This window comes from Diceros bicornis, chromosome 19, assembly GCF_020826845.1.
Source record: "Diceros bicornis minor isolate mBicDic1 chromosome 19, mDicBic1.mat.cur, whole genome shotgun sequence".
Taxonomy (NCBI): Eukaryota; Metazoa; Chordata; class Mammalia; order Perissodactyla; family Rhinocerotidae; genus Diceros; species Diceros bicornis.
In genome coordinates, this window is record NC_080758.1 from 34,146,418 (window position 1) to 34,434,775 (window position 288,358).

Consider the following 288,358-nt stretch of genomic DNA (forward strand, 5'->3'; position numbering starts at 1 on the left):
CCCTATTCCCATGTGTATTCGCTGTGTGACCATAGACAATTTAATTAGCCTCTCTGTGGCTTGGTTTCCAAATCTGTAAAGTGGGGATAAGATGGCATGTTCTATTAAGGGTTATTGTGAGTTAAAATAAGCAAAGTGCTTAGAGCTGTATATTAATTATTTATTGCTATATAACTAATTACCCAAAACTAGTGGCTTAAAAAAACAAGCATGTATTCTCTCACAGTTCCTATGGGTTAGGAATTTGGGAGTTCCTTAGCTGGGTAGTCTTGGCTCAGGGTCTCTCATGAGGTTGAGTCAAGATGTCAGCTGGGGATGCAGTGATCCTGACAGGGGCTGGAGGATTATCTACTTCCAAAATAGCTCAATCACATGGCTGTTGGCTAGAGCCTCAGTTCACCACATGGGCATCTCCATAGGGCTGCTTTCATGTCCTTACAACATGGCAGCTGGTTTCCCTCAGACTGAGTGATCTGAGGGTGGGTGGCGCGGGGAGAGGAGGAAGCCACATGGTAATGACTGAATCTTAGAAGTCACACCATCACATCTGTTACATTTTATTCATTAGAAGTGAGGCCACACTCAAGGGAAGGAGAATGAGGTTCCACCTCCTGAAGCAAGGAGTATCAAGGAATTTTTTTATGGACAAAACTTAAAACCACCACAAACCATTTTTGGCTCATGGTAAATAATGTGTTAAATATTAGTTATTTTCGTTAGCTGGTCTCATATCCCTGTCTGAAAATGCTCGATGGTGCCATGTTGTCTTCTAGAATCAGCCCTGATCAACGGAACTTTCTGTGATGGTGGAGATATTCTATTTCTCGCTATCCAGTACAGTAGCCACTAGCCTCATGTGGCTACAGAGCATTTGAAATGTGGTTAGTGAAACTGAGGAACTAGATTTTACATTTTATTTAATTTTGAATAATTACAGTTTGAATTTAACTAGCACTGTGACCAGTGACTATTGTATTGGGTATCTCAGTTTTAGAGCTTTGCTATTCAAAAGTGTGCTGTTCAGATGAGCAGCATGGACACGCCTTGTTAGAAATGCAGAACCTCCCGCCACACCCCAGACCTCCTGAATCTGAATCTGAAGATTCTCCAGTGATTCTTATACACATTAAAGTTTTAGAACCACTGGATTATACTCCAAAAATCTTTGACTTACAAAGCCCTTAAGAACCTGGGCTCCCCCCTTTCCAGGTCTGTCTCCACCACACTTGCCCATACATTCCACCCAATTTGTGATTCCTGAAATAAGGCCTTTGCATGAGTAGTTGCCTCTGACTGGAGGGTCTCAACCTGGCAAACTACTCATTCTCCAAGATCTGGCTCAAATGCCACCTCTTCTGTGACTTTCCCCTTCATCTCACTCAAGAACTAATTGCTCCCTCTCTTACATTCTCAGAGAACATTGTATGCCTGTCCTCAATAAGATATCCATATTGCAGTACAGTCTGTGTTTATGTGAGTTATTTGAGGCTTGGGACCACATCTTGCTTTATTTTTCTGTTGTTTGCACCTAGCATAATGCTGCATATTGCCTCCCTTATCCTAAACCGTTGGACTGTAGAAAGCTATTATGGTAAATATATTGCATAGTTCCTGACGCTGAAGCAGCAATCTGTAATCCATTACATGACTTTTTCTGTAGAGAAACATGAATACTCGCACTAAGTGACCCAAATGAAGACTCTTAACAGTCCCGCATCAGCTGAGGTCAGATTTAGCCATCAAATGGGTAATAACAAAACTTTTGTTTTCAGAACTTTATGGATTTCAGAGTGATGAAAAAGGAATTGTGAACCTGTAGCTGCTTGAGACTTTAAAGAGAATTTAAATCAAATTAGATATTTAAAGCCAAACAGAAGGCCAAAGAGAGACGGTAGTTTAGGTCCAGATCCATTATACTGTTTCTTTAATGGATGGGAACCCCAAAGGGAACAAACTGTATGGATGGCCAAGGTAATCCTTAGAATCCTTAGAATCCTTAGAATCCACCTACAGCAGTGGTTCTCAAATTTTCCTGCATATTTGTATCACCTGGAGAGCTTTTAACATTCCCAATGTCCAGGCCACAACCCATGACAATTACATAAGAATAATTTCTGAGGTGGGACCCAGGCATCAGTATTTGTAAGTCTCCCCAGGTGATTCCAACATACAGTCAAGTTTGAGAACCACTGTTCCACAGAATTTTCCTTAGCAAAGCAGATTTTTACCTACGTTACTGATGTAAAAATTATACTTAGACATCAAAGTTTCAATAAGAATAGAGACCAGGTCAAAAGTACTTAACACACATGCCCATGTCCTCCCATGCTGTTCTTTCCAAAAGTCCTGGGTAGCCTGAACACACTGTCCTTTGCCCTGGGAATCTCTGGTAGCCAGGGAAACAGCACTGGCTGCCAGCTTTGGAAATTATGGAATCTTGATTATGTGTAGAATAAAGAACAAGGATTTACAGTTTGGCTAAGTTCCTTTTATTGGCAAATGATCTTCACTTTTTGACAATTTCCTAGTCTGTTTCCTAGGCCTAGAGTGTTCCTAGGACTCCATGGGGCACATAACATAGCCAGGCAGCAGCAGTCCAGTTTTCCCCTAGATGAGGCTGCTTGAAGTCCTTAGAAGAGTGGTTGGCCTGGCCTTTTTCTAGCTTGTTGACAACTGGAGTCTACCATACAACTGTATTGTATGATCAGACCTACTGGTGGCTGGGGCCATCAGCCCTCAGTTCTTCAGAACCCATATAATTGACTCACTCCAGAAACAGGTTGGGATTTTCCATGTCAGAAATGAACTGCATTTGTCACTCACTAGATGAATGGCAATGTCTAATTCCTTTTTCTTGCTGATCCCCAAGTATAGGAAACCCACACTGGGGATGCCTGTGCATCAGGGGCAGAAACTGGATAACTGGGGAAGCCTGAACAGCCAGCCAAGGACCTGGGACCTTACCCAAGGCTGACATTGCTCTTGTTGAATACGTTTCCTTTTGAATGAAATCCTGAATCTTCTCTTCTTTAGGAGGCAGGTGGTTGGGGTTTTGTTTTGTGAAAACTTTTGTTTTCAGTCGAAGCTAAAACAGGAAAACTGACATAGGTGGTCCAAAGGGGAGGTTCATTTCCAAGGTTTAGAAACCAGGCAAAAGATAGGAGAGATGTGCACTGCTTTTGAAAAGAATACTCTCTATAGATCCTAATGTCCATATGAATAAGATCAATTCTAATATTATTTTTATTAGCCCTAAAATATCATTTTATTACCTTTTGTTCTTCAAGTGCTATCCCTACAATTCTAGAATTTGCAAAAAGTTCAGATTGGCCTTTAAAATTCAGTAATTATCTCCAGAATCTTCATGTTTTTATCAGTTTCTGCGTGAACTTCTTGGACGTATACCCTGAGAGTGGTTAAGTCCCATTCACTAAATCTTATTCCTGAATGCAGATCAAGTTCACTTTCCACTACCCCTTTCTTTGTTGTGTACCAAAGAGAGGTCAAAACTTTAGTAAGAATGACATCAAAGTAAGAAGATTTAGCTTTCTATTCTTCCTCAGTTATGGATTTCACCCTATATGGGTCCTGTAATAGGCAGACATTATAACACAGGCTATTTGTGAACATCTATACAATTCACTTAAAAGGAAATGTGATATATATTGAATCCAATGCCTAAATTTTTGAATAAGCACGGAAGAATAATTAATATACATTATAATCTATTTCTTTGGGTTATGGAAATATTATAAAATTAAAATTTCAAATACAGGCACTTAGGGCCCCCTGGTGGTCCACGCAGACCCATGGCTCCTTCTATCACCCACATCAGAGCTTCCAACTCAATTCCAAGCAGGAGAAGCCAGGTTATTTAAAGAGGGGTCAAGGGTGGGGAGGGGCAACTGCTTGAATAGTGACTCAGCTTAACACCTGCCTAGCTAAAAATATTGCACATGTGAAGCAAACATGTTCTCAGGCATTCATGGCTTAAATGGGCCTCCATTTTACTCTCCCTTCAGCCTGCATATAAGGCTCCCAAATCCTTATCCATGGTATAGACATCTTCCCTTAGACGCGTCCATCTACTCTGACATCTTCGGCTGAATGTTCTAGTAGTATCTAAAACTCAACCTGTCCTACACTGAACTCACTGTCCTCCCTCCACTCTTTCCCCAACTTCCAGAAACTTGGGAATCCTCTAGATGCCACCATCTCTCTCCCTAAGACCCATGATTAAGTGACCATAGAAGGGGATAGGAAATAGTGTCTTTTATACTAGATTTTGCCAAATTGTTTCCCCAAGATAGTTGTACTAGCTTACATTCCTAGCAGCAGTATATAAGGATTTCTGGTTTTCTACATTCTCTCCAACATTTGGAATGTTAGATTTTCATTTTTACCACTTTGAAGAGTGAAATGGTAACTCATTTTGTTTTATTTAGATTTTCTCTGATTATCTGTGAGACTGAAGATATTTCTGTATGTTCACTGTATATTCATTTTTTATTTTTCTGTGAACTGCCTATCAATATCTTTTGATCATTTTTCCATTGAGTTGCTTCTCTTTTTTGGTTGGAGTACTGTGTATATTCTGAGTACAATCTTTGTTGATGTTATGTGTGGAAAATAATTTTTCCTAGATTGTGTCTCAGCATTTTTCTTTTTTATACTGACTTTTATCAAAGATGAATTAAAAAATTTGATGTGGTAAATGTGTCAGTCTTTTATTATCTGTATGGTGCTTTTGTATGTCTTATTTAAAAAGATCCTTCCCTACCTCAAGGTCATAAAGACATTCTCCTACCTTTTATTCTAATTTTTAAAAAGTTTTGGGTTTTGTATTTATGGCTTTCATTCAGCTGGAATTCATTTTGTATGAGGTAGAAATCTAATCTGCATAAAAAATATAGACAACTAATTATCCCAGAAATTATTGACTAGTCTGTTATTCCCTTATTGATCTGCAAGTCCATTTCTATCAAATAAGTTTTTATGTATGTGTGGGTCCATTTCTGGGCTCTTCATTTTGAACAGCTAGTCAATTTATCTAACTTGTATCAAACACACTGTTGAGATTTCTATTGCTTTAAAATAAGCCTTGACATTTGGTAAGGCGAGTTTCTCTATTTATCTTCAAATATTTCATGATTATTTTGGGCCTTTTCTTTTCTATGAAAATTTTAGAATTAGTGTATCAAGTACAGTGAAAATTTATAGATTAATTTGGAGACTATTCAGATTTAAAAAATTGTCTTCCTATCAATTAATAATGTATCATTAAAAAAATCACATTTTCTTTATTTTAATTTTTATCAAGTTTGAAATAGAACGACATATAACGTCATGTAAGTTTAAGGCGTACAAGGTGTTCATTTGATACACTTGTATATTGTGAAATGATCACCACCATAGCATTGGCTAACACCGCCATCACATCACATAATTATCATTTCTTTATTGTAGGGAGAACATTTAAGATCTACTCTCTTAGCAACTTTCTGGTATATAATACAGTATTATTAACTATAATCACCATGCTTTACAGTAGCTCCCTAGAACTTATTCGTCTTATAATTGGAAGTTTGTACAATAGCCAAGATAAGGAAACAACCTAAGCGTGTGTCAAGAGGTGAATGGATAAAGAAGATGTGGTATACATATATGTATACCTATACAATGGAATATTATTCAGCCTTAAGAAAGAAGGAAATCCTGCCATTTGTGACAACATGGATGGACCTTGAGGGCATTATGCTAAGTGAAATAAGTCAGAAAAAAATCATGTTTTCTAAATCTATTACTGTTGCATAAAAATACAATTGATTTTTGTATATTGATTCTGTTTCTGGCAAGCTTGCTAAACTTTCTTATTAATTATAATACATTTATGCATATTCTTTTGGATTCTCTACATCAAAAATTGTACTGGTTTTTATAATGTCCACAAATTCTTTGATATCTCTCCCTTCAAGCAGTGGAGCCTAGGGGCCAGCCTGGTGGCATAGTGGTTAAGTTCATGCTCTCTGCTCCTGGCAGCCTGGGGTTTACCGGTTCAGATCCCGGGCACAGACCTACACACCGCTCATCAAGCCACTCCCGTGGCCGGTGTTCCACATAAAGTAGAGGAACATGGGCACGGCTGTTAGCCCAGGGCCAATCTTCCTCAGCAAAAAGATGAAGATTGGCAATAGATGTTAGCTCAGGGCTAATCTTCCTCACAAAGAAAAAAGAAGTAGAGCCTAATCTCCCTCATTTGAACATGGGCTGGATTTAGTGACTTGCTTCTAACAAATAGAAAAATGAGGAAGTGACAGTGTATCACTCTGAAATTTGGTTATGAAGACACTGAAGCTTCTTTTTTTTTTTTAAAGATTTATTTATTTATTTTCCCCCCAAAGCCCCAGTAGATAGTTGTATGTCATAGTTGCACATCCTTCTAGTTGCTGTACGTGGGACGCGGCCTCAGCATGGCCGGAGAAGCGGTGCGTCGGTGTGCACCCGGGATCCGAACCCGGGCCGCTAGCAGCGGAGTGCACACACTTAACCGCTAAGCCACGGGGCCAGCCCCAACACACTGAAGCTTCTGTTTCACCCTCTGTCTCTCTCTGTGTCTCTTTCTCTTTCTCCGTCTGATGGCTCACTCTGGGAGGAGCCAGCTGCCATGTCATGAGACCGCACAGGCAGCCCTGTGGAGAGGTCCACGTGGAGAGGAAATGAAGCCTTCTGGCAAGAGCCATTTCAGTGAGCCATTTTGGAAATGGATCCTCCAGTCCCAGTCAAGTTTTCAGAGGAGTGCAACCTCAGCAGACATAATTACCACTTCTTGAGAGATCCTGAGCCTCTAAGCTGCTTCTAGATTCCTGACCCTCAGAAACTCTTTGAAGTAATAAAGGTTTGTTGTTTTAAGCTGTTAAATTTTGGAGTAATTTGATACACAGCAACAGAAAACTAGTACTATGGTCATATAATTACTAATAAGGACAGTTTTCTTTCTTTCTTTCCAATCCCCAGGGCCTCTGCATACAGTGTACAGTTTGCTCAATCCTTATACTTTTAATTTCTTTTTCTATATAAGATTGAACAGAAACAGTGATACTATCTTATTTGTGTTGCTTGGTCCTGATTTTAGAGGAAACGTTTCCCAACATTCCACCTTTAAGTATGATGTTTGCTATGGATTTGGGGGGAGATTTCCATTACTGTTGGGTTAAGTCATTTCCATTCAATTCCTTTTTATTTAAGAGATTTTATTTATTTATTTTAAAAATCATGAATGGATGTTATATTCAGAAAAGGTATTCAATATGACAAATTGTGAAGATCCTATGGGTTTTTCTCCTTAATCTGTTAATGTAGTGAATTATAACCTACCCTGTTTTTAAAAGCTTAAACCATTCTTTCACATCCAGTTTGGTTATGATTTATCTGCTGTTAATGCATTATTAGGTTCAGTCTGAATTTTGTCTTTAGGGTTTTTGTATTGATGTTCATAAGGAGACTCTCTTGTATTTTTCTTTCTTTTGCTTTCCATGTCTGATTTTGGTTTCAAGATTGTGATAATCTCATAAGAAGAATTAGGGATCATTTCCAATTTTTTAATTTTCTGGAAGAGTTTGTATAATGTAGAATTAAATGTTCCTTGACTATTTGTACAACTTATGTCTCAAATTATCTAGACATGGTGTTTTTTCCATAAGTAGATTTTTTTTTAACTGCTGATTCAGTTTCTTTACTCTTTTTGTTTCTACTTCTTGAGTCTTGAGTCTGTTTCGGTAAGTTACATTTTTATAGGAAATGTCTATTTCATCTAAGTTTTCAAATTTATTAGCATAAAATTTTACATAATTTTTATGATTATTTTATTCTTTGTTTTATCCACAGTTTTGCCACCTTTTTCATTCTTAAATGGATTTTTTTTACCTTCTCTTCTTTTCTTGATAAGCCATCCTGTCTATTATATGTTCATTTTAAAATGTCATTGGTTTCCTCTCTGCTTAATTATTTCCTTCCTTCTGCTCTGAGTTTATTCTATTTTTTTCTAACTTTTTAAAATGAGTGATTAGCACCTTAATTTTCAAGGTTTTTTTCCTTTTTTCTGGTAAACAATTATAGCCAAGGATATAATTCTCTCATATTATCATAATAGATACATCCCACAAACTTTGGAATATAGTGTTCCCGTTATTGTTTAATTCCAAGTATTTAAAAATTTTTTCCTTTATATATAATTCCTTTTTAGACAGTGGATTATTTAGAAATGTGTTTGTAAATCTCCAAAACATTTTAGTTATCCTTTTTTTTAAATTTTTAGTGAGGAAGATTGGCCCTGAGCTAACATCTGTGCCAGTCTTCCTCTATTTTGTATGTGGGATGCTGTCACAGCATGCCTTGATGAGCAGTGCATAGGTCCATGCCTGGGATCTGAACCCGTGAACTCTGAGCCGCTGAAGCAGAGCACGTGAACTTAACTGCTATGCCACGGTTCGGACCCCTAGTTATCCTTTTCTTGTGTATTTCTACTTAATTGTATCATGGCCAGAGGATATGATCTGTGCAATACAGATGCTTTGAAACTTACTGGAAATTGCTTTAGGGAGTGGTAAGTGGTCAGTTTTTGTAAATGTTCCATGTGTTTGAGATATTAGATCAAACTTGTTAATTGGGTTGTTTGTATATTTTATATACTTAACTTGTTTTTCTGCATAGTTTACTGATTACTGAGAGAGATGTGTTTAAATCTCCATTTCTTCTTGTTTTTCTTCTGTGCTTTTTGCTTTACATGTTCTAGGGCCCTGTTTTTAGGTGCATATAAGTTTAGACTTATACAAATTCCTGGTAGATAAATGGCTTATCATCACCTCTTTATCTTTGATAATGTGTTGTTTTAAAGCCTATACCATCTGATGTTAATATTGCTATACCAGCTTTCTTCTGACTGACGTTTACTTCGAACAAACTATTTATATCATTTAAATTCTCAGTATTTCTATATCCTTATATCTGACATACACCTTTTGTAAACAGTAGATATCTGGACCCAATCTGACAACCTTCTCTTTTAATGGGCTAGTTTAGCCCAGTAACATTAATTCTGATCATTAATATATTTGATTTATTTTTGCCATCTTAATTTGTATTTTGAATTTGAACTGATTTTTCTAAGTTGCTCCGTTTTTGCTTTCTTGCTATCTTTTCCATCAGTAAACTTTGTAACATTTTTTCCTTACTTTTTGAAAATTTTATACTCTTTTGCTTTTAATGGTTATTATTAAAATACTAACATGTACACTTAAAGTCTAAAGTTACTATTTATGTCCTCCTCCATAGAATTCAAGAATCTTGGAACACTTTAACTCCAATCACCCCCACCAACATACATTTTATTGTTTTCCAGCATTTTATTTCTATTTTAATTTTAACCCCCAGGTTAGATGTTATTATGATTATTTCCTACAGTTCCTATTTATGGATACATATATATTTACCAATTTGTTTATTCACCATTCCTTCCTGCATTGCAGACCTCTCTTTATGGATCATTTTTCTTTTTCCTGGAGTACATTCCTACAATGAATGCTTCTAAGAAATAAATAATCTCGATTTTGATTCTCTGAAGTCTTTATTTTACCTTCATTCTTGATTAAAGTTTAGCCAGGTATACGACAGGTTAACAATTATTTTTCTCTTAGTATTTTGGTGATATTATACTACTGTCTTCTAATTTGCATAGTTGTTGTTGAAATGTCTACTTTCAGTCAGATTGTTGTTTCTATATAGATAACTCGAAAAAGAAATCTGACTTTTTATTCTTTAATTTCTTCAGGACACCAGGAAGTTTGGCTATTTCCTAAGTGAGGATGGAGGAGGAAGTATTGGAGGTTTGAAGGGAGAAGGAAATATAAGAAATAGTCATTGCGCAGAGGAAGGGCGTGAGTGAGTTAGGGAGCTGTTGTATGTTTGCTAGCACACCAGAAGCCACTTAAAGTTACCAGTGAGCGTGGTTGTGTATTTTCTGCTCCCTGTGTTGGGCAACCCAAATATAGGTTCACAGGAAGTGAAGAGTTCGATTTAACAAGAGATGAGGTTCTGCTAAGTGAGTTTATTTAAAAAATAAAAATAAAAAGGAGGGAGAGTGAGAGGAATAAGGGTCCTGAGGGTTTAAGGTGGTGAAAAAGAGAAGAAAAGACACGAGGATGGTGAGGGGCAGTGAAAAGGTGGTAAAATCAACAAATTCTAGGACCCAGCAGGTTCAATGGATTGTTCTCGTTGGAGGTACTAGAGAGAGTGAGCTGGAAAGATAGGAGGTGGTGGATGAAAGTGGAATGCTTAAAACTAAGATTAATTGAAAACCAGATGTTTTTCTATCCCTGTGCTAATACAAATTATTTTAATTACTCTAGCTGTTTAATATATCTTAGTAACTTTATGAGTCCCCTTTCTTTTCTTTTTTTTTTTTCTTTTCAGGGAAAGATTCGCCCTACACTAACATCTGTTGCCAATCTCCCTCTTTTTTTTTTTCCCACCCCAAAGCCCCTAGTGCATGGTTGTATATCCTAGTTGCAAGTTCTTCTAGTTCTTCTATGTGAGCCACTGCCACAGCATGGCAACTGATAGATGGATGGTGTGGCTCTGTGACTGGGAAATGAACCCTGGCCACCAAAGCAGCGAGAGCGCCAAACTTTAACCACTAGGCCTCAGGCAGGGCTGGCTCTATGAGTCTCCTTTCTTATTCTTCTTTTTCAAAATTCTCCTGGCTATTCTTGTCTTTTGATCCTCCAAAGTGAGTTTTAGGATTCGCTTGCCAAGCTCTTTGAAAAACACTGTTTGAGACTGAGAGATAATAGAAAATCTATATATTGGTCTCTGCCCCCAGTTCCTGGCACAGAGCTCCTAAACTGTTCTAATTTTCTAAGTGATAAGAGCACTAGGAGCATCTTTTGTTCTAATGGGGCAACTCCAGTGGCCTCCTGGATGGCTCCTGTTTGAGGGCTGGTCAGCAGAAAGCCCAAACCGTGATTAGAAAGACACTTGGAATTTTTAGTCCCACTTCCTACCTCCAGAGAGGGGAGAGGGGCCGGAAATGGAGTTAATAATTGAGCGTGCCTACGTGAGGAAGCCTCTGTAAAATCCCAGTAGTAGAGGGTTCAGAGAGCTTCCAGGTAGACGGAGACATCCGCACTGGATGGTGGTGCACCCCAACTCTACGGGAACAGAAGCCCCTGTGCTTGGGACCCTCCCAGACCTTGCCCTATGTTATCTCTTCATCTGGCTGTTCATCTGTATCCTTTATCGTATCCTTTATCATATCCTTTAATAAACTAGTAAAGGCAAATAAGTGTTTCCCTGAGTTCTGTGAGCTGTTCTACCAAATTAATTGAGGGGGTCGTGGGAACTTCTGATTTGTGGCCAAGTCAGACAGAAGTTGCTGGTAACCTGGGGACATGCTGCTTTTGATTGGCATCTGAAGCGGGGGGAGGGCGGTCTTGTGGGACTCAGCCCTTTACCTGTGGGATCTGACTCTGTCTTTAGGTAGATAGTGTCAAAATTGAGTTAAATTATAGGGCACTCAGATTGTGTCACAGAGAATTGCTTGTTGTGGGCAAGACCCCACAAATTAGGTGACCAGAAGTGTCAGAAGTGAAGTGTTCTTTGTGAGGAGTGCATGCAAAGGAGACATGCAAGGGAGGACTGGGTAGTTTTTCTAACTCAGAGATTTTTATTAGAATTATAGGTTAATTTGGAGGAGAATTGACTTTTTTTTTTGATATTGTCTTCGCACCCAAGGTATTCCCTTTAATTTAAGTAATATTCTCCAGCCTTTCACTACGTTGATTAATTTTCCCCATTAAGGACTTTCATATCTTCTGTTAGATTTTTCTATTTAAAAACTCTTATTAGTTTGGGTATTTTCTTGCATTTTCTGTGTAGACAATCATACATGACATGATTTTACTTCTTACACCTCTTATTTCTTTTCTCATCTTATTGTACAGCTCAGAAATCTAGACCAATATTGAATGGAAGCAATGATAGCAGAAATCCTTGCTTTTCCCTTGACTATTAAAGGTAAAGCATCTAATCTATCTCAATTAAGAGTAATGCTTACAGTAGATTATTGGGTAGATACCCAATTACTAAAGTCTTTGTCTGAAAACTAAGTCTAGACAGCTGTAGGTTTTCCTTTGGACTGTTCAGTTTCCCCAGGGTGGAACATTTAATCTCCTGCCTGCAAGTTGGGCCTGACAGTCAATGTTCTCAGTGCCAAGACAAGAAGGGCACTTGTAATCTCACTGTTAAATGATCTCCGTGTTTCAGCTTGGCACCTCACACCTGCCCTTCACTGTGCCTGTTCTCCTAGTTATGAGCCTATCTGGTACACCCTTCCAGGGTGTAGATTTCTCTCTTGTTAGGGTTGAGAGAACCTTCGTGTTTGGAGGGGGGACCGTTTCTCATGTAGAATTTCAACCAGACTTACTCTTTTCAATGCTCTCCCTCACTGGGCTTTCGGAGGTACTCGCCTTCATTTCAGGCCTTTCTGGGTTTCTGTTGTGTGAGTCAGACATTTCATATCGCCTGCTTACCTCCTGCAGACTGGCTGCTGGGTTTCAGCTTTCTCTGCTCTGCTGAGTCAGTTACCACTTATCCGTCTGCTTTCCTTCTTTCAAAACTTTCTTGACATTTTCCATCTCTTCTGTTGTCTTTGTGGGTTCATTCCTTCATTCCTTTTGGGGGCTTTAGAGGAGAGTAAGGATAAATAATTGATTTAAGTTTCTAATGTTTAACTGGAAGTCCTGATTTATCTTTTTCATCTGTTTCTTTCATAATTTTTGTCATCTATGTCATTATATCTCTTAGGAACAAGGTGTAGCTAGATTAAAAATCTGATTAAAAATCCAATCTGAGAATTTTTACTTTAACTGGTGAGTTTAACTCATTTACATTTATTGTGAGTATTGTTACACTTGAATTTATTTATTTCATTTCCATCATCTTACTTCATATTTTTGTATACCGTTGTTTTTCTTTACTTTTCTCTCTTTTTCTGGTCTGTTTTATTGAGTTTTCCTTATTCCCTGCTTTTTCCTCTCTATTATTTTGGAAATTACAGATTCTATTTCTGTGGTTTTAGGGATTACACTTAAATTTTAAATTTTCATACTTGATTTAACCAAGTCTAAACATAATCAACACCTCTACCCTTATTCTGATCAATACAAACCCCTTAGAATGATTAACTCTTATTACTAACTCCGGATTACCATCCTCTCTGACTTTTCCTTTGTCTTGGGTTTAACTATACATTTTTCTAAATGCCCAAATTAGTCATTATTATTATTATTATTGTCATTGTTTATTTAACAATTTCTTTGTTCACAATTGCTTCTTGCATTTCACATTTTCCTTCTGGGTTCAATTAACCTATTACTGAAGAACATGCTTTAGTGGTTTTTTTCAGTGAAAGTCTTTGAATAATTATTCTCTTAGACTTTAGATAACAAAAAACATATATCTATTTCATTTTCATTTTAAATCTTGGTAGCTGGTTATAGAGTTCTAAGGTCCTCGTCAGCTCTTTCCACACATTGAAGACATTTTTCATTGTCTCCTGACACCTGTTGTTACTGTGGAGAAGACTTGTAATTGTTCCATGTAGTTAATTTCTCCCCCTTTTTTCCTTCGAAGATTCTCTATCATTTTTGTTCTCCAGATTTATTAAAATATATCTAGGTATGGATTTATTTTTATTTTCTATGTTTGCAATACTTAAACAATATATCCAGGTGTGAATTTATTTTTTATGCTTACAAGTTTTTCTGCTTCTTTATTCTAAGGATTTATGTTTTTCATCAATTTTGGAAGATTCTCAGCCATTATCTTCTCAAATATCACCTCTGTTCTCTCGTTTATATATATATATATATGTTACTTCTGGATAATTCTCTCTCTTCTCTCTTCTAGGATACTAGTTCTTTTTCCTTTTTCAATTTAACTAATGTGTATTTTAAACCATCTGTTGAGATTTAATTTTAACGTCATTGATTCTTTCTCCAAATCTTTCAGCTATTTTTTCCCAGAATATTCTGTTCTTTCACTGTAATTTTCATTTCTTCTCTTAGCTCTTTATTAGAAACATACTTATTTTCTAATCCTTGTCAGCTTTATTCTGCTATCTCAAATTCTTGGTATGATACATATTCCAGTTTATTGTATCTGCTGACTTCCTCTGATGATGGATTGTTTCCTCATGTGGTGAGTAATTTGTGAATGTGAGTTTATCTTCATCAAAGTATAAAATTTTTTTACATGTGTGTTTGTGGGTGTATAAATGCAGCCTACGTGGGAGTTTTGCTTTGCCTCTGCCTAAGATCGTTGGGATTTTTAGATTATCCAATCAGCTTGAAATTCTGGCATCACTTGAATAGTGTAAATTCTAGAATTTCTCAGGCTTGACACTTTAATTTTTTATGGGAAAATTTTATTTTACTCAAAATTTTGGGAAAAGACAAGCTTCCTTGATGCTTTACTAGGCCAAAAAGCTGATTTTTTCTTGTTCCCCTTTCACAAAAGGATCAGCCTTTCGAGTATCTTCTTTTTATGGAGATATTTTAGAATTACCTTGCCTCATCTGTGCCCAAGATCATAAGTGTCTTCTCATCGATGATAAGATCCTACCTTCCAGCTGTGAGAGTGAATAAAGAATTTTGATACAGGCCTGGTGTCAACACACACACTTACTCGTCTTTACCTACTGCATCTACAGAATTCTTTTTTTTCCTTTCCTCTCTTCTCTCTTTTTCTTTTTGTATTTTATCCACACATTTTTTTGTCTATAGTGGGAGAAGATCTGCATCAATTTCATCTGTATTTAGTTTGGTTGCTGGAACTGGAAATAATAAATCAAGATAACACTAAATATATTCTATCCTCCTATCTTAACAAACATGACTGAAAGTCTACAAAATATCAAAGATGATGGATTTAGTTATTGCCCATGTCTGAGTACTATATTGATGAATCAGCAATGTTTGCATAAGTAATTAAGATCTACATAATTATTAAATTAATTTTATAAAATTTATTTTTCTTGCCTTCATTCAGCAAAATCCTTGTTTTGTGTGTGTGTGTGTGTGTGAGAGGAGACTGGCACTGAGCTAACATCTGTTGCCAATCCTTCTCTTTTTGCTGAGGAAGATTATCCCTGAGCTAATATCTGTGCCCATCTTCCTCCATTTTGTGTATGGGATGCTGCCACACATGGCTTGACGAGTGGTGTGTTGACACCCGGGATTTGAACCTGCGTACACCTGGCCGCCAAAGCTGAGCACACGAACTTAACCACTACGCCGCTGGGCCAGCCCCCAAATCACTGTTTTTTAATCAAGATTTTCACAAAATGGATATTGAATTGACAAAATTGGTATTGGATTGCTCTAAGAGATTAAAAAATAAAATGTAATTGTAATCAGTATACAAAATTATAATATTTTCATCAAAATGTAAAGTAAATGTAAAAAATTGCAAAATTAAAATTTCATTCATTTGTTTTTAAAAATTTTCTTCTAAAATGTTAAAAATTGTTTATCAAAATTAGTAGCCAAAATATAAATTATAACTAGTAGATATCATCTTTAATTTATGAAAATGTAATTAAAACTTAATTTAGTTTTTATCAAAGTAAAACTATTTTCAGATCTACTGTTCAATGACTGTTTCGTTGCCAATGTAAAGTATCTGCATCAAACTTCATGTTTCATCTAGACCTGTGAATATACAAATCCAAGAGTAATATAAATTAATATTACAAAGTGTTCCTCACTGCCTGTGCAACTGTTGAAAACACCACACTGAATTCATAAATACCACTGGAACCATGAATTGGTTCTGGAGATGCAAAACAAAAACAAAAATATTTGGGCATTGTGGAAAATGATTCTTCATTATGCAGGGATCTGTTGAATGCATTATGAATGATACAGCGATTTGTCTTACTGCTCACCCAAGTGTCTCTGTACTCAAATCTTCAAATCATCTCCTCACTCTGACATACCTGTCCAACATTTGGATATAGTTGCCTTTTATTTAGAGCACATAGGTGAGAGATGTGGAAGATGATCTTCCTGGGGCCTGAACAGTGTTAATCATGAGAACGGATGTTTGGAGTTCTGCTTGTACTCTGCCATCATTGAGGATCAGATCCTGAGTGATGGAGGCACTCATGTGTTCTTTGATAAATTTCTCCACTTTTGTGATATGTGGAGCCTTCTAGATCCAGGACAGGGGCCTGCCTTGCCTGGATTTGCGGGAGGTACTGCTTGTCATCACCCTTAATTTATTTTATATTCCTTTTTTTGAAGAAAAACGTTACATATCACTCAGTATTTCCTTTTCTGGGGCAAATAGTCTAACTTCATTTAACCCTTCGTGTTGGTCAGTTTTGTGATTGTAGTCAACACACATAGCTTTGCCTGATCACTATCCATTTAGTTTTAGAATGGCAGCTACTATTATCTGTTTAAGTATAAAAATTTATTAGGGAAGCTCTTTAGCGCTAACTGTAGTGCTGGTGTCTACTGTGGATTTGTTTTATAGATGGCCTTGCTGATCAGAGTTGTGAGAGGTTGTAAGGTGGGAATAGAGAAAGAGAAGCAAAGAAAGTACATCTTCAGGGGCAACTTTTAGGGGGCAATGGATCCTCTGACATATTCTTTGGTGGTTCCAAGATTAAATTGTCTTTTTTTAAAGTCACTCCATTTCTGAAATTCAGTAATGTGACTCCCTTGAGTTTTCTGATTTATATTCTCTTCCCCTTGAAATAGTTCTTTCTTTGAAGATGCCCTGCCTGTACTGTATAGGAACAACAACATTTTTATAGCATGAATTTTGACTTTTTTTGACTTTTGCTGTTTTGGCAATCACCAATGTGATGAATTATCCCCAATGGCCAGTCCCCATGTGTGCTATCTTATCTAATCGACCTTTGTCCAAATAGTATTTAGTCCTTAAGATCCTTCCGAGTTACACTGCTCGCTCCTCTTTCTGGTATTTATTGTTCTTAGAGATTGTAACATACCATTTAGCTCTTTATTATTTCCTGCTTGTATCACTCAAGTTAGACAGTGAACAACTTGAAAGTTGGGGCTATATCTTGAAGAAACTTGATCATATCAATGTAATTTATGCTATTGCTTGTCACAGATTCTCTCTTCCGAGACATATTTCCCAGGTTCCTAAGCATATATATTGTTAGCTCCTGTAATTGTCAAAATAGCCATCCCTAGTGCTCTCACCACCTCAACTGCGGTTTGTTTCCTGGTCAGGGAACCACACCACCCATCCGTCGGTTGTCATACTGTGGCGGCTGCGTGTTGCTGTGATGCTGAAAGCTGTGCCCCTGGTATTTCAAATACCAGCAGGGTCACCAATGGTGGACAGGTTTCAGCAGGGCTTCCAGACTAAGACAGACTAGGAAGAAGGACTTGGCCACCCACTTCCAAAGAAATTGGCCATGAAAACCCTATGAACAGCAGTGGAGCATTGTCTGATACAGCGCCAGAAGGTGAGAGGATGGAGCAAAAGCCTGGGCAGTACACTCTGCTGTACACAGGGTCACTAGGGGTCAGAGTCGACTTGCTGGCACTGACAACAAAATTGTCAAAGTACAATATAGGTATTTTAAAAATTAAAAGTGCACGGCTATGAATATCCCCCTCCCCCCTTTGTTAGGACTAGAAATACAATTTATTGAATTCTCTCTCTTTCTTTTTTTCCCTCTACTTTTTTGTTCTATGCTAAGTGAAATATATTTTTTGGTAGTGTGTAAATGATAAATGAAACAAAGCAGCCCTTTTATGCTATAAACTACAATTGCCAGAGGAATGTGGAAACTTGCCTACATTAACGGAAAAGAATCACTAGTTTTTCTTTTTTAAAGTTTCTACTTTGAAATTTATTGAGATCATCTCAGGCAGCATTAAACTTGAAGCTTCCAATGATGGCTTTTTCTGATTTTATTGTGGTCTTTTCTACTATACCTATTAGAGGACTGACACATTTCTATTTCTTTTCACTAAAAGAGGACAATAGAGTTATTGAAGTGCCAACAGGTATTTACAGAGATGCATATATATATATATCTAGTTCACTTTCTTCTTTTTTTTCTTATTAGACACAGTTGGGATTTGAAAAGAAACAAAGCGATAGATCTTATAGTCAAACAATTAACATAAGAGCAGAATACATCAGTTTTTCTTTAAAAAGTCAGAATTTCTCCCAGATTCCCGAAAGTGTGTTATTAATTCTCTTGGCATGTTACACAGTGAAATGAAAGTATTTATGAATGTGGCTACTTCTTTTAACAAGTTCCAATAACTGCTTCCTAAACTTGTGTTTTTATATCAATTACATACAGTAAGCACTGAAATCAACCAGAGAGAACTGCAGAGGCCAAGTTGAAATATTCATGTGAAACGGAGACTGCTGCCTGCCAAGAGTAAAATGTGGATATAATTTTATAACACCATTTTATAATTAAAGTCATAAGTGAGGTTTCCTGCTATTGTTTAAAAATGTGTCATGATAAATTTAAATCAAAGATCTGAGCAAAGAAAGATCTGCAGAGTAACAGATGAAGGCAACCAAGATGGTACAGTAACATGGCCTGGTGCGGAGAAGAAACACATGCAAACAATTTTAGTGAAATAATTACATTTATTGTAGATGGAGTTCTGTTTTAGAAACTATAACCACTTAGAAACGGTTTTCATTCATGTCAGATTGAGGTTAACTTGTTGGTGCTGTCTGTCTATAGAGAGGTTTTTATACTAGCAGGGAAATTTAATACATTGATTTAGCAATAAGACCATGTCTTCTGACCAAATATCCACCAAAGTCCCTTAAAACTGAAGAATGTGACTCTAGCATGTGGAGTCCACAGTAGTTGGTGTTGCCAGATTTAACAAATAAAAATACAAGGCACCCAGTTAAATTTGAATTTCAGATAAATGACAAATATATTTTTAGTATAAGTATCTCCCATGCAAGATTTGGGATGTACTTATACTAAAAAATTATTTGTTGTTTATCTGAAGTTTAAATTCAACTGGGTGTCCTGTATTTTATCTGGGAAGTTTAACATTAGTAAAAATACAAATTTTGGCAATGGATTTTGTATTTTTAAGCTAAAAATTTGAAGGATAGTAAATTTAAGGGAGCAGAGCAAAGAATAAAGTAAATTTATTTTTGCATTGTTAGCTCATTAAATTTCTCGTGTTCACAGTTATGTGGATGATTAATAATTTCTGCTCAATGATAGGGAAGATTTTTCCTTTGCTAGCGAACACAACCCATTTAAAAGAGCTGCTCCCTGGAGGAGATACGTTGATTCACATACATGGATAGATTTAATCATTAGGACATTCCTGGCTTAAGTAAGTCATGTTCGTCTAATGTGAAGGCCGTTCCCAATGTATCAATTCATCCATCTTGTCTCTAATACAAGCCATGTGTTTCAGACGGGAGTTGAAAGGACATTAATCAGAATCTCCCCCTTCAACCAGTCCAAGGGGATGCAAAGTTCTTGGTTACATCTCAAATGTCAAGATATGGGGAAACGGAGAATAACATTCAAAGCATATCACTTGTAATTCATACCGTTGTTACAAGTGCTGTGAAATATGTTGGGGGTGGGGAGGCAACGTACCATAAGGCAGTGTCTATTCAGTGGAAACTGTGGTTGGAAGGGGCTGGAGGGCTGTATCTGCTTTTCCTCAGCAGACAAAACTCCTATTGAAGCCATAAGAAGGCAGGAATTGATATCCAAACTTATGTATAGCTTGATTGTCCTCTAAGAGTGAGAGAAAGATGTAGACATCTATGACTTGATTTCCTTGTTATAGCTCAGTGGTTTTCAATCTTGGTTGCATATAGAAACCACCTGGGAGCTCTCAAAACTCCTAATACCCAGGCCACACTCCAGACCAATTAAATCACAATCTCTGGGTTTGGGACCCACACACCAATTCTTATCAAAACTTCCCAGGTGATGCCAATGTGCAGACAAGTGTGAGAATCACTGGATCATCACAGGAAATTCTAGTTATAGACATGGAAACACCTACTGATTTGCTGACATTTGATTTCATACCAATTTATCATGGTACATTTGGCGACTACTCTATATTTACAAAATTTTGCTAGTTCACCATCAACACCATCATATCATTATGATTATCATCTCTTGTATTTTTAGAAGAAAAATGATGGTAAACAATTAAATGAGATAAACAACTTATAATAAGATGCTAAAATGTAAAACGGATTGAATGTACCAGGTGCCGGGTTAGGTTAGTCAGAGAAGGCCTCTTCTGCGGAGAACATATAATAGAAACTATAAAATAGTGGTTCTCAAAGGTTATTCCAGGACCAGCAGCCTCAAGATCACCTGGAAACTTGCTCAAAATGCAAATTCTCAGACCCCACCTCAGCACTCTTGAATCTGAGAATTTGAGAGTAGGGCCCAAAAATCTGTTTTTTTTTTTTTTTTGTGAGGAAGATCAGCCCTGAGCTAACGTCTGCCAATCCTCCTGTTTTTTTTTTTTTTTTTTTTTTTTGCTGAGGAAGACTGGCCTTGGGCTAACATCTGTGCCCATCTTCCTTCACTTTATATGGGACGCCACCACAGCATGTCTTGGCAAGCAGCTCGTCGGTGTGCACCTGAGATCTGAGCTGGTGAACCCCGGGCCATCACAGCGGAGCTCACACACTTAACCGCTTGTGCCACCAGGCCGGCCCCTGGAAATCTGTTTTTTAATGAGCTCTCCAGGTGATTCTGAGGCGTGGTCAAGTTTGAGCCTATAAATACTTCTTCAAATATTGATTTACAGCATCCCATAGGAATTGCTGTGTTTTCACTCAAAATAATAGATACTTTCAATTTTGATTTACCTTTTAATTTAAAGGAGGTATAAAATTCCAAGTTGGGTAACTTTTTGTTGCTAATTTCCAGTTTTTTTGCGTTGCATTTCGATAACATAGTATAGATGATTTTTAGTTTTTGGATTCAACTGAAAATTTCCTCGAGGCCATCAGACCAATTTTACAATGTCTCATGGGTTTTAGAAAAGAATGCATATCATTTTGAGTACATGTATTAATATCTATTAAGTCAAGCTTGCTAATTCAGTTATTTATTGCATGCTTGATCTGTCAGTTTCTGGTTATAGAGGTGTGAAAGATTCCACTCTGTGGTTTGCCAATTATTCTTTGCCTTTCCAATATTTTTATTTCATATATTTCAAAACTATGTCCTTACATATAAACTCATGAGTATTATATCTTCTTGATAATTTTTTTGGTATATATAGTATTTTATTAGCTTATATAATTCCCAATTAATGTTATTTTTGCCATTTATTCTGTTTCAACTGATACTTAATCTGCTTGATGTATTTTTGTTCATCACTTTATTTTCATATTTCCTTTCATACATCAGGTATGTCTCTTAAAACAACTTACAGTAGGTATTCTCTTGTTTTGTTAATTTTAAATATAATTTGAAAGTCTCTGTTTTTTTAACAGCAGAACTTAGCCATTCATATTCATTGTAATTTTTGCAATATTAAAACTGCCATTTTATTTTGTGTTTACTAGTTTTTTATTGTTGTATTTTTTTTCTGACTTTTGATAGGACTATAATTTTTTCTCTCTCTCTTTTTTAAACCGCTAGTTATTTTTTGGAAATAATACATCTGAAGTAACTTAAAAATCTGTCTTCAAGTTGTTTGACACTTCCCCAGTAAGAAGTGGAGTCTAAACTCCCCTCTCTTGAATATGGGCCAGCCTCAATGACACACTTCTAACAAATAGAATGTGATAGAAGTGATATGAATGGTTTTTGAAGCTAGTTCACAAAAGGCATTACAGCTTCTGTCTGGTGCTCTCTCTCTCTCGCAATTTCTCTCTCCCTCTCAGGATGCTCACCATTAGAACCCAGACACCATGCTACCAGGAAGCTCAGGCAGCATGGTGAGGCCATCTGTAGGTGTTCTGGGTATTAGCTCCAGCTGAGGTCCCATCAGAGAGTCAGCTTCAGTTGACAGATGTGTAGGTGAGGACACTTCATGCCTATTTGTGCCTACTCATGCCCCAAATCGAGAGAGAAAAATGAAATGATTATTGTTGTTTTAAGTCACAGCAATAGATGCTAAAGCAGCAATAGGCAACAGAAGCAACATCTTATTTTTATTTTTCTATTTATTAGTTCAAATATTTTTACATTTATATAGATGATTGTAACATCAAGCATTAATCGATATTTGTAATCTATAACCTGAACAAGGCAAGATCTTTAGCAAATTTATATTTAACCTCTTCCTGTCTTTTGGTTTACTGGAAATAAATTTGAGACTGTTATTTTATCTTATATTGTGTCCCTGCTATTTAAGATATTTTATTATTAATAATGCTTTAAGTGTCCTATGCATATTACCAACAGTTTTTTAGATTCAATTGTAAGTTTTCTGGTTTTTGTTGTGTATCTTACTGCTATTCCAAGTGTTCCATGTCTTTCTCTTTCTTGGATTTATTTTTTCATTTCACTGGGATATATCTTTGAATCATTTTTCAGAGAGGATATATGAGTATTGAACATTTTTATACCTTGCCTGTCTAAAGCCTTAATTTTGTCTTCGCACATGAATGATGGTTTGGCAGGGAATAGAATTATCAGTTCTAAATAATTTTCCTTCAGAAATCAGAAAACCATTCTACATTGTCTACTAGTACTCCCTGTTGGTGAGAAATCAAATGCCAAGTCAACATTTGTTCTTTCTTTTATAAGGTACTTTTTTTACTTTTGGGGTTTTCAGTTTATCTTTTAATATAAATATTTTACTAGTCTATATCTCTACATATGACTTAAAATGATTTCTGCTTATTCTTTGGTGGCCCATTTCAGCCTGATGACTCAAGTCCTTTAGCTTGGGAATATTTTCTCCTATTATATCTTTGATTATTTCTTCTGTCCCCCATTCTCTTTCTTCTCTCTTGAATTCCTAAGAGATGAATGTTGGTATCCTGGAACTCTCTTCCATATTTCTTAAATTGTATTTTTACACTTTAAATCTAATCTTTTTCTTCCCTTCTTTTCTCCTTCCTTCTTTCTTTCTTTCCTTTCTTCCCTCCCTCCCTCCCTCTCTTCTTCCTTCCTTTTTTCTTTTTCTCTCTCCATCTCTTTCTTTCTGTCTCTGTCTCTCTCTCTTTTAGTGCTATATTGTGAGAGATTTATCATCTAGTTCATAGTTTTGGTTGATTTTCACCATATCCATTGTATTATTCAGCTCCTCTGTTCAATATATTATTTTGGAAATCATGGTTTTAATGTTAAAGAGCTCCCTTTTGCTCTCTGAATGCATCTTGCTCTTATTTTATGGGTCCACTACCCTCTCATAATTAGAGAATGAATTTCTCTAATTCATTATTATTCAATCTCATAATTATTGAATGAATTTAAAAAATTCTTATCTATTTCTTGTATTGTTTATTTCTGGTTATATCATTTGTACTTTAGTATCTTCAAATATCTGGTGATATTTGACCACCTGTTCATAAAAAGAGGACTAGATTAGTTACTAAAGATATCATGCACAGGTACCACCTACAGGTTTCTTTCCACAGTAGGCACACTTCTTTTTAACTTGCATGAACAGAGAGCAGTGAGGAGAGACAAATATGGATGAACTTGGAGTCTCATTTCCTTTTGATAGTTTAGCAAAGAGCTAACTCAGTAGATCTGAGTTAGCTCAATAGGCTGATGGCAGGCACTCAGCTCCTGAGACAATCTCCCCCAATTTCTTCTAACAAGGCCTCTTCCCTGGCCAGGAGATTCCATGTAACATAGTCTCATAGCTGTTGCCTTTCCCTGGATGTAGAACATTCCCATAACAGAGAACATTATGGTGTCAGAGTCCCACTGTATTGGAAGATTGGCCATGTTCACACACTTTATCCCTGCCTGGACTAAGCTGTGGACTAATGAGAGGTTCAGAGATTGTGTACACTCTTCTACTTCTCTGCTTATAAGGTTTTTCACTTGATAAACTCTCTAAAATATGGTACTATGTTGTGGATTCATGACCCATTTGTATGACAAGCAGACTTGAAGAAGCTTAATGTATCCAAAGCTGAGATGGCTTCACTCTAGGCATGGAATGGTTTTTAGTTTCTCTACATTGCTGCCCTTTGCTTTTCACTTCTTGTGTATTGTGGAGTTATGGAATTCTCTCTTTGGATCTAATTTCTACACTGGAGCTTTCCCCCACACTTTGTTTAGAAGACATTATTGTAGTTTCCCTGGAGGCAAAAGTGACAGGTAGCAGCTCTGCACACAGGAGTCAGGACATATGTACATTTGGTGTTTTTGATATCAACTGTTTGGAGGGGGGTCAGGGGAGAAGCGCAACTAGAACTATTACAGTAATGAACCTCCCAGTCTACTCATTGGTGAAGAGCTAGGGCAGGTATTGTGAATCTGCTGTTCCTTCAATGTGCTTCAGTTCTCACATGCCACTCAAGTTGAGCATCTCATCAGGCTGAGTGTGATTCTAATATTTAAAGATATATATTATGTTCTATACAGTGTGCATTCTCAAGGCAAGTCACCAACTTTATCGGGTGCTCAAGTGAAAAATTATGATCTGTTCCAACGCTAGAGGAAAAACTGCCAGCCTTATCAAGAGGTAGTCTATCTGTAGTCTCCACAGTGATTGAAGGTATTTTCAAGGCCAATAATGACCATGGGCAATTTTTGCCTTACATTAAAAGCAACTTCTCTGAGGGCCTGACCAGCCCACCTGGGCTGGCCTTTATTTAAGCTCCTACAGGATTGCTCCGTTCCCTGTTCCCACTCCCTGCTTTGTTAACTCAGAGCTTGGAGATTCTTTGGGGCCTTTTGGGGAGGAAGGAAGTTATTTTACCTGTATAAATTCCTCTGCAAGTTCTATTTCAGGTTGGAGTTTTTCTCTGTTCTCTTTTCTACATTAATCTAATTCCATCTGCTTACATTAAAAAAATCTGGTTTATAAGAAATGCCACCTCTGATGCCAGCTTGGATGTGAATCCTCTAGCCCTCAGTCAGGTTGACTCCAGCTGATGCTATGTGGAGCATCATGTGGAGATGCCAAGCTCTGCCCAATTTGAAGATGTGTGAGTAAAATAAATGTTATTGTTTGAACCACTAGGTTTTGGAGTGGTCTGTTCTACAGCAGTGGGATATTCCAAATAGGCTGTCTTATGCAGCTGCAGTCAGGTGGGGATGTGGAGTTGGATATACGGTGCCTTGATACTCCTCCATGTGGCCTTTCTTTCCAGAATGGGAGCCTGCACTCCTCACATGGCTGCTCGAGGTTCCAAAAGGGAGGAAATGGAAACTTCCAGGACTTTCTAATGCCTCAGAATGTCACTTCATCCACATTTTGATTGGTCAAAGCAGTCACAGGCTCAGCCCTCAGCCCAGGAGAGGAGACGTAAGTTCCACCTCCTGATAAGAGGAAGGAGAAACGGCATGTGCGTACAGGAGGGGGAGGAATTGATGTCAGCTATCTTTGGAAACCAGCTGCCACACTGTCCCTCATTAGAACATTAGGTCCACAAGGGCCCCAACCTTGCCTTTCTTGTTCACCATTGGATCCCTAGTACCCATTGCTGTGTCTGGCACATGCTGTGAAAGTATTTGTTGCAAAAGTGAATGGATATATAGTGTAAAAATGAGAAGCGACTTTTGTATAAGACTGTTTCCTTTGACCAGAATACCTTTTCCTCTTTCCCTACACTGACTAACTCCCACTCCACCTCAAAACTCAGTTTAAGTGCCATTTCCTTCATGGCCTCAGGCAGAGTTATTACTCTCTCCTCTTTGCTCATGTCTCATTGTAGTACTGGGCATTTCTTGGTTTCCTTTTGGGACAATCTCAAAGGGCAAAAATCATATCTTAGTCACATCTTTGAATGAATTCCAGTGTCTGGCAGGTAATATGCTCAGAAATAGAGCCATGGCTTAGAAGAGACAAACACTCAAAAATGGAGTCAATTACTTCTAATTCTGGACTCTGCCACTCAATAGAGAAATAAAAAATTCGAAGTACAGTTTAAGGAGAGGTTATGACTAAAGGCGTGGGTTGGGGATGGGGTGGGCATATGGAGATCCTTTACTTAAGAAAAGGGAAGTCATTTCCAAAGAAAAATACTGAGATTACCGAAATGTTAAAAATAATTATGTGAGCTTGCAACAATGGGAATATCTAACCTTCTAGACTTTATCTGTAAAATGGGGATAATAGTCCTTATAATAATTTTAAGGTTGATGTGAAGAGTAAATTAATAAAATACGCATAGTGCTCGGACCAATGCCTGGAACATAGTAATTGTTCAATAAATGGTAACTATAATAATGAAACCTCCAACAATATTTGCCGTTTATTGACTGACCACTTTGTGCCAAGAACTGTGCTCAGGGATATGGACACCAAATAATAGATGCTTCTTCACTAAAGTAATTCAACATGAAGCAAGAAAGGAGGGGTAGCCTTTCTGGAAGCATCAACAAGGTTGTGGCACCACAAGGAGCTCTTTCCTGTCATGTGTCAGTGGCCCTTTCAGTGCTAGAATCTTCTCCAATGCAGGAAGGAAGACCAGGTGAGCCTGAGATTTGCTGATTCTGCAATTTGGTGTACAGGTGGTAAAGCCTGGTATATGCTCAGCTGTCACTTAGAAGAAAATCCCACATCTGAAAAGAAATCCTAAGTCCTAAGATTTCCAGCTCTTGGGAATTCGAAGGTGGTTTTATGTAGCACTTCCTTTCCATCCAGTTATAGAGCTAAAAGTAAGGCTGTTATATTAAAATTAGCCTTCCCATGAGAGTTATTCTGAATAGACAAATGGCACAGACCTGGCCCAACAGCCATGAAATGCTGATGAGGGATCCATCAGATGTGTCACGGGCAGCCTCTCACATATATGCCACAGCTAAACCCTCAAGTTTTCTTGGAGAATCCATCATCAACTGAAATTGGTTTGCTTGATACCTTAGATGGCCTGTTCGGTGGCAGATGGCCCAGGCAGACCTCTTTGCTAGCTGCCAGCTAATGCATTTACCTCCAAAATACAAAATAAGGCTTATTGTGCTCACTGTTTTTTCCTCTTCCTTGTCTGCCACCAGTGTTTTTAAAAAAATACATCCTGTTTTTACCTTTGTTCACTAACAACAGTCTAATGGCTGTGTCCTTTATATACAGGTGAATTATATGACATGCAGATAATTAACTATATGTCTCTGAGTCATTCTTTGACACATGACATCATGGAGATTTACTGTCGTATTAAATGCAATCCCTTACAATATTAGTAAACGTTCTGTTTTGATTTTTTCCAATTAAAAGCTACTTTTAGAGCCTGGGTTTATAATACAGAAATGAAGGCAGATGTCTTGTTGAAATAGGATGGTTCATTATACAAGTGGCCCTTGTACACGGAGTGGTCTGGATGCCATAGATATTAAAAATACCTGGAGATGTGTAGGCTGAAGATACAATTAAGTATTTTAACCAGAATTGTTCAGTTAATATCAATATGTAAGTGAAAGAAAGTTAAGTATTTTCTGAGATTTCTAAGGCAGTGATTCCCAATGGGGGGATAATTTTGCCCTCCAGGGGACACTTGGCAATGTCTGGAGACAGTTTTGCTTGCCATGACTGGGGCAGGGTGGGCAAGAGTGCTACTGGCTTCTAGAGGGTAGAGGCCAAGCCTGCTGCTAAAGATCCTGCAGTGCACTGCTCCTCACGACAAAGAATTATCTGGCCCCAAATGTCAATACTGCCAAGGTTGAGAATCCTGCTCTAGGGCTACAGTGCCATTGACAATCACCCTGGATTGCACTAACGGGTTTAAATGTTTAAATTTTATCTCCTTACCCCATATCTTTGCTGTTATTATAGTCTTCTGCATTTCTCTAAGCCAGTGATAAACAAAGCCTGGCATATAGTGGATACTCAAACACTTCTTGACTTCTGTGGCTTTTGGTGAACATTTGCTAAATGAATGAAGGGCTAACCTTACCAGCTAATTGTAGTGTTCATGCTTCTTTTTTTTTTTTTTTTATAATTTTATTTATTTATTTTTTCCCCCAAAGCCCCAGTAGATAGTTGTTATGTCATAGTTGCACATCCTTCTAGTTGCTGTATGTGGGATGCAGCCTCAGCATGGCAGGAGAAGCGGTACATTGGTGTGCGCCCGGGATCCGAACCCGGGCCGCCAGCAGCAGAGTGCGAGCACTTAAGCGCTAAGCCACCGGGCTGGCCCGTAGTGTTCATGCTTCTTAAACATTGTGAGCTTTCTGTTTTCTTGCCTTAGCTTTTGACAGATTTCCTCCTTTTTCACTGGCACTGGGACTTGAAATTACCCAAGAGATAAATTCTGCAGAGATGTGGAAAGATAGTAACAACACTACAGGCAGCAGGGAGGCAATTAACTAACATTTCTCTGCTTTGATAGTGAGACAACCAGGCCCTCTGGGTAACAAGGAATTTACAAGAGATTGTGTGTTTCGAGGTAACATTTATACATAAAATAATTTATTTAAAAAACTCACATGAATTAACTAATCTCCACAATGTTCCTATATTGAATCTTTGATTAATCTTTGTATCTACAAGCATTTATTGAGTGCCTTTTGTATGCCAAGAACTGTTATTTCCCCAAACTTTGATGAGATCAAGAGACTTTATATCGTTAGCTGGTGAGCTGTTCTAAAAGCGCTGGCTTATTCATGACCAGAGAGTTCCATGTCTTTTGTGGCCTTGGCCAGATTTTCTAAAGTGTAGCCTCTTGTTTATTTATAATGGACTTTGAGATCCTTGGACGAGATGTATTACATATGTGTGAAGGATTAGAGGGTAGTTTTTAATAACAACAGGAATAATACTGCTTTGTACTGCTAAACTGTAGATCTTTTCTTCTAAAGATTTAAAGCCCATTATAGACATAATTTGATTGTTGCTCTATTGCAACAGTGTTTTTCCTTCTCTCCTTGTCCAGTCAGATTTTTTTCTTCATTAAAGATGGCGCAAATACTTTCTCATGTTATGACCTCTTTGATAAACAGCTCAGGATGTTAGAAAAGCAAAGCAGGAGATGTCTCAAATAATTAGCGACAGAAGGCTTGCTGACGCGCGGGTGTTAATGTTGCCAAAGCTCAGCTATTTGTGGGTTGCTCAGTGCGTTCTTGTACAGATGTGTGTGAGGTTGAGTTTCAGCCATACGCCTGAAACAGCATCAGGAAACATTTTGTCATGCTACTTCCTTGGGTGATTTTTTATGACCAAAAGAAAAAAGAAGTCATATTTCTGTCTTGTGAAATTGAGCTCGAATTCTGGGTAGTTTAGCAGTAATCAGTATATGCCTGAATCCCAGCTGCATGGGATGGTTTGTATTATATACCAATGGCAACTACTGCTCTAAATATGGAAATTAAATACTTTAGGTTCAGGCTGATTCAAATCTGTGGGTAGGAAACGTCTGATCTTTCCCAAGATAAGTTTAAAAGTATATGGAGGTTTCTCTAGGGCTACAAATCCTGTTCACATTCATATGTATTTCTTTGGGGATGGTCCCTTGAGGTCTCTTGTTAGCCACCTTCTTTAATATAGGGAGAGACTGGGATCAATAGGAGTGCCAAAAAGTGTGTGTGTGTGTGAGTGTGTATATATATATATACACATATATATATATGTATATATATATATATATATATAAAAACGTCCTCAGAAGATTACCAGAGTGTGGATGATCTAGAGACCAAATCCAACAGTTCCAAGCCTCAAAAGATGAGTATGAAACGATACTTGGCTTCCCTCCCTCCTGGCATGAGACAGCCACATTTACCCGGAATCAGTTCGTAATTTGGAAGTTTCTTATGTTACTGACATTCTCAGATCCTGCACCAAATTTCTCGTCCACTCTCCTAATCATAGCTAGTTATGTATAGGATTATGGTTGCAGTCTTGATGCTTCTATTATCAGTCCATCATTCTGGATGTATTTCTCAGAGCCTCTGTGGCCATGGGACAAGACTAATACATACGAGATGACCAGATGGAACTCACCTAGCAAGCTACAAGGCTTCCTTAATGTGGCCCGATTAGTGTATATTACAACTCAAAAATTTGCTAAGGGGTGAAATTGACATGGTATCTCAGAAATTATTTACTGTTGCCTTGCTAGACAATGTGAGTCTATGACCTTCTAGACATCTAGCAGACTATGCTATGCCCTGTCCTTACCCTCTCCACCCACCTTAGAGGTCACGTGCAACTTTGGTGGACACTTTCTGTCACACCAATAGCTTCTTACCTCAAGCACTTCTGTCCCTCTGCCTGAGAGCTTTCTTTGGCTTTTGGGCTTGCTCATCCTGGCTTGGGGCAGGGCACAAGTACTGGGGAAATCAGCACCCTCAGGATTGACCCTCAACTATTGAGGGATGAGAATTGATGGATATGAAGCCAGGCTTCCACATCCCATGGGTCAGCTGTGAGCTGTATTCTACATAGTGTCTGGGAGGTTACCCAGTGGGATTGAGCTCTGGTGCCCACAGGGCTGTGCTATCCATTAACATACCTTGTCCTCATTCCTTCTCTCACCTGTCCCAGTCCCTCCCTTGTGATTACTGCTATCACTTCCCAAATAAACCACCTGCACCCAAATTCTTGTCTCAGGATCTGTTATTGGGGTAACCCAAACTAAGGCAGCATCTAATACAGTAGCCCCCCAGGCTCTTCTTCTCCACTTCTTCTCCTCACCTTATATTCAGTGGATTACTAAGTGCTTTGGCTCTACCTCCTACATAACCCCTCAGTTGTCTCCTTGTCTACTTCTAGAGCTTAGTTCAAATCCTTAGTATCTAATTTAGTTGATTACAGTGGCATTCTAGTGGGTCTTTCCATTTTAATCTATTCCCACATAACCAGTCTTCCACATGCTGCCAGAGATACCTTTCCAAAAGGCAAACCTGACCCTGTTACTTCCCAGCTTCAAAGCTTTCAATGGTTCTTGCTTTTCATCATCCACCCCTTGCTTACACATCCCATGCTCTTCTTGAGCCCCATACTGTTGCACGTGTTCCACTTGAGCACAATTTTGAAGACAAAATAAACTTCAGTTTTTCTCTTGGAACTGTTCTTCACCGACCACACCCAGTGGTGGCTGCTTCAGTCCCATCTCTTTGCCTCGTACTCATCTCTGTAAGCACCTTTATCCCTGTTTACTGGTATGCGAATGTATCAGTCTTTACCACTCAACTGAGAGTTCCTTGAGAGCAGTAACCACATAAGATTCCCAGTCCCTGGCTCAGCACCAGGCATGAAATCAATACTTGATCCTGACACAGACAAGTTGGCCATTCAATTTGTCTTTCGGAAGTTTTTTCTGGAAAATATGGAGGGGCCAAGGGTTGGGGGGAGTCTCTCTATTTTGCTAACACATAAAAACGGTTTAATGAAGAGAGACAAATTGGTGTTGATGGTTGCACCATCCAGAGGTTTGGTGGGAGAATGTGATTAAAATAATCCCTAAATATTTTACATCTAAAAAGTGTTACTCTGATCCTTTGTTGTTAGACCTACTTATTCTGCCATGTTTAATTTCTTTTGAATGGATATACTTCTTAGCCCTTGCTGAACACGTTGGAGAGAATGGAGGCAAATTTGCAGGAAACTCCAGTTCTCTGGGATTTATTTTGCCCCCATCCCCAGATTTGTTTTGTTAAGACTTAGAGTCATTGAAGTCAAGTGAAAGAAAAATTATAAAGTAAAATAAAGCAATATTCAGTTCTGTCCAATCTTGGCTTGGAAGGTACCTGGATTTCTGTTGGTTAGTTACACCTTGATAGGGGAACATTATATGGACCAGCCAAAATGCCCAGCTCTGTTCCTTCTCAGGGGGGACTTCTGGGGATGACCCTGTTTTCTTGGTGCTGTTGCTTGAGTATGGGCTTTGGCTCCCCTCCCTATGGAAAATTCCCCATTCTGGAAGCCAGATTCCCATCTACTGTCCCAGGGAAGGGGTAGGGCAGGCAAAATTTCACCATAGTTTATACATCATCTAGAATGGTGAGTTGATTCTGTTCTTTGAGGCTGCTCTCTGTAGCTTCAGCATTATCCTCTAGAACTTCCTAGTGACAGTGGAATGGAGAAAGCATGGCACTTCATGAGTGTCTCCATGGAGGCCCCACGGGTGTCTATAAGAGTTGGGAAGGAGCGGAGTCATCTAGCAGGGTTGAGGTCAACTGTGGTCACCACAGCTAGCTCCTAGCTACGTTGAAACACACAGCCACACTCACAGTGATGGCTGGGACATGTCTCCTGGGTAGGGTGGAAAGTTGGATGTTCCCAGACTTGCAAGGGGCTGGGAACTTCATTTTAATTGGGTAGAGCCCTGAGGCCTATGTGATGGGATATAGGCGTATCCTGCAATACAAATAAAGCCACAGGTGTGGGTCTACCCTGAGGAATGGAGACAGGAGACACTAGCCAAGATCAGACAGAGAGGAGGCTGGGAAGCCACTGCCTGTGAGCAGGACGCAGGGGTCCAGTTCCCACGCACAGCCAGTGGCCTGTCTCCCTGCCTGAGTTCCCAGCAGAGCTGCCCTCACCGACTCGGGCTGGGGTTTCGCTTTCTGGTATTGGTTTCCTCTCTCTTTCCATGGGGATCTTGGTGTGCCGTGTCTTCTCATGTTTTTTCTCACCCTGCTCAAGCCCATTTGAGGCCTTGGGCTTGGCCTCAACCTCTACATTTCATCTCTGCTCTCAAATAAGTCTATCTTTTAAAAACCAAGAGCAAAGATAAAAAAAAATTATGCCATCAATGATAACAACACTCCTGGTTATTTTGCTCCATTTTGAGAACTATTGAAGAGCCAGATATTTCCATTTCAACAAAAATAATTGTAATAGTTTACTTTTGTAAAATGTTTTCCATGTGGCTCTGTCCTATGTTAAGCACTTCGTTTCCATAATTTTGTTTAATCTTCATGACAATTCTCTAAGGAAGCTATTACTATGAACTCCATTTTATAGACAAGGAAGCAGAGGAACAGAGAAATTAAAGTAACTTGCCCAATGTCACATAGTAAGTAGAAAAGCTGGGCTGGCTGTGCCATTGAAGTGTTATAAATATTTCCCATCACTCACCCCTTGCTTAATAAATGTAAACATTGTAGACCCAGGAATTTTGTAGCATTGGGAGATACTCACGGTGGACACAGCAGTGCTGCTGAGGGCATACTCAACTTGCTGCAAAGGACAATGGATGCAGGTGCCTCTCATCTTCCTACCCACGCTCATCTCTCTACCCGGGATATTCTTGCACCCATTCCCTCCCACCTTAGACTTCCAGGCAAATTGTTTTCATGCTCCTCTGTCTGCCCAGCTTGTTGGCTTTCTCTTTCTCTCTCTCTCTCTCTCTCTCTCTCTCTCTCTCTCTCTCTCGCTTCCACTGGTCCCCACAGAACAATAGCTATAACGATGATTCCAACACCCATAATAAGTCCTTGGTTGTCTGATCCATGGGAAAGAAAGCATCTATTTATTCAGGAAAGCCCAAATACGCAGTTACTCTCTCCTAAACCCGCACTGCCCAGTGTGGGAGCCATTAACCCCATGTGGCTACTGAGCACCTGAAATGGGACAAGTTGGAATTGAGATGTGCCGTGAGTATAAATTGTACACCAAATTTCACACCTTGGTATGGGGGAGAAAAAAGAATGTAAGACATTTCGTTAATAATTTGTTAAATATTGACTACAGGTTGAAATGATGGCTTAGATAAAATAATTATTAAAATGAATTTTACACTTTTTTTTTTGTTACTTTTTCTAATGTGGTTACTAGAAAATTTAAAATTGTGTACGTGGCTTGCCTTACGTTTCCATTGGACAGAGCTGCTCCAAACCCTGTGCTCACTGTTTGGTGTAAAGTAAGGAGAGAGGCACAGCCCTGCCCTGGAATTCCCAAGCTTGTGGGGTACATGGCTTCTTCTAGACTCTGGTGCTCATGAAGAATACCAACCCTGTGGGTGTTCCTGTAGAGAGCATCTGCATTTTAACAAAAGGCAGATGCTTTAATCTTGCGGTGGGAGTTTAGGCATCAACGACCTGCTAGAGAGATCACTGTCATCTGTCAGGCCCTGGATTGTGCAGCCCTCGCCTTCTCTGCAGTTCCCTGGCACAGTGCCTAGAGCAGAGTCCTGAGCAATCAGGAGCTGCTCAGTGATTAAATGTATTTGGGTCGGTGGTCCTATGAACCTCATCACACGGGCAGCTGCCTCCTCTGCTGTTCCTCATGGATTCCCCCCTCCTTGTTGCCACACCTGCCACATCACCAGCCCTGCCAGTCTTTAATTACTCTCCAAGCACCCCCTCCACGTCCCAGGTCTTAACCAGAGCCTTCCTCATCTCCCACTTAGATCCCATCTGGTCCTCCCACCTCCAGGCTAGCCCAGGGATTCTCAAACTCTAGTACGAATCAGAGTCACATGGAGGACTCATTCATGCACGGAGTGCTGGGCCCCAACCCAGCAGCTTCTGACACATGAGGCCTGGGTTGGGGCCCGAAAATGTGCATTTCTCTTTTTTTTTTTAGTTTTATTTATGTTTTTCATTTATTCATTCATTTTTTTCATTTTATTGAGGTCATATTGGTTTATAACATTGTGTAATTTCAGGTGTACATTGTTATATATCACTTTCTGTATCCACTGCATTGTGCTCATCACCAATAGTCTAGTTTTTTCTAACAAGTTTTCAGGTGATGTAGACGCTGCTGGTCCAGGGGTCACACTTTGAGGATTGCTGGCCTAGACTAATGATCTTCCTAAAACACAAATCTGATCATGACACTCTTTTCTTAAGACCTGCCAACAGCTGTTCAGAGCCTTCTGGATAAAGTCCAAACTCCTTAGGGCCCCATCCAAGGGCCTTAAAGGTCTGCTCCCTATGTATCACCCCAGCTCCATCCATGAGGCCTTTGCTTTCCCGTGGTGCCTGCAGTTCTCCCAATGGACCAGGCTCTACCTCACTTCTGGGTGCCCTGCCTGCTGCACACTTCCCTCCTTTTCTTGCAGGCTGCCTTTACCAGGCTTCTGTGACTGCCAGCTTCCTGCTGGGTTGGGCCTATGGGAGGTACTGGTAGGAGACAGGATGGCAGTGGGAGGGGAGAAACCAGGTCTATTTCTCCCTCCTTTCTATGCTTTGAGCAGCATCTCCAGCAGTGGCTATGTCTTCTCCATGGATTCAGCTTCTGCCAGACAGGGCTCCTACGTTTGCAGCTTCTGCTACATCACCCGACCCTAGGGCATTGGATATACCACCTCCTCCCAAAGTCCCCGCTGCCCTAGGGGTAGAAGTGGCTTCCTGTTGTCCCTAGTACCTGGGTGCCTCTAAGGCCCTATTTGGCTTCTTAGCTTTTCTATTATCAATATCCTGCACAAAATTCTGTCTACGGTAAATGCATAAAAGTTATACCAAGGATGTCCAACAGAATTTTCTATATCTTCTTTGCATGATGAAATGTGCTTTCTATATCTGCCCTGTCTAATATGGTAGCTACTAGCCACATGTGGCCATTGAGCACTTGAAATATGGCTAGTGCAACTGAGGAACTGAATTTTTAATTTACATTAAATTTAAATAGTCACATGTGACTAGTGGCCACTGTATTGGACAGTGCAGGGCTAGATCCTACTTAATATACAGCCACTGAAATTCAGGAATAGATTCTGAAGTTGGCATTGAAAAGAATAAAGAGATTTTCTGTGCTCTGCGCTGTACAATATTGTCTTGCTATCTGCATGTAAGCTTCATTACTTTCAAAACTTTTAAATCATTTTCTAAAATATAGATCTATAGGGGCTGAGATTACAAAAAACAAGAGAGATGATTGACAAGAATTATTGTTAAGTAAATTAAAGTGAATTACAGAACAATATGTATAGTACCATCTGATTTGGTAAAAACAAAAAAAGGTAGAAATGCGGATTCTTATATGAAAATGTCTGAGAAGATACACAAGACATTGTTAATAGTGGGAATAGGGCAGGAATTAGGTGGAGGAGAACTATTGTTTTTCATTTAATACACTTTATATCTTTCTGTACTGTTTAGAGAGCTCTATCGATCTATCATCATCTTTTTTGCCATGAGCATGTATCACTTTTATAACAAAAGCTGAAAACCAAAAAAAAAAAAAAAAAATCTGAAAGAAATGTTATCACATTTATATAGGATGGATTATAAACCATACTTTGTCATTTAATTTCTACTGTGTAGGATTTATGAATTTCATGTTATGCACTATGATGTAATATGATATTTTAAGAATACCCGGGATTTGTTTTAATCAGGTATGGCAAAACATGCAGAAACATAAATGGCTGTCGTAAGGGAAGAAGTTTTTATGCTTACAGATCTTTAGAAATAGGAGGCATGGTGTGCCTTGCAGGGCCACATGTGGAAGCATCAGTGTCAGTCAGGAGGCAGAAGGAGCAGGAGGAAAATTTGAGTAAATTAGTTTCTGTGGGAAGGAATGAGTGAGGCGGGGCAAGCAGGCTTGGGATTGGCTAGTTGGAATAATTTCAGTGGGCTCTGGGGCATAGGGGCTGTCTCTGGTACATGGCCCTGGGGTGATTAGGGCAGGTGGATAGTGGCCTGGGTGTGAGAACCCGATAAAGGAGGTTGTTGGGGTATGGGATCTGGGTTGATGGTTTACGTATGAAAGGTATGTTCCCAGGTGAGTTGTTGGCTATCTCTAAGAATTGGCTAGCCTTGGGAGGGATGGTTTCTCCAGGGTCAGCAAGGCTTCAGATGTCAAATCATCAGAAATACAGAAAATAAAAAGGCCTGATTAATACATATGATGAAGTCTTCAGAAGGTAGGCAAGATTCTGTTTCCTGAAGCTGCAGTCCTATGATCTTTGAATTCTTGCTCTCTGCTTGTCAGGATGTCAGGGATCGTTTCTCCTGCTGTGTGTGGGCTTGCATTTGGCCTGTTTCTTCTCTTTCTTTTGTGTTTGTTAGACTTATACGTCAAATAAGAGTAAATCGACTCTACCCGAGGGCCCAAGGTGTTGGCTCCTCTCAGCCCTCACTAAGGCATCTCTGGTGGGCTGTCAATTTTTGGGAAGAGACCACCCTTCACTGCTGGAAGGATAGATGGTTTCTAAGGACATGGATTCTCATCAGAAGCTAAGTGACCAGTGGATGCAGGAGTTCATGCAGTATAGCTGATCCTACTACTCTTAGCTTCTGCTGCTTCTTTCCATGCCAAGCTTGGAGGTCCCTGCTATAGGCCACGTGAATTGCTCTCAGCATCCAGTTCTTTAACACATGGGGTCTGTATTGTTGCCCAAGGGAAACTTGCTGCAAACAAACTTTGCCCCAAAAAGGAACTGCTCCTGGCATTCAGAACCATCCTGAATCTTGAGCCAACCTCAGGAGCAACCAGGCCATATCCCCATCCTGGAGTCTCCAGGGTCTTGGAACAATATGTCTACCGCCAGCTTTTCAGGATCCTGGAAAGCCCATGTACTATGTTTTTTCTTTCTTCCTTTGTCTTAGTTATGTACTGGATTCTTGAGGCTGCAGCTTCTAGATAAATACAGCTGCTATTTTCCAGAGCACCCATTTTTGCATGGTTTAGTGCTAAGAATGACACAAAACAAGTCAATGGACACAGCAGCATGGTTCTAGTGGCTATGTAATTTGGGCCAATTACTTAACCTCTCTGTACCTATTTCTTCAATTATAAAATGGGAATAATAATGGGACCTAGCTCATAGGGTATCCACGAAGGTTAAATGATTGAGTTTTTGTAAAGTCAGTGCATTTACAATTCAAGACAAGTATGTGATAGCCAATGCATGGAAGCTTGCTTTAAAGGAACTAGTAAAGTGAGGCGTGAGTTTAGTATAGGCTATGTAAAAACTCATATGTGATTTTGAGAATTTCCCCCACTGGAAAATAAATCCCTTACATGGGGGCTGTCCCCTGGAGGTCCATGTCAGGATTTTATGTTGGACCATATAATATTTGAATCTCTGACTCTGCTGTGTGCTGAATCTGATATCCCCATGTGGTTCCAGAGGAAGGCCCAAGCTTTGATAATCTATTCAATGTAGGTAAATTAACACAGATAGCTGTCAATCCCATCCTGAGATCAAGTACATGAGAGCAATATTCAATGGACTGAGGGCCCTGAACATGAGGGAGCATTGGGATGGAACACCCACTTGCCAGCCTTCCAGAGCCTGCTTTCCTGACTCTTGGGTATCTTCAAGCCGCCTACTGAACTCAGGTCTAATCTCCCTCCCATAGTCTCAATCTGAAGATTTATTATCTCGGACTTTTTCCCCCAGCGGAATGGGTTTATTGCTTTCTAACTAAGCAATAGGAAGGGAGGATTTACTATATAGAATTTCTACAGCTAATTATAAACCCTTTTAATGGAATGTACAAAAAATTTCTTAGCAGACATTCATAATCGACAAGCCTTGGAAACAAATTGTAGTACATCCACTCAGTGGAATCCTACTCAGCAGTAAAAAAGGACAAAATGACACACACAACAACAACACGGATGGAGATTTAAAAAAAATTTTTGTTTAACAAAAATAACCAGACAGAAAAGAGTATGTACTGTATGATTCCATTTACACAGAAACTTGTTACAGTGACAGAAATCAGAACAGAAGTTGCCTCTGTTGGGGGATGGTTTAAAGGCAAGGGGCACTGGGGAACTTTCTAGGGCACAGGAAAAGTGCTGTCTTGATGTGGATGATGTGTATATGAATTACATGTTTAAATTCCTTGAGCTGTAGTCTCAAGGTTTGTGCATGCTACTATATGTAAATCATACCTCAATAAAGCACTATTAGCATATTAAAAACTTTTATAAAAACTTATGAGGGAAATGAAAAAGAACACTTAAAAATACTTTATCCAATGAGAAGCCTTTAATAGTGAGAACTCCTATATAGTATGTCTTGCTGTATTGGTAACCAGGATTTATTTCAGGGGCTGATGAGCCAAGGATCTTTTGTTTGTTTCTCTTCCTTGTTTGTCTGCTGGTCTCCTGATTTCACTGCTTATTGGCTATTTAAGCAGAGCATTGGAGGAGAAATCAAAAGGGTTGAAATTTGCAACTGGAAGGCACTGTAGCATTCAGAAAGGGACAGAAATTTAGGTGGGTTTCCTGAAAGCAGAGCTCGACTTGGGATTCTCGAGCAACTGATTTATTGAGGGAGAGGTGTCAGGTGAACCTCTGAGGGAGTGAGGGAAGCAAGATGGGGCACAAGAAGAAGCTGGGCAAAGTTCTGGGCTGGGCTGGAGTCTAGGCTCAGTTTGATCCCACAGAGAGCTCTGGGGTGTGAATGGCACCACAGAGTTGTTTCACCCGGAGGTAAGAGGGTTGGGCACAGGGTACCCCTGTGCCTGTCAGTCACTGGGGGGTCTGCCCTGGGTGTACTTGTACTTGCGTACATGCGCGTGTGTGGTAACCTCTAGGCATTTCCTGGCGAGGCAGATCCCGTCAGCTGAGGGTACTTTTCCTGAGAAAGGAGCAGCTGTGAGCAGTCAGCAGCCAAACTGACAGCAGCTGGGAGATGGGCACCAGCTAGTAGAGGGGATCTGGGCGGAGCACTGACAGCTCCTGCAGGCAGTCACACGACTGGTGCAGCAGGTGTTGAGGATAAATTGGTTTGGCATTTTGGGGGATCACAAGGCAAGGAGACTGGGGAACCCACATATGAGGTTCACAGAGTGTCCAAGTGCTGTGAGAAGATAGCCTGGGCCATGGACTTGCTTTGGAGAAAGTGGGATATGCTGGCACTATTTGGAATTTGAAAAGCAACCTCTAAAGAGGCAGTCAAGTTCTGTATTCCAATTACAGACGCTCAAAAGACCCTGTACTTTTTCTTCACTGTATTTTTCACAATCACAATTAAACTGTAATTATTTCTGCACTTATTTAATATCATCTCCTCCATGACACTGTGAAAGCCACGAGGAGGCTCATGATACCATAAAAACACCTCTGTCTCTCTAATGCCTAGCACATGGTAGGTGCTCAATAAATATTGATGAATGAATGAGTGAGTGTATTTAGGAAAATGGAAGAAAGGTGCTCAAAGAGGTGACATCTTATGTCAGTTGTTTTCCTTACCTGAAATACCTTCTCTGCTGCCTACACCAATCCCAGTCCATTCTTTAGTGCCAGTTTATTACCCACCTCTGCCAGATATCTTCTCCCCAACTCCCCAGGCACAATGCTATTTAGCACATATGAATATGTGAAGCTGCAGCCCTTGCTTTTCCAAGTGGTTTTATGTATTTATCTGTAATCTAACTCACTACAGAAAGGATTTGGTTGGAATTTTTTTGATGGTCAAGTTCGTGTCTTGCCTTTGGTTTTTAGAATGCTTCTTTTCTTATGCCATTCCTGTCACCTGCAAAGCACTTCCTCCAACAATCATCACCTATTAAAATCCTTCAAAGACCTGTTCACGGGCCATTCCTTTATGGGACTGACCAGTTGGAAATCATCTTTCTCTCTTCTGAGTTTTACCACTCTGAGGACATTTCCTTTTGCCTCATTGCATGGTGGTTATTCCTGTATATGTCACAGTTCCTCTCTAGGCCTGTTGGCTTCTTTACAGCAAGACCACACACTGAACCTCTTAGTGCTGTATATACCGTAGATGCCAATAAATGTCTTTTATACTATTAATAAAAATGTGTAGATATCAGACAATCAATCAAAATTATAGGTTGACCTATAAAAAGGTTGGATATTGGACAGGAGAGATGAATTCTTTAATTTCTTGGAAGTGACTTAAATTCAGTATTTAATACTTAAAGAAGAGGCAGAGGAAGAAGAGAGACGGCGATGGAGGAAGAATCATCTTAATGCAGATTAATTGGGATCAAGGGAGCCCCAGCATGGGATGGAGTATGGCTTCTCCATGAATTTCCTTTTCTTTTCTCATATCTAGTTGGGGTGATATATGCCTAACTTGGGCGATAGACACCTTCCCCTGTAACTTCACCACTCTCACATTTTAGGACAATTCTTCCCAGAATTGAGTCACGTGGTCAGCGGTCAGCATGGTACAGACTGTCTTGCTGGATTTGGCACAGACGTTGATGATTGCTCCTTCAGCTTTGAAACAGGGTTTATAGTGCCAGCAATTCATGTTAAATGAAGCCTGTTTCCTCTATAATGTGGGAGCACTTTCCTGATCACTCTTTAATCAAAACAGATGTTTTCGAAGCGGCCTAGAACAGGATATGGAAAATTTGGCCAATGATCAAATATGGGTTCAAAAGGAGATCCTTGATGGCTCCCTTTGAGCTGTGGGTGCTGTAAAAGTAGCACATTGATATGGTACTTGTGAAATGCAACTAACTGCTAGAGATTGCTGCTGAATTCTAGAAAACAGTCATCTGATTTCACAAAGATGCTCCACATGTGAAGTGTGAGGGGGAATGTGGTGTGGACTTCTTTCCTGTAGAAGTGTGTTGTGTCAATGCTATGCTCTGCAAGACTGTAACTTACCTCTCATAACCTCCCCATAAGTTAGGGAGCAGAGTCACTTCTTTTAGAGTATAGTTCTAGAAACACAGCAAGTATGTGCCTTACCCCAAACCTGCTTTATACTGGGGAAACTTAATTCAATGCTACAAATACTAATTAAGGCATATAACTCTGCTAGCATACTGTGCTGGATCCAAAGATATACAAATAAAGCAAGGTGGTGAAGCAGAGAATTTATTAGCAGAATTATAGAATTAGAAGGGATTTTGGGGATTAGCTATTACAAAACCCTCATTATAGTAATGATGGGGTGGGAAGGGAGAGAAAAGAAAATTAACAATTATTATGTGATGATTATGTGTTAGGCATGAATATTGTGTTATTTACTCTTCCCCAAAACTCCATGTGAGAGAAGGTGAGAAGGAATATATGAATTGAGTACAATGGATACATTGTACCTTTAAGTAACTTGAATTCTCACAAAATTCCTGTGAGATAGACGATATATTTCTCATTTTTGAGAAGAGGAAAGTGAAACTCAGAGACATTATATGCCATTTCTGGAAAGTGGTTGAGTTGGGATTTGAATTGGACTGTCCGTAATCAAAGCCTTTGCTCTTTCCCAATCCCCATATTTCGGATAAGGACATAAAGGTGCGGAGGGATGATATGTTTCAACCAAGCCTTCTGATCCATGGCTCAGTTTTCTTTCTCCTATTTTATATTGAACGTGCCCACAACGAGGGATTGAGAGGAAGCAGGCCTCAGCTGACCAAGAGCACTGGCCCCCAGTTAATTCTTCTTCCTAGATTACTTGCCCTCAATCAGCAACTTTAATCCCAAAATTTCTGTGACAATAAATTCCAGAGACCAACAGACATCATTTCTTTTTAGGATGTTTCCAAAGTTGCTGACGAGGCTACTTGGAATATTCTTCTGTTTGCTTAACCCTTTGTTGATTTATGAAATTTTAATCCATTCTTTTCTGAGTTTGTATTATCAGAAACCTGTTTTCAACCTCCCACTCTGTGTCCCATCTCTCTCCTCTCCCTGGTGTCTAGTTTGGATCCTTCAGGTTGGAGTTGGAACAATTTTCTTATTCTATCTTCAGAGCTGTTAGAAAAGAGGCAATAATTACTCTCTGAACAACACTCATTGAATATTTGGAAGTATTTATGGAATCCCCTTTCAGCGTTTATTAATATGAACTTTTCCCTTAGACCCATTTTTTTTAGAATGGGGAAATCAGATAAGTTCAGATATGCTTTTATGGATGGGTGGAGGGCGTGTGGAGAACGGAGGGGAATGGGAGATTTCTCCACTCTGTGTTTGAGCAAAGTGGAAGCCAAGTGTACTTGGATGGAACCTATACTTCAGTGGTGATGAAAGCTGAAAGACTTCATGGCACTGTGTGCATCTCAGATGGTCCTCTGCTAGGCCGGAGGGAGAAGGAAATCAGTCCAGTGGCAGCTGTTAGGGAACCAATACACTAATTTGCAGTGATCAAGCATGTTAATCTGGATTCTTGCCTCTAATGACAAGGCAATATGGTCAGTGGAATTAGCACTGGCCTGAGACTCGGCACACCTGGTAACTAATTGTGCAACTCACGGACAGCCTCTTCACCTTTCTGGTTTCTTCTTTTTCTTGGGTAAAATGAAAAATTGGAGTAGCAATCTCTAACAACTCATGCTGATCTGGCAATCTCTATCTGGGAAGAATTTCTAGGAGGGGCACGGCATTGCTGCTCTCTCCCTGTATCTTCGATAAGCACAAAAGAGATGAGTTACTTCATGGATTGGAGGGAAAAATGATATCTTGTTGGGAAATCCACCAGGAGAAGACAATGGTGTATTGAACCAAGAATCAGGTGGCCAGGGATAGAATCCTGGCTTTGCCATTAACTTACTGGGTGACTTTGAATGAATAACTAAAACATTTGGGTTTAAGTTTCCTCATTATTAAAGTGACAATTCAAATTCGGCAATCTCTTGAATACCTACTATTGGTGCTTTCTATGTGCTAGTCACTGAGCTAGGGGTAGAAAGAACAGGGTAAGATTCTTGACTCTGGAAGCTCACAGTTTGTTTGGAAAGGAGTAAATAAACCATTATGGTGCTTATATTAAGTGGTATAATAGAAGCATGTTCAGATGCTACTCAAATGAGAAGTTAAGAATGTGTATGGAGCAGGAGAAAGGACAGGGAAGACTAGAGGTCACATTTGGTCCAGCACTCTCAAGATAAGAGGAGTGAGGGGAAGGGCATTCCAGGCAGAGGAATGAGCAAAGATAGGGAAGGACAAGGAATCTGGCGCAATGACTCTGGGGCAGTGAAGGAGGTAAGGGGAGAGGATGGAGAGGCTGGAATTGAGGTTGCACCATCCTGTAATGGACATTTATGCCTTGCTAAGGAATTTGAACTTTTCCCTGCATGTGATGAGGATTCATTGAAAGATTTTAGGGTATGGCATGATATGATCTGTGCATTCTGGGGGAGAAAATGGAGGCGAGAGAGAAAAAAGGCAAGCAGAGTAATTAGGAACTCTTGCAAATATCTGAGGAAGAGGAGGTGAGAGCCTGAACAAAGGCCTTAGCAGAGGAAATGAAGGAGCAGACTTCAGGTTGGGGATTGTTTTGTAAGTGGAATCAGAATTGGCTACATAGTTTGTGGGGCCCAGTGTGAAATAAAATTGAGGAGCACTTTCTTAAAACAATGAAGAATTTTAAGATGGTGACAACAAAGCATTAAACCAGGCACAGGGTCCTTCTAAGCATGGGGCCCTGTGTGACGGCACAGATCTCATGCCCCTGAAGCTGGCCCTGAGTAGACTAATACTTAACTTTGTTTCCTACCAGGTCTGTTGTAATCACAGTTGGAAAGACTGTTTAAAATTTATAAGATCATTTATTTTGAAGGGCCCATTTTGCGGGTAATTTCATTCTGTCTCCTCTGCCGTTTGTTTAGATTTTTATCTTATATAATCTTCTTTTGAGTTATCATGCCAGGAGATAAGTCCAAACAAATGCCTCAAAGTCAGACTGCCTGGGATTTTGATAGGTTTTCTGGAGAAAAGGTATTCCTTAAATCACAAAGCAGAGCTGGAGTTTCTTATAGAGACAGCTAAGAAAAGAGAGAACAAGATAATGGGATAACATTAACATAGAGCCTTATGATAGGGTGATATGGAACTGAAGTTCTTTAATTTGGAGAAAGTAGTAGAGAAGGACTTTATTATGGTATTTGTATTAGTCAGCTACACCATAGTAATACCATGTGACAAATCAAACCATCCCTAACCTCAGTGATATACAATAGCCATTTTATTCTCATGCTCGTGGGTCTGCAGGGGAGCTGTGGTTTAGTTGGTCTAAAGTGGGCTCAGGTGGGTGATTCTATTACAGTCTGAGGATTGGCTGGTCTTAGATCCAGGCTGTCAGGTGGGTTCAGGTCTGCTCTATATGTATTTTTTTCTGGGGGCTCAGAGTAAAGAGGCAGTACCTACCCAGGGCATGCTCTTCTCATAGCCATCCCAGGAGTGTAGGAGGCCAAGCCAAACTGTGGAAGCAAGTCCTCTATTTGTATCTTATCTGTTAATCCTATTGGCTAAGGCAAGTTGTATGGCCAAGCCCAACGTCAGTGGAGCAGGGAAGTAAACTTCACCCACAAGGGAAAGAGAAAGGGACTAAATATTTGCTGAATAAACCAAACTCTCACAGGATTCAATAATTTGCATTTTCTTACACAAGCCATTAAGGCTAGTTGCTAGACAGTTACATTTAGGATAGTATGGAAAGGAAGTGGGCATGAAGGGCTTTGGTTAGTTACACAATCCCATTTGATAGGAAGGATTGCTGTTTGGTGGTGGGGGTTTCTGAAGATCTTAAAAGTAGGTTCTTTCTTCATCTGAGGAAACTGGTGGGTGAGGGCCTCTTGGGAGGAAGGGGCAAGGTTGGAGGTCAGTTACATGATCTTTTCAGGTTTCTTCAAGTCACAGGACTATATGGATTGAACAGTAGCCTCAGAGAGCAACATCTTAGGATGAGTGCTTCCCTCAGTACTCAGAGGGAAGAGACACCTTTCCTGGCCTCTGTGAGACCACTTCTCAGGAGACTTGAAGTTTCCTGTCTTTTATCTCATGAATCAAAAGTAAAGACCTATATTGTGCTCCATTTTAAATTTGATGGTTCTCATTTTCCCAGTCAAGTAATTCAATGGTATTTTTATGGGCAGTTTTGCTTTTGTTTCAATTTAATAGTTTATAGTTTGGGGAAGAATTTGCTTAAAGGTTTGGGGTTTTTTTGGGGGAATATTTAATATTTCCCTTTAGAGTTTAATATCCACCAGCTTTTCAGAATTCTCTTTCAAATCAAGAAGCAGCTTAGGTCTTTGTGAATAGGCTTCTGGTAACTGAAGTTGCAAAAGGGTGATATTGAAATAAGGTAGGTTAAAGATAACGTGGCAACTAGTAAATGTAGAAAGGATGGTGGAATTAAAAAATCACCATTTTGCAACAATCATTAGTAATAATGAATTCAGGAAAAAAATTATGAATGTATGCTAAAACTAGTAGGTGAAATTTGATGATGAACAGGATATATTCATAGTGTCAAAGTATCTCCCTATGAATTATTTATTAATCATGGAGGGAAAAAATTGGCGGGCACTATTTCATACCATGATCAGAGTTAGCACTGCTGACATTATGTCTCTCTTGATGTGATACACTGAGAACACAACATCATTTCTGTGGTAGGAGAAAGCAGAAGAGGCATAACCCCAAATGGGGGATGTTCTATAAAAGAGCTGGACTGGACTCTTTAAAAATGTCAAAGTCATGAAAGATGAAGAAAGTGTGAAGAACTCCAAAATAAAGGAGACCAAAGATGTAAGACAATGAAGTAAAAGGTGTGAGTCTGGATTGGATCCTGGACTGGGGTAAAAAAGATAGCTACAGAGACTTTATTAGGACAACTGATGAAATTTGAATACAGACTGTAGATTAGACAGTAGAATTGCACCAAATGTTAAATCTCCTAGATTTTGATACTTGTACTGTGGTTGTGTAAGAGAATATCTTTCTTTTAAGAAATACACACTAACATATTTAGGAGTGAAGGAGCAAGATGTCTGTAACTTATTCTCAAATGAGTTGGGACAAATTGTATGTAGAGAGAGCAATAAAACTAATGAAACGAAATTTTTACAGTTTGCTCCATTTTGGATCTGGGTAAAAGGTACATGGGAGGTATTGATATTATTCTGGCAACTTCTCTGGAGGGTTAAAATTATATTTTAAAAATATAAAGGCAAATTTGCCTTCTCTGGAGAGCAAAATTATATCAAATTAACAGTTATCCAAAAGAAAAACTGTAAAGGTGCAAAATACAAATGTTATTGATGATATAATTACAAGATATTGAGTTACCATGAAACCAAAGTTGTATATAGTTTTAAATAGCTAAGTCTGATTTATGAAAGCAGAAAAATTAAAAACCCTCTAGACTTAGCAACAAAAACGCTGAATGCCTGAACATGACTTACAGAGTAGTTTTCAGTGTTCTTCCCAGTTTTATGTCCTAGTTGTTATGTCTCACTGTTGAAAATGGAAAATGGGAAATATGTATTTCTTTTTAGCTGTTGGAGAGAAAAACTGGATTTTACCTGAAAAGCGCCTGAGACTCATAGGAAGAATAAAAGTGTAGAGAAGTAAAAAAAATGTTTCCTTGATGGCATTTCTTAACCCCACATTGAGAGAAGACTAGCATAATCTCTTGTGGTTGAGGTTCTAGAAATTAGACAAGAAAGTTTGCTATAATGCAGGGGCGTTGATTTGAAGGGTTTGGTAGCAGTGGAAAAAGTCAAAACAAAAGAATTAATTCCATTGGAAATTGTTTCTTGGATCAGATCCTGTGTGAGTGAGCCTTGAGGAAGGACAAGGAAGTGGGGAATTGGACCATTTTAAAAGGAACATTCATTTCCAGACTTGGATTCTCTGACTTTTCTATTGCCTTCAGCTCCCATGTCACCATTTCCTTCAAATTCAGGCAAAACACGATGCACTGATACCATCAGGCCTCATGTTTGTGATTATTTTGCCTATGTTACAAAGTCAATTCTTTCTCCAAAGTTGTATATTCTCCGAGGACTTCTCTGATCCATCTCGCTTCTCAGCAGATGTTGGCAATGACGTTGACAGATGTTTCAAAGTACTCAAACGAATGTTCCTTTCCTACTCTTTTACTTGTAATACATAATGTATGGGCTATATATATTTGTTTTGCCAGCTAACTTTTACCGAGAGCTGTTAAATACATGAGCTTTATATCGAATGTTCCCCTGGATCTTCGTTTCTATTTTTCAGTGCTGAAACCCTGGTTGTCATCTTTGAGGAAGCAGTAGGTGGAGCTACAGGCTTTTTATCACGAAAGAATTTTTTCAGTAGCTGCCCATTGCCGGAATAACCTGAACAAGCACATATTTCCAAAAATAACAGAGGCATTTCCAAGTATTCCAGAAATATATGCAAGACTGTTTAGTCATTCATAATCACCGCTTTGCAAGTACTAGAGAGATTCTGTAGAAAATATTTCAGAAGCAGAAAAAAGATTCATAGAATTCCTTGTATTTTTAGAAAAGAGATTCTTTAAAAAATGGAGTTCAAGAGGGAAGGAGAGGCACTTATTCTGCTCAGCCATGTACCACTATTTTTTTCCAGGTGGTGGAAGGGCCCAGAGGGGTAACTGGGGGCGGAAAAAAGTCTTTTCCATTTGCGTCAGAACTCTGAGGAGCTCTTCACTTCCCCACTCGATGAACTTTTTTGAGGCTCTAAACTGTGGTTTGGATTTTCTCTGAATTACAGAGGGGCGGCCCAGGTTAAGTGATTTTGAGGAGGCCAGAGGGCACTTATGACAGGTCACTCTCAAGGGCCATTCCTCTCATTGGGGACCCTGATGTTTTTGACCATTTCCCTAAGAGAGAAGAAAAAGCCAGCTTTTTATCACTATGAAAAAGGTAGATTCTCTTCATGTAAAAATCACAAGTCCTGAGAAATGCTCTAATGGTTTTATACACACACACGCACACATGCATATATATAGAGAGAGACAGAGAAACCAATAATATATACAATAGGATACATATATATAATTTATATACATATAAAATTTGGGGGAATATCATTCTGAGACTCTGATGAGAGCAATGGACCCTAACTCCAGGAAAAAACACATAAACAAAATTTCACATGTAATTTATATATATATACATATATATTTATATACATGGAAATGAGAGAGAGAGATTTATTTTAAGGAATTGGCTCATGTGATTGTGGGTCTGGCAAGTCTAAGATTCATAGGACAGACCAGCTGGCTGGAAACTCTGGCACGATTTCTACAGTTACAGTGTTGGGGCAGAATTCCTTCTTTGCTGGGAGCCCTGAAGGTCTTCAAATGATTGGATGAGACCCACCCACGTTATGAAGGGTAATCTGTCTTACTTAAAGTCTACTGATTGTAAATGTTAACCATATCTACAAAACACCTTCACAGCAACATCCTGACTAGTGTTTGATCAAGTAATTGGGCACCATAGTCTGGCCATGTTGATATATAAAGTTAACTATCACAGATTTCATTGCTATGATCTGGTCTCAGAGGAGCTCCACAAAGAAATGATGAAAAATATCTTCAAGTACATCATTGCCCTGGATGCTGTGTTAGGAGAAGGCCACAGAGTGACTGCGGTGAAAGCACTAAGACTCATGGTCCAGGCTGCTTGCCCCATCCTCTCCCAGGGCCAGTAAATTATGACACAAAGTTAGTGATGAGACACAAAGGGAGACGTCGCTATGATTTGATGGATAAAAGGTTGCAAACACCAGCTTTTCTGCCTTCAGCTCCTCCACATGCTGCTGTTGATGATGACTTGTACCTGCCTCATGACCGTAGAACAATCTGGAACAGACTCGGCTACTGTAGAAGCCCTCGCCTTCCTTTATGTTGTGTCCTTCACAACAAATACAGCAAACCTCTGACTTATGGATGAGGAAAAAGGCTCAGGAAGCGTCTTGGTTTCCTCAGATATTGAGCAGCTGCCATATGCTGAGCAGTGCTCTGGATGCTGGGAATATACACAAGTGTGATTAAAACACATGAATTTCTTCTCTCATGGATCTGGCATTCTCATGAGGGTGACAGAAAGCAAAACAAGTAAATAGACAAATAAATAAAAAAGTACAAGTTGCGGCAAGTGATGGGAAGGAAACTAATAAGTGGGCTGAGATAGAACTGACTGGGGAGATGGTGGGAAACCTACTTTAGGTGTTTCCTAAGGAAGCCTTCTATGGGGTGGCGACGTGTAATCTGAGACGTAAATGAACCTAATGGACTTGGCTAAACCCTCCACTGATAAGTAAGGGCTGGAGCTGGGATGCATACACAGGTTTTTTTTTCACTCCAATCTGTTAATCTTTATCCTAGTTTAGAAGTTGTGTCAGACAGAAAAGGTCTGGTGTTCCTTCTCAAAATTGAGGGAGAATTGTGAATGCATAAGCAACGGCAGGTCTACACATGCAAATGAATATGTTTCTGAATCCCAAGAAAGGAAATGCTAGACCATCTTAAGCAACCCTAGCTAGAATATTTCCATCACTCCTGTTAGGCAGTTCTTCTATCTGTAGCCTGAATTTTTCGTGCTTTACCTGAAGCCTTCTTCCTTTTGCTTTGTCTCTGGTTCAAGTGGACAAACATGCTGGTTGTTGCTATTTGTCTAAGCGATGCCTGTCATGCTTCTCACTTGGATTAATATTTCGTGTTTCTTTAATTAAACCGTCCTCCTGGATCTTATTCTCTGGCTCTTTAACTTCCAGGCTCTACACGGGTTGTGTAGATTGTCCTTGAGACAATCCCAGAGGATGTCATTCCCAGGTAGATGTTACAGAGTGATATAATTGCAACAACAATTTATCGGCAGGTGGTAGTAGAGTCTAGAAGGATTCAGGGGGCACTTTCTCTACTTTGCATAAAGCAGCCTTACCAGCTAGAGGTGGCTGTGTGTCTATCTGTCTTCCTTATCAATCTTCTTTCTTTCTAATCCAAAGACACTTAGGAAGATAAAAAGTGAGTTTACAAATCTTTTTTCTCCTTTTGGCACCGTGAAGGTACAGGGAGCATATGATACAGAAGGGCTTTGTTTACTTTCCTTCTTTTTATTGCTAACAAGACTGGTTTTTCATCTGGTGTCCAGAAACCTTCTGAAATGATATGTGAAATATTGTTTATGGTGGTTTAGTAGTTATTCGTGTTACCCATTCTAGGCAATAAGCTTATTTTTATTAATAATAATATGAACAAGTGACATTTGGAAAGTACTCTCACCTGAGGGGGAGATCAGTACCTTAAACCAAAAGAGGGACATCAGGTGGGAGAATCAGTCTGGGGAGAGAAGACATCGGACAGGTAGTGCTGTAGGTGTTTCTCAAAACCTTAAATTTGTTTCGAGTTGAGTGAGCCAGGGCCTTTCTGGTTCTTTCTTTTATAGGTCAACGTCCTTATTGGAAGGAGTACACTATATTTTGTTTACTCGCTAAAAACCCAAGTGGAAATTTTTAACTGAGGATAGGATTTTATCCTGAGGGTGGGATAATAAGGGACTTCTGATTCCTGGGATGGTGGCTTAGTCAAATCGCAACTGTACCACTTACTAGCTTTTTGACTTTGGTCAAGTTACTTAACATCCTCAAGGCTCAGTTTCTTCATCTATAAAATGCAGATAATAATAGTTCTAATCTTATAAGGTTGTTGTGAGGATTAAATGACATGAATCACATAAAGCGCTTAGCGCATTAGCTGGCACATAATGAATAGTAGCTATTAATGTTGCATATTTCTGTAATGGTTGAAATTTTTGAAACAAGCATGTATTATTTTTATAATCTTAAAAATTAAGACTAATAAATCAAAAAGTAAGGTCTAGATTGTTCAAGCTTTTTTAAAATTTGTTTTTAATATTTTTCATTCTAGAGGAGAGCATCTTACATCTTGAAGCATTCCTCATATTGAGGAGGAAATAATTCTGAGTAGCTGTTGAAAACATTAGAGCTAGTAAGCTTTAAGAAAAAAAAAAAAGAGGGCCAGCCCCGTGGCTTAGTGGTTAAGTTCAGGTGGCCCAGGTTTGCAGGTTTAGATCCCAGGTGCGGACCTACACTACTTGTCAGCCATGCTGCGTCAGCCACAGCAGGCAGCGACCTATGTATAAAATTGGCACAGATGTTAGCTCAGGGCTAATCTTCCTTGGCCAAAAAAAAAAAAAAAAAAAAAGGGCCTTAACTTGTTTATTTCCTACAAGTTGAATAGGTAATTTTTGTGGTTGGTAAATGACACTGGGAGCAAGCTTTTTGTGAAAACTTTACCTGTACTAATGGAATTTCAAAATGTGAGGCTCAAAGTATATTTAGGGAACCATGAATTGTCTCATTCAATTATAGCAAAGTGCTCATTGGAAGAGTACTTGCAGATAAAGCTGGAAAGAGAATTTGAGCTGGAAGGGTTTTGCTTGCATAGATGAGAGGTATAGACACATATTGAGCCAATGGGAAGCCAGCAAAGATTTTGGAGAAGGAAGGAGATTCAACCAGAGTATAAGGACACTTGTTCTCATTGCATGTATAAGATGAGTTGCATGGGGTAATATCAAAGCAGGGGACAGTTGCAAAAGATTAGGGAAGAAGAAAGCAGAGTTTCAGTGCAGGAGCTTCTGAAAAGGTAGCGTTGACATAAACATTTGGGGAAACTTTGGATGAGAATTGAAGGAGAGGGAAGCATGGGAGTTGATGCCATTAACAGAGAGTAAATATGAGCCAGGTTGGAACTGGCCTTGGAGACAATGTGTTCAGCTTGGACTTGCTGATAGGACACCTCAGGAGAGGCCCTTGGACCACTGGAAAGAGCTCAGAAGGGACATCAAAGCTGATGATTCAGTTTGATATCTTCAGAGAGGTGATGTTTGGAGCCATAGGATAGAATAGATTTCCTGGTGGGGTGCTGGTGGGGGGTGAGTTTGTAGGGGGGAAAGTGCCAAAGCCTTGAGAAATGCTGCATTCAGAGAGCAAGAAGGTAGACAAGGAATCAGTGGAGATTGAGGTGGAGTAGTGAGAGAAATAAGCAGTAAGGGTGGAGAAGAGTCACAGAGGCCAAGGGAGGAGGGCATTTCCATAATGAATGGGTAATCTGACAATGACCAGGTCATTAGTCATAGCCAAGAGCACAATTTCAATGGAGAGGTGAGGAAGAAGGCGGCTGAAATAAATAGAGATATGAGTAGATGTGATGAAGGGCAGCCAGGACACAAGACATTTTGTGGTGCAGGGAGTATGAGAATGAAGCTCTAGGTTGGGCTGGATCAAGGAAATGCTGGCACTAGGGGAAAGAAGATTGAAAATACCAGGAAGAGAGGATAATTAGTAGAATTATATTCCAGATTCTAAGGTGCTAACCAATATTGCATTTCTCAAGCTTTTGAGACCTATTTGAGACCTATTTTTCTTGCTATATTTTTCTGTTGCTCCTAATCTTAAATTTACTCTCTCTTTTTCCCTGTGACCTATAACCATGTTCTCAGTGAAACCTCATATAGCTATTTTCAATTTGTATTTCATAACTCTCCTTTCTGAGTATCTATTGCAGGAGTCTTGGTTCTTCATTTGCTTTCTCTATTTTGAGTGTTTTAGTTGTGTTTCTTCAACTTAATTTCTATCTCTCTACATATTAAAAATATGTTTCTGATAACTTGAAATCATCCACACTCATGGGCACATGTCCACTGTGTCTATATTGAATGACTAATTATTTTGAATCTTTACTGCTTCAAGATTTGGGGGGATGGTCTAACATTCTAGTTTCATCTTATTCCTATTTCTAGGACTGGCAATAGATTGGCCTCTCAATTGTTTTTCAAATAAGCATGCTAGTTCATGCTATGTTTTGACATTGCCTTGCACATAAAGTTGGTGATCGTTAAATGTTTGTTGATTGGTTGAAATGGTCATTTTTGTTTAGATAAATGGGCTTGATTTTATAAAATATGTCCTGTAATGGCTGACACTACTGGATTTAAACACTTAAGATAATCTCATCTATTAAAAACTTCTTGAATTTATTCCTGTCTTAGCAACTTGAATTTTCTTTTTCTTTTATTTCTTTCCTTTTTTTTAAAGTAGGCATATGTGGTAGATGTTACTCAGGCCCACTAACATCTGGCTCTCCTCTCTTCTCTGGGCATACAGGAGACTATATTCCCAGCCCCCTTGCAATTAGGCAGGGCCATGTGACTTATTTTGGTCAATGAAACATGAGCATAAGTGAAGTATATGCAATACTTCTGTTTCTCTTTTCCTCTATCTTTCTAATCACGAATACACCTTCGTGTTGTGATGACTTTGCCTCATAAATCAAAGCAACATGGATGGCTGAGGCACGATATGGAGGATGGTTGCCCTGGAGAGTCACCTGGACTTAAGGTTTATTTTGTTTGAGTGATAAATAGATGTTTTGGTATGTAAAGCCACTGAGATTTTTTTGTTTTGTTTTGTTACTGCAGCATAACCTGTCTTATCCTGACTATTATTGTTAAAAGCTAATGATGTACATAATAGCCTTCTAGGCAATTATGGGAACTACCTAGGAATTAGGAAATTGTTAACCAGCAAGTGATGGTTGCATGGGTCCAAACTCCAATCTCAAGGAACTTTAGTTCTCCCAGGAAAGAAAAAATAAATACTGTAACTAAATACAAATATGGAAGAATAAGATAAACTACACACAACTAAACCTAACAATCTGGAGATCTCTCTACCTACTGGGGATATGCACTTATAAGTGCTAATTTAACATGAAGGTGAAGAAGTTAAGGTAAGGGGTGGGTATATTTTTAGACACACTTGAGTCAGGTTATCTGGAAGGGTTTCCTAGAAAAATCTGCTCTAAGTTGAGGGGAAAGATGGAACCTGGAGAAAATAATTTCATGTGACAGCTTTAAGGCAGTAGAAGACAAAAAATTTAGGACTACCTTGTTATGTAAAGAAGTTAAGGCAAAAAGTCATGCAATTAGAATATAAAATGAATGATTGAAGATACTTGGAGGGAGGGAGGAGATAAAGGTAGAAAAATTGTCTAGCAGGGGTAAGAGAGATTAACAGGTTGCCTGATGGCTAAGGCAAAGACAGAAACACCATCGATCATTAAGCATGACAGTGTTCTTAATATAAGAAACCAGCCAGTTGTTAGGAAAAGCAGAGCCATTCCTAACCATGAGAACTGATGGAAATTTCTAACATGCGTCTGCAAAATTAGAGGAGTGTGATTTAGGGCCTGTAAATAGGTAGAAAAAAATCTACAAGCCAGGTAGGAGAAGCCGAGAGCTATTTTTTCAAAGAAAAGTAAAACATAAAGGCTAGGAAATCATGTCCATACATTATTCTTTGACCTGCCATGTGTGGGAACCCACGATTTAATATTAATATGATTTAATATTTCTAGCATATAAAGAAAAGTAGTAGAAAATTTGAGGAATAGTTTCTAGATATGGCATTGGCTATGCAACACTTCGTGGCGTTTTATTTGGGAAAAGGTGTTTGAGTCTTATTGCTGTTTCGCTGTGTGTTTGCATAAATATGTAGAGTAACTTTTCGTAACTTTGAAAGAGTTCCACTGCAATACCTGACATGTTTGCTTTCAAAACTCCTCTCCAGCCTTGGGAAAGATATGCCAGTAGGAATCAGAGTGTTTATGGTTAAGGACTAATAGACAGCCACGGTAGATATTCTCAAAGGATCGGCAGTTCGCTGAGATGGTGAGATAATTTTATCGTTTGACCGGCTAACCAGAGAGCCCTTTTACAGCTACCTAAATAAGTTAATATTGATTTTATGATGCTTTTTCTATTATTTTATAAGGAAAAGTAGTGAGAATATGAGGTGTTGGAGTCTGTTGCCCACTTTTATGAACTGGCTTGCCTTTTTATTAACTATTTCCTGCTTTCCAAGGCAATTGGGCAGACTATTGATGGGCCGAGCACTAGGTCAGAAAATAAATTTTCGTTTTCTTTGAAAAGAAAAGATAGACACAAATAATCTAGACCTGGGATCCTAGCATCTATTTCTACAAAATTTTGTCCTGAACTTGGATTATTTTATTCACCTGTCAACAGAGCCAGGTCTCCTGGTGAAACGCTAATTGGGATCTCTCAGGCACGTCTCAAAACATTTCTATAAAGTGGGATTTTCCCTGTATTGTATCCAGAACATTCTTAGTTATTGCTCTCTGAATGTTACTTAAACACGTGACCCACAAAAACCATTACTGTGGCCCAGGCTAATGCTGCTGTTTAATTCTCCTTTAATGCATATCCTTGGGGGCCACTATGACCTGGTTTAGCCATTGGCTTGACTATCCTTACTTCCATAGCTTTCTTAAGACTCTCCTTTTAAAAAATGCTTCTGTTTTAGTTATAAATCTCCTGAAATCAGGTTCTAACCCCCTGAAGATATGAGCCAATGGGCATCATTATGTGCTTAGATTTGTGCTTCCCAGGTATTCGATTAACTTCAAATTTCAGGATCTAAGGATATGGTATCAGTTAATATATATTTATACCATATCCTCTCACATGGTTTTCTGCAAATGGAAAGATCTGGTGTTTGGACTGGCAGATCTTTGGGTGAGCTGGGAGCAGGCCTCTGAAATAGAGGGTAAGTGTCTCAGGACCGATATTCACGTAATTCTAAGGAACTGATCTTCAGTGAAGCTAGATGGACCCAGGCTGCTTTGCTGTCTAACATTGGGCCTTCCCAAAGCCTCTTTTCTTTTTTTATTTAGAACTTGCAAGATCTTAAAAAATAATCAGCACTGGTGGGAAATTTTAGCTAAAGAATTTTTAGTTTTAGGCTTTGCATTCAACATATCTTTTTTGGCAAAGCAAATACAATTTCATCAGGCAGGAGGGCACATGGCTTCCCCTCTGATGTTTGGTGATTGCATTTCCAAATGTAAGGCTGATGCTGGGTGAGGGGTTATTTCAGGTTGGGAGAATGGACTGTGGCATCTTGGTATGAAATCAACAGGCCCACCCTCCCCTAATCTCCTTTATAAGACTGAGTGATGCCAGAGTATAGATGGAGGCTCACATACTTCATGTTGGAATATTTAAAAGTTAGAAATCAAGCTAACTAACCATTAAAAAGAAACATAATTTAGCCTCCTATTTTGACAAATGTATCTTCATCTTTACCTGGAAGGCAAGGTTCAAATTTAGAATTCTTAAAATCCTTGGATTCTCTGTTGGATTGTGCTCATTGGGGAGAGCTGACCTCAGCCCCAAGCCTGCAGCCCTTTTCCTTCTGCCTCCAGCTTCCACGCCAGCAGAGGCCTCTCATGTGCAAGCTGGTATACATGTGCCATGTGAATAGCTGCCCCTTGGCCACCTCTCAGGCTTAGAGGGACATATATTGGTGGCACATTCTGCCCTCAAGAGGATGGGCCTGGGGAATTGGCAAACACAGGCCCTGAAAGGGGGCTCAGGAGATTCTGGGGCCCTGGGTCCTGGGGTGTGGTCTAGAAAGAGGGTGTATTAGTTTGCTAAGACTGCTCTAACAAAATACCACAAACTGGGTGGCTTAAACCACAGAAATTTGTTGTCTCATAGTTCTGGAGGCTACAAGTCCAAGATCAAGGTATTAACAGGGTCGGCTGCTTCTGAGGGCTGTGAGAGAGAATCTATTACATCCCTCTCCCCTAGCTTCTGATGGTTTGCTGGAAATCTCTGGCATTTCTTAGCTTGCAGATGCATCACTTCAATCTCTGCCTTCTTCTTCACATGGCATTCCCCCTGTGTTTGTGTTTGTGTCCAAATATCCCCTTTTTATAAGAAAACCAGTCATATTGGATGGGGGCCCACCCTAATGACCTCACCTTAACTTGATTACGTCTGCAAATAAGATAACATTTCCAAAATAAGATAACATTCTGGGGTACTGGGGGTAAGGTCTTCAACATATGAATTTTTGGAGGGCAATTTTCAACTTAGAGGGGAAGCGTGGGCTCCCAGTGGGCACATCCCCTTGGCCTCATGGATTTCTCATCCTGTAGAAAAGGTTGTAGCTGGACAAGATCCAGAGTGGGGCTCTCTGAAGCTTGGGGTCTGTGGCAGGGACCCCTCTAAGGGTACTGCTGGGCCTAAGTTCTTTCTTTATCACCTGGATCACGGCAGTCTTCGACATGGAGAGATCCAACAGTTTAAAAAGCGATAGAAAGGGCGTAAACTTGAACTTTCTCTAGATTTCCTCAGTTGGCCAAATTAAGGAAGGCTCTTCCCCATCCTCTGAATAGTCCTTCCAATCTAATCATCCCTATCAACTCATTCCCTCTTTACCCCAATTCCCATACAACTTTTCACCCAGTTCATTTTATAGATTAAAGAGTTTCTGCTTTTTACAACCTGAAGTGTTGGTCTTTAGTACATTGTCGGAGTGTGGCAAGTCTTCAATAAAAATGTGTTGGTTCTCTAGGCCTCAGACTTTTGCTGATCGCTTATTTAATGCATTAGCTTTGATTCTGGACAGTATATTTCTAGTTTTGAGGGCAGTCAGGTCTTCGATGTTGTGTATGTGGGTTATTTCTGAGCCCGCATTTTAAAAATAATTCATGGCGCGAAGGAGGGGTATTCAATTCTGTGACTAAAAACAATCTCCTGGGAGCCAAAGAAACACACAGATAATGTTTATTCTCCAGGCTAAAAATAGGTGAGCTGGTATTTTTAGTCATTCCCCAAAATATGGTGTCTGGACTCAAATTCAGCTGTGGGTGCCTGTCTTTATGGGATCGAATGAGACTGGTCGTGTGGGGAGGAGCCGTTGGGGTCAGATGTTAGAAAAAAAATGTTTCTAGGAGAGAAGCTGGGCCTTGCTACCAATTTAAGGTTTCCAGCTAATGAGGGTGTAGTTCAATTTCAAACATTTTTAGAGTTAAAAAAAACAAAAACAAAAACAAAAACAAAGCAACCTCAAGGAATTATCGAGAGCATAAAGACCAGCAGTTGTTACATCCCAGGCTGTAAAAATGAGCTACTTCTTTCCCTCAGATGAGGGCAAAAAGTGGTCTGGAATCACAACAAAATTAATTTGTTTGCTCGGGTATAAATTTAAAACGACTTACCTGATTTTTTTTTCTTCTGTAATTTGCCAGAGTTAATTCAGTCCCAATGGATTTGCTTTTTACCACCTTACTATAAAATCTGATTTAGTTTCATACAGTTTTTTCCCCACTAATCCCCAGGCTAAATGTATGCTTTAAGAAAACACCAGGCTATAGCTTGTGTTTTTGTCATGTTTCTTGTATAGACTTTCTGGGACCCTAGGTGTGGGAAAGGGACAGCATTCTTCACAGGCATTTTAATGGATTAAGAAATCTTTCCAGATCAACATAGTAGGTTTTTCCCCCCTTTTCTACAAGCCGAATTTAAGGGATCATTTCTTTACCAGGTCTTACATCTACCAAATTACTGCTGGGGTTGGGATCAGCTGTGAGGTTTCCAAAGGAGTGGAAAGAAACACGCTTAGTGCACAAGTGCTGAGGGTTGGATGTGTCAAACTTAAAAATAAAAACAGAATTGGAGTTATTCCTGTGTAGTATGACAAAGCCATCTTTTTTGCCTCAGCAGCCTAAGACCAGGAATAAAAAGGCCAGGTGGCTGCCTCCAAATCATAAGGCTGTGTGTGGGATTCAAACTAAGCCCATCCCAGAGCAGAAACATTTGGAAGATGTTTCATGTCACTTGGAGCTGTGTTGATTTCACTTAGTACTCAAAAACATGGAACATCATTGTGCCAGGCTGGTTGCGTGGGCACTGGGGGGCAACAGAAGATGTTTTCATTGCATGTGTTAGGATGGAGCAAGGCACCTCCGTGTTTTGTTTCAAGCTGCTTGAAGGTTCACGCTGTGACCATGAGTGGGTTCAATCTCACACTGTATTCCTTACATAGAAATTAGAAAAATCAAACCCTTGCTTGCACAATCATGCCATCTCTTCACATGTTCTAGTTTGGTAACACTGAGGGGAGGATCTATGCCCAAAGGATCATGTGACTGAAAAAAAAAGAAATACTATATATAGCATGACATCTCTGCCATGTCATCTGCCAAGCAGATGTGATTTTTTAAGATGGTGTCCTCTAATTCCGTCCCAAATTAATTCTCCTGTCCAAAGTGAACCATTTCAGATCTCTCATGATGGAAGTTATGGGCATTTTGAGGGGCAGTTATACTGTATTTTCCAAATGAATTTTTTCTTAAGTATACTCTTCATATTATAACCATTCTGAGATTAATGACCATAATTTTGGAGCCATTATTTTCTCCTAGAACTCAATGTACAATTTCTTTTCTTTTTGGCTTCATGAAGCTAAGTGTCTCAGAATCACCCACGCTAATGTAAAGCCTGGGACACAGAAGACCAGTCACACAGGAAGTTAGTGACCAAGGTGGGACTCCACATATTGTGGCCATTTTTCAAGCTCTTCCTAGATCCTGACAAGACACTATCTATCTAGTAATTTTCTATCCCCTGTAAGTAAAATATAAAGAGTCAACATTTTTCTCTGCTTGATATTCGCCACACAATCTTTTGGGAGGAGCTTTAGGATTTTTCTGGACTCCTGGGGCTTGTCTGGCTACCTCTCCCAACAGACCTGGACACAGCCCTGTGTGTGTCTGTCGCACTCAGCAGGGCAGCAAATGGCAGGGGCCTGCTGTGATTTCACAGTCTTGCCTTTCTTCTCGGGCATCCAGGCTGGGATATATATATACCATTACCACATCATTCACAGCTTGCTGTCAGCAAGCCAAAAATCACATCACCTTATCCCGCACTCACATTAGCACGAATAATTTAAATCAACATTTCTATTGGGCTGCATTGGGGGATACTGTTGTTTGGGAAGTCGGGTGCATCTACGGGGCCGGCTGACAGTGGTAGGCTTTTCTTGCTCTTGGTGGGCTCAAGTGCTTGTCTAAATACAGCCCCTTAACACTGCCTTGTTGTTTTGACCCAGCAGGCAGTGATTTTGGCTCACTACATCACAGCCTCTCATGTCAACAAAGCCTTGTCTTTGCAGTTTTCCTGGTGTTAGCCCGAGGGGTGTATGTCTCTGTCTGTGAGTGTGTTTGCTAGGAAAGTTTTCCTCCCTGATGGAGGAAAGGGAGAACAGAAATAAGCCACAGATTTCTCTGGAAATGCCTAGGACTCATTCAGATTTCACCGTGAGGTTACATGCTCTTCTTCCTCCCCCAATCTCTTGAGGCCCTGTGTTGGCATATCCTGATGTATCACAGACTTCAGTGACTTGGACAACCAGCCAGAAGGCAATCCAAATCTAAATACTCTTCCAGTCTCCTTGGCGCCTTTCAATACGAAGAACAACAGTGCATGCACGCTGAGCTTCTCTCCTCTGCTGGGTGATGGGCACAGGATGGACAGCTGCACAAGACTCTCAAGATGTCCCCTCTCCTGGTGCTTACATCTTTACATTCTTTCAGATTTGGGATGTGACTTTTAAAAAAGATAATGCCATGTGCAATAATAAGCATGTTAATAATATATGTGTGAGACAAAGAATGAACATTTTGGGGAAATTTGCAGGGTAGAATAGGATAAAAGAGAGACTTTCTGTTAGAAAATAGCTTTGTGAAGATGAAGGTAGAATAAATGATCATTTCACATTTGATCGCCTGGCATACTATGCCTCCTGCCCTTCTACAGTCCTGATTATTTAGGTTATTGCACAGGCTATTGGTTCCAATTCTTCAATCCCTTGTGGTAGTACTTTACATCACATCCTTGCCATGATCTTATGGTGGGCAGAATGTATTACCCAATTCCTTGGCTTTGCACTTAGCCATTTTACTTGTTTGGTCAATAGGATGTTAATTGATGTGAGGCCTAAGATGTGATTGGGCTGATGGCCTTCCTTTTGCATTTCTGCCAAAGAATATCCCTCTCTGTCTATCCCGTAGTCTGTTGGTCCCAGGAGCATGAGAAACATGGAGTAGACCTGAAACCAACTCCAGCCTGAAGCCAAGCACAGCTGAGACCAGCCTAGACTGGTTGAACCCAACCCAACCTGCACAAACATAAGCAAGAAATAAATGCTTATTGTTGTGTGCCTCTGAGATTTTGTGTTTTGTTTGTTATGCAGCAATAGCTGACTTTTATATAACATGACTACCATTACTACCAACTTTCAATGAGACTTTGTGGTTGGTTGTTACATAGTAACAGTTGACTGATACATGCTACTACTGCCATTATTACTAATTTCCATTTCATAACAACCCAATGAGGTTGCTTTTTAAACAGAGAGGTTGCCAGTGATCCCAGAGCTCACTCAGTGTCCCTGTCCTATTGCTGAGAAAATTAAGACTCAGAGATTGTCACTTGGCTAAAATAACATGATCTGAAAAGGTCCATTAGAAATTCTCTGAGTGAACCACCAGTGTGGCCTATCTACTCCCAACCTTCAGGTAAAGATGGATGGACAGTGGCTGATGTTGTGTGCCAACTCTAAACCATGGTTGTGCTATCAATTATACAGCTATTTTCTGTTTACATGACTTAAAGCCCACCCACATGTGAAACCAGGTAGGAAGATAAAGACCTACGAATGAGAGGTTGCAGTCATCTTGTCTCATGTACAAGCATCCTATTTCTAGACTCTGGGCTGCAGCCAGCAGTAACCTTAATGACAAATTGAAACAGAGTGAAGTGACCACAACCAAAGCACTCAAGGAAAAATTCTGAGAAAAAAAAATGGAAGCAACTCAAGTGTCCACTGTTGGATGAATGGATAAAATGTGATATATACATACAATGGAATATTATTCAGCCCTAAAGAGGAAGGAAATTCTGCCACATGTTACAACATGGTTGAAGCTCAAGGACATTAAGCTAAGTGAAACAAACCATTCACAAAAAGACAGTTATGATTTTACTAATATGGAGTGTCTGGAGTAGTCAAATTCACAGAAACAGAAAGAATGGTGGTTGCCAGGGGAACCTGGGAAAGGGAAAACGAGGAGCCGTTATTTAATGGGTATAGAGTTTCAATTTTGCAAGATGAAAAATTTCTGGAGATTGGTTGCACAGCAATATGACTATACTTAATACTGAAGTGTACACTTAGAAATGGCTAACATAGTAAATTTTATGTTATGTGTTTTTTGTGTGTGGGTGTGTGAGGAAGATCAGCCCTGAGCTAACATCTGTTGCCAATTCTCCTCTTTTTGCTGAGGAAGATTGGCCCTGGGCTAACATCCGTGCCCACCTTCCTCTACTTTATATGGGATGCCGCCGTAGCATGGCTTGACAAGTGGTGTGTCGGTCCATGCCAGGGATACGAACCCACAAACCCTGAGCTGCCGAAGAGGAGCACATGAACCCAACCGCTATGCCACCAGGCCTGCCCCTTATGTTATGTGTTTTTTGTTTGTTTGTTTTTTACCACAATTAAAAAGTAAAAAAAAAAATTGTTTTTGTTGATTGCTGGGAGAATACCTACTGGTCCCTCCTCACTGCAGAGCTGGCCAATTATTAGCCAACTGTGGCAGAATCTGTGTCTTTAATTCTTGTTTCAATTTGTCCCCCATTATTCCCTCCACATCTTCTTCTTATGCTTAAATTCTCCTACAGGTAGTTTGATGATCAGTAACCCCCATAAACACCAGGCTTAATTTCTCTGTTAAAACCCATATGAAGTTATATTCTCTTTTTCTTTTTTTCCCCTAATTTCTCTATCTTAAAGTTTTGTTTACTGGCAATATGTACATGTCATATATAAAATTAAATTTTCTCTTTGTTATTCTCCCTTCTAGTTCTGTTCTCATATGATTTTCTATTTTGGCTTATAGTGTGCTTAATTTTTTCCACTATGGAATCCCTGCATTTAAGTAGGAAATCCAAGTCTTATTTCCATTTATTCAACAAGTATGTGTTGAAAGCCCACTCTATATACTGAAAATAGTGATGCTATTGATGATTGCAAAATCACAAAATTGGAATGAACAAAACATGGATTAACAAAATATGGATCCACAAAAATATAGAATGAACAAAAAATGGATTAAGTTATGTTCACTTTAGTCATGGTTAGTATTATATATATTTAATCACAGTCTATTTCTTAAAACAGATTAACCAATTGTATGGTGATTTTTCTGTAATCTGAATATTTGACTAGAGCACAATTCTCCCTTCATGTCAGAGACACTATACAAATCTAAGGGTAAAGGCGGCTTTAGATAAAAGTGGGCCACGTCAATGCCAAATCCTCTCCCCCTTTAGGTTAGACGCAAGTTATGGACATTTATACACACTATTGCAAACTGTAAGCCTCTTATTCCTAATCCTTCCCCACTGTAGACACAGCTACTAAATAGTTCTTGGCTGACTCTGTCACCACAAGGTCCTCATACCTTATCCCTGTTATATCTTCTAACCCCCCATGGAGGCTATACCTGTGCTAAAATCTTTGTGTGTGTGTGTGTGTGTGTGTGTGTGTGTGTTTCTGCTCATACCTTAATTTTATTTTGGGTAGTTTTTCTCATATGCAGGCTAACACCCTCTTCAACCTCCTTCACTTTAAATTCTTTCTTTGAGCCCTTGTCTGGTAAGACCTGGAGAATTTCACACAAGCCTGTGTCTCTGTGTCTGTCTGTCTGTCTGTCTTTCTGGATGCATTTAAAATAAGCATCCCAGGTGATTCTGATGCATGTGGTCTGGGGACCATTCTTAGAGAAAAGCATAAATTTTGGATATTAAACACACCTTGATTTTAGTCCTGGTTCTGCCACTTCATAGCTGAGTTATGCTGAAGAACTGAGCCTTAGTATCTACATCGATAGATTGGAGTTAATAAGAGTGCTAGGTCGATATATGTTGTCTGTCTCTTGTCTCTGCCCTTAGATTTTGTAAACCATCTCTGGTAGATTGGATTTAGTGAGCAAAATAAGGGACTGGCTGAAGATAGAATCACAAATAGTTTATCAGTATTAACAGTCAGAAAGCAAAACTATGGGACAAGGCATGATGGCTATTTGGTGGCGTGGTGGTGGCATTCTGCAGAAGTTCTTTTCTGATGACTGCAGTTTCTCAGGGAAGAAGGAAGCATAGCCAAACAGAGTGAGGATGAGGAGGAGGCATTGGAAGTGTGAGGACAGACGAGAGGGTGTGAAATAGGCATTGCATTAATTTTCTAGAGCTGCTGTAACAAAGTACCACAAACTAGATGGCTTAAACAACGGAAATTTATTGTCTCATAGTTCTAGAGGCTAGGAAGTCCAAGATCAAGATGTTGGCAGGGTTAGTTCCTTCTGAGGGCTGCAAGGGAGAATCTGTTTTTTGCCTTTCTCCTAGCTTCTAGTGGTTTACTGGCAGTCTTGGGCATTTCCTGGCTTGTAGAAGAATCACCCTGATCTCTTCCTTGATCTCTCTGTGTCTCTCTCTGTCCTTGTGTCTCTCTCTCTTCAAATTTCCCCTTTTTATAAGGACACCAGTCATATTGGATTATAGCCCACCCTAATGACCTCATTTTAACTAGATTACCTCTGTAAGGATTCTATTTCCAAACAAGAATAGGGTCATATTCTAGGTGCTAAGGGTTAGAACTTCAGCATACCTTCTTAGGTATGCTGAATTCAGCATACAATTCAACACATTAAAGGCATATAGGAGAGAGGGTAGCAAATGGACGAGGTGTGCATAACCTGATTGCAGACAACATCCAGACAAGAGTCCATTGACATCTGTTGTAATGAGCTTAAAATGAGACCAACCAGTGTGGCGTGCATTTTTCTTTTTTTTTTTTTAAATTTTTTGTTTAATGCAGTAACATTGGTTTATAACATTGTATAAATTTCAGGTGTACATCATTATACTTCTATTTCTGCATAGATTACATCATGTTCACCACCCAAATACTAATTACAACCCATCACCACACACATGTGCCAAATTATCCCTTTCGTCCTCCTCCCTCCCTGCTTCCCCTCTCGTAACCACCAATCCAATCTCTGTCTCTATGTGTTTGTTTATTGTTGTTATTATCTACTACTTAATGAAGGAAATCATACAGTATTTGACCTTCTTACTCTGACTTATTTCACTTTACATAATACCCTCAATGTCCATCCATGTTGTCACAAATGGCTGGATTTCATGGTTTCTTATGGCTGAGTAGTATTCCATCGTGTATATATACCACATCTTCTTTATCCATTCGTCCCTTGATGGGCACTTAGGTTGCTTCCAAGTCTTGGCTATTGTGAATAACGCTGCAGTGAACACAGGGGTGCATGTATCTTTACGCATTGGTGTTTTCGAGTTCTTTGGATAAATACCCAGCAGTGGAATAGCTGGATCATGTGGTAGTTCTATCCTTGATTTTTTGAGGAATCTCCATACTGTTTTCCATAGTGGCTGCACCAGTTTGCACTCCCACCAGCAGTGTATGACAGTTCCCTTCTCTCTACATCCTCTCCAACACATGCTGTTTCCTGTCTTGTTAATTATAGCCATGCTGACGGGAGTGAGGTGATATCTCATTGTAGTTTTGATTTTCATTTCCTTGATAGTTAATGATTTTGAACATCTTTTCCTGTGTCTGTTGGCCATCTGTATATCTTCTTTGGAGAAATGTCTGTTCAGGTCTTTTGCCCATTTTTTAATTGGGTTGTTAGTTTTTTTGTTGTTGAGATGCATGAGTTCTTTATATATTTTGGAGATTAAGCCCTTATCAGATGTATGGTTTGCAAATATCTTCTCCCAATTGTTAGGTTGTCTTTTCGTTTTGTTGATGGTTTCCTTTGCTGTGCAGAAGCTTTTCAGTTTGATGTAGTCCCATTTGTTTATTTTTTCTGTTGTTTCTCTTGCCCGGTCAGACATGGTGCTTGAAAATATGTTGCTAAGACCGATGTCGAAGAGCGTACTGCCTGTTTTCTTCTAGAAGTTTCATAGTTTCAGGTCTTACATTCAAGTCTTTAATCCATTTGGAGTTAATTTTTGTGTATGGTGTAAGGTAAGGGTCTACTTTCATTTTTTTGCATGTGGCTATCCAGTTTTCCCAACACCATTTGTTGAAGAGACTTTCTTTTCCCCATTGTATGTTCTTGGCTCCTTTGTCAAAGATTAGCTGTCCATAGATGTGTGGGTTCATTTCTGGGCTTTCGATTCTATTCCATTGATCTGTGTGTCTGTTTTTGTGCCAGTACCATGCTGTTTTGGTTACTATAGCTTTGTAGTATATTTTGAAGTCAGGGAGTGTGATACCTCCAGCTTTGTTCTTTTTTCTCAGGATTCCTTTAGCTATTCGGGGTCTTTTGTTGTTCCATATAAATTTAAGGATTCTTTGCTCTATTTCTGTGAAAAATGTTGTTGGAAGTTTGATAGGGATTGCATTGAATCTATAGATTGCTTTAGGAAGTATGGACACCTTAACCATGTTAATTCTTCCAATCCAAGAGCACGGAATATCTTTCCATTTCTTTGTGCCTTCTTCAATATCTTTCAGCAATGTTTTATAGTTTTCGGTGTACAGATCTTTCACCTCTTTGGTTAAGTTTATTCCTAGGTATTTTATTCTTTTTGTTGCAGTTGTAAATGGGATGGTATTCTTAATTCCTCTTTCTGCTACTTTGTTGTTAGTGTATAGAAATGCAACTGATTTTTGTATGTTGATTTTGTATCCTGCAACTTTACCATATGCGTTTATTACTTCTAAAAGTTTTTTGGTGGATTCTTTAGGGTTTTCTATATATAATATCATGTCATCTGCAAATATTGACTGTTTCACTTTTTCCTTTCCAATTTGGATCCCTTTTATTTCTTTCTCTTGCCTGATTGCTCTGGCTAGGACTTCCAGTACTATGTTAAATAGGAGTGGTGAGAGTGGGCATCCTTGTCTGGTTCCTGTTCTTAGAGGGATAGCTTTCAGTTTTTCACCATTGAGGATGATATTAGCTGTGGGTTTCTCATATATGGCCTTTATTATGTTGAGGTACTTTCCTTCTATCCCCATTTTATTCAGAGTTTTTATCATAAATGGATGCTGTATCTTGTCAAATGCTTTCTCTGCATCTATTGAGATGATCATGTGATTTTTATTCTTCATTTTATTAATGTGGTATATCACGTTGATTGATTTGTGAATGTTAAACCATCCCTGCATACCTGGAATAAATCCCACTTGATCATGGTGTATAATCTTTTTAATGTATTGTTGTATGCGATTTGCTAGTATTTTGTTGAGGATTTTTGCATCGATGTTCATCAGTGATATTGGCCTGTAATTTTCTTTTTTTGTGTGTGTTGTCCTTGTCTGGTGTTGGTATCAGGGTAATGTCAGCTTCGTAGAATGAGTTAGGGAGCTTCCCCCACTCCTCAATTTTTTGGAAGAGTTTGAGAAGGATAGGTATTAAGTCTTCTTTGAATGTTTGGTAGAATTCACCAGGAAAGCCGTGTGGTCCTGAACTTTTATTTTTGGGGAGGTTTGTGATTACTGTTTGATCTCCTTACTGGTGATTGGTGTATTCAAATTCTCTATTTCTTCTTGATCCAGTTTTGGAAGGTTGTATGATTCTAAGAATTTATCCATTTCTTCCAGATTGTCAAATTGGTTGGCATATAGCTTTTCATAGTATTCTCTTATAATCTTTTGTACTTCTGAGGTGTCTGTTGTAATTTCTCCTCTTTCATTTCTGATTCTACTTATTTATGCCTTCTCTCTTTTTTTCTTGGTGAGTCTAGCTAAAGGTTTGTCAATTTTGTTGATCTTTTCAAAGAACCAGCTCTTGGTTTTATTAATTTTTTCTATTTTTTTTGGTCTCTATTTCATTTATTTCTGCTCTTATTTTTATTATTTCCCTTGTTCTATTGATTTTGGGCTTTGTTTGTTCTTCTTTTTCCAGTTCCTTTAGGTGCATTGTTAGATTGTTTATTTGAGATTTTTCTTGTTTGTTGAGATAGGCCTGTATTGCTATAAACTTCCCTCTTAGAACCGCTTTTGCTGTATCCCATACATTCTGGCATGTTGTATTTTCATTTTCATTTGTCTCCAGGTATTTTTTTATTTCTTTTTTGATTTCTTCATTGACCCAGTCATTGTTCAGTAGCATTTTGTTTACTCTCCACGTATTTGTGGCTTTTCTGATTTTCTTCCTATAGTTGATTTCTAGTTTCATACCGTTGTGGTCAGAAAAGATGCTTGGTATTATTTCAATCTTCTTAAATTTATGCAGACTTTTTTTGTGGCCTAATATGTGATCAATCCCGGGGAATGTTCCATGTGCATTGGAAAAGAATGTGTATTCTTCAGTTTTTGGATGGAATGCTCTGTATATATCTACTAGGTCCATCTGTTCTAGTGTGTCGTTTAAGGCCAATGTTTCCTTATTGATCTTCTGTTTGGATGATCTATCCCTTGGTGTAAGTGGAGTGTTAAAGTCCCCTACTATTATTGTGTTACTGTCTATTTCTGTTTTTATGTCTGTTAATAATTGCTTTATATATTTAGGTGTACCTACATTGGGTGCGTAGATATTTACAAGTGTTATATCCTCTTGTTGGATTGTTCCCTTGATCATTATGTAATGCCCTTCTTTGTCTCTTTTTACAGTTTTTGTTTTAAAGTCTATTTTGTCTGATATGAGTACTGCTACCCCAGCTTTCTTTTCATTGCCATTTGCGTGGAGTATCTTTTTCCATCCCTTCACTTTCAGTTTGTGAGTGTCTTTAGGTCTGAAGTGTGTCTCTTGTATGCAGCATATATATGGGTCTTGTTTTTTTATCCAATCAGCCACCCTATGCCTTTTAATTGGAGCATTTAGTCCATTGACGTTTAAAGTAGCTATTGATAAGTATGTACTTATGGCCATTTTTTAACTTTTTTTTTCCTCAGTGTTTTAGTAGTCCTTCTCTGTTCCTTTCTTCTATACAGAATTGATGGTCTCTTTAGTTTGACCTCTGTCTGAAAGCTCTACTCTTTAACTCCCCTCCTCCCTCCTTTTGGTTTTTGATATCATATCTAACCTCTTTTTTGTGCATTTGTATCCATTACGTTCTTATCATGGAAATAAATAATTTTTCCTATTTGTGGTCTTCTCTTTTCCCCTTAAATCAGTCCCCTTAACATTTCTTGTAGCACTGGTTTCTTGGTGAGAAACTCCTTTAATTTTTGCTTGTCTGGGAAATTTTTGATCTCTCCTTCCATTTTGAATGATAACCTTGCTGGGTAGAGTATTCTTGGCTGTAAGTTTTTTCCTTTTAGCACTTTAAATGTATCGTGCCACTCTCTTCTAGCCTGTAAGGTTTCTGCTGAGAAGTCAGCTGATAGCCTTATGGGGTTTCCTTTGTACATAACTTGACTTTCTCTTGCGGCTTTTAGGATTCTCTCTTTATCTTTAATTCTGGACATTTTGATTATGATATGTCTTGGTGTGGGCCTCTTTGGGTTTATCTTGTTTGGGGCTCTCTGTGCTTCCTGTATGTGGATGTCTGTTTCCTTCCTTAGGCTAGGGAAGTTTTCATCTATTATTTCTTGAAATAGATTCTCTGCCCCTTTGTCTCACTCTTCTCCTTCCGGGACACCTATAACACGGATGTTAGTGTGCTTGATGTTGTCCCAGAGGTCCCGTAGACTGTCCTCACTCTTTTTAATTCTTTTCTCTTTTACCTGTTCAGCTTGGGTAATTTCTTCTAGTCTTTCATCCAGCTCACAGATCCGTTCTTCTGTATCCTCTACTCTGCTTTTGAGTCCCTCTAGTGAATTTTTCCTTTCCAGTAGTGTATTCTTCATTTCTGATTTGTTCTTTTTTATATCTTCCATTTCTTTGTTGACATTCTCACTGAGTTCATCTATTCTTCTCCCCACATCAGTGAGCATCCTTAACACTCTTTGTTTGAACTCTCTGTCAGGTAGGTTGCTCGTTTCTATTTCACTTAGTTCCTTTTCTGGGGTTTTGTCCTGTTCCCTTATTTGGAATGTATTCTTTTGCCTCCTCATTTTGCCTCTTTCCCTGTGCTTGTGTCTATGTATTAGGTAGGTCAGCTACGTCTCCTGCTCTTGGATAGGTGACTGTATGTAAGTGATGGCTTAGGAGGCCTGCAGTGTGCTTCCCTCAGTTCTCAATATTCCAGGGGTGACCCCTATGTGGGCTATGTGTGTCCTTCTGTTGTGGCCTGTTTGCTCTCCCTGTAGGCACCCAGGGAGGCTGAGTTATGCTCCTGGCCAGCTGTTGTAATGCTCAGCTGCTTGTAGTTGTTGTGGGCTCTTCAGTCTCTTTATCAGGTGTGGGGATCCCCAGCACAGTTGGCTGCAAGTTCTAATACCACATTTGTGTTGCAGTATTTCTTTTAAGTGAGTGGGCCCCCAGCGTGGCAGGTTGTTAGGCTCAGGGGCTTACCATTGCTGTAAGCCTCTAGCCTATTAGGTCTCTTGTCAGCTCTCTGAGGATTGCAGCTGGGTGGGGCTGGCCTCGGGCACAGGAGCATCCAATTGTTTCAGGCTTTGGAAGGTGGGGCAAACCCCCTATGTGGGTCTTTGAGAAGCACAAGTCTTCCGCAGTTGACAAGCCCTGCCACCCACAGGTCCACACACACAGTCAACACAGTCCTGTCCCATGTGCGCACCCCGACCTCCCAATGCGGACCCAGTCTCTCCACAGCGGGAGCCCTACACGCTCCGCCACTGCCCCACACTCTCCACCCGCTCCTTGTGCGTGCCCTGCCCCACTAAAGTCGGCTCAGTTGCCAGGCTGCAGAGAATCCAGTCACCAATCTATGCAGGCCCACAAGTTGCCTGAGGGCTTGTTGTTGGGTGGGGCCAGTCTCTAGGGTGGGCTGCCTGCCCTGGCTGAGCTGGATTAAATAGGTGCTCTAGCGGGTGGGGCAGACCCTGGGCTAGCAGGCCTCAGGGAGAACTCCAATGGTGTCTGTGTCAGCACACCCACACCAGGCCACAGCAATGGCCCCTGCCAATGTCCCAGGCCCTGGAGAGGTCTCACCTCCCACCGAGATGCACTCAGGGCCCACTAGGTGAGTCTCTTTTCACCACAGCACTGTGCACCTTTCTTTCTGGTGATTTTTGGTTGCTTTCTGAAATGGGTGAGTTTGCTCGTGGGCCCTTTAAGAGCTTGTTTTAGTTTCTTTGTGAACCAGCTTTTCTGGGGGTGCTCCCCAATGTTTTAGTAGCAGGCAAAGTCAGATATTATGCCATTTGTCTCGATTGTGCTGGGTCCACAATATGCCCACAGCGGGGGCGCTCCCGGCTCAGGGCCCCGCTCCTCCAGGGAGGCTGCGGACCTGTGGGCTGCTCCCCGGCGGCCGTGAAGCTGGCGGCTTGTGAAGGCGGCGTTTTTCCTCTCCGGAAGGGAGTTTCTGCCTCTTCCACCTCAAGTGGTGGAAGGATTGTCCATTGTTGCAGGAGTTCCTCTTATCCAGTTTTCAGTTCTGTCTCAGGGGTAATTTTTCCACGAGTAGTTGTAAATTGGCTGTGTCCGCGGGAGGAGGTGAGTTCAGAGTCTGCCTACGCCGCCATCTTGACTTCCCCCCCTGCATTTTTCTTTAGCTGTGTTCATCTGCACAAAAAACTTTGGATTCTATTTTTTTCTTATTTTGTTTAATTATCAGTCATTTCACGTAGATACATTTGCAAATGTCTACTATTTTGACCACATTGCGTTTAATTGGTGGGCTGTCATGTAACCACCATTTTTAACACTAATGATGTAGGAAAGTGACTTAAAAATTAAGTATCCGGGTATTTTGTACTGAAAACAGCAAAGAATTTGCTGGCGTCCCTGCAGGTCATGAGGATGTAGTCCCTTGAAGGATTCATGCCTGGTCCTTACACAGTGGCAAGACATAGTGAAACTTCAGTAAAACAAACAAAAAAACAAATAAAATCATTTTTCTGTGTGTGTGTGTGAGGAAGATTAGCCCTGAGCTAACATCCGTTGCCAGTCCTCCCCTTTTTGCTGAGGAAGATTGGGCCTGGGCTAACATCCGTGCCCATCTTCTTCTACTTTATATGGGATGCCACCACAGCATGGCTTGACAAGCCGTGCATCGGTCAGCACACGGAATCTGAACTTGCGAACTCTGGGCTGCAAAAGTGGAGTGCGTGGACTTAACCACTATGCCACCGGACCAGCCCCCAAATCATTTTTTTTAATGGGAAGTTTCTAACATATACAAAAGTAGAGGGGATAGTACAATGAACCTCTATATAACTACCATCCTGCTTCAACAATTATCAACTCAGGGCTACCTTTTTTTAAAGATATAATTGACACATAACATTGTAATAGTTTTAGCTGTACAGCATAATGATTTGATATATGTATATACTGTGAAATGATTACCTCAATAAGTTTAGTTAACATCCATCACCACACATAGTTACAAATTTTTTTTCTTGTGATGAGAACTTTTAACATCTACTCTCTTAGCAACCTTCAAATATGCAATACAGTACTGAACTCGTGGATAATCTTGTTTCATCTATATCTTTACCCATTCCTGTCCTCCCTTATTATTTTGAAGCAAACCCCAGACATCAAATCTTTTCATCTCCAGATATTTCAGTATCTATAAAGGATTAAAAAAGTCCACAATACCTAAAAATTAACAAAAATTTATTACTATCATTAAATATCCAATATGCAGTATTTTCATAGTTGATTTTACAGTTTATTTGAAACAAGATTTAAATAAGGACCATTGTGATTTGTTCATGTCATGAATTTCTTTTAATCTGTGAGTTCCTCCTCTGTGTATCTTTCTCTTTTTTCCTCCTTAAAATTTATTTGTAGAAGAAAACAGATTACCTTGTCAAGTTGCTGACTGTCTGGATTTTGTTGATTGCATCCCATGGTGTGGTTTAACTGGTTCCTATATCCTCGTATTTCCTGAAATTGGTAGTTACATCTGGAGGCTTAATCAGCTCCAGTTTGATGTTTTTGCCAAAACATTTCATGGGAACTGATGGTTCCTCTCAGGTGGCACAAAATATCTGGTTGTCTCTTCTTTGGTGATTAGCCACCATTGGTGCTCGATGACTGGATCCATTAATTTATTGGGGCATTTAAAACAATCTTACATCATTCATTCTTCATTTGTTAGCTGGAATAGTTCTATAGCTGCTATTTGGTTATTTGCTGCTACAATTCATACAGAAAGGCTATGATAAGTGCTTGTTTCTTTTCCTTTATTTTTATTTGTCTTCTCCTTGATTAAGCATCCTTCAATAGTGGCTAATGAGTCTGTTAAGTATTTTTTGAATCTTATTTATTTAAACACTGTGTTTCAATCTATTCTAGTTATCCTTAGTGATGCTCAAATTGTTCCATCTTTGTCAGCAAGCACCTCTTCAAGTTGGCTCCCGAGTGCTTTTGATATGATTTTAATAGTTTTAACTGTGCTTTCCTGCTTTCTGAAAGGATCTGCTTGTCCCTAAGCAAGGAATCCTGAAGACTGAGGGGAGATGCCTCCCTAAGAGCAGAGGACACATTGAGTTTCTGAGACAACAAACCTGAATTTAAACTTCAGCCTGCTCCAATGCATGCTTCCATCTCCTCTCTTCATTATATTTGAACAAATTGTATACCCAGGTAGATGTGAATCTATTCAGAGAGGAGTAATCAACAAAATATGGCTCTATAATATGCCTACAGCGTGGGCTCTGAGCATAGACTGTCGATAAGAAAGGAGGCAGTAAACAAATAGCATGAACAATTTCTTGTTCAACTGTCCTTGCCTCCAGATATCTTCTCCCACTCCTGCTGGACAAGTCAAATGATTCTTCTTTGCATTTCCATGTCCTCCAAGGTTTATCTTTTCCTAACTCATAGCACTGTTCCAAATTTTTGGTTTGCTTGGTCACCGCCTCACTAGACTCTAAGATCCTGGAAGGCTGGGGGTGTGATTTTTATTTCTACACTCTCAGGAACTAACACAGTACTTGGAGCATGTCAGGCACAGATAAAAATTTCAACAAATGAGTTAAAAACTCAATTGATACCTATTTAGAAAATTCTAATAAAAAAAATAAGACATGGAATCTTCTATTCATTGACTGGATTCCCATTCCAAAAGTGAATTGTTGAATTCAGGCAATTTTGTAGATCAAGGCTGTCCTATAGAAATGTAATGCAAGTCACGTATGTAATTTTAAATATTCTAGTAGTCACATCAAAAAAAGTAAAAAGCAATAGGTAAAGTTAATCTCAATCATATATTTTATTTAATTTAGTATGTCCCAAACATTATCATTTCAAAATGTAATAGATATTAAAAATTATTAATAAGATACTTTATATTCTTTGTCATATGAAACCTTTGAAATTGATGTGAATTTTCCACTTAGAGTACATTTCAATTTGGGCCCTAAATTTACATCAGAAATGTATGATCTGTAGTTGGAGTTTATAAAAATTTATGGTTAAAAAAGTAGATTCACATGCCAAATTGTTCTAAACATACGTAAAAGTTTTTCAGTAATTGAGTCGATCATAAATTTTTTAATTTTAATTTAAATAAATTAAAATGAAATAAAATTTAAAACTTAGTTTCTCAGTTGTACTAGTCATATTTCAAGGCTTAATAGCCACATGTTGTGTTGGACCCAAGTGCATTTCTAGGTAATGCGGCTCCCAAGTCATGAGGTCTATGAACAAAGATGGGTCCTTGCCATAGAATTAATCAATCAGTTGTCTTTGTTTAGTAGTGTTGCTGTATTTAGGGAATCACATTAATCATATTTGCCAGTTAAACCTGCAGACATAGCCTGAGCATAAAGAAAAGCTTTTTTTTCTCTCAGAAAAATGGGTCATATCCTTGATTTTGCCCATGGGGCTGAATTTACTCACTTTGCCTGCTACAAATGATGTACTTTTGTATTTTTTCATAGTTGTCCTGTGGGGACCTGGGTGTTTTTTCAGCTTGCAGCTGCACTATTGTTAGGTCAACAATTAGCCTCGTCTTTTGTGTTGCACAACAAATATACAGGCTCCCAGGAAGTGAACGGCGCCAGGACAAACTTATGCCAATTTAGGTGGAATCTCATTTCATGCGTTCTGTTCTGTATTTGTGCTAAGATAGGGCTGCAAAATAATGTGGCACTCTTAAATATCATATTTTTCAAAAAAGTTTTTAAAGAGAAGAATAAGGGGATTGGAATTCTTCTCTTTCATATCAACATTTACTAAGAAAAAGTCCAAACTGGAAAACTAGAAAGGTCTTAGAACTGAACCCCGTGAGTGTAACTGAATTTAAGCATTAATCAAACTCTACCACTCTTCATAATTCCAGATGTCCACAAGTAGGACAAAGCAAGGAAGTCACAGACAGTTTAAAAGAAAGAGGCTGATATACGAAAAGCCCACATCTAACATCGTACTCAATGGTGGAAAACTGAAAGCTTTTCCTCTAAGATCAGGAACAAGACAAGGATACTCACTCTTGCCACTTCTACTCAACACAGTACTGGAAGTACCAGAAGTACAATACTGGAAGTACCAGAGCAATTAGGAAAGAAAAAGAAAAAAATGCATCAAAGCAGAAAAGAAGAGGTCAAATTATCTCTGTTCACAGATAAAATTATCTTATATATAGAAAACCCTATAGATTCTTTTAAAAACCTGTTAGAACTAAGAAACGAATTTAGCAAAGTTGCAGGATATAAAATCAACGTACAAAAATTAGTTGCCTTTTTATAACAACTAACAATGAATCACCCAAAAAGGAAATTAAGAAAACAATCCCATTTATAATAGAATCAAAACCAATAAAATACTTCAAAATGAACTTAACCAAGATTGTGAAAGGCTTGTACACTAAAAACTACGAAATAGTGATGAAAGAAACTAAATAAGACACAAATAAATGGAAAGATATCCCATGTTCATGGATTGGAATACTTAACTGTTAAAATGTCCATACTTCCCATAGTGATCTATAGATTTAACACAATCCTTTTCAAAATCCCAGTGGCATTTTTTTTTTTTTACAGAAATAGAAAAAACAATCCTAAATTTCATATAGAATCACAAAGGACCCTGAATAGCCAGAACAATCTTGAGAAAGAAGAACAAAACTGGAGGCCTCACATTTCCTGATTTCAAAACATATTACAAAGCTACAGTAATCAAAATAGTATGGTACTGGCATAAAGACAGAAAAAGTCTCACCCAGGTTCAAGGGGGGAGACAAGAGTCTTCACCTTTTGATGAAAACAAAAGCCTCTTTACTCTGTAGGCACGGGTACCACAGGCTTTTAGGATACAAAGTTTGGTTTGCTCCCCCATACCATTCTATTTTTTTTGGTGAGGAAGATTGGCCCTGAGCTAACATCTGTGCTGATCTTCCTCTATTTTGTATGTGAGTTGCCACCACACCTTGGCTTGATGAGTGGTGTAGGTCTGTGCCTGGGATCCAAACCTGTGAACCCGGGCCACCGAAGCAGAGCACGCCAAACTTACCCATTATGCCACTGGGTTGGCCCCTCCCTCACACCACTCTTATTTTGGGGAAGTGGGGTGGAGGGATTTGTGAGGAGAAAACACCACTGGTTTCTTACTCTAATAAGTGTATAACAAAAAAGTTTGTTTCTCTATTAAGTTATACTGCCACTTTGACTAAATAAATTAAAGCCATCTCTTGGTGGAAGTGTAGTGATATGATTAAAGGTAAATGTTCCAGTTATCTATTGCAATGTAACAAACTACACCAAAATTTAGTGAAATAATATCTATTTTATTTATATTTATATTTTACGATTTTGTGGGTCAGGAATTTGGGCAGACTCAGCAGAGCAATTCTTTAACTTCATGTGGTGTTGAGTAGAATTACTCAGTGAAATTCAGCTAGTGGCTGGCTTTGCCTGGAAGGTCCAAGATGGCTTCACTCACATGCCTGTGCCTTGGCATGCATGTCTGGAAGACTGGGCTCAGCTGGGTTCTTCTCTCTTTCCACATGGTGTTAGGGCCTCTCCAGCAGACCATGTAGAGACATGGCAGCTCACCACTTCAATAGTCTACTGGCTAAAGCAGTCACAGGGTGCACCCAGATTCTAGGGAAAAGAGAAATAGATTCTACATCTAGATGGGGGAAGGGCAAGATCACATTTCAGAAGAGCATGTGGACTAGGAGACATTGTTGCAGGCATTTGTGAAAGAAATGATTTTGAAAAATCTGCCATTACAGGCAACAGAAAGGTCATGAAGCAGACAAGAAGAACTGTGACTTAAATATCAAGATCATCGACTCCAGACCAAGTACGATTGATTGTTTGACTCAAAGGGTTAAGGTGATTTGCTAAACTAAAGGAATTAGGGCTGCTTAGCTCTTTACTTTTAGTCTGATCTTATAGTGTACATTTGGCTTATTTATTGATTGGCATTTGTTATGTTTTGTCTGAAAAACTCACTTTGTTTTAGGGCAGCAAGGTGCAGAATTTGACTCAGTGGTTTACCTAAAATTTTAGCTCACTTTGTTTTTTTGACAAGAAGGGTTTCATCCATCCATCCATGCCTCTACCCGTTGATTCAGTACTAATTTAGTGTCTGCTGTGTACCAGCCACTGTGTTAGGTGGTAGAGTTATATCATTGAGCAACACTGACAAAGTCTCTGGGCTTATGCAGTTCACATCCTCCATATTTCTCGACTGCAAAGTAGCTGAGAACAAGGCAAAGGGACAGTTATGACTAATGAGAATTGGGAATAGAAAAAGAATGTCTGTAAGACTCTAATGGTATGAGAAGAAATACTTCCCTCTTAACCAGCACATAAACACATTGGGGGAAGCCCATTTATTTTTGTACATGTGGGGAAAATAAAATCTGTTGGTGAATGTTGAGGAAAACTCTTCTGGAAGCCTGGAGTGACTTTAAATTTACCAGGAGGCTGTGAATGAAATTAACTGTTGTGTTCATTGGCTCCGAAAAGAGAACACTCAGACCAGGAAGTTCCAAGGAGGTATTATCAGTCTAGGTGACCTTATATCCTTTTCATTCTCCCGGCTGATGGGAGGCTATGAAACATGGAATGCTCCTTATATTATACTAATTTTAGAAACTTCAGAAAAGTATAAAAGAGGAAGGTAAAAATGATTCCAAAGATTACCTCTACAAATATTTTGAAATATTTTCTCAGTTTCTTTCTACATAGCCATAGCCACAGCCAAAGCCATGTATCTAAGAAAATTGGGACCACACGCTATAAACAATTCTGGTTTTTAAGTTTAACACCATAAAAATGTGCTTTTCCTTGTTACTAAATATTTCTGGAATCAAGAGTTTCTCATGGCTATGTAAGATTATATTGTATGAATATACAATCCCTATTTTGGATATTTACATAGTTTCTTTTGTTATTAATGCCACTGTAATAAACATCTGTGTGCATTGATGTTTGTGTATATCTCTGAATTTTTTCCTTAGGATAAACTCCTAAAAGCGGAATTTATTGGTCAAAGATACAAATATTTTTATGGCGAGCAGCTCTATCTCCTCCAGGCAGATAAAAAGGGGGAATTTTGAATTTACACTAAATTAGCGCTGAAATGGCATCTGATGGTTGTAGGTAAGAGTGTTACCAGGGGTAGTATTATAATAGCTGTTTTACACAATTTCTTAATGAGGAAAACCTTGATGATCGCATTCTTGGGCTGTTTGAGATTAGTTCGGGGAACAAAATCCCAGTCAGTCAAACCAGGTGGGATTAAAAAAATTTTTTTTTTATGATTTGCTTTTTAGATCCTAAGTCAAAGCAAGACAAGCAGACACGTAAATTGGAGGTTGAATCCGTCACTTACAGCTGCTCCTGATAAAAGAGGAGCAGTTCCAAGCGCCTTTGAGCCGGCAGCTGCCTCCTTGCTGGCTATCATTCCTTCCTCTGTATCATCTCGAGTTTCTCATTTTGTCCAACGTGCAGAGCCAAGAGGGCGTCTGCTCTCAAGCCTGGGACCCACTCACCTTATCACTCTGGCATTGCATCCCACGAAGAGGGGAGCTTTTCTGTTTCCTTCCCCCTATCCTTCCCCGCCCCCACCCTTTTAGCAGTTTATAACAAGTTGCTCTCTTGTATACAGAGAAAGCAGGCCCTCAACAGGATCTGACTATGCTGTTTGGAACTGTTTACGACTTATTTTGGACTCTCCAGGCAGGGCCATAAATACACAGTTAATCTGCCTGATAGCAAGAACAGCCACCTTGGCCCCAAGAGATTAATTAACCACATGTGGAAACACAAAGACCCCATCTTTCCTGCACCAGCCAGCTGTCGGCAAGGCTGGCCCTCTGTGGATTGGGTGGGGGACTGATGCTCTAGCTGCCCCCTCTGGCCATTTCCTTTCCCTGAACAGACTTTCAAGCACCTGGTGCCATCCTTGATCCTTCCTGGCCCTTGGAAAAGATCTATCAGTTGCTTAAGCCATTGGTTGTCTCTTTTAACTTAAATTTGGAATTAAATCCCTATCATTGTGACTTGTAAATCCTTGTCACCTCTTGTTTGGTCATTTAGGGCTGCACCGTCCAATAAGATAGCCACTAGCCACATGTGGCTGTTGAAACTTAAATGAATGATAATTCACTACAGTAAAAAGTTCAGTTTCTCAGTCACATTAACCACATGTCAAGTGCTCCCTAATCACGTATGGCTAGTGGTTACTGTATTGGATAATGCAGATACCGAAGATTTCCGTCATCACAAGAGGTTTTATTGGACCGAGCTGATTTATGACATTTGTGCCGGGGAAGGAAGAGGTAGGAAAAATGGCCTCTCTACTTCATATTTTGGACTTTTTGCCAAACTGAACATGGAAAAAAAATAACAACAGTAGCTGACGTTTATTGTGCTTATTAGAGGCCAGGCAATGCGCTTAGAGCCTCATATGCTTCACTTCATTGAAATCTCAAAATAAGCCTCTAAGGTGGGGACTATTGTTGCCCATTTTACAGATGACAAGAAGAAAGGTTGAGTATCTCTCTCAAGGTCATGCAGCTAGATTTTGAGCCTGTTCTGCCACCTAACTTGCCCTCCTGTCTGGGCTGCCCCTCCTGGGCTCCAGGACAGTTTGGACATTTCTGAAACTCTGCACCTCCTCTGGAGTGAGGGTTTAAGGCTGGGAAGCTGCTCTGGCCTAGAATCAGATGCCTCAGGTTACGCACTCCCAGATCCAGCTGCACTTGGAAGACTTACCTTCTAGGAACCCCTAGAATTTCAGTTTTCTGGCCCTTTGCGTGGACAAAAGCTAGGAATTCATCAAGTGTCATCTTGATGGGGGATTGGAGAGGGTTCCCGAGTTTTTGCACCTTAGGACAGGAAGTGGCTTGGAGACTGCGGGTCCTCAAAAGGCATGAATTGGCCTGTTCCAGCCATCCTACATACCCTCAAGAGCCAGGGATGTTCTTTGGGTGGGTGGTCACACAGAGGTGGCACAGGGGCAGTGAAAGGAAGGGAGGAATAAGGAGACCCTAGGACAGTTCTATAGAAGATTCCGTATTACCCCCCCAGGACATTTCCCTATAACCAGCCACTGTCTCACACACAGTTCCCTTCATTGTCCCTGCTGTCCCACCTCCTGCTTCCTCCCTTTTGGACGTCTGTGGGCATCAAAGTTTTCTCTTCATACTAGATGTGAGCCAGCACCCCAGCACTTTGTGAGTCGAGTGTCAGGACAAGGTGCGACTTGATTCTCCCAGAAATCTCCCTTGTTCTAGAGATAGCCTGGGGGGCTAGAGAGCTCTGAAGGACCAAAGTTCAATTCCCTCCACTCCCTTCACACTCGAATCTCAGAAGGTGTAAGTTCCACATTTCCTGGTGGTGACAGATCAGAGGGGGGCCAGACCCGACAACACAGCTGCTGCTGGAGGGGCTGAGAGGCAGGCTGATTAGGCTAAGCCTGCACAGCCGATGGCCGGATCCAGCCTCCTGAAGGAAGCATTCTGTTCCTGCCTTCTCAAGCAACAAATCCCATGGTGCAATACAGAAGTCCCTGCACTGCGTGCCTAAAGCCTTGATTGCTTGCTGGAAAACTCTTTGTAGACTTTTCTTTTATTGTGTGTATGCACAAGTAACCCCTTAATCAAATTGTGTGTTCCTGGAGGGTAGAGAGTGTACCTTAGTCTTTGTTTTTATAAAGTACTGGGTTATGGCTTTATTCCATAGCCATGATTACAAAATAGACTTTAGAGGGAGACCACGGCAAGAGGGTCACTATATTTTGTTTAATAAAGAAGGAACATATTAAGTAGTTTATATTGTTCCTTCCACTTTTGGGGGAAAAAAAAATCTCCATATAACCTGCCTTCCTGTCATCTTTCCTTTTCGTCTAACTTGTTGTCTCTCTCTTTTAATCCAGACAAAGAAAAAACCCAGGATGTTATCCACAAAATATTAAATGCTGGTAATCTTGGGTGTTGGGATTGTGTCTCAGTCAAGCAACAACTCTGGGTAACTTAAGTAAATGCACCTTGGAAGCTGTGGGGCAGGGCACAGACTTGAGGAAAAGCCCAACACCTGGACATTGGGATGTCAGTATCAAAGGGGGCTTCCAGATGGGTAGTCAAAAATAATGGGAAGCCCCTGGTGCTGGAGTTCATCAGCACCAAGCATTTTTCCATCCTAATGTGTCTCTCTTCAAGATTCAAAATCCTAGGAGAGGAGAATCTGATTGGCCTGGATTGGGTCACATGACTGTTCATGGCTAGAGGAGGGCGGGATGCTTTGACTGATGGGAAACTGGTCCTTTTACCAAAGCAAGGGGGGAGACGTGCTGGGAAGGCAAAAACAACAGATGACTGCTGCAGATCATGGATACTTTTCTTACCGTTCATCTACAATTTCTAAGTTTTTTGCAGCAAACATTTAAAAAAATTGTTTTAATATATTTACATATATTACATATATTTATATATATTTTACAATAAAACCTTTTAAAATTTGTTATTTTTATAGGAAAAAAAGATATGGCAGAGCAACAACACTGTAAGAGGGAGCTGAAACACCAGAAGGGATTCAGAGGTGAACATTTGGGAAGGTGAAGGAATAGGAAACCGTGCAAAATGGGTTTTAGGAAGGAGCCTGGGATGCTTTAATCAGGGGACAAGGAGACTTAGGTGCATATGAGAGCACCTTCTACCACTTGAGGAAACAGCATCTGGCTCTGGGGAGGGTGTTCTGCAAGGCTCCAGAGGTGAGGGTGATGGGCCCAGGAGAGCTTCTGAAGATCATCGCTGCCCAGAGATAGGAGGGGCAGCCTCAAGAACTCACATATGACGTCACCAAGGGTAGCCATGGAGGGGCTCAATGACTCATGCCGCAGTTGGTTTAATTAGGTGAGAGGATTCTGACATCCCTTCCAACTCTGATTCCTAGGGTTCCATGACTTACCATCAGCATGCATACATTTGTGGGGGAAGCAGGCAGGCCAATTTGTTGAAAGTCAATTGAACAAAACCTATGGATGACTGGGAGGAAGTATAAGAAGAATATAGTTGTAATAATTCTGCATACTCAAAAATATGTCCAAGAATATATATATATTTTTATTTCAGTCACATTGGTTTATAACATTGTATAAATTTCAGGTGTACATCATTATACTTCTATTTCTGCATAGGTTACATCATGTTCTTGTGTTCACCATCCAAATCAAGAATATATTAAAGATTCTTATCTTTCAGGACTCTCGTCTCTGCCCCATCTTTGGTCCACAGTCTCTCCTTCTCTTTATCTCTCTTAGCCCCCAGTCGTAGTAGGAGAGAAGGAGCAGAGACAAACTCAACTCCTTTAAAATTGCAATATGGAGGCAGAACAAAAACTTGTTAAATACAACTATTTGTATATATATAAAAGTGCAATAATGTGACCAACATCATACATGGTAATTGGTGACTTTAGAATAATCATCATATCTTCCTTATGTACAGTACACTTAGTTTTTTCAGAGCTCTTCAGTATTTAATTTTTCATTTTGTGTTTTTTACACGCATGTGAGTGAACCATTTTACAGATGAGGAAATAGAGGTTTATACCACCTAAATCCCAGTAAGTCACATAAGGTTTGGTGAAGGTCACAGCAGGGTGGCTGAGGGAGGTGTGGAGTTGGGCTCTTGGTCTATTTGGAATCTGGTGGTGTTTCCAATAACCGTGCTGACAGTGTGGGCTCTGTTGGCAGTTGGGTGGACTTGACATGCTCTGAGGAGTCTCATGGCTCCAGAAATGTTTGCAGGCTCCCAAACTCCTGGATTGTTTTGTAGTTTCTGGGAAAGCTCCAAAATGTTGCCACAGCACATTGGTGCATCATCCAGTTCTGAGTGGAGGTGGGAAAAAAGATGCATGGGAGAAATATTAAATGATTCTGAAAACACAACTAATTGGTTATGACCAAGAAAAGACTTAAAAACCTTCCATTAAAACGACGGGAGATGTGGTTAGTCAAAATTAACAATGATCTTCATATTTTGGCTCTCCTAGTATTGGACAAGGACCACAAATCTGTCACTGGAAACTCTTACGCATTTTCACAAACCTACGAAACTATGCCCCCGCCCCCCGCCCCAAAATATGCTCGCACTGTGTCTGGTATTTCGCATCAATACCCCTCCGAAGGTTTACAGAAATTGTGTCTGATTTCTTAGTAATTCTTCTCGAGGCTACATCACTACCCTCCAAGTATGTTTACTGCTTAAAAATAAACAGTGTAGACAGGAAACCAATGTGGGATAAACATGATCCTTATGTTTTACTCCTGCATTTCAGAAGAGTCAATATCTTAATGTGACTTCATGCTGCATGCTCTCAGTAGTTTAGTTTGCCTATTCTTTCCTCTGCTTCTTGAGGCAGAATGGAAGTAGGATGAACAGAACATGAGTATTAAGTACCGGACTTTTGAACTTGATCAGTGACCGGCTGGCCTGCCTTGATAAACAAGGAACATTTTTGTCATCAAGAGCATGGACGATACAGATGATCTTATTTCACATTACGGCAGTATACACAACATTTTAAAAAGGCCAGATTTTAGCAGCTGCTTGATTTTGCTTTGAGGTCTGGTCAAGGAAGAGTATCTGGGACTTTCCTCCATTTCTTAATAGGGCAGGAGGTGTCCACATCACAGAACGACCCATCGACTGACAAGGTCTTTCAAGGTCACATTTTCTCACCACTAATTAGGTGTTACTCATCTTGTTGGACAACCGTTCATTATAATCTTGCCTCAGTCATGCAGGATATTGATGCTTATGCTGGGTCACGATGTCACATAAATAAATGTGGCTATTGAAGACTGTAGTTGCCTTGGTCTGAAAATGAGGGCATCCTTAACTTTGATTGTTCATTTCTTTCTTCCCTCTATATCATCCTCCATCACTTCTCTTCCTTCTTTTCTTCATGTGTCCGGTTCTTTAGGTATGGGGGACAAAATGATTCAAAGGCCATTCTTGTCCTTGAATAGCTCAGATTCTGCAGGGAGATGGACAGTTCATCACTCAGGGTCTCACCAGAAAATGTCTTGAGTATTTAAAACAGGGAGACTTTAGTGACACAAGAAATAGTAATAGCAGGGAATTGTAGGAATGGGTTATGGAAGAGCTGAGAAGACAAACAGGGGTCAATGAAGCCACCAGAGATTAGCAACAGCAAGAAGCCCTCACCATCGCTTGGCAGGAGGTGGGGGGGAAGGGAGGAGGGAGAGTTAGCTTAGATGGATCAACTCTTAGAGGTGAGAACCTCAAGTGTGGAAGCAGGAATCACAATGGGACTTGGCTGTGCCGGAAAAAAAAATCCAAGGCAGAGAAGAAAGACTGTGCCTTCTCCCTTCTGTCTGTCTTTCAATCTGCTGCCACTGCCTCCCACTGAAGAAACCCAATAAGGATTCCATTGTGGATATTGCTTACTTGCTGTGATAGCCCTGGGTGTATTTTCCCTGAGATCTAGTTCTTAGACCTCCTTTTCTCTGTTCTGAATCTCAGGGACTGATAGACTCTGAGAAATGCAGCCTGCAGGGGCCATCCCCTGAGATTTAGTATAGAGAAGGGGAGAGCTGAGGACTGGATGGGAGGGCCAAGAGGGTCAGGGCCATCATAACAAATAATCAATATCCACAATAGAATCCTTCCTGGGGTATTCTTTCTTCACTTCCTCATCCTGCTACTTCCTGCTTGCCTTTAGAATCCAGTTCAGTGTCACTTCTCTGGACAGCTTTCTCTCGACCCTGCTAGTCTAAGGTCTACCTCTTTTATGCTCGCATAATGTCCTGGGCACACTTTTATTAGGGCATGGATTATGTTGAATTGTAATTGGCAATTTACTGCTTTGTCTTTCTCCAGCAGCCCCAAATCTTCTTGATGGCAAAGACTATTTTTTAACCATCGTTCTATCCCCAGTCCTCAGAACTCCTCTTTAGTAGGAGGTCAGTAAACAAGTGAAGAAATGCCTGAATCTTATTAACTGAGAAGCTGTCCAAGACATCAACAGATATCTTCACATGCTAGTCCCTTGCTTTGTAAAATACAAGAATTGTGCGTTTGAAAAATGGTCTGACTAGCTTTTGTTCTTTGAGAATACACAAACGGTTTTATTTTTAGAGCCAAACCTAAACTCCATAGGTTGGGAGCTGGATATCCTTTATCATTCCTTTTGGATGCTAAATGTGTGTCTTTGGCAGATAGAAACTGTTGACAGATTGCTGGAAAGGCAACCAGAGATGACAGAAGTGTGAAATAAATGGTCTTGGGAGTTGAAAATTGATCTTCTGAATGCTCTCTTCTCTTATACTGATGGTTATCTGCCAGAATAATATGTCAGTTTGTATTTTTTGCCTTCATTCCACCATAAATGGAGCATTGCTACTAGAGACAGGACGAAATAAAACAGTTTTTATTTCATCATTAGAATGAGAAAGTGCATGATCTTCATGTTGAGACGAATAGACTTTATCCCATTGGTCCTTTTTATTTCCAACAATCACTCCCCTTCTCTGCTGAGTTTGATCTGATGACTTTTTTTGTAAGTCAGATGACACCCTCTCTGGCCAAAGTATCTTGGCTCCTGTCTTCCTCTTGGGTGCATGGGGAATGAGTTGACATATTTATCATAAAAATTCTTTGCAAGCCTTTGTAGAATTTGTCTATTCACAAAGTAAGTAGCAGTTTATGTCATTAAATTTGTTTGTTTTTTAATTTAATTAAAAATTGGGGGGAATATGTGATACTTTCAAAGGTATAGAATTTTTAAGGCAAGAAATGTTCTATATTTCATTTCAATATATGTAATGAAATGTAAATATATAAACGTTATTTCATTATATTTCAGACGTCAAGTACATCTTTTGCTCATCCTTGGCTACCAATCACCTAGTTTTCTTCTCCAAAATCAACTACTGTTATTTATTTCTCGTGTATCTTTGTAGAGTTATTCCATGCTTACAAGAGCAAAGTACATATCCACACCCCTCATACCCCTGCCCCCCAACATTTGGTAGAAATGGAGCATATTATACTTGCTGTTTTGCGCTTGCCTCTTGCATTTTTCACTTAACATTACACACTCCATAAATTTAAGCATACCAGGGAAGCTCTTTTACCTAAATTTCCCAAATAGGCCTATTTCTGATGTTTGGAAGTTACATTTCTATTGGATACTAGATTTTTTCATGTGTAAAATCTGCAACACTGAAGAGACAACACATTACACTTCCTCAGGCTTTTAAAACTTAGTATGAATTAATTAATAATCTAACTTTCTAATCAGCTAAGAGGAGGGATTAATGAGAAAATAAGAGATTCAGGATTTTAGGGGAGAAAGATTGCTGTGACTAGGAAGAGAGGTGCTGAGAGGAAACTTCTTGCTTCCCAAATTTGTAGAGTGCCCTTCAGAAATGGAAACAACTCAGAGGAGATTAAGTCCTGAAAGGCAGAGGGCCAAGGAGAGCAACACTAGAATCAATATGGCAACACCAAAGTGATTGTCAAAGACAAACGTAATGTAACCTTGGAAGATAAGGACTGTTTTATAGATGCTGTTAAGACTAGCTGGGAAAATATATTGGTAGGGATGACTTCAAGGAATTTATTCAAAGGATACAGATGTGCTCAGTGACTCAGCTATAAGTACGTCTGTTCATCACAGCATTGTAATGAAACGGTGAAAATATTTTAAATGACATCAATGTTCAGCAACAGGAAATTGGTTGTACAAATGATAATATGAATATAATATAGTTATGGTTTATATATAAGTATAATGAATGATCTTGTCAGACAATTTTTAATGATGTGGAAAGGGTTTGCAATATAATGTTATGTGGAAAACATGAGCACATAGAATATTATTCAATTTTAGTGAAGTATATTCAGTATCAATATGTTTATGAGGGTATGTGTTTAGAAAAAAGCATAGATTTATATAGAATAAATCTAGATGATAGGATTATGAGTGATTTTAATTTCCTTTTTTACTTGCCTGTATTTTTTAAATTTTCTACGGTAAACATGTATTCATTTTTCAACAATAATTTTGAAAAATGTAAGAACAATTAGCTGAAATGCATGCAAAGTAGTTTATGTTGTCAGTTTCAACCCTACTTCTACTTCCATTTTGCCATAGGTCCTGCTTAAAATTATTTGTGGAAGTAAAATGTGAAACATGTATGATTATCAAAATGATAGGCATTGCAGGTGCCTGTGGAACAATACTGAAATAAATCCAATCTTGAACTTCTTTCCTTATAATTTTATTCACCACCATCTTATTTTCCTTTTCCAACTTGGAAAATACTATTTGCCCCACAGAGGGTAAGTGACATCTAAAGTTGTGGCCAGTATCTGTTATGACATGGGGAATCACACGACACTCAGCAATTTTTGTAAATCATAAGTGTGATCAGCCTGCTTGATTCCATTCCCACTTTATTTTTTTTTGAGACTGAGCTCTACTGTCAGAGCTTGGATGGTGGTATATGTGTTCTGTCTAGAGATATGAATGTTTTCAAAAAAGGCTGCTTTTAATTGTTCCAAGAAATATTTGTGGTGGGCAGTGCATGATCCCTAAGTTTATGTTTGACTTTGTTGATCCACATAATAAGGAGGGCAGCCATATTTGCCTTTGTGGCCATCTGATATCTGAGAAATTAGATGATAGAGGTGACTGTCTTGCAACCATGTTGCTTCAGTTTAAGTCTTCATATAACACCTGTTAAGGAAGTAGGAAGAAAAACTATTTCCCCAGCCGCACAGACAAACTAAATATAAATGTACAGACCTTTCAGTAAAGCAAAGATCTTATTCAACAAAATAGAAACAAAAGCAGATGTCAAAAACAATAAATATACGAATGAATTTCATGAAGATTGAATTTGCACTCAGTGCAATAAATGTTTTGGAAACTTTTTGCATTAATTACTGTCACTATAATGCTGCAAAAGAAACGATCACAAACCTTTGGTGTCATATAACGACGAATATTTATTTTTCTCTTGACTCTATGGGACAGCGGGGTGATTGGCTTGGGTGATTTTGTCTAAGTGTACCCAGCATCTGCAGTTAGCTGGCAGTTTAGTTTCACTCCATGTGGTCTTTCATCCTCCAGCAGGTTCATCTGGATTTGTTCTCATAGTGGAAGTGAGGGTTCAAGAGACAATTGAAGCATGCAACAACTCTTGAGGCCTAGGCTTGGAACTGACACAGTGTAATTTCTGGCATATTCTATTGGCTATAGCAAATCATGGGGCAAGTTCAGATTCAAGTGGTGGGAGTTGGTACAAAGACATATAGAAAAGGGCATGGATCAGGGAGAGGTAGATAATTGATGCTATTTTTAGCAATCAATATGCACAGGGATTTTACATTTTGAAAAATAAAAAGTTTCCTCTTGTTGATGACACTGATGAATTCTTGCTCCTCTTCATTAATAAATTGGCTACTTGCATATAGGATTTTCACAGTTTTTCAGTCCATGTTTCACAAAGCTAAAGTCTATGTGAATGAGTTGTATTCATTCATGTTTGTAGTTCCTATAAAGGACAAGAATGAAAAAGAGGAGGCAATGCCCTAATTTCTCAACTAGAACTTTGTGCTTTGTTAGAAATTGTGATGAGGTTTGAAGCTAAAATGGTTATAGCTCTCTCTCTCTGTGTATGACTTTAAGTAAAATGGAGAGAAATGTGTATATCATAGAATTAAATCATAAGAAAGGATCTGAGATTCCAAGTTGCCCAATTTCATCAATGAAGATACTGTGACCCAGAGATGTAAGTGACCATATCGGTTACTTTATTTTTCAAAAATATGATATCCAAAAGCGTAAAATAAAAGCACCTAAAAATACAAGCAAAAAGAAATTTAAAACAAGATTATGGTGAGATATTTAAAGGTAAAATGAAACTACAGGTAACCAAGGACACAAAAGATTTGAGGGTTAAAAATCAAAAGCTCAGCTTAATGGATGTAGAGATATATACAAAACTCTGTATCCTATCTTGAAAACAGAAATTACATTCTTTTTAGTTGAAGGAATATTTTATTAGTTTTTTTCAAAAATCTAGCATTTGGTTTTGTCAATTATCTCTAGAGTTTACTTATATTCTACTTCATTATTTTCTGCTTTTTATTATTTCCCTCCTTTTATTTTCTTTATGTTTACTCTTTATCTTTGTCTAGCTTCTTTAACAGATTTTTTTTGCTCATTAATTCCCAGTCTTTCTCATAGTCTAAAAATATGCCTCTAGGGATATAAATTTCCTTCTTCTCTTTTTATATGTTCCACCTTTTTGTGCCATATTTTGAATGATTTCCTTGTGTCTATCTTCTGATTCACTAAATCTTTCTTCAGCTATGTCTGGTCTACTGTATAGCCATTTTATTTTCTAGTATTTCACTTTTTAATTCTAGAATTTCTATTTGACTCTTTCTGATAATGTCCTGAAAAATGACATAGTAGGTAGTCTCAAGTAGTATATATAATTCTTCTTGAATTATGGATGGAAACCATAGTCTTAGTTTGGCTTTGTTAGCTTTCTGATAAGAACTGCTAACATGGTGAATAACCAAATCTAGAACTGAAGTTAGCCCAAGTCAGAGAGGCTCCTGGACTGTACTCTTCAATTTAAAAGTCATTTGATGTTTTATGTGCAGTGGTGCCAGCCTTTGTTGTGATTAGCTCACAACTTAGGGAATTCTCTTGCAGTTATTATTTTCAAACGTTTTATTCTAAGTCTTATTTTTAAAAATAATAATATTTTGGAAGTCATATATTCTATTTCTTATTATGCAGTGGTTTCTACTGAGCTAGACAGAATACATGTATTGCGTAGGCCCATAAATCTTAAAATCTGATGGGATCAATCTCACAGCTTTTATAAACCTCTGTTTCACAGAATCCCACCATTCCCATGTTGCTAACCCACCATGCCCCATGTAAGAATGGAGCAATAAATAGTTACTTTCATGATAACTATTTGGGGCCATAAAATATAGGAGAAGGACAGAGTGAAAGATGAAAGTTATAGCAACTAGGATATTTGTTGTGGAGAGGGCAAAAAGTCCTGTTCTTACTTTATGAATTCTATTATTTCCAATATGTCTTTAAACATTTTAAAGCATATTTATTTTAAAGACTCTTTTAGATATAGCTCTACGATCTCTAGTTCTTCATGGGCGAATTCTCTATTTGTTCCATTTGCTGATTATTGCTAATCGTGGTGTGTTTCCTTTGTGTGCTTTATGATTTTTATGAGTGAGCTCATTTTTGGCAGGGAATATTTTACTCCAGAGTCCCCTGAGTGCCTTAAATCGTACAGGTATCTCTACGGTGGTTTTACCATCGCTTCTGCTGTGGTTTTGTTGGATTTCCTGGCTCCAAATTAGTTTTTGTACTAGTGTTTTCACTTAGATTTTATGTACCATTTAGGTTTGCATGTGTGCAGCAGGACTGAAAGCTTTAAAACTCTCTCTGGTAACTTTTCTTCCTCACTACAGCTTGTAGCATATGGCTTACTTCTGTTTAGTAACCCTAGGTAGTGGTTGAGTTTACTTAGACTCTAGTCAAGAGTGAGGTGTTAGACTGACACCCTAAGGCGTCTTCTCAGCTTGCGCGTCCTCAAATGCCACATGGTTTCAACTCTTGCTCAGCCCTCTGGCTTTGCATGAGTTTCATCCTAATTGATGGCACCTGAATTTTTCCCTCTCCTGTTTTGGGGCTCAGACACATGTTTTTATTTTTATTTTTTAAAATATATTTTATATATCTGGAGCAGAGTGGGGCTTCTCGTATTGAATCTTTGTGCTAACTGGGTAGAAATTCTGTTGATGGAATATTTACATAGAATGTTCTTGGCCAAAAATATGATATATAAATAACATCACTTCAGGTAGTAATGAGACCTTTAAAGATAAATAAAGCAGGTAAAGTGCTAGGGAACTGAAGGTTTATTTCAGAGGGAGATCCTGGACAACCTCTCTGAAAAGTAATATTTGAACAGAGGCCTGATTGAGGCAAAGAAGTGAACCATGCAAAGACCTTGGGGAAGAGCATTCCAAGCAGAGAGACAGCAAGTGCAAAGACCCTGGGGTGGAAGTAACCTTGGTGTACTTAGGGAACAGCAAGATATTCCAGTGGCACCAGAACAGCACGAGGAAGCTGCTAGGAGATATGGTAGGAGATGAAGTCATACAGGTGAGAGATTACATAGAAATTTGTAAGCCATGATGGGTTGGGAGTTTGGATTTTATTCTTGTGTGATAGGAAAGCCGCTGGAGGGTTTTTAGAAGTGGAGGCACATGATTCTATTTCTGTTTATTAAGGGCATTCTTGCTGCTGTTTGGCGAAGAGACTTTAGGGGTAGCAACTGGAGATACAGAGATCCGTTGAGAGATTATTTTCATCCTCCAGGAAGTGATGATAGTGGCGGGGATAAGGATGGTAGCAGTGGGGGTGGTGAGGAATGGTCAGATTCAGGATGCATTTTGAAGGGATAGCTGACTGGACGTGGGTGTAAAGGAAAGAGAGTAATCAAGGATGACTCTGATTTTTGCCCTGAGCAACTGGTGAGTGGTAGTGCCATTTGCTGAACTTTGGAAGGGTAAAGGATCTAGAGTTTAGTGTGTGGTGTGATATATTTGAGATGGCTGTTAGACATTTAAGTAAAGATGTCCAGTAGGCAGTTCAATGTACAAGTCTGATGCTCAGGAGAGAGGCTGGGCTAGAGATCTATGTTTAGAAGCCATAGCATATAGATAATTCTTAAGTCCATGGACTCCACGACATCACTTAAGAAGTGAATATTAAATAGACATTCTTAAAATAGGGTTCATGGATCCCCAAGGGTCTGTGGATAGAATTTAAGGGGTCTTGTGAACCTGGATAAAAAACATACATCTTTCTTTTTCATTAACCTCTAACTGAAAATTAGCATTTCCTATCTTTATGAATATAGGCTACAAACTATAGCAACATTTGCAGTACCTATGACTTTTTCACCAATAGAAATCAGAAATCTTTTTATATCACATTATAATTGTTGCAGATATCCTGAAATATTGTTTCTTTGGAAAATCATCGTTACTACTTTGAGATTACAGTGATTTTTGAATCTGCCTCTTGATCTTGTAATTTAATGCACTAAAAAGCATATCACATATCATAAAATAGTTTTTAAAGTGTTTTGACAACTGAGTTTCAGTGTAATTTGTTTCTTTTATAATTCTGTATGTTTTATTTTATGCCTTTAAAAAAATTATTCTCAGAAGGGATCCAGAGTCTTCACCAGGCTGTCAAAGGGGTGCATAGCACACAAGAGTTTAAGAATCTCTGGTGCAGATGGAGAAGAGAGAAAGGGGAAAGGTCTGAGCCCTGGAGCTCTCCAACATTTAGTGGTTAAACATCTAAGAAGGAACCACCAAAGGACACTCAAATAACTGAGTTTACATGGAGCCAACGGGATTGTATTTTCTGCTATAGACAGAACAAGTACTCAAATAGAGACTGACTTTAGCTATAGAAGCAAAATTTTAAAATTTATATTTTTGTAGATCAAAGTTGTTGCCTATGAGATATTGGAGCATACCATACTGGGAGGCTTTGAGGCCAAAGGAAGAAATATTTCAAGGAAAGAGAAATCAGCCATATCAAATGCTGATGAAAATGGACACTTGGATTTGGCTAGATGGGAATTAAGTTGCTGTTAACTGATTAAGAGAAGTTTCAGTAGATTTTTGGAGACAAAAATTTGATTTGAATGGATAGAGAAGAAAAGGGGAGATGAGGAAATAAAGAAAGCAAGTAAAGTTATCCTTTTGGGGAGTTTTGCCATTAAAGGGAGCAGAGAAATTTGGAGGAGTTGGAAGGGGACATGGAGTCAAGAGAAGCTTAAAAAATTTTTTTTTTAAGACTGGTGATATTACATTGTGCTGATAGGAATGATAATGAAAATGATGATGCAGGAGAGAGAACAGATCACTGAAGAAGAGATAGAGAATGGTATCCATTGGAGGGCTTGGTTTTCAATTGGAGCAAGACCGGTTCATCCATTATGACAGGAAATCAGTTAGTACCATGAGTTAGGTTTGCATATTTAGTGATTTTCTGATTGTGTCTATCTTTTCAATGAAATGAGAGATGATACCGTCAACTGAGAATGAAGAGTGTGGAGATGTTTTGGAGGTTTGAGAAGAGAAGGTGTAGTTTTGGAGATTAAGAGAAATGCAGTGGAACTGGTGAGCAGTGCCAAAGGCCCACTAAAGATCTGTGAATATGAATTCTAAGTGAGATAAATGTGCATAGTTATGAGGTTTTCTTCAAAGGCAGCCATGGAATAGGCAGAGGTGAGTTTGGGGTTTTAATTTTTCCAGGTGGCTACAGAGAGAAGTAGAGATTAAGGAAGTTGTCTTAGTTTGGGCTGCTGTTACAAGTACCACAGACTGGGTGGCTTATAAACAACAGAAATTTATTTCTCACACTCCTGGAGGATGGAAGTCCATGACCATGGTCAGGTCTGGTAAGGCTTCTGTTCTGGGTTGCAAACTTCAGACTTCTTGTTGTATCCTCACATGGCAGAAAGAGAGCTAGAGAGCACTCTGGGGTCTCTTTTATAAGGGCACAAATCCCATTCATGAGGGCTCAACCCTCAAAACCTAATCACCCCCAAAGGCCCCACCTCCTAATACTATCACATTGGGAGTTAGGATTTCAACATATGAATTTTGGGGGAACACAACCATTCAGTCCATAACAGAAATTGAGGGAGTCTATAAAGAAGTAGTTGTGATGATGGCATAGACTCTAACTTGGCTAATGAGGGAATTGAGAACATGAAGAGGGCGATAGACTGTGGACAAATGGTAGGGTCAATGGGATTGAAGAATTAATGGAAAGGAAGTATTATATGTAAGAAGATGGAAAGATAGGAAGTAGTTATCAGAGATGTCATTCTGGAGATCTCTGTTTTGGAGGCAAAACGAATATTGGTAATGACAAGTTCTATGATGTGATGAAAGGTAGTGACTGAAGTAGAGAAAAGCATCGTTGGAAGTGAGCAAGTCATGATACAGAGATGCAGGGCAGTGAAGAGATCAACTACATGGATGGTGAAGCCATGATGGAATGATAGACAGTGGTGGAGGGAAAGCTGGTGTGCCAAGTTCTAAAATCGGTAAGGAATAAGCAGGGATGACTGGGAGGGTGATTGCGACTGATAATGAGGAAAAATTGTGGATGGAAAACTGCTGACAGTCACTGGGTGTTTTGAGGGAGGAGGGAGAAAATTGTTCGGAAGTAACAACCTAAGAAGTAAGAAATGTAACAATCGTAAAAGGGAGGAAAAGCAAGTTAGTAAAGAAAAGATGATATTAAATATAATGAAAATGAAAATGGAGTAGAAGGGATAAACAAAATGAAAAATAGGTTCTTCCATATCAACTTCCAAAATAAATCAACCTCTGCCAAGCAGAACTAAGGAAAAAGAGAAGAAAGTACAAAAATCGGGATGAGAAACCAAATACAGTCATGAATATAGAATGGAGTAAATGAATGATAAGGAAGTATTATGTATAACTCTCTGGAAATAATTTTTAAAAATCTAACGGAAATGCATGATGTCTTAGCAAAATATCACCTAAAACTGGCCAGAAAGGAAGTAGGAAACCTGAATCAATTAATTGCCGTATAAGCGTGTGTAAGATAATGATAACATCATTAAAAAAGGCAACAGGCTCGAGCGGTTTTACAGTAGATTTATATAGCCTTCGAAGAGTCAATTTCTAAATTGTTTAGATCATTCCAATTGTAGACAAAGGAGGAAAGTGCACTGATTCATTTTATAAAGCTAGCAACGTCTTAACACCAAAACTTGATAAAGATAGTTTGAGAAAAGAGAACTAGGGGCAAATCACACTTATGAATAAACATGCACAAATTCTAAATAAAGTATGAGTGGGAATGGTATTTTGAATGAACCAGACTCATAACGTACCCTTAAAAAACAGCTATTCTTTCACCACTATGGCGCTGGGATTTCTCCTGCCCCTTGAGAAGTACATAGCAGGTTCCACAATTTTATAGCCATTTTCACATAATAAACACTCCTTATGTTACCTATGACTCTCAAGGATAGTCTAATTTCTATAATTAAAATTTCCAGACTTGTGTAATAATTAAAATTCTAAACCATACTTAGAATTAAGACTACTCTCCTTGTCAAGTGTGGGCCTGTGCCAGACATCTGCAATGGAGGGGGGCAGGGCATGGTAGACTTCTAACAATCTTCCTGCTTCTGATTCCTCTTCTCTCCCTCAGTCACCTCCACTCTGCTCTCCTAGGGCACTTCTGCTAGGTTCTTGCTCCTTGGATTTCTCAGGTGTGAATCAAGGTCCAGGGGACATACATCAGATAATATAGAAGTGTATTTTTCTTAGAATTATAAACTCTAATAAAAAATTTACAACAACAACAGAGATCATTGTTAGGGTTCTTGTAGTTATTTATACCCTAATCTCCATTAGGGCAAGGACTTTGGTTGCCTTCTTTATCACCAAGTGGAAGATATAAAGTAATATTATCACCCTTGGAGGCTCATTTGTGTGATACTGTTGTCATCATCAGAGAACATCTCATGAACATGCACCACTGTTTTCAGAGCAGAAAACAATTTTACTCTATGGTAAACCAGATGAATTTAATCCCCGAGAAACTAGTTCATGCTATGCAATTAGCAAAGACAGTAGATGGACTATAGCAGAAGCTAAGATTCATGCATAGGGTTTGAATTATTCAATAGGTAGCAGAGTTGATAGAGAACTGAAGAAAGGAGTAGATGAATGGAGAACCACGGCAGTAGGGGAAGCCATGAAGCCAGTAAGGTTTTTATTTTTAATGATGTGATTTTTGATTAAGATACCAAAGTATTTTATGTCTATCATAACAGGTGTACATTAATGTTGTACTCACAGCATTTGTTTTTGTTTGGGCCTATGGATGGGCAAGGAAACTCTTCTTTTAAAAGGTAGCACATATAAGAACCACGCAGGTTGGTTGAGATGTCGTAATGCAATATATAGCAGTACTGGAGGTTGCCAGTAGGTGGAACCATAGATTTTAGAAATTCAGACTGAGATTTCCTTCTTAGTAAACAATAGTAATGGGCAGCTTTAAGAAAGCATAATCTTTTTAAAAAAAACAACACTTTCCTGGACACGTATCAACCAGACTAAAGAGTCACAACCAAAATAACTTGTAACTATGAGATTCAATCTTTGAGGTTACTTCTTTAAGGGTAAGTCTTGGAAAAAAACATTTAAAAATTTAATATCTATGGTATAATGGAAATGTTAAGATCTAGAAAATAATCCTTTACATCTCCATCAAATAATAAGAGTGATGTAGGTAGTGAAGTAAGAAGGTGGTATTTGGCAATCTAAATGCAACACCATTATCATGGGCCACATCGCTTGATTAAAAATTTTTATTTAAATCCTTCTTTGTTTGGCTGGAGAGTAGGCCTATGGCTTATGTGTCTGGTATAGTTTTCATGCCTAATTTTGTGTTATCTCAGCCTTACCTGATTAATACAGCAAGAGTTTAAGAGAAATGAGGTATAGAAGAGGCTGGGGGTCGTGGAGTCTGGTATTCAGTGGAGACTGTGTCTTTGAATGTCTGAGGTTTTGGAAGATAATATGTGGGGAGGGGCTGATTGCCACCAAGCTCAGTCCACAAAGAGCTGGTCAAGATTTGAGCGGAGCTGACTAAATGCAATGTTGCTGACCAAGTGTTTCTAACTGCAACTTTGCCAGTTGAGTCATGCGTTTTTCCAACTGGTTTCTTGGGTATCTCTGCTTATTTAAAGGCATGACTTTCTACCAGCTGTGTTATTCTCCCTCCCTTCCTTCTTTCCCCCCTTCCTTCCTTCCTTCCTTCCTTCCTTCCTTCCTTCCTTCCTTCCTTCCTTCCTTCCTTCCTTCCTTCCTTCCTTTTTTCCTATTACTCAGTATGATTCCTAGTCTTCTGCCCCTCAAAGGCAAGTGAAGACCTGTCATCTCTTACATTCTCTTTGCCCAAATGACAATATGGAAAAATCACCTCAAATCTGGCTTTTTCTGTTTCAAGGCAAATCATGCCCTTGAAAAGTAGCTGAATTAGTAGTAACAATAAGAGTGGTAAATGTTTAGAAGCCAGCTGTTTTTGAGCAAGAAAATTAAAAGTTATTTCCTACCTTCTTCTCCACTGTGATCTCTATATCCTTTCTCTAGTTTTCTCCCCTTAAAGCCCAATTGATTTTCATTCGTGGTAGTTGGTCCTATAAAAGTCTCCATGAACACTGGATTAGCAAATACTGAACCATTACTCTGAGGAGAAATACAGGGTTAGGTTCCTGTGAGCCTCTGGTCATATTTTCACCAACTCCTCAATACATAACCTTGTTTTATGTGTGTTTCTGTTTAAAGATACTTATTTAATATACATTGTTGATCTATTAACGTTGAACTCATGGCCAACAGCACTATAACTCATGCTGGAATGAAGCTTAGCTAACACACATATTTTTTCTGGAAGGCACATCACAGCCTTCTTGCAATTAGGAATAGGAGACAACTCTTCAGCACTATGCTTGGGGGCCATCTTAAACAGAGGACTCTCCAACAAAAGCACAAAAATGTGAAAAATGTGGCACTCAGTAGTGTGAAAAGGACACTTGTTTACAGTAGAGAGCTGAAACAAGAAGAGAGAGTGTTGCTTTTCTCCACCTCCACGAGCTGGGAACTCGTGAGTTGGGCAACTCAAATATGTTGCCACTCTGCTCATGTCCACAAATGATGGTGAAAATCTTGTAAGTATTGATTTTTGGGTTACAAATAAATTCTAGTGAGTAGGTGAATTTGCAAATATGGAATTGGTGAATAGTGAAGATTGACTGTACTGTTCTGATTGGCAAATCACTGGTAAATATCTCAATATTCTTGCCTCTATCCTGGTGACAACATATTTTTGGTTTTATGTAACTACGATAGCAATCTTCTGGTCCCACTCATCTGTTTTTTTGAGCCGATGAGAGAAGTGGGCCATTGATAGACTGGGAATAGGTTTTACAGCTTGTCCACGACAGAGCCAGGGCTGGAACCCAGATCCCCAGATGTGTGGTCCAATGGTTTTTCCGGCTTCCACGTAGGTGGGAGTTTCTTCTCTTTGTCAGGGTTTGTCCTGGACCTGATTTTCATAGCCTGGGCGCTCTGATAGGGGGAAAGGGACCAGCAATTTGGGGAACACCCAGAAACTCTCCCCTACCTTCACTGTCTGACCTTACTTCGTGAATCCCTTTGAATTAAAGTGTAGATTGCTCCCATTAAAAATTCAAATCATGACATTGAACAAAATTAGCTACTAATAAGCATATGAGAATTAATATATCATATGAATTAACTCTGGGGTAACTAGATTGAGGCCAGGTAAAACTGACTAAATGGCCCTCAGTAAGGCAGGAGGAGAAGGGGAATCCTCCAGGAGACTAATAACCTGGAAGAGATATTGTTCAACATGCTGACTCCTACACACTGGCTTCCCTGGCTGCTAACTCACTGCGACAAAAGGGGGCACCACTGGAAAAACTGTTGTCTTATTGAAGCTCAGGATTTCCGTCCTGTAGTTTAACATCTTTTTGAATAAATAAGCCCCTCTGGGATTTCCTTTCCAGTTTGGGAGCATCTGCTTGCACGATATTTGTGTTTTATTCTTACCCTTTTCTCTTTTTGTAGGGATCTCCCTCTTTTGCCCTTGGCTCTGGGCTTCTCCATTTGGGATTTGCGCGCTGTTTCTTCTTGTTTGGATGTTGGTAACCTCATTTCTGTTAACTTGGAATTTCTTTTCTGTTTTTTGGAAAAACACTCATCTATTCTAATTCAAATTTTATAATTAGAATGTTATTATTTCTCTTAGTTTTCTCAAAAGTCAGTCTCCTACTGAGATTCAAGAAATGTGTGTGTGGCGTGCATTTAAAAAATGCTTCCTAATGTCTCTAAAAGGGAATATTGAACATTAGCAGTAAAGGGGCAGTGCTGTAACTCAACAGCTATTGTTGCTTACGAGAGTGACCAGACGCATTGGTTTGCCTGGGACAGTCCTGGTTTTGCTTATTGTCCCATTGTAATTATTGATACCACCTCCTCTCACTTGTGGATGACAAATTATATGGTTATGCTATGCATAACATCAATGTAAGAAATAAAGTATGTAAGTACTAATAGATTTGGCGTTTCCAAACCCTCCTAGACCGGATTTACATGTAATATCAATTAGTGGTTAATTTGCTAGAGTTTGTATCATCCTAAAATATAAAAATTATCTTTGTTTCTTTTAGAACTTCTTTGATTTCAAAGACTAATAGAGGCACCTCCTTCTAGTTCTAGGTGACTTATTCTATGATTAAAATATATGTTTTAATTTCAAAAGTAACATAAATTTATTTCAGAAATTTTAGATTTCTAGTACTCAGTGACTTATTCTATGCTTTAAATGCATTTTTTTTTTAATTTCAAAAGTAACAAGTTTATTGCAGAAATTTTAGAAAATACAAAAAAGCTGAAAGGAGAAAATAAAAACCATCTATAATATTTTCACTCAGAGATCACCACTGTTAGCATTTATTTGATATCTTCCATGTTCTTTTTCTCTAGAAATCATATATCAGACATATTGTATCACATGTATGTACTATGTGTTTTTTATTTTTCTTTTTTTTTGAGGAAGAGTAGCCCTGAGCTAACATCTGTTGCCAATCCTCCTCTTTTTTGCTGAGGAAGATTGGCCCTGGGCTAACATCTGTGCCCATCTTCCTCTACCTTATATGGGACTCCGACACAGCATGGCTTGATGAGCGGTGTGTAAGTCTGCACCCGGGATCTGAACCTGTGAACCTCAGGCCGCGGAATCAGACCATGTGAACTCAATCCCTACACCACGGGGCCAGCTCCTGTACTATGTATTTTATAATTAGAAAAACAGAATGTTTGGAATCTGCTGATTTTCAACTTGCTTTTCCACTAACATTATATTATAATTGCTTTTCCATGTTATTAAATATTTTCCTACAACAGTAAATTGAACAAAATATTGAACTGTATTAATTATTTGAATTTACCATAATTTATTTACCTAAGCAAAATCTTAGGTTTTTGAGATCCTTCCCAAGAGAAGGTAGAACAACAGAGCAGGTGCTTGAATTAAAGCTGGGTGGATTTTGGATGGACATAACAAGAGCGTGCATGCTGCCGTTGCACTGGGTGACAGTGTAAATATCCCAGCCTGGATGGTTGCATTGTTTACTTGCCTGAAGGTAAGGCTTAATGAAATGATTTTTTGATATTCATTTCCCTCCCTCATTTGACATTTCTATGATGGTTTAATAATTAAAGAAAGGAAACTGATGCCTGATTACTTTTATCTAAGATCAACTCTATTATTGTGCTTCCTAACAGTAGCACTACATGTTTTGTGCATCCTGAATGATATAGTGCAAATTTAAATGCTTCCTTTATTAGGTATACAATCTAAAGTTGTGAAATTGTTGGAATTCATTAAGTTGTAGGTTATATAAATATCAGAATTAATGATTTTAGGTAATGAAAAGATTGTTTCATTGTCATCATTTTTGTTTAGCTTCTATAATTTTTTTTATACTTTATTATTTTATTTCAACATTATTATATTACAAAAATAGTGAATTTTAAAATTCACTATAAATAGTGAATAAGATACCCCATATATTCAAATCCAGTTCCAACAATTATCAGCTTTCTATACTACTTGTTTCATCTAGCCCCTTTTTTGCTATGAATGTTTGCTGCTAATTTAATTTTATTCATTTAAACTTTATTTAAATTTAAACATTTATTTAACTTTATTAAGGCATAATTTACAGACAGTAAAATGCACAAATCTTAGTGAATAGCTTGATAAATTTTGACAAATGTAGCCACCATCACAATCAAGATTTAGAACATTTCTTTCACTCTGGAAAATTCCCTGGTGCTCCTTCCTAGTTAATTTCTGCTCTGCCTCTCCAAACCAAGCAACCACTATTCTGATTTCTATCACCATGGATTAATCTCGGCTGTTTTTAAACTTTGTATAAATAGAATCGTATAGTGTGTATTCTTTTGTGTCTTGCTTCTTGTGCTTAGCCTAAATTTTTATTGATTGATTGATTTATTGATTTACTTTTTGGTGAGGAAGATGGAGCCTGAGTTAGCATCCATTGCCAATCTTCCTCTTTTTGCTTGAGGAAGAGTGGCCCTGAGCTAACATCTGTGCCAATCTTCCTCTATTTTGTATGTGGGTCGCCACCACAGCATGGCTTGATGAGTGGTGTAGGTCCACGCCTGGGGTCCAAATCTGTGAACCCTGGGCCACCAAAGCAGAGCACACCGATCCTAACCACTACACCACCAGGCTGGTCCCCTAAATTTTTTTTTTAGATGTATTCATGTTGCTGGGTATATCAACAGTCTGTTCTTTTTTTTGTTTACTGCCAAGTAGTATTCCATTGTGTGGCTATATCACAGTTTGTTTATCCATTCTTCAGCTGATGGCTATTTGAGTTGTTTCTAGTATGGGACTATTATGAATAAGCTGTTGTGAACATTCTTGTACAGGTTGTTTTGTGGACTTAAGCTTCATCTCTCTTGGGTGTCATCTCCCTTGTCTGCACTATTTTTTCTTATATGACTTCTTTCATGTGTGATTAAAGAGAGTCTAGGAAGGAGTTAGAGGATAAATTTTTTGCAGGTAGTCGTTTACCAAAACAATTTACTTCAGGGTTACTTTTTATATCAGAAAACATATTACATTGAAACGATAGATTACTCTGATATTATTCTAGGGTCAAAACTTAGGATATTGGGTCAGCAAATTATTTTTGGAGCTTTCTGAATAAAATGCCCAGTTTGATCATGTTCTCAGTTGAGTTGGCTTTGGGAGAATTATCAAACAGCCCAGGCGTTAAACATGAGTACTGTTTAAAAAACACAGCCCTATCATAGTAATTTCATAATTGTTTTTCTTCTTCTCAATGGTGTGGAACTTATGATTTTGAAAGTTTAAGGGAAATACTATAATAAGTCAATCATGGGGCCAATGGGCATCTTCTGAGGGTTTTCTTTTGCCAGCAATTTGCTCTGGGTTTCATTTAGCTAGACTAAAGATCTGTCTTCTGTAAAATTTTTGTTTTAAAGATAAATGAATCTGTTTCAAGGAAATGGAAACAATTCAAGTGAAAAAAGGTTCTGAACTTTCTCTTTTGAAGTTTAAGAGGAATTATGTACAGTTCATCTTTTTCCTATTTCTAGACTTTGCTGGATATGGAAACACAAGGCCACCACAGGAGGGTCAATAGTGACATTTCTAGTTATGCTTAAAATTGCATAGTAATTTTTAATCAATTAGTGGTTAAAGTGTTATTTTTTCTTAAAGCGAATTCCCAAAATTCATTAAAGGATGTGAAATTCTATTTAAGCACATAGAGCATCTATTTGTGGATCACTATTCAAAGCACCAACAAAGTTGAGCATCAATTTATATACAGAAATCAGTTTTTCTTATGCTTTTCTTATCCATGACTTTTTATTTTAGCTTACTGAACTTTCAAAAAATGATAGCTATTTTAAAGATTTTTAAAAATGGTCTCTTCATTTTATTTTATTTTTTATCAGGAAACAACTTAGTTGGTCCTTAAAGACATCTGTTGGAAGACCTGAAACAGAGTTTCAAAATGGTTTATGACTATGCAGACTTTAAAAAGATCTAATCATTTTATAGACACCCCTTGGTTCCTTTGAAAGGATCCCATGGATTTTGCCTCTCTGATTTAAGATCTAAAATTCATACTTTGGCATTTATTTGCGTCTTTGATTAGCAAGTAATGGAACAAATTCTTTCTATAATTTCTTGTCTTTGTTGTCAATAGTGGTAGTACCTGTTATGCTTCTGTGATATCCACGAATATGAGTGCCATCTATCTGTGGACACATATAGTCTGTGTGTTCATCCCAGAGTTTTATTTTGAGAAATGTGTTAAAAAACCACAGTTGCAGGGGCCTAAGTAGGTGGGTCTCCTGGATTTGATAGAATCCGTTTATAAAAGTTGAAAATCAGCTTCATGATTCTTTTGCGATTTTTTTGTGTGTGTAGCAAAAGCCTTCTAGTAGCCATTGGGGATGTTAAACGCTACTATCATATTCTGGGAGAGAGAAATAGAATATCATTCATGTTCTACAGAGGACAAAACTTTGTCTAAGAATTTACAGTTTCTAGTGAAAGTCAGAGAGCAGAGCTTGAGGAAAGTGTTAGCTGAGAACTAATTTCTTCATGAAGATGATTAGATGTTGAATGCTGAGCCCTGAATCATGGCATCACAGTGTATGTCATGGGCATGCTTGGTTCTTTGCAGGAACCACAGTGCCATTGGCATAATTAACATATGTTATGCTATTTTAAAAGAAATCTGTCACTAGAACATGGCAGTTCCTGGACAAATTGTGATCTTGGCAGTCTATCTTTATTTTCTCCCTTCCTTGTTCTTCCTTCGTGAAGATTTCCTTCTCTGTACACCACTCTCAAACTCTTCCTCCTCCTGTTCTTTGTAGGGTCCCTTGTTAAAACTTGGATGTTAATTAGGAAGTTTAAAGATCTGCATCTGTGAGAAGTATTTCTATTTCTTCAGGGGTCAATATTTTCAGCCAAAGGAAGGCCAGGCATGGAGACTTCAGGATGTTGAGGGTGATCTGTTTAACACACGCCCAGTAGACACTTCACTGGTTTCAGTTAGTGTGTGGGAGTGGCACTGTCTGGTTCTGCCTTTTAAATTACTCCAAGTGGCTGGCAATTCTGACTATAGCCACAGGCAGCTCCACATCAGAGGCCCAAACATTGATCACTGTGCTCCTTGTCATCACTACTCATGCACATATACTAAAAATACGAAGGGTGTAGGCACACACAAATATAGGTGGAGGTCATCTTGTGGAGATTAACAATAAATAATAACAGATGAACACACAGTATAATTTAAGAAAGTGATAGTGTGAAGAGAAGTAAGTCAAGGAAAGGAGATAGAGTTTGTGATAGGGGAGTCGGAAGTCTGTCTGGGAAGATGGCATTGAGCCCCTGCTGAATGAAGTGAGGGAGCAGTCCTGTACGAAGCGAGGAGCACACTCTTATGAAATGTGGGAGGACTTGTGAATGCAGGGTGTGTGGAGCGAACACACCCAAAAGAAATGTGAGATTCACCCATATGAATCTCTGGCATAGGGATGAGCAAAAACAAAGGCTCTGAGATGAAAACAAATTTTCAGAAGGTCTGGGTTTTGTTTCATTCCTTCTAGAACACTTTCATGTATTTGCATCCCAATATCTGTAAATATAGAAATATATGATTTTGTTTTGTGGTTTTTTTAGCGTAAAGGGTTTTCCTATAACTGTTGTTCTGCAACTTGCTTGTTTTACTCATATGTGTACCTGATGGATTTTACCATGTTGTATTAATGCATAGAGATCCACATCATTCTTTTTAGCTACTACATAATATTTGATAGTGTAAATATACTATAAATTATTTATCCATTCCCCTATTGATGAACATTGAAGTTTGTATCACTCACTATACTTATAATAGATAGCTCTAAAAGATGAGTTTACCAGATAAAAATACAGGATACCCAATTAAATTTGAATTTCAAATAAACAATGAGTATTTTTTTAAAATATAAGTATGTCTCAAATATTTATTTATTATTGTTTATATGAAATTCAAATTTAACTGGGAATCTTGCATTTTTATTTGCAAATCTGACAACCCTACCATTGGATTGTATCTGGCTTAAACAATGAAAGGAAATTCTTAATTCATATAATTAAAAAGTGCAGAAGCAGAGCAGGATGCAGGCAGTTTGATGAGAAATTCAGCTCCTTTTATTTGAAATTCTCTCAGTAATGCTCTCTCCTGTGTGTTGGCTATATTTTCAACCTGAATCCTCTTGTGCTAGCAAAATAGTTTCAGTGGTTTCAAGCCCCATATCTGGAAACCATGCCATTTAGAGGAAGAGAGGGTGTCTGTGTCCTAGAATTCCCTGAGAACGTCCTGAGATTCACTCCACTTAGACTGGGTTAGGCCACATGCCAACCTGTCAACTAAATACTGTGACTGGGGAGATGGAATGTTCTGAATGGCTTAGGTTAGGGCATGCCCTCCACTCCTGGAGCTGCGGGCAGAATGAACTTACCCTGAATCACATGCATCCCCAAAGGAAAGGGAGTGTTAAGGATTTTGGGGTGGCAACCAAGAGGTTCTCATTACAGTCTACCCTTTTGGTTACCCAATATCTATTTATACCCTGCTTCTCATATATATTTTCAAAGTTCTTAAAACTATATAAAATGAACTCAACCCATTACTAAAGGAAAACAACACAAAATCTATTCCAATAACTGCATCATGCTCTGAATTCAGGATCTCTAATTGATGTGCACTCTCTTACATCAGGCCCATATGCAGCTTCCAGCGGCCTGAAGACCTATAGTTAACGATGAGACATCCATCCCAATGCAACCAGCCATATAGAGAGAACAGCATAATTGTGGTAAAAACTCCCATGGAGAAAAGGGAAGGATAGGAAACAATGAAGCAGCTACTGGTCCAATGCATATATTCTCACTTGCTTTTCAAGAATAGCATGGATCCCAGCTCTGGCATTGGAGTGACTTTCTTGGTCAGCCAACAAGGCAGGCCGTAAAAAGATTCTGCTTGTCCCTTGTCCTCCAGGGTGTTTAGTCCTGTCCTCTAGGAGCATCTATCTTAGCCATTATTATCCCTAACCATATGTCATAGTGTCTTAGAGAATAATACCCTTCTGGAGGCTGCAACATTTCAGTAGCCCATTTCCACTTGTTGACATTGGCTTAGGGACTAAAAATGCCCCAAGACAGAAGCAAATGCAGGAGCCAAACTCACAAGGTGAATCTTGGAGAGTGGTAAGGCTTCTTGAACTGGGTAAGGAAGCTTAAATATAAAATCGCAACAGATGACTCCCAGGGTAATTTTTTATGGCAGCTCTAAGAAACTAATATAGGTATCATACTTTTATGTAATATAATAAATAATAATACTTTATTAATGTTACATCTTTATTGAACATACAATCATTCTCTCTGACTTTTCTGAAAATTCATTTATTAAGTCATCAAAATTCATACTTCCAAAAATTTCCTTTTCAATGGACATAATCGAAAGCAACATTAGTTGCTCTTGACAAATGCAAAATCACAAATCAGTTTTGATAATTTTTTGTTTTGAGGAGGATAATTTGTTAATGCAACTGTCACTGGACCTGTTAAGAGTATTTTAATGCTATGATAACGTTGGAATAACTTCTGATAAATTATTTTGAAGTATAAATTTTTGCATACCTATAACTGATGATTCTTAAGGAACAATTTTTCTAAATAGATTTAACTCTTTGTACAAATCAGTTTTGTGTAACTTTAACTTTAAATGTAAATTTATACAATGGCATTTTAATGTTCCTCTGCTATTTCCTGAACTTATGGAGGCTGTACAAGAAACCGAAAGCAGCTTAGTGATTTGTTTATAATTCAAAATGCCTTTTTATGCATTCTTATCACTGTACCTCCAATTTCGAGAAAAAATTAGAAAATAGTCTTCCCTGTTGAAAATCTGTTGTCTGAAACTTCATAGGCAAATAGTGTTCTTTTCCATCAAATGTGGCAATCTTTACATTTAATTTCTATTTGTAAGCCTGTGGATATTCATTTTGCAATGTTGCAGCAATTTCCAAAATTAGCAATATCTCTTGAAGGTATAACAACTCCCTAGTACTTTATTGTGTAATGTCCATGTGTGCTTTTTTTGTAATTGTGTATTGACCAAATTTACTGCCAGATAACTGGTCATTCTGGCCTGGCCTCAGGCTGGCGAGTTAGTAATTGCACCAATGCCTCAGGGTTGGGCTTCAAGGGTGAACTGCAAGCTGGGCTCCCACCAAGGGTCCCAGCGCTGCTCCATGTAGCATCTCTCCTCTCTCTCTGGACCATGGCCTCTGCCACAACTGCTTCTGCTGCTGCTGCCACCACTGCCACCACCAGTCTGGGCCCAGGTCCTGGCCGGCTGCCCCCTTGGGGCTCAGCAGGGTCACAGACTGCCCCAGGCATGTGTGTGTGCACCAGGAGGCCAGGCCAACTGTGCAGCATGCTGCTGCCTGCTGTACCCACGGGCTAGATTCTGCATGTGCATGTGTGGCTGCCAGGTCTATTTTCTCTGCTCACACACACGCTCCATTGTCCCATCAGACTTCACTTATAAAACACAAATTTAAACTAAAAATTATGAATTTCATAGCTGTGTAATAGCACAGCATTAAACCAAGTGCCCTTCTGCTTGTGGGACCCTATGTGACTGTAAATGTCACAAGTCCATAAAGCTGGCTCTGAGGGAGGCTGCAGTGATACTCCATTTACCATCTAGGATCTCTTGAGGAAAGCCATCATTGCATTGCTTTTGCCTCTGAATTGGCTGATCCTACTCTGTGTTTTACAACTGGACACAGGCCAGGGTCAATTGCTTTAGCAGGAGGGAATAATCTAGTACAGTATTTCCTTGATTCTCTGGCTAAGGCCAAAACAGATTTTCAAATCTCTTCTTGAGAATCAAAAGTCTCCCTATATAGTTGCCTTTCTAACTTGGAATGTAAAGTTTATATTATTCAGGAAATGCTAATGAATGTGCACAAATAAATTTACCCTCTGTTTCTAATCATCCGGTCTTTAAAAATATAAACCATCTTCAACTTTTCAGTTATACCTCATGGCTTGGTTTCTGCTATGAGCTGTGTCATTTCTTGGTGACTTTTTTTTTTCTTATTTTTTGCATCTATTTATCTTGTGTTTAGGCGTCAGGAGCCCATATCTTATTTGAGCATCTGAATGTATCAACAGCCTCATACAAATGGTTGAAATTGTTAAGTTGGAGATTCAGGTCTAGATGCTTATCTGAAAATTTATCCAAACCTCTCTAGTACTGTTGGGCTTAATTTTGGAAGAGAAATTTTATAACATTTCTTTTTTCCAAATAGGAAAGAATAATGAGGACAGCTTGTTGAGGTATTTTCTTAGCGTTATGGCTTTTTTAGTGATGAAAGAATATAAGGGTATGAAATCTTTATTATTTATCTTTAAAACTCTTCCTATTACATGCTGTGGTGTAATATTACATGAACTAGTTATAAAATGTATACCACATAAAATCTATGTTATAACTGGAGGACTAAATATCAAGTAGTTAACAAATTACCCAGATGTTCTTTATGCATTCTCATAGACTTTTATTTGGTTGTCTAATTATACCTTTTGTTTGATTTGCGATGGTTCTATATAAAAATATTTGGTAAGCTTGACTTTCTGCCAAACCAAAGAGATTCAAACTGACTTGAGAAATATAAGCAACTTTCATTTACTAAGTGTCTGTGATTAAGGCAGAACCCCCTGCTTAAATCATAGCTTGGGGGTGGGAATATAAACAGACACAGAACTCATGCCCATTGGATGTGCCCACTGTTTCTCCCAGCTCTGGATATTAGCCAAACTTTAGCATTATCAAAAATACAGGGCACACTGTCATTAAAAACCTACTTAAAACAAGGCTTATATTGGGTTAAGATTTATTATCTTTTTAAAAACTTCTGATTTAGTTGCTATCACTGGTGAGTACTTGGGATAATGGAGTGAAACTTAAATTTTTTAAGAGGAGAAAAGAGGCAAAATCTATTACAATGAAAACTCCGATGGAGAAAATCCACTTTTCTATTGGTTTGGCATTTTTGTACTTCTTGTTGAAATGACCGTTTTGGACAAAAAAAGGTGCCTCCTACTTTACGTACATTTCTCATATTACACACAATTTAAAATTATTTTCTTTAAATGTTGCTTTTACATTAAAAAAAATGATTGAACATATATTGGTCTTTGAAACTGATCAAGGCATTTAGGCATTAGCCTTTCATCTTTGGGGACTTTGGTTTAAACCTGGCTCAGTTTAAGCGAAAACAAGTTTGATCTTGTCACCTGCACCTCTTCAAGCTTTTGGGGTGAGCAATAATTATAACAAACTGAAGCCACTCCAAAGTATTTTAGCAATTAATTCTACTACACGAAGAACAGGAACAAAATACTTCATTGTATAACCAAGGAAGATTGGTATTTTTATTGAAAATCATTACATTGTATCCTTAATCAGAAGGGAAATCCTGAACTGCTATAGTTTCTGTTACCAGCTGTCTTGGAAAATGAAATCAGAGTTAAGTATGATGCTTTTCATAACATTGCAAAGGAGAGACGGATGTCTGGCGATCTTAGAAACCACTCTGTACTCCTCTGTGGGAGAGCAATTCCCTATCCCTCAGTTCCTCAACCCACAACAAGTCTTTTCTTTATCGCTTATCAAATCCCACTGTAGTAAGCTGCTGACCTTCATTCGCTTGGAGTTCCATATTGAAGATACCAGTTTAAATTCGATTCTTGCCTTAGAACATTTACATTTTAGTAGGATTCATAGACTTAAACTGAAGAATGAAGCCTGAGAGTGGGAAGTTTTGGTAGACAGAAGGAGTGAATTCCACTGCCCTCAGGGGGCCTTTGAATCTTATGGAATTCACATTGGAATTAGTATTTTTGGGTGTAGACAAGGAGGATACTGAGGACAGCGAAGTATCATTTTTATCAACTCAGCTCATTCTACTGTCTTTTTCCTCGAAGGGCACCGAGCATCCTGTGTGGCCTGGGGCATCTTTGCTGCTTCTCAGCCGTAATAACTTTCGGAATGATTGCTGTCTTTGTCTTGGGCTCAGGTCTCTGCACACTCCCAGAGTGTCCTTGACCTACTCCTAATAAGGCCCCCAGCAACGCCGCAACACTTCTTACGGTGGTCCAGTTTGTATGCCCTTCCATTTCCTCCATTGCCTGTAACAGCTCTCCCTCAGGGTCTCTGCAGCCAATAGGTGTCTAGCTTCTTGGGGAAACTTCAGCTTCCTGGATGGAGCCCTGAGTACCTGCCTTGTGTGAGTCAGGTACAAACTTTATTTGAGAGTATGGGAGAGCCTGCTGGTACTCTCAGTGCCACTACATACTGGTAGTTTACAAAATTCTAAATCTAAAATTTATCACGAACTCATTTTTATCCCTCCATCATGTAACTGGCAGGGAGAATACCTCGTACGTGCTAAAAATGCTCCAAGTTTACCGTTATACGTCTCTTGAAATTCCCTAATTCTGGTCCTGTTTGTGTCATCTCAAAAAGAAGCTCATCTCTTCACTGCCAGATGGTCTCTGTGTGTTATTTATGTGTGTCGTTATTAGACGAGAGAAACTGATGTGAGGAGAGGCCTCCAAGGGGAGGGTACCCAGGCCTCTGAATGACCTGATGTCTTATCTATTCAGAGACCATCAGGCCTCAAGGCATTGACTCTTCATTACTAAAAACTCATGAAGTTAATAATGATAATTTATTAATCTGCAATGAGAAATAGAGCTGTCACGTGGACCAGGATAATGAAGATTTATGATCAGCTCATTTTTTCCCTATCATCAAGCTATGTGTTTCCTCACTTGTTCATTACCGTAGGAAATCACTGCTGTATAGACCAGAAATGCTCACATTCACAGGGTCAGTTCCCTCTCTTTCTCTGTGACTGACTGGGAATTTGAAGGTTGTCTGGGGAGCAGGTCATCAGAACAAGGGGAGTTGGAAGAACAAATGATTAACAGCTGTAGGCCAAGGTAGTCTGATGAGTCCAGTGTACAACACAAGTAGCCTTGTCGATAGGGCCAGATATAACCAAGTCTGTTTACTTCATGCTGCATCCATTTCTATCCCAGGAGTAACTTTACCACTGGGATTGCAAACACAACAACTCCCATGGCTAGACTGTCCTTTCTCTTAGACTGTGCTTAGCTGGGCACTAGCAAGAAACTTTCCTGTCTAATCAGTCCCTACTTTGATTGACATATTCATTCATTTTTTGAATGTATTAATGTGTTCATTTAGTTATAGTCCAGCCTACTGGCCTGACAGACAATCAGGTAACTTGATTTAACTATGCACTGCCTCATAGTATGCTGTTCTTATATGTATTTATCTCCAAAGAAGACCAGTTATATTTAAATTCTTGGAGACACTTACTTTAGCTGCCAAGTATTAACAGAAAACATATGGAAGCAAAAATAAAGCAGATTTTCAATCTTCAATAAACATTTCTTAATTACATACCGTGTTTGATGCAGTACGTTAGGCATGATTTTTAGCATAATTATTTTATACTAAGTACTTTTAACTGTTACTCTATAAAACACCTTTATATTAATCCCTTTGATGTACTAAACTAGAATATTTTCTGGGGGGGGAGGTCTCAAGTTTGGATTCCTTGGTCACCAGAAGATATGCTTTCAAGCATCATCTCAAAAGGAAAAGTAAATTTAAAATCTAAAACAGCTGCTCACATGACTTGGCAAAGTCATATGAATGAGGTCATTTATGAGCCATTTACTGGTGTGCAATTCTATTAAATTTATGATGGTCAATTATGATTATGAAAAAATGTCAAAGTACTCTTCCAGATATATTTTTACAGCATTTTCATTTTGGTCTTTAGCTCTGTTGCTAGTTAGTCAAATTATGCTTATCAGAGAATGAGCAAAGAATATTTGAGACCAGATTTGGGTTTCCACATTCTATTGAATATAAAATGCTAGCTTGGTTTTTAAAATCCTTTAAATACATTAAAAATATTCACAATGTATTGTTATGCGAAAAAAGCAGCTTTCAAAACAGCATGTGATAATATGACCCCAATTTTATAATAGATCTGTGGGTACGTATGTGTATATGTCTAGTTAAGATAAAGCAGACAGGCTGTTAAATAAAACCATTATTTTCAGGGTAGTGGGGAATATGAGCAAATATTTAGTTTCCCTCCCCCTGAGTTTTGTGTCTAAAAATTTATTTAAAAATATAACTAGAGTGTTCTGTTTACTCTAGAATGGCAAGTTAAAACAATACTCTAAGAGATTTGTTCTTTATCTAAAATAGCAGTGTATTCAGCAATCACTTCCCCGTAAAGCTGGTCTCATTCTTTTTTTTTTTTTTTAATTAATTTAGTGTACTTGCCTTTTTCTAGTGGCTTCCCATCTTTGTGTCTGATTAATTTAAAACTATTAATTCAAAAGCCACTCTTATCCTCCAGTTTTTGAGCTAGCCACCAAGATATTTGATTGGGCTTTTGTTTTTTTGTTAATACAGAAAAGAAATTAAAGATATTTCTATATTTTCTCCCATTTCACTTATCCAGTGACATCACTGATTAAAATCTCCATTCTTTGAAGGAAAAATTTTGAACTACTATTAATTAGAATAATTCATCTGCTGGAGAATTGTTGAGGGGCCAACCTCCTTTTTAAATGGTAGCTAGCTTGCTAGATAAAGTTGTCATTACATTTAACTTGGTCTTTAATTATAAGCAGATGGATGAATTATTTTAATCGCTGCTATATATCTTAACAGTAGTTCATACACTGACACAAAGTGAAGAACATCAAACAGAAATTAAATGCTAGGGCAGGAAAGCAGCCAACCTTCAAGGGAAGCAATTGATCACAGCCTGTCATCTTTAAAGGCCAGAAGAACGCAAAATAAACACTTGGGATTACCGTACTAAATATGGTTCATCAGTCTTCAGCTATGCCCTCTGATAATTCATCTATCTCATTTATTTTAATGCTTTATCATGTATCTATCCAGCTCTGTAATTAGCCTTTCAGGTATTCCCTTTTTCTTCCTGTCTTTGAAATTGTGTGTGGTGAGATTCTGCATGGAGAGGATATTATTACCGTCCCGTACAAAAGAAGCAACTCTTGAAATGATTCTGTTTTATAGCTTACATGCTAGAATTCTTGCTAAAACTTAGAGGATGTATTGGAATTGGTTTAAAGAGAAGGTCTTAGCCAATTTACCATGTTGTTTTAAATAAAAAGTTAGATTGGTTATAGGTAAACTGTTTGATTTTATAGGAGGAATCTGGATTTGGGTTCATTAACCTCAAATGCTGGTTTGATTTTTTAAAAATAAAAAGTACCAAAATTAGCTTCTGAATTAAAGTCATTAAACACGAGCATTTTATCAATTTATTTCTGAGTAAAGAGTTCATTTTTACATGACTAAAAAGAATATCATTAATACATGTGTTTTCTCTCAGAGCAATAAATATACTGATTTTATATAGTAAGTTATAGGATTTATACTCTGCCATAACTTTTGCTGTAGAATGAGGGTTCCCATGGATCCATTATAGGATGTAGATTTATTAATTTATTCATCAATCTGAGAATATTAACAAAGGTGAATCATTTTGATTATTTATTATTACAGTTTTTTTTTTATTTGAGGAAGATCAGCCCTGAGCTAACATCTGCCCATCCTCTTCTTTTTTGCTGAGGAAGACTGGCCCTGGGCTAACATTCGTGCCCATCTTCCTCCACTTTATATGGGACACCGCCACAGCATGGCTTGCCAGGTGGTGCATCAGTGCACACCCGGGATCCGAACCGGCGAACCCCGGGCCGCCGCAGCGGAGCGTGCGCACTTAACCGCTTGCGCCACCAGGCCGGCCCCTGATTATTTATTATTAAGCATGAAAACCTAAAACAATGCATGCAATCCAAATAGGTGCACTGTTTTCACCTTGATATTATAAGTGTGAGACGGTTTCTAGTATTTTGAATGTGGACATAATGACAAAATATTGAGTTACTGTGTGCTTCTTTACAAACCCAAGAGTGTGGGATTTTCTATTTTTAGGTTCATGTTAGACTATATGTGGTTCATTCATTTTGTAGATTATGTAGGCAAAGTTTTAATCCTATCTGACTTCCTGTTGCAATGTCTCTAGGCTACTTTCCTTTGCTGGGTGTTGGAGAGTTCCTGTGGGCTCAAACTGTCCTCGGAATTAACTGAAGACCAACATCATTTGGAATTTCCGGTGACAAGTCCATATTCCGAAGTTAGAATGGAGTTTTGTTTCAAAGATTCTCTGATGTGTTAATTTATTTATGTAATTTTTCCCCTTTATGGTGAGGGTTGAATACTTTGGGAGAAAATTTTTCAACAATGGTGCGTGGGTTTTGGACCAATGGATTTGAGGATTTTGCACACAAATGTTGAGACATACTTGTAAGCAGAGAGGCAGGTAAGCCCACATAGAGTTTGTTTGTGTATGATCCTAAAGCAAAGTATTCCAGATTCAGAAGCTTATGTGACCTGTCTACCAAACTCATTTCTCTAGTTTCTTTAGAATTAAAAAATATTAGTGGAAAATTACCAGTTTATGCTGTAATTATTACAACTTTATTACTAGTTTCAATGTGACCCTCAGAAAATCTGTTAACTCCTTGCAGCCTACATTTCTTCAGTTAGAGAAGGAAAATGAAACAAGATAAAATATATGGGATATAGTACAACTCGATCAACTTTCTCGCTTCCTTCCTTTGTTTCTTTTCTTCTTGTGTCTTGAGGAAGAGAAAACCAGCTCCTAATAGCTAGGAGCTGGCCTGGCACTCATAACTAGGCCTCGGGATTCTCACGTTGAACATAAATAATTTTACAGAACACAGACATCGGACAAAGCCACTTTGGGGCCCTGATGGGGCAAGCCAAATCAAGACCACTCCATAACATGCCAGAGCACAGAGAAAAACAGCATGGTTTCAACCACAAAAAAGACAAACAACCCCCATTCTGGCTGATTCAAGTGACTGCTGCTTCTTTAGCAATCACAGATTTAGCTTCATTCCTCTGTCTTCCTAGATCAGATTTATTTAGTTACTCCACTTTCTGATAGCATACAACCTAGAGCAAAGTCCCACTTCTTTGAATCCTTTCCAAAATCACCTTTCAGAAGCCCAAACCCTGGAGGTCCTTTTGAACACCTTGTTACTGGGACCCTCCATGCTTCACCGTGGTGTGGTTCTTGGTCGTCTTTGGCTAGAGGACATTGATAACATTGGGGAATCATCATAAGTCTTCATTGAATGGGACTGAGGTCGTGGAAGCAGGTTTTTCTCCCTTCCCTAATAAGAAAAATATATGGAGATCTAGAAAGTGATTTTAGTTCTAAATTTGAGGCTGTCATTTGGTGAAATCACTTACCTATCTTGGTCATATTTTCCTAATGATGAGTTGGCTTAGAACAGCTCTGAAATTCTTGCAGCTCTAATATTTTAGGGATGAGTTTGTAGAATCTGTGAGTAATGTAGAATTGGCATTAGCCAAGGTGAAAAATTTTACTGTGTGACTTTGGGTGAGCTCCTTATTGCTTTAGAACTTCCAGCCATAGAATGGAGGTTAGAGGGATGGGTAATATTGTTCAGAAAAGGGATAGGCAGATTGACCCTCAAATGCTTGCAAGTGATACAGATGCAGCGATAGCTGCTCATGTGCCTTTATAATTACTGCCTGATGTTATCTGTTGTTTTTCTTTTTTTGGTTGTTTTTTTTTTTTTTGCATTTTCATGCCTTGTTTTCCCAACTTGATATTTACTTTCTAGACAACTGGGATGATTACTCAATGTTTAGCACAGTGCCGTACATACAGTTGTTCCTTAAAGATATTTGCTGATGGATTATCCTGTTTATCATATGTTCTCTGGATGTTTTCTGCCTGGCATCTGCTGAATATGAAAAACAATGAAATTAGGAACATAGTAGCATCCCTTTTTTACCTAGTGAGTCGGCAGTACAGTCTCAACTTCTATGCTAATCCGTTTTGTTTTCATATTCAAGGTCTTGTCCTTGTTTTATTAGCAAATAAACAGCAGCAACTATCAAGTATTGAGAGCTTAAAATTTGCAGGCGCCCTATCAAGCCTTATCTTACTTAGACCCCACAAGGCTCCTACCAGGTGGGTATTATCATTCCCATTTTACAGATGAGAAAACAGTTTAGTGAGCTTAACGTGCCTTAAATCATGAAGCTAGAGAGTAATGGGTATGTATGTTTAGTCCCTAAACCTTGCCTTAGGTTCATGCCACCACTTGTATGGTCTTTCTCCATGTATGATCTTGTATAATGCTTGTTCATACCACCACCATGGGAGTGGAAAATGGGCAATTGTATGTGCCATGTGTGAGGTTTGCATATTTATTATTAAAGAAGATCCTCGGGTTCTGAATCACAAGCCCTGGATTTCAGTAGGGGCCCTACCACTTATTAAATGACATCGAGTCTCTCTCAGTCTTGGTTTTTTCATTTGCAAAATGAACCTTCATTATAACAATGTCTCTTATGGACTGAATGTTTGTGTCCTCCTAAATTCATATGCTGAAGCCCTAACCCCAGTGTGACTATATTTGGACATTGGTTCTCTAAGGAAATAATTAAAGTTAAATAAGGTCCTAAGGGTGGGACCCTGATCTGAGAGGATTAGTGTCCTTATAAGAAGAGATACCAGAGAGCTTGCTCTGTCTTTTGCTCCCAGCCATATGAGGACACAGTGAGAAGGCAGCCAGGAACAGAGCTCTCACCAGAAACAACCATACTGGCATCCTGATCTCGTTCTTTCAGCCTCCAGAACTGTGAGAAAATAAATTGCTGTTGTTTAAGCCATCCTGTCTGTGGTATCGCATTAGGGCAGCCCAAGCTAACTAATACAATGTCTATTCCTTCTGCTTTGTTTGCTGATGTGATGACATGTGGGATGGCTTTTTATAATTGTTTATCAGTCACCTTATTACGATTACATAGAAAGCTAGGTAACAGGTAGTGCCCGATGGGCTTCCTCAGAACTAATGTCAGGAATGCATCTTAAAGTTTTGGGGATCATAAAGGTAGCTACTGTGCTTCATTCTTTTGACACAGCAACATCACCATTTTTTAAACCCTCAGTATCTGATGTAGGGTACACTCAGGTTCTCCTTGCCCAGGCATAGCTGTACCCTCAATCAAAGTCTCCATATTCTTCAAAAATTGGGTTAGGAGTGATTTTATTGTCCTTCCTTCTGAAGAACCTCATGTGGTAGTCATTCTCCAAAATGGCTCACAATGATCCTCTCTTCCTGCTGTTTATGTCCTTGTGTAGTCTCCTTCTACAGATGTCAGATCTCCTCCATAGGGCAGAGATGATGGTGTGTGATTTTCATGGTGAAGTCACAAAAAGCATTGAGGTTTCAGTGTTGGTCTCTTAGACTGCTTGATCTGGGGGAACCAGTCACCATGTTGTCAGGAAACTCAAGCAGCCCTTTTTTAGAGGCCCATGTGGGAAAGAACTAAGGCCTCCCACTAATACCAGCACTAACTTGCCAGCCATGTGAGTGAGTCAACTTGGAAATAAATCCTGCAAGACAAGGATCTGGCAAGACTTCAAGACTTCATATGACTGCAGCCCTGGCAGACGTTTTGAATGTAACGTCATTGGGTACTCCAAGCCAGAACCACTCATCTAAGCTGCTTCCAAATTCCTGACACATAGAAACTGTGACAGATAACGAATCTTTGTTATTTTCAGCCATTAGCTTTTGGGAAAATTTGTTACACAGCAATAGGAAAATAATGCTCTTCATCAGCAATTTATGCCTTCCTGAGATGCAGAGTGGTCTGATGTGGCTTTTCCTAGTTCAGTGGTATTCCCAACATAAATAGGTAGCTGTATGCTGGTAGATGTTTAACAATCAACTCTCCCCAAAACAAAGCCTTGATTTTTAGTATTTGCCAATTTCCATGGTGTAAATATTCCCACTATGGCTGATTTCAAGCTACCAGTATGACATCACTGAACATGGAATTGGGAAGAGAAGCATAGCAGCACACAATTATACAGAATTTCCACCATATAGATACAATAGTTGTAAACAACTCAATAGCACAGATGGTAGTAAAATAATTGGAGAGTGATAAGGTTTGAATATTTATTACTTTTATTTTTAATATAGTTTAATGGTAAGCTTATATAATTTAACTTATTTATTTATTTTTATTGATGTTTTAATAGTTTATAACATTGTGAAATATTGGGTTGTACATTTTTGTTTGTCCATCACCATATACATGTCTCCCTTCACTCCTTGTGCCCACCCCCTACCCTCATTGCCCCTGGTAACCACAATACAGTTTTCTCTGTCCATGTGTTGGTTTATATTCCACATATGAGTGAGATCATACAGTGTTTGTCTTTCTCTTTCTGGCTTATTTCACTTAACATAATACCCTCCAGGCCCAACCATGTTGTTGCAAATGGGACGATTTTGTCTTGATTTTATGGCTGAGTAGTATTCCATTGTATATATATACCACATCTTCTTGATCCAATCATCAGTTGAGGGACACTTAGGTTGCTTCCATTTCTTGGCTATAGTGAATAAAGCTGCAATGAACATAGGGGTGCATAAGCCTCTTTGGGTTGTTGATTTCAGGTTCGTTTGGATAGATTCCCAGTAGTGGGATAGCTGGATCATAGGGTATTTCTATTTTTAATTCTTCGAGGAATCATTAAGGTTTGAATATTTATTACTTTTATTTTTAATATAGTTTATTTAATGGTAAGCTCATATAATTTAACTTTTAATGGTGGTTATATTTAATAATCTGGTCACAAAAATTCCTGACAATTTAGCCATTGGCTCTTGTGAGCTAGTATGGACTGGCTTCAGCACACCACCGCCAAAGTGATTTTTTGAGTGACAATATTTATTCAGGTCCCTGTCTGATTCCATTACTGTTTGGGTGGTGATAAACTTCACATCTATAACAAATTGTGATTGGGGCACCTTGATGGAATAATTTTAGGAGTTTATGACACTTGTTTGGTTGAAGTCATCAGTCTGGAAGGTGCTGGACCCATTAGCTGTTATTTGTCTCTAACTCAAGTTCTAACTGTTGGAAGTACCAACAATTGGCCAGCACGACATATGGCTGTATGAAAAAAAAACAACTGACATCAACATTTTAAAGGCACACAGGTCTTTTACTATATAGGCCAGAAACCTGCTTTTTACTGCCATGTCCTGCTTTGTGGAGTCATTGTTTCTTCCACTTTTCCTGCTTCTGGATCTTCTCTTAGATTCTAGAAGACCATACAGCTTACTGATTATGAATATGGGCTTCAGAATTACAATCGATTCCTGGTTCCTCAAAGTAATAGATATGTAACGTTGGGCACATTACATATCCTCTCTGATATTCAATTTCTTTATCTATAAAGAGGCTTATTATGGGGACTCAATGAGATCATGTCTGTAATATGCTTAGCACAGTATCTGATGCACATAATTGTACAATGTTATTAGCCATTATATATTCAAAATAATTGGCCAATTCAGTGACACTATCCTGGGTTGACTTGAGCTGTGTTGTTCAGAAGTTCCTTTGGATTTCTTTCCATTATAAGTTGCCTCTTAAAATCCTCATTCTGTTCTACAACTATCCTTCCAATGGGTTCAATCTGAAAGCAGGTGGTAAAAGAAGGAATGGGCAGGCTGATGGTGTTTTTAAGCAGGATAACCCTACTATGACTCAAGAAACTTCCAATTTCTGATCAGGGAACCCACTGGAAAGGGAATCTCCTCCCCTGTAGAGACTGGAGTTGTCCTTCTCATGGGAACAGGGACAGAGTCCTCTCTTCTATGGAAACATGAGCATGAAGACTGTGTCTCGTCACACTTAGAGTATGGTGATTACCTTCCCTGTGTTCTCCTCTCCAGGTTTCTCTTAAACACCGTTAAAACCAGACCCATCAAGCCAAGGACTGCAGGGTTTTTAGGCTTTGTTAGAGGTTCCTCTTAATCTGATTGGGATGAGGGAGGACATATTATTCTGGACTATGACAGTCTCCTTGGTTTAGGTGATATACCCCTCACCCAAGCCTCCTTGGTCCACCAGTGTCAGTCACGGAAAGGTATCACCAATTATCCTAATTGTCCTCCCATTCACTTCCTGAATGACTCTGTCAGATCAACATGGATTTGAATCTCAGCTCTACCTTTTACCTCAGATAAGTCACTCAAAGCTTCTGTTTTTTAATCTGTAAATAGTGATAGGAATGGTTTTACTTCTCAGGGTTGCCATGAAGATTAAATGACATGAAAAGTTACTGCACACAAAGTATTTAACAACTTAATAAAACCTGATATGTTCACAGATTAATCACACATATGCAGAAAACACTCATCAATGTGGATTTTTCCATTTCAACTATTCTCTGTTCATTTCACCAATCCATTCAAGTTTTCAGTTTCCTCCTTCTCCTTCTAACTCCTTTCTTTCCTTGCAAATATAGGTTCCAAGTAACTTAATAGATTCCACTGTTGCCTGGAATATTCAGCTTTATTCTCTAGAGCCTTAAGCAGTGCCAAAAGCCAGCCAAATGTATTTTCAAACATGTGACTACAGGGGACAACAGTGTTGTACCTTACATTAGGCCAAGAAAATACAAGAAAAAAAAAAAAAGAAAGGAAGAAAAGCACCATTCATGCTCCAAAAGGTGATGAAAGACAGAGGAGCGTGGTGACACAAAGCTGACTGCGGTGGCACATGTCTTCTGACGATGCCAGAAGAACTGACAAGCCGACTGGACAAGAGAGACACTCACAGGCTACACTGTCAGCTGCTTGAATGTCTTGTTTCTTATCTGTGTCCTTGGAGGAGAAGCGCAGAGGAAGCCTTTGACGATCTGACTGCTGTGCTCAAACTAATCTCTGTCATGTTGGTGCCACAGGGCAGTGCTGCCCACCCTTGACTCTCCCTCCCGCCACCCCACTTCATCCTAAAAATACAATTATTTCCACTGGATTTATTCCCGTCCTCCCACCACATACCTTGAGGAATCAATCAATTGATGGCTGGAGATACAAATCAGGCTTGCTAACTAATTGGAAACCTTCCAGGTACATATCAGCAATGATGATTTGGAAAGCAATATGCCGTGGAGTATTGTCATAGGATAATGGTTTTTTTTTGTTTTTTTTCTCTTGTAGCAGCTTAGTTTCTCCTCCCCTGGATAACTTTTTTTTTCTTTCATCTGAGATATCTCTGTAATTATGAAGGATGGACCTGTTAAACTTTGTTAATTGCTTACCAACTTAACAAGTAATTTTATTGAGCATCTGTGGAGTTCCAGACTGGGCCAGAATGGGGATAAGGATAGAGAAGGCACAATCCCTGTGGTCATGGAGCTCACAGTGGGACAGAGTAGTGAACATACTCATCTAATATTGTCTGCTGAGAAGCACGATAAGATTTGCATAAGGACTATGGGGGTATATGGAGCAGGAGAGTCAGGCACTGCTTCTGAGAGGGGCTGACTCACCAGCTGGGTTTTGAAAAGTAATGTGTGGTTGTTACTCATCCCTCTCTCTACCACTCCCAGACCCATTCTCTTCCCTTCTTTGCCCAGGACGTTAACCCCTGCTGTGGGGGATACTGTGATCTGCCACCCAGGTCCTCATTTCAGGAATGAAGGACTCACTCCCTCAGCTTCTGGAAGGCAAACCTCAGGCATCAGCCCTCTTTGGGGATTGCATCTCCTAAAGAAGACTGCCTCCCCTAAGGGCATGCCTTCTTCCAGGGGCAGCCTGACTCCAATGACTGATCATCACCAGGCTATAAAGTCCAGCCCCCTTGCTCCAACTTGAAAGAGACTTGAAAGATCATCCCAGCTCCAAAGCTTGCAGAGGCTCGTCTGAGACCTGTGTTGGGAATGCCTCACAGCCCACCTTCTCTGCCCAATCTCATTTCCTTCCCTTCCTTTACACAGATGATTATACTAAGAGCACGCCCTAATAAACGTCCTTCATGATAACCTCCATCTCTGGTGAACCCAACCCACAATATCTGCAGTGCCCAGGCTTCTGAGCTGGCTGGATTCTTGAGGGATTCAGCCAGTGGCATATGATCAGAGGTGGGGAGGAGAGAGAAGTGTTTATTCCATGCATAATACTGGCTTCTATGCTGTTCTCTGCATTAGCTGGTCCCTGTGGGACTACGGCTCCTGCCATGATCCTCCCTGGTAACGGATCTCACTATTTCCTCCCTTCCCTCCTTCAGGCCTAAGAGTGATAATGTTTCCCTCTGCTGCTAATCTCCAGAGGCCTCAACCTCCCTAGTTGGTTTCCTTAATCCTTCTTCTTAACCCGAATAAATCCTCTGGTTCAACCTTCAGTTGAAGCAGTGGTACCCTGGTAAATATTTAACAACCGGGTCCCTGGAAAAAAACAAAAAGCTCTGACTTGTAGCATTTGACAATTTCTGTGGGGTAAATATGCCCACCATGGCCCAACATGATGCCACTGAACACACAATTGGAAAGAGATGCTAAATAGCTCCACCATACAGACACATTAGATGTAAGTAATCTCAAGATTGTACATAATAGTAAAATAATGGCATGAGTTTCAGATATTTATTGCCTTTGTTTTAAATATAATTTAAGTAATTATAAGTTAATTTAGTTTTTAATAATGACTGTGTTTAGCAACCAGCTTGCAAAATTCCTGAGAATTAACAATCGACTCTTGTGAGTTGATGTAAGTCGGCTCCAGCATGCTACTGAGTTGAACTATCTGAGTAGAGTTTTGTCTTATGGTGGGACTCTGCTTGATACAGGTAAGCAGCAGTTAACCAGGCACGTTATAGGTGAGGCTGGGAAATGAGTGGTAGGGGGTGGGGGTGGGACTGAAATGTGAGTGAGGGAAAGGGCAGTTAGTAAGTATCCCAGACCAGCATACGTGTATGGATCCAGGTGTGCCCTCTCACCCGACTGTAAGTTTCCCCAACAGTAGGAACCACAAGTGTCATGAGCCTCCTGCCTTTTTTGACAGCTCTCTCTCTCCCTTCATGACTTTTGACTACTTAGCTACATTATGAACGTCAGAAAGGAAAGGAAATCTGGAAATAGAGTCTCAGAGGGGAGATTTGTTTTTTCAAGTGAACTTTGCCAAATTTCCACAAGTATGAGGCCAAAGACTCAAATTTGAGTTCTGTGTCTCAGGATTGTGGGTTTGGCTGGGGGTGATTGAGTTGGGAAGAACGTGGAATCCTATTGATTGGAAAAGGTCAAAAGATATTGAGACAAACTGAGAAGACATTGAACAGACAGGAGTGAGTTTGCAAATAAGAAAGTTTTTCTTTTAAAGCAAGTTCTGTTCTATATTATTATTTCTGCACTAACTCTGAAAATATGGAAAGAATCATTAGTGTTCTGGCAAATTTATTTCCAACAGGACCAGACTAAAGAATGCAGAAGTAGGGAGACAGTTGATTTTGAAAAGTTATTCTTGCCCACATTTTTGGTAGGGTTGAGATCACGTTTTCAACACACTTATATCCAAACTATGTGTTGTCCATTAGGAGATGTATTAATAGAGCATCCATAACTGTATTCTAGATAATGATGAAGTGCCTCTTGAGGCTGCATGTTCCAAGTCTGACGTCAACTATGCCAATATTCTGAGAGAAAAATGAAACTTCTACACCCCTCCTGTGCTGGAAAAGTCTCACAGGTGGTTCTCAATCCACAAAATGTATGCTGTATAGTTGAGAAGGAAATGTGGTTTCCCCTATCTGATCAGCGAAGCCATTTTCAGAACTTGTAAGTGGACAGAGCATTGGTCTTTGCCCTAGACGTTCTGAGCAAGAATCCTAGGCTGAATGAACTCAGCAGGTAACTCATTCTTAGCAACCAACTAGGAACATTTCATTAACTAGTAAGTGGTTGTGCCCTAACTGATGATGGGTATGTGTTAGGACCACATTAAAAACTGTCACATAGAGACGGAAACACCATTTCTATGATTCCTTCTGAATGAAACCTGAGTATTATTTTATTCCCTGGAGTCTACACAGGTTTTAAAAGTTCCACTCTTTGAATCAGTTAAAACAAAATTCTTTTTGGGAAAGAATTTTGTCATATACATCTGGCTATGGAGTACCTTTGCATTTTGGAGTCCTTCTTCCCACCGAGAAAAGGAAAGATGGAGTGACAGTGAATGGAATTTCATTTGCTTTTTCTGATAAGTTGTTTCTATTATCAAGTGCATTTGATTACATTTTGTATCACTGCAAAACATGTAGGATCTTCTTTTAGCTTCCCTCCTCACTTTCCAATGCAACCTTTTAATGATATAAACAGCATTAACTACTATTTTTTGTGTAGAGTTTTACAATTTGTATAGTCTTATACTTAACATTATTTCAGTTAATGCTCACCATGACCCAGAAAAGTGTTTCTGTTAGTCATCATATTTTATGCTAAAGGACCTGTGTTAGAGTTGCAGGAACTTGCCTGAGGCTAAACAGCTTGGAAGTGATAGAGGTGAGATTCAATCCCTGTCTGCCTCCACGTCTCTCCCATTCCTACATCTATATCCTACCAGACACAGAGGTACAGACTTGTCCTCTCCCAATCTTTCAGTGGGATTGGATGACCACGTCTGTGGGCCCTTTTGGTGAAGGTAAAGCTCTGTTCCTTGTCTCTGCCTCCATTTTCATGGTGAGGATTTTGGTGCTTTGTGACTAATAAAGACACACTGGATGCTGACGGGAGAAAAAGGCCCCTTGCCTTAGATGAAATGCCATTTGAGGTCTCTGTCTCTCTGTCTCTCTCTCTCTCAACTATAGCAGGGAAAATGATGTCCTGTGACAGTGTCTCCGTAGACCGTATCTGACAACCCTGTGTTGGTTATTTTCCCCTCAGTCCTTGCGAACAATTTTGTAGGTAAGAGCTCATCTCAGGTTTAACAATATTCCTAGCATGTGTCCCTGTGGCTACTGTGTAGTGCTGAGGGTGGGGAAGTCACTAGGTTCTCCTGAGTGCTTGGAACAAAAAAGTTGAGCTGATAAATTACCTATTGAGAGAAGCTAGGAAGTAGGAGATCATGGAGCAAACAGCAAGTAGGAGTAAGGAGCACTTATTGAGCACTGACTGTATACCAGGCATCATGCTAAGTGCTTTACTTAATTATTTCATATAATACTGAAAACTCTGTTATGAAATAATTTCTATCATTATCTTCAACTTTTAGGTGAGAAAACTGAGAATGGAGAGATTAATAAACTTGCCCAAATACATGTATCGTAAACAGCTAGGGGGTGGCGGAGCAAGGACTTGACATAATCTTTTCATAACAACACTACACTCCTCTATCCCTTAGGTTATAATCCAGTTCTGAATAATACAGTGTACAGAGATGCAGTCTGAATCCTTAGCAGGCTCTCCAGGGCCTTCACAATGGACTCATCTCAAACCTGTCCAGCCTTTCTGTATTTCCCACTTCCTTCAATGCTTTGCTTTAGCCATAGTGCATGCCTCATAGTTTACAGAATCTTCTGTGATCTCTCTTCCTCTGAGCCTGCTTGCAACAGTCTTTCCTCTACTCTATTCTCTTGGATAATCTTACTCATCCTCTGTGTCTCAGCTGCATACTGGAAGCCTGCCAAGTCCTCCCAAGTCTGGGTTAGGAGCTCTGGGCATCCCAGAATACCCATATGTTCCCCAGTGGAATGCACACTATAATTTTTACTTGCCTCTTTCCTCTAGTATAGGACAAGCTTCATTAAAGTGAAGACTATCTGTCTTGTTTGCTGCTGTACCTACAACCTCGTGGGTCAAAGCATATTCAATAAAAGCTTGCTACAAGGTGAATGAGGATACCTTTGCCTCCCAGTCTTTGTACTATGCTGTTCCCTTGGTCTCACCTTTTCTCATTTTCTGGTTAATTCTCATATGTGCTTTGTGTCTCTGTTAAATGTTCCCATCTTCCAAAGCCCAAGCTGGGTTGAGTGCTCCTCTTAGGTGTTCAATGGCATCCAGTTCTTCTCGCAAGCTCTTATTCATCACGCACTGTCATCACTGCTTCTCACTAACTTGAACACTCTTTGAGGACAGTTTATATCTAATTATCACAGTGTTCCCATTAAGCAGCCCAGTGCCTAGGACAGTGTAATTACAATTTATAGAATGAATGGATACATTATTTTGGACACAACTAATTAAGGGACTGTGATGCTAACAATACTCACTCATCTAACAAATATTAATTACATGCCAACTCTGTGCCAGGCATATGCCAGATGATGAAGGTACAATAATGAACAAAACAGACATGTTCCCTGTTCTCGTAGTTCTTAGAGCCCAATGGTGGAGGTAGGGGGGGAGGTGAAGGAGGTCCAGCTGAGTAGTCTAGTTGTAATGATAAGCAGCCTTTATATAGAGTCATATAAAGTATCATCCCTTTTCCTTCTTGGGTTAGTGTTGGGGATTATGGAGGTGCACGCATTTTGCATCTTACAACTTCTGCAAATGTCCTAGTTTTAGTGCATCTTTTTCTGTTGTGGTATAGTCCTCCCTAAACAGCAGATAATCCCCCATTACTTAAGCTGAAAAGCACCGCGTAGCTCTTTATGCAGAAGGTTTGTCTTCTGTACTCCTTACTCTCTTTTTCTTTTTTTTTTTCAATTGAGGTCACATTGGTTTATAACATTATGTAAATTTCAGGTGAACATCAGTTTATTTCAACTTCTATATAGACTGCATCCTATTCCCCACCAAAAGTCTAGTTGCCGTCTGTCACTATACACATGTGCCCCTTTGCCCCTTTTGCCCTCCCCTGCTCCCTTCCTCTCTGGTAACCATCAATCTGTTCTCTGTATCTATGTGTTTGTTTGTTTCTTTATCTTCCACATGTGAGTAAAATCATATGGTATTGGGCTTTCCCCATCTGACTTATTTCACTTAGTGTAATGCCCTCAAGGTCCGTCCATGTTGTTGCAAATGGCAAGACTGCATCTGTTTAATGGCTGAGTAGTATTCCATTGTGTATATATACGACATCTTCTTTATCCGTTCATCCATTGGTGGGCACTTAGGTTGTTTCCAAGTCTTGGCTATTGCGAATAATGCTCCAATGAGCATAGGGAGGCATATATTTTTTCGAATTAGAGTTTTTGTGTTCTTTTGGATAAATACCCAGAAATGGAACGGCTGGGTCACATGGTAGTTCTACTCTTAATTTTTAGAGGAAACTGTATACTATTTCCCATAGTGGCTGTATCAGTTTACATTCCCACCAGCAGTGTATGAAGTTTCCTTTTTCTCCACATCCTCTCCAACACTTGTTATTTCTTGCCTTTTTAATAACAGCCATTCTGACAGGCATGAGGTGATATCTCACTGTGGTTTTGATTTGCATTTCCCTAATAATTAGTGATGTTGAACATCTTTTCATGTGCCTGTTGGCCATCTGTATATCTTCTTTGGTAAAATGTCTATTCAGAACCTCTGTCCATTTTCTGATTGGGTTGTTTGTTTTTTTGTTGTTGAGTTGTATGAGTTCTTTATATGTTCTGGATATTAACCCCTTATCAGATATATGATTTGCAAATATCTTCCCCCAATTGGTAGGTTGTCTTTTGGTTTTGTTGATAGTCTTCCTTGCTGTGCAGAAGGTTTTTAGTTTGATGTAGTCCTGTTTGTTTATTTTTTCTTTTGTTTCCCTTGCCTAAGGAGACATATCTAAAAACATACTGCTAAGACCAATGTCAAAGAGCATACTGCCTATGTTTTCTTCTACGAGTTTTATGGTTTCAGATCTTACATTTAAGTCTTAAATCCATTTTGAGTTAATTTTTGTGTATGGTATAAGAGAGTGGCCTACTTTTGTTCCTTTGCATGTGGCTGTCCAGTTTTCCCAGTACCATTTATTGAAGAAACTTTTCTTTCTCCATTGTATGTTCTTAGCTCCTTTGTCAAAAATTAGCTGTTCATAGATGTGTGGGTTTACTTCTGGGCGCTCAGTTCTGTTCCATTGATCTGTACATCTGTTGTTCTGCCAGTACCATGCTGTTTTGATTACTATAGCTTTGTACTATACTTTGAAATCAGGGCGTGTGATAACTCCAGGTTTGTTCTTTTTTCTCAGGATTGCTTTGGCTGTTTGGGGTCTTTTGTTGTTCCATATTAATTTTAGGATTCTTTGCTCTATTTCTGTGAAAAATGTTGTTGGGATTTGAAGAGGATTGCACTGAATCTGTAGATTGCTTTAGGTAATATGGACATTTTAACTATGTTAATTCTTCCAATCCATGATCGCGGAATATCTTTCCATTTCTTTGTGTCTTCTTTGATTTCTTTCAACAATGTCTTATAGTTTTCAGTGTACAGGTCTTTCACTTTCTTGGTTAAATTTATTCCTAGGTATTTTATTCTTTTTGTTGCGATTTTAGATGGGATTGTATTCTTGATTTCTCTTTCTGCTAATCTGTCATTAGTGTATAGAAATGCAACTGATTTTTCTTTCTTTCTTTTTTTTTTTCAAGGAAGATTAGCCCTGAGCTAACATCCGTTGCCAATCCTCCTCTTTTTGCTGAGGAAGATCAGCCATGGGCTAAGATCCGTGCCCATCTTCCTCTACTTTATATGGGACGCCGCCACAGCATGGCTTGACGAGTGGTTCATCCGTCCGCGCCAGGGATCCGAACCCGGGAACCCCGGGCCGCCGAAGAGGAGTACACAAACCCAACTGCTACACCACTAGGCCGGCCCCCGCAACTGATTTTTGTATGTTGATTTTGTACCCTGCAACTTTACTGTATTCTTTTATTATTTCTAATAGTTTTTTGGTGGATTCTTTAGGGTTTTCTATATGTAAAGTCATGTCATCTGCCAATAGTGATAGTTTTACTTCTTCCTTTCCAATTTGGATACCTTTTTTCTTTTTCTTGCTTAATTGTGCACTCTTTACTTTTGAAATGGACTCTTTCTGGCATGGTTTGGGTATCATCATGCCTAAGGTAGGGGGATGGACACCATGACCTCTTGAAGTTCCTATCTACTCAATGCCTTTCTCTGATTATATCAATTAAGTGTAAACTTTGCCCTGTTTAAAGAAGTAAGCAGGATGTGATGATGAAAAGCATGAGTAGACCTCTTTTGATTGAAGTTCTCACTAGAAAAGATGGGATTAGGGCAGATTTATTTTGTAGGGGAAGGCACCAATATCTGAGTAATTAGGATTGTGCACAGAGCAGAGGGGAGCTTATTTTCTACATATTTGACCATCTTCACATGCCACCATTTTTACATTTACATGGTAATCAGATGTGTGAAGTAATGAAGAATTCAGTTCAGGCCATCTTGTCCTTTGAGATTTAAATAAAATTGGCTTGGACCTCAATTCCCAAGAGACAATTAGAACTTCCACAACCTACTACCACCATATCTGTCTCCCTACTCCTAGCTTTTGCATTCATTTCTCTCTGTACATTTCTATATGTATTATCCATGCTCCTATCTGAAACCAAACTCTTCCTTGAAACACCAAATCCCACTCCATTGCTCTTGAAAATTTCCCAACTCTTTCCTGACTCATCAGTTTACTGAATCATATTCATCAGCATATAATTATCCTACTATTTATTCCATCCTAAGAGGAACCATTTTCTTTTTTCCACTTCCCCCACTGAATACTTTTTTTCCTCTTTGCAGAAAAATTCTTTTAAGGGTTGTCTACATTTGATGTCTCCAATTCCTCTCTTCCTATTCTTTCCTAAATATACTTCAATCAGGTTGTCACCTTCACTATTCCACAAAAACTGCTCCTGTCACGGTCATAAGTGACAAGCAAAGTCACCAATGACAGTTTCTGAAAACCAATGGTCAGTTTTCAGTCTTCATCGTACTAGATCCATCAGCATCATTTGACACCATTCTTTACTCGATTATCGATTATCTCCCACTTTATTGTTGCTCCTTCTCAGTCTCCTTTACTGGTTTTTCCACATCTCTCTGACTTCATTTTTTTTTTTTTTTTCTCTGACTTCTTCGGCTGTAGTACTCCTGGACTTGATGCTTGTTTGTCTTCTCTAGTTGCGTTCACTCCCTTGTAGATCATATAGTCACATGACTTTAAATACCATCCGCATGCTGAAGATTTACAAGTGCATCCTTCAATGATACCTGTGACCTCCCTCCCCCCAAAATGAAAAACTTCTCTCATATATCCAGAGTTCTCTGTTTTTGTGAGGTTTCGCCACCCACCTTGGACTCTGTTATGAACTGAATGTTTGGCTCCCCAAAATTCGTATGTTGAAGGCCTGACCCCCAATGTGATGGTATTTGGGGGTGGGGCCTTGGGAGATTATTAGGTTTAGATGAAGTTATGATGGGATTACTGCCCTTATAAGAAAAGGAAGAGACCGGAACTCCTTCTCTCTCAGCCGTATGAGGACACAGTGAGAAGGTGTCTGTCTGCAAGCCAGGGAGCAGGCCCTCACCAAGAATCCAATCGGCTGGCACCTTTATCTTGAACTTCCCAGGCTCCAGAACTGTGAGTACACATTTTTTCACCTCTAGTTCAATATTCTATATTGCCAAGCTCTTATTTATTTATTTTTTTGCTAACTAAGGAGTTAAAAAAGTAATGTCATTTTAATTTGCATTTTCCTATTGCAAGTGAACATATCTTTTTCATATATTTATTGAATGAGGCCATTTTTTCTTTTGTGAATTGCCTATTCACAGCCTTTGCTCATTTTTATATTGGCTTATTTTTTTTTTCTAAACTGATGTATAGGAGTTGTTTATGTATTCTGGATATTAAGCATTTGTCTACTATATATATAGCAATATTTTATCCCTCAGGTCACACTACTTTATTCATTTTTTATGGTAGCACCTGGATCACTGTCTCCCTCTCCATAAGTACTCTTGTTAAAAATCTTGGCTGCTCCACTATTGACATAGGTGATCACTCTGACACCCTGCCTCCTCAACTTATGCAATGGCCTTTTCCTTAATCGTATCCCAGCCACCTCATCATGGTCATTAACTGGACCTTGTCGTCAACAGCAACTGCAGCCCTTCTGAAATGTGAATTTCAAATCTCCCATACTCCAAACATCAGCTTTTACCTTTCCATCTCACCTTTCCTCAGGGCTTCTTTTCATCTGCCATTTTTCATCATTTATTACCCCCTTCAGGTTGCTACTTCTCTCTTTATCTAACTTAGATCTCATGGTATAGAATTACAATTGTTCTCAGGAAACATCCTTGATGCTCTTGTTCTCTCTCCTGCATTGTACTCCTCTGCAAAACTCCACCCCAGCTAGGCCCACTTATCCATTCATTCCCTCTTTACACACAAGGAGCTGAACATGGCTGGATAAAATGAAATGGCATTGTCGTCTGGACTCACTTCAACTTATGAACACAAATCTCAAATGGGCACTCATATTCTTCCAGACAATTCTACCACATATCCCTGTAAATTTAGTTTCCAACGCTCAGAGATGACTATTTCACACCTTCTTTTCAACATCCCCACCTCACTGCATCTCAGCTTGTGAAGTTGCCTCATATTTTACAGAGAAAGTAGATGCAGTCTAATGAGAATGACATCTTCTAAATATGAAATTTGCCAGTCTATTTGCTTCCCTACTTATGTACTCTGATGTGTAAGGTATTCCTGCTCTTATCTTAGACCATCCTCTGCTCCATCCTCTTGCCTTCTGAAGCAGCTTGCTCCTAAAATTATTCCTACTCCCTCCTTCATTTTGAGTTTGTCTAATTCTGTCATTGATTGTCATTTGGATTGTTTCTAGTTTTTGTGGGTTTTTTGTCATCAAGAGCAATGATACCATGAACTTCCATTGTATATATAATACTGCACCTATGCAAAAGTTGGTCAGGCAGGGTAAATAGCTAGGAATGGAGCTGCTGGGGGTAGCAGAATTTGCTAGTGCTCACCAATATTTGTGTTCTTTGGTTCTTCTTATGAATACAGACTATGTTATTTCAAATTCTCTTGCAGTTAGGTAAAGCCTTGACTGAGTTCTGGCTAAAGAAATGTAAGCAAGTCATATTTGCTACTTCTAGGCCTGGCCCATGAAAACTTCCAGGCAGCAATCCTTACTCTCTTTCCCCATATGACTGTGTGGATTAGTTACCACCCACCCCCACTGTATTCACATGACTATGTTGTGAGCAAAAATAAACCTTTATTGTATTAAGTTTCTGAAAGTTGGGGTTGATTATTGCAAATTGAACTCACCCTGACCAATACAGTAGGCTGTAGAGAATAAAATGTTCAATTTTACTAGCTAATGACAAATTGTTCTTAAAAGGGATTCTATTCATTTACACTTGGCCAGCAGTTTATGGGATTTTCGTTTGCTTCATATCCTTTCCAGCACTCAGTATTTGCCAAGTTTAAAAATTTTGCCAATCTTATAAGTATTAAATGGTGCCTTAGTTTGCTTTTAGTTTTTATTTTCCTAATTACTAATAAAGTTGATTAACTTTCTATGTGTTTGTGCGTCATTCATATTTCCTCTCCTATGAGAGGCCTGTTTGAGTCATTTTCCTATTTTTCTATTGTTATCTTTTCTTGTATTCGTTTATGGAAATTCTTTATATATCATAAAAACCAATTCTTTTTCGAATTGTATGCGCTACTAATACCTTTTCCCAATTTGTGGCTTATCTTTTTCCTCTCTTTATGGTATCTTCTGTTGAATAGAAGCTCTTGATGTAAATGTAGTTGAATATTTCAATATTTTCTCTTATGGGTTGCATATTTTTGCATCTTATTTAAGAAATAATATTCTATCATGAAATCATAAAGATATTCTCTCATATTCTCTTCTGAATGTTTTTATTTTGCCCCTTACATTTGGGTCTATAATCTATCTGAGATTTATTTTGTGTACAGGGTGAGGTTGGATGCAATTTTATCTTTCTCCTAATGGATAATCAGTTTTTTTTTAGCATTAGGATCTTCAGTGAAATTGACTTATTTCTTATATTGTTCTTGTGTCTGGGTTGGGTTAGTCACACAAAATAAATTAATATATGTCCCCTCCTTTTCTCTTCTTTAGAGGAGGAATCCACACCACTTATATTTGTAAATAAAATTTTATCAGAACACAGCGATGTCGGTTCCTTTACATATTGTGTATTGCTTCTTTCACTCCAGTGGCAGAGCTGATAGTTGTGATAGAGACTGTATGGCCTGCAAGGCCTAAAATATTTACTATCTGGCCCTTTAAAGAAAGGTCTAGCACATGGTCAGTTTTCATAGATGTTCCTTGTGTGCTTGGAAAAATGTGTATTCTCTCATTTTTGAGAACAATATTTTCTCTACATCCATTAGATGAAACATTAATTGTGCTGTTCAAATGCATTTCTTTACTTTTTTTTTGTAGATCTATCATTTACTGAGGGAGGTATATTAAAATATTTTACAATAATGGTGAATTTTTCATTTTCTCCTTGAGGTTCTGTATGTCTGCTGGCCCACACTACAGATTTTGGACTTGCCAGCTTCCAAGATTACATGAGCTAATACCTTATCACACACACACACACACCCCAACACACACCCTATTGGTTCTGTTTCCTTGGAGAACCCTAACTAATATACTTCTTGATCTTTTTTTTTTTTTTACTTCTACTCCTGTTATTAATTTACATTCTTTAAAATCTCCTTCTTTTTAATGTAAGAAGGAAAATAGACATGTCTTCTCACTTCCATGTGAATCCAGTCCCTCATATCTCTTTCGTTACTTTTATTAACAATATCAATTAGGTTTTATATCCATGTCTTGCTTGATTGTGTAATAATTTTATTAAAACTTCTTTGTATGTTTCTTATTTTATTAATTTTGCTTCTGATTTTAGTCAAATTCTCAGAATATAACTCCATATTCTTGTAGAAGGACCTTAGGATTGTGCTCACTTGGCTCCAAATTTATGATTATTGGAAAGCAAGTGGGCATGGAAGAAGGTTCCACGTTCACCTCTGTAATTTACTTGTTTTAAAACTCAGTCAAGCCATTCAAGTTCTCGAAGATATATCTATGAAATAGTTTAAATAATTCGGTACACTATATTTTCTGCGGATAACATGGGTTTTGAATTTGAGTCCTGCATGGGACACTTTTGAGATGTGTGATCTTGAATAAGTTGCTCAGTTGCTTTGAACCTCAATTCTCTCATCTTTAGAATGGAATAAATAATAGTTACTTTACAGGGTTGACAAAAGAATCGAAGCAGTTGATTAAGCACCTAGTAGAGTGCCTAGAACATAACATAATTTAAATAAATTGTGTCTATTATTGTTATTACTATTACCATTATTATTTTCATTTATTTATTCATTTGTTAATTCAATAAATTGTTATTGAAAACCTACTACGTATCAAGCACTGTCTTAGGTACTTAGGAAACATCATTGACCCAAAAGACAAGATCTGTGCTCTCATGGAATTTACGTTCTAGTGGATTTATTGCTAGCAAATGGGGTTATGTATGATAAGATACTTTGGAAGGTATTGTGTCAGTAACCAACCATCTAAAACTTGTGGCCCCAAATACGATGTATTCAGTCTGCAGATTGGCTGGGTGGTTCTTCTGGTTTGGGCTGGACTTGCCCACATGTTGGGGATTTGTGGGCTGTGTCTGATCTAGGATGGCCTCAGTAGCAAAGACAACTCAGATCCTCTCTACATGTCTCACCCTTCAGCTTAGCCCAGGAATGTTCTAATAGCAATGACAGAGGAGTAAGAGGGAGAGAGGACACACAAGTGCTGTCTCAAGCCTCTGCAACATGTCTGACAACAACCTACTGGCCACATCAAGAAGCTTGGCCAGCCCAGAGTCACAGTGGGAGGATACTGCAAGGTTGCAAACGGCATGTATACAGCTAAAGGTGAATAACTGGGACCATTAATGCAACAAATCTACCCCAACTGTAAAACATAATTTGGTGTACTAACTATTTGCAGGTGTGGCTACATAAGCAGTTACTTCTCAAGACTGTTATGTGAAGCCATAAAGAAGCAGTATGTGACACCTATTTCTACATGCATGTGTTTTCTGCTGTAAGCCCAGCTTTGAAAACAAAATTTAAAAGAAATATACTAGCCCAATATTATTAAATCCCATGCAGCATGGTTAGGGTACAAAAACTATTGGTTTAAAGAAAACTGCTTGATTCAAAGGGCCTAGAAAACTTAACAAGAGGTAGAATTTGTGGACCACACAGATGTTTGATAGTTGCAAGAACACAGTGTGAAAGATCAAAGGGCTTAGGTTAGCTCAGGCAACAGTAGGTTGGGCAAGCAAGTGGGAGCAAAGTGTGCACTGTTTCCAGAGATCAGGGCCAAGTGATGGGTCATGAAGTTCAAGACAGGCAGGAGAAGTTAATAGGTGACCTGATTGCCAGGAGCCCATGACATCACCTTGATAATGAAGCAAGTCTCTGGCCCAAACGGCTGCATGGGATGTTCAGAACCTAAACGTGGGATCAGGAAAACAATTAGCTAGAGAAAGGGACCATGTGAAGACTACTGAGAGTAGATACAGACAACATTTTTCAGCGGGGGGTGGTCACTTCATCTTTTCACTCATATGTGTAACTCTCGCCTCGTTCCTTTAATGACTATCATGAGCACACGTTATCTTCTGCCTCATTGTTTATCCACTGGTGATCCCTGCAAAATCTGCCACCCACATTCCTAAGAGTTTTGTTCATGATGTTGCACCTTCCTAGCATTTCTTTCTAGAATGGAAGTTTTTATGGTGCACCTCTGTACAGGTGTGCCTCCAGTGACTTCATGTGACCTTTTGATTAGTAGCCAGGAACAATTATGATTCATGTCTATGCTCCCTTTCTCCTGATAGCCAACATATTGGAATAAGAACCTACTCCTCTGTGTCATCTCTCAAAATTCAGAACTTTTCTTAATAACAATTATATATACCTCGTATTGAATGTTAAAACAAACATTTGCCCACAAAGTTTTTACATCGCCTCTGCTCCCCCACCTCCAAGAATGAAAATTTTATCTACGTGGAGATAGTTTCTCTGCTCTATGGTTTGACTGTACAATCACGAAACCAAGATGGAAACTACAAATGAGAGGAATGATTGCATTGTGTGCATGCCAGGGTTGGGCCTGCCATCACACAGAAGAGGGACTGGTTTGGGCCTCTCTTGGAATTGCCATGGCTAAGTTAATGATAATTAAGGTTAAATATGGGGTTACGATCAAATAATGGGTCACACATGGCTGAGTTGTCGTGACCAGGCTTGACGTACAAGTATGATGTAATTGGAGCAGCCCCAGACTGGAAGCCCAAACCTTTAGGTGAAAATGCTAATGTGATCGCATACTTACCTGTTATGGGTTGAACTGTGCTAACCTAATCCATCTGTTGGAGTGCTAACCTCCAGTACCTCAGAATGTGACCTTATTTGGAAATAGAGTTGTTGAAGATAGAATTAGTTAAGATGAGGTCATACTGGAATAGAGCCGTAATTTTTCATGCATTTATAAATGTGTGTATGTGCGTGCATGCATTCCCACCCAAATGATGGTGTCTTTTATGTCCTGTCCTGCATCTTGCTTTTTTTCACTCAGCATTATACCTTGGAGTTCATTCCTGTTAGTAAATCAGGCCTCCATATTTTTAACAGTTGAATATTATTCCACAGTATACATACCTTTAAATTGTCTCCAATTTTTGGCTGCAATGAATATCCTTGTTGTTATATCATTTCACATATGTGTGAGTGTACCTTTGAGATGCAAGCCTAGAATTAAAATTGCTGGATCAAAAAATATGTGTCCTTTAAGTGGTGACGTATAATACCAGACTGCCCTTCATGAAGGTGGTACCCACCCACAGTCCCACGCCACGATATGGGGTGAATGCTTGTTTATCTGCACCAGGGGTAGACAAACTATGGCTACTTGATTTTGTAAATTAAATTTTGTTGGAGCACAACCATGCCCATTGTCTACAGCTGCTTTGAAACAGCAGAGTAAACGCAACAGAGAACATATGGTCCACAAAGCTGAAAATATTTACTCTCTGGTCCTTTACAGAAAACTTTTGCCAATCGCTGCTCCATACCCTGTCAACACAGAAGGAGATCAAATTTCTTGATCCTTGACAATCTGTTGTAAGAAAAAAGGTGTTTCATTATAGATTTATATTTCTCATTTTATGAGTGAGGTTGGAAATTTTTTGCTATCTTCTTTTCTGCAAACTTTGTATGTGTATTTTTTGCCTGTTTTTCTCTTGAGGAAATTAGTTCTTTTTCAGTGACATGAGCAGCAAATATATTCTGTTTGTTGCTTTTCTTTAAATTTTGATTATAGTGTTTATTTTTGGCATACAGAAATGTTTGATTTTTATGTAATTGAATATATTGATCTTTTCTTTTGTGGGGATTTTAGATTTTCTGTCATATTTATAAACATCTTACCCACTGTTCTTTTATTCTTTACCTTTTAAAGTTTATACATTCGATCCATTTAGAGTTTTACTGAAAGATATGATGTAGTGATGCAATCTTACTGTTTTTTTTCCAGGAGGCTAGTCAGTTGCCCGAAGTACATCTACTGAATAGTTCTTCTTGAGAAAACTGATTGGAAACACCATCTTTATCACAAACTAAAGTCCACTCTTTTGGGCTCTGTTTCTGAGCGTTTTATTTTATTCACTTGATCCTCACTGTTTTAATGATTCTAGCTCTACAATATGTTTTATTCTCTAAGAGAGCTATTTTCTTCTCATCACTTTTCTTTTCTGGGATGGATTTTCCTGGCTCTTCTTGCTTTTTCAATTTTTTATTTGATCATGAGAATTAGCTTGTGTAGTTTTGAAACAGGCTTTGCTGCTTCCTCTCTTTCTCAAACCCCTGGCTCTGTCATGGGAGCAAACTCGAATCTAAGCTAGTCTGTTGGAGGATGAGATATCAAATGGAACAGAGCTGAGTCGTCCCGGCTGTGACCATCCTAGACCAGCTAGCCCCCAGCTGACTTTCCAGCTGACCACAGGCACAGGAGTAAGTCCATCAGATACTAGCTAAACCTGGCGCAGATTGGTAGAGTTGCCCAGACAACCTATCGATTTGTTAGCAAAAATAAATGTTTATTGTTGCATGGCATTGAGGTTTTGTGGTAGTTGTTACACAGCATTATTGTGGCAATAGATAACTGATAAAAGACTAGATGAGATCACATAGGGATATAGTAGACGCAGAGACAAAAATATGGCCTAAACTGGAACCCTAGGGCACACCAATATTTAGAGGCCAAGAGGAGGAACACAGAATGTGGTCTTAGCTTCAGTTATCCTCCCACTTCTAAATAATAATACCTATATGACAATGTCTTACTCAGAACAAGTAATGATATTTAATATATATGGGCAATGGCTAGCAATAATAACTCTGGAGAGTGACAGATAAAATTCTTTCATTCATTTATTCATAAATGTTTAATAAGTGCTCCTTTATACCAGGCATGGTTAAATTTTCAAAAATTAAAATTATATACTAATACAAGTCACTAAAGAACTCACAGTTCAGTGGGACAGTCACACATACAGAGCATCACATGGTGTGAAAAGTATTTCAACAGGGGTTTTTAACAAGGTCCATATGATCCTTGACTCTGGAGAAGTCTGGAGAGGCTTAATTCCAGTCTCCAATTGCTGCATTCAAATCAAGCACAACCAAATATACAAAGAAAATATACATTGAATTCTGACAGAAAGTCGGAAAACTGCTCTACAATACTGGCTGTGACTGAGACTGACCACAACCCATTGTTGACCAAATACATATCCTAGCTTCCTTTGCAGTTTGGTGTGGCCATGTGACTAAATTCTAGGTCCATAAATAACTCGTCCACGTGACCTTCTTGGATTCTTTTGCCTTCTACTGGCTTGATACAGAGGAGCCCCGTCACCTAGGAGGCCATAGGTTGAAGATGGCAGAGCAACACAATAGAAGGAGCCTGGGTCTCTGATTGGCTAGGCCTCAGCATGCCTTGGAAGTATACAACCTGCCAATCAGAGGCACCCATTTTGTAGTTAACATGAGCAAGGAATAAACTTCTATCATGTTTGAGCCATTATATATGTTGGCATTTGTTGCAGCAGCTAATGCTACCCTAATATACTACTCTAAGGAAATTGTACTAAAATCTGTATGCTAGCTGACATTGCTGGAACAAGCTTTTATTATAGGTAATTGTTTTAGAGAACATATTTTGACCCTCCTAAATTCAAACCAGTAATAACAACTCATGCTATTTTAATGAAGTACAAGATATAGACAGTAGATGGAGAGATGTCCTGGAGTAGAGAGCTTGCTGTGGGTGAACTTAGTTTGAGAGGACTCTTGAGGAAATGTGAATCATAAACAGCATATTGAAGAAGGAAAGAGACTGTTCTAGTAAGGTGGAAGAGGGGTATTTGCAGAGACAGGAATAGTTTTGCTGTTGCTTTTGACATCAAGTATCCAATGACCTTTGATTATTGTCTATGCAATAATTTATATATTTATAAAGTTATACAGCAAAGGTACTGTGGGAGACCACCATTGGCGCCCACATCACGCTCCTTTATCCTACCTTGAATTTTGGCTGCAGCTGTGATGGACAGTTCCTCCAGCAATCAGCATCCCCCTTAAAGCACCTCCTGGTGTGTTACTGATTTCTATCCTAGGACATTCTCCTACACCTGGAAGCTCCCAGTGAAGCCCCAGCAGGTGGGGTTATTGAACTTGGGGTCAACTCCAGTGGGAGTGGGGAGGGTAGCAGGAGGATTAAAGCCCCAGCTTTCTATCTTTTAGATGGACAATCCGAGGAAGCATTCTGAATGTTTCTCAGGAAGGCCTGGTGGAATAACTTCTGCTAGGTGACTTCGATAACACCTCCTGCTGTCAGCTTTGCTCCTTCCTGTTTCATCCTCCCCACCCCCTCACTATCACTTCCTGGAGACACCTCCCAGATAAACTACCTGAACCCAAGTCTTTGTTTCAGGGTCAGCCTTCAGGTGAAGCCAAACTAAGGTAATATGAATAAGAATTTCTGCAAATCCGTTTCACCTCCAGAACTAAAAAATCCAAGTGTAAATTTTTGTCTTTAGATCATTATTTTTATTTTATTTGTTGGAGGCACAGACTGGATCCCATTCCTAAGGCCAGCCATTGTCTCCCTTGGAAGTCCAAGATCTTATGACATTATGTCTAATCATTGTAAGCTAAATGTTATGTAACAGTTAACACACAGACACACATATATATTTTTATGCCAATTTTGAGCAAAAATTTATTGAGTACCTTCTGTCTCAGGCACTGTGCTTGGCACTGGCATTTGCTTTTTGTTCATTTAGGCTTGTGACAATATTCCATTACTTGTGCTGTTTGAAAGCTAGACATATTCTTTGCAAGAGAGCATATCATGCCTCTAGGAAATATACACTCTTTCTTTTTGAGTTGTCAACCCTTGCAAAATTATTTTATTTCTTCACTTAGATGTTTCTCTTACTTTTTATTATCATTACCATGTTCTTTTTGTTTCTGAACATATTTTCTTTACTCTTTCCCTGACCTCACTCACCATCTGCTTATTATTGATATAGGCTATGTCTTGTGTCTCTTAAAGGGGAACTAGAAAACTGTCTTGCACATGTTAGGTACTCAAATTTTTGTTGAATGGAACTGTATTATAGAAGAGTTCATGATACTTGCTTAAGAATCAAATCTGTTTAGATGGGGTACGTGATTTATCCAAATTCTTGTCTATAACAAATAAGCTGAAATGAAGTTAAGAGCCATTGGCCTGGACCCCAGTTTTCCTTTATTTTCTGATAACACATTATAAAAGCTTCAACAACTTGTGAGTGACACAAAGATGGCAGAAGTCATTGCTGTTCTTTGATTATGTTTTTCTTCTTCCTAGTGAATTCCCTAAGAGCTATCTGCATCCTTTCCTAACTTTCACTGTTTTAGGATGCTACCTTGACTTGCTCTTCCTAAAAAGTAACTCGTGCTTCATTCCTTCCTTTCTAATAATGTATAGCTCCTACACATTCTGTTTGGGCTCTGTTCTGGTGCACTTGTGTCTCACCAAGCCCCATTTTGCAGATGGGTAAATAAAATACAGAGAGGTTACTGGCTTGCTTAATGTCACAGAGCCAGTAAGTGGTGAGCTGGGCTTTGAAATCAAGTAGTCTGTCTCCAGAGCCCACAGTCTCTAGCATCATACTGTATCTAATGCTTACTCTTCCCATGCCCTGGAAACCTTCCCTGTTGTCAGTTCCATTCCTTTCTTTCAGAGTCTGCTCCCCGCTAAGTGCTGGCTAATTTATCTGTAATCTATGTGGATGCACCAAGGTACTTTAACCTAGTACAGTGTCCCCAGTGGTGGGAATTTCAGGCACCATTGTGTTCCGGTGGATTAGATATTTTAGACAAAAACAGTTCTTTCAGTGTCTTCAAGTCTCAACTTGTCCTGCACCACCTGCTCGTGGAGCTGTTTGGACTAGTATGAGGAATCAAATGAAAGGCTTGAGATTTTATGACTAGCAAGATGTCCAAATCCTCCAATTGGTCTGACATACATTTATCAGTCATTAGCAGATCTGTGGCTTATTTAGAAATCCAGCCAGATAAAGAGAGTTAGAGCATAAATATAATCCATACAAAATTGAAAATTCTTTTAGCTTTTACTGTGAACTTCTCTCTGCTTTATCATGTCCAAAAATACCTAGAATTGTGCCTTTGTCCATGACATTTTTGGGCCACTCAGAAACAGATATCCATATCATTTGGCAGATGTTTTGAGGTATGGGCATTCATCAGAAATACTAATTTCTTACTACTTATTCTTGGCTGAATAAATATTTATTGGGCACCATCTTGGTGGAAGGCAGTGGCACGTGTACAATGAGGGATAGAGAGATATAAGGTGGCCTGTGCTCTCAGATTTGTTGGGGTCTATGTTGCAGATTCTAACGCTACATATTCCTCCTTGGGATTCTGAACTAGTGGAGAAATAGATGTGGAATTCAGTTTAGGACAAAATATATCAGTCTTATTGCTGGTCAGTCTGCACTGGGGAACATGGTTACATGCAGCTGCAATCTAGCTTCCTAATATACTCACCTTCTTATCCAGTAGACACATGCCCATCTCACAGCTGAAGATGCAGAAGCCCTGTCTCAGTGAGCTCACTCCCCACCAGGGAGAATCTGCACTACAAGTTGACTGGTCCCAGAAGGAAGATCTCAGAAAGAGTCAAAGTCTTTTAATCTCACTGACAAGATGGGTTATTCCACTTCCTTTGGGAGAGGAGTGAGAGGGCATAGAGGTAGGGAATAATACCTACTTTCCCGATTCCTTCTCCAAACCTGAAGTTCCTATTTTATTAGTCAAGGTAAAAATGCAGAAATGGGGAGGAAATGGTTTCTCCTAACCTATCTATGAAAAGATAATTATCAATATCTTTTACAATATAAGGTAGTATGTGATTATCCTATGAAAAGAGGATAACGATGAAGTCTCTCCTTATATAACAACATCACCCAGAGTTCTTGGTGTTTTCACAGAAAGAGCTAAAAGAATTTATGATTTTCAATAGATTTTATTTTGCTGTAACACTCTCTTTAATCTGCTAGATTTTTCAATAAGTCAAAGATCAGCTAATTTCTGATAAATGTGTTTGTCAAAGTGGATTTATTAGAGGAATGAGTTTCAAATGCATTGCTATGGAAAAGTGTTCTCCAAAGAGAGTTTTGTGGTTTACTCCTTAGATGGTAATGAGTATTGTGTATGTTGGTGTGTGAAAAAGAAACAAAAAAAGTAAGGTGGGGAAAAGCAGAAAATGTTGCCTTGCTACAGGAATTTTCAGAGCCTTTAATGTACAACTGTGAATTGTGACTTTCTAAAAAATGGATATAATAGGGAACATTTATCACACTTATTTATTCATGGAACTCTTCTAGAAAATTAAGCTGAAAAATTAAATTAGAGAATTAAAATTAATGTGGGACACACTTTGGGAAATGTGGTAGTAGGAATTCTGAGATGGGCATGACACTCTGGGCTGACCAGTCAGTGAAGGCTTCATGTTGAGTGTAGAACTCCAACAGGCATCGACAGAGGGGAGAATCTAGCAGCAAAGAAGCAAGTGGACATTCCAGATGGGGAAGCAATATTGGCCCAGAGTTATCGGAGGAAAAGTGAAAAAAACAAGTCTTTCTAAAACAAAGGGGATAAATATCACTGACTGTAAGATTGCTGTTTTAAAAAGTGTTTTTCTTCATTGTAAAAGTAATATGTAGAAAATTAAAAAGTGCAGAGAAGAAAGAAGGAATACACATAATCTCAGCACCTAAAGAAAGTGATTTTTTGAAATTTTTGGCAATTTAAACAAACAGAGAAGAAAGGAGCAGATAGAACAAAAGCACATGCAAGAAGATGGACTTTGATGAGCCAAGTAGTAAAGTGTTTGTTGGGATCTCTGCAGCCATGCCTGCCTCTGACCTGGTATGTTTACAGGAATGATGTCTGCATTCTTTACATGTGCCCCAAACAGTGGCTGCCTCTTGTATTTTTCTGCCCAACAGAGCTACTATTTCATTCCATGTGCCTCACTAGGCTGCCTTTGGCCCCATTTCTATTGGATTTTGTCATGTGTTTGCATTTCTCCTGGTCATCACTCGGGTCAGTATGGCTTTGGATGCTTAGTTAGGGAGGACTACTCCATTTTGTTGGCCTTCCAGCAAATATTTCCAGAAAAAAACTAGGAACTCCTTGCTGAAGCCACAGTTTGCTGACTCACGTCTGTGGAATGGAGCTCTCTCATCTGCTTTGGATTTTAATTATCTAGGGGTGATGGGTGCATTCAAATTACCTGCCTCTTCCATGAGCTCATTCTGGCAGTACAAAGTGAGCCATCCCAGATAGCCAATCACAGATGATTGCCACGGGAACGTGAAGGCAACAAACGTGCTCCTGTTTGATTGAGCTTTGTATTGACTTGGCACAGGACCTCGTTCGTTCATTGCGGACGCACCCAGCTCAGGTGGGGGCTAAGTCACCACTGCTCTGCTGTAGACATTGTTGTTCTTTTGGGTTTGGCTGAAAATGCTCATAAAATGATAATATTTGGAGTGCTGACCAGGCTCCCCCAATTTCTTTCAATATCTGTGGTTAACGGTGATGTAATATTCGTGCTGTGATGTGGGTTTAGGCAATGGATGCTAACCTTTTTTTTTCTCTTCTCTTCAGAATTTTGAACATTTAAGATATAATAGATGTAGTATTTGCCTCCAGAATTTTCATATTTAGATTCAGATTACATTTATTGAGCCCCCATTATATGTCAGGATCTGTGCTGGACATTTTGTGTTTGCTTTCTCATTTAATCTTCACAACAACTTTGTGATAAGATGTTGTTGTTTCCATTTTATTGATGAAGAAGCAGAATAAGAAAGGTTCACTAAGTTGCCCAAGGCCAAACAGCCTGAGGTGGAGGGGGAACTGAAAACCAGTTCGTCTCGATGCTTCCCCTACTCTTCCGCGTGACCTGTGAAGGAGGCAACTACCAGAGGCTAGTCGTAGCTCTTTCAAAGTTTTCTAACTTCCCCTTTTGGATTTTTAAAAAGAAAATCAATGCTCTTTGGATGATTTGTGTTAACTTGAGGCCCTGGTGGAGTTAGTGGTGAAATATTGAATGAATTTTTAGGGAGAATGCTCAGGATTCAAGATTACCCAAGAAAGACCTCCTGTAATCGCTTGGTGAGATTTCTCAGCCAACCAACATCATGGCATCCACAGAACTCTTAGTAATCAGGGATTACTAAGTGATGGGACCTGCCTGCCATCTCACCTGTCCTCTCAGACATTTATACTGGCTCCTCCTGTCTATCGAATCAAATGCAAATTCTCTCATTTAGAGTCGAAGATTCTCCAAAACATGGTCTCACTATTTCCTTACTTCCTCTGCAGAACCTTGTTCACATGGCTTCCTTCATTCAAGTGTCCAATGTTCCCCTCTGCCTCTCTGTATCCTCCCCATCCTTCCAGGCCTATCTCAAGTCCTATTTGGTCTGGGAAGCCTTCCCCAGAGATGTTTCTCTGATACTTGGCTTTCCAACGACCCTGGAGTTTGAGACCTCTGGGGAGTGCATCTCAGAAGCTGTGAAGGGGAGACTCTAGCCTCTGCTAGAGCAGTCCTACTTTTTTCTGTTTGATATATAGGGATTCTGCTTTAAAAGAGCTTCCCATTTTCCATTTTGATAGTGCTTAAACACCAGAGGGCAGTGTTGTCAACGGGGCTCGTTAGCATCAGATTTTAGACTGGAGTGCTGGCTCAGGTCAAAAACATCCTACAGGTGACTGATCTATAAAAATCAGAGTACTAATTTATTAATTTAGCTTGGGAAATATAACACTAAGGGGACTGGAATGCCTTAGGCAGTCCAGGTAGGGCACTTGCTCGCTGAAAGCAAGCTAGCTATCTGGGAAGCCAAGTTATCTACTGAGTGTTTGGAGTCCATGGAAACAGAACGAAAAGTCATTTCATCCTAGCAGTATTCCTGAGCCAAGGTAAATCCACACACTCTAAACCAGTGGTTTAAACTTTAGTATACATCAGAATTGCCTTGATCTTGTTCCACCTCTCCTAGAGTTTTGCATGCACGGGCAAAAGGGGTAAGAATTTGCATTTCTAACAAGTCCCCAGATAATGCAGACGCTGCTGGTCTGAGGTCACGCTTTGAGAAACATTGCTTTCAACCATTATAGGAACCAACAGTGCTTGTGTGTATGAAGCCAATATCATCCTATCTCCTCTGGGCCTTCCTGATGGACCCTGCCAGCTTTGGACTACTTTTTTCAGTTGATCTAAGACTTACTAACTTGAATTCCATTGCCTTTCTCCAAACCTCCATCTGAGAGTCAATATAATTGATTAGTTTCTCTTGACTATGTTACAATGGCACCTTAGACCTGCATCCTTGAAATTACTGCCAGTCCACCTATCTTCCTAAGACTTTTGGGCATTCTCAAACCCTTTTGTCACACACTTTTAGACCATCTCTTATTCTTTGGCGCTCCCTACATGTAATCACACGTACCTTGAGGGCTAAATTTCACACTGTGTGCAGAATTGACTAGTTTTTATGGGAAGCCATATTTGTTTTGGAGAGAGAGCTCCACATTTGTTTTCCTTCACATTTCTTTGATTCCATTTTTCCACCATACCCCGTACATGTGAACAACAGTGCTCTTCTTCTGCCTATTTTTGTCATGAGGTAATAAAGTGAAAGACACTTTGTTGTAATTTACCACCAATAGAGATTTCCTGCCTGAAAGTTCAATGAGAGCATGAGTCACAGTGTCATGGACATATGAAAATAAGCTGTGACCCATGTCCTGAGAGTAATTGGACACAGGCTAATGAGGACCAAGTGGTTGGCGTATACAGCATAAATGCAGTCATTGATTCTTTTTCCCTATTATCTTTTGGGCTTCCTGGGGAACTGGCTCAGATCCCCAGGGAATCCAAGAAGCCTGGAACTATGGGATCCATTATGAGAGTGGTGGACTTGGAGGACTGGAGTAGATACAGCTGGTTACTATATTTGAAAATGTGATCAAATACTCAAAATATTAGAGAAGGTTTTTATTTTTTCAGTTTAATGATTTCAAAAGTCCTCCTCAAACCTAGGATGAAATATTTATTATATACTCACCTGGCATGTGGTTTTGGATGACATTGCAAGGACTTCAGTCTCGGTAGATATGCTATGTCAGGTAGCGGAGATGCCAGACCCTCTATTTCCCACTGGATGACTTTAGTTTAATAGGCGTTGCCATAGTAGATTGGAGGCTCACAGCAGCCTTTTAGTTAAGAGGTTCCGGTGCAATGAAGTTTGTTCCATGCCTGGACAATTAATTAGCTATGAGTATCCATCACTTCTTTGTGTCACAAGAAGCCAAGAGGCACTTCCTTTTTCTTCTTATTTCAATCACTCTGGATAGTGCACCTTGCCCACTCTCTCTTGTTTCTCTCTCCCCTTCCTTCCTCTGTCCTCTTCCTCTCTCCCTTGCCTGTCATATAGCAGAGAAGACAGTCGAGTGAAGCCAGCGTGGTGGGTGGCAGGTGGCGCTAGAAAACCAATCAAGTTGGGGTGTGTTGTGTCTACTTAGCTTGGCTGGAACTGCATTCCCCAGAATTCCCTTCCTTGCATAGTTCTGGGTTAAAATAGGCCGCAAGAGACAATTTGTGAAAGATTCAGGAGGTGGAATGAAGCAACAGCCATGTTCTGTTTGTGATTGAAAGGTCTGCACATGGCACAAGACACTATAGCTGCTCACATATGCCATCAGTTATCCACAGGCTCTTCCTGATAGCTGGTCCTGCAGCTCCCACTGCTGCTTCTGCTCCTGCTGGATCCTCCTTCAGCTGTTCCACCTCCCGGGCCAGCTGAGAATCTAGTTCCATGATGAATAATATCATCTCCTCCTGCAGGACATTCTGTTATTGGAGGTGGAGGCTTCGAGGAGATGTGAGAACAACAGAGGTTCTAACCTATTCTTGAGGATTCTAGCCCATCATTACAGGTTCCAGTTTGTCCTTATTTTCTCCCCTTGATATCCATGTTGCCTTTCTGACTGCCGGCCCTGCTGACTTTAGACCTCAGCACCAGACACAGAAGGTATAGCCTCGTGTTGGCTATTTAACCAACTCTCACAATTGTGTAATGTCAAATCCCTGTAATTAATCCCTTATTAGCTATCTCCTGGTGGTTCTACTTTTTTTATTAAATTCTGGCTGATATACTCCTCAATTCATGATTTTTTGGTGGGGGGATCACTTGTAGGCTCTCTGGTTGTAATCAATCCACAGGGAATTTGGCCAATGGATTTTGAGATTGTCAAGCACCCAGTGGCCATTGGTGATTGATGACACCCAAGTATTTGGATCTGAATGAGCAGCTAGACATGAGCAGCTGATTCCACTGAGAGGTACTTTATGCAACTAAACCCAGGGAAGAGGATTCCCAGGTCCTGCTGAGCCACTCTACAAACAAACCTTAAGACTCAGGAATTTTGAAGCAATGGAAGAATACAGCTTCACTGAATTGCATCTTGTGTCTGGAAACTTCCAAAAGTCTGATGGTGTCTGCAAATTTGTTTGTGTTTTTCTTTCTGTGTGCCTCCCCTCTCCTTTTTTGTTTTATGAATGTAAAGGGAGATAGGCAGAAAGAGAAAAGGAGGAAACTTTCCTTGTTAACTTTTTTCCTTTCCCCCTTCACATACCCATCAATTCACGGTCCCAAACCATAGGCATGTGACCATCAGATGGTGTTGTTTCAGCGTTAGGAAACTTGACAGCCTTAGAAAAAAGAATGTGACTCTTAATGTTTATGGAATTCCATCTCGTACTTGGGCAGTGGCTTAGGACAGCAATATTTTTGACGTCCCCTTGACCCTCCTCTCTCTACCTAAACTCATGCTTCTGGCTCTTTCTAAAGAAGGAACCAGGAAAAGAAAATTTTATTTTAAAACAATTTTCCCCCTGAATTCCATCTTTGGGGAGAAAAGCATTTTTCAAGCCGTGGTTTAGGCTTAAATTATATGTCTTTAACCCACCTTTCATAATTCAGAAAAGCTCAATACAAAAAGGTCCCCAGATTCTTCTATTCTAAGAGGAAGTTTGACTCTTAACAGAAGCTTATTTTAAAATTTAGATTATGACAAGCCACTGCAAATCATTGGAGTGGTGTGAACCAACAAGGTTGAACACGTGGTTATATTATCCTGCTTCTTTGCCTTATGTCTTTCCTCAGAATACCACGGACAAAACCAAGAAGAAGTTATGGTGTTTCTGATTCTCTTTGTTTCTGGATCCCACTTTAGGCAGAGGACCCTGTTTCCTCAGTCTTTTATCACATCTTATTGCATGGCTCAGTTAATTCTTAATTCATACTAAAGTAAGAAATGTTGACCACCACCTCTCTGGGGAGGGAGGTGACGGGATGGAGGGGGCTTGAATTAAAGAGTTTAAGCTTTAAGAAGAGTACTTCAGGTTTCACCAGAATGTTGGGGGAAATATCTTTTTGGAGATTCAAGTCCTTTTTTCTTCTACTAAAATCACTCCCATTAGGTAAATCACAGTGCCACTTAAATAAGATCTCTTCTGCCTTCTTTCCTTAATTTTTCAGCTGTACAAAGAGTCTCAATGGCAGAAGTAGGAGAATCACCAACCCTGAGTTTTTGATAATCTCAGACTTGGCAGCAAAGAGATAGGATAATTTATGTGAATAAGCTGTACTTCCCAAATGTGGTCCACATGGCACTTTCTCTTCCCTCCACGCAGCAGTGCTAAATTGCAAGCTCTTTGACGTTTCTCCCATTAAGAGAGAGAATCTATTTCCCCTCTCCTTGAATCTTGGTGGGCTTGTGACTTCTTTGACCAAAGGAGTATTACAGAAGTAAGGATATGTTACTTCTGAGGCCAGACCACAAAAGGGCATAAAACTTCCATTTTGCTTGCTGGGAATACCCTCTTGGAGTCCTGCTACCCTGAGGCCACCATGCTACAAGGAAGCCCAAGTCACACAATGTGTAGTTGGTGTTATTTAAACCTCATCTGGGATGGTGGAGGTGGTCACCTTCTAGAGCACCGGCTAAAAGCCCTATTGAGTGAATTTCTTCACTTCTTGGATTTCTCAGAAATTGGAGGCCAAAATGAGAACAATTTTTGGAACTTAGGAAAAAGCCAGTTTTTTCTATCTATTAAGAAAAGCACTTTGGAATTACTAGAGCAAGAGGGAATTGATTAGATGTAAGAGGATATCTGGACAGTATGGACATAGTGGATTCAGGCTGGTTCTAATCTGAATTTGGGGAAAGAGTACCAGAGGCAGATTTTGGGCATTTTCTACATGTGTTTTGGCCGTACAATATTATATTTAAGCAACAAAAGCATCAGCTCAGTTTCAGCTGATTAATTGAAACTAAAGGCTTACAGTAGAGTTCCTTTGTTGCTGCTATCGAAGACAAAGCCATGGACTAAATCACTTTCAAAAATGTCACCTTTTCATTATACAATTGGGAAGATGAGGGTGGCTTGTGCAGCGTTTCTCTGAACGCCCTCAACCAAGTATCTGACATGTTGATATGTTATGATTACTTCTGGGAAGGAGTTAGAGCTTTAACTCAGGGAAGGAAAAATAACTCAAGCTTACCTTATCTGGGAGTGACCCTGCCCCACAATTTCTCACGTCATGAGAGGGTTCTCATTCAAATGCCTATTGGTATGAAAAAGAGTTTGAGAATCCCTCTGACCTACAAGTTAACCTTGCCTACATTGCACAGTTTGATCTCATTGATTATTAGCTTATTGCTCTCTCCAGATGTTTTGCATCTACTTAATGAGGCTGGAAGAGGGGTTGAAATGTGCACCATGCCCACTCATATCCCTCCCTCCAAGGGTAACCTAAATTCTGACTTCCTTCCACCATAGATTAATTTTGCCTAGTTTTAAACTTAATGTAAAAATAATCTTTTAGTATGTGCTTTTGTCTGGTGTTTTCCACTCAACATAATGTCTCTGAGATTCACCAATGGTGGTGCGTATTTTAGTAGTAGTCTACTATTCAGTACGTAACTGAATTTGAAATTCAGTATGAATTCTGAAATTGAATATGAGTTCCTTGAAAACAGAGATCTTGCATTATGTTTTGTGGTTCACCCTCAGAGTTCAACATAACTATTTGTTGAATGAATCAACACAGTCTTTCTCTTCTAGTCTTTCTTCTTAACCTACATCCATGTCAATAACACAAAGTAGAACACATTTCTGCCTTCCTGCACCATCCAAGGTAGTAGCATATTGGTTGCTGAAAAACAACATAAGTAGGTTCTAGCAGCCAGAGAATTTTTAATGAGTAAGTAGGAAGCTTGCTGACTTTAGACCTGTTAATTTTTTTCTTTTAGCAATAGTAAAAGCATCTGAATCAACTGGTGCTAAATAGATCAAAGTACTATACTTTGATCTAAATAAAAGTTATATTAATAGTAAAATAATACTTATGTTCTGAAAGTCTGATTTTGAAAAATATCAGACTTACTCATTACTCTTACTTCAAGACCTAGTCCACAGAGAAAGCCTCTTTCTACTCTTTTATACTATTTTGTATGCTATTTAATGTTGTATTTTTTATTTATTTATATTTTTCCAGTTTTATTGAGATATAATTGACATACAACATTGTATTAGTTTAAGGTATACAACATAATGATTTACATGTGTATATTGCAAAATGATTATAACAATAAATTTAGTTAACATCCATCACCTCACATAGTTACAAATTTTTTTCTTGTGATGAGAACTTTTAAGATTTATTCTTTTAGCAACTTTCAAATATACAATACAGTATTGTTAACTATAGTCACCATGCTGTATATTACATCCCCAGAACTTATTTATCTTATACCTAGAAGTTTGTACCTTTGACCACGGTCACCCATTTCCCCACAACCCCACCTCTGGCAACTACCAATTTGTTCTCTGTTTCTATTTGTTTGGTCTTTTCAGATTCCACATGTAAGTGAAACCATACAGTAATTGTCTTTCTCTGTCTGACATATGTCACTTAGCATAATGCCCTCAAAATCCATCTATGTTGTCGCAAATGGCAGAATTTCCTTTTTTTTATGGCTGAATAATATTCCATTGTATATATATACCACAACTTCTTTATCCATTCATCTGTCGATGGACACTTAGGTTGTTTGCACATCCTGGTTATGGAAAATAATGCTGCAATAAACGTGGGGCTGCAGATATCTCTTCAAGATAGTGATTTAGTTTCCTTTGGATATATACCCAGAAATGGAATTACTGGATCATATAGTTCTATTTTTAATTTGTGGAGGAACCTCCATACTGTTTTCCATAGTGGCTGCACCAGTTTACATTCCCATCAACAGTGAGCAAGCGTTCCCTTTTCTCCACATTCTTACCAGCATTTATCTCTTGTCAGAGATAAGACAAGATGACAGCCATTCTAACAGGTGTGAGGTGATATCGCATCATGGTTTTGATTTGCATTTCTCTGATGATTAGTGATGTCTAGCACTTTTCCACGTACCTATTGGCCGTTTGTGTGTCTTTTTTGGAAAAAAGTCTATTTAGTTCTGCTCATTTTTCAATTGGGTTGTTTTTTTGCTATTGAGTTGTATGAGTTCTTTAGATATGTTGGATATTAACCCCTTATCAGATATATAATTTGCAAATATATCTCCTGTTCCATAGGTTTCCTTTCTAATGCTGTATTTTAAAATTATATACTACTTTTAAAATTATATACTACTATTTCTGATGGTTTCTAATGCTGTATTTTAAAATTATATACTACTATTTCTGGGTCTTTTAGTTTTAGGCTGTTTCTATTGACTACCTGTTTTGGAGGCTGAGGATTTTTCTCTTCAACACCATCATCTCCATTTCACTGGGCAAGATCCTTCTAGTATAGTTACATAACAGTTGGTGTTAAATTTGTTAAACCAGTATTTACTGTTAATATTATTTACTGCTGAAATAATACATGTATGGTATTTATATTTCTTATCTTTTTTTATGGACAATAAAGTTCATTAAAGTGCTAAGTATATGCTTTTTCTTTTTTCCCTCCAGCTTTATTGAGATATAATTGATATGTAACATTGTGTAAGTTTAGGGTATACAAAGTGATGATTTGATATATGTATATATTGTGAAGTGATTACAATAAAGTTAGTTAATACATCCTTCATCCATAGTTATCATTTGTGTGCGTGAGTGTGTGTGGTGAGAACTTTTAAGATCTACTCTCTTAGCATCTTTCAAGTAGACAATACAGTATTGTTAACTACAGTCACCACGCTGTACGTTAGGTATTTCCTTTCATGAAAACTTTTCTGCATGGTATTCATAACGATCTCTCTTCCTCCTTTTTCATTTGCTTAGTTATACAAGTAGCCATAGCTATTCTTCCCAAATGCCCCAAAACAATTATTGCCTAACAATAATTTTCTCTCTTTCTTGATTTATTACCCAATTTCTGTGAACAACATTTTCTGTTATCTTTCTTAAAAAGGCAGATGGACAGAAAATATTATGAAATCTTGAATGTTTGAAAATGTTTTTACTCCATCTGCATTCTCTATTGATAGTTCAGCTGGGTGTAGAATAATAGAATAATAGTTACCCACGTGATTAAACCAAGGGAATACTCTCTCAAATGCGTTAATCATATCATTTAAATAAATCTTTATGTTATGTAACTATGATTTTTTCCTTTGAGTTTTGAAGGCATTACTCCACTATCTTCTAATATGTATTGAACCACTGAGAAATCCAATACCATTCTGATTCCTATTCCTTGGATTGAAATCTGTATTTTTCTCTCTGAAAATTTTAGAATATTCTCACTATTTATGGTGTTCTGAAACTTCATGAGAGTTCTTTAAATGGATCTTTTCTCATTTATTTTGCTGGCTACTCAGTGGTCTCATTTTGCCTATAGATAGATGCTCTCAAGTTCTAGGAAATTTTCTTGTGTTATTTATTTGATAAAATCTCTTCTTTTCATTCTCTTTGTTCTTTCTTTCTAGAAATTCTGTTGGTCTTAAATTGAATGTAGCAGATATTGAGATTATTCACAACATATATTTCACCCCATAAAATCAGTTTCAGCCAATCATGGTCAACTTACCCTTGTCACAAGTCAATATTTCAGGGATGAGCAGCCTAGGCTGGTTTGAGATAATAATAAATGAAAAGAGGCTTCTACAATGTTCTGGAAGAAATAAGACAGACTCTCCCTGTGGCTTGCTATAAACAAAGAAATATTTTGTTTTAATTGCTGCTTATAGCCATCTTATGACACCAGAGGAACCAGACAGAGAGGGTCATGATGGAGCTGTGGATAACAGAATCAAGAAGCTAAGAGAATATGGGACCTTCATGACAGGGATAAATAGTTCGATCAATAAAAACTGGAGCCCACCCTGTCTCTAGTCCACTGCTTAGATAAAAACTGTCTTTATTTTTATTTTATTTTATTTTTTCATTTTTTTATTGAGGTAACATTGGTTTATAACGTTATATAAATTTCAGGTGTACATCATTATATTTCTCTTTCTGTGTAGATTACATCATGTTCACCACCCAAAGACTAATTACCATCCATCACCATACACATGTGCCAAGTCACTCCTTTTGCCCTCCTCCCTCCCAACTTCCCCTCTGGTAGCCACCAATCTAATCTCTGTATTGATGTGTTTGTTTGTTGTTGTTGTTATCTTCTATTTATGAGTGAGATCATGCAGTATTTGACTTTCTCCCTCTGACTTATTTCACTTAGCATAATACCCTCAAGGTCCATCTGTGTTGCCACAAATGGCAAGAGTTCATCTTTTTTATGGCTAAGTAGTATTCCATTGTGTATATACACCACATCTTCTTTATCCATTCATCCTTTGATAGGCACTTAGGTTGAATGAACATAGGGGTATATATATATACGTATATATATGGGGCATGTATCTTTATGCATGCGTGTTTTCATGTTCTTTGGATAAACATTCAGCAGTGGAATAGCTGGATCACATGGTAGTTCTAGTCTTAATTTCTTTGAGGAATCCCCATACTGTTTTCCATAGTGGCTGCACCAGTTTGCACTCCCACCAGCAGTGTATGAGAGTTCCCTTCTCTCCACATCCTCTCCAACACTTGTTATTTCTTGTCTTGTTAATTACAGCCATTCTAATAGGTGTGAGGTGATATCTCATTGTAGTTTTGATTTGCATTTCCTGAATAATTAGCAATTTTGAACATCTTTTCTTGTGCCTGTTGGCCATCTGAATAACTTCTTTGGAAAAATATCTGTTCAGATCTTTTGCCCATTTTTTAATTGGGCTGTTAGTTTTTTTGTTGTTGACATGAATGAGTTCTTTATATACTTTGGATATTAATTATCAGATATATGGTTTGCAAACATCTTCTCCCAATTGTTAGGTTGTCTTTTCATTTTGTTGATGGTTTTCTTGGCTGTGCAAAAGCTTTTTAGTTTGATGTAGTCCCATTTGTTTACTTTTTCTATTGTTTCTCTTTCCTGGCCAGACATGGTATTTGAAAATATGCTGCTAAGACAGATGTCAAAGAATGTACTGCCTGTGTTTTCTTCTAGAAGTTTTATGGTTTCAGGTCTTATATTCAAGTCTTTCTTTAATCCATTTTGAGTTAATTTTTGTGTGTGGTGTACGATAATGGTCTACTTTCATTCTTTTGCCTGTAGCTGTCCAGTTTTCCCAGCATCATTTATTGAAGAGACTTTCCTTTCTCCGTTGTGTGTTCTCAGCTCTCTTGTTGAAAGTTATCTGTCCATGGATGTGTGGGTTTGTTTCTGGGCGCTCAGTTCTGTTCCATTGATCTGTGTGTTTGTTTTTGTGCCAAAAACTGTCCTTATTTTCAAAGCTAGTTTGAGATGGGTTTCTCTTACTTGAAACTTGAAGCATCCTAGCTAATGTATTGATCTCCTCTATAAATTTCTCAAACTTAAGTGTGCACACAAATCACCTGGGGGATCTTATAAAAATGCAGATTCTGACTTAATAGATCTGGGGTGTGGCCTAAGAATCTGTATTTCTACAAGTTCTCAAGGGATGCCAGGGCTTGGTCTGTGGTCTGTGGACCATACTTTGAGTAGCAAGGTTCTAGATTGATCTTATTTTCTTATATATTCTCCCTTTTCTTGTATCTTTGACTTTTTAAAAACTGTTTTCTAGGAGATTTCCTTGTTACAATATTTTTATTGCATTTCCTCAATTATCATTAAAAAATCAAAATATCTTTCTTGTTTTCTGATCATTCCTTTCTTATCACATCCTATTCTTCTTTCATAGATACAATATTTTCCCATGCCTCTGAAGATATTAAGTATGGTTTTTCTCGGTAGCTTTCTTCTATATCCTGTATTGTTTCTGTTTTTTGTTTTCAGTTTATTTTTTAGAATACTTATTTTGTGTTAGAAGATTTTCTCAATTTCTGGTGACCCCTCAATGTCTAGTCATATTTCAGTGAAGCTCTGATAAACTGAGTGGTGGCTTTGTGTGTAGGTGAGGAGTGGGGGCAGCCTTGTCGGCTGGTGAAATGCCCTTTAAGGTACTCAGGTGACCTAGATTTTCCATCAGGCAGTCCCCCAGTATGTCTATGTGAAGTATTTCTGCTGGGAGCTGTTCAGCTTCTCCAGATAAGGATTTCAATCCTCTGTCCTGAGGCTAGGAGTAGTGTCAGTGGTGTAAACACTTGGCTGCTGGTGTTGTGAGCAGAGTGGAGGATGGGGGCTAAGGGCACACAGCTCAGCATGTGGACATTTGCTTTTATGCCCTTATTTTAAAGCCCAGCTCCTTTCCCCATTTTTCTTCTTAGGCTTCTGTTTATCCAGAACATTATACTTTGTTCCTCTAGGAGTTGTGGGAGGAAGGTAGACCCCTTAGCTGCCTTGAATGAAGGAGGGGTTCAGGTATGTGGGAAATTTCCAACTTCCTATGAACAAATAACCCATACCTCCTGCGTTTGGACCTACATCTGAGCTCAGAGTTCCATGTCGCCAAGTGCTATGCCTCTTAGGGTTCAGCAGTGGCAAATCACCTCACTTCTCTCTGTTGTCCCTTCTTAGAGGCATTTAGGTTGTGATTTTCTTAGCTCCGTGATATCAGTTATCATCTTTCATCTGTTTCTGTTTTTCTATTCCCATTTACTTAGTCAAACTTGGTAACTTTGGAAACAAATGTATAAGGCAAAGTAGGGAAATACTTATTTATCTAGAATATGAGAGTAATAATGGGTTCCACCCAAGGATACTTAAACATAATTGAGCTCTATTCCATTAAATATTAAAATATTGTTCCAACATTTTCAAATGTATGTCATTTGAACTTGTAGCATTTCATACAGCACAGTGCCATTTAAGCATCATGAAGAAGTAGAATGGTCAAATTATGAGGCCTGACAGATTTGAGAAAGAGTGAGAAGTTAATATAGCTGGGTGGGGATAGAGTGGCTGCATTGTATGAGGTGAACAGAAACAAGAATTCTGGAGACAGAGTGTGAAGTGCCAGCTATGCCATCAAAAGAAATATGGGTTCCATTTATATAGGTACTTGATATGTAGGCAATGGGGGGGTCATTTTGAATTTCTAAACAAGGAATCTATATGGTCAGGAATATTTTTAGATAGATACATTTGGCAGCAGTATGGAGGAAAGACTATAGGTAAAGCTAACAGTCAGATGGTTGTAATTGTGCTGATAAGATGTGAGAATCTGAATTAAGTGGTGATGGAGAGAAAGAGACAAATTAAACAATAGTTAAAAGGCTAAAAGGGCTGGCCCGGTGGTGTAGTGGTTAACTTTGCCCACTCCGCTTCGGTGGCCCAGGGTTCACAGGTACAGATCCTGGGCACAGACCCATGCACTGCTTATCAAGCCATGCTGTGGCAGGCGTCCCACATATAAAGTAGAGGAAGATGGGCATGGGTATTAGCCCAGGGCCAATCTTCCTCAGCAAAAAGAGGAGGATTGGCAATGGATGTTAGCTCAAGGCTAATCTTTCTCACCAAAAAAAAAAAAAGGCTAAAGTATTAGGAGTTGGAAACTGGATGTGGGGAGAGAGGGAAGGTGGCAGATATATACGTGCCTTCTACAATATCTCTTTGCCTCACTTCTGATTTCATCTACAGCTGTGGTAGATGGTTCTTATGCACACTGGAAATGCAGGGAACACGAAACCCATGTCCATTCCCTGCAACCCTTAACCACTGGGAAATGAGAATTTGTAAAAATGCGGCAGCCTCTCATCCTTCAGTGGGAAAATCTGGATGCTTATTCCACATGGTTCCTCAGACAGTCCCATATAGAATGCACTCCAGTTGCCTACAACAAGAACCCAGTCAGTAACACTCTCTTTTTGGTTCTTTCTCCTTCCCTGCCTCACACTCTCTGGTCTCTCACTCCTGCTTCCTAGGTTCACTTTCCAAATAAATTCTTTGTACTCAATTCCTGGTCCCAGGTTCTGCTTTTAGAGGGACCTAGTTGAAGACAGGGAGGAATAAAGGAAAATTCTAGAATACATGGCTGGATGAATAGGGAGGCCAGGACCTACCTAGGAAGTGCTGGAAAAAGAACAGAGTGGCAATTGAATTTGGTTCAGGATGCATTGAATTTGAGGTACCTTTGGAATATTCAGCTGAAGAAGTATGGTGGGGAGAAGCGGGGGCTTTGTGAGTCATCAGCATAAAAGTTGAGGAAGAGAATGATACCTCAAGTGAAGAGATGGACCAGGGAGAGGATAAAAAATAAGAGTAGACAGAACCTTGCAGAATGCCAACATTTTAGGGATGAGAGGAGGCAAAAACTGTGTTGTGTTCACTGTATTTTGCTAGCCTCTAGGGAGTGCCTGGCACATAGTAATATATTATTTGTAAACATTTGTCCAATAACTGATCCAGAGAAGAAGACTGACATGGAGTGGACAGAAGGCTGGAGAACCAGGAAAACCAGGGCCATACGAAGGAGAGAGTGTAGAAATGAGAAAATGTCAGACGTCACAGTAGGTTCATCTGAGACATTGGCTGAATTTGGTCACTGGGCGACTTTGCTGTCCTCAGTGAGAGACGAGGGGCAGGTGCAAAGAGCAGATGTCAAGAAGCTGTGGAATCGATGTGCCTGGAGGAAGTGGAGATGGAGATTTTGACCACTTCTTTTATTAAATTATTATTTTAAAACTAATATGCTGGTTGAAGAAATTTGGAAAATGGAGAAAAGTATAAAGTAGAAAATAATGTCCACCTAAGATCCTTCCATCTCTCCGTCATTCCTTCCATAATAAACACTGGTAACAGATTGAGGGTATTAAGTTGAACCATATGAAAGATTTTGTAAGTCAACAACAGTTGAATGTTGACAATTTCTTAATGTTCGAAGTATATTTCTTTGCAGATACATGATCACTCTTTTAAGAGGTGCAGAAGGGACGAAGAACGTGTACGAATAGTTTGTGGGGTTTGCAGAATTTAGGTAAAGGTTTAAAGTTTTAAAATTTAATAACTTTTTTTTGGGTGAGAGTATCTTAAAATATTTTTGTAAGCTAAGAGGTGGAAGGAAGGTTGATGACAACTGATGTGAGTTGTTTACTGGAGTTGGAAACGTGAAAATTGTCTTCCGCCTGTTAATATGGTGTGTGTTTTTCTCTAGCAGTGCTGGGCAATGGGGGGCTGTTGGATGGGGATTGCAGGGTGGCAGCTCCTGAAAAAACAGGCCCAACTTCCTTGCTGTGCTTGCAGGGATCCAGTGAGCTTTGCCATTCTGGGCCTTGCCCTGTACTTGAACCCAAACAGCTTGGACACAGAACATGCTGAGGTTCTTATCAGGGAAGGGATCTCAGCTCAGCCCACACTCCAGGCTGTTATGTAAACAGGCTGTTTGAAGCGATTTGAGCCTCAACCTCAAGGTAGGAAGCAAGAAGTCTTTGTTTATTTTTGAAGTGGAATTTTGTGGCCCAATCTGCAGAGAGTTTTCTCCGTCATCTGGAGCACCATTGGAGCACTGAGAAGCCAGAAGTGGAGTCAGCCTCTAGATGTCTCTAGGGAGCCAACCAGGTTTCAGACATTTACGTTCAGCCACCATAGATTTCTTGCAGCACAAAGGTAAGCAGCAAAATGACACACGGAAGAATTATAGTTCTTATTTTATTTTTTAAAACAATAGGAAGACAGTAGGTGCTTATCAAATCTCCATTATCGTAAAAAAACAAAACAAAAAAAAATCAGCCTAAGCTCTGATTAGAAAGATTGATATCTTCTGCATGAATGAGAAATAAAGTATATTAAAACCAAAAACAACTACCACGAAAGAAAAATAAAATCTCTCCAGAGAAAGCCTCTACGCTTTTTGCTTTATAACATTTGGACTCTGATGGAGGCTGAAGCCTCTTTCTTCTCAGAAGCTGGAAGCTGACAGCTGAGCTTCAGCTGTGTTCTGGGTCCACGGGCTGAACTGGGAGGAATCACTTCCCACAGCAGATGAGAAAATCATTATCCCAGGGCTTCGATGACACTGGAATCTTGCCTTATTACTACCCCCAGGGCTGCGCCTTATAATGGAATCTTTTTAATGAGGTCCTTTTGATACTGTACTTAATTAAGACCCTTTGGTAGAAACCTTTTCATGTATTCTGTTTAAAAGTAACTAGGGTTAGAGGGGCTTTAGTTGTTTCTGTATTTTTAATCAAGGCCAAGCCAAACTGCTTTACAATGTCTTACTCAATTTCAGGCATTGGTTACCTCTCCCGTTCTGTCCCCTCCTCTCCCTGACTCTGTGCCTTAACCTGAGAAGTTAATAACAACAACAACACTCCCTAATGTGGACCCGGCCTTCTGTGTTCTAGGTGCTGGGCTAATTGTTTTACATGCCTGATGGCCTTTTATCTTCAGCAATGTTGAAATCCAGTTTGATTATTATTCCCGCTTCACTCATGAGGACACCAAGGTTCAGAGAGGTTAAAAGACTTGCTTAGAGTCAGACACTTAGGAAGAATCAGAACCACTTTAAACACAGGCAATGTGGTATCATGGCCAGGCTGCTCTTGCTAACATGATCAATTTCTGTCTGAACAGAGGGAGAAGGGAGCACCCAGGACAGGGTGTCTCATAGATCCCATACAAGGGCACTTCCACAATAACTAACAGGTTGCTACTTCATTGTAGGGCATCAATGACACCCGTTTCCAACAATTCTGGGAGTGAGCATGTCCAAAATTTGGTTAGAAATAGAAAGAGCATGATGCTTCAAGTTCCAAGAAATGCATAGTGGTCTAGCTGCCTGAAATGAACAAATAAATAAAATAGGCTCTTACTATCTGTTTGTATTACAGACTTTGGAATAAATAATGGTGGCTTCAAAATTGGGGACTCTCTTCTCCTGCATATCACCCTGGATACACTGGAAGGAAAACACGAGCATAATGCCTATTCCCAGGAATTTATGTTTCCAATCACCTGATGACCTAGTTTTAAAGCTGGTCTAGAAACGAAAAAGAAAGGCAATTAATTTATACCCGAAACAGAAAATCTGACTGTCTTTCTTTTATATTCAAGATCATTTCTCCCCATTGCAACTTCTTAATCAATATGTGTTTCAAGAAAATCCAACCTGCCCCAGAATAATCGTATTTTTTTAAATTTAGATTTTTCTTTACTCTGGAGCAGTTGTGTAGGCAGTAGACTCTGAGCCAGAGTACCCATGTTTTAGCCTCTGTTCTGCTCTCAAAACTCTTGTCACTTTAGGTAAACTACTTAACCTTTCTAGACCTCCTATTCTTGCTTGGATTGAATCAGGGATTTTTAATGGGGAGCCTATGGACTTTGAGCAGATTCATGGATGAGATTCAAAATATATAGATTTTTCTTAAATCTAAACTTTCTAAATCTAAATTTCTTAAATCTAAAATTCCTTAAAGTTCTATGCAAGATCTTAAAAGCAGTTTGGAGGCAAAAGAATCCATAGTTTTCCATGGATTTTCAAAGGCTACATGATCCCAAAGAGATGAGGAACCTCTGACTTGAATGGTCTCTACAAGTCCTTCCTCTGCCAAAATTTTTTCTAATTGTAGCTTTTTAGCAAATTCTGCTCATAAAGTGTGCATTTGGATTCTTAAGAATTGCAAGAGTCCCTTTAAGAGTTGACTTTGTAAACCACGGAAACAAGTGTGAACCACTGTGGGGTGACCCGTGGCTTAACCTTCACTTTTTGTGCTGTCCTGTGTCCAGATGGATGAATCATTTGAGTGGAGCATCCAGAGGCTCAGCCTAGAGATCTGGCTTTGAAAGACATTGCCTATTTGTCTGCTGTTAGATGCCTGTTCTTGATCTGTAAAGAGATGTATTTGGAAGTAAGTGAGACACAAAGCCAATCTTAAGTAACGGTCAAACATCAAAAAGTCAATGAGAATGGCCAACAAATAAAAAAACCAATGAACCACATTAAAACAAAGCAACTGAACAAACAAAAGTAATAGCTGTCCTATATCTTAGCTTCTTATGCTATTTGTTGTTGCTGTTTTGGTTCATTTGTCCCTTTACCAGTATTCCAGTCAGTTCTTCCCATAGTTTGTACACCCACACGGATATGTAGCTGTGATGTACATGTTTGGTGACTTGGTGTAAAGAAACACTCAGAAATTGGAGTTTGAGGCTCATGTATCTGATGCCTGTAACGACTGTAACAAGGAATCCCGGATTAAGAGGTAGTGAAAAGGAAAACTAGTTCAGTGGCTATAAGAAAACCTCCTTTCCCAAGGATCTGCTCAGGCACTCCGGAGTAATATATGCACACCAGGGAGAAAAGAGGAGGCCTGGTGCTGAAACTATGTGCCCAAGTTTTATCTACCTAATCTTTTAGGTCTGGCAGCTGGCTGCAACTACTACAGCTGATAAAGTGGAACTTATACCCAGGCTCCTCTGTAGTCGTGGAATCTGTGGGAAGAAGTTATGACACATGACAATCCAGAAATAGCCATCAGAGACCTAGCAGATACACCAAGCTGCTGAGCTCATGTTTTAGTTTATGCTTGGGTTTTGTAAGATGCTAAAGCACAAGTTTGCATTCTCCATTCGAGTAGATTGCATTATTTATACCATATTTATAAAGAACTCTTGTACCATTTTGTTTCCCGATCTACCTAGGATGGGGGGCAGGTATTTAATGAACATTTGCTGGGGTAAGAGTCCTTCACATCAGAGACGGTTGGTAGGTGAGCCTTGTGACGGAGTTGAGTCATCCAGTACATAAAGAAGTCCAAGATATTGCTAAAGAAATCTCTTCTTGGCTTTCTCAGCTCTCTATTTCTCTTTATTATAGGCCCAATAACATCTATATATTTTTATTTTTATTAGTGGAAACACTTCAAGAAATGTCAGGCAATGATGTTTTATACAAGTTTTATGTGTGTGTATGTGAATATGTTTATGATTGTATGATTCTGGTAAACGTATAATAGGCAGAAGAAGCCAATGGTTTTTCTTTTACAAAGTAAAAAAGAGGAAGTTCTGTACAATGGGAAGCAATGGTAAACTTTAGAAATTATGAAGCTTGTATCTCCCTTTGGCTTTGGAATGACCTGCATTTTAAGGAAGGCTTTTTGATTGGTGGATTTATCTGCTGATCAAATATTTTGGAATGAATCACTTGCCTGCAGGATGACTGAATCCAGTAATTGAAGAAAAGTGGCCAATATTGTGAGGCTTCTGCTATCTCCAAATGACAACTCTTTAACTTTTTCAATAGTGTTATGTGATGGTAGGTGGTCTAGACACCCATCAAAGGAAAACTGTGATTTAATTTGTGAATGCAAATGTTTCAATTCCCTAAGTCTGTGTAATCTCCAAGAAATGGGTTGAAAGCAGAAAAGAAGGAGGGCTAACGGTGAAGATACTAAATATAGCAGGGGTAACTGTCTCTGTCGCTTGCACTTCCCTTCTGGGTGGGAATTCTAGTAAACTAGGCAGGGAGCAATGTGTAGAGAGAAAAAAGCAACAAGTGGGAAAATCTGTGGGGTAGGCTTCAGGAACTACCAGTAAACCATTATTCTACTGGTGAGGATTCCCCCAATAAAATAAACATCTCTCTAGAAGTTTTAGTCCCTTTGTCAAATAATACAGTGTGAAATAATACTAATTAAAGTCCCTCAACATGTGAGCAGATGCTTTTTCCAAGGTTGCCACACACAAATGTTTATGTAGGGAAAAGGAGTTACCTTACAAAAAATGTTACTTTGATAAGTATAATATTTGGATCTCTGTGCCCCTTTAGGAAACTGGTTTGGCCAATGGTCATTCTTCACAGTACTTGAGTTTATCTTCCAGAAACCCACAGTATTTTCTTTTCTGGTAAACTTATTATTATTGAAATATAACATACATACAAAAAGAGTACAAATCCTAGGTGTACATCTTCATAAATTTCTAAAAAGTGGGCACTCCCATGAAAACAATACCCATTATCAAGATAAAAAGTATTGCTATGTCCCTGTTAGCCTTCCTTGTGCCCCAACCCAGCCATTACCTTGAGGAAAGGTGACCACTGTTCTGACATCCATCCACATAGACTAGTTTTGCCTCATTTTGAACTTCATATAAATGGAACCATACAGTACATACTCTTTTGTGCGGCTTCCTATTGTATTTGTGAGATTCAGCCATGATGTTGCATGTATCAATAGTTCATAATTTTTCATTGCTGTGTAGATCCATTGTATCAATACATCACAATTTATCCATTCTACTGCTGGTGAATATCTGAGTTGTTTCCAATTTTTGGCTAATTAACATTCTTATACATGTATTTTGTTAGACAGAGTACTCATTTCTGTTGAGTGTATACCCAGAAATGGAATTTTTGGATCATAGACTAGGCATATTTTCACCTTCAGTAAATAAGCAAAACAGATTTCCAAAGTGATCGTTTCAATTTACAATTCCTCCTGCAGTGTGTAAGGGTTCCTGTTGCTCCACATCCTCACTAACACTGGATAACTTTAGTTATGCTGGTGGGTATGAAATAATATTTCACTGTGGCTTTAATTTGTACTTCTCTGATCAGTGATGCCTAGCAAATCTTTATATGAATATTGGTCATTTGGATATTCTCTTTTATAAAATATCTGTTCAAGTCTATTACCCATTTTAGAAATCATATTGTCTCTCTTTTCTTTGTTAATTGGTAGGAGTTCTTTATATATTATGGAGGAATCCTTTTTTATGCATTTGTATTGAAAATATCTTCTTCCACTCATTGTCTTTACTTTCCCTATCTTAATTATCCTTTGGTGGTACAAATTCTTAATTTTAGTGAAGTCCAATTTATCAGTCCCTACCCTTATCATTTGAGCTTTTTGTGCCCACCCCAAGGGAATAAAGATATTCTCCTACTAGCTTCCAGGAACTTTATTGTTTTACCTTTCACATTTAGGTCTATGATCTACACGATATATGGTTGTATAAGTCCTCCGACCTTGTTCTTCTTCAGGAGTTCTTTGGCTATTCTTGGTATTTGCATTTCTATCTTCATTTTAGAATCAGCATGTCAATTTCCACAAAAACTTAATGAAAATTATGATTAGAATTGTACTGACAATAAATCTTTTGGAGAGAATTTGTATCTTACTATATTGAGTCTTCTAATCCATGAACAAAGTCCATCCCTCCCTTTTTTGTGGCATTTAATTTCTCTCTAATATTTTGTAGTTATCTGAGAATTTGCAATATATATCTATGACTTATTGCTGTTTAATATAAATTGTATATTTATATACATTTATAATATAAATTAATATTTTTACCACTTTTCAGAACATTTATCACTCCCATGCTTTATATTATGGTTTTTTTTTAATGCCAAATTTATTGCAATATGCTTTATATACAGCAAAATTCACCCTTTTTAGGGGTACAGTTCTATGATTTTGGCAAACAAATATAGTCATTTAAACACCCACAACTGAGATACAGAATATTGCCATCACCACAAATACCCTAAATATTTGTGTTTCCTTATGATTAATGTTCTCACCCCAGCCCCTCGCAACCACTGACATGATTTTTGTTTTTAATAGTTTTATGTTTTCCAGAATGTCACCCAGATAGAATTATAAAGTTCTACAGTAGAGTATTTTGTGTATGCCTTCCTTCACATGGCATTATGCTTTTGAGATTCATGCATGTTGTTGCATGTATCAATAGTTCATTCCTTTTTATGACTGAGGAGTACTCCATTGTGTGGATCCACCACAATTTGTTTATCCATTCACTGGTTGATGGACGTTGTTTAAAGTTTTTGGTGATTATGAATAAAGCTGCTATAAAAATTCTGTAGAGGCCTTTGTATAGACATATGTTTTCATTTCTCTTTTAAAGCGCATATCTGATAAAGATCTTGCGTCCAGAAGAAATAAAGCACTCTCACCACTTGATAATAAGAAAACAGACAACTCAATTTAAAAATGGGAAAATGTTTTGAACAAGCATTTCAAAGAAAATACATAGATAGAAATAAGCACATGAAAAGATATTCAATATTATTTTTATTAGAAAAATATGAATTAAAACCACAATGAGATACTGTTACACCCTACTGAATGGCTAAAATTAAAAAATAAAAATGACAAAACCAAGTTCTTATGAAGATGTGCAGGAACTGGAACTCTCATGTATTGCTGGTGGGAATGCAAAATGGTGCAATCAAGTTGTTTTCATTCATTTGTGTGTGTGTATGTGTGAGGAAGATCAGCCCTGTGCTAACATCTACCAATCCTCCTCTTTTTTTTTTGCTGAGGAAGACTGGCCCTCGGCTAACATCTGTGCCCATCTTCCTCCACTTTGTATGGGACGCCACCACAGCATGGCTTGCCAAGCTGTGCATCGGTGTGCACCTGGGATCCGAACCGGCGAACCCTGGGCCACTGCAGTGGAGCGCGTGCGCTTAACCACTTGCGCCACCGGGCCAACCCCTTTTTTCATTCATTTTAATGAAATGATTCCACAAGATTATTGTTTTGTATAATAATATTAATAAAATTAATGTTAAATTTACAATTTCCATTGCTTCTCATTCCTTCCCATTTTTCTGTGTTTCTGTGAGGGATTATTTTCCCTCTACTTGAGCAACTCTCTGTAGAACTTCTCTTAGTACAAGGCTTCTGGTGACAAATTCTCTGTTTTGGGTTGTCTGGAAATGTATTTATTTCACTTTTATAGGATATTTTCTCTGCATATGTAAATCTAGGCTTGCAGTTTTCTTTCAGCACTTCAAATAATATATTCCACTGTCTTCTGGCTTCCATCGTTTCTGCTAAGAGGTCAGTCATAAATCTCATTGTTTACATGGCTTTCTTGACCTCAGACTTCCTAGCTTCTTGAAGAAAATACTTTATCCGTACCTTAAATAATCCTCATATTTCTTCCTATAAGAAGAATGAATATGCTCAATATGTGTTTCAAATTTATGAAAGAACATTTGATGGGTTCATTCACTCATGAATATCTTGCCAACTTCATAAGCAGTTTAATCTTGCTTAGTTTCACAAAATCCCCTGTAGATAGGGAGTAGCTGATTTTCTAAATGAGGAAGATGTGGAGTATAGCGCTTACCCGAGGCCACCCAGGGAGAAGAGCTAGACAGTTGAGAGTAGAACTCTGCAGTGGAACCTTAGTTTTCAGATGCTAAAGCTTTCCCTCTTCCATAATATGATAATGACCAGGCCTCTATTACTGCCATAGGGTTACAGAAATTAATCCTTCATTTTTATTTATTTTGGGGTCCACATGGAGAACTAACAGACCTGGGTGGAATGTAGGTAGGCTGACTTCATGAACACACAAGGACTAAGAGAGAGAGGATGCAAAGCCTTTGACCGAACGATGCAGCTGTTGACAACCTCTGTCTAGTTTGTTTGTACTTTGGAGTCATGGCATTAATTATGTAAACTAACTTCAATGAACCAGTGTTTCTTTTTCTAAATTGTTTTTATTAGGGAAAAAAATGAAAGGGTGCTATAGAAACAAGGAGAGAGAAAATAAATCAAATCCAGCTTGGGTTGCTTAACAAAGCATATTATTTGTTGTGATGGCCCAGAATGTCCTATATGCAAAGTTGGGGACCACTTACTCTGAATGCTCATTGTCTTACATACCTCTCTAAAAGTTTGATCATTTATGAGGTGAAATTAAATTTTTAGAAATGAAAAGTCTCTTATTTCCTTATCTTGTCATGTGGGTGTGTTTAGTGGAACGACAAGGAAAGATGAAATAGTAGGATATCCTATGCAAGTTTTATTTAACTGGTGTTAGCCAACACTGTATACTCATCTCCACTTCTACATCAATTCTTTCTACTGGGACACTCATGGGCTACCATTCTTTCTTTAGTGATGCTTTATATTAGATGGCGATCAGAACTCAATGTCAGCTAAAACCCTGCCTTGGGAAAGAACAAATTAAATCTTTGCCAAGTGCATGTACTCCTGGCACTGCTCTCTGGATTCAAATTGTTTGTTGCAGTTGAATATCACTATTTCAAAGAGATTCTTTTGTTTTCTTTCTTTCTTTTAAATTTTTTATTTTTTGCTCTTTGCCCTGTTTGCTTTTATTGTCAGCTGAAATTCTTGCTATCAGCTGCTCCAAAGAATGTGAATCTGCTGCTTGGGCCAGATCCACTTATGGGGAGTTGAGTCATACCAGTGTCTTAAGTACTTCTTGATCTTTCTTGAAGCTTCTCAGAGTTCATGGTGATTGCAGAAAGGCAGGCTGGAAGCACAATGCTTGTGTATCAGAGAGGGATTTCGTTTCTAAAAAGCAGCTTTCATAGGGGTTTACAAAATTACTTACTTTGAGCAGAACACCATATCAGAGTATGAATTAGTCAGAAACAAATAAAATCTACACCCAAAATTGGGAAAGCTTTTCAACAAAAAGTAAGATATATTTTGTAGTTTGATGTCATGAGATATTAGATATTTTGTATACATATTATACACACACACACACACACACACACACACACACTCACATAATTATATTGCTGAAAAGTTTCAAATAATTTAAAGAATGCTTTTATTAGTCATTAATCCTGCTGGTTGATCACAGTGACTCTCAGGCCCACCTCCTTATCCAGGGCTTCTGTAAATGGAAGGTGCCACTTGGAATTAAGTTTAGCCTTAGTTTTTTCCGGGTTGCATGGATCTATCTTCTACTCTTGGAGAGGATCTGTTCACCTTGTTCCATCTGGGCAATTAAAATAACCTAAACAGACTTGGGAATATCTCAAGCAAACCAATTAAAGGCAGGGGAAGGATTGTGAGTATGTATGTGTTAGGAAGAGAAGGATATTGCATGAATGCCTAAAGTGAAACAAAGCTTATAAAGTGAGGTGCATGATCATTTAAAAGCATTCCTATGAAAAGATTACAGATTTTGGAATCAGAGAGACTTGGGTTGGAAGTGACCCTTCCACCTAAAATGTGCATGATTCTAAACAAGTTATTTCACTTCTCTGAATGTCAAAGCCTTTGATTCCATGTCAGAAAACTATTGATCATAGTAGTTAAATGAAGAAGAAGATGAGGGCAAAAAAGATGATGAAGAAAATAAAGAAGAAAAGTGCATCTAGAGACAAGGAAGAAGGAAGAGATAAGAAGAAATATAAAAATTGGAAGTTAGAAGAGATGGGGTAGGAAAAAGGTTGTGACAATTAGGGATACTATACAAAAAGCACTATTCCTGGCATGAAGCTGATACTTAATAAACTGGTGTTGCTGTTACTGTTATTGTAATTATGTTTCTATATAATATGGAGTCTTAGATTGGAAGACATAATTTGACCTGACACATGCAACTATGGGATATTTTGGCACTAAACTATTTAACTATTTTCAAATTATTCTTGCAAGGTAAGGATTGTTTAAATGTTGACATTTAAAGAGAAATTGCTTAGATTTCTTACCTTCATTGAAAATAATTCCAAGGTGAACACCATAAACAAAAAAATAAAACAAAAACAATACTTATCTATAACAATAAGAGGAGTATCATAGAAAACCAAAGTCGAAGTCCTCTTATATCTTTACTTTGTGTATTTTTTTAAAAAAATATTTTCTGAATTCTTTGACAGGATGAGAATCTTCTAGAGATTGTTTCATCCTCTGATTTTTAAACAATTTTCTTTAAATAGAAGATCCTTCCTTGTTAAGATTTCTGTAATTCTAAACTGTGAGGGCATAATATAATTAAGTTAAAAAAACCAAGTAAACAATTAGGAGGGAATTCGGCTTGTATTTAAGAAAAAAATCAGGCTATTATCGAGTAAAAGACATTCGTGAGGAAGAAAACAATTAATAAAGTGACTGAAGTGCCCTAGGGAAAAATTAGCTTACAATGACTTCTTGTGCAGCCAGTCAAAATAGGCGATTGATGCAGTGACAGGCTTTACAGGAAACAGTAAAAAGCCCAGATGGCTCAAGTTTACATGTCTACAGAGGAGCTGGGAAAGGCAGTTAAATCCTGCAAGTTCCACTCAGTTAATGAGAAGAGTTTCAGTTCTGAGGACAAGAAAAAAGCTGAAAAGAAGTGTGACAGGACAGGTGGGAAGGAAAAGGAGAAAAAGGATAAGAGGAAAATTAAGATGAAAAGATGATGAGGTTGAAAATGGGAGAAGATAAAGAAGTAAAATGAACATAGGAAAGAGAAAGAGGAAAGAAGGAAAATGAAAATGGAATATGGAAATGACAATGAAAAACAAGAAAAGATGTGCAAAGATGCTCAGATTTTCTAGTAACATGCCTCAGTTTTAATTCCTCTGTGTTATATTAGAAGTAAATAGTTCAAGGGAAAAAGGAAAGGAAATATTTTAAGCAAGGTCAACTCTGCACTATTCCACTGGGTTATGTAGAACCTGGTTTTGATGGTGAATTGGCCTCTGTTTACTATACAATAGTTACTTTTACGATGTAGTTAGAATAGCTTTGGGATTCATCTACAATGTGGTTTGCTATGGTTCTGCGACAAAAACATTAACAAATGCCACTAAAAAAAAAAATAAGGTGTTTATGAAGAGTGACATTAGGTTGTTTACATAATGGCTTCTCTAGCCAATAGTTGGAGTAAAATTAATTCTCAAAGAATGAACTGAGCAACCATAAACTTTGAGAAAGCAGGAAAATAATTCTGGTGTTTACAAACCTCATAATGACATAAATCAGTTTAATCTTCTGACTTAAGAGCAAGGTTTCCCAACAGTGGCTCTATCGACATTTAAACTGAGTAATTCTTTGTTGGGGGGTGTTGTCCTCTGCACTGTAGGATGTGTAGCATCCCTGGCCTCTACCCACTAGATGCCAGTAGCTAACCAATCTCCCAGAGTTGTGACAATCAAAAATGTCTTCAGACATCTCTAAATGTTCCCAGTGGGCAAAATTGCCCCCAGTGGAGAACCACTGCTTTAGAAGCATTGACTAAAGTTTACCCATTCACTATATCAAGAAAAAAATTGGCTAAATTTAAATCAAGATACCATACATCTGTGCACCCTCATTTAAGATTTTTCCAAAACATTTTCATAAGTGTTATTCCTCTCATATTCATATACATTCCTTGGGAGAAAATAAGGGGTGATGATATTATATCTCTTTTCCCAAGGAAAGTGAGACACAGAGGAAAAGTGGGGTCGAAATCACATAATGTCTTAGTTTGGGTTCCCCCAGAAGAAGATCCTGGGATAAGGATCTTAGTGCAAGCAGTTTGTTTGGGAGATGGTCCCAGGAAACTTCAGCTGTGGAAGCGAAAAAGGAAAGAGAGGCAACCAATAAATTAAACAATTCACCACTGCATTGAATTTAAGTTTAATCCTGGTGGGGAACTCTGGGGGCCAGCATAAAATATGCACCTCAAATTTATCCTCTCTGAGTGGCAAGGGATTGGAGTAGTTATACAGAAATTCATGTCAATAATTGGTTAGGGGCTGATTCCAGGACGAGGATGTGGTAGACAGAATAATGCCTCCCTCCCCACAAAGATGTCTACATCCTAATTCCTGGAACTTGTAAAGATGATATCTTATGTGGAAAAATAGACATTGCAGAGGCTATTAACTTGTGGATCTTGACATGGGGAGATTATCTTGGATTATCCAGGTGGGCCCAGTGTAATCACAAAGATCTTTATAAGAGAAAGAAGGAGGCAGGAGAATAGAGTCAGAGAAGCAGTTGTGACAATGGTGTCAAGAGTCTTAGTGATGCAATGTGAGAAAGACTTGATTGTCTATGGCTGACTTTGAAGATAAAAGTGGGCCATGAGCCAAGGAATGTGGGAATTCTCCAGGAAGTGAAGAAAGCAAGAATATGACTTCTTCCTTAGAGCCTCCAGAAAGGAATGAAGCCCTGCTAACACCTTGATTTTAGCTCAATGAGACCCATTTTGGACTTCTGATCTCCAGAATTATATGATACTAAGCATGCATTTGCTTAAGCTACTAAATTTATGCTAATTTGTTACAGAAGTGGTAGGAAATTAATACAGATTTTGGTGCCAGAAGCAGGGTGCTGCTGTAACAAATATATAGACATGGCTTTGAAATTAAGCAGTAGGCAGAGGCTGGAGGAATTTTCAGTAGTATAATAGAAAATGCCTAGATTGCCTTGAACAGACTTTTAGTAGAAATATGAATGTTAATGACTATGTTAGGACTTGGAAGGAAGTGAGAAGCATGGTAGATAAAATGTATATCATCTTAGATAATACCTAAATTGTCATGAATAAGCAGAAATATGGATGTTAAAGGTTTTGTTGGAAAGGGTTCAGATGGAAAAGAGGAAAATGTTTTTGGAAACTGGAAGAAAGGAAATCCTTTTTGTATAGTGACAGAAAACTTGGCTTAATTGTGTCCTGAAGTTATGTGAAAAGCAAAACTTGTAAATGATGAATTTGGAGATTTAGCTGAAGAGATTTCCAAGAAGATTGTTGAAGGTGCAACCTGGTTTCTTCTTGCTGCTTATGGTAAAACACAAGAGGAAGGAAATAGATTGAAAGAACTGTTAAGCAAAAAGGAACTAGGACTTGAAGATTTGGTAAATTCTCAGCCTATCCAGATTGCAAAAAAATGCTGCCATTAAAAGATTCAGTGTCAAGAAAGTGTGCTCTGAAGAGAAAGCCAAGCATGTGGCTAAACAACCCTATGTTAGTGCCCCAGAAGGATGAAAAGTTCAGAGTATTCAGTCATACAGAGGGCTCTTTGGAGAGATTAGACATATGAATCAAGGATCACCTCAGCTATCACCACAGAAGCCAGGAATAGAGATGAGATTATCCAGCAAAGATGTGTAGAGGAGCTGCTTATCTATGGAGTGAATCCTAGTGACATACACAGGAGATCCACAAGACTCTTGAGCATTTTGTACCAGCAGAAACACTACCAGCTTGGAATAAAAGGGGCTGACAGAAGACAAAATGAAAGAAGGCTATTGGACCCCCACAATTCTATAGGCAAGAAATTAAGACTAATAAAACTACTCAGCTGAAAACCTGTGCTACCTTTCATGAAAATAGAAGAATGACTAAGAGGGAAGAGCCACAGAGGATTAGTCCCAGGCCTTCAAACAAAAAGTCTGGCTGGCTTTTGAAATAGCTTGGCATCAGTGACTCATTTTTTTCCTTCCGTTTTCTCTCTTTTTGTTCAGGAATGTGTACAGCTGTTATCCTATACCTGTTCCACTGTGTATATTGTGGGCAAATAACTTGTTTTCTAGTTTCACAGGTCCACAGAGGGAGAGGAATTTTGTCCCAGGATGGATCATACTCAGAGTTTCACTCATATCTCATTTAGATGATGAGATATGGAACTTTTGAGCTGATGAAATTTAGAGGACATTTTGGACTTTAGGGTGATGCTATGATGGGTTGAGACTTTGGGGATGCTGTGATGAGGTGATTTCATTCTGCATGTGGGACAGTCGTGAATCTTTTCAGACCAGAATGTGGACCATGCTAGGCAGAAAAACGGTCCCCTAAAGATGTTCATATTCTAATCCCTGGAACTTGTAAATATGTTACCTTACATGGAAAAAGAGACTGCAAATAGGTTAAGGACCTCAAGATACAGATATTATCCGGAATTATCTGGGTGGGCTCATGTAATCTCGAGGGTTCTTATAAGTGAAAGAGAGAGGCAGGAGAAGCAGAGAAGGAGATGGCCAAAACCAACTAGAAACCAGAGGGTAAAGGAGCCCATTGTTGCAATTCATAAAGGTCAGCCTCAGGGGTACAGAGCAGACCAGGAAAGGGTACACAATGAATCTAGAGGGGCAAAAAGTCATAATTACCTTCAGAAACACTAATTTTATATTAACAATAATTCCTCCAACAATAAAAATAATTTTGAATTTATGATCCTTCAGAAACTAGCCAGAATTAAGCTGAACTTTGTCCTGTTAAAAAAGAGAAAGATTTGGGGGGCCACCTGGTGGCATAGCGGTTAAGTTCACGTGCTCTGCTATGGTGGCCCGGGGTTCCCAGGTTCAGATCCCGGGTGCGGACCTACACACCACACATCAAGCCAGGCTGTGGCAGCATCCCATACACAAAATAGAAGAAGGTGGGAACAGATGTTAGCTCAAGGCTAATCTTCCTGAGCGAAAAGAGGAAGATTGGCAATGGTTAGGTCAGGGCCAAACTTCCTCATCAGAAAAAAAAGGAGAAAGAGAAAGATTTGCTATGTAATTGAATAACATAAACAAAATTGCTTTGAGGTGGGATGGTGTCACTGAACCTTCTTGATATAAAGATATGAAAGCAATTTGAAGGCATTTACTTGCTAATAATTGATTTGGTATTTTAAATAACTATTATCCATTTTTTAAAAAAGCAAACGTGCCCCCAAAGGCCTGTCAATCCTTCTTTGCTTGTCTAGATATCAATGTAATTTGTCTTGCTTCAAAAAATATTCTTTGAATGCATGTTTCACTATCCAGTTGGCTTCCCCAAACCTATCTGACTGGCGGAGATTTTCTGTAGTCACATGTTTGTCTCTGGTATGTCCATTATGGACATGACAACAGCCATTACATAAGCAAACCATTGAGGGTCTGATTTCTCACTTGATCTGTATATTATTTCTTTTCCTTTTGTTAGCTCTTGTGCACCTGTGTTTGAGTTAACTCTTGGCTCTGAGGACATCTGGGGGATGAGTAGAATATTTAAAAAGCAGCGAGTAAACAGATCTCATAATTAGTTGATTGCCTGTGTGGCTGGACAGAAAAGATTGTTGTATTGTTACAGGAGCTCAAAGGAAGGAGCACCCTTTTTGAGAACCTAATAAACTCGCACCTTTTCAGGCCTGACCTGGTCATTTGGCACTAGAGACCACGGGGTCACATGTAGGACAAAAAGCTTCCTCTAGAAGCTTTGTTGGAAGTATTTTGTTTTGAACAGGCAAGTATTAAGCTGGTGGATTTAGTCACTAGAGAAGACTTGAGGAATGGATTGGACAGGATTGAGGAGGTGGTGTTTTATTTTGTCTTTGGGGGTTGAACCTCATGCTCCCACCAGCCAGGATAATAAATAGGAGAAAGAACAAGAAGAGATAGGGTAAAGAGAGAAGGCCAGAGAGACAGCTAGAAATTCTAATACAGGTGGAGTTGATACTTTCCCATTACCATCTGTAACTCTTTTTTTGGTGTTCCTATTGCTTCCTGAACTTCCCCTATCATCGTACTAACAACATGTACTGTAATTGCTTAATTTACTATCTACTCCTTCTAGACCAGCACTTCCAACAGTACTTTCTGCAAGGATGGAAATGTTCTACGTCTGCACTATGGGTGCTGAGCACTAGAAATGTGGCTAGTGTGACTGAGGGACTGAAATTTTAATTTTACTTAGTTTTAATTAATTTAAATTTAAATAGCCACATGTGGCTAGTTGCTACAGTGTTGGACCCCAGCGTTCTAGGACATATGCTTTGTAATGGTAGGGACCATATAGGTCATCATTATGTGCCTGAATAATAGTAGGCAATCAAGAAATATTTGTTGTAGGAAGAAAGGAAGGGAAAAAGAGTAGGAGGGAGGAAGGACAGAGCAATCTCACAAGTAGGCGAATCTTTGGCTGGGAAATTAGAAGGATGGTGAACACTGGGATTGTGTACCTCTTGGGCTGGAGAGGTTATTTTCTGCTTTATAACGATAACTTAAAAGCACTAACTCAGATCAAAGATTTTGGAGGACCAAACCTCAGTTTAAAAGTTTGTTAACCCTCTTTCTCCAGAGTCTCCACTCTATTTTCTCTGAGCTTTCAGACATGACACAGTTGAGTGTTTTTTAAGGAGCATTATAGTCTAGAACTCTGAGGAGATGTTAAAAGTCATTCCCAGCAGTAACGTAGCTTGGACAGGGTGTCCCATGATAAGATCAAACATCTGGGATGTGATGGTGGCTCTGCTTCTCATAAACTGTGTGACATTAACCTCTTAACCTCCTTGCATGTCAGTTCTACCTATGTAAAATTGTGGGGTTAAATAAGCTAATTCTAAACTCCTTTCTAGTGCTGACATTGTAGAAATGTATCAGGATACTTGTTGGCCTTTTAAGGAACAGAGCCACTTCACGTAACTTTATTTAGAAAATGCATTTTTTCAGTTGTCCACTCATCAGTGTGAAGGATTTTCCAGTCTGATACAGCTTCAGATTGGGTATAACTTAGAAACTGACAAACTGAGGAGGATGCAATTACTTGAAAAAAGAATTCATGATGACCAAAAGTTGCAGCAGCATTTCTTTTTTAAACGGCAGCTAAAACTATTTTAGAAGCATTGGCTTGACTGTGTAAATAAACACTGACTCATTTAAGTTATTGTAGCTACTGAATTCAATATTTACAGTGCTAAATTTAAAGGCATTCATTACTAATGTGTAGCCTCAAAAGGAGTATGAGTCACCTATTTTATCTCTTTAAAAAGATAAAATTTCTCCTATTAAAAGATTAGAAAATCCACTGATTAAATTTTATAATCAAATCAGTACATTTTTAAAACTTAAAAATAATGTATACACAGTAGACAAAATTTAGACACTAGAGGAAAGTTCACCAATTGTTTCCCCTCACTGATACCACCAAGGTTAATATTTGGTGTATTTTTTTCTGTGTGTGTTCCTTTTTATGTGTTATAATTTTAACTATGCAGTATATACAGTATGAATGTTACTTAGATTTTTAACGATAAATTATGAAATGTTTCAGACCTCCAGAAAAGTGTAGAAAATAATATAACACACACCATGGATTTACCACCCAGATTTCAGAGAGAAGTTTTGACATATTTGTTTCAGATCTTTTGGTTTTTAAATAATAAAATGTTATGAATACAGCACCAAATTTCATTCTATGCCTTCATTCTCTTTCCTTCCTGAAATTGTTCTCTATTCCAATCCGTGCTTTCCTACTTTTTCTGACTAATGTATGATTCCACAAACAATTTATAGTATTATCTTGTGTGTTTAAAATGTGCATAAATGTTATCATATATAACTTGCATTTTTCATTCATTAAAAAGTTTTTGAAATGTATCCACATTGGTACATATACATCTAGTTTGTCCATTTTAACTGTTATATGGCATTCCATTTATGAATACCCACAGTTACTCAACATATTTGCCTGCAATGTAAATTAGTTGTTTCCATAATTTTTACTATTATGGCAATTTTGTAACAAACATCCTGTACACATTGCTTTACGAATACGTCTGAGAATTTTTTTTGGGTAGATATCTAGATTGATAGATTGTGTGGTAGGAACATCTTCAAATACATTAGCTATTGCCAAATTACTCTTCCAAGTAACTGAACTAGTTTATACTGCTGTCGGCAATATAAGAGTCTCATTTTTACCTTATTTTCACCAATAATTGGTACTTTCAGACTTTTGAAGTTGGTTAATTTGATAGATATAAAGTAGTATCTCATTGCTTTAATTTGTATTTCACTATTTCACTGATTTCTGGTGGGGTTGAAGAGCTTTCATATTTACATTGATCATTTGGATTTCTCTTTCTGTGAAATGCCTCCAAATCCTTTGTGTTTGGTTATTTATCTTTTCCTTGTTGATGTGAAGGGTCTTTGGGCCAATTTATTGTAAGTTTGTGCATATGTGTATTAAAGTATGTTATTTATTTACCCAAATGAGCTTCATTCATGTTTAGTGACAATTTATTAACATGAACATGATGAAAATCTCATCAAAAGCTTAAGATTCTAAAGTGACTTGAGGATATTTCGTAGGTATGAAATCTAAACTGTGAAAAGCACCGTTTTTTTTGTGTTTTTCTTTTAAGAGTGCAGAGAAGAACCCACACAGCCATTAGAGTCTTAGAAATAGTCCTATGGGTGATCGTAAAAGGCCAACTGATGTCGCCATTTTACCTTCTTAGAATGTCTTTTTTTCCCCCACCTAGAAAGAAAACTGATAATTCAAAAAAGATTTCTACTAATATTCTTTTCTTCAGCTTGAGGTTATCTTTGGGCCCACAGACTACAAAATCTAATGTTTAAAGAAGTATAGAAGGTGTGTAGAATTCTTACATGAAAAACAAAATCATCTGATCAATTAGGCAGTTTACAAAGATATGGATGTTTTTGATTAAAGTCCTTTTATATCTCCCAGATGTTTGAAAATCAAAGCTCATGTACCTATGGTTATATCTATCCATCTTTCTTTCTGTCTCTTCTCCCACTTGCTTTCCCCACTCTTCTCACTTGCTCCCATTCTTCTCACACTTGCTTTTCCTGTCAACAGCCCAAAATAAATACTCTCCTGGTTACTTCCAGGGAGGCAGATCTGGGTGATGGAGAGAAGCAATGTTATATTGAGGCAAAGATGCCTGCAGTTCTTGGAATCATTCGGACATGGAATAAATTCTCACCCTGTCACTTTCTATCTAAACGGACTTGTTACTGACCTCCCAGGTTCTGCTTCTCCATCCATGAAATGATGGTATGAGAATTATCATAATAATCCTCTAGCTCAAGTTCAGGGTCTGTCATGAGCCAGCCACCATATTAGCTGTGTCACATAGGGTGTCTCATTTAATTAGTCCTCCTAGAGCAATCAGTAAAGAATAGGGAAAAGATTGGACAGCATTTAAGCGGTGGCAGCCATGGAGGCAAGCGGCTGGCAAGAGAGTTGGAAATCAAAAGGGATGCTGAGATGGGCAGGCAACCCAGAAGAAATTCCATGATGAAAAGTGAAACCAAACACATTTGCAGAGGCAAAAAGATACCTCTACTTCTGCAATCCTCAAGGCACAGTTGTGGTTCTGAGAGAGCTGTGGGGCACCAAAAAGTTACTTACAGCTCAAATACCACCAAGGGTAGCATATGGTTTGCTTGAAGGAGTTAAACTCTTGTTAATGGGAAGAAAATGCTTTTCTGGAACTGGTCATTCCATAATCATGGTGGGTAACTGAGATTTCATTATGCAGAAAGACGTCAACTGTTTTCAACTTTCAAGGAGAGCATTGTTTGCAGCAGCTGCATGTTCCAAAGAGTTGAGGGTTTAATACCTTCAAGCATAAACACCTCTTTAAAAAATTTATCCATTGTATATGGGAATTATTTTAAAATACACATTTTGTTACTCTGTCTTTTTAAGCAAAACATACTTATGTAATTTAATCTTTTCTTCCTGAATAAAGAGAATCATTATATATTTTAGTTTTTATATCATGTCATAATATAGGATGCTCTTGGGATCTATTAACATGTAACCGTCTGTTTGTGCTAGTCTGTTTGAATCTCGTGTCTGCCTTTAAACTTTTATTCTGTTTTCTCTCTTGCTTTTATATGTCTTCAGATGTGCTGTTAATATGTTACAAATATTTACAAAGTAAAAGTAATTAGGCTCTGAGTAGAGGCCCAAGGAACTCTCCTTATAGCTCAAACAACTTCACTCAAAATGTGTTGAGTGCCTAATAGGTGACAGGCACTGTGCTAAATGCTCAGGATATAAAGATGAACAAAACCTCTACTCCCAAGGATCCCACATGCTGATGAATTATAAACTTTCCTGTGGCTAATAGGCCTGTAATTTCTTCTGTAAACTTTGAGACACCTGTTTTCATTGTTTGTCAAGCATTCTTTTTAAATTCCTCATTGTCAGCTGCATTTTCACCACTTGAAGTTGGTGAATATCTAAACTCCCAGGAGTTGACAAATTCCTTTTACATATTAATGGTCATTGGATAATAGGATGAGCAGAGAAAATGCTGAGAGGAGTTCGTGGCCATACAGGGTTTGGAAGAATACAAGGCTTTCTACTGGCATGGTGTTTAAATGCTCCACATTTATGATAGAGATTTTTGGAGAAAATGGTTTTGTGAAATTGAACTTTAAACTCTAGACTCTGTTCCAGAAAAAGATATAATAGACAATATTACTTATGAAATAAAAAGGTGTAGGCACACTATGAACAGAGAGAGAGCAGGGAAACTGGCAAGGTGAGCGGAAGTGATAGGCTCACTGTGCACTTGGTCTGGGAACAGGGGTGGCCAGGAGTCTGACTACTGAGAGTGGATGGTTGTAGCATCAACTTAGCAACTGGCTTGGTTAGCAAAAACTTGGTTGTTTGGGGACTGAGTTTGTCTCCTTATATGAAGCTGGAGGTGGCATTGGTGTTCCTCTGTCATAAAAAAGGCTCAAAAGAGCCAAGATCAGTGCTTACATCTCAGGTTTTTATAAAGCTGCTGGAAAGAGACATCTCTGCAACTAGGGCTGGGCTAAGCCTTTTGCTGGTTCAGAAAATGTATCATTTTGCAGGATAAGAGTGCTCAGCTGCCAGAAGAAGACTTAGTTCTGGATGCACCAGTCCTGGGGGACTGGAGGGAGGGAAAATCAAAACCATTAGCTAGAGAGAGGGAAGCAAATCTCCTCTAAGATCACCAAGTATTCTGGGTTTTCTCAGGGCATTTCCAGTTTTAGTACTGAAATTCGCATGATCCAGGAACATCATCAGTGCTGGGAAAATCAGGATAATCAATAACCCTACCCATCCCCACTCTTAAAATAAACCTGAAAACTGAAATGCTAAAGCACATGAGATTAGCCAGCACCAAAAAAGTTAGCCAACAAGACCAACAATCAGAACACAAATTAACTCCTGATGAAATGCAAAATGACTTTATAGTAAATAAATATAAGGAATGTAACAAAAGATTATAAAACAAATACAGTCAGCTATGTATTAAGGCAGGTGGATAATCAGTTATAAATCCTGGATATGAAAGAGATGGGTATGGTCATTGAAATATAAAAATACTCTAGATGGTTCTTCATAGTAAAAGTAGAATTTGTGAATTGGATTATGTTACTGAGGAATTTACTCATAATGCTGCACAATATGAATTAAAGATAGTAAAATCTTAGAAGAGAAATTTGGGTAATGGAAGATAGATTGAAAGATCCTTAATATATATATGCAATTTTTGTAAAGAGAGAAGAGAGAGATGGTTGAGAGGAAATATTAAAATGGATTATGGCTGACGCTTTTAATACTGCCCGAAGGACATGAGTCTTCAGATTGAAAGAGCACACCAAGTGCTGATCAGATTAAGCGAAATAAATTCAGAAAGATTAACTGAAATGAAGTTGAAGAACATCAAAGATAAATTGAAAAATTTGAAAAGTTACCAGAGAGAAAAAAGACAGATTACCTACAATGAAATGACAATTAGAGTGACGGCAGACATCTCAGCTTCAAAAATAAGTGCTTAAAAACAATGGAGCAGTATCATCAAAATGCAAAGGGAAAGAAGCTAGAATTCCATATCAAGCTAAACTGTCATTTGAAAGTGAGTATGAAATGAACACATTTTCAGATGTCCAAAAACCAAGAGTATACCCATCACATTCCTTCACTGAAGTTACTACCTAGGAGTTCTATACCAAGCAAAACTATCACTTGAAAGTGAGAGTTAAATGAAAATATTTCCAGATGCGCAAAAACTAGAGAGTTTATCACTCACAATTCTTTGCTGAAAATACTGTGTAAGAAGAAGAATTTTTTAAAAAGCCACTGTGAATAAGAAAAGTCATAAACAGTGTTGGTAAATATTATTTTTTTAAAGATGGAACTAAAATTCTGGATAAAAATGATAAGGAGAAGGAGAGAAAGAATTACAGAGGACAGCTACTCAGGTGACTGAGCCCGATATGCTCAAATATAATGTTGACATCTCAAATATCTATTTGCTTTTACTCAGAAAGTCCCTTGAAATTTAAATGCTTGACCATTTCTACTTTCTCTTAAGCAAGGAAGATTTGAGAGAAGACAGATTTTTTTTTTTAATCAGCTTATTCCCAGTCAGGGAGAGGAGAGTGGGAGGAAAGGGTCGGAAAATAGCAAGCACGAAAGATTCTGGACAACTTTTAAACCCCCTAGGCTCTTCACAATGTGGTGTTGGAGTTTCATTTGATGTAGAATTCCTATAAAGCTTGGTGAACACATATGAAAATATTATAACATATTTTAGTATCAAATTTAAATAATTTTAGCTTATTTATAATTTGAGATTATCCAAACTTGTTATTTTTTTTCTCAATATGAATACTTGAGAATTGCCTGTAGTGCTTTTCTCCAAAGAACTTATGAATGGAAAGTTTAGGAAAGGGATGTCAACACTGTGACAGAAGGGATTCATTTATGCCCAAAGGTGGCCTCAACATGACATCATGTATTTTGCTGTCTTCTCCATCTTTAAGCTGCCTAAAAATTTCTCTTTGAGTTACATGAATGTAGGGCTTAAGTTTTTCTTTTTTCTTTTTTTGCCATATACACGGATGAATACTGATATAGCCTCATATTCCTTTTTGCACTTTTCCTTAATCTCAGATTGCCAAAAGAAATATATTTCTTACAAAATAGGTTTCAGACCACAGAGCTTGGGTTTTAAGATTTTTTTTTTTTAAATGAGGACAGAGAAGTAGGTCTGTGAACAACTACTACAGAAAAAAGAAGAGACCAAATAAGACAACATTTTAAAGGAAGTAATTGCCTTTGCATGGCAGTTTTGAAACCACATTGTTAAGTGGTTTCTGGCATGATATATGATTTTCCTATATGACATCCTGAATATTTACCAGAAAAATTAAAGACACATGCTAAGAAGTCAAGGCAAACCTTTGAGATTTCAGTAGGGCTTATTCATTTATTCATTCATTCATCATGGATTTTTATATATATACACACACACGCATATATACATATATAATATATATACACATTCATTAAATATACATTATACACGCACACACACACACACACAGAGCTCTCACTCTCTCTCTCTGCCTTTCTCGCTCTCTCTCCTGACAGTACTAAGCTGTCCTAACTTCTGTGGGAAATAAAAGAAGTGATACAAAATCCATGATCTCAAGAGCTCATTTTATAGTAGGAGAGAAAAAACCATATCAACATACTTCTATTTAAACAATAATAATAATTTATGATTATGATGTAATATGTGACTACACAAGCAGTATATGATTCAAAGCCAAAACATCAATATAAATAAGAACATTTTTAAAAGTTATTAAAAAGAGGAGACAGTGGGAATTAGAGATATTTGAGGAAGTTATGAAAGAAGAAAAGGAACTATCAGTGGGGGCATTGGTGAGAGGGAATGTGCTGAGACGGAAATCCTTTGATGTGCTTGGAAGGTGAGTGGATGAATCTGGCTGAAGCAAGTGGGAGTGGTGGGGCATGTTATTAGGAAAGTAAGTCGAGCATAGGCTTTCAAGAGTCTTAATTAGTGGCTAATAAGTATCTTTGAAAGATACTTGAGCAGGAAAGTGACACGATAAGGTTATATTTAATTGGCAACTGATTATAGAATGGAATAGCAGAGGAGTGTCTAGAAGCAAGATCAATTGCAAATCATCCCAGCAAGGGCTTACAAGAGTCTGACCTATATAAACCACAGCATGTATGGAAGACAAGAGACACGCAGAGAGAATTAAGGGGGAGAGAATAGTTGACAGGTCTGAGTTACTACCAGGATATGATGGGTGAAAAAGAGGAGAGAGAATCATAGATAAATAACTCTGTGGAGTTTGCAAACCTGGGTGAGCTGATTTTAGTAAGGACAGAAAATTAGTTTGATTTAGTAAACTGCAATGTCCTTTTGCAAACATTAGTGGAAAATACTTTTTTGAAACTTAAGAAGGTTACCCAGTTCAATTGTAAATACCTCTTAAGGAGTTGTATGCTGAGCAAGTGTGCTTTGGGTATGTTGAGTCAGAATCTTGGGGTTGTAAACTGGTCCTTAGAAATCAGACATTTTGGGAAGCTTCATGCTGCTTTAGGACATCTTAACAGAGAAGAATTTGGTTATATATTTGAATGTTTCCTCCAAAGCATCCCTGTCCAATAGAACTTTTTGCAATGATGGAAGCATTCTTTATCTGTGTTGTTCAATGTGGTTTCCACTAACCCTATGTGGATTTTTTAAAATATTTTATTTTATTTTATTGTGGTAAGAACACTTAACATGAGCTCTAGCCTCTTAATAAATTTTTATGTGTACAATATAGTATTGTTATCTATAGGTACAATGTTGTGCAGCAGATCTCTAGAACTTATTTATCTTGCATAACTATAACTTTAAGCCTGTTGATTAACAATGCCCCATTGCCCCATATCCCAGCCTCTGGCAATCATTATTCCACTCTCTGATTCTGAGTTTGACTATTTTAGATACCTCATATACGTGGAATCATACAATATTTGTCTTTCTGTGACTTGTTTTTTTCACTTGGCATAATGTCCTCAAAGTTCATTTGTTTTGTCACATATTGCAGAATTTCCTTCTTTTTAAAGGCTGAATAATATTCCATTGTATGTGAAGATTTTCTTTATCCATTCATCTGCTGATGGACATTTAGGTTATTTACATATTTTGGATATTGTGAATAATGTTGCAATGAACATGGGAGTGCTAATATTGGCAATGATTTCATGGATATGACATCGAAAGCAAAAATAGACTAGTATAACTGCATCAAACTAAAAAGCTTCTGCACAGCAATGGAAACAATTTACAGAGTAAATAAGGCAACCTATGGGATGGAAGAAAATATTTGCAAACTATATATCAGATAAGGGGTTTATTTCCAAAATATATAAGGAACTCCTACAACTCTATAGCAAAAAACTAATAACTCAACCAAAAAACAGGTAAAGGTTTTGAATAGACATTTCTCTAAAGAAGACATACGAATGGACAAGAGGTATATGAAAAGACACTCAAAATCAGTAATCATCAGGAAAATGCTAATCAAAACCACAATGAGATATCAACACATACCTGTTAGGATGGCTGTTACCAAAAAACAAAAGGCAACAGGTATTGGTGAAGATGCAGAGAAATTGGAACCCTTGTATACTGTTGGTGGGAATGGTGTACCTGCTAGGAAAACAGTGTGGAGGTTCCTCAAAAGATTGAAAGTAGAATCACCATATGAACCAGCAATTCTTCTTCCGGATATTTACCCATGTGGCTTTTGAGCACTTGAAATGTGGCTAGTGCAACTGAGAAACTGAATTTTAAATTTAAATAATATAAATTCATTTAAACTTAAATTTAAGTAGTCTCACATGACTAGTGGCTACCATATTGGACAATGCAACACTAAAGGATCTCTAAGTCAACATACTTAGTATGTGGCTAATTCGTTCAGGGAAAGTGTTTGCTGTAGCATATGTGATTGAAATCTGAACTGTCTTTGTTAACAAAAATTGTCATCTGGGAAAAAGTTGTCCATTCGTTGAATCAACACGTATTTATTTATTACATATTCTCTACTAGGGTTAGTGTTAGCCACAGTGGTGGAAACACAGTCATGGTCCTGCCTTCATGTGGCTCACAACGAGGGATGTAATTAAAACAAAATCACACAACTGCAAATTGAGATGGATGCAATAAAGCAGGGTAAAGCTTCTGCAAAAGATTGTGATGATGTCTGACTTAGGTTGGGAATAGTGGAGAGGTTGTAGAAAAAGGCTTTGTGAAAAGGCAACATTTCAGCTGAAACCTAACTATGAGTAGGGATTAGTTCAGGAAAGAGTGAAGGTGGGAGTGTTCTAGCAGAGGGCAGCCTTGATATGTCCAAAAGCTTGCTGTGTCTAAAGAACTGGAAGAAGGGCATTAGGACATGCATAATTTCTATTTTTCTCTAGGGAATGGAAGTAGGGACAAATATGTATATGTGAACTATTTCTTTACAACCTGAAGCTTTGCACTGTTTTGGGTAACTAGACATACAACTTCCTCTTGTTCTCTTCTTTCCTTTCTTATTAAAACATGTAAGTTTTGAGTGATACATTGAATAATTGCTCCCAATTCTTCACTGCCCCTCTGTTATAGGATTAAATGTTCAAGCCCTTTGCAGCAAGACATTGTGTTATTTGTCCCCAGAGTAGGTGGAGTATATTTCTCTACCTCATTGTTAAAGGATTTGGCTATGTAATTTGTTTTTGCTGAAAGAGTAGGAGACAATGTGATGTGAGCAGAGATATGAATGTGCTTTTATTATTTGACTTTCTCTCATACTTCTGCCATCCTCCTTGAAAAGAATCTGGCCTATATAGCTACTGCTTAACCATGAGTTAGAGACTTAAACCCAACTGGCAGCCTAAACTAAATACTGTCAATCAAAGATGAAATCAGATCAGCACCAGCCATCCTACAGACATTAGAATGAAAGAAAAAAAATGTTTTTTCTAAGCCACTGAGCTTTTTGGGTTATTTGTTATGCAGCATAATTGCAGTAGAAACCTGACTAACACAGAAGGATGTTCTTTATTCTCACTGGTTGATTGGCTAATTATATACCGAAATATTCTCAACAAGTCCTTGAATTTTTTCTTTGTTAAAGGAATTTTAGGCATGGTGAGCAGATGCAGAACTTGAGGCTGAGTATGTTTTGTGAGAGTCTGTTCAGTCAATGAGGGTCTCACACTGGTTTTGTTTAGATGCCCTTGATGGTTATTCTGATTTAATTATTTTGGAATGACTTGAGTATAAGAATGAAGAGGTAGAACATAGGTGACATGTCTTTCCTATCCCCCAAGTGTTCTCGTTAATTTAACAGAGCCAGGGAATACATTGGGGAATATGAAAGATATAGCTCTTCTCAAATAGATCCCACAGTTGAGTAGGGGGGATGGGCAATTTAAAACAAGTCATTAAGATAAAGAGCGATGAATATTATAATAATGTAAGGGGGCTCTGGGCATCACTCAGCAGTCATTCCTTCCAGACATTTTCTTCCCTTAAATAAGTCCATATAACTGAGTGGTACATCATAAATGTTTGCTATTATTTTTTCTAATTATTTTCTTCCTGAACACAATCTGGCCCCTTCTTTCAGCTCTCAGAAGCTTCACAGTCCCCATTGCCCTACTTTTGCACACATGTGTATTTTTTTTTTAATTTTTTGTTTATTGCAGTAACATTGGTTTATAACATTGTAAAAATTTCAGGTGCACATCATTATACTTCTATTTCTGCATAGATTACATCGTGTTCACCACCAAAATCCTAATTACAACCCATCACCACACACATGTACCGAATTATCCCTTTCGCCCTCCCCCCCCGTCCCCTCTGGTAACCACCAATCCAATCTCTGTCTCTATGTGTTTGTTTATTGTTGTTATTATCTACTACTTAACGAAGGAAATCATACGGTATTTGACCTTCTCCCTCTGACTTATTTCACTTTGCATTATACCCTCAATGTCCATCCATGTTGTCACAAATGGCTGGATTTCATTGTTTCTTATGGCTGAGTAGTATTCCATTGTTGCACACACATGTATTTTTAAGTTGGCTGAAACATTTGACGTTACTTTAGTTTGAGCTTAATAATTTTTATGCCATAATTCCTCTTAACTCAAGTCCCATAGTAAGGTTTTAGGTTTTCTACCTTTAGTTATTGTTTCTGACAAAGAAATGTGGATACCATCTTCCTCATTTAAAAAGGCATTGCTATGATTATATTCCTCTGAATGGATAATTCTTTAATTCTCTGTGACATAATCGGTCAAGAGTTTGCCTCTCCCTCTTTCACAAGAAATTTGTGAGTCTTTGTTAATTTCCTTCTCTTGTGTCAGCTGTTTATACGCTATTCTTTAGAGTTTAGGAGTTTGAGCAAAGAGGTTTTTTTTAAAGTCTTGTCTAAACCTTTTATAAACTTTGACATAAATTCTGTTGAAAGGAAATGAAATAAATACCTAGTAATATCCTATTGAATTGCAAGCTAATGATGGAAGAGAAGAAGTATGTGAATCAAAGTAATTTCTTAACTATTTTTAGTTTTTGATGAGATCTCCTTAGGGGATCTTTGTTGTCTTGTTACCTTCAGAATTGGGTGGAATATGGAGACTGTAAAAGTTAGGAGGAAATACCAAGGCTTAGATCAACTTCTTATGCAAAACCATCTGATTTCTCTGTCTTCTTTAATCCTTATTGGAGTAGACCTTACAAACGAATGGCCTATGGAGGCTAGAAGGGGCCCATTCATTCTTGTAAGCAGTATATAAAGAGATCTTGCTTTTGTACCCATTCTGACAAACTCTGTCTTTTAACTGGGAGTTTAGATCATCCATATTCAAATGATTACCATTATGATTGCATTAATATCTAATATCTTGCTGTTTTTTAATTTCCCATTTTTTCCTCTTTTGAGTTAATTGAGCATTTTTTATGATTCCATTTTGTCTCCTCTATTGACATTATTTTTAACTCCTTTTACATTTTTTAGAGGTTGTGCTAGGGTTTACAACATACATTTTAAATCAGTCTGAATCTATTTTCAAATAATATAATGCCACTTCACATGTAGTGTGAGGACCTAATAATAGTATCTTCCCAATTCCTCTCTCCCATTCTTCATGCTGTTATTGTCATATATTTTACTTTTACATATATGTAATGTAAAATGCATACTACATTGCCAGTATTTTTGCATTAGTAAGTTTTTTTATAGTAATTACAAATAAGAAAAAATGATTTTACCTTAATTTATTCCATTTTCAGTGCTTTTCCTTTCTTTGTTTAGCTATAGGTTTTTGACTGATATCATATTACTTCTGCTTGAAGAACTTCCTGTAATATTTCTTGTAGACTGGGCCTGATGGTAATGAATTCCCTTAATTTTTGTTTGTCTGAGAAAGGGTTTTTTTCTCCTTTGCTTTTTTTAAAGGTATTTTTGCTAGGTATAGAATTCTGTCTTGACGGGTTTTTTCTTTCAGCACTTTAAAGATACCACTCTATTGTCTTCTTGCTTGCATGGTTTCTAATGAGGAATCTTATCTGTATTCCTCTGTAGATAATGTGTCTTTCTTCTGTGTTTGCCTTTAAGATTTTCTATTTATATTTGGTTTTTAGAGGTTTAAATATGATTTGCCCAGCTCTGTGTGTGTTTGTGTTGCTGTTATTTATCTTGCTTGATGTTCTTTGAGCTTCTTGGATCTGTTGTTTGGTGTCTTATGTTAGTTTTGGAAAATTCTCAGGCATTATTTACTCAAATATTTAAAAAAATTTACAGTGGGGTTCAGATTGGTGTTGCTCCCAAGTATCTGGTGGAAGCAAACTCAAATATTTTCTGGAAGAAAGCCACTTTACCAGGTCCACCCGGTAAATACTTCCTAATATGAAGCTCCTAGGAGCTTGAATTTTGCATCAAGAATCACCAAATGCGTGAGGGGGAAAAGTCACTATGAGGGAGATCAGAAGAGCAACTACAGAACCAAATGTTTCAATACTGGAATCACGGCAATAATCAGATATGGAATATAACATAATTACTTAATATATTTGCTGTGGTCTGAGTGTCTCACCCCCAAACTCTTACATTGAAACCTAACCCTCAAGGCAATGGTATTAGGAAGTGGGGCCATTGAGAAGTGATTAGCTCATGAGGGAGGAATCCTCATGAATGGGATTAGCACCTTTATAAAAAATACCCAGAGAGCTAGCTTGTCCTTCATGCTATGTGATGTTACAGTGAAAAGACAGTGTCTAAGAAGCAGGCCCTTACCAGACATTGAATCTGCCAATGCCACAATCTTGGACTTCTCCACCTCGAGAAGTGTGAAAAATAAATTTTTGTTGTGTTAAGCCACCCAGTTTATGATATTTTTATTATAGCAGCCCGAATAGACCAAGACAATGTTTAAATAAATAAGAGAGAATATTATAAATATAATTAAAGAATAAGAACAAGAGCAAGAGACTATCAAAATGACCAGGCAAATTTTTCAACTAAACTCAACTGAAAAATATAATAATTAAAAATAGAAACTCAATGTATTTTAAACAAAAGTCATCCATTGTTAGTCATGCATAGAAAAAATTAATAAACTAGAAATTAAAAATGAGTAAATCACACACACAAGGTTTATACATCACATATAATATACAGAAAATTTATAAATATATATTATATACGTAAAAGATTCAGAAAAAAGGAGCAAAGAAAAAGAATATTTAACATACTTATAAATGGAATTCTGGAAGAAAAGAACACAAAAAATGGAGGAAAGGCAATATTTGAAGAAATAATAGCTAAGAATTTTCCAGAATTGATGTAAAGCATGAATCCTCAGTTTCAGGAAGCCTAATGAATCTCAATCAGGATAAATAAAAAGGAAGATATACTTAGACAAATCATTGTGTAAAATTGTAGGACCAAAGACAAAAACATTATTTTAATAGCAGCCAGAGGAAAAAAGGAAACTACTTACAAATCCCAAAAATAAGCTTAAAAACTGACTTCTTGACAGCAACAATATAAAACAGACGACAACAGAACAGTATCTTCAACTTTCTGAGAGAAAATTACTGTCAACTTAAAATTGATTATCTTATAAGCCTACCTATCAAGGATAAAGAAAAAATAAACATAAAACAATGTTACCTATAGATTCTCACTTAAGGAATTCCTAAGATATGTATCTCAGGAAAAAGAAAAAATGATCTCAAATGGAAGCTTTTGAGATACAAGGAATTGTAAGCCAAAAATATGGTATGCATGTTTATCTAGATAAACATTTACTTTAAAAAAACTACTATGTAATTTATAGGTTAGAAAAGCAAGACAAAGGTAAAATATTGAATAAGAAGCATAATAAAGAGAGGAACGATCAGTTTTAAGGCCTCTTTTTATATTGCTTTAACTTAAATTGTGTTGAGTTAATTATCCTTATTCAAGTGTTTTTGCGGCAACAACTAGGGAAGAGAAAAAGTAAGAGAGGAAAAAAATAGAATGGGGAAAAGTTAATAGCAAAAATGGTAAGAAAAGAGAGTAAAAAGAAAACAAAGCGCAAAATGAGATAATTGTAATGAATCCAAATATATCAGTAACCATTTCAAAAATAGTAGACTTTATAAAAAAAACAGAATCCAGTAATATATTGCTTACACATAACGTCATTAAAATTAAAGGGCATTTGGATGGAAAATGACCTAGTAGGCAAATACAAAGCAAAATCATCTAGGCCAGCACAGTAACAGAAGAAAAATAAATAAGTGGTATAGAGATTGGAAAGAAAGAACCAAATCTATCAGTATCCATAGATTTTATGATTGTCTATAAGAAAATTCAAAATAAACAAAAGGAAGATGATTAGAATTAATAAAAGCTTAACAATATGTTGGATATTAAATTAAGACATAATAGTAATTTGCACTTCTATATATTTGCAGAAAACATAAAATGAAATTTAAAAGGTGACTTTTATCATAGTAATTCTATCTACCTACCTACCTGTTATCTACCTCTGTCATCTCTCTATAATATGTAGAATTAATCTAAATTTAACGTGGGACTTTTTGAAGAAAATTATAAAATCTCATTGAAACACATAAAAAACAAAGTAAGTAGAGAAACACCATGTTCTTGGAAGCGAATATTTAATATTTTTAAGATGTAAAGTGTCTCCAAAATTATCTGCAGATCCTGTATACTTCCAATGAAAACAGAAAAGGATATTTTGTGAAACTTTACAAGCTGTTTCTAAACTTTATATGGAAAAGGACCAAAAATAGCTGAGACTCCTGAAGAATATAAATAAGGTGCATGTGGGTGGGGTGGAGTGGGGAATGGCTCCTCAATATATCAAGATTTATTATAGAACTACATAATTTAGACAGAGCGGTATGGCACAAAAATAAACAAAGAGAAAAAAAGTGAAGAGAATGGAGAACAATGCATAGAAAGTCCTATATATAACAGAGCTGGCAATGGATATCAGTGGGAAAAGGATTGATTATTCACTGAATGATGCTGAGGCAATTGGTTATCCATAAGGAAAAAGAAAACGAAATTGTATCCTTACCTCACATTATGTACAACTTGCTTGTCTTATAGCCCCTAATGCTTCTGGGGGCCTTTCTTCTGTCACAACAACCACTGGGACAATGGTAAATGTCATTACTTTTATTCTACAGGACAAGGGGTTTCTCTAGAGATTCATGGTGGAAAAGCCCTAAATAGAGATACTTCTAAGAACTGCTAAGGGGTAGCAAGCTGACTTAGCTCTTCAGCAGTTCAGCAGTTGGTTGTCACGTGAAGGGCATATACAAGTAAATACTGGATTCAATTCCCTGGTGATTCTAACTAACATTTTGGAATCCTAGTCACTTCTAAATACATTTCCTTTCCTTTAAGAAAAGGTTAAGTGCTAATGTTGTTGCTGTTTTCCAAGTGAGATCTGGCAAGTCTTAGAAGTACACATGTAAACTGTAATTAAATTCTTAATGTAAAGCTATATAATTCGCTGATTTGAAAAGAATACCTAGCTACAAAGCCATGCTACATTCTTTTACTGATAAGTATTGACCAGAGTTGGAGGAGGGATTTTTTTCCAGCCTGGTTGATGAATTCAAGTGACAGTTTTTATGTTTTGTTGGAGGCTGATGTTTTCTCAGAGGAGGTAAGAAATTTTAACCTAAGCTACACAGCAAAACTCAGAAGTTCTTCTTGACTATGGAACAAGCCATTTATGGTGTGGGGAGGAGATAATTTCACAGAGACTGGACACACTCAAAGGGAGGGAGCGCCACAATCTTGACCTTGGCCAATATTGGACAAGGCCTGTCCTTCTGGGTTCCATCTAGCTAAGGTTAGAGCTAAGTGATCTAGATAAGAATTAAGTAATGGACAGGTGAGGCCTTGTCTTTTTAAGAACTAAAAACCACTTGTACAAATAAAGTACATAATACGTATCATAAAAAATCTTGCAATTTTTCATATAAGCCTAATATATTATTTTCAAATAATATTTTCTAGCCTCTTGTATCTATAATATCTTTCTGCATCACATCTGAGGACAACCTGCAACAGAATTATCTGAGGTGTTTTTTATTGCATTCAGATTTTAGTCATAATCAGAAAAACTTTTCCTATAGTCAGATTATAGAGGAATTCACCCATGTTTATTTCTAGAAATTGTATTTTATTTTTCATATTAGATTCTCCATTTAATATTAATTTATTCTTACGTATGGTGTGAAGTAGAGATTTAATTTTATCTTTTTTCAAATGGCAAATCAGTTGTCCCAGCACCATTTATCAAAAGTTCATCTTTGCCCTAGTGATTTCAGATGCCATCTTCATCATATATTAAAGCTCTATGCTTACTTTGATCTATTTCTGGACTCTCTATTCCGTTCCATTGCTGTCTTCCATTGTCTGTGGTGTTCCTTTAAAAAAATGCACAAAAAATGCCCCATTCAAGAATCTTTGTGGGTAGTCTGGAAATCTGCATTTTAGATAAGTTCTTCAGGTGAGTTTCATTCCCACATAGTTGTTCCTTTCCAATGTCTTCAGGAATTTTAACAAACTTTCTTGACACCTCCAGAAAGTAGGTTGTCAGCATGTACAAAAGGACAGATTGTGATCAACAGCTATGGTCAGGGGAGAATGGTGGTCCTCAGCTCTCCTAGCAGTTTACTTTCAGACTTCATTAGAAAAATGTGCATCATTTTACACAAAATAGTCTGAGATCTGGTACAAGATGGTGGACTGTATGCAAATATTCCTGTCTCTTTCCCTAAACCTATTAAAATAGCAGTTAAAAATTAAAGGAATAAATTCATAAAGTTATTAAGAGTAGATGGGGGAGGGACGTAGGAAGACATAAGCAAACCTAAGTTTTTGATTAATTTCTGAATGACAGACCATCTGGTGTCTATATTTGTTATCTATTGCTGCATAGCAAATTACCCCAAACTTAAGTGGCTTAAAACAATAACAAGCATTTATTATCTCACATGTTTTCTGTGAGTCAGGAATTTGAAGGCAGCTTAGCTGAGTGGCTCTGGCTCAGGGTCTATCGTGAAGCTGCAGCCAAGATGTCAACTGGGAATTAACTGGGGCTGGTAGATTTATTTCCAAGATGGCTCTTTCATTTGGCTGGCAAGCTGGTTCTAGTAATCGGCAGAAGCCTCAGTTCCTCTCCAAAAGCTCTGGAAGAGAATCAACTTACTTCACATTATATTCTAGGAGTGATAATATCGACAAATAATGAAAACTGAGAGAGGGAGAGAGAAAGCAGTGTAGTGGAAATAAAAATGTTATTAAAAATAAATATTATCAAAAAACAAGTAAATAAATTATAATCACAACTGGAAGGTGAATGGAAAGACAAAATGTTGTATATTCAAAGAATGGAATACTAGTCACCAACGAAAAGGAATGGGCTATTGACACATGCTACATTAAGAATGATCCTCAAAAACATTATGTGGTATGAAAGAAGCCAGACACAATCATCGTACTATGATTCCACTTATATGAAATGTCCAGAAAAGGCAAATTTATAGAGACAACAAGTATTTTAGTGGTTGCCTGAGGCTGGGGTGGGCTTAGGTATTACTTGTAAATTGGCATGAGCTTATTGGGATTAAATGGGATCTTATTCGGGAGATAAAGTGTTCTAAATTGATTTATGGTGAAGATTGCACCATGCAGTAAAGTTACTAAAAATTACTGAATTGTACACTTGAAACAGATGAATTTTATGATATATAAAATATACCTCAATAAAGTTAAAAAACAAATATATTGAATGTAAAAAAAAATTGCACATAATACTTTTATAGTACTATTAGTAGTAATAGTAGTATAGATAAAGTAAATATAAAAACCAACTGCTCTAAGAAGAGGCAATTTGAGTGATGGTATAATTTGTGGCACTATATAAAACAGACTTTTTTTTTTTTTTTTTTTTCTGAGGAAGATTGTCCCTGAGCTAACATCTGTTGCCAATCTTCCTCTTTTTTGCTTGAGGAAGATTCACCCTGAGCTAACATCTGTGCCAGTCTTCCTCTATTTTGTATGTGGGTCGCCACCACAGCATGGCCGCCAACAAGCGGTGTAAGTTTGCACCCGGGAGCTGAACCCGGGCTGTGGAAACAGAGCATGCTGAACTTTAACCGCTAGGGCACAGGGCTGTTCCCTAAAACAGATTTTCAAAACATACTGCATATTTTTCTTGATTGCAAACGTAATACATGTCCATCGTGAAAATTTTAGAAAATTTAGATATGTACAATGAAGGACATAAAAATTACCTTACTCTCCCTACCCAGGATGACCATTATGAACATTCAGTATATATATTTCCAGGGTTTTTTCCTATTCTAAAGCAGATTTTAAATGTGTAGAAACTTTTGTAATTTTCATGAAGCTAATAGGAAGTTTTCATTTTTTGTGTGTCTTGAGGAGATCATTAAGAATTATATGACTTTATATATCAAAGTGGTAATTAAATAAATATGATGGTTGAACCTGAACTTTGAAAGAATGGAAGTGTTGAAAGGAATGACAAATGGCTGGTTCAACAGAGTGTCACAGCAAATTTAATTGGCAACTATGAGTTGGATAATTAGATTTCCCCCTAAAATTGTAACACTAGAATGAACTTTAGTGAGTCTTTGATCCAATGCAATCATTTTACAGAGGGAGAAACTGAGGCCCAGAAAGCTTGTGAGTTTTCAAAGCTCACATGGTGATGAGATCAGAGTGAAAAAGACGTCTCACTTTCCGCCCATGTTCTTAACTTTGAACTTGTGGTAGGTGCAGAGTTTCCTAGAGTTGTAGGAAAAACATGAAGTCCACGCAATGGAATTTCCTGCTGTTCTCACACAGGGTGTCTCGTAGTGGCATGTCCAATATTGGTAGATGTTGCTACTTGTGTAAAGTTAGACCTTTGCCGAGATAGGGTCACTGTAACTTATAATGTCTTTTCCTCCTATTGCAGGTTGTCTCTCTGGGTAAACCAAGCTACCTTCCTTGCCTTTCCATATTGGCCTCAATTTAGAATCGGTTTGGGGAGAGATGTTAATAAGCCTTTCGGAGTCATGAAAATGACATAATAACTTTTCTTCATGGGTGAGATATCCTGAGATTGCTATTTGAGAAAATAATGATACTTGTCATATATTTCCTCTAAATAAATCTGGCTTTAATACCAAAAGTCCCTGTTTTCTTCACTTCTGTTTATTTTCAGTCACTCAAACTGACGCTTGCTGTCAATATCTCCTCACTGTAAGTGTAAGCAGAAGTATTTAAAGAAAGCGGTATTGTTTTATTTTGGGGTTAGCAATTTTCCAGGGCCCATTGGCAGAAGTGCTGAGCTCTAAAGAATCACATGTGTTTGCTTTGTTCTAAATATAGGTTAAACAGAATGCAGTAGAGCCTGAAGGCTTCAGACTGAAGCATTTGGAATATTAAAAAAAAAAAAATACAGGGAAGTAATATCTCCTGCCCAGAGCTAAACAAACAAGCAAGTTTCTGCTAAATGCAGGAAACAAACTGATGGATATCAGATTTTCTTCTCAAATCTTTTGGTGGTTTTTAAAAACATTTTTTATCTTTAAGACTGTAAAACCCAAGTCAGCCTGCAATGGTACAGTAACTCATTGCTATCTTGGTAAATGGCAACCAGTGTGTGGTCTTGCGGGACCATGGGGAAGGGCTACAGTGAAATGGATGTGACTGCTTTGAAAAAGCACACCATTAGAATTTTTTTTCCCTGAACTCTGCCCTTTAGAATATTTTCCGCATGGATCTGGCATAATGCCAAAGAGTTTCTAATGTAAGTTTTTCGCCTTTGGATTATGTTGCCAGTGAGATGGGGAGGTGCATATGTAACATGTGGTATTAATATTATTAAGTTCTGTTTTACATTGTTCCTCAAACTGGAAACTGTAGATCCTTGTGGCCTATGGACATATTTTCAGAGATATACAAGTGCTCTCATATATTTTTTTCAGATTTTAAAGATGATATAAGAAAAAGTAAGATGAACATATTTAAAACTTTATAGATGGTCATCTTCTGTACCAGTTTGCTAGTGCTCAGACTGGGTGGCTTAAGCAACAGAAATTTATTGTCTCATAGTTGTGGAGGCTAGAAGTCCAAGATCAAGGTACTGGCGGGGTTGGTGACTTCTGAGGGCTGTGAGAGAGAATCTGTTTCATTCCACTTTCCTAGCTTCTGGTGGTTCGCTGGCAATCTTTGTCATTTCTTTGCTTGCAGATGCCAAAGATCTCTGCAATCATCTTCACGTGACATTCTCCTTGTAAGCGTGTCCCTCTCTGTGTCCAAATTTCTCCTTTGTATAAGGACATCAGTCATATCAAATTAGACCACTCTAATGACCTCAACTTAACTTGATCATCTGCAAAGACGCTATTTCCAAATGAGGTCACATTCATGGTTACCAGATTAGGACTACAACATCTTGTGGGGGGACACAATTCAATCCATAATATTTTCTAAATAACTATTGACAGTTTGAGTTTATAATTGGGATAAAGGAAAGTAGTGGTATTATAATTGTTCCATCCTCAAGAGAAAAAAAACAGAGACAACTTAAGTTATATATAATATATTGGTGCCTAGAAAAGGGCAGACAGTATCATGTCAAGACACCCTATAGGAAAGTTTTCAAAGAAGTTGTAATAAAGAACAGTTGTGGGATATAGTAGAACAGACATAATGAATCCTAAGCAATCTGCACCGTTAAAGTCATATTTGTGAATCTCAAAGTCGCAATTCGTATGCATTTCTACATAGAATATGACAAGACTTAGTTTTGAATCTACGTAACTGGCAGCTAATTGTGGCATAACTTTATGAGGAAAGAGTTTATGTTTTTCTTAAAGGAAATGTTAGATACAGATAAACTATTCCAATTTTACATTTTAATAATCATAGTAATGATAATAATGGTTGTCACTTATTAAAGACCTTCTTTTTGTCAGGCATTATATAAAATGCCTACCTTTCCTGTCATCCACCCAAGTTATTATAATCCCTACTTGGTAAATAAAAAATCCACTGAGATTGATATTTCACTCTTTTCTGTCTAAATCCAAAGTTTGTATTCTTTTCTCTACATTTTTATATTTTTCTGATTTCGCTTAAAGCTTATGTAAGTAAGATGAGCATTTCTCAGTGAGCATATCTTAGACTTTGGCTATGAATACCGGGAGCTCTTTTTCTCTTTAAATCATGTGTCACCTCTCCTACACATATAAAATCAATGGACAGTGAATCATATAAGGTGACTTCTGGGTCCGTGAATCTAGTTGGAAATATAAACCTGATGTCTGGCTCCTGAACCAACTAGGCCTTAACAGGGCGCTGTTCCCTGAAAGTTGGCCCCATTGAGAAGCTTGAGGGAGCAATGGCTCACCCTAATGAGATTAAATTCGTAAGAATTCATGAATTTAATAAAAAAACAAAAAACCAGCAATGTTGATATTGGCACTCCCCTCTCAGCCTAGAAAAGAAAGATCAAGGGCAGTCTCTAGTCTCTACTCCTGAAATTATTAGCTGGGAGTTTGTTTTCAGATCTTTAATGGAAAGTTACATTTCCTTTCAAAGCTTTCAAGGTTCTCCACTATGACAACACTGTTTCTTGGGCACATGAGTGAACTTCTATAATTAAGGAGGGCCTTGAGATTTATTTAGCTAGAATTGTCTCCTGGGGGACTTTAAGAGGATGAAATCTGACAGAAAAAAACAGTCATTTTTAAAGAAGCTAATTTCTTTGAGGATTAGACACTTACTATTGTTTATTGAACCATCCAGTTCCCTCTTCCCTCATTCCAAACTTGTGCCATAAAATATTCCAAACTTTAAGGCAGGCTAGATGTAAATCATGAATGAAATTGTAGTTAAGGGGTATAGCCAGCTTGTTTCCATTTGGGGCTAGTCCCTGATTGAAAAATGGGCTTTGCAGTGTCATTTCGAAGATTTGGTTTCATTTTTTGCTTTGACGATTAAGTGCAAAGATCAGAAACTGCATATGCAATACAGTATTTCAATTGCACCACCTGGCAAGTACACTAAAGCTGTTTCACATTGCTGTTGGTGGTGTCTAGGAACAAGCATCTTGAAGGAAATAACTTATTGTAACTAAATAATTGTCTTATCCTATCAATGTTCCCAGGATCGGAAATCTAGGAAGAAGGCTTCATCATGTCAAAAATATGCTTGCCTCAAATAAAAGTATCATACAGTATATCAAAAGAATGGAAAGTTGAGTTGTAATTCTTCCTTTCCTTCCTCCTTTCCTCTCCCCTACCTCCCCCCACCCCCTCCCTGCTTTCTTTCTCTCTTCTAGTTTGCTGGCTATTTATTTTAGGATTGAATATAAGTACTTCTTTTAAAATAATAATTTGGTATTATCTTGGCTATTTTTTTGATAGAATATCTTTTGCATTTGAAGTTTTAAAGCCAGGGAAGCAAATATTGCTAGGTTTTGTCTTCGAAAAATTCCTTTTGCTGGCTGTGTATATGAGATCAAATACATATTTGACACACAAGGAGGGAAACGCATTTCAACCTTTTACAATCCCATGATGTGAGACTTGACTACCCAAACAATGAAAGCAGATTGACTGAAGATATGACATCCCAACATGGCTTGTCAATCCCTACATATTGAAGAGTTTAAGTCAAAACTATACAAGTTGTCATTATTCTACGTACACTAACGCCAAATGTGAATTTTGCTGATACAGTAGTGGGGGTAGCTGGGATCCTGAGAAAATCTTGTGATGTTGAGTATGTGTGTGCTGTGATAAAGAGGAAGGGACACTAGAAGTCCTTTTATGTGTAGTGATTGCTGATCTCGCGGAAGAGTACAGGCTCCCCTCACTTTCCCGGTGCCCATCCTGACCCACCAAGGGATGGATTGAGTTCAACTCTTGACTGGGGTGGAGCTTTTCCTGTGTCCAGCAAGGTGTGAAGCTTTAGGCTTGCACATGAGATGTTCCCTTTGGCTCCCCTCTCTGCCGTGGGTGTGGAGATAAGATTGGCAAAGGGTACTCACTTGACTTGAGGTCATCTATAGTGCTCTGAGCATTGAACATATTTTTCTTAGGCTTTCTTCTTCTTATCACTGGCTGGTTTGATCCCTCCCTATCTGGTCCTGAGTCATCATCAATGTGGGTGGATGAGGGAATGTCCCTCAGTCTCTGACAAGAGCCCTCATATTCCACAAGCTAAGAAAATGAAATTAGCAGTGGAAGCAGTAGGGCAGATGTTGAACTCGGAAAACAAGGGAAGGAGAGACTTCAGCTGAGGCCAGGGAAATGTGAAGACTAGACACCCCAACCAGCAACTTAGATCACACTCAGGTAGGAATGAAGGAGAAAGAGGGGACAGAGAAAACCCCCGGCCTGAGTGAATATTTACTCCAAAAGACCCAATGTTAAACTGGAAGTTACCAAGCTTCCTTATGTTGGCAAAATCAAGAATTTTCTACCTTGACTAGTTTCCTAGGGCTGCCATAACAAAGGACTACCACAAACTGGGTGGCTTAAAACAAAAGAATTTTGTTCTTTCACAGTTCTGCAGGGTAAAAGTTTGAAATCAAGGTGTCAGCAGGGCCGTGCTCCCTGAATGCTCTAGGAGAGGATCCTTCTTTGCATCTTCCTAGCTTCTTGTGGTTATCAGCAATCCTCGGCATTCCTTAGCTGGTAGAAACATCACTCCAATCTCTGCCACCATAGTCATATGGCATTCTCCCTGTGTGTCTGTGTCTCTGTTTTCTCTTCTTATAAGGACAGCAGCCATTGCGTTGGATCCCACCCTAATCCGGTATGAACTCAAATTAACTTGATTGCATCTTCAAAGACCCTATTTCCAAATAAGGTCACATTATGAAGTTCCAAGTAGACATACATTTTGGACCCAGTATAGCTAGTAATAGAGATCATGAGTGAGTAGAATTTAGTTGTGGAAGAATAAAGATTGTTAAAACCTTGTATATCTGAGTTGCGACTGAGTTGTTAATTTAGGACCCGGAGACATGGGTATCCCTACCTTTGCATAAGGTAAATCCAGATGAATTACATGGAATGATAGTGTAGTATAGACAATTGGAGAATGAAAGCCAGACTGAAAAGAGAATGAACTTGGAAGTCAACATAGCTTGGGTCCAAATAGTCTCCTTTGGATAAATTAGTGAACTTCTTTGAGCCTTAGTCTTCTCATATGTAAAATGGGGATAAAACTGCCTGACAGGGTAGTTAATGAATAGTAAATGATATCTCTGTTCAGCAGCCACCCCACGTTCAGTGCATGGTGGTTTGGTGACTGTTCTAAGTAAATACTCATGTTATTCCCTTCCTTAATTCATGCTCCCTTAAAATATTCCCTTATTTATCCTTCCCTCCTGAATTACATTAACAGCTTTATGCAGTATTTTTAACTTGAACCCTTTTTTCCCTCTGAGAAACTAATACAAATTAAGTAAATATTGGAGAAATAAGGTTGGTAATGGAGGTTGTAGGGATTGCATTAAATCTCTTTTCCCATTTTCCAGTATGTGATAAAATAGAGGCAGCAAATAAGTATCAATGCTGGTTCTGCTTTGCTTTCTGGCACTCTTCTGGATGACCTGGAATCCACAGAAAATCTATAGGTTGAAAATAAGAGAGACAGGAGAAGAAATGGGTGAGAATTCAGAAAAAAATTTAATTAGAATTTCAAACAAATGTATGTTATCAAACACCAACAATTTAATCCATTTGCAAAATGTTCCAAGGCAGCTTATTGTGACATTTATCATTATTGCATATAATGGCCTCTTTTCTAGTCTCTCTTCCCTATTGGATTCTAGTCTTCATTCATTCAGCAAATTTTTACTAAGTGCCTACCGTGGATAGGCATGGTGAAGTACAGTAGGGATTCAAAAATGCTTAAGACAGATTCAGATTTGCTTGTGTGCAACTGATGCTCTTAAAGCCTTCCGTGGGAACTCCTGTGCTCAAAGCACGTGAACCCAGTTCGAGGAGGCCCACCAAATTCCCACCTTCCACTGCAAATTATGCAGGTATTGTTATCTCAAAGAAGCCAAGATCTCTACTAACAGACCAATTTGAGAATTTCTACAGGAGCTCATCTGGTACTTTCTTTGTATCTCTTGCAGCAACTTATAACTCTATCAGCATTTGTTATTGTGAGTTCTATGTCCCTGAAATACTTTGTGGAGTGGTAAAGTATTCTCAACTCAGCAAGAATGATAGTGTCTAACATTGTGTACTTTGCAGCTTTCAGATAGCATAACCATGCTATCATTTCTTCCTGACAATAATCCTATGTGAATCATACAAACGTTCATAAATGTGGAGTCCAGCCTGGAGAAATTAAAGGGCCAGTGCTGCTTAACTAATAAAGGGGTGGACACAGACTGGAGTTTAAGTCTTTTGCTTCCAGTTTCAATGATCTTTATTTCCATTATAGTGTGTTTCCCAAATTTTCACATGGATAACTCTTTATAGCCTCAATTTTTTTTAAACTCTTTATTTTTATTTTAAATATCGTACAATGTGTGTCTGTTTGGCAAATTCAAATGACTCAGAAGTATATAAATTAAAAATACCTCTTGTCTCCTAGAATTCTACCCCTCCCATCGCCATTCTTACAAAAACCCAGACATCCAGTACTAATGGTTTGGTATAAATACCTTAGAGTATTTTATAAATTCCTTTATGTTTTTACAAATGCATATACTAAGAGGTTGGGTTTTTTTAATGGGAACATATTATATTTTTCTATCAATTTGCCTTTTACACTTTCTATCTTTTGGACTTTATTCCAAGTCAGTATATGGAGATCTACTTTTTTTTTGTTAACAAATAGCTGTATTACCCAAATTAAAAAATATATATTTTATATATTTCCTGTTTTGAGCAAAACTGTATATGGTGTGTGCATGTGTTCATGCACACATACATAGTTTTTCCTGTCATCTCTTTTGAGATGTGAGGGAAGTTGCAATGTATTTTTAGTCTTCTTTATTGAAGCCAAAAAATCAAATTTATTTTTAAAACAAAATTTTAGATGCAAAGCCTACAGGAATGGTAACATGAATTACTCTGTCTTTGTGTAAGTACCTTTTTAATAAATATATATGTATTTTGACAGTAAGTAGAGTGGACTGTACAGCAATATGTACACAAACCTGCTTTATCTCTAGTCCATTTTCTTAATTCCAAGCATATAAGCTTGGAATTTTCCATGGTCCTGGCATATAAGGACCATGGGAAAAGCACTGGTTTTAGTTTTGTACAAGAGGTAATTGTTCTTTCAGTTTAAGGAAACTGAATGTTTAATAATTTACTAATATATATCTAGAAATTATAGGTGGGCTATAAGTCAATCTAGACCTTATTGCCGTAATTTTGCCTATGGTAAAACGATAATACAAAACCAAACATTAATGGTAAAAGCAGACTAAGTCCCCTACTAGAAGATACTGCTAGCAATGGCAAACATTACAAACATTGAAGAACATAAATTATGGTAGAAGCGTAACATAAACAGTTACAGAGACAAGCTTATAAGCAATGATGTCCTTGAACTAGAAACTTGGAATAATAATACTGGTACAAACATATATATCAGGATGCCTTTGATGGTTTGGGCTAATTTCATTTTGCTGTATTCATGTGCATATATGTTTTAGGAGCATTTCTTTCATTAAAATAATACAAAATTGAACTGAAGTTTACTGGTGCTTTAATATCAGATTGAAATAGCTTCAAGCCAGACACTTCTATTTTCACTATTTTGAAACATCCTTTTAGGTGGTGAAGCAAATGTATGTCTCTAGAATATCATTAGCTCACAGCCTTATCGTGTATTAGAATCACCAGGGGACCTTTTAAGACCCTCCCCACCCCATGCCCAGTAAGTCAAAGAACCTCATTGTGAGTCAAAGCCAAAGAGCCACTGCTCACATTGCAATCACCAGGGAAGGATTTTAAGACTATCAATGCCTGGATCCCACTCCCAGAGATACTGACATAATTGACTGGAGTGTGGTCTGGGCATCAGGGTTCTTCAAAGCTTCCTAGCACACCCGATTTTTTTTTTTTTTTTTTGTGAGGAAGATTGACTCTGAGCTAACATCTGTGCCAACCTTCCTCTCTTTTATATGTGAGATGCCACCAGTGTGTGGGTCTATATCCAGGATCCGAGCTGCAAACCACGGGCCGCTGAAGCAGAGCATGTGAACTTATCCACTATACCACCAGACCGGCCCACATACCAGATATTTTTGTTAAGGTATTTAGAGAAGATTTTTTCAACATATTATTTGAGAGAGAGTTTACTACAGTAAAAAAACACCTTGAAGATGGACTTAGGATCGAGTACAGACTCTATAGTTACTACTTGCAAAACTTGGGTAACTTACTTAATCTCTAGGTGCTTTAGTTTTTCTCATCCATAAAATAATTTGGTAAACATTTGCTTAGTACCTGCTATATGCCGTGAATTTCATGGTCTAGCTCAAAAGAGCCTCCTCAAACCCCTACAAGATGGGTACTATTATTATACACATTTCACGCAGCTGCAGCATTGCTTACGTACTAGTTAGAGAAGGAAATGCTCAGGCTGCACTCCAGAACTACTGAATAAAAAACTCCCCCAAATCTGTCTTCACAAAGCCCTTTGGATGACTCTGTTGTATCCTCGAGTTTAAGATTCTCTTGTACTACACTGTATCGTAATAGACTCTATCTTGTAGGAGCACTATGAGGATTATACCACAGACTGGGTAGTTTATAAATGACACAAATTTATTGCTCACAGTTCTGGAGGCTGGGAAGTCCAAGAGGAAGGCACCAGCATGGTCATGTTTTGGTGAGGGCTTTCTTCCTGGTTCATAGCCAGTACCTTCTTGCTGCGTCTTAACATGGTGAAAGGGGCTAGGGATCTCTTTGGAACCTCTTTTATAAGGGCACTAATCCCACTCAAGAACCCTCATGTCTTAAGCACCTCCCAAAGGCCACAACTCCCAATACCATCATCTTTGGGGATTAGGATTTCAATAGATGAATTTTGGAGGGACACATTCAGGTGATAGCAATTTCTTATACAGTTTTCTTTCATCCTTACACACAAAGGAGAATTTCAGCATTGGATGAGCTCTTCCATCCGTATGCCTTCTATAATATCCCCATCTTATGGCTAGATGCCTTTGTCTTGACTGCCTGCAGCAATGAGGAGCTTCATATAACTCAGATAGTTTGGGGATGACTTAAAATTTACATAAGTTTTTATTTTGAATCTAGATCTGTCTTATCATGTCTTCTACAATTATTTATAGTTCTTTCCTATGAAGCCAGTTGAAACAAGTCTAATCTTTCACTCCCACGACAACCCTTTAAGTATTTGAAGATAGTTTTACCCCATGGCCTCTTTTCATTTGACTACTATCTCAAAACTCCTCCCACTATTCTTTGTTACTCTTATGGTGACTGTACCATGGACATGGTTTTATTTCTTTTCAAACTTCATACTCAATTATGAATTGCATGCAATGGGATAGAGCCCAAGGAAACGTGACAATCTCCTCTGTTTTGGACTTACTCATTTTAATGCAATCCAAGACTCAAAGACATTGGCAGCCACACTATTGCTTGATTTGTAATGAGTTTACAGTAATCTATGATCGCTAAGTCTTTTTCACCCATGCTACTATTAACATATGTAACAAACTTGCTTTTTTGGACTAGTTGTAGGACTAAATATTGTTCATATGAAATTTCATCTTCTTAGATTTGACCCAACATTCTAACTTCTCAGTGGCATTTTTTCTTGCAACTGATCTATTTTACTATTAATACTAGTTGGAGCAATGATATCATACCATGGATCAGTAGATAAATAGTCTTGGCTAACGAAGATCCAAGAATAACATTACACTGCCAATCAGTTGATAAGTCATTTACCAGTTTGGAAACTATGCCGCTATCATACATGGTGTCCATATGATGTTTGATTTCAATGTCTCCATTTGAAACTAATCTGAAAGTCATAACAATCTTTGAAAATATGTATAAGAAAAAAATAGATAATATCCCAAGAGTGTGCTTTACATGCCATGTAAAGAGTTTAGAGAATATGTGACCTACAAGCCCAGAAGTGGGTGGTTGTTGAAGTCTTCATAGAAGTGGTTGAATTTGAGTCAGGAAGGCCTGGAAGGTTGCCTGGAGTTGGGTGAGATAGATGGAAGGATCATGAGAGATTTGAGAGGGTCATGAAGTCCAGCTTGATGAGACAGAAACAGGAGGGTCACATTTGGTGATGGTATATAGACGAACTTCCAGGAACAAAGCTTGTGTGTAGGAGAGTGTTGATGATGAGATCAGAAACATGGATCAGCGTACCCTGTGTGATGCTAACATTAGAGCCAGTGTTCTTAAAAGGAGCAACTGTTCTCCTGCCAAAGTAATCCACCCATGCTTATAAGTCAAGAGGCTGAAGGTTCCCTGCATACTAGCTGTCTCCAGACTTGTCTTCCTCAGTTTCAGTTACACTAAATATCCATCACAAAGATGAAGTTTGCAAGCAGTTGTACCTCCTAGCATACTGTTTGGAAAATATCTGGCTTTCTCTTTATAATAAGATGGTCATAGGGTTTCTTTTGTGAGGTGTGCTCATTTCAATTTCTCCAGTGGTCCTTCTAATATGGCCTACCTGATTATTGGCCTTTCTCTGGGAACTCCTTGAAGTTCATATGTTTTAATACACTTTAAATATACATTTAAGCATATGGTTTATTTTGGGGCAGCAAGCTGACATTCATTTTTCTTATCCTGTCTTTTGTGGCCTATGTGGTAAAAACATCTGCTCTGACAATGGAAGGAAACATAAAGTAGTAACTCCTCATTAAATAACTAGCACAATAATGGAACCCTCTTGGCATCCATCTCCATGGGTGGTGCTGACTGTAGTGGTCCTTCAGCTTCTCTGGGTATTGTTTCCTTACTCCTTCGTAGCAGAGTCTCAGTGAAAGGCGATTTCCCTTGGACTTGCATTTTACTAACGATATATTTAATAAGGGAAAAGGAGGAAAACAAAGGGCATCAATGATTACAAATGTCTACATCTGGCAGAGGATTGAAAGGAAAACCGATCACAGCTGCCTTTGACAGTTAATGTTATTAAAATGTTCAACATGGAATTTCTATTTCAAATAAGAAACACTTGAAAGAAACGGTCAGGATTAACAGAAGCTTAAATTGAAACCATGTTGGTTTGTAGGTAATAGAATGCTAGAGACAAACACTGCCTTTAGTATAAAAGCATTCTTTACCCTCAAATTATCCATGTGGCCCTGTTTGTGCCACTGGAATTTGATTAGGTTTGGCTTTTTCAAGAAACCAGGAGGTAAGAAGAACCCATTTAATCTCCTGTTAAGTGGTTCATTCCCTGCCCAAGCATTTGGGTAACTCAGTTTATTAAAACATTCTGGAATTCAGGTCTGTTTATTCAGTGCTATGCCATCCATATGCCTGCCTTTTGGTCTGTGCTACAGTCTAACATCTGATTGGCCTAAACCTGGGAGTAATAGAGTCAGTATACAATGGGGGGCCTTGTCAAGAATCCAAGATGGTGGGTATCAGTTCATTGTTTGGCCCACAGATTGTTAGCTGAAGCTCAGAACATTCCCATCTGGCAGTCCCTCAGTCAGCATTTGTCATGTCAATATACTTGAACTTACCCACCGAAACAGAGTTGCTGGTTCTAATTCTCTTAATGTAGCCAGGAGCCTCTATGCCACTCACAAATAAAAATGCCATGTGTCATTTTAGGAGACCTTAATTGACTTACAGCTCTTCTGTTCTCTATTCCATGTGGGTCTTTATTAGCTCAGCAAAAAAATATATGTATATATTTCCCCAGGATACTTCTAGGAAGTAGGACTTGGGTATTTATAAGAAACCATTCTGCATCACCGCCATCAGTAATTCCAGGGGAGATAGATATTAAAAAATCTACTGAAGTGTTCTTAAGAAGAGAGCAACTTCTGAAATAAGTCAAACCTCCTTGGTTAATGTTCCCGCCAGAAAAACATGTCAAGATTCTACGAAGCTGTTAATCTTGAGATGTTTCTTTTGTATGCTGCTCAGTGTCTAGGACTCCAGGACATAGTGTCTTGGCTGTTTCTCCTCCTAAGATTCTATCCACTGTCAACACTACCCAGAAAGTGCCCGATGTCCACCATCAATGTATATTCCATCAATAAATGCTTGATGAAATAAATGAAATTGAGTTGAAGTCCTCATTATCTGTTATCCCTAGCCTATTGCAATAGCCTCCTATTAGGCTTTCCTCTTTCAACAGCATACACAATTCTGCCAGAGTGGTCTTCAAATGTTACCCTTTGGGTTGTTTTAGTCATTATTCAAAAACTTTTAGTGCTGCCAAAACGTAGGATAATTTCAAAACTGCGTAGTCTCATAGCATTTAAATCCATCCAAAATACCAGCTCAGCCTATCCTCTTGCCTTACCTCCTATGAAGTCCCCAATCAAATAGCCTTTTCCAGCCAAAGTGTCCCTTCTTGAGTGTGAATTGTCTGTCAGCCACATATTCCCACTCTGCCCCACCCAGAGCTCTCTGCCCAGTGAAATCCTTCCAATTCTTCAAGAGCTACCTGGAGCCCAACATTCTCCATGAAGCTCTTCTGATATGTCCACTTAGAACAGATACGGAAGTTCTCTTGCCAGGTGTGTTGACAGCCTGCTAACAGCAGTCCCAGGTGAGAAAAATCCTGTGTCAAGCCAATTCTTTTTTCTCATCTCTTAGTACATTTTTGGACTCAAATCAGTGGGTTGAAAGGTCACCTTCTCTCTGATATTTCTCTGGATCCACTTCAATGCCCTCAGATTATAAACTGAATCTGTCCTGTGATTGATTTCCTGCTGTCCTGTGTGCCATGGATTTTTTTTTCTCTCTTTATATCCTTTTGTAAAGCCAGTCATGACATTATTCTGCCCAAACTTTCCCACTTCTAGGAAACATAATATTAGAGTTTAAAGTATCTCCCTTCCCTGCTCACTGAACACTTACCCTTGTGGCAGGAACTGGTCCTAACAGGTGAGGATGAAAACCAAGCCCTGAGTGGCAAGACATACCACTCTTGTCTATCTTGGCAGTGAATGCTCCCTTTAATTCAATTTGATGGGGATCCTTGTTCAGCTGACAGTTGACACTAGTGATTCTCAAGGTGTGGTCCCCAGAAAAGGAACATCAGCCTCACCTGGGACTTGTTAGAAATGCAAATTCCACCCCAGATCCTCTGAATAAGAAATTCTGGGTGTGAGATTCAGCAATCATGTTTTAACAGGCCCCTTAGGTGATTCTGATGCCCATTAAAGTTTGAGAATGCTAGTCTACATGAAGGTTAGCAGTCTCCATATTAATTTCTAATTAAGTACTTGTAAACTAGAGTAGGCAGCTCTTTATGTACTTGAATAGAATTTCCCACTTGAGCAGTGGGAGAACATCTTGGGTAATTTCCAACAGGTTTTTAGCAACTTCACAATGGAGGTAACAGACAACCTAAAGGGTTGAAATTGGAAATGAGAAAAAACGCTGTTTTCAACTAGACCATCATGTCCCAGTAAGAGTGTAACAAAGTTGCCACATATAAAATCAGTATATAAAAATCAATATCAATAAAAATAAAAAGAAATTACACAATATATTTAGAATGTAAAGTAACTAGGACAAGATCTAACAAAAGATGTGAAAGATCTTGGTGGATAAAGTTATAAAAATTAATTCAGAGACATTAAAGACAAGATAAAGAGATATGCCATATTCATGAATTGGATGACTGAATAGATAAATGCATAAATTCCTCCAAAATTAATCTAAAAATTCATTGTAGTAGATATAACACCAAAGGCACAATCCATGAAAAGAATAATTGATAAGCTAGACTTCATTAAAATTAAAAATTACTGCTCTGTGAAAGACAATGTCAAGAGAATGAGAAGGCAAGCCACAGACTGGGAGAAAATATTTACAAAAGACACATTTGATAAAGAAGTGTTATTCAAAGTACACAAAGAACCCTTAAAAGTCAACAATAAGAAAACAATCTGATTAAAAAATGAGCCAAAGTCTTTAAGAGACACCTCACCAAAGATTAACAGATGGTGAATAGCATATGAAAAGATGCTGTACATCATATGTCATCAGGGAAATGCAAATTAAAACAACAATGATATTCCACTACATGCCTATTAGAATGGCCCAAATCTGGAACACTGACACCACCAAATGCTGACGAGGATGTGGAGCAACAGGAACTCTCACTGATTGCTGGTGGGAAGGCAAAATGGTACAGTGACTTTGGAAGACAGTTTGGCAATTTCTTACAAAACTAAACATACCCTTACCATACAGTCCAGCAATCCTGCTCTTTGGTATTTACCCGAAGGAGTTGAAAACTTATGTTTACATAAAAACCTGCACATGGATCTTCATAGCAGCCCTATTCATAATATCCAAAATTTGAAGGCAACCATGATATTTTTCAATAGGTGAATGGATAAATAAACCATAGTACATTCAGACAACGGAATGTTATTCAGCACTAAAAAGAAATGAGCTATCAAGCCATGAAAAAACATGGAGGAAACATATTTTCTTTTTTTTTTGTGAGGAAGATCAGCCCTGAGCTAACATCCATGCCAATCCTCCTCTTTTTGCTGAGGAAGACCAGCCCTGAGCTAACATCTATTGCCAATCGTCCTCCCTTTTTTCCCCTTTTTTTCCCCAAAGCCCCAGTAGATAGTTGTATGTCATAGTTGCACATCCTTCTAGTTGCTGTATGTGGGGTGCCACCTCAGCATGGCCGGACAAGCGGTGCGTCGGTGCACGCCCGGGATCCAAACCCAGGCCGCCAGTAACGGAGCGTGCGCACTTAACCGCTAAGCCACGGGTCCGGCTGCACAAATTTATGTTACTAAGTGAAAGAAGCCAATCTGAAAAGGCTACATGCTGTATGATTCTGTAATGATGGATACATGTCATTATACATTTGTCCAAACCCATAGAATGTACAACACCAAGAGTGAACCCTAATGTAAAGTATGGAGTTTGGCTGATAATGATGTGTCAGTGTAGGTTCATCAACTGTAACAAATGTACCACTCTGGTGGGGAATGTTGATAATTGGGGATGCTATGCATGTGTGGGGGCAGAGGGAATATGGGAAATCTCTGTACCTTCCTCTTAATTTTACTATGAACCTAAAACTTCTCTAAAAAATAAGGCCTTAAATAATCATCATAGTCCAATTTAAAACTGTGGAATTTTATAGGATAATTCTAAAATTTATTCAGAAAGGCAAAAAGACAAGAATGCATAATGTACTTTTGAGAAAAACAACAAGGTATCAAGGCTCATAAAGCTGTGGAAATTAAGGTAGTGTGGTTTGGTGCAGAAATAGATAAATATACCCAGTATGCTAAATATATTAAGAATAGAGAGCCCTCCCACAGACCCATACTTATATGGATATTTGAAATGTGGGAGAGGTAGTATTATGGATCAGTGGTGAAATGACAGATTTTTCAATAAATTATGCTAGGGAAACTGGATATCTAGAGTGGGAAGAAGAAAGAGAAATATTCCAACTTTGCACCATTCACAAAAATAAATTCCAGTTGAGTGGATTAAAGATCTGAATATGAAAGGCAAGGCAATAATATTTTCAGATGATAAGTGGGAAATAGCTTTATTACTACTGGTTAAGGAAGGATTTTTAAAACAAGATAAAATTACACTAACTATATTAATTAAGTAGGGTTTTGTGGTAACAAATAGCCATATTTTAACTGCTTTGAGATAAATAAGTTTATTTCTTTTCTTGAAACAATGAAAGGATGGTGTTTGGATCAGCAAGAGAGCTTTCTATCACACATTCATTCAAGGACATAAACTGAAGGTCACACTTCTGTCTTCAACAAGTGACTTTCCAAGGACACTTTGGATGTGGCCACCACAGGCCACAAAAAAAAAAAAAAAAAAAAAGAGCACAGTGGAGTCCATATAGCAGGTTTCTATGGGTCAGGCCTGAGAAAGGCACACACCACTTCCATTCACACCCCACTGGAGAGAACTTAGAGATAAGACCCATCTATTGGCAAGGTAGTCTGGGAAATTGTAGTCTGCTCCCAAGAAGAACAGAGAGGTTTTAGTGGACAGCAAGTGACTTATGCCATATTAATCATAAAACAGATTCACATTCCTATATTAAAATGACCTAAAGATAAAGAGAGCAAAAAACTAGCCAGCATGTGGGGGAAGTTATACATACAATATAAGTAATATCCAGAATATATAAAGAATGCTGAGAAATCAATAAAAAGCAAATTCATAGAAAAGTGGGCATAACTTCAAAGGATAAATGGATAAAGAAAATGTGGTATATATACACAATGGAATACTACTCAGCCATGAAAAAGACAAAATTGTGCTATTTGCAACAACAAGACCTTGAGGTTATTATGCTGAGTGAAATAAGTCAGATGGAGAAAGACAAATACTGTATGACTTCACTCATATGTGGAAGATAAACAAACACATAGATACCGAGAACAGATTGGTGGTTACTGTGGGGAAGGGGGTGAGGGGAGGGCGAAAGGGGTAAAGGGGCACATATGTATGATGACTGATGAAAACTAGACTTTTGATAGCGAACACGATGCAGTCTATACAGAAGTTGAAATATAATGATGTACACCTGAAATTTATATAACATTATAAACCAATGTGACCTTAATAAAATTAAAACAAAATAAAACAAAAACAAAAACAAAAACAAAAAACTTGTGATGAATGGTAGTGATTTAAGGCAGCATCCTAATCACTACAGTGTATAGTTTCAGGAATCTTGTGCAAATTCAGGGACAAATTTCTACTCTCTCCCACTGGCTGAGAGCACCTGCTGATGTTGGAGGTGCACACACAAGGCCACTGTGATGTTGATAAATGTTTGGGGGTTTCAGGAAGGCTGCCATTATAAATAAATATAATTGAAGTGGAAAAAAAAAGAAAACTGGGCATAAGACTTGAACAAGCACTTCATAAAAGAGGAAATCCAAAAAGAAACCTCATAAATAACTAGGGAAATACTAATGAAAATCATGAGTTACCGCTATATATATATAAACTAGATTACATATATCACACACACATACATCAGATAATATGAAGTGCTGTCAAAAATGGGGCAATGGGAACTCTTTTACACTGAAGGAGGGAGAGGGAATTTTTATACCCACTTTGGAAAACAGTTTGGCATCATCTAATGTAGTCCAAAATGGGCACAGCCTATGGCCTAGCCATTCTATTGTTAGGCACTGATGCTAAGGAAACTTCTGCACATTTACCCCAGAAGATATTACGAATATTCACAGCAGCATTGTTTGTATTGCATTGGCCACCAAAGAAAAATACCCCAGATGTCCATTAATAGTAGAATGGATGAACCAACTTTGACTATCGATACACTGGAATACTATAGAACATGAAAATGAATAAGTCTAGCTATTTACAGCAGAATGGATAAGCCTTTCAAACATAATATTGAATAAAGAAGTAAATCACAAGAAATACAGTATAATTCAGGAGAATAAAGCCTACAAAGTCTTCAAAGAAAAGAAGTTTGACTCAGGAATTTTATACCCACTTATTTCAAGTATAAAAAAATGGAAAAATAGTTTTGAATACTCAAGGACTTACGAGTCTCTTTATCATTACAAAGAACCCTGGACACTGAAAAATTTGGAATGCAGCTCTCCACGATACCTTGGCCTCTGGGTGCCATTAGGTATCTAGTACCTAACACAAAATACCTAGTTCTTCCTTCCCTAATTTTGGGTTACCTGGATGCAAAAATAAAGTAGAACTGCATGCCCTATTGCTAATTTTTAGAGCCCAACATCTGATGTCAGGAAATTTAGGTGCTTCCAACTGAGAATGATGCAATGTTGTAATGGCAGGTTCCTCAGAACATGAATGATATTTAGCAGTTTCAAGATTTTCTGATTGTTGAGGTTTGATTTCCCTATTTTGGTGGTAATAGTCTTTTTACAGACCTCCTTCAAAAAGATTGGCAATTCTAGTAATTCCTGGCGGCTAGAGACGTCTTCTAGGGCATTAAAATGCCCAAGCATTTGGTTGCTGAAATACCAGAATTCCTCTTTAAAGTTGAGAATGGCATACCACCATGTCTCTTAATCCCCTTTTGTCTCAAGAAAACTCTTACGTTGGTTCTCATTCCCGTGCATGTGATCGTTTCTAGAGAATTAGAGTATGCCTGGATGTTTGCTATTGTGGGTGGCATCTAGTTCATATACAAAGAATAGCAGCAAAGATGGACTAGTCTACTCTAGGGGACTTAAGGAATGATGGCCCAGGAAGATCAGTGTGAGCTAAACTTAGCATTCCAAAATTGCAAAGATCCACCCAAGGAAACCAGGCTCAGTTAACACATCCAAGAGGCATGAGCAAATCTGGAATTAGGAGGTGAAACTCAGAGCCAAGTGGAAACCAATGAGCCAGAGCTGGGAGTAAAATGAAGAAGGGCCCAAGTGATGCTGTAAATAGAGTTTGTGCCTTTATTGGAGAGCAACCACGTGGAATCGTGACCTTTGATATCCTCATACAGGTACAGGTCAAGGGGCTGGCCTGCTGACGTACCGGTTAAGTTTGTGCGCTCCACTTCAGTGGTGGCCCAGGGTTTGCAGGTTCAAATCCCGGGTGCGGACATATGCGCCGCTCATCACGCCATGTGTGGTGGCATCTCACATATAAAAAAATAGAGGAAGATGGGCACAGATGTTAGCTCAGTGCTAATCTTCCTCAGCAAAAAGAGGAGGATTGGCAACAGATGTTCGCTCAGAGCCAATCTTACACACACACACACACACACACACAAATAATAATAATAAAAAGGTATGGCTCAGAGAAGGCTTCCAGGAAAGTGATCTTGGTGGGATATAATTATTCTGATGGGAATAGCAGAAAGCTATTGCAAAAATCTAGGCTAGTGATGATGGTGTCTTGGAATGGAGAACTGAGGGCCTCGATGGGGAGAAGTGGTTTGACTTCAGCTATAGCTTGAGGGAAGAGATGACAGGATTTACTGATTGGTGTAAGAGAGGGGAGTCAAGCATGTCTTCTTTAGCTGAGACGAGAAAGACTGAGGGAAGAATATTTGAAGTATGGGGCGGAAATTAGGAGTCTGGTTTTGGATATAAGTTTAAGATGTCTGCAAAACATCCAAGTGGAGATGTTTCTTTCAGCAGGAGGCTCAACAAACAACAGCTGTGGTAGCTGTGACTTTTCATTACCTAGACATTCATCGACATAAATCCCTGGAAGTTGGAACCTACTAACATCTGTCTCATATGACAGAATCCTTCCCCACTAAAGGCCACTCACACTTAGGTTTCCCTTTCCATGTAAATACTCCGATATGCATTCTATTTGATTCTCACTCCCTTCTGTTGGCTTTACTTGTGATCCTGTGACATTTGTACTTAAACAAAGGACTAGATTAGGAAGCTCAAAGAATGTCTATCTCCATTGCCAATTCTGTGGGCCCATTCATTCACCAAACATATGTTTACTAAGCACCTACTCTGAATGTCAAAATCAAGCCTCCATTGCCCATAGCAGCGACCTCAATAACGCTGCTTATATTGGTGGTCCTCCTTCCCTGTTTCACTCTCCTTACTTCCTCATTCCTGTTTGGGGGATCTTTATCTGAGGCTCTGCTTTTGGAGGAACATAAACTATGCTGTTCAAGCAATAGCCAGCAATGAACTAGAATAAACTGTTGAAGCCATAATGGACGTCCACTTCACCTAGACATGTGAAGACATGGGAGCGTGCTGATTGCAGGGCTCTGTACTCAGGTGTGCAGAAAGAGAAGAAAGATGAGGATGGCCGTGGACAGGCGGCAGACAGCACCTGGTATTATCAGGAGTGCTCCCATTCAGGTCCTCCGCCAGCCTGACACCTTATTTTCTGATTTCAGAATGGAAAGGCGCTTTTGGGTAGCTTCGGCCTTGGCAGACCTTGGGAGATGCCGCAGTGGGGGCCCAGCGTTCTGCACCAGAAGCTTGTCTTGCTGCCCCAGGGCCTTAAAGCCTTCTATGAGGCTCTAGATTTGCAGCCCGCCTGCGCAGGTCGTTCCTCTGTTCTGGCCTCCGCGGTCCGCCTCCGCAGTATTTGGCCCAAGCCGTTTGCTTGCACCTGGCCTGGCCCCTGGGGCAAGTCACCGCTGCATCTTAACTCTGAGTAGGGGGGCGAGGCATCAACCAGAATAGGGGTTTGGTTGACAGGTGGCGTGAGTTAGACTCTGTAAGGCGGAGTCTGGGACAAAGGGCCTTTGGAACTCCGGGCACTCAGGGGTTTCTCATCCCAGGACTCCCTTGCCAGCCCCCCCTAGATCTCCCGAGATCCCGCGAGATCAGACTCCCTGTGGGAAGAGTGGTCGAAGCAGCAGCGCCTTGGGCCTGCGCCCACCAGTCTCTAATCCTCCCTCGAAGCGTGGCGCATCCCGCCGGTCCTCTCCCTGCCCACCCCCAGGACCTGCACTTACTCCCTGGCATACACCCTAAGCTACGTGGTGTACCTTGTGGGCTCCTGTTTGCCTTCTTGAGAAGCCCCATACTGCACTCCCCCCACTCCCGCCCCCACCAGGCCCGGCCCGGGCTCAGCAGTCCCTCATGGTGTACAAAGAGGAGAACATTCCCTGGTTGAGGGGCTTGGGTGAAGGGGCCAGCTCTCAGCTCTCCTATGGCTGGGTGCTGGCAGTTGGGTTGGGTAGAAAGAAAGAGCCAAGTGCTGAGGCTGTTCTTCAGGGGAAAGGCTGGAGGAGCAGGAAGCTCCTCGCAGACACCTCGCAGCTGCTGGGAGAAATACCTGGCCAGAAGGATGTGGGTGAGTGCCTGGGTCTTTCTGTGAGTAAATGTGTGTGTATGTATGTTTTCATGTGTTTGTTTCTTTTTTTCTAAATCCCACTTCGTGCACTAAATTGACTAAGTTCTGGATAGCAGCGTTCGGGATGGGTAGCCCAAGTGCCTAAGAACCAGCTGTAGCCTGTGTACTCGTTAGTATACCTTGGGTTCTGGGAGTAAGAGCCGGATTTTCGCTTGGACCCGAGTTCTGCCGCGAGGGCGCCCAGCTCTGGTTGTAAGAACGTCTGCTGTGCCGTAGTTCCATAGTCTGGGGGTGGAGCTGGGCTCAAGTTTTTGTGTGTGCCTGTGAAATGTAGGCTCCCTGCAGCCTGTGGAGACCGAGTGTCAGTGAGCCTTTCTCTCGGGTGTCATGGTGGAGTCCCGCCCATCCCTTGTTGGTCCCAGATCTGTGTGTGCCTAGGCGATCGCAGAGCAGAGGTGCCCTGCTCCCTTGGCTATCCGAGGCACTAGGCAGGTGAGGGTGCCATATAAGCTTTATTTTTTTCCTTTCTTTTACTGCCTCACTTCACCCCCTCTACTCCGCCAGTAGTGTTTCCTGAGATTACCTCCCAGCTAACCTACTTGCACTTGGATCCTTTTCTCAAATCCCCTTGCTTTGGGACATCCAGTCTCAGACAGTCCTCAGTAAATGAATGAATGAATAAATGCCCAAGTATTTACACTCAAATAGTACTTACTGTCTGGAGGTCACCAGGAGTTTACTGCCTTGATTTGTAGTGTCATAGTGTTTTCCGCCCACATTACATGTTCCATCAGTATGCTTTTTATTTAATTCTATCCCACACAGGGAAAAGATACAATAACATATGTTGTGTATGTTGTAAATAATGATTACAGTAAGGACTCACTACATACTTGTTAATTTGAGCATCTCAGTAAGTTGTTAGAAGATTTTTTGATGTAGTCCTAAGCTCTGCTGACTAGGAGTGATGATGGAGGATGTCTCTGGGTAAAGCTCCACCGTGAAAGGGAGGTAGAATGCATCCTTAGAGTCAGACTATTTCAGAACCTTCCGTAAACAAAGAACAAGGTCATAAGCAAAGGGAAAACAGGAAGTGATGGGAGGAGAAGGAATTTGTTTACCATAATTCCAACCACACTGGAATTTAATCAAAGTGAAACCATGGGTGAATCAACATGGCTGAGCAAAGCCCCTAGAGTGTGAGGAATTCGATTCCCAACAAGGAGAGTATGAACCAGAGGAATTAGAATACATTTTGATCCTTCTAGAAGTTGCTCAGTGTTTCTCAGAAGTCTGTGTTTCCCTTTACTCTTCTTTATGAAATTCAAAATATTTTCCTTTTGGTAATGTAACATAGCAAACAGAGTTTCTAAGAACTCAGATTTAAACTGCAGAGCCAAATTTCTGTAAGGTCACCCAGTGTTTTATTATTAGCATGACCAACGCTTAGGATATAAATGATCCCCATCATTTTGTTTCCTCTTATTAACCTTGTTATACAGAGAGGGTAGTGGGCTTTTGGGCCAGTCTCTTATTTCCTTCGTGTTTAGAGAGAGGGCTAAAAACTCAACATCTGCGGTGGCCTGTGGTCCCGAAGGGGACTGTAGACAACAAGAGCATGTATGTTCTTGGTGTCTTGGGGAGTGAAGTAGGGTTTCTGACTTTTTAGGAGAAACCAAGAATCTGGATTTTCGTGTGAAATTTCCTCCTATTTAATATGGCAATATTTTAAAATCACTGTGTGAGAAAAAAAATTCTCCATCCTGGAGCTTGATTTCACGCTTTGGTCACTAGTTTCCAACTTCTATTTTAGAGACTCAAGGCTACTTTGAAATCATAATAGAAGAAAGGAATCTTTTGTGATGGAAGCACCATCAGAGATCCTCTGCTGACCCTGTGCTATTTAAAGAGTGGTCTCTGGCCAGTGGTATCAGCATTGCCTTGGAGCTCCCTACAGACACAGATTCCCAGGCCCCATCCAGACCCACTGAATCAAAACTGCTTTATAAAAAGATCCCCAGGTGATTCATATGCACATTAAAGTTTGAGAAGCATTGCTTGAGTTTGCCCCTTGAGGAAAAAAAATCAGACTCTAAATGCAGCAGCTGTGATTTAAGTCTACTTATATGGAGAAGAAAAAAGAATATTCTGGAAGTCATAGACACCCACAATAGTAATAGCTAGCAAAAAATTTTTAAAGTGGCCTATTGAGGAAGTACCTATTCTCTGTTGTGGTATATGTAGTCAATTAGTTGAGGAATGCAGTTGATTAAGGCAGACCTTTTCACTATTTTCAGCCAAAGTCGGTGTATTTCTGGTAATGATAGATTTTTTTTATTGGGTTATTCAGTCAATAATGTATGTCAAGAATCTATTATGTGCATGCCGCTGTTCTGAGCACTATGCCCAGGGATGGATAAGACACAGTTTCTACCCTCAAGGCAGTTAGAGTCTCAGTGATAAAATATGACAAGGACAGCCATAGAGTTATGGAGTGGAAATTCAGTATGAAGAGGCAGAGTTGACCAAATGCCCAGTAATTCATCTGTGTCATTATCATTCAACACAATATTGTACTCACATTTTTGAGTGTTTATTTGCTTAACATCTGTCTACACTTCTGCATTGAAAGTACCATGCTTGCAGGGACTAATATTTATTGAATGATATGCCCATTGCTTCTTCTGCATTTATGTAAGGTCTCTGCACAGGGATGGAGAATGTAAAAGAAATATGAGAAACAACATGCGTGAGTCATTTCGTGTAACTTTTAGAATGTCTTTCTTTGGAGAGAAAATGCATGAATTTTTAAGAGTTTAGAGGAAACTAACTGAATTTTTAAACAGTTTTATGGAGATATAATACACATGCCATACAATTCACTATTTAAAGTATACAGTTCATTGACTTTTAGCATATTCGGAGTCATGCATCTATCACTACAATTAACGTTAAAATCTTCTTGTTACCCCAAAGAAACCTTGCACCTATTAGCTTTCACACACTGCCCTAACCCCCAACTCCCTTATTCCTGAACTCCAGCATCGGCAACCACTAATCTGCTTCCTGACTATGGGTTTGCATATCCTGGACATTTAATATAAATGAAGTCAAACAATATGTAGTCTTTTGTGACTGGCTTTTTTATTTAGTACAATGTTTTAAAACTTCACTAAATTTTATTTTCATTCTATATTTCCTTGAAATAGAAAAAAGAAACTTAGGCTAAGGAAATGTTAGAATATTATGGAAGTATAAATGACCCCCAAAGCTTGAGCTGCATCAAGCTGTTGTTTATAAACTTAGAAACACACACATTGCTTCTGTTTCTCTTTCATTTGTCTCGAACTGAGTTTTTATTGGATGTTTGTTGGGGCTTATGTGAGACCTGGCTGGTTCTAGGAAAAATTGTAAAATGAATGAAGTTTACTTTCCAGCTCTCTTCTTTCTACTTGTTATATCTTTTTCTTCCTCTTAGATGTTTGATATTCTCATAGTACATCTTTATTCACTGTAAGGTATTACATTATGATAACTAATGGCAAAATTTGTTAACCTTGTCATAATATTTTTATTTCCATAGAGGCCTTCAATTTTCCCATCTAAGGGAGAAACTAATGGTGGATATTTCAGGAAGACAGGGAAAGGGGCAATTATTTGGGGTTAAGGTTAATTTCCTGGATATTTGTTGAGAGCTTACCATATGCCAGGTGTTGGGTAAGTACTATATTAGAGAAGTGAAATAATTTGCCCAAGGACAGCTATTAAGTGGTGAAAGCAAAATTTGAATGCAGTTTTTCCTGATTGCAGAACCTCAGTGCTTAATTGTTGTGGTATGCTGCCACTCCTCAGTGCTCTTTAGTCATCCTGTAGTCTGCAGCCTACAACCGTTCTACCTCTTTCCTCCTAAAACAGACACAAGACATATCATTTGATATTTATTCTGTCTTTTGGCTCTCTAGAGAGAGTGTTATCAATTCTGTCAGTTTTAGTTCCTACTGGTCATTTTAAAATATGAAAGTTGATTTTGTGTTCTGCAACTTGACTGAATGCGTTTGTTAGTTCTAATAGATTTTTGGTGGCATCATTAGGGTTTTCTATATATAAGATCATGTCATCTTCAGACAAAGACAGTTTTACTTCTTCCTTTCTGATATGGATGCCTTTTATTTCTTTTTCTTGCCTGATTGCTCTGGCTAGGATTTCTATGTTGAATAGAAGTGGTTAGAGTGGGCAATCTTGTTTTGTTCCTCATTTTAGAGGAAAAGCTTTCAGCTTTTCATCACTGAGTATGATGTTAGCTCTGGGCTTGTCATATATGTCTTTTATTATGTTGAGTTACATTCCTCCTATACCTAATTTGTTGAGATTTTTTATCATGAAAGTATGTTGAATTTTGTCAAATGTTTTTTCTGCATCTATTGATTTGATCCTATGATTTTTATCCTTCTTTATGTTAATGTAGTGTATCACATTTATTGATTTATGTATGTTAAACCATCCTTGTATCCCAGGAATAAATCCCCCTTGATTGTGGTGTATGAACCTTTTAATGTGCTGTTGAATTCAGTTTGCTAGTATTCTGTTGAGGATCTTTGCATCTATGTTCCTTAGGGATAGTGGCCTGTAGTTTTCTTTTCTTGTAGTGTCTTTGTCTGCCTTTGGTATGAGGGTAATGCTGGCCTCATAAAATGAGTTTGGAAGTGTTCCCTCGCTTTAATTTTTTGGAGGAGTTTGAGAAGGATTAGTGTTTATTCTTCTTCAAGTGTTTCGTAGAATTCACCAGTGAAACCATCTAATAAGCAAATTCAGTAAAGTTGCAAGATACAAAATCAACATACAAAAATCAGTTGCATTTCTATACACTAACAACGAACTACACAAAAAAGAAATTAAGAAAACAATCCTATTTACAGTAGCATAAAAAACACACTTAGGAATAGATTTAACCAAGGGTGTGAAAGATTTGTACACTGAAAACTATAAAACATTGACGAAAGAAATTGAAGAAGTCACAAATAAATGAAAGATATCCTGTGTTCATGGATTGGAAGAATTAATATTGTTAAAATGTCCATACTACCCAAAGTGATGTACAGATTCAATGCAATCCCTATCAAAATTCCAATGGCATTTTTCACAGAAATAGAAAAAAAAAATCCTAAAATTCACACGCAATCAAGTAGCCAAAGCAATCGTGAGCAAGAAGAACAAAGCTGGAGGCATAACACTACCTGGGTTTCAAAATATGCTACAAAGCTATAGTCATCAAAACAGTATAGCATAAAAACAGACATACAGACCAATAGAACAGAATAGAGAGTCCAGAAATAAATCCACACACTTACACTCAACTGATCTTCCACACAGGTGCCCAGAACACACAATGGGGAAAAGATAGTCTCTTCGATAAATGATGTTGGGAAAACTGGATATCCACATGCAGAAGAATGAAATTGACCTCTTACACCATATACAAAGATCAGCTCAAAATGGATAAAGACAAAACTAGAAAATTACTAGAGGAAAATATAAGGAAAAAACTTCTCGACATTGGTCTGTGCAATGATTTTTTGGATATGACCCCAAAAGCATAGGCACCGGAAACAAAAACAGACAGATGGGATTGCATCAAACTAAAAAGTGTCTGCACAGCAAAGGAAGCAATCAAGAGAGTGAAGAGACTCCTAAAGAATGGAAGAAAATGTTTGCAAACCATGCATCTGACAATAGCCAAACTATATAAGGAACTCAAAGAACTCTATAGCAAGAAAACAAATAACCTGATTGAAAAATGGGCAAAGGGCCTGGAAAGATAGTTCTTAAAAGAAGACATGCAGATGGCCAACAGGTCTATGAAAAAATGCTCAACATCCCTAATCATCAGGGAAATGCCATTTACTGGAGTGTAACTTAGATGGATGAGCTACTCTGCTAAAGAATGCCAAGACTGAAATCAGTCTTTTTTTTTTTTTTTTTTTGTGAGGAATATCAGCTCTGAGCTAACATCTGTCGCCAATCCTCCTCTTTTTGCTGAGGAAGACTGGCCCTGGGCTAACACCCGTGCCTATCTTCCTCCACTTTATATGGGATGCCGCCACAGCATGGCTTGACAAGTGGTGCCTCGGTGCGCGCCCGGGATCCAAACCCCAGGCCGCTGAAGCAGAGTGCACACACTTAACTGCTACGCCACCGGGATGGCCCCGAAATCAGTCTTTTCTTAGCAATGGTTCAAGACTGGAGGGGCTGGGAAAGGGCTCAGATGCAAAGAGGGGAACTGAAGGCTTATGATGCAAAAATAGTCATAATTTTTAACAGGGAGCATTACTCCATTTACCCACAGTTAGGGCAACTGAAACCCCGTGGTTGGCGTTTCCCAAGATTTCGCAGTGCAGGATCAATCTACCAAAAGCTTTCATATCATTTAATACCGTATCATTTAATCAGTCAGTATCCACTATTACCTAATATATATGCTTAATGATCCAGTCAGACAGACTATATGGACACATTGGTATGAATAGGGGGATTGAAACTTCAATCCTTTTAAAATTACATGAAGTACTTTTTGTAGTACTAAAAATAAAACCAAATAAAATCAAATATTCTATGTGGTTAAAATTGAATTGAAAGGCCTGAATGATCATTAATCCCAATGGGTTGTATGGAGTTTTAGAATCAGAACACCGCTCTCAAAAGAAATTTTATAAGGAAGGCTAGTATTTTAAAAGTGAGATAATTAAAGCAGCCTTGGCTGAGGCAGGGATGGGATCATAATGTTCTAGCATCTCATCTTCCCTTTCCTCTTCACTTTCTTCTCCCATATGCCCTGTCTCCTTCCTTGTGTTCAGTCCAACCCTAGATGGACTTCATATAAGCCTCCATAGTGACATGGCAGAGCAGTTTGGGAATGTCTGTTCTAGCTCAATCCTTTCATGGAACAGATTAGTAAACTGAGGCACAAACTTTGTTTAAATTGACAGGTCAACATAACAGTAGAATCAAGAACAGAGCTCAGGTCTAACTCTCAGCCCTAGTTCCATACACTGCATGTATGGAACATGCTGCATGACCTCCCCTAGCCATATAGACCAAGGCATAAGCAGCTTTGTTTCCAAAGCAAAGAATTCTTAGAGACCACCCAAATTCTCAGGTTTGCTTCACATGCAGATCATCATTGATTTCGCCTTGTCAGGTGTCTACTTGTCTCTATGACTGCTCTTGACCATGTACCTAAAACTTTTTCTCACTCTGAGGTTGGTAGAGTACTTCATTGTTCTTTTGATGCTGTGGTTTAAAATCTGAATGTCCAGTGTGTCCACCTTAGATTGTAGCACAGAATTGTTGACAGAGTGTCCAGCAGCTTCCCTTTGTCCCGCATATATATATGGAACTCAAAGTGGTTTTTGGGCTTGATGATAATGGTCCCAACCTGACATGCCATCCATCCGGTCTGATTCATGAAGACACACACTCAATGGGCTGTAACATCCCACCAGGTTTAGTGATGTAGGGTAAAGGAAAGAAAGGAATTGGAGGCCAGCTACTGGACTGCAACTTTTACTCTTCTCCCAGCTCATCTTACCAGTGTTGCTGTCTGGAGAGTGCTATCTTGCATATCTTTCACGTGTGTCCTGATGAAAAATGTTTGTGATGCGTTGCATTGGAGGCTTTTTGCTATGACCCATTGGTGTTTAGCTGGGGACCAAAGTATCCAGAGAACTTTATGGATTTGGGCAGTTCCTTTTATAAGAGACATAAGAGCAATATGAGAGTATCCGGGCAGTAAATCCCAATGTTTTCTTTAACCCATCTCCAGACACACATAATTTCCTATTATTTTAGCCTTTATACCCTCCTAGTCTTTGTTCATACCCATTGACAATACCCTGGTTCTCACTCGATGCAGTATCTTAACTGATTTCGTCATGTTTAATATTTTGAATCTGATCCATCTTGTAAATTGCTACTTGAGTTATTTTCGTAAATCGAAATTGAATTCCCTGCATGAATGAATGAGACGAATATAATGCAAAGAATGATCTTTTATTAGAGATTCTGAGTTATTATAATGTAAACTCCTAAAATAAACCACAGGTCTTATAATGATTTTTGTACAACCTAAATTTTCCATATTTTGTTACTATATGTGGAGATGAAACAAATTTTTATTGAAAATGATAATCCAAGGGCCTGTGAAGAACAGATGATGGTGAAGGAAAGGACCCAATGATGATTTGTCTTGGTTTTTTTTACATTATCAATAATTTGTGGCTGTTTTTAAGTCTGGTTAGAAAATCAGTGAGTGTATGTCCCATGGACTCCACTGTAAATGTGCTCCATTCTCTTTCCAAACGTGCCTGTTGGCTGGGTGATAACCCTCCATGCCATAGGGAGGAAGCCTTGTTTCATTTCTGTGTTGTGCAGGATGGAAGACGTGAGCCTCGAACTTACAAATGAGACTGTTGTATGTGTGTGTTGATCCTCAGTGACTCTTCCATTTCTTATCAAGTCGCAGACCTTGGTCTTCATCCTGCTCCCCTCATCTTAGGCTAGAAATGGCGCTTTTTCACAGTTCTTGATGCCTTAAATTTCTCTGAAACAGTGGGGTACCTGGTAAAACCCTTTCTCCTCAAGTGAAACCTGTGTGTCCAAGATGAGGAAACCTTACACACTGCCTTGTGAACTGGGCAAGAAGGGAACAGGTGAGCAGACTCTGCAGCAAAATGACTCTGCCATAGTTTGAGATGGTGGGAGAAGGGAATAGCTTGAAACTGGGTTTAGCTTCAACTATGAGGACAAGCGCCTGCCTACCAGGAACACAGTAAGCTCGTTCTCTCTGATGTGTAATTAGTTTCTTCCAGCCACACTGAGAGTCATTTACGTATTGTTCTCAGAATATGGTTGGATTTGAATGGATATGAAAATATGGTAATTATTAATTTGAAGACACCTTCAGTTTAGTGCAAATGCAGCAAAAGAGATATAAGCATACAATTACAGTAGTCCCCCCTTATCTGTGGGGGATACGTCCCAAGACCCGCAGTGGATGCCTGAAACCATGGATAATACTGAATCCTATATATATTATGTGTTTTCTATACGTACATACCTATGATAAAGTTTAAATTATAAATTAGGCACAGTAAGAGATTGACAACAATAACTAATAATAAAATTGAACAATTAAAACAATATACTGTAATAAAAATTATGTGAATGTGGTCTATCTCTCTCTCAGTCCAAACCTATTCCTGAATCTGTGTAACCATCCCTTACTTGCAGTAAATGGCTTGGTGTCACTAGTTTCGGGGGGTCCCTTGCTGCAGTCTTTGTATAGGCTCAATGCTTTCTGGTGCAACATGTTGATGTCACTTGGAACACATTTTCTGTTCATGTCTTCCACCCACAAAAGTAATGCCTTTTCCATCCTAACTAAGCACTTATCACATGCTGTGGTCATAACTTTTGCAGTTTGATGTGCGACAGCAAAACTACCACGAATTTCTTTTTCCTTCTTCACAATTTCACAGATAGAAGATTCATTCTTACCTTAGATCTTAGCAAACTCAGCTTATGATTTTTTTTTCATTTTTTATTAAGTCAAAAACTTTCACTTTTTCACTTAAAGGAAGCACTTTAAGGCTTCTCTCTGGCATATCCAAATTGCCAGCATCACTACTTTTGTGCTTTGGGGCCATTGTTAAGTAAAATAAGGGTGACTTAAACACAAGCACTGCGATACTGTGACATTCCATCTGATAACTGAGATGGCTACTAAGTGGCTAATGGGCAGGTAGTGTACACAGTGTGGGTACGCTGGACAAAGGGATGATTTTCATCCTGGGCAGGACAGATGGCATGAGATTTCATCACACTACTCAGAACGGTGTGCAATTTAAAACTTATGAATTGTTTATTTCTGGATTTTTCCATTTAATATTTTCGGACCACAGTTGGCTTCGAGTAGCTGGGGAAACTGAAACTGCAGATAAGGGGGCTACTGTGTAAAATCAGATTTTTAGTGCCTAGCCTGAACTTCCCTGAGAGGGGTATGGGAACTTGTACATATACAAAACACCCTTCACAAAGGAGGGAAGAAGTCCAAGTAGAACTCTGAAAGCTGCTGTTTCCACCCTCCAGCTGCTTTCTTAGACAATAAAATGTAAGACATGGCTTTTTCTTCAGACATAGGCCTTGTCTATAGAGTGCGTCTATCTTATATTTCTTTTGAATTCCTCACCTCATCTAGTACAGAATATATAGAATAAGAAAATACTGATTGTACTTGACTTCAAGAGGAAAGGAGAGTGAGTGAGAGATTAGTTAATACAATACATATTATTTGAACTAAAAGTGTTTCCTTGAATCTATCATAAGAAATAGTAATTTCTTTCTTTCATAAGAAAGAGTTACTGAACCTCAGGAAATTTTTTTTTGGTGAGGAAGATCGGCCCTAAGCTATCTTTCTCTGTTTTGTATGTGGGATGCCACCACAGCATGGCTTGATGAGTGGTGTAGGTCCATGCTCGGGATCTGAACACGCGAACCTGGGCCGCTCAAGTGGAAGGCGCCTAATTTGACCACTACGCCACTGGGCTGGCCCCCTTAGAAAAACATTTTTAATAACAGATATTAGTTCCTAAAATAATCCTCTCAGTCAGAAAAACAAATATGAAAAATATTAAGGGGTTTGAGTTTTTAAAAATTTTAAACTAATATTTCAGTTTGAGCTCTATCCCCATCTACCATGAAATATTTTAAAAATTATACTATACTTCCTCTGTTTCCACTCTCCTTTTTCCTCCAGATTCTTGTGAATTATATCATTTTTAAGGTCAAGGTTTATAACATTAATATTCTACTCTTTAACCGTAATTCTCCACACCACTTTTTGTTGTTGTTGCTGTGCGTCAACTTCCTAGGCTCTGAATTGGGTTTAGAATAAGACGAACCTCATATGGAAGTGTTTGAGGGTAAGATGAGTTATCCCATGTAAATCAATTAGAACAGTCTGGCACTGGTAGCTATTTTTACTTTCTCTGTTATAGATGACCAATCGCATATGTAAGGTGTGGCCAAGTGTTACAATGGAATCATTATCAGAGCAGTCTATCAGAGCAGTCTTACTCTCAAATTTACTCTTCTTAGACTTAAATCTCCTTCTTTCCAATTTAGTGCTCATTGTTCTCTTTCTTTACAGAGTATGTTTGAACTAACTATGATCCTTTAGAAAAGTGGCTAAGCTTCTAGGCCATTGTGGATGACCTGCATTTCTTAGTTTACCTGAGCCAGTGTTGATGACCCTCTACTCTGTTGGACATGTGTCTATAGTACTGCATCTATTCCATATTTTACAGTTTACTTGATCATATCAAAGGCCACAGATGGATACCTCTTTTTGATAGTCAGTCATGTTTTCATTCATTCATTTGTTCAACAAACTCTTATTAAGCATCTACTATGTAAAAAAAACCTTTTAAAACATTGTAGCAACTGTAACGAAGAGGAAGATTTGGCTCCCTCCTTCAAGGATCTTAAAAAAAGAATGGACAAGATAGCCTTGTAAACAACTCACTGGAATGCAAGGCAGAATGGAGTACTGTAGCTCTCTCAGGAAGATGGGAACTACGAGTGTTGTTGAAAACAGTAGAAGCATTCTGGGAGAAGATTGAGACAGGAATTGGGGAGACCTTTGGGAGCAGACTCAGATGTAGGTGACGGGATCATCACCCAGGCCCAGCAGAATGTCCAGAGAAGGGGCAATAACTGATTGTCTGTTCTATGGTTAAATTCAGTGAAGTCTCAAGAGATGTAGGGTGGATCTCATCAAGTGAGCAGAGTACAGAGATTGGTTGACAAAGAGGTCATTATATGGGGCTCAAGCAGGCAAAGTATCTGCTCACATCAAGGAGATGTAGCAGTACTTCTTCAGGTCTCTATGTCATGAGCAAAACAGGAAAATCAAGCATGGGCCTCAAGACAGGGACCCAAGATGATGGCTTGATTGTAGGGACAAAACAGAAGATTAATTGTTAAACTTGAACCAGCAAATTTTACCTGAAATTTAATTCCAGGAGTTTATAGAGTACCTTAAATTCACATGAAGACCCCAGAATCTGGAGCAGGACTAGCCTGCAGCTTGGGACCCAGTCAGCCTCAGGTAGCAGAAGGAGTGGTGGAGGGATGGGGCCCAGCAGGGTCTTTATAATGAGTCTCTACTTGTTTCCAGTTCCCTGTCTACTAGCTCCTATATTCACTGTCTGGCAGGTAGGTTGTGCTTTTGGATTAAGTTCTTCTTTTGAATCTTAAATGAATTCTCTTTGCTCAGGTTTCTGAATTTCTCTTGGAGACATCTGCTTGTCCCCAATAAAACCAAAAGGACAGTAGGGTAGATGGCTTTGCACAGGGGAGACAGGTAATGGCAGCTTTAATTTTGTTTTGCTTTTGGAAGGATCCAGGTGTCCAACCTCTTTATCTCACAAAAGAACCTTAATAAATGTGGGAGTGTTGGCAGACAAGATGGCCCAGTGGGCAGTCTGCCCATCAGATGTGTTAGACTTCCGCGATTGAAATAGCACTTCTCATGGAAGCATCACACATCAGGAATTCTCTGCTGGTCCAAGCACCCCAACAGCTTTCAAGCTAGGAGCACAATTAGAGACATGGAGACTTCTAAGCAGCCAAGACATACATTTCACTCTGGAAATTCAGGAACACGAGAGTGCTCATGCCCTGTGAACATAAATCATTCCCCTAAAGCCTTTGTTGTTGTGAAACCAAATTCTCTGGAGCTGGAATCTGTTGGCTGGTTGGTAGGTATGTCTGTGACTTTGAAGAATTGACCACTTGAGAAATTGTACACGTATAGACTATAAGCTGGGTTTTCTAGAATCTGGGTTTAATTGTCTTTCAAAACCTGCTTGCTTTGTGGCACATATGCCTAGAGTGGAGTCAGATGTGGGGAAAGCAGGGCTTAATCGAAAGTGCAGTAGGCCAAGGCTTGGGTCCAGCTGAGTGGCAGCCTCAGGAGACTGTCTGGGGAGGTTCCACCAGCACCTGGAAGCACTAGTGGGCCCAAGAAAATTGGTGATCAGTGAGAATCAAGGACTTCTGGCTGGAGGCAAAGTCTGAGGCCTCAGAAGGTAGACAGAGGCCAGAATAAAGAAATATAGTAGGTCTACTCTCCACAGGGACTGGATGGAGTATGTGAGTATAACTATATTTCCTAGAAATGCCGGAGGTTGGTAAAAGACAGGAGACATCAGTCAACTCTGGGACTCAGATGTAGGGGCTAGGGAAAGTTCTATTTACTAGAATTGTGGAATGTGATGGGAAGGAGTTAATCAGAAAGGAATGAAGCCCAGTGACCAGAATTGATTGCAATTAGGAACCCAAGGATTTCAATATAAGCATTCTTCCATCCTTTAGGTCCCAAAGCAATGTCATTTTAGCTGTCTTCTGAGTAACTAGGCATATGGAAGGTACTGTTTTTTACAGGGAAAAAGGAACTGCTAAAAAAACCCTCTTGAACTTGGAGGATGCAGCTAGATCCAGAGTAGGTTTTCAAGGATGAAGAGGACCAGTTGGGACAGCAAGGGCTCTGAAGAGACAGTATTGGCTGGTTTGGAGAATATGGTCAGGCTTCCGAGAGGATTGGCACAGGATTTGAACACTGAGGGGAGACTGAGAAAAACCTGGAGAAACTGGGGACAAAGCAAGGATAGGTTCCCTGTTTCTATGGAAGCAGATCTCTGAAGGCTTCCTTGATTCTAACAATATCTTCCTGTTGTATATCTAGTACACATTATTGCATTTGTTAGGTATCGTGCCACATTAGTGCATTTGTTTACCAAACATTTATTTGCTTAGTCAGGTAGGATATAGCCTGCTTTGACAGTGAAGACAGGGAACAGATATAATGTTTTGTATGATTTGGCCTAGAAGCTGAAATTAGATTACAGCTGTTGTATTCTTTTGGCAAGCTACCAGTGTTCTCAGGCATTCCACTCCACTCCATTTGATTTGATTCCACTCCACTCCACGTCATTCCATTCCATTTTATTTAGTTTCTGTTCAGAGCTATATCTGTGCTAATGGAGTGGTCCAAAGATCAATAGACGAACTGTTGGCTCACAAGGAGTCCCGTAAAGTATGTTTCATGGAGGACTAATCTTGTGAACTACCCTTCAAAAAAAAGTTTCATTTTATTCCCTGATGGAGAATGATATTATCATCTGAAAATGTATTGAAAGTTTGCAATAAGTAAACTGGTTTAATTTTGTTTAACCTGAGTTTCCCCAAAATATTTGGATTTGGCCACAGAATAGTTTGTTGTTTTTTAAATACTTATTGATAGCCCATTGAATTGTTTTAGGGAATCATAGAATTGACACATGTGGTGGCTGGTTGGATGATCTAGGCTGACCCCAAAATTTTAGTGTCTGGGTAGACCCGAAAGGGAAAGCACTTTTAGTCAAGGCGGTGCCTCTGGAGCTTTATGGATATTGAGATGCTGGGATACGGCTTGATCGTGTAAGTGGGCTTTGGCTCCAGGTCTTTAGCAACATCTTGAAGGTCTGGGTAGGAAGGCTTTAGAGGGAGAAGATGAATTTTTTGTTTGTTTGTTTCTCAGCTTTAAATCTCAAGGGTTACCAATTGGCTAGTGTCATGGTTCTCAACTGTGTGTTTTTTTTTTTTTTTAATAAGAGAAAATATATCAGAAGACATTCACATGAGAACTATGTCCATGGTTATACTTAAAAGATTTACTCGAATCCCACCTAGGAACTTGGCTCCTACGCTCTGGACGAAATCTGTCACTGAATGTTTAAAGACACTAGAATACAAGTTTGGCTTCAATCTTGCTGTGTCTAGATTGGGAACATAAAGGTCAGTGGCTCTACAAAGGGGTTGCTGATGCCCCTCATAGGAATGTGGTTATTTTGGTGCCCGATGTGTTTGTCAAAGTTATTTCTGAGAGGCCTCTTCTGAACATGACTGGACTCAATATTCCAGATAAATGCGCAACAATGAGGAAGGTGACAGAGGAAATCAAGGCAGCAATTGACATGCAGGTGGCTTGATAGGAGGGCAGCAGATGGATCCAATGGCAGAGGGAGACATGGGTCAGCATGAGAGAAGAGCACTGAAGCTTGTTTTGTGGCCAGCAGTAGGGGCTAGCGGAAAGCCTATCCTCATCAGAAAGACCTGGTGTCACATGATGAGGAACAAGCTGTGAGGACTGAGTTTCACGCTTGGAATTCCAGTTCTTGAAGGGATTGGACAGAGAGTTGAGGCTGGGGTCCTGACCCTAGCACCACTGGAATTAAAACAGTGGCAAATGCTTGCAGAACAAGTAAAAGCCAAGTAGCAGACTAATGATACTTACTGCAAAACTAAGGCCTCTTGTACTCAAAAAGCCTATGGCCAGGATTTGTCCAGGGCACTAGTAGAGAGGCTCAACTTTGAGATGGGTTCCATGACTACAGCTGAGAAATTTGTAGGCATCAGTTTGCACTAAACTAAGTGCCCCATGGTCACCTCTTTAATTGATTAACGTTAGAAATCATATAAAGACATAATTAGAATTAAATAAGTGTGCTCAATTGATATTTCTGATTCTATTGCTGTTATCCTATAAATATTCCAGTATTCCCAGGAATAATTTAATAGAAGCGTCAACAAATGTCAAACAGTATCAGTTTTATAGTGTGATGTGTGATAATGTTTGCAGTACTTTTCATGTTTCTAAGTGTACTAGAGCATTATGCCCATTGTTCTATTTCTATTTCACTGAATTTTTCAAAAATTCAATTATTTCCTAATTTTGGAAAAATAATTTAAAACTTCCTATTCAGTCTTTTCTCTTTCTCATAAATAAAAGACACTCACATTATCATTATTATTCTGTTTTGTGTTTCTCCTTCCCTTCCTTCCCTATCTTTTTTTCTTAAATGTTTGTTCTTCTGGAAAGGGCCTCTAAAAATGTTTTATTTAAGCTATATGGCATTTCTGCACCACAGGATCCTTGTACCCCAAACAATGATTTCTTTGTTTTCATTTTTTTTCAATTTTTAAAACAAGATTGTGTAAGATTTTTGCTCTTTTTCTGTGAGGTAGCTAGGATGGGTGCTATTATATCCACTTCACAGATAAAAAATCTAAAGGATAGAGACAAAGATTTATCTAAAGGCATGTGAGTGGTTTCTATGAGAATCAAGCTTGCAGTTGCAGTTAAATGGTCTCTTTCTTATAGTTCTCTGCAGTACGTGGAAGTTACCATGTGTGGAGAATTTCCCGTGGAGAGTTTTCAAAATCTCAGAATCACAGGGTCACCCTGACACCCTGAGATTCTCCAATGTTGACCCTTGAGTGAAATTTGGGCAACTGGGATTTTTTCTTGTGCTCTCAGGGTTGAAACATTCCTCCCCAAAGCATATCCCATTGACTTGGCTTCATTTCTCACTGCTGGGCAGCACATTGTCAAATTCACCTTCTTAAGAGCACAGCACCAGCTTGGCCACACAGATAAGAATGATCCCAGAAGATAAAGTTTAAAATCAGTCGTGTGAAGCAGATGTTAACTGTCATCTGCCAAGGAAACAGGAGGACCCTGACACTCTTTGATATATTTGGAGGTGACAAAAAAAATGACACTTTAAGTCGGTGGCTCTTCTAGGAAATATATCTGGATACCAGCACAAGATAGAGGCCATTGGCCTGTTTCAGATTGAGATTATAAGTACCTACTGTCACTCCTTATATAGTAGTTTGATGAAACTTGTTACAAAGTATAGTAAACATATGGACACTATCTGAATTCTACCTGTATTGGTTTATTCCACAATTTGGAAATAAAGAAGGTAGGTCAAAGTCTGGTTAACGCTTGCAGTTATTTAAGTGGTATATATACACCACATATAATTTTTTGTGTGTATTTTGTTCATTTTATTAGAAAGAAGACATCAAGTTTCCATCTGACACATGGGCATTTTCCTTGGGCTGGGGCTGCAGTTCTTATATTTGATTCTCTGTACAGTAGGGAAGCAAATGTTCTTGCACAGGTTACTATCATCTATTTCTTTTTTTTGGTCACAGCTATGTGTTTTTTTTAATAATTTTAAATTTTTCTTCCAGTTTTATTGAGATATAATTTACATATAACATTGTATAAGTTTAAAGTGTACAACATAATGATATGATATATGTATATATTGCAAAATGATTCCCACAATAAGATTAGTTAACAGCCATCACCTCACCTAGTTACAATTTTTTTTCCTTGTGATGAGAACTTTTAAGATCTACTCTGTTAGCAACTTTCACATATACAATACAGTATTGTTACTGTAGTCACCATGTTGTACATTACATCCCCAGAATTTACAGACGAGAAACACACTAGGAACCTAATCTCCTTCACATAAAATATGAGGTGATAGTGACAGATTCAAGAAACCATCCTCTCGGGAAAGAGGAGGAGACCTTTGGGATTTTGCTGTATCCTGGCCCGAGGAGAACCGACAGTTAACGTGTGATGCTGCAGTGCTTGGGCCAGGGACGGCGCTTGGAGGTTAAGTGGCTATCTTAGTTTGCATTTCCCAAAAGTAGACTCTGAGACAAGAATTTGGGTCCAAATATTTATTTGGGAGGTGATGCCAGGAAGATTGCTGTGGGAGTGGGGGAGTAAGACAGGAAATCCAATAAACAGTGTGTCCATGAGTGGGTTATTAGGCTGGCAACGGGGTTCATTCCTGTTGGGGACCCTCTGAATTGCTCAAGCAAGGGGCAAAGAAGTTGGGTTATTTAACTCCCAAGTCTCATCCCTTATTGCACCCTCAGGCAGAGAGATGCACGTACTATTTTTTGTATGAGAACTGTGGGAGCTTCAGGTGCCTTCCAGGGTGGGTGGAAAGCATCTGCTAAGGATATCATTGGGAAGTCCTTAGGGCCTAGAATCTAATCCTACATGTGCCTCTGATGTGCCAGAGGGGCGGACTGCTTAGCTGCTTTATTCACTGCAGAGTTGAGGATGGTGGGATACTCAGCTTGCCCCAATATTTAGACACTGGAAATGACTCCCATTATTAATAGATGATTTTGGCATTGGAACATTTTTTATGTGCTAATTTAAAAAAACCCTGGAGCTTATTTAATACTTTAAAATTGGTTTGCATGTTTGGGAGGCTATGGCATGTGTTGCGTGTGAGCGTGTGTGCTTGCATACTTGTCAGTATGCGTAAGTCTTAGTTACTGAAGGAAGTCCGTTTGTACATGTCAATGCGTATATGATATAAAACACCGTGCTTATTGTAATGTGTAATCTAATCATGTGAACTTTTGAGGAAATAGCAAAACATCTTGATTAGAAAATTGCCCTTCTACCCAATGTGATATGTATAATATGAAATATTGTTTTGAAGTGGATCTCAGGTCAGTTAGCTGCTGGATGGAAACCATGTGCTTTTCTGAGGCCTTTTTTAAAACCTATTTCTTACTGAGTGGTCTATGTGTTAAAATTAGGAACAGAAAGGTTGACCACACCAAAGGCCTTCCTGCATTGTGGCAATTTGAGGCCCTTGGTAATGGTCATGAGGAGTGAAAGCTGATGTGGACAACTGTGTTCAAGTCAACCCCTCTTCCCCACATGACCAAGGGAGGGGCAGACAACCCAGCAGAGCTTAATGTTGAAGATAACAGCCTTGTTAATCAGGGTGGGCATCTTAGAAAGCTATTTGTGTCAAAACTGGGAAGACTGTTGAAAAATATGGGTGAACTATCAGAATGAATCAGGCATCAAATCCACTTTTTCATATGACCCATAGACAAAAGATGGACTCATCGTTTTTCAGTATTTGTCATCAGAGTCTTTCTGATTTGGCAGGTTGACAGACTAATGATTTTTAAACTGTTATTATAAAGGCTACACGTGGTTTTCTTGCCACTTGGGTGCAGTTTCTGTGGGCTTGGGGGGAGGTTAGGCTTGAGGAAACACATAATTCCAATAGCCGGTATTGTCTGAATGTATTAAAATGTGTATGGCATCATTGTCATTTTTAAGCTTTTCTATTTCTCTGTGTTCCTATGTTTCTCTCTCTATAAAATAAGCATATATACATAAAATAGACATTTTAAATATGTATGCATACTGTATCAGTCAAGATCCAATCAAGAAAGGAGAAACCATGCCAATTATTTTAAGAGAAAATTTAATATATAAATTTGTTAAACAGATATTGGAATCCTGAAATTTGCTAAAGAAATAATAGATATTGTAAGCAGCTACTACCTCTTAGGCTACAGGAAAAAGCAGAAGGAGCTGGGGTTATGAGAAGCTTAGAGAAGGGACCCTACAGAGCTAGATCTGAGGGGATGCAATGAGACTAGTTCTCAGCATGTGGGGCAAAAATAAATATATAAAGCCATAGGATTGGAGGCTGGACTCAAAAGCCAGTGCTAGGTGAAGAAGCAAGGTGGAGGACGCTCACTGGAATAGCAAGCCAACAGGAAGAGGCAAGACTTTCTCTCTCTTCCCATCTTGCAGTCTCCCTCTAGTGCCGCTTACTGCCCAGTCTAGCAGAGAGCAAGTGGCAGCACAGAAACATGGTCTGCAGAGTCCCAACCTCAGCATCCAAACCAGCATTTAGAGGATGAGTTTGGAGATGAAACGCACTGGCTTAATGACCACCATGCTACATGTTGATTGAACCATGTGAAATTGCTGATGCTCAACTAAAATACTTTTTAATCTGCAAAAGAAGGCAGTTTCATATGGTTGAAACTAGTATAAACATATACATATTATATTGTATATAATTAAAATATATTTCGTGTGTTTATAAATTTTCACACCTTATAAATGTATATATACATACACATATAATCAAATAGATATTTAAGGTAGAGGGAGCCATTTCCATACTTAATTAGGTAAGAGAAAGCTGGTGCCTTCTCTGAATGAGATAGAATCTGTCTAATCTCAACCTGTCAATAAGGTGCATTTATCAAGAGCCTCTATGATAACTGAAATGTTTTTGCATGATGCCTTTTTCCACTGCATTTTTCCCATCATGGATATGTGATTGTTTCATCATCCTGCTGCCTTGATTGTGACCCAGTGAGTCTTCAGAGGTCCACGGTGAGCATGTTCCAGCGTGAAGGCTTGACTTCAAGACTCCTCTATATCTAGATAAGGAGAGGAAACACAGACCTTTTGAGGAGTTCCGTTAAAGATTTGAAGCCCCGTGCATTTGCTGCTACTATGAGGCTGGCATGCTGTTTTAGTGTAGAGTTGCTGTCTCTTAGAAAGGCGACTGTTTGTCTGTGTTTGGTTACTTGTGTGCATTTTCCGGCTGGGCTCTCTTAGTCTAAAAGGAGAAAGGTATGTTTGAGTTTTCTTTATGTGGAGTGATTCAGAAGCTGGTGAGTAAGTCATCAGTAAAGGCACATGGTATGCTCATAATAGGCCATGTGAAGGCTCCATGAGCATTTGTCAATGGCTATTGTGCTTCTCCTGAGGGCATGGTGCAGATTCCTATTTTGTTTATTTGTTTTTCATCACTCTATAGAGTGTTAGAGAAGAGAAAGTGAGGCGTGGCAAAACAAGACAGAGTGGGGGGTTATGAATCTAAAAGATCTCTGAAGTATTTGTGTAGCTCCAACATGCACCTCATTTTAGGGAATTCCGCAGACAGCTTTCCCAAAGTGGGCATTTCCTTTCTTGCAACCCACTATCCTTTCCTGGACCCTGGGGCCCGAAGTCCCCTCTTTCTTCTGACAAACCAATGCCACAATTTCAAAGTGATTCAACTGGTGTCCCAGCAATACCTTGTAATTCTGCTTCTTTCACAATAGCAGGGAGTAGAGGAAACTGACAAATGGGCTATTTTTGAACCCGAAGTTGGCCCAACTGTCAGGCGTAATAGCAGCCGAGTAATGTTTGTGGGATAGCCCGCTTATGAAAGATGACTTTATAATTGCCTTCCAGATCCCAAGGATAAGAACGTATGCTGAAATCGGTATAACCCTCATAGGCTTTCAAAATCCGACCTCCAGAGGCCCAACAGACGTGCTGGCAGCACTCCCACTTGGCTGTTCATATGACCATCGTCTCCCCTATTTACCCAAATGTGTTGGGGCATTTTGTTTACTCCTCTCGTTGTCTGTCTGTGCCCTCTAACAGATCAAATGGCCCCTGTTAATATGTGGTGGCCTCTTTCCAGAGGGACTCATTATTGCCTTTACTGCTTATAAAATCCTTTTGTGTTTAATCCTTTCGGCACTTGCCTTTTTTTCTTCCCATCTGTCAGTGGGCTTTTGTACCCCATGGGTCAGCATATCAACACTTCACTCTTCCTCCCCTGCAGACGGCTCCTGTTTCTGAAATCCTTTCACTGGAGAAGGCTGTTGGAACAGTTTGCAGAGGACAAGTAGGAGAGCTGGAGGAAAAACAAAACCACTGCATTCAGTTCAATACAGTTTAATTGATACCCTGATAAGGCTTTTACTGATACAGGGTTTTTTCCTGGACCATAGTTTCACATTCCTGTCTTGAGAGCCCTTAGTGTAGAATTGAACTTTCTTTGGTACAAAGCAAAGGTGTATTGTTGAAAGCCATTCTTTGCTGGGAAGATGGAATGTTCTAAATAAGATGATGGTGCCCTCTAACATTTGCTGCTTCTGTTAAACATGTGGGTATTTGTGGGGTGTTGCTAACCCTCGGGCAAAATGCAGTGGAAACAAAAAGGAGTTCTTAGCTTTTCTTGATAGTTCTCAAACCCTTTCACTATCCCTATGCAATTAAGTTACTGTGTATACTCAGATAGTTACTAAAGGGGACCTGGGGTAAGGTTTGCATTGACTCTAGTCAGGAAGCAGGATGGTGGGTGATTTATGTGAGTGGCCTTCTAGATGAGCATGTTCCTGTTTGTGCACTGGAGCATTCCTTAGTTTAGTGTTAGAAACAACGGGACAAGGTTTGTGTCTTGTAGTTTTCAAACTTCCGTCTTAACTTTGGAACTGTTAAAATCAAGGATGTTGGGACTAAGACTTAGCAATTCAGAACCAGTGGAGTGTGGGGATGAGTTATGGAGTCTCAAAGTGCAATCTGTGAGCTTCCCACATCAGAATTACCTGGAATGTTTCACAGAAATAAAATTTCCAAGGCCCACCCCGGACCTGCTGATTCAGAATATTGGGATGAGGCCTGAGGGGTCTGTACATTTAGTGAGCACTTCCAGTTATTCTATCTCACACCACAGTTTGAAAAGCACTTTTCGAGAGAGCCAAATGGTAATTCTAAGTGAGATCAGCAAAGATAAAACATGTCCTTCTGCTTTGATTAGAAGAATGTGTTGTCTTAACTATGCCAGGAAGGATATCCAGGCTTATTTATGAAAATAGTTTATCTGGAGGACTATAATGAAAAGATTTAGTTTTGGGAGGCTTTTCTCCCCCAAACTAGTGAAAAGATGACCATATTCTTAGTTCGTGTGTTGTTTACTTTTATTTCCATGCAATTCTGATCATTTAGTATTTTAAACACAACAACAACAAAAGAAGTGTAAAAATAATCATCTCTTTACTATTCAGAGGGCTGCGTGAATGGAAATATTAAAATTAAATATCAGCAAACGCTTCTTGTTCTAACTCTAGCTATTAGGCGTTTCTCCAAAGCATTTATCTAGAAAGCCTTAGTGAGATTCTTATGATGCCTTTAGGTCACCTTTCGAAGAACGAATTCTCATAAAATGCTAGAACTCAAGTTATGGTTGAAGAAAATATCTGTGTAACCTCTCAAGAAAGTTTTTCTTTTTCTTCCCATTTAAATGAAAGTACAACATGAAAAACAATTTGATAAAGACTTAATAACTGACAAGTCTGGTAAATTGAGGCTTCACCATATGTAATTCTGAACCAAAAGCTAAACTTTCAGTGTCTGGAGGAAAGGAGACAGCTGTTTTTATCACAGGTGTGTTATTCTGCTGCTCTGGCTGTCCTTGCATCTCATGTTGGTGAAACACCACAGAAAGTAAAACAGGCTCTCAGAACATAGTTATTTCCATACCCACCCACACTGTATTCCCTTTGGAGCAAGCAATTTGTCTGCACTCAACTTTTTCCTGTTGGTTCTCTGAAGCAGACAGGCTTTCCCCAAACCCTTAGAGCTATTAGTCCTGTTAATCTTTGCCCTTCACAAATGAATCTTTTGTGCTGCTTGTTACTGGACTTGGATTACTGTCTTTCTTTCCCTTTCATTCTTTTTTTTTTTTTTAAACGAACAATAAGAGCAAACAGCTTGGGATAAGAGGAGGGTGAGAAATGATGACCTCTGGTTGGTCAATCAGGATGACACAGTTTATGAGCTTGGAGGATTCCATTGTCAAGAGACACAGGGTAGGATCACCTCGTAAGGAAATAATGTGGTCACATGACAAAGAGCCAAGGATGAGAGAAACCACGAGGTTTCTGCTGCTGAACAATGACTAAGTTCACTGATGTTCTCAGGTGCATGGGAGAGAATAGGCCCTCATTGTTAAGGCAGCATCAGCACCTGCCTTTGTTTCTGTTTCCCTTGCTGCAGCATTAACACTATCTTGTCAATCTGGAGACAGGTGGTCATAGGACATAACCACTGATGGATATTTAGCCAGTCAGTGTACCAAATGGCTTGTCCTTGTTGATATGTATCTTTGTACACTCCTGAACTAAGTATATAGGTAACTGAAACATTTACCAGACACCATGTTTCATGATGTCCAGTTTAATGCTTCATTGACTAGTTATATCTGTCTTAATATCATGCTATGCTGAAACCTAAAGGCTTAACAAATTAAACGTGGTAAGTTATGAACACTGGCATTTTGAATATCCACTTTTTTCCTAATTCCAGGTGAGATTTTCTTTTTTATCTGTTTTTTTTTTAAATTGAGGTATCATATATATAGTGCATCTATTTTATAGTCTGTAGCTTGATGAATTTTTATAATATATACAGCCATGTAACCACCATCCAGATTAAGATGTAGAACATTTCTAGCAGCCCAAAGGCTTCCTTCTACCCCTTCCCAGTCGGTACCCACCCCCTCCCCAAGAAGCACTGTTCTAACTTCTATTCTCATAGATCAATCTTACCTATTCTGGAACTTCATACAAATGGAGTAATACAGAATTTATTCCTTTGGATCTGATTTCTTTCATTCACAATTATGTCTATGAGATTCATCCTTGCCGTTGAATTGTTTTTTTATATAGTTGTGTAATATTTTGTTGTTATGAATATACTACAATTAATTTATCCATTCTACTGTTGATAGACATTGGATTGTTGCCAGTTTGGAATTTCAATGAGAATTCTTATACAAGTCTTTTGGTGGAAATATGCAGTCATTTCTGTTGGATATACCAAGGAGTTTCAGAAGTGCTGGGTTGTAGGGTGGGCACATATGTTTAGCTTTAGGAGATACTGCCTGACAGTTCCATGTTCTTAAGAAGTTATTAATGTAAATTTAATCTAGACATAAGAAATGATAGATTTAAAACATTTAGATTTCCCACAATATTAGACTAGAGGAAAATTCCACTGTGGGTCAATATTTATTCCCAAGGAATCTAAAAAATTATGGCTAGCAAATTAGATGGTGACTGAATGCCATTTTTCGTGAATAGTTGTCCATCTGATTCAAAGGAAGATAACTATAAAGGAGATAAAAGTTGTACAGCTGATTCTCATTCATAAACAACTTTCAACTTAGTTATCTCCATGCGTTTTAAGCTGTTGGCAAAGGCATGAAATACCACTACTCCCTGAAACCAAAGGTTTGAACCCTACTAAGGATCATGCAGCTCCGCATCTTTCAAGGTAAGGAAAATGAGGATGGGGCAGATTTATTTGGGATACGTGAGACTTTGGAAACAGAAGCCTTTTTCCAACTTGGAAACATTTACTATGTTTCTATGAAACTCAGACTCTGCCCCCAAATGAGAAGAACACAAAACTTGAGGTTGGAACACCTTATAAAAAGGAAAGGGAAAGATGCTGTTCTGCTGTTTTGAGATGCAATTTCATGTCTATTGTCTCAAAAATAAATCTGAACTTCTCTTATAAATGAAACATTCAGTTTCATCAGAGCTAGCTTTTAAAAATCTGTGAAATCAGGGGCCGGCCCCGTGGCATAGCGGTTAAGTGTGCACACTCTGCTGCTGGCGGCCCGGGTTCGGATTCCGAGCGCGCACTGACGCACCGCTCGTCAGGCCATGCTGTGACAGCATCCCGTATAAAGTGGAGGAAGATAGGCACACATGTTAGCCCAGGGCCAGTCTTACTCAGCAAAAGGGGAGGAGTGGCAGATGTTAGCTCAGGGCTGATCTTCCTCACAAAAAAAATTAAAGAAATAATAAAAATCTGTGAAGTCAACAAAGTAATATCTATTGACTTGTTATGAAAGCCTTGACTGTATATCTCTCTTTATGTTAGAGATTGTGGAAGATACAGAGCAGTAAAGACAGCCCCTGCCTGGAGCGGTTGTCACTTTAGCCCAGAGGAGGAAAGAAACTCATGAAATCATTACGGGGTTAGTCTAAACCATACAGCATTGAGGACAGAAGCAACAGGTGTGCAGAGAAAGGGGCGATCAGTGTGGGCTGGAGTAGTCAAGTGAGGCTTGTGAAAAAGTCAGGTGTAAAGCTAGTATTGAAGGATACAAAGGAATCGAAGTGAGAAGAAAAAAGGGAAGTCTATTTTGAAGAGGTCTCTGGAGAAAGAAGGGTAGGATAAGCTTTGAGCAAAATGTAGGAAAGGAAATTCGAGAACTCTTTAAAAGAAAGGATAATTTTCCCACAAAGTCAACTGGCAGTGAATGTGTACCTTTCAAAGGTAAATTTCAAGTGATTCTTTTAAAAGTGATGTGGCTTTAGAACAGTGAGGATATTGCAGTGATTCACAAGGTCTATTATTGTGTGTAACCTGGAAATGCAAATTCCCAGGCTGTGTCCCAGGACTGTGTTGTATCAATCACCTAATGCTACATAACAAACCAGCCCAAAACTCAATGGCATTCAACAATAAGCGTTTTTTCACGCACTCAAAGTTCTGCAGGTTTGGCTCAGGTGTGCTTCATGTGTGTTCATTCTGAGACCCAGACCAAAGAGGTAGCAGCCCCTGGGGGCATATTCTTCTCATGGCAGAGGTTGGAAGCTTACATAGTGGATTCCTCTGAAGGCATATGGTGGAAACTTCTACCCACATTCCATTGGTCAAATAAATCACGTGGCCAAGCCCAACATCAGTGGTACAGGGAAATAAACTCTGCCTTATGTGAGAAGAATTTCCAAGTTACATGGGAAAACGTGTGGATACAGAAAGAGGTGAAGCATTAGGAATAATTCAGAGGACCACATACGCTAAACCTTTAGCATATTATCACACATTATCCTTGGAGAAACCTTATGGAGCTGGCCCTGCTATTACTCCAACTTACAGATAATGAAATTGAGGCTTAGAAAGGCCAGGAGACTTACCCAAGGTAATCTTTTTAGTAAGTGACCAAGATGGAGTTCCAAATGTGTATAAAGCTTAATATTAACTCCAATAACACAAAATATTTACTTGAGTCCCTAGAAAATGCTCTGAACAGTATTACAATGTATGTCACTTGAGCCGTACCCTCAAGGTTCCCTTCATCCACTTGTACCTGAAACCTCCATTCCTCAAGGTGGCTGTTCCCAGTCTCTCTTGTCTGGATCTCCATATATACATGCAGGACAAAACCTCTCTAGCACCTACTTTTCCATCTCAGAAAGAACTTTGGCTAGACCTGGCTTTCTGCTCCCTCCTATCCCTTTATTTCTCCATTATGGATATCAGTTAGCCCCAGAAATTCATTGGTATTGTAGCACATTTAAAATAATTCAAAATAGCTTAAGTGTAACCACTCATTGCCTTATTATGAGGTGCTGAGCCAATCATTAAGAAAGTATGTTTCGTTGTTCCTATAATCTCTTGCTTCTTACCAAGAACAGCTGCTCTTCTTTTTTTTTCCATACTCTACAGGATAGTGAAGAAAGGTTGGACTCACTCACTTTTGCTAAGTGCCCTCACTCTGCTCATTTGAGAGCCCTATTTCATCCCATTTCTTCTCTGCCTTTGCCGCCTGCTCTGCCCCTTACTTCTACTTCTAGTGAGAATCTTCTCTACAACCTGAATCTCTGGATGCTAAATTTTCCCAAATATTAAAACATCCTTTGGGCAGGCATTGGGGCCAAAACCAAGAGAATTCATCACCACTCCTTGCCTCCATAGTCCCAATTCCAGAGGCCACTAACTCACTGACCCAAAATGAGTTAGGATGTCTCAAAAGGCATTGATTGTTGTGTTTGTTTGTTCGGTATCTTATGGTGATGCTTAACATTGTTCAATGATGTAGATTGCTTGGGCCTCAGAGTTCAAGGGAATAGTGATTATGGACCAGTTTAGAAACTGCCTGATGATATTTCCTGACACACGGCTCATTGAGGAGGGCATCTCAGCAGATAATGCTCAGCAGTGCCTTGCCCTTTGGATGGGTGGGTCAACCTAGAAAGTGGCACTTGAAAGAGTGTTTGAAGGACCACTTGGCCTTCCTCTGCCCTCTGGGTGGTGCTCCTGGATATGGGCAGAGGCGCCTGACCTTCTCAAGGGCCCATTATTCTCTTCTACTCTCTGCCTTCCTCTCTCAACATTATTACCTGTTTCAGTTTTGGTTGACCTTAATATTTGTCTATTGCCTTACATTTGTGGATCATGAAATAACAGGACATCTGGTCCACCAACCATTGTTAGTATAGTAAGCAACATTGGAAAATGAAAAGCAAGTAAGATATTTCAGAACTTAACCAGAGGCAAGGATAGATGGGGACATGATATAAAAATCTGACCTAAATTCTAATTTTTGTTTATAAATTACTTTTTTTATAACATTCAAAAATTTATTTAATTTTAATTAAAAGGCCATTTAACTGAAGTCTTATTTAGTAGTAGTTCTTTTACATTAAATATATATTGTTATTAGACACTTTTCTAATTTCATAAGTGTAATGTGCTTTCATTCAATACACATATTTCTTAGTTGATGTTTCATTTTTCTTATGTTTTAATGAAGCAGCAATAAATCTGTAGCCATAGCCATAGTTATGTCTTTATCTATATTTACATTAGATTACTTTTTTAAAAAATGGAAATACTTGCTCATTTATTAGCCCTATAATACAAACTCCCCCTCCTTGAATAATTAATGTTTTAGGTGAGTTGGTTAGATCTAGGAGAATTCTTTAGCATTTACCTGCAAGATGAGCTAGCCTTGGCTTTTGGAAATGCTTCAGTTTTATTCCAACTTATTGGAGACAGCAAGAACACTCTAAACTGTTAGCCCAAAGCCTGAACTCACAGGAATGACAACTTTGTATTTGTTTCAAAATGAAGAGAGGTAACTTTTCCCTACATTAAGCTTACAGAGATGTGGCTTCCTTTTTGTGTTAACCTTGTCACTCAAAATTACAAAATTCTTTACCTTTGCATAACAAGGTAATTCTTTCTTCAAGTTGCCCAAATTCTGCAAATATTGAGAGTAATTCATGATGGAAGTTAACAGACAATCATTAGAACATCTATAAAATGGTATCCAGATTTTATCATATATACATATATCAAATTATGTTGTATACCTGAAACTTAGTGTTATATATCAATTATATTTCAATCAAAAATATGTAATTTTTAAAAATGAAAAAAATGATATCCAGTTTTCTTTGAATCACTTTTTTTTTTTTTAATAAATAGGAAACATTTATTTAATTACTTTTTTCCACCTCCCTAAAGCCCCAGTACATAGTTGTATATTCTAGTTGTAAGTCCTTCTAGTTCTTCTTCATGAGCCATTGCCACAGCATGGCTGCTGACAAATGAGTGGTGTGGTTCTACGACTGAGAACTGAACCTGGGCTGCCAAAGCGGAGCACGCTGAACTTGAACTACTAGGCCATCAGGGTTGGCTCTTTGAATCACTGTTAATTTGCTGTGCCTCAAATATGCATGGCAATAAAATATCCACATACATTTCAGTTGTTGAAAACAAAAGTTCACCAAGTAAATTTGAAGATCTGATTGGCTTTATTCAGTGATTGGGCAGCATCTCTTCTGGCAAGCAGAGAGATACTCCAAGAAGTTATACAAAATGTAAAGTTTTTATAGGAAGGAGGGTGGGGCAAGGAAGTTAGCAAAAGAAAAGAAGGTATTATTTGGGGCCAGGACGTCTTCTCTTTGTGGGCAGGGAACAGCAAGGGTTTTATCATGCAGATTGCCTCTTCTTCCTTTGAGGGGTAGAGAGGGCCCAAGTGACATATTACCTCATTAGTACAGACTAGAAAATTCCAGACTGGTTGATTAAGATTACATTTCTGAGGAAGGTCAAAACTGCAATTAGGTATTAAATCTAGGTTAGGTATCATGTGCTTTAGCACAAGTGATTCCATTTTGGGCCTGTGGTTTTCTCTTTAACACAGTCTTTGTTTTAAAATTCCATACCTATTACTCATAGAAAAACTGACTATCAATTTTGTCAGTGAACTTTCCCCAACTCTATCATTTCCAGGAGGAATCACTACTCTGAAAACAAGATTCTTTGTTATTGTTTTATGAAAGTTCCTTTGACTTCAAAATTCTGGTCCCATTTGAAAATCATGATCTTTTCATAGTCCAGGATTTTTAAATAAGTTCTAGTCCTCTGTTTGGACCAGGCTGTCCTGCTCCAGCTGTGATGGGGTAGAGAGGCAGACAGGGGTGAGAGAGGGGAAAAAAGGAAGATAGTGGCACCATCAGCTCTTGTTTCAGCTGCTGACATTGCCTTTACTTCTTATCAAGCTTTTCTATGTTTTCATGGTGGTGGCAGGGATCAGGCCATTCCTAGGAGTCTGTATGTGGGACTTGGGACAGTCACACACTCTCCACTGTTCTCCCCCTTTTTCTGGATTAGGAAAAGCTTCAGCACAAGTATCAGAAAGTGAACTGCCCAGTCCTGAAGTGAAATCTGAAGGCAACTCAGAGAGTCTCAAATTCGAAATGAAATCCCCTACCTATGAGAAGACTTTGCTGGCCGTTTCATCCTTCAGGAATCTCCTGCTCTGTCCTTTAGTTCATTCAACAAAAGATTACTGACCTTCTTTAGCTACCAGGGAAATGCAAGTAGAAACTAAAGTGACCAAAATGTAACTGACACCATCACACCAAATGGCACATCAAGTGGCACCAATGGTGTGAAGCAAATGGAACTTGCATACACACACTCCTGCTGCAAATGTCTTGTTTTGTTAGCTGCTTTTCATTTGTGTATATGTATTTACTTTTTAATTCACCTTGATTCAGAATAAAATAATTCCCAGTTATTTTTTTTTGTCTTATTTATTTACCTACATCCCTTCCCACCTAGTTCCAATTAGATGTATGGTTTAGTAAGTAAAACCCGAAATGTACACATGGCTAAATAATAAAATTAGGACCAGTGGGTGTCTGGTGTATTTTTAATAGGTGAAAGACACTATCTTTGAGCATAGGCTTCTAGGAACTTGATTTTCAAAGGCAGTAGAAAGTTTTTTTCAAGATTTGTGATTGTCCCTCTTTGTCAAAGTGACTTTGCCAGCTTCATTTTCCCCAAGCTATTTAGGTGTACCTTTTTAGGAACTCAAGCATGATCCCTTAGCTTTTTCTTCTCATTTGCCAGAGACATGGTCTTGAGGTCTACTGAGGTCTGTGGAGGTATATGTAAGGATATGGAAAATCGCTTGGGTCTTTTTAGCTAAGTAACATGGACATACGTGGGCACTGTCTACGCAGGTTTGTTGCCATGAAATCAGGGCTTCTGAGTATGATGAAACAGAAAAAAATCCCTGAGGTCATTGTTAGTGCTATTTGTAAATGTTTCTTGTTTTCCTTTCAGGTCTTGATGTTAGGTATAGTCATGTGATTTGTTTCAGCCAATGATGTGAGCAGAAGTAATTACACATTACCTCTCAGGGAAAACTTTAAGAGTGAGCGCATAATTCACCATACTCTCTCTTTGCATTTGTCGTGGTGACCAGTAGTATTCCAAATAGAGGCTCTTTTGTCAGCCTGGTTCCCAGCGTGAGGACAGGGCTGAACATAGCCCCCAGCTAACCCATGATGGCTATGTAGCATGAAAAATAAATTAAATCTTTGATGTTTTAGGCCACTGAGCTTTCTTTGTTTTTGTTACTCCAGCATAACCTAGCTCATCCTGACCTTTTCAGTTGGGTCCAGTAATTGGTCCCTGAAAGACCAATTTTATTAACATGCTCCAAACAACAGGGCTTCATACACCAGAGAGCACAGTCATTCCCAGGAGACAAATGGGCCTGGAAAGACACCTGATGGTTCAGAATCCTGGGGCACAGAGGGAAAAAACGTCCTTCCCTGCCCTGCCATTCTTTGCCAAACTCTCGAGCACAAGTGAAGCATGGTTCAGTGATTAACAATGTGAGTAAGGTCATAGAGAATCAATAAACCATTGCATTTCATATCAGCAGTCCAACAGTCTTTCCAGTTGTCCATGGCTGAGGGCTTTGAGGGTTTCATGAAGTTTTCTGGTAAATCATAGTTGTTTATTCTAATTTAGGCTTGAGACTATTGAGGTGCTTCCCACTGTCCATGATAAGAAATGGAATTGACTCACTGTAAAGGTAGTTGTTTGTGATAGCTGTAGATGCTCTTATTATATATACTTGTGGCCCTGGTCAGTCCTTTCTAGGTCTTCTACTCTGATTTGCTGTTTTTTAAGATTAAGAATCTAAAGTCTAGAGAAGTTAAGTGACCTGGTCACAGCTACACGGCAAATAAATGGCAGAGTTTGGTCTGGAATCCAAGCCCCATCTCATTAGAGAACTCTTGGCACACACTAGACTGTGTACTTGCCTGGAACCAGAACAGAAAGAGAGGGTGGGTCATTGTTTCTTTTGGTTCCCATAACACCTTCTGTAAGTGACCTCTGAGTGGGCCATTTACACCGGTGCCTGATTGGGACCCCTAACTAAGAGACGGAAGCTAGTAGTTTGGGGACTGGGGAGAGAAGATAGGTTAGAGAAGGGAAAGCCATTCACTTTACAACTGAGACTTTACCAGCGATGGAATAAGAGTTATCTCAGCCATTGCTAGTTATCACTGGGGAAACCATACTGGAATGGAGAGCAAAATGAGGTCAGGAACATCCTAACAGATTACAAGCATGAGGTCAGCTCTCAGGTCTCAAGAGAACTGCTGTAAATGATGAGTGGTTCACAGTCACTGACTTGGATAAAAAGAAAATTGGCTGGCTTCCCCTCTGCTTATCAGTGAGTTTGCATGTTAGAAGCTGGCTGAAAAGGGGGGAGTAGATGAAGAGAAGAGTTACAGAGAGCATCCCTGAGGGAGATGGTACCAGATAATCCAGTGCCTCTCAGGGGCTCTTCTTTTCCACCCCTCCAAAAGGTTTGACCTCTCACCAGAAACTTAGTTTCTTTTTCCCCCTACTTTTGCTCAGAGGGTAAGATGCCAAAGGTTGCAAGTCATCAAAAGTAGAAGAGATGAAAGGGTATGGTACACATGATCGTTTATCCCAGGCAAACAGTTCTTGCTGAAACATAAGATTTCCTGACTTGGGTACAGATTGCATTTGTGTATATGCATGTTATGTATCTACTTTTTAATTCACCTTAATTCAGAATAAAATAATTCCAATAATTGCTCTCTTTTATTACTTATCTTATTTTGCTTCTCACCTACTTCCAATTATATTTATAGTTCAGTAAGTAAAATCCAAAATGTACACTCTCTGCTAAATGATGAGAGTGAACGCAGTTAGTGTTTGGTACAGAACTTGTATGTTCCTATTGTTGGATTGCCTTTACTCGCTGAACTCGAGTCCCTCCCACAAGAATCTAATGCTAGGAGATGCTTTATGGCATTTGAACACCAGGGAAGTGCTGAAAGCATTAGATGAAAACAGGGAACTTCCCGAGCAGTGAGAGGCTGCCTGGTTTCCCACATAGCCCCTCTGTCACACTTATCTCTAGAAGGCTTTGTAATAACATCTGTCACTTTAACCACAAACATCCTTCAGCCAAGAAGCCCAACTTTTCCCAAGGAGGGTGATTCTCTGGGCTGTGCCAACCTGGTCTGGTGATCTGTTTCACAACCTCGAACCTTCTAAACAAAGTTTATAACTTCAGGCTTTCTCAAGATGAGTTAGATTGAGATTGAAAGAACAAAAATACACCATTTACTAAAATAAAAGGAATTTTTATAGTTTTCACAGCCAGCCCAAGAAGGAGGGGGGGCAGGGTTCATGAAATGAGGGAAAGATGGGACAATTAGAGGGGCCTGGGGCCCCAAGTACAAGCAGTGGCCAGTTCTAGGATGTAAGTATGGCTTGTGTATTTTCAAGAACACTGCTGGCTTATACTAATGTTAAGATGTTTACCATTTGGGGGGCCGGCCCGGTGGCGCAAGCAGTTAAGTATGCGCGCTCCACTGCGGCGGCCCAGGGTTCGCCGGTGCGGATCCCGGGCGCACACTGATGCACCACTTGGCAAGCCATGCTGTGGCGGTGTCCCATATAAAGTGGAGGAAGATGGGCATGGATGTTAGCCCAGGGCCAGTCTTCCTCAGCAAAAAAAAAAAAAGGAGGATTGGCAGATGTTAGCACAGGGCTGATCTTCCTCACACACACAAAAAAATGATGTTTACTGTTTGTGTTCTGTGTTTTCCCCTCTCCACCATTATCCTCACTCTTTCATACAATTCTATTGCATAAATCCTGCCTTTATGTGAGTGACATATTTAGGAAATTAATTAAGTAGGTTAACATTTGGGTTAACATGGAATGGAGGGAAGTGAATGCCAGCCAGAGGCTATGAGATGTGACAGTTTGAGAATATGTCAGAAGAAGAACATTGGAACAAAAGATGAGTAGGAGAAAGATAACCCATACTACCTCCTCCCTATCCCCCACTGCCATGGAGGAATCCCCAAATATGTGGAAGGTGTAGGTAAAGGAATCTGGGTTTGAGATTGTGGATTTGGACATCCTTTTTAAATATCATACTATAGGGCATTGCTTGCTGTCTGGCAAAGTTAGGAGATATCCAAGAGTTGACATCTGCTTTATTTTTGTACTGAACCATCATTATCTTTTTGGTGTTTTTCTGAGGAAGATTCTTCCTGAGCTAACATCTGTTGCCAATCCCCCCCTTTTTTTTTTTTGCTTGAGCAAGATTAGCCCTGAGCTAACATCTGTGCCAATCTTCCTGTACTTTGTATGTGGGTCGCTGCCACAGCGTGGTTGATGAGTAGTGTAGGTCTGCGCCTGGGATCTGAACCTGAGAACCCGGGCTGCGGAAGCAGAGTATGCTGAACTTAACCACTAGGCCACCAGGCCGGCCTGATTATCTTTATTTTTAAAGGCACAGTAGAATGTACACATATAGTACAATAGAAAATAAACCCTATTGTCTATTCCTGAAAACAAAGACCATCTAATAGAAGTATTTTTGGTAATTCAGTTACCCTATCTATTTCCAGCTCACCTGAATATTCTGCAAAACTTGGACTTAAGTTTGGATCCTGTGGGCTTCTGGCTTCTAAATTTTTTATTTGCATTTTGTTTGTTAGACAGCATGAGAACTAAACCCAGTGAGGTTTATGAACAACCTGTTTCACCTTTGGGATTTGTGGATGAGTAATAAAAATACCTGAGCTGGTTAATCCCAGGCAAAGGACACCAGTTTATGCTTCAAATTCATTGAGATCCCATAAATCACTCACAGAAACTTAGACAATTTGGGGAGGAATCCTAGAGATGCAGGGTTGGAGAATTGAGGGCAGGGGCAGCAAGTATAGTCATTAAAGATGTTGGCTTTGTAGTCAGGAAGATCTGGGTTCAAATCCTGGTTCTCATTGTGTTCGTCATGTTGCTTAATGTCTCCAAGTCCCAGTTTCCTCACCTGTAAAGAGCGGTAATAATGCCCAGGTTGGTCTTGTGAATGCAGTGAAATGCATTTGGCACAGTTCCTGGCTTATAGAAAGCACTCAACAATAGCAATAATATAAAGTTATTATTTATATAATATGTATAATTTATATGTTATAATAATGTAATAATAATAAAAGCTGTTATTTTATTATTGATAATGTAATTGTTATTATTTACTTCATGCGCCTCATTTCAAGGTGAGAAAATTTAGGCTCCTGGTGGCTTGACCGAGGGCACATAGTTAATTAGTTAGAGATGGAGCTAGCATTAGATATCCCAACTCTAAAGCAGCTTTCATTCAATTGCTTTGTGAAGTTTCTCACAGCTCTTGCCAAGCTGCAGTTCAGTTCTACGTTGCATGTCTATATGCTTACCTGGGAGATAAGAAGATGCAGACAGACGTGGCCAAATGGGTCTGTGGAGCAGTGGTTGAATGGGGACATGCTGGGTTGGTGAGCTCATGAGGGAGGCTTTCTTTCTGTCTGTCCTATTCTGCCCTTCCCCTCGAAACCAAACACTCTCACCTGGAAACTATGCATCATCCTCCAGCATGATGCTCCACCACCCTTCCACCACTGCCTATGGCTTGAGCAGCTGTTTACCTTCCTCAGACCTCTACCTAGCATTTTTTAATGAAGGAGAACAGTGTGATATACTGGAAAGAACAGTGAGTTGAGAACTGAGAAATGTAGTTTCTGGTTCTGATATACACACTCTTTAGGAAGTAACTTAACCCTTCTGGATCCTTCAGTTTATTTTTCTAAAAGATGATGGAATTGGATTAAGAAATCTCTCATGAACAAGGATTTCTAAATCTATGAAAAGGCAGAAGTGAAGACATGTTAAGTATACAATATGGATCTATTTAAACTGCTGTTTGATGTTTTCTTGTTTTATCAAAATGGAGAAAAAGGCAGAGTAGTGAATTTTTTAAAGAAATATAAATTTGTTGTATCAGGATAAATTTTAAAATTCTATTAAATATATGATTTTTGACTAACCTTTAAAATGTAGTAGGCATAAATGTATCTTTTTTTGGTAGATTTTTGTGTAGTAAGTAAATAATTCCCTGCATAAAATGAAGATGCTAGCCTTTTTCTTTAGGCCAGGGTTTCTTAGAACCTTGGCACTGTTGATATTTTGGGCCAGATAGTTCTTTTTTGTGGAGGCTGTCCTGTGCATTGTAGGATATTTAGCAGCGTTCTTCACCTCTATCCACTAGACATCAGTGGCACATCTTCTCTCCACCCACAATTGTGACTACCAAAAATGTCTTTAGACATTGCCAAATGTTCCCTGGGGGTTGGGGGTCGGGGGCAGGTGGAGATAAATACACCACCTGGTTGAGAACCACTGCTTGAGAACCACTGCTTTAGGTACATGTGTCTGGTAATTTGAGTGGAATGCTTCTCTCTGTCCCAAATCATTGTGTTTTTCAGTTGTATTAGGTGGGGTAAAATAGGTGGAGTTGCAGTAAACAAACTCCACATGTCAATGGATGGCTTAATGGAACAAATTTATTTCTTCTTCCAAGGCATCTGTCCTCCACAGAGTGATTGAATGGCTCAGGCTGCTTCCGATGGGTTCCATCATCACAACACGAGGCTTCCATGATTACAGAGACATGTTAAGAGAGCATACAGAGAACTCACACCAGCTCTTACATGCTTTGGCCCAGAAGTGGCACACTTCTCTTATATCCACAGACCATGATGAGATCTAGCCACGTGGCTCTTCCCAAATGCAGTGAGGCTGGAGAATATCAGGGAGCATTTGGACAATTTGGTGAACATTATTATATCTACCACACCAAATATTTACAACTTGGAGGGTTGGCTGCATATGGTGGAGGCCCAGAGGGAATTTTCCATTTATCTGTCATCTTTCACCTTGGGAGAGGCCACTAATAATTAGAACAGAGAATGTTCTCTAATTCTTCTGTGTGCTTTATGTTTTACTCTTTATAAAATACATTCTAATGCAAATCATCATAGTGATATTTTAGTTGGTTTAGAGTGTTTTTTAAAAGTCCTACTCCACCCCTTTTTCTTCACATAAAAGTCTCCAGAGAAGCTCAGAATATAAAGCAATTAAAAATTGAGCTGGGTGGTTGAAGTGGGGATGATACCTTGCCACTCCTAAGCCTAAAAAACTCACAATGCCTAGTGGGACTGCAGAGCACAGTTAGCAAACCTGTACTCTACAACATTTTATTTATTTATTTATTTTTTTTAATTTTTTTTTTAATTTTATTTATTTATTTTCTCCCCCAAAGCCCCAGTAGACAGTTGTATGTCATAGCTGCACATCCCTCCAGTTGCTGCATGTGGGACGCGGCCCCAGCATGGCCAGAGAAGCGGTGCATCAGTGCGCGCCCGGGATCCGAACCCCGGCCGCCAGCAGCAGAGTGTGCGCACCCAACCGCCAAACCACGGGGCCGGCCCTATACAACATTTTAAACCACTTGCTATGAGTGAATATAACCCATCTGATCTGACTGTAATTGCTGTTACATTGCTTGGAGAAAGACAATGGGAAGATGTACATGAGCATCCCTCCCCATAGGCTAGGAGAGGTCTAATTTCTCCCTGAGTTCCTATTAGCAAAATTGTTGGAATCCCACCTGCTCCCGGCAGTCATTTGTGGCTGACAAGACTGAGGAGCAGGTTAGCAGTGATCCAGATGGCACACTGGGTGCTCTTGCTGACATTCTTGTCTCATGTCCTATACCTCACCCCATCCATTGCCACCTTCCCTGATTGTATGTTTCTCCTGTCCTTGGGTACATCCCTGTCTCAGAGGATGAGCTGCCCAAATTGGCATAGTCTTTTCCCCAGGCCTTGGCACACCAGCAGATTCCCTCAGACACTCAGATTCTCCTTCCACTTCTGGAGGGATCAAGGCAGGTGTCCCGAGGCCGTAGGGAATCTATTCCTCCTCAAATCTCCAGCACAGATTTGCTGCCACCTTCCTGACCCGGCCCCATTATCAATCCTTAACTCCCTCCAACTGAATTTTCTGGCTTAGCTCTGTCTTTATGATCCTTCCCTTTTGGGGGAGCATTAATAAAACATTGGTATCATTTAGTTAAAAAATGCCACACCACTTATTTGCTGTTGAAAGTAGGTAGTTTCTTTTCACTGATATGAAGTTAAAGCATCTTAGAATTGGAGAAGAAAATTTGTGCGTCTGTGCTGAGGTAGCATATTATAATGATTTAAGAGTACACATTTCTGGAGCCAGACTGCTTTGGTCCAAAACATTGATCTTGTAAATTGCTTGAACTTGAACACATTACTCAAGCCCACTGCCTCTATTTCCTCATCTGTAAAATGGGAATAATAATAGTACCTACCTCATTGGGTTAAAATAATAAGTTTTAAAATGGTGAATATTTGTAAAGTATTTAAGAGAGTGCCCGGCATATAGTATATGCTGCATAAGTATTGTCAGATTAAAACAAATAAATAAATAGATAAATAAATATATTGATATCCCCATTGTAGCACAGCCCTGCTATACAAAAGGAATCTGCTATACCCTGGAGAATCCTCAACAAAAGGCCCAATTATGATTCTAGAAAAGTAACAGAGGCCAGCCAGAAAATTTTGGTATGACAGGTTAGCTACTAAAGCAGATGCCAAGTTGTTTGCCAACCCTAACGTTTAAAAGTGAATTTGCTAGTTGGCATTCTATTGTAAGGAAGAGCTTTCCCTTCTCCAGAATGGAGGAGTTTACAAAAGACTCATCAATGGATACTTTAAAAAAGAAAAAAGGTGAAAGCTTGATGAGAAAGAGGACATTTGCATAGTCTCAAATAATCCCTAGATTTTAGGTATTAATTACAAAAGGAAACAGTCATTTATCAGTGGAAAAACCAGGTAGACAGCATGCTAACTAAGCGTTCAAAGCTGACGTCACTAGCAACGGAACAAACTAAGATATGTCTTGATGGGATCTAATGAGAAGAGTACATCATTTGTGTAGTATTCCTGCCAAATTTTCATAAACTGACCTAATCCTGGGAAACATCCAATCAATTCAAGCTAAGTGACAAGCTATAAATGACAGTCCTTTATTCATCCAAGGTGTTAAAATCATGTAGGCAAAGAAAGACTGAGGAACTCTTCCTATTTAGTCTCTTAAAGGAGACAAAAATGACGTGACAACTAAATGCAATAGGCGATCCTGGACTGGATTCTGTACAGGGGGAGGGAGAGACTGTTATACAGGGCATTACTGGGTCAGTTGATGAAATCTGAATGTGGATTGTGGATTAGATGATACTATTATATCAATGTCAAATGTCCTAATTTTGGTAATTATATTGTGGTTATGTAAGAGCATGGCCCTGTTCTTAGGAAATACACACTGAAGTATTTAGGGGTAAAGATGCATGATGTCTGCAACTTATTGTCAGATGGTTCAGAAAAAAATTACAATGTGTGTGTATGTATTGAGAGAATTATAAAGCAAATGTAGCAAAATATTAATAATGGTGTATGTCGGTAAAAGGGATATAGAACTTTTTGGTTCTGTTATTGCAATTTTTCTGTAAATTTGAAATCATTTAAAATAAGAAAAAGTTGAAAAAAGAAGAAATTATAGATATATTGACCCTCTTCCCCCCCCAAAAAAACCCAGTGCATTTCTTACCTGTCTCTTAAAGGCAGAGTGAACTTGGATAATTAACCTGGAAATTCAGTAGATGCCCAGGAACTACCCCTGATAGTCAAAGACCTGTGGGGAATTACTAAAGAAGATGAACAGTTCTCTGCTGTGGATTTAGAATCTAAAAAAGGAAAGCCTTGTAAGTAATCTCTTGGATACCTGGTAGAATTTGCTAAAAACTTTTCTTGTTGAATAAAAACTCTTTATGGGGTTTTGCTCTATGCATGAGGCTGGCATGGGGCCCCTCTGGTGGTGGCTTTGGATATGTGTCATACTGGAGAAAATCACCCCAGGAGGAGAGGAGTGATTGGTATTAATTATAGCTGAGGTATTATAATGATGTTTATTCTAACTAGGCACGCTCATTCAGAGGTTTGTCACCTGTGGACTGCTTATATGCTTAGTGCCCTCACCTCCTCCCTGACTGTGCATGAAATCCAGCCTCTAATGAGGACACCAGGGCATTCTCACAGACCATGTGCTGACTCAGCAGATGTCCTCAGTAGGTACTCAAGTTAAATCTTTGTGCAAAGAGGAGACAAACGTTTTTATTTTTTATAATCCCTTCTGCCTTCTAAGGCTATGGGAGAGGAGAGAGGGTCTCTCTAGCTCAAACGGCATTTGTTTCCTGAGCCAGGGGTTGGTGATTGTATACTATTTTGAAGATATGGCACTTGCTCTGCATAAAAGAGGAAAGCCAATTGAATTGGGGGATGGCGGGAGGGGGGAGTTCCTGGGGCAAAGACCTACCAGCCAGCAAGGCTGGGGAGCTGTATGTGTACATGTTATAGGAGTGCTCTTCAACTAAGGCCATATTTATTTTCTTTCATACAGTGCTGGTTGGTTCTACCTTAGAGTTTTCAAATGAATGCTCAATATTTCTCTATGGAAACACTATGTAACACAATCCATGGCCGCTATCAGAGAAATAAGCAACAAGTTTTTATCTGTGGATGAAAGGCACTATCCTCCTAAAATAAATTACTCCTCCCCACACACCCTTTTAAGAATTTCGTTAAGAAATCAGTTTCATTAAAAAGTTTCCAGGGGCCGGCCCCGTGGCTTAGCGGTTAAGTGCATGCGCTCCGCTGCTGGCGGCCCTGGTTCAGATCCCAGGCGCGCACCGACGCATCGCTTCTCCGGCCATGCTGAGGCCGCGTCCCACATACAGCAATTAGAAGGATGTGCAGCTATGACATACAACTATCTACTGGGGCTTTGGGGAAAAAATAAAGGAGGAGGATTGGCAATAGATGTTAGCTCAGAGCCAGTCTTCCTCAGCAAAAAGAGGAGGATTAGCATGGACGTTAGCTCAGGGCTGATCTTCCTCACACACACACAAAAATATATATATATATACATGTGTATGTGTGTGTGTGTGTGTGTATATATATATATATATATATATATATATATATATATATATATAAAAGCTTCCAGCAGCTACTCCCACGCTTCCAAGGTTTTTGCTGGATTTAGAGGTCACTATTTCAGCCTGCTTCATCCATCTGGAGTCTGTAAATTCACTTCTAAGAAAAAACATGCCATTATCTTCATGGGCAGTTATTCCTGCTACCTCTGATTGGTCCATTCTCCACTTTATGATTGTCTTGACCTGTTCAACCCCAGCATTCATGCTTTCCTCTCTGATTCCCTGGGCTACTGGTGATGGCATCCATTGAGATATACTTGGACAGGACTCCATGTCACTGCTGGACCACAGCTCAGAGGTACCAAGACTTGTTAAGAGACTTTGTCTGGGCTCCAATCTGAATAAGTGTCCCCACACAGATAGAATAACTAGGTGTTGCTTACCCCAATATCTGTTTAACCAAAAATCTCAGAGAGGCTCTCTTTGTCTCATCCCTACTTTAACTAGCATGACATGATTTCTCAAACCATCACCATCTGAACTGAAGAATTCTAACCCCATATCCCTGTTAAAAGGAAGGTGATTATTTTGGTCTTCCCATGTGAGATAAAACGAATCATTTAATGCCAAATTTCATCAACTTTTTAGCATAGCTCAGCCCCAAGACTGTCTTTTCAGCATAGTTTAGCATTAAGTGCCTACTAATGAATTGCATTTGCATTGAGTGTGGATGAAGAGCTATACTACTAGCGCGTGGCCTTGGCAGGATGCCTCCAAGTGATTAATCATGCACCACTTCCTAGACTTCCATGCTTGATTAACTGGTGCTTGGCTTGTCCCTCACCTGCTGAGGGGACACAGCTTTAGATTAGCTTAGATATTCAGCCAGGCAGCGATTTGGTATGAGTCTAAAGAAAAGCTACATTGTCCATACAGGAAATGACCCTAGCTTAGAATCATTTTATCACAAAGCATGTATGGATGTTTGAAAAGTCCCTCATTAACACACATCCTCAAACTCCTTCTTCTTTTCTCTTAAACACCTCTTCCCTACCTCAGATTGGAAAAGGCCTTTTAGCTGGTGAATGCCCTCCACAATCTGAAGCAATTTACCATTATTAGACGATGTCAGTGGGCTGATAAGTATGCTGTTATTAGTACTGTGCTGATAGCAGCCTCTAGCTATGCTTTTTTGGGACTCTTGATAACTTAACTTTGGATATGAGCAGTGAGTGGAGTCCTTTATATTTTTTTAATCCCAAGGGGACTATTTTCCTATCTTTTCTGATGTTATTCAATCTGTAATTCTAATCACAGCTATTCATTTATTCGTTCATTCATTCAGTCAGTCAGTCATCTGAGATATTGTAGAACTCCTAGTATGTACCAGATACTGTAATGATTTAGAGTTCACTGGTGGATGGAGCCTATAGAAACAGAGGTAAATTAGAGTGATAACATGCTATTATCAAGGATAGGCGGCTCAGAGAAGCCCTCCTCGTTTCCCCATTGTATCTTAGTCTTCCTGCTGCTATGCTTTTACTTATTAATATATAATTCCCACCAGGTAAGTAATTCCCCATATATCTTCCACCAGTGACTTTCCACATGGCCATTTATCTTCTCCTTGAGGATGACTTTCCTGCCTACTACACTAACCTCTCACTCCTGAATCATAACCCTTATTTGGCCATAATATACTCTTGTGACAACTTATCTTACTATCTGTTGGAATTTGAATTTTGTGCCATTATTTATCATTTAATGGTTTTGCATTCTGTCTTCCTAGTTAGATTGGAAGTTCCTTCAGGGCAAACACTTACCTTGTACATCTCACAATTATATCATGGAAGAAGCACTGTTCTAGATTTCAGGAATCAGAGTTCTAGTCTCAATTCTACAATTAACTGGCTTTGAGCCTATAAGCCAGCAGTTTAGTGTCTTGAATTTTAAATATTCTAATATGTAATGTTTGGATTTGATAATTTTCACAGTTCCTTTAAGTTCTAAAGTCTGAAGAGTGTATTACATGGCATTCCACTCACTGCCTAGAATAGTGCCTTAAATGTAGCATGTACTCAGTAAACATCTGAAATTTTTTTTGAAAAACAGTCATGCATCATTTAACCGGGGGATACACTCTAAGAAATGCATCATTAGGTGATTTCGTTGTTGTGTGAACATCACAGAGTGTACTTGCACAAACCTAGGTGGTATAGCCCACTATGCATCTAGGCTATTTGGTACTAATCTTGTGGGACCACTATCATATATGCAGTCCATTATTGACTGAAATGTCGTTGTACAATGCATAACTGTATTGTTTATCATTGTCAAGGGCCCTCAAATGTGGTTGACTTTGGATGAGCCACCAGTTTTCAAAAGGAACCCTAAAATGTTGGGAATGTTCTTCATACCAAGGTCTTTATTGACAAGAATCGATGGTCCTCCTTCTGATGGTGAGCATAACTATGGAATCAAATCCCAGATGTGCTCCTAATTAGCTGTGTGACCCTGGACAAGTTATTTAATGTCTCTGAGCCTCAGTTGCTTCATATTCAGTATTCATAAAATTATGAGTAATGCTTGCCTCATGGAGTATGAGCACAAATGCAACAGCATTACATTCCCAGATATTTCAGTCCTTGTGTATGTATGGCCATTATTTCCAGTGTTTTTGCCCATCAACTTACCATGAAAGGTTTCTGCTAAGGGATAAGACTGGCTGTTGTTTCATATTCAATATTCATAAAATTATGAGTAATGCTCGCCTCATGGAGTTTGTTACAAGGTAAAGACAAATCTTAGCTGCTACCTCAAGTTGATGTAGAAATCAAAGTTAGATATATGCATTATAAATTATGTGAGTGTTAAATTTTTTGTAATTTAACTTGAAGCTTGGGATGATTTACCCAAGAGTCTTAAGGAAACCATGGCAAAGGTTTTAGAATAAATTCTGAATTTTCCAGATGAGATTATTTCAAGGTTCCAGAGCTTTATTAAGGCAAGATGGCTGCCTTGACTTTCTTTGGGTGGGCTTGTCCTTCTTTAGTAGCATCATTACTTTGTAGGGTAGGTTGACAAATGGAAAGGCAGTGAAGTCTAATCAGTCTTTATTATTCCTTAAGCAGAAACCTGTCTTGGTAAGGTGATGGGCAAAAAACACTGGAAATAATGGCCATACACAAAGATTGAAATATCTGGGAATGTAATGCTATTGCATTTGTGCTCCCTTCTCCTAACAGCACAATTAGTGGATTGGAATCTGGTTTCATTGCCTGGAATCCTCCTGAGATCTTTTACTTTCTACCTCTCTATGGCCTCATTCCCAAGCAATCATAATCAGAAAGGCCAATTTACTTGAAATGAATATGTAACTTGTTTCAAAACTAAATGTAATTGGTTATTGGATTGTCAGTCTCTTCCATTTGTGTGGCTGCAATTTTCACTATTAAAAGTCTACTATTAAAATAGCTTCTGTCCATTTACATTAGAATGCAAGGTTCACATTTAATAGTCTTGAGGGAGAATGCCTGGCACTTACTGAATTACCCAGTAGAACCATTCTGGGTACTTCGTGTCCTGGAGTCATCAAACTGCATTCTTGGGAAACAGCCAACCATTCCCTAAATATTAGAGAAGCCAGATTCCAGGGCTAGTAGTAATAAATGTTTAAAAGAATGAAACACATTAAAGGGGAAAATGACCATTCGGGATTTTTCCTTGGAAACTTTAAGTAATGACCAAATTACAGCAACAGTCTTAACAAACAAATAAGTCCACCTCGGGAGATATCATTTTAATCACAGCATACTAAAGAAAACATGTAGATGTTAGCCAAACACTTGATTTCTTCTTATAGCAGGCTTGTTCCTTCCATTTAATGACAGTGGCTAATACACAGCCCTCAAACCTGGAGTTTGTTTTATTGAGGAATGTTTGGAACTAAATGGTTGCTTCATTATTTTCATAAATTGTCAGCAGGTGATCTTCAAAAGACAAGGGGACTCAATTAAAATAAAATAGCATGCAAAGCTAAAAAAATCATGCTCTTATCTAAGTCCATTCTGGTCTTCTTCCTTCTATCCATGACTGCTCCTTTATCGCAGCTTCTCTATGATTCTTTTCCTTTCTTTCTGGCTGGCTTCACTTATGACCTTTCTTAATTCAAGTCTTCGAATGTCTATTGGCACAACAGCATTTCAAGTGACAGAAGAAGACAAATATAAATTGATCATTGGATCTGCCTTCAAGATTCTCCCTCCTCCCTCTGTTTGGGCTGTGAAAAGAAGCATTAGCCCATAAGCCCAAGACATAGTGACACTTGGATAACTCACCCGTCAAGAATGTCATTTACTTGGCTTCTTTTATAAGTTTTCTTTTGGGATAACTTTCATAATGCTATGGAAGGGCTCTGAATATACGGTTCTCATACTTCTCCCAATAGATGAGCAGTGGAATGAAGAGAACACACACACAAATGAGGCGACATCTTTGGGAATCATGGGTCATTCCGCATCGTCAGCTAGTCAGATGGCCTTTTAGTATGCCTTCTGTATAATTGCTCACTAAGCTTTATACTACAAGGAAGGGCTTCCATTCGTATAATTCTGAATGACAGTTGGAAAAGGAGCATCCAGAGCTGAGTTTAGTTGGAGACAGAGTGTACTGATATGGTAGAGGGACTTAAGTCCTCAGAGGGATCCTGACACAGTCTTAGGGTTTGTTAATTTAATTTTAGTTGAACTTAGTTTTCTAGCCTAAGAGTATAATTTTCGGTTTTTATCAATAGTAAGAAAGAATGTCTTGTGGAAGCAATTTCATGGTTGCTTTTCATGTCAATGTTAGAACTAAAAACCTAGGCTAACAATCTCTGGGCCACTTAGTAACCTATCATAAATCTGCTATCCACAAATTAATTGCTTCTTGGCCTCTGACTAAACTCATGGTGTTATCAATGAACTAATCTTTTGAAATTACTTATTTTTGTGACCTATGGCATCTCTTGGGATAATAAACTTGATATCCTTATTAATCACAGAGAATTTTTCTCTATTACTCTTAAATTTGACTTTTTTCAATGTTGAGGGTAAACTCTGTGTTCTTGCTGGCCAAACATATTATACTTTTAGACTCTTTACTACATTCTTTTAGAGTCTTTGTCTTTCCAAACTGAAGAATACTATTTCTTAGTCTGCTCTCATAAAGAAGCCCCTTGTTCAATTTAATAGCTCTTCTCTGGTTGTCTCCATGCTAGTTCTTGGTTTTCTTGAGCTGTAATGACCAAGTGATACTCATGACTTCAGGTGTGGGTAAACCAAGTTTCCATAGAGGAGATGGATAAAGTTTCCTGCTTTATTTCCAATATTCTTTCTGATGATGCCTGTAGCCTTCTCAGCCACAAGAGCACATTGTGCTGATTTCTTCAAGTCTACAGTATGACTCTTTTCTGAGTCATAATTGTTCAGATTATTTTGAGAGTAAGGTACACTTCTATCCTTTGTTTACCTAACTTCTGTTGCTACTGAAACATTTGGTAATTACCAAGGATCTTTGAAATACTGTAAAAAAAAAACCTCAACCTATTGATTCTAGATTTATTTTCTCCTGTACCATGTTCTTACTTTAATTGAATCATTTTTTCCATTACTAACATTTGGTCTTCTAAAGGAGTGAGGTTTCACAGTGGGAAACACTTTATAAGTGGCCTAGAAGTCAAAACTTTTTCAAAGTTAGTATATTAAATGCACTTTTACCCCATTAGTGTTTTGTTCTCCATAACATATGTATAATGTCTCTATTAAACATATAAATCTAAAAATATTATATGTTTAATGTTCCAGTGAAGAGGACAGACATGGGAGGCAAAAACATGGGATTTGGTTCAGATGAAGTCTAATTCTTTCTATCTGAAGGCCTCAGTATCACCGTTTATAAGTCAAAGAAGGTAACTCTTTATTGCCATTGTGCAATTAATAGCATGATGCCTGTGGGGGTATTTGGAGATCTTTGAGAAGAAGGAACTACTTAGATTTAGTTGATGACAGTATCAAAGGAATAGGTCAAAGGAAGTTTACATACTGGTTGAGGCAGTATCATATACTAGTTAACAGAACAGCTCCCGAGACACAGACTTCAGTTAGAATCTGACTCCACCACATATTGGCTCAGTGACCTTGGGTATGTTGAACTTTAAAATCTGTTATCCCATCTGTATCTTGGGGATAATAGTAATACTTATCTCATAGGTCGTCGTGAGGATTAAAAAGGAGAATACGTGCAAAACACTTAGCATAGTATCTGGCATATAATAAGTGCTAAATATACTAGCCACAATAATAATAATAATTACTGCTACTACTATTATTATTATTGATATAGGACCTCAGGGTTTTTCAGTAGAACTAATTATTGAAATTTATCGACTATGGTAGAGGGTAATTGAATTAAAGTTTGAATGCTTATAAATTAACCCAAGAAAAAATGTTTTCCAATTACTATTTTATGTGTCTAAGTAAGTTATAATTAAAGCCAATAGAGGAGAGGCAAACACATAAAACATTACAATGTAATAAGATAAGGGCTATCTGAGAGGTATGAACAAGTGGCTGTGGCGCCCAGTGATAGTGAATATCTATCATTTTTGAGACTTATTTTCGGGAATAGTGCCCATATCTTCCTCTGGGGAACCACCATTAGATGATCTTGACTTCATTCTTGACTCCAGAGTTGGGTACTTAACCCTGGCCTGGTCAATCGGAGCACTGTATCCTGTTCACCATAGTAATTGTTTCAGAGAGGGGCATATAACTGTGAAAATCAGGTGTAGGCCTTGGTCTAAACTTCTGGGAGAGATTATTTTTATTCTTCCCTGGACTTGGAATTATGCGGATGGAAGCCTGGTATTATTGGCCTCCATATTGCCGTGATGAGAAAAGATCCTGTTGGTCAATAGAAACAGCACGGAGTGCCAAGGAACAGACAGATGGAGAGATTAGGTCCTGATGACCCTAAAACTTCTAGCTGTTAATACTTTTATGCTTAAGCTAGCATGAGTTGGATTTTTGGTTGCTTGCAATCAAGAAATTCTTGGCATATATAATAATTAATTCTACTTGGACAATTAAGAAAAGTTCTGTAGGGGTTGATTCTAGTATCACAGGAGGGGGTGGAACAGAGGACATTCAGAAATGGGCAGTCTTCTAAGGCAGAGAGAATGGCAGAGCCAAGGCACAAATGTATGAAAAGGCATGTTTGGAAAAAATAATATCAGCATGACCAAAGCTTATAACTCTCTAGTAGTACTGCTTGGACCAGCCAGTTTTCTTATGTCTGTGAGCATCATGATATGGTTCAAAGAAAATGGGCATGAGAGAAAGTTTAAATCCAGGATATGTCAATTATTAAGTGTGTGACCTTAGGCAATTACCTAACTTCATTGAACCTCACTTTCCCATTCTTTGCTATGAGTATAAAAATATCTACATTTCATAGTTTTTATTGAAGACTAAATTAAAATGAAATATGGAAAGCTCCTAAACAGTTCTTGCCTGCCCAGAGGATAGATGCTCCATAAATGTGTGATCTATACTGACTTCTGATCCTTGCCAGTGGAGGAATGACATATTCTGATTAATTTAATGTTAAATGGAAAACCTTTTGGGTTTTGACATTTTTTTGCTAGAAACTTTTATAGAGTATGTGGGTCCACTTTCTTGTCTTGCAGTTGAGTGTGCTAAACAAAAACAAATATTTCTCTGATGAGTAAGGATCTCTTGCTGTGCCCCAGCATGATTACTTTGAGCAGCAGATGATAATCCTTATAGTGTTGTAGATGTGGATTATTGGGTAAATATCTCTGATGACTTCTGTATTCCAGAACCATGAAATATTTCTGGAGCCATGAAATATTTCATGGAAAAATTTCAATAGGAGCTTTTATCCTTGTGTCTTGCCTGCTTCTGATGAAGCAGATAATAAAGTAGAATTCTGGTAGAGGGCCCAGAACCAGTTGGGTACTAGTTAATCCAGGTTTTACTATTATTAATTCATTCTCTTTTTATCTAAGACTAGGAACAGCCAGAAAATGTTTCATGCCAGTAAAATGCTAACCTTTGCAAGTCAAGAATTTCCTCCAAATCTTTGCCTGGCTAGATTTGCAACCCCTACCCAACTGTGAATTCCTTTAGCAAATATTTATTGGGTACATAGTATGTGCAGGACCATGTTCTGGGTGCTGACAATATCTGTCAGAAATGGGGTGCATGTTCACTGGATGAAGCTGTGGTCAGTTGAAAATTTGGGGAAATGTATCAGATATCACAGTATTTATTATAATATAGTGTAGGAGAAAATTTTAAAAATGATTTAGGTCAGTGACTTTCAAAATTTCTGTTATTGTGATATAGAATTTAAAAAATACATTTTTATAAGTACATACATTTTTATATAGAGGTATCTTATCTATCTATCTATCTATCTAAAGCAAGTTTCTTGAGTTAATGTTCATTTTACTCCTTGGATACAATCTGATGTTTTCTATTCTGTTCTGTTTTATTCTATATTATTTCATTAAAAAAATGCTGCAAACACTGGTCAGCAATTCTTCAAGTTTATTTTAAAACTCACGAATGGGTGGCAATCTGATATAGACAAGCTAAGAATTATCACTCAGGTAATAGTCATGTACAGAAGAACTGTTCTTTCTTGATCAACTTTTATTATGTTCAGCTGGCAAGGACCTTCCTTGGAGGAGAAATTGAGCTAACAGATGTAGATCACCTCAGGTTGACTAAGGGGAATACTTGGACTCAGGTTTGATGAGCTGCATGTCAAATGCAAGTAGGGGTAAAGTAAAATCGCTGGATTAGTTAGTAAGCCACAGGAACGAAGGTTTCTAATGTAACTCCTGGCCACTCACCACTAATTAGGTGAATGTGGGCATTGAAGTCATAACAGAAATCATCCAAATTGAATAGAGCACTAATCAAACCAGGTGAAAGGAAGATGAAATTATGTGATCATTGAGAAAATGTTGGGACCCAAGTAAAGATTAATAATCCATTGGTTTTTAGTGGTTACATTTGAAGCTTGGTGCTTTGGTTGCGGTTTGCTAATAATCCAGAAATTTCATGTTTAACTAGATTATCAAATATCCACAAATGGATTCTGCTTCCCTTACAATATTGTTCTTCTTAGCTTCCTCCCTTATAATAGTTCTTGGCAGCTGTGTGCTTGTGTTTCCCTATGCAGTGCCACTAGCAGTCCCCTTCATCGTTGCTTTGATGAACTGGCCCTGAAGATATAAAGCATGTTGTACTTGGGCTCTTGTTTCTTGCAAGTGAAAAGCCAAGCAAATTATCAAAGCATATTGCAGTCCTAATTGTGTGAGGATGCTATACCCTGCCATCCAGAGGAACTCCGTTTGTTGCTTGCTTCAAGTCTGTTCCAGCTGACTGCCTCCGCTAGCAATGGGATACTGAACCAGAATGTGAAAAATTATAGTCCACAAAATGTCTACCTAGTTAACATTTTCCTGGTTTTTAACAGCCAAATGTCATAGGATGTACAAATCTCTCAATACAACATTTTTCAGGTGACTGTTTCTAGAAAAGATTATATTTACATCCCCAAAGCTCAATACAACATTAACAATACATGAGACAGGAAATGTTTTGAGTTATATTCTAGATGCAATTGATAGAATGCCAGAAGCACATGTGGGCATTTGGGAAATTGCACCAAATGTCAAGACGATGGAGATGCTGGACCTAGGAGAGGCTGTACTACTACTCTCCATGCACAGCAACTGTTTGTTAACCACGTTAATTGTTCTGAGATTGGGAAGCCATGTTTTAAGCATTTACATCGTAACAGGATAGTTTGTTACTTATATATAGGCATTTTACTATGCTTGGGGGTTTCAAGTTGACATTAACATATATTTTTACAATTTAAATACTTGTTTGCACAGAATATCTGATTTTTGGAAACAGAAAATTGATGTTGACCTTTTGAATCTCTCTGAAATTTATTTTGGTATATGATATAAAGTGATATTTGTTTTAAAATGGTTAAGCTCTAGCTGTCCCTAATATCTTTGGTTGAAGAGGCCATCATGAATTTGTGCTGTTTCTTATATATACTCATATATTCAGGTAGTGCACATTTTTTCAACCTTGGCATTGCTGACATTTTAGACTGGGTAATTTTTTGTTGTGCATTGTAGGCTGTAAAGCAGCTTCCATGGACTCTACCCACTGGATGCCAATAGCATCCCTTGAGTTGTGATAATCAAAGATGTCTCCAGACATTGCCAAATGTCCCCTGAGGCCTCAGTGAAGAACCAGTAAGTCATTGCATCAGTTAGGGTCCCGATAGGAAGCAGATGGTGTACTTACATGGGGTAAATGAGAAGAGTGTAATGAGGGAACTGTTTACAAAATATGGACAGTCATAAAGGACTTCAGTAAGGGGTGATGGAGCACCTCTGGGCTGGTAAGTGTGGGGAGGATTACCATATCTGGGCCTAAAGGGCAAGGGGTAGGAGTAGTTACAGAACACAGAGAGAGTATAGGAGAGGACCACCTGACGGGAGCTGTGCTGTCCATAAAAGGACAGATCTATTGGCCACTCACAATCTGGCAGGGAGGTAGCTGGGAGAATTAATTCCCAATCACCAGTCTCCAGTGGTGCCTCCCATTGTTTGAACTTAACCAGAAACTAGGGGGAAAGAGAGCCATTGATGCAATGCTCAAGGATCAACCTCTTGGGGAGGTTGGAGAAGGGTGAAGAGTAGATCTGGAAAGGCAAAGAAAGAATAGTCAACACATTTGATCTGTGTTGAAAACTATTACCATTATTTATAGCTTTATAATACATTTATATTATAAACCATTGCCATTATTTATAGCTTTATAATACGTTTTAATATCTTATAGACAAATTCCACCACTACCAGTTTTCCTCCTCCTTCTTCAAATCTTGCCTCTTATTTATGAAAAAATTGTTATATACATTTTCCTAGTATTTTTTGCAGTCTTTTCTTCTGGGTTCATTCTCTGTCTTCCAAAGGATAGAGGATCTGTTGGTAGTAAATGTTTTATATATCAGTTAAGGTAGGTTAGGCTATGCCACAGTAAGAAAAACCCTGCAAATTTCAGTTGCTTAACACAAAGCTTATTCTTTGCCTTGCAAAGTCCATTGTGAATCAGGTGACTCCATGACTGCTGCTCCATGAGAAGGCATTTTTGAAAATGACTTATTTGAAAGCAGTTCTGGGTTGGCAGATATTTTGTCTCAGCAGACAGAAGTCTGAAGATAAAAGTCTTCGGCTTTGCGTTTCCATTGTTGCTGTTGAGAAACCAGGTAGGAGTCTAATTGTCATTTCTTTGTAGATGATCTCTCTTTCCTTCCCACACTACACCCCACCCATCCCCTTGCTTTTAAGGTCTTTAATTTTAGTGACCTGTAATTTAACTATGATAGCTCTGGGTGTGTATTTCATTTAATTATCCTTTTTGGGATACCCTCAGCTTCATGAATCTGAGGATATGTGTCTTTCATTTATTTTGAAAATGTATCAGATTTTATTTCTTTCTCAGTCTTTCTATCATGTCTTTCTGGAGCTTGGATCAAATATATGTTAGACTTTCTCATTCTAGTTTTCCTGTGTCCTACCACTTCTTTCCATTTTCTGACCATTTATCTCTCTCTGGTGCATTTTTGATGATCTTCATTTTTAGATCTTTTTGTTTATTTTCTATTCAGTCAATGTCTCCATGGATTTTCTAATTTGAGTGATAATATTTTTGATTTTTACAACTTTTGTTTCTTTTTCAACTTTAACTGGTCACTTGCTCCAGATCTTAATTTTGATACACCCTTATATTTTTCTGAGAATAATATATACTCTGATAATTCCAACATCTTTCATCTTTATGGGCCAGATTGTGTGTGTGTATAAGTGTGTGTTTTCCTTGCTAACTCTATGCTTTGGTGGTTCATCTCTTCATGTGTTTTATGATTTTTTATTGTGATCTCATGATACCTGAAGCTCTGTCTATGGGAATTCTTGATGTCTCTTGGAGTACCAGCTCCATTCAGAGTTCTCCATTTGACTTACCACATTGTAGAGGCCATTGTCTTTACCTTCTTTCCCAAAGCTCACAAAACCAGAGAAGTAGAGACCACCAGGGACTGGAATATGCCCTCAGAGAAGCCATCGGTATGTCTCTGGGTTCATGCTTTCATGTACTATTCTTTCAACTTTACCGTAGGTTTGATAATTTTCAAATAAAACGTTAGAAAAAATACAATTAAATTAATTTATTTTTATTTATCTTTTTTGTGTGTGAGGAAGATCAGCCCTGAGCTAACATCCATGCCAATCCTCCTCTTTTTTTGCTGAAGAAGACTGGCCCTGGTCTAACATCTGTGTCTATCTTCCTCCACTTTATATGGGATGCTGCCACAGCATGGCCTGACAAGTGGTGCCTCGGTGCACACCTGGGATCTGAACCCGGGCCGCCAGCAGCGAAGCGTGTTCACTTAACCGCTACGTCATGGGGCCGGCCCCTAAATTAATTTTTGTTTAAAAGAATGAAACTGACTCTAGGCATCCCTCAACTAAAAATAAATACAGACATGGCTGTTTTATAGAATAAGAATAATCTGCTTTCTTTTTCAAAGAAGGAGCCTTTGTAGCTATTAATTCTACTGCTCTTCTGTGTTTAATTTGTTAATTTCTGCTTTGTCCTTTTTTCTTTCTCTTTTTCTGTTTTGGTTGGGTTTGTTCTTTTTATAAATACTTTGAGTTCATATTTCACAGATTTTAATTTTTTTAAATTTATTAACAAAATAATTAAATGTTATATATTTTTATCCAAATCAAACTTGGGCTGCTTCTTAGAAGTTTTGATAGTACTATAATGATTTTCATCTTTTCTAAATAGTATTTATTTGTAAATTTTTACATGATAAAATCATTATAAAAGTATATACATTTGGAAACTGGTATGTATAAGGGAATATGAAAAAGCCCATACCATAATATTTGGTTGTATATAGATAAACATAAATATATGTAAATAAATATGAAAATAAACATTAATTATTATCCCAACTCTCCCTGTACTATGAGAACTACCATTGACATTCTTATGTATATCCTTCTAGTCTTTTTCCCCAGAAGGCACAAACTTTTATGTTTATTTTAAACAAAATTGAGATCCCATTATATGTACAGTTTTGTATCCTAACTTACATCATGTGTATTTTCATATGTCGTCATATAGTCTTCTAGAAAACGGTATTACTAGCTATGTATCAATCCATCATGTACATATATTTTATTTGGTCATTCCCCTCTTTCAGTTATTTAGATTGTTTCAATTTTTTGCTATTATAAATTACAAATAATACATGTCCTTATACATAAATTTTAGAGTAGATCTAGGATTATTTACTTAAAATGAATTGCCAGAAACAAATTGTGGAGCAAAATGAGATGAAAATTTTTAAGGCTTTTGATATATATTGTTAGTGTCCTATAGAAAAGTTGTATAAATTACGCAGCCACCAGCTGTCCATGTAAGAATGTGCATTTCCTATCGAGGTAAATAGTTTAAAGAAAATCTTTGCCAGCTTGGTTAGTGATATGTGGTACCTACTCGTCTTGACTTGAATTTGTTTTCTAGAACCTGTGAATTTTAATATGTTTTTCTTAGGTTTGTTGGTTATTGGTGTTTCTTTTTAAGTCTATCCCTGTCTTTTATGTACTTTCTTTTGGGGCATTGCATTCATCCTTTTCTAGCAACTTTATATGATATTTTATATAAAGGATGTTAACTGTCATTATGTACAAACATATTTTCAAAAAAGTTCTTTTTTAAATTTTGTTTATGAGGTGCAGAAATTTTACATTTTTATATAATAAAAATGTCAATTTTTAAATGGTTTCTCCCTTTTTCTTTCCTGCTTGGAGAGATCTCACCCCATTTGTGATGAGTTAATATTCACTAATATCTTCCTTCATTTCTTTTATGGTATCAATTCTGCATTTAAACCTTTTATCACTCTGAAATAAGTTTTTAGTATATGCTATATGGTAGTGATCCAAATTTGTTTGTTTCCAAACAGTTAATCAATGTCCCCAAGCCATTTACTGATATTAATTTCCCTTACTGATTTAAATTGCAACTTTTATCATATTATAAACTATAGTTTTGATTTCTATTTAGGAGGGTGCTTTTGAATTTCCAACCTTTAATAAAAAACTTGTTGCATCCAGAGAATATGGCTTCTGCAATTTCTATATTTTGTCATTTTTGTGTGTGTGTGTGTGAGGAAAATTAGCCCTGAGCTAACATCCGTTGCTGATCCTCCTCTTTTTGCAGAGGAAGATTGGCCCTGGGCTAACATCTGTGCTCATCTTCCTCACATTATATGGGACACTGCCACAGCATGGCTTGACAAGCGGTGCGTTGGTCTGGGCCTGGGATCTGAACCTGTGAACTCTGGGCCACTGAAGCAGAGCACGCGGACTTAACTGCTGCGCCACCGGGCTGGCCCCATATATTTTGTCGTTTGTTAAGTTTTCCATTATAACCCAATATGAACTTAACCCTGATGTTCGATATATTCTTACAATGAATATATTTTGTCATTTGTTAAGTTTTCCATTATAACCCAATATGAACTTAACTTTAGTTAATGTTCAATATATTATTACAGTGAAGGTATATGCTATAACTACATACAGCTATTCCTTCAATTCTATTTTATTGTTTAACTTATCTATGATAATTCTAATTCTTCTTTATTAAAAATGATTAAGTTTAATAAACCTTAAATAATTACATGGTAAGATTTTTATTTGGGGATAATATCTCAGGTTCTTTCTAGTGTGATGTACCTTATTAGCACTTGGCTCATGTTAATGGTGTTCACTAATCAAATTATAGTGACATGTCTACAGTTGTTGCCTCACTGTGACTTCTCTGGGGGTAAAGTTCATGCTTTCCTTGACCTTATCCTGGCACATAATTTGTAGACAATAAACACGTTGAAAATGCAGTTGAATTGCACTCAGCCTGGTGCAAACCTGCAAGAGGAAATCCCTAAAGAGAGTAAATCCCAGAAATAGTAAAGAAAATCTTTGTGTCCTTGATGCCAGACTTATGGTCATCAAGGGAAGGTGACAGGCCTTCAGATATGGTTCTGGTCACTTTTTCTTTCCTCAAACATGCACAGATATTCTGTCTACCCCTATAAGGTTGTCCTATGAAGAACTCAATCTTGACATTGGATTGAATTTGGTGAGCCTGGAATATAAGATTTCTATTTCTAGAAAGTAGATGTCCATCAAATCAATTATAATACTATTGAAATAACCTTCTTCCCAGGAAATAGTACATTAATCTAGAAGTACAGCCAAGAGCCCTCTTGACTACAGGCCATAAAGGTCACTGCTGATCTCCTCACCTGGCTAGCGCTCATGGGACTTGAAAGACACACTTCTGTGATAAATTTAAGCATAGAATTCTTTACCCACATTAGAAACCCCAATATCCAGCTTCAGCCTTCCTAGGTAAGCAGTCATTCTCCTCTGAGGTCTTCCCATGGTGCTCTCAGTGTGTGGGTGATATGGGCTGCTCCTGGGATCAACTGACTAGCCCTACTATTCCCAGTCTAGGGAAGTCTTTCCTTCCCCTCTCCTTTGGCTTCTCCCTTATTTAGGAACTCTCTTCTCTTCTCCTCTGTGTGTACTGAACATCTAGCATCATTATCTCAAAAATTTAGGTTTTACAAGGATAATTAGAAAGATGATCTGGAATAACTTCCCTTTTCAGCTGGCATGTAAGCTTAAACATCCCTGAAGGCAAGAGAGCAGAAAGGGCCTGGCCAGCTTGAGGGGCGTGTGTGCATGCGCATTGAGAGAAAGAGGATGGGAAACACAGATAAGTGTTTCAATAAACTATTCTGTTAAAGGTGCTAGATTTTCTCAGTTCTCTCTAGAGACAGTCTGAATTAGTTCTTTCAGGGCCTATGTGTGCAACAAAGTGAGCTCACTCTCTGACACCCTAGATGGCCGGCTCCTAGGGCAGAGCCAGAGCAAGTCTGGCTGAGGCTGTGGCAGCTTGAGGAGATGAGCTTTTCCTGGGCTGCTTAGTAGATTCAGATTCAGACTCCCTGCTCTGTAAGAAGTCTCTGATTTCTTCTCTCCAGACCTTCCTGTGTTCATTCTTTGCCTAGGTGAGTTTGACCCTTTCTTGGCTTTCTTTAATCTTGCCTCACTCTTTATTTTTCTCTCCCTGTGTCCCAAGAACCCCAGAGGAAACAAAATGGTGGCCCAAGTGTGAATCCAGCATGCAGGCATATTTTTCTGGCCTGCACTATGGGGAAGCCTGTACAGTTCGTGTTTAATTTGAATTAGTGGCCAATATTTAAACATTGGGAAATTTTGGTTAGGAATCCAGATTTCCAACTTCTCTTAAAATTTGGAAGATCTGGCACACTAGGCCCACATTTGCGGCAAAAAAATGGATTGGAGTCCTTGGAAACATTATGCTAAGTGAAAGAAACCGGTCACAAAAGACCACATATTGTCTGATCCTATTTATATGAAATGTCCTGATTGGGCAAATCTTTAGAGACAGAAAGTTGATTAGTGGTTGTCCAGGGCTAGCGGGGGTGGTGGAAAATGGGGAGTGATTCTAAAGGGTACAGAGTTTCTTTTGGGAGATGAAAATGTTCTAAGAACTATTGTGGTAATGGTTGCATAAATCAGTAAATATACTAAAAACATTGTACAATCCAAATGTGTGAATTACATAGTGTGTGAATTATATCTCAATATAGGTGTTATTTTAAAAAATGAATTGGAGCTAGGTAGCATATACCTTCTTTAGATGGGGTACATGAACTCTAGTTTGCCATAGTCCCCATCATTCTGTATTGATTCCGCCACACTGGGACCCAGCTGGCTTCTCTCATTTATGTTATATCACTGGTCTCTGTTGGCATTTGATTTTTTAGCTTCAATTTAATGTTCATGAGCATTTCCTTTTTCTAGTTTCTTTCTCATGATAAGTTCCCTTTTCTCATCCCTTTCCTCATGAAAATTACCTTTATCTGTCTATCTTGGAGCACATCTTCTATGGTATTCAATACCATAGAAGAATAAAGAAATTTTCTTTATTTTCTTATTAGTAACAATATTGCTGTAATATTAAACCCTATCAAATCCAAACTTGAAAAAAATACAATCTGGATTCTGGATTTATTAAACAAATATTGTACACTATGCCAACAGAAGAATAACAGGAAATGGTTTATAATCCCAAATCATCTAAGTATTCTTCCTTGAACAGCCTTGCAGTATGACCATGCAGGGGATGCTGCAAGACTGGAGATTGAGCTGGAAGAGCTGGCATTTTTAAGCAGCTTGTTGACCGACTGGCTTGTGAGAAAACCAACATTACATTGAAACTCTTAGGGATACTTTAAATTGGTGGATTATATGGTCTCTTGATTAAGTTTGGGTTATGTAAACAGTGGAGTGTTTAGATTTAGGCTTGGCTGTTGGAGTCCAGGCAGCTGTTTGTACTTAAGTCCTGCAAGAAGTCTTGTTAATCAAAGAACTGACTGAATTTCTTTCTTTCTCCCACCCCCGCCCACTGCTTTTTTTGTACCTGTGTTGTTTTTCCTCCTGTCCAAACCCTTTGGGCTCAGGACTGTTGGGAGGCAAGGCAGAGCATTTTGAATTCTCCTCTGAGGACCGGGACTTATTTTTTTGATTACATGGATGTGCCCTACAGATTTCCCTCACTGTGGGGTAATCACTTCATTTATCCAAGTTCCACAAAGCCTTTATTATTACGGTTAGTTCATATTTTTGAAACTAAGTCATCAGTTTGATGTGTTTGTTGTAAAATGTGGTTTAACAGCTTGTTAGCACATTTATTTTTTTTAAATGGAACCCAAAGATATTTCATGCTTGAGCTACAGTGGATTTAAGAGCCGATGAAAGGCTCCGCGAGCTGTGCGCACTCAGCACAAAACAACAGCACAAGAGCGTTGTGCAGCAATGCCAGGGCTGGGATCAGCCGCGGTGCAGGCTTTCGTCCTGACTCTAGGTGGTTTTTTTTCTAACAATGTCTTGTAAATAACCAGTGTTGCTTGATGCTTGTTGGTTTCAGGTCGTCTGGGATGCCCTGGATCGTTTGAACAGTCTGAGTTCATGTAGTTGTTTCTACCCTCTGAGATGATTCTATTTTGTTTTGTCCGAAGGGCAAAGGGGGAACTTGGACTGTTGTTTTCTGTCTTCAGCATGTGGCTTTGTAAAGTTGTCTCAGAACTAACGAGTTGGAACTGAGAGCTATTGTAGAGCTTGGTGAGTGTCAGCGAGCCTTTGAAAAGTAAAAGAGGGGAAGCCACAAGCTCTTCCCACAGCTTCATCACAAATACGAGCTAGGTCATTTTCCCGGGAGGCAGCAAAAGCGAACATTCTGTGTTTGACCAAAGACAACTTTTTGGTTGAGATTTTGATAATTTGGGGATGAAACAGAGGCAAATGATCTCCTTTGCCTAAATCCAGACCTGTCTTTGTACCAGGTTAGGTATTTGTTGGATTCAAAGATTTGTTGCCCTTGGAGAGAAACCTCGTGAAAGTGGAATTTGTGAAAATGGACTTTCTGATTTAGCTAAATGTGTTACCTTGTCAGTCTCCCTGTTTGCATTTCTATGCTGTCAGTGCATAAACCAGACAACAGTAATTTTTTTCAGCATCAAGTCAGAACTCATATTCCCTTTATAGTGAAGCAATTCGAGAGTAAGGAAAAGTATTAAGAAGAGAGAGAAGACAAGTGCTTAGAGCCTAGATTTGAAATATATATGTAGAGAGAGAGAAAGAGACTGAAGCACTCGTATGAGGGAAGAGGAGGAAACCATATGAGAAAAATTACCAACTTCTCTGCCTAGTGATTACCTAGAAATGGATGAGATTCATATTTCCAGTCTGTCCACACCTCCAATGTTTCTTTGAGGTTGAGAACATAAAAATGGAACTCTTGTGTGAGACAATCTTACTTCCTTAAAAGAAAGAAAAGAAAGACTATTGTTGTTGTTGTTAGTGGCAATGGTGCTAACTTACAGAATGATCACAAATGCTAGTCCTGGAAGGGACCTTTTGTATAAACTACTCCAAATGTCTGATCTTGTAGACAAAGAAAATGGAACAAAGAAACTTACCTAGCCTTTTCTCACTTTCCTTATGACCTCAATGGATACCCCTTAATTCTGGATATTTCGTATAAATAGAATCATACAATATGTGGCCTTTGGTGTCTGGCTCTTTCACTTAGCATATTTTCAGGGTTCATCCATGTTGTAGCATGTATCTGTAGTTCATTCCCTTTTATGGCTGAATAATATTCCATTGTATGAATATTACATTTTGTTTATCCGTTCATCAGTTGATGGACATTTGAGTTGTTTCCACCTTTTGACTACTGTGAATAATGCTGCTATTGATATTCATATACAAGTTTTTGTTTGTACATCTGTTTTCAATTCTTTTGAAGTAGAATTGCTTAGTCATATGATAATTCTATGTTTGTATTGAGGAACCACCAAACTGTTTTCACAGTGAGTACACCATTTTACATTCCCAGTAGCAAATGTATAAGGGTTCCAATTTCCCCACATCCTTACCAGCACTTGTTATTGTCTGTCTTTTTTATTCTTGCCATCCTAATGTGTGTGAAGTGGTACCTCATTGTGGGTTTGATTTGCATTTTCCTTATGACTAATAATATCAAACATCTTCTCATGTGCTTTTTGGCCATTTGTATATCTTCTTTAGAGAAATGTCTATTCAAGTCCTTCGCCCATTTTTAAATTAGGTTCTTTGACTCTTTTTTGTTGTTGCTGAGTTGTAAGAGTTTTTTATATTCTCTGGATACTAGACCTTTATCAGATATGTTGTTTTAAAATATTTTCTCTCATTGTATAAGTTGTCTTTTTACTTTCTTGATAATGTCTTTTGATACACAAGTTTTAATTTTTATGAAGTCCAATTTATTTTTAATTTTTTCCCTGTGCTTTTGGTGTCATATCTAAGAAACCATTGCCAAATCCAAAGTCTTGAAGATTGACTCTATGTTTCTTCTAAGAGTTTTATAATTTTAGCTCTTATATTTAGGTCTTTGATCCATTTTGAATTAATTTTTGTATAGAGCGTGAGATAAGGACTTCATTCTTTTGCATTTGGATATCTAGTTGGGTCCCAGAACTATTTGTTGAAGAGAATATTCTTTCCCCCATTGAATTCTCTGGATTGAATTGAATAGTCATGGCACCCTTGTAGAGAATTAATTGACCGTAGATGTATGGGTTTCTTTCTGGAATCTTCATTCCATTGATCATTGTTTATCCTTATGGCAGTACGTAGAAATTCAGATATAAAGAGTTCCTCTTTATCCTGTTATTTAGAAATTATTTTGAAAATTTTTAATTGAAAGGTTTTTTGAGTAATATCTTTATTGTTAAACTATATTTTTCTTTCACTGGGTTTAGAGAATGTGGATGTCCATATCATTTCATTTTCCTTGAAGTTCATTAACTGTACCAGGTATGACAGATATTGCTTGTATCAGGTTTTCCTGGAACATGACATGTCTTTTTTAAGCAGTAGATTCACATCTACTTTATTTCAGGCAAGTTTTCTTATATTATATGTATGTTCATTTTTTGTTTGATTTTTTCCTATTCTCTTTTTCAGAGAGTTCAGTTATGTATGTGTGATAGATCTCTTGTCTGTCTTCTGCTTCTGTTGTTTTTTAATAGTTCTTTTTCTCTTCATTTTGTGTGATTTCATCAAGCTATCCTGTATGTCCATAGATTTTTAAAAAATTATAATTTTTTGGAATTTTTTCTTGCCTTAAGTGTGGTTTTTCAACATTGTAATGTATTTATATATATGTATATATATTTGAAACATATTTATAGTGACCGTTTTTAAGTCTTAAGTCAGACGTCTGGGCCCTTTTAGATGCAGTTTCTGTTGCCTGCTTTTCTTCCCCCTGTATATGGGCCACGTACAAAGAAACTGTCCTGTTTTGTAATTTTTTTGTTAAAAACTGGGCATTTTAGATAATATATTTAGGTATATATTTTAGCAACTCTGGATTTTGATCCCCCTCCAGAGTTTGTTGTTGTTTGCTTGTTTATTTGTTTAGTGACTTGGTTGGGACTATTTTAGTGAAGTCTCTTCCCCCGACTCCCCCGACTCCCGATGTGAAGCCTCTGGTGTTGCCCCTCAGACGGCACAGCCTTGAGGTGTGCACACAGTGCCCCTTTGATGGCAGGTGGTTTTAGCAGGACTGTTTTCCACTGTGTCTCTCCCTGATCTCTGTTAAACTAACTGCCCCTATTGCTGTCACGTGCATATGTGCACAGGGCTGTTAGGCTCCTCTAATTGCAGAGGGATTGCTCTATTGTTTTTGACAACGCCGTGGGGCATAAATTGCACTCTAGTTTCATCCAATTAATTTTGGACCCCTTTTCAGGGATAGTTTTTAGGCCAGTTTTTGAGGTTTGTTGTGACCACAAGAGGGCTCTTTTTAGCTATCTCTTTCCCTGGTTCTCTCTGGTAATCTAGCTGACCTATAGTTTAGCTTGTTGCTCTCACAGAGCTGTTGGCTTCCTCATAATTGTATACTGCCAAAATCTCTATTGTTTTTGAGAGTGCCCTTAGGCTTGAACTTCCCCATACTCTGTTTCAAATAAAGTCAGATTCTTTGGGTAGATCTTAGAACCACTCTATTATTATGGCCTACCTCTCCCCAGGGCAAAATCTCTGAGCCACTGCTTCAAAGTAGGTGGTAGGGACAGTGTCTTTCTTTTCTTAGAGTGACATTCCTGATTTATCAGCAGGGCACTAGGTAGAAGCACTAGCTTCTGGTCTTCTCAGCTTGCTTCTCCTGGTCTGAAACCTCCACACTATGAGTGAACTGGGATGAGAGTGATTGGGTGTTCTCAGCCTGCTGTGCCTGGTGTAGAGCCTCTATCCTATGACTGGTGGCTGGGGAGGGAGCTCCTGACTCCTTGGCTGAACTCACCTGCAATTTAGCCTCTGCAATGTGAAATTGGGAGGGGATGAGAAATACTGATGGGCTGGCCCTAGTGGAGAGATATTGTAGCCCTTGACTATAAGCTGGAGTGGAGCTTCTGTCACATTGAACTGGGAGTGGGTAGGGAGGTAGCAGGTCATGGCTCAAGTGACACAAATTCTCACTGTTCTTACAAAGATTTAGGAGATTTTCTTGAATAAATGTTTCTCTGTTTGCTGTACACCCTTAGAATAATTTCTAAAGAATTTAATTGTTTTTTAAATATTTTTTCACAATTATAGTTATATAGAGCTACCTAGCACTCCATTTTCTTCTCTCCTCTCTGTTTTTTATCTTCTTTTTTGGAGGGCTTGCTTCTTACTTCCTCCTATTATTTGAATACCTGTATCTATATTTTATGCCCTTCTTAATTTTTTGAAATAATGTTTATAATCTGCTTGAGTTTGGGGATATATTTGTCCAGTTCCTTAAATAGTTTCTCTTAGGCTGTGTGTGCTTCATCTGTCTTTTACTTATATCCCTTTCCTCTTTTTCCTTTGCAGTTTCTATTCATAAGTTCACAGCTGGTTCTTTTCTCATTATTACTTCCTTTAAAGGAGTTAGACTGTTTTCAAGAGTGTTTTGAAGGTGGAGCAGCCCTAAATTTCTGTTTGGATTTATTTTCTTGAACATCTCCTCACCAAATCTCTTTTTTAAAATCCTTTGCTGGGGAGCACATCTCTCTCAATTTCTGTGTAGATCATAGCAGCATCCATCTAGTCACACTCCCCATGCTATAACTTGGGGATGACTTTCTCTTCTCCTTCTTGGCTGTGCCTCACCTCCAGAAGTCTCCCTAGGCTCCCAGGATAGGTCATACATAATTAGAAATGGCATGTCTATTTCTCCTTCAACTTCACCCCTCCTGCTGTTCTTTGGTTTCAGTTGAGTCACTTGAGGGACATTATCTGCCTTTTCCCATGCTCAGTCCACAGACTTTTGATTTCGTTACTAACAAAGCATTACCAGCAAGACCTTTCAGTATTGTGCCTTATTAAGCAAGAAACCTATTCCTTCATGTGTCTGAGGGGTTTTGTGTCCAATCACCAATGTTCTACCTTAGGATCCAAATATCACTGTTTGGGGGCATAACTGCTTTGTAGTGTTCATTTCTGGTAATGTCCTTTTTATTATGACATTGAAGATGAAATTGGTTTTTTAAAATTTTTTTATTGTTCCTTGTTTTCAGCAAATATCAGGAAGTAAAAATGCCTTTTATCCTCCATATTTAACCACATATCGATTTTGTTCACATCTGTCTTGATAACTAAGATATTTGATCATTTTTGTAACATCTTATTTGCAATTTTTAAATTTGCTCTCTTTTCTTGATATTTCCTTGTTTCTTTTTATATATTTTTAACAGTACTGATGCAGTATTTTGTTTAATATTTGGGATTTATATATCTGTTTCTTTTGTCTTAGACATTACTCTTAAATTGCTTAACACTTTTCCTATTGATTTTAGTGTTAATCAATATTAATTACTCTCTGAAGAGACAAGGCCTCTAGCAATCTTCCATTATTAGTTCCTCCCTTAAGATTTTACCCTGCCTTTCATATTTTGTTACAGTCATCTTGTAGTTAGAATCTAAATCTTTCTTGGGGCAAACCTCATAGGTAACTATTCTGAGATTGGATTCTACTGCATCTAATATGCTTCTTTAATTAACGATCCCCATCAACTGCATCAGGCTAAATACTTTTGACTCTTCTATTAGTTTTTTGGTTAAAAATTGGAATGCTTCAAAGAAAATTGTGTTCATGAAATTTGAGTGCTCAAATGCTTCTGGGTACTAAAGAACAAGGAGTTCAATCTCTTTTCATTCAGGATAAATCTATATAAACTTTTGAGATGTGCTGCATTATATCTGGCTGCTTCACAAAGATTCACCTTATTGGCAGTATGTATTGAATAAATGAATAAAAACTGATGAGTGAATTGCACAGGACATTTAAATCAGTGAAAATTAAGTGCTCACTTTCTACATTTTTCTGTGCCATAGGACATAGCTTTAGGTTCTACTTATGATTATTCTCCATTTTGATACGTGGACCTTTCTTAATATCGGATAAAATCGGTGAACACTTTATTTTTTAGCTAATGGGTTTAAGCTAACTAAGGCAGGTGAATGAGATGGCAGTTGGATATAAATGTGTATAATTCCACATTGCAAGACTAACCCTGAGGAGGAAATTTAACTTGTAGCAGGAAGGGTTACTGGAGGAGGTGATACCATGGAAATAGCCCTGAAATCAGCATCAGGTGACTTGCATTTGGGTCCTAATTTTCTTATTTCCTAGCCTTATAGACTTTGACAAGTTCTTTTATCATGTTAAAACTCTGTTTTAATATGTAAATTGATGATAATAATATACAGTTCACAGAATTATTTTAAGGATTATGTGAGAGAGAACGTATGTGAAAGCCACTGAGCTAGAGACTAGTGAATGAATGGTAATTGATCCTAAACCTATTAGAAAAGGTCTAGGCATGTATATTGCCATATATAATTTTCAAAAACTATAATGTAACACAGTAAGATTTATTTCTACATCTATAGTTAATTTTGTGGTGTATGGATGGATGGACTGCTAGCTGCCTAAACAATATGCATTTTCTCTTTCCTTTTTGCTAATAGAATCCTTGTATTATTGAGGGTAGCAATGTCTCCTGCTAAAATCCTGTGTTTTACAGCCTCACTTGCCGATAAAGGTGACAAATAAAATATAAAATCGTTGCTGGTGGTGGGGCTTCTGAAAAATAGTTGAATGAGACAACTGACTCTGGTTGAAACAGAAATAATACATGAAATAGATGAGAACTTGAAGAGAAAATAGAAAAATATCCTCAAAGATCTAAGAAAAACTAACCTTTTTGATGTAGACTGTGGTAACTTAACTGTAATTCAAGTGTGACAGCAAATATATTTCCATGTATTCAAGATCTCAAAACTTGCTTTACTTGCGTTACTTTAAGGGGAATATTCTTAACATCAAGATCAAATGTATTTTCTTTCCTTTAATTAATTAAAGTGACTCATTTAAAGTTTTTTTTTAATGTGCTATTTTACTGTTCTGTGTTTTGTTTTACGTCTATTTTATAAATTCCTTTATTATTTCTCAAGAACACTTCTTTATAATATCTCCAAGTCAATGCAAGCTTTTACTAATACAGGATATCTGGCTGTTACAGGGTTTGTCTCTCTCTGTCTGTCTCTCTCTCTCTCCATCTTTTTGTCCTTCTCTTGTCCCTCCCATCTCACCTTTTTTTCGCCTCCTCCTTTCTTTCTCTTTTTTTTGAAAATTTCTTTCTAGGTCTGCTCAGGCATTTCAATGTTACCTCTCTTCTGTGCTCTCCAGGATTATCCCATAGTTTTTTGGATCCCATCTTCTCTGTATGGGGGTTTTCTGGCCCTTAAGTAACTTCCTAAGAAGGGAGCATGGAAGCTATTTGCCTTCTGAGTCTTTGCATGCTTTAAAATGTCTTTGTTCTGCTCTCACACTCAATTGATAATAAGATTGGCTGTAGTATTCCAGATCAAAAGTCGTTTTACCTTGAGGCTCGAAGGCATTGCCCCAGGGTTTCTTATTACTCAGGATGTTTATTTCCATTATGAGTGATCTGGGTGTTTTTTTCCTACTTGGAAGCTTTTAAGATCTTCTTTTTTTCATTGATGTGCTGAAATTTCTTGAAGATATATCCAAGTGAGGGCTTTTTGTGTGGATTTTTGCTCATTTATTTTCCTGGGGGCTCATCGGGATCACTCAATCTTCAATTTTTGTTGAACCCAAAGGAATTTCCCATTGTTTATTTGAAAATTTCCTTTTACCATTTTCTCCGTCCTATCTCTATGGAACACGTTTCTTGGCCATTGGACCCCTGTATCTCATTTCTTTTCACTCATAATTTCCACTTTTATTTTGCTATACGTTCTTTGAATTTTCCTCAAACTTATCTTCAAGTTATTCTGTTGTTTCTGTTTTTTAAAATCACAATTTTATTCTTAAGCATTTTTTCTTGTTCGTTGATTGTTTCTTCTCCATAGCATTTTGTTCTTTTTTTTTTTTTTTTTTGTGGGAAAGATCAGCCCTGAGCTAACATCCATGCTAATCCTCCTCTTTTTGCTGAGGAAGACCAGCCCTGAGCCAACATCCATTGCCAATCCTCGTTTTTTTTTTTCCCCCCGAAGCCCCAGTAGATAGTTGTACGTCACAGTTGCACATCCTTCTAGTTGCTGTATGTGGAACGCAGCCTCAGCATGGCTGGAGAAGCGGTACGTCAGTGCACGCCCAGGATCCGAACCTGGGCCGCCGGTAGCAGAGCGCGCGCACTTAACTGCTAAGCCACGGGGCCGGCCCTTTGTTCTTATCTTATAGACGAAATATTTATCTATCTATCAATATCAATTCAAATGTAGTTGATAAATTCACTTTTGTTCTTAGAGTAACATCTGATCCTCCAGGGATAGATATTCTTTTTTGTCTTGGTCTTTGTTATTCATACTGTTGGTTTTCACTTTGAAACGTGCAAGTTGTGGTTTGTGATTCTAGGCTGTAGTTGTAAGTTTCCTTTACTGTCATATAGGTAGATATCTTTCCAGTAGGCCTCTTCCTTGATTGGTGAGACTGAATAGGAGCGTTATACATCTATAGGGTGTGTTAACTCCGTGGTTCTATCTTGGTGTGAGGGGTGCAGCCAGCTCTCAAGCTCCCAATAGCCCAAATGCCAGAATAAGTGTGTGGGAGATTCTTTCCTCTTGGGCAACAACATCCACTAGAGAAGGCCAGTTTCTTCCCAGGTGATCCATTCAGTCTCTGCAGAGAACCTTTCCCCTTTATTTGCATAGGCCTAAGTACTGGATCTTCTGCCTGTGATAGGCTGACAATGTGTGCAGCTTTATGCATATAGAATCATATTCATCATGTTAATTCCCTTATTTTCGGCCTCACTTCTTGACCCCTATACTGATTCTGCATTTGGAATTTCTCTGGGTTTCCTTGATGGATTGGCTTCCACTTTCATGCAGCACCCCCATAATCTGTTCTGTACCACTTGTTCCCATTATAATTTTTAAAAAATGTTTAGTTATGGTAAAATACACATGACATAAAATTTCCATCTTAACCATTTTAAAGTATACAGCTCAGTAGTGTCAAGTACATTCACGTAGTTGTGCGACCAATTTCCAGAACTTTTTCATCTTGCAAAACTAAAACTCCCTACCCGTTAAACAGCTCCCCATTTCTCCTTCCCCCCAGCCCCTGGAAACCACCATTCTACTTTCTATTCCTTTGAATTTGATTACTCTAGATACCTCATATGTATGGAATCATACAGTATTTGTCTTTTTGTGACTGGTTTATTTCACTTATCATAATGTCCTCAAGGTTCAGAATTCCCTTCTTTTTAAGGCTGAATAATATTCCATTGTGTGTATATAGTACCTTTTGTATATTCATTCATCTGTTGACGGAGACTTGGGTTGCTTCCACCTTTTGGCTATTGTGAATAATGCTGCTATAAACATGGGTGTGCAGATATCTCTTTGAGACCCTGCTTTCATTTCTTTTGAATATATACCAAGAAGTGGAATTGCTGGATCATGTATAATTCCATTTTTATTTTTTTGAGAAACTATCATACTGTTTTCTATAGCTGTTGTACCATTTTACATTCCCACCAACAGTGCACAAGACTTTTAATTTGTGCACATCTTCTCAACACTTTTTCTCTTCCTCTCTCTCCCTCTCTCTCTCTATTTCTTTCTCTTTCTTTCTTATTGTAGTTATCTTAATGGGTCTGAAGTGACATCTCATTGTGGTTTTGATTTGCATTTCTCTGATGATTAGTGAAGTTGAGCAGCTTTTTATATGCTCGTTGGCCATTTGTATGTCATCTTTGAAGAAATATCTATTCAAGTCCTTTGCCCCTTTTTTAATAGTTGATATTTTTGTTGTTCAGTGGTAGAGTTCTTTATACGTTCTCGATATTAACTCCTTATCAGATATATTATTTGAAGATTTTTCTCCTATTCTATAGGCTGCCTTTTCACTCTGTTGGTCATGTCCTGTGTTGCACAGAAGTTTAAAATTTTGATGTAGTCTAGTTTCTCTATTTTTACTTTTGTTGCCTGTGCTTTTGGTGTCATATCCAGGAAATCATTGCCAAATCCAATGTCATGAAATTTTTACTTTGTTTTCTTCTGAGACTTTGATAGTTTTAGGTCTTACATTTAGGTCCTTAATCTAATTTGAGTTAATTTTTGTATATGGTATAAGGTAAGGGTTCAACTTCATTCTTTTGCTTGCGTATATCCAGTTTTCCCAGCACCATTTGTTAAAGAGACTGTCCTTGCTCCATTGAGTGATCTTGGAACCCTTGTTGAAAATAATTTGACCATGTATGTTGTTGTTACATTCCATCACATCAGCTACGGCTAAGGTGATCTTGTGAGTGAGTGATGTCCACAATGTCCTGTCCTCAACAGCTCTACTTAGCTTCTGTAGATTCATGCCTATGGCTTCCTTTATGGAGTCAATCCATCTCATATTTGGTCTTCCGCTTTTCCTGCTGCTTTTTACTTTCCTGCTGCCTTCTACCCTATATATGAGGGTTTATTTCTGAGCTCTTTATTCTGTTGGTCTGGATGTCTGTCTTTGTACCGGAACCACACTGTTTTGATTACTGTTGCTTTGTAATAAGTTTTGAAATCAGGAAGTATAAGACTTCTATTTTGTTCTTTTTTTTCAAGACTATTTTGGCTATTTGGGATCTCTTGAGATTCTATGTGAATTTTAGGATAGATTTTTCTATTTCTGCAAAAACGCCATAGGGATTTTCATAGGTATTGCGTTAAATCTGTAGTTCACTTTGGATAGTATTGACATCTTAACAATATTAAGCCTTCTAATCCATGAGCACAGAATGGCTTTCCATTTATTTGTGTCTTGTTTAATCTCTTCCAGCAATATTTTGTAGTTTTCA